Source organism: Panthera leo, chromosome D3 (assembly GCF_018350215.1).
Source record: "Panthera leo isolate Ple1 chromosome D3, P.leo_Ple1_pat1.1, whole genome shotgun sequence".
Taxonomy (NCBI): Eukaryota; Metazoa; Chordata; class Mammalia; order Carnivora; family Felidae; genus Panthera; species Panthera leo.
In genome coordinates, this window is record NC_056690.1 from 18,748,891 (window position 1) to 18,988,881 (window position 239,991).

At 51.6% G+C, this 239,991-nt stretch overlaps 8 protein-coding genes and 1 long non-coding RNA gene across 22 annotated transcripts; 8 read left to right on the forward strand and 1 right to left on the reverse strand.

Moving 5' to 3' along the window:
* The first annotated feature begins 9,529 nt into the window (after nucleotides 1-9,529).
* On the forward strand, nucleotides 9,530-12,044 carry LOC122204018 (glutathione S-transferase theta-2B-like). The gene is given in 5 exon segments (XM_042911198.1): nucleotides 9,530-9,540; nucleotides 9,773-9,967; nucleotides 11,117-11,267; nucleotides 11,357-11,530; nucleotides 11,835-12,044. Coding segments are annotated over 5 exon segments (741 nt in total).
* Nucleotides 12,045-23,118: 11,074 nt separating this feature from the next.
* LOC122203722 (glutathione S-transferase theta-1-like) lies at nucleotides 23,119-26,498 on the forward strand. 2 transcript variants are annotated; one of them, XM_042910753.1, is made up of 5 exons: nucleotides 23,126-23,659; nucleotides 23,745-23,832; nucleotides 24,808-24,958; nucleotides 25,242-25,418; nucleotides 25,503-26,492. In XM_042910753.1, the coding sequence occupies exons 1-5, from the start codon at nucleotides 23,548-23,550 to the stop codon at nucleotides 25,701-25,703; spliced, it is 729 nt and encodes a 242-aa protein (XP_042766687.1). In that variant the 5' UTR covers nucleotides 23,126-23,547; the 3' UTR covers nucleotides 25,704-26,492. The 2 variants fall into 2 exon arrangements, with proteins under 2 accessions (XP_042766686.1, XP_042766687.1); XM_042910752.1 differs by having other exon boundaries at nucleotides 23,119-23,659; nucleotides 25,242-26,498.
* Nucleotide 26,499: 1 nt separating this feature from the next.
* LOC122203724 (glutathione S-transferase theta-4-like) lies at nucleotides 26,500-33,619 on the forward strand. The gene is made up of 5 exons (XM_042910754.1): nucleotides 26,500-26,697; nucleotides 28,067-28,154; nucleotides 31,254-31,404; nucleotides 31,965-32,141; nucleotides 33,310-33,619. The coding sequence occupies exons 1-5, from the start codon at nucleotides 26,586-26,588 to the stop codon at nucleotides 33,505-33,507; spliced, it is 726 nt and encodes a 241-aa protein (XP_042766688.1). The 5' UTR covers nucleotides 26,500-26,585; the 3' UTR covers nucleotides 33,508-33,619.
* Nucleotides 33,620-40,032: 6,413 nt separating this feature from the next.
* LOC122203750 (glutathione S-transferase theta-1) lies at nucleotides 40,033-51,866 on the forward strand. 2 transcript variants are annotated; one of them, XM_042910824.1, is made up of 5 exons: nucleotides 40,033-40,223; nucleotides 42,050-42,137; nucleotides 42,715-42,865; nucleotides 51,034-51,210; nucleotides 51,396-51,866. In XM_042910824.1, exons 1-5 carry the CDS (start codon nucleotides 40,112-40,114, stop codon nucleotides 51,588-51,590), a joined length of 723 nt encoding a protein of 240 aa, XP_042766758.1. In that variant the 5' UTR covers nucleotides 40,033-40,111; the 3' UTR covers nucleotides 51,591-51,866. The 2 variants fall into 2 exon arrangements, with proteins under 2 accessions (XP_042766758.1, XP_042766759.1); XM_042910825.1 differs by lacking the exon at nucleotides 42,050-42,137 and having other exon boundaries at nucleotides 40,145-40,223.
* Nucleotides 45,199-54,261, reverse strand: LOC122203751. Its single transcript, XR_006195321.1, has 3 exons — nucleotides 54,172-54,261; nucleotides 53,432-53,523; nucleotides 45,199-45,456 (listed from the first exon to the last, which is right to left on the reverse strand). It is a non-coding gene; the product is annotated as an uncharacterized LOC122203751 (long non-coding RNA).
* LOC122203749 (glutathione S-transferase theta-3-like) lies at nucleotides 54,183-61,034 on the forward strand. Of its 3 annotated transcripts, none has more exons than XM_042910820.1 (5): nucleotides 54,183-54,388; nucleotides 55,745-55,832; nucleotides 57,891-58,041; nucleotides 60,097-60,273; nucleotides 60,606-61,034. In XM_042910820.1, the coding sequence occupies exons 1-5, from the start codon at nucleotides 54,277-54,279 to the stop codon at nucleotides 60,798-60,800; spliced, it is 723 nt and encodes a 240-aa protein (XP_042766754.1). In that variant the 5' UTR covers nucleotides 54,183-54,276; the 3' UTR covers nucleotides 60,801-61,034. The 3 variants fall into 3 exon arrangements, with proteins under 3 accessions (XP_042766754.1, XP_042766757.1, XP_042766756.1); XM_042910822.1 differs by lacking the exon at nucleotides 54,183-54,388 and adding an exon at nucleotides 54,522-54,583; XM_042910823.1 differs by lacking the exons at nucleotides 57,891-58,041; nucleotides 60,097-60,273 and adding an exon at nucleotides 56,496-56,503 and having other exon boundaries at nucleotides 54,277-54,388; nucleotides 60,614-61,034.
* A 2,689-nt stretch (nucleotides 61,035-63,723) lies between these two features.
* Nucleotides 63,724-66,261, forward strand: LOC122204137 (D-dopachrome decarboxylase). Its single transcript, XM_042911379.1, has 3 exons — nucleotides 63,724-63,907; nucleotides 64,236-64,411; nucleotides 65,993-66,261. Exons 1-3 carry the CDS (start codon nucleotides 63,800-63,802, stop codon nucleotides 66,063-66,065), a joined length of 357 nt encoding a protein of 118 aa, XP_042767313.1. The 5' UTR covers nucleotides 63,724-63,799; the 3' UTR covers nucleotides 66,066-66,261.
* Nucleotides 66,262-67,468: 1,207 nt separating this feature from the next.
* Nucleotides 67,469-219,907, forward strand: CABIN1 (calcineurin binding protein 1). 9 transcript variants are annotated; one of them, XM_042911372.1, is made up of 37 exons: nucleotides 67,469-67,746; nucleotides 82,410-82,486; nucleotides 82,996-83,088; nucleotides 84,407-84,520; nucleotides 87,299-87,433; nucleotides 88,570-88,750; nucleotides 90,900-91,029; nucleotides 92,458-92,607; nucleotides 95,516-95,802; nucleotides 96,884-97,070; nucleotides 100,001-100,137; nucleotides 100,674-100,891; nucleotides 102,414-102,492; nucleotides 103,075-103,262; nucleotides 104,092-104,244; nucleotides 105,738-105,932; nucleotides 109,766-110,008; nucleotides 111,316-111,472; nucleotides 115,855-115,970; nucleotides 121,398-121,559; nucleotides 122,326-122,532; nucleotides 122,753-122,898; nucleotides 126,201-126,462; nucleotides 132,749-133,009; nucleotides 136,364-136,515; nucleotides 138,225-138,403; nucleotides 152,620-152,802; nucleotides 158,007-158,338; nucleotides 173,624-173,737; nucleotides 205,414-205,577; nucleotides 206,440-206,536; nucleotides 207,433-208,107; nucleotides 209,802-209,876; nucleotides 212,520-212,802; nucleotides 217,799-217,963; nucleotides 219,027-219,253; nucleotides 219,362-219,907. In XM_042911372.1, the coding sequence occupies exons 2-37, from the start codon at nucleotides 82,484-82,486 to the stop codon at nucleotides 219,503-219,505; spliced, it is 6,594 nt and encodes a 2,197-aa protein (XP_042767306.1). In that variant the 5' UTR covers nucleotides 67,469-67,746; nucleotides 82,410-82,483; the 3' UTR covers nucleotides 219,506-219,907. The 9 variants fall into 9 exon arrangements, with proteins under 9 accessions (XP_042767306.1, XP_042767307.1, XP_042767304.1 ...); XM_042911373.1 differs by lacking the exon at nucleotides 67,469-67,746 and adding an exon at nucleotides 67,805-67,845; XM_042911370.1 differs by lacking the exon at nucleotides 67,469-67,746 and adding an exon at nucleotides 68,573-68,710.
* Nucleotides 219,908-222,266: 2,359 nt separating this feature from the next.
* SUSD2 (sushi domain containing 2) lies at nucleotides 222,267-232,792 on the forward strand. Of its 2 annotated transcripts, XR_006195370.1 has the most exons (16): nucleotides 222,267-222,416; nucleotides 223,937-224,144; nucleotides 224,293-224,444; nucleotides 224,871-225,038; nucleotides 225,560-225,734; nucleotides 225,867-226,068; nucleotides 226,289-226,374; nucleotides 226,468-226,736; nucleotides 226,811-226,954; nucleotides 227,049-227,207; nucleotides 228,070-228,318; nucleotides 228,434-228,706; nucleotides 228,858-229,034; nucleotides 229,124-229,226; nucleotides 229,338-230,208; nucleotides 232,635-232,792. XR_006195370.1 is itself a non-coding variant. In XM_042911042.1 (15 exons), the coding sequence occupies exons 1-15, from the start codon at nucleotides 222,335-222,337 to the stop codon at nucleotides 229,360-229,362; spliced, it is 2,472 nt and encodes an 823-aa protein (XP_042766976.1). In that variant the 5' UTR covers nucleotides 222,267-222,334; the 3' UTR covers nucleotides 229,363-232,792. The 2 variants fall into 2 exon arrangements, 1 of the variants encoding a protein (XP_042766976.1); XM_042911042.1 differs by having other exon boundaries at nucleotides 229,338-232,792.
* Nucleotides 232,793-239,991: the final 7,199 nt, after the last annotated feature.

Here is a 239,991-nt window from a genome sequence, read left to right on the forward strand (position 1 = left end):
TGCTGGAGGGCCCCCCTGGAAGCCTGGGTCTGCCCTGGCAGACCCCCTCTTGGTGCTCTCCTGCCCCAGAGAGGGGGGTGGGGGCCTCTGGAATCACATGACTGTCTTCTGCCTTACAGCTACCAAGGTCACACAATTTTAAAAAAAGAATTATTCCATCAGGAATCTGGTTCCAGAAATCCTCCTGTCCTGGACTCAAGAGAATGAATCAAGAAAGAAGGGGCATGGCGTGGAACAGGAGGAGGAAATGGAGTGGAGAGAGGCAGGAGGAAGGGCAGAAGGCAAGCAAGTGCCCTTCAGGGAACCTCAACCTCCAGGAGCACGCTGGGGTGGCTGTAAATGCGCATGACCTCTCGGGAGGGCATGAAGGTCATGGCCACTGCCACAAGTGAATGTACTGACAACACTTCCCAGGGAGTGGACACCCTACATTTGCTGGACCGAGGCCTCCACTGGCTGCTGAATTTGGGAGACAGGGCTGGAGGCACCTGCTGGGCCACCATGTGCCAGACTGCAGGAGGAGCAGGTCACATTGTGTTCTTTGTGAAAAGTGTCCCTGGAGGGTTCAAGAACCCAGTTCTGCAGGACCATATCCCGCCCAACCCTCTCAAGGTAAACAGGGAGCACTTCAGCCAATCAATATGGTGCGGAGGTGGGCTTGACTTCTCCTAGTTCAGGCTCCAGGGGGAAGGGGTGGAGGACAGAGGCCCAGAGCCTCCCTGTCAATCAAGTAGGGCAACTCCCCTGGCCCAGCTCCGCATCCTCAAGGGCACATAGCAGCCTGCCATCAAGTAGGGGCCATAGCAGCCTCCAATCCAGGCTGGGAGGTGCCCAAGATCAGGAGTCCCCTCAACCCCTGCAGAGTCCTGTAGACGACCTGGGTCACCTCATGGCACCATTTCTCAGGCTGGGATTCTATAGATTTTTCATACATACATATAAAAACCAAACAGAGCAGAAAAATTTGAAGGAAATTCAATGCAGTGCTAACTCGGAATATGTTAAGGAGTTAGGATTACAAGTTACTGACATTCCTCTTTCCAATTTTGTAAATAAATAAAACAAACGTAACTTGTATTGTATTTTAAAAAGCAGTGTCTTCTGTGACCTTACCCTGCTGGAATATGCTAACGACATATAATTCATGATATTAATATGAAGTGTACTGGCTGTGTTTTAATTGAAAGCCGTAGGCAAAGTTTGACAGTGTGTTGTTAGTAAGAAAGATTATGAGCAAGGGGCGCCTGGGTGGCTCAGTTGGTTAAGGGGCTGACTTCAGCTCAGGTCATGATCTCGCGGTCCGTGAGTTCGAGCCCCACGTCGGGCTCTGTGCTGACAGCTCAGAGCCTGGACCCTGTTTTGGATTCTGTGTCTCCCTCTCTCTGACCCTCCCCCATTCATGTTCTGTCTCTCTCTGTCTGAAAAATAAATAAATATTAAAAAAAAAGTTTTTAAAAAATAAAAAAAGAAAGATTATGAGCGAGGAAAAGGGGGGAGAGTTTGACAGTCCACTGTGACTGTGCAGGTGTCATGATGGGCTGTAGTGCACTCCATGTGGGGTTGGGGGACAGGGTCACCACTCTCACCCTGTGCCATTAGACCTCTTGCTCCTCACGGGACCCAGAGGGGGGAACTTGTCCTTTTTCTCTTGTAATTCCTTACATTGTGTTCCCCAACTGGAGCTTTGCATAGAAAGGAGCTTGCCTGCCTCCCCCTGGGATAGGGGTGAAGTGTTCCTTGCCCACAGGAAAGGGTCTGGTCTATAAGGGTCACCTATATTTGACTGGACCTTGTGTTTCAACATCTCACTTAGCCGAGGCCAATTCCTATGTCATGTCCCGGAGGTGAGTCACAGGACCTGGGACAGGACAGATGCCTCACCTTGGTCCTTCAGCATCCTTCTGTGAAGCTTAGAGAAGTTCTCAAAGGGCACTCCAGGTCCTCGATCTTGGACACCAGCTTCCCCAGCTGGCCATCTGTCTTGATCTTATCCTTCCGAGTGACTGCAGACAGAATGGGCCACAATGATCCTTCTTCACAGGGCTCCTTCTGCCATGAATAGATGCACTGGAGGCAGCAGACACAACATAGGTTTTTCAAGGTAACTGAGGCAGATGAGACATCTACATCCTTCTTTAAAATATTCAGCCATACCCACTCTCTGTGGAAAAATGAGCATGATATTAGAGTTTCCTAATGACTTAAATGAATAGGAGTGCGTGGGGTTTTATCCTCTTTGCTTGCATAGACATGTCATGTACCTACTATGTGTCATCCCTATACTAGGAAATGACATACACTACAAATAAGTGACTCTTAGTGCCGATCTTTTGATATTTGAGATGCTAATTAGAATAAAAGACTCGATTGGCCATTCAGCTTTGACCTGAGCTGGTAAAATGGACCAGACATGAGGTGTCCAATAGTACAGCCACCAACCACACGTGGCAATCAAGCCCCTGGAATTCAGCTCCTCTGAATTGAGCCATGTTCTGAGTGTAAAATGCACACTGATTTGGAAGACAGAATAAGGAAAAAAAGAAACTCTCCTGTTGAGATTTTTAAAACAGGGTATTTTTTTTAACGTTTATTTATTTTTGAGACAGGGAGAGACAAGAGCATGAACGGAGGAGGGTCAGAGAGAGAGGGAGACACAGAATCTGAAACAGGCTCCAGGATCTGAGCGGTCAGCACAGAGCCCGACGCGGGGCTCGAACTCACGGACCGCGAGATCATGACCTGAGCCGAAGTCGGATGCTTAACCGACTGAGCCACCCAGGCGCCCCTAAAACAATGTATTTTTGAAATCAATACATGTTGATGGACTTCAAGCTGTATTACAAAGCTGTAATCATCAAGACAGTATGGTGCTGGCACAAAAACAGACACCCTGATCAATGGAACAGAATAGAGAACCCAGAAATGGACCCACAAACATATGGCCAACTAATCTTTGACAAAGCAGGAAAGAATATCCAATGGAATAAAGACAGTCTCTTCAGCAAGTGGCGCTGGGAAAATGGGACAGCAACATGCGGAAGAATGAACCTGGACCACTTTCTTACACCGTACACAAAAATAAACTCAAAATGGATGAAAGATCTAAATGTAAGACACGAAGCTATCAAAATCCTTGAGGAGAAAGCAGGCAAAAACCTCTTTGGCCCTGGCCACAGCAACTTCTTAGCCAACAGATCTCCAGAGGCAAGGGAAAAAAAGCAAAAATGAACTATTGGGACCTCATCAAAATAAAAAGCTTCTGCACAGCAAAGGAAACAATCAGCAAAACTAAAAGGCAACCGACAGAATGGGAGAAGATATTTGCAAATGACATATCAGATAAAGGGTCAGTATCCAAAATCTATCCAGAACTTATCAAACTCAACACCCAAAAAAACAAATAATCCAGTGGAAAAATGGGCAAAAGACATGAATAGACACTTCCAAAGAAGACATCCAGATGGCCCAACTGACACATGAAAAAATGCTCAACATCACTCATCATCAGGGAAATACAAATCAAAACCACAATGAGATACCACCTCACACCTCTCAGAATGGCTAACATTAACAACTCAGGCAACAACAGATGTTGGCGAGGATGTGGAGAAAGAGGATCTCTTTTGCACTGCGAACTGGTGGGAATGCAAACTGGTGCAGCCACTCCGGAAAACAGTATGGAGTTTCCTCAAAAAACTAAAAATAGAACTACCCTACAACCCAGCAATTGCACTACTAGGTATTTATCCAAGGGATACAGGGGTGCTGTTTCAAAGGGGCACATGCACCCCCGTGTTTATAGCAGCACTATCAACAATAGCCAAAGTATGCAAAGAGCCCAAATGTCCATCGATGGATGAATGGATAAAGAAGATGTGAGATATATATATATATATATATATATATATATATATATATATATACACACACACACACAATGGAGTATTACTCGGCAATCAAAAAGAATGAAATCTTGCCATTTGCAACTACATGGATGGAACGGGAGGGTATTATGCTAAGTGAAATTAGTCAGTCAGAGAAAGACAAAAATCATATGACTTCACTCATATGAGGACTTTAAGAGACAAAACAGGGGAACATAAGGGAAGGGAAACAAAAATAATATAAAAATAGGGAGGGGGACAAAACAGAAGAGACTCATAAATACGGACAATAAACTGAGATTACTGGAGGGGTTGTGGGAGGGGGGGCGGGCTAAATGGGTAAGGGCACTAAGGAATCTACTCCTGAAATCATTGTTGCACTATATTCTAACCCACTTGGACGTAAAATAAAAAAATAAAAAAACTTTGCTTAATCATTTTTATTTTGAGCAATCTCTACGTCCAATGTGGGGCTCAAACTCATGAGCCTTGAGATCAATAGTCACATGTTCCGCTCGCTGAGCCAGCTAGGCACCCCTTCACTTCCAATCTCTTATTTTATTTATTTTCCCAATCTTTTAAATAAACCATGTCTCTGGGGCTTACATGGGTGGACTTTCAGTTATAGTTAAATCAGGTTTGGGGAGCATGTGATCAGCATATTTGTTAAGTAACTTATGAATTAAACCAGCCTCGAGTGAATAATTTAATAAAGTATTATAATCATCTAACATCAGGTCCACTGTAAGATGTAGTTTGCCGTATAACAACTCAAAAGGGCTGAGTCCTATAGATTGTTGTGGAGTAGTCCTCATTCTGACAAGTTCTATTGATAGGAGATTAACCTAATTTTGTCTCTGGACTAAGTTTAGTAAGGTGTCATTTTAAAGTATGATTAATATGGGGCTCCTGGGTGGCCTAGTTGGTTGAGCATCCGACTCTTGGTTTCAGCTCAGGCCATTAACCCGGGGTCATGGGATAGAGCCCTGTGTTGGGCTCTGCACTGAGCATGGAGTCTGCCTAAGATTCTCTCTCTCCCTCTGCCCCTCTCCTCCACTGGCTCTTTTTTCTCTTAAGAAAAAAAAAAAAAAAAGTATGATCAGCTTTCTCTACCTTCCCAGAGGATTATGTAGATGCCAGGCTGAGTGTAGAAAATATTTAACTTTTTTTTTTTTAGCGTTTATTCATTTTGAGAGAGAGAGAGAGAGAGAGAGAGAGAACCAACGTGTGAGCAGGGGAGGGGCAGAAAGAGAGGGAGAGAGAAGAATCCCAAGCAGAGCCCAACGCAGGGCTTGATCTCGCTAACCATGAGATCACGACCTGGAGCTGAGATCAAGAGTTGTACTCTCAAACAGCTGAGCCACCCAGGTGCGCCAAGAAGAGGTCTTTTAAATCAAAGAACCGTAAACCAGTTAGCATCACCAGGGACATGGGTGAGAACAGTATATAGATTTGGCACTATGGGGTGGATGGGTACAATTGCCTCGTTTATAAAGGCTCTTAAGTCTTGCACAGTTTGATAGTCCCCATTTGGCTTTTTTACTGGTAAAATTGGAATATTATAAGGAGATTGACAAGGCCTTAAAATACCACGTTTGAGAAACTTATCAATAAACGGTTGTAAGCCAGCTTTATTTTACCCAGGCGCCCCCTTTAAGGTCACTTTAACTGGTTGGGCTTTAAGAGCCTGTCCTGGGACACTGCAAACCCAGACCTGTGGCTTTACTTCCTTCCACATATTAGAAGGGATATCAGGGTAAGGTTTTAATTCTCCAGATGTTAATAAGCCATCTTCCTAAGAACAAACCTGCTCCCTAGCGTATACATTAAGTCTCATCCAAGTAATGGAGTGGGGCAAGACAGAAGGAGGAGAAAAACATGACTAACAACTGACTTTTGTATTTACAGGTTAAAGGCATTGTCTGACAGCATGTTTTTGTTTCCCTTTCTATGCCAACAATTTTATGGTTAGAAAGACAAGTAAGGCCGAGTGCTGAATAACAACAGAGTAAGCGGCTCGTGTATCAATAAGGAAATTGATAAACTCACCTTCCACACCCTGGGCAACCCAGGGCTCAGTCATCTGAGCAGCCTTGGGGCCCTGTCAGGCCAGATCCTCTGGTTCCTGCCCTCTGATGGGAAGTGAGTTGCTGCCTCTCTCTGGAAATGAGAACAGTCTCTCTTCCCATGTCCTTCTTTCTCACAGACAGGACATGGCCCCAGTGGAGAATGTTTGTTTGGACATTCCTTGCTGCAATGTCCCATCTGGCCACACCTATAGCACGACGTCTTACCTGGTCCTTTCTCTGATACTGGCTTTTTCTTTGGCCCCTGGTTAGTCTGGCACTGGGGTGAATCCACAGCAGTGGTAGCCACTATTTAGGCCTGTATTTTACCCTGCAGTTTAGTTTTCTGGCCCTTTTCCTGTCTTAAAACCTTATCTCTTAACGGGTGCCTGAGTGGCTCAGTCGGCTAGGTGTCTGACTTGATTTCAGCTCAGATCGTGATCTCATAGTCATGAGATCAAGCCCTGTGTTGGGTTCATGCTGAGAGGGGTGCTTCCTTCAGATTCTCTATTTCCCTCTCTTCCTCTCTCTCAAAATAAAGAAATAAACATTAAAAAACACATGACCTTATCTCTATTTTGAAAAATTCAATGGGGTGACGCGGCGCCTAGGTGGCTTAGTTAGTTAAGCGTCAGACTTCAGCTCAGGTAATGATCTCACTGTTTGTGAGTTTGAGCCCCACATCGGGCTCTGCACTAACAGTTTGGAGTCTGCTTGGGATTCTACCCCCCCCCCCCCAAAATAAATAAACTTAAAAAAAGAATTCCAGGGGTGCGTGACTTGCTCAGTTGGTGACTCTTAATCTTAGGGTCGTGAGTTCGAAGCCCCACACAAGAAACGGAGCCTAGTTAAAATTTAAAAAAAAAAAAAAAAAGTAAAAATAAATGAATAGAAACTCCAGTAGCTACCTCTGGTAGGCGCTGGTTGGGGGGTGAAGGGTCTAAACCATTTTAGTCTATTTTCGGTGGATGTCAGGTGATGACTGATATATATAAAATACATGTTTAATATAGTTTTTCCCTCAAGCTATGTTGGGTCTAGATTTGTATATTTTACTAATGGCTGCTGCCAAACGACCCTGAAATAGACCTGGATTTTCATCAGCTCCTTGAGGAACTTTCTGAATTTTAACAAAGCTTCCAGGTTTGGAATCTTTTTTCATTCCTTCTATTAAACAAGCGATCTTTTTGGTTTCCTCCTTCCCTTTGCCTGCCTGCATAATTCCAATGTGGTTCAGTATTTGGGACAGCAGCGCCCCCTACCGTGTAACAATCTCTATCTCTGGCTGCTAGTTCATCAGCAAATTCTTGAGTCCCTGCCCAGATAGGGTTCTTTTCCTCATGGGTACAAGAACGAGTTAATATAACATGGATATCTTGACGGGTCAAATCAAACATAATTGATAACTGTTGAAAACCCTCAATAAATTGACAAGGGTTTTCAGAATATCATCCTAATTGTTTTATCTGAGCCAGGTCTGCAATGGAGAATGGACAGGGACTCTAATTGTGCCCACTTCTTCATTAGCAACCTCCCGAGGGGGATATAGTCCAGATTTTGGAGGAACTCCTGGAAGATGGGGGTTCCGCTCCTGGCATGCCCAGCTGGGTTGGGAGCAGAAGAATCTTGGGGCTTATAGGAGGGATAGTAACAGAGTCAATGTCCCCTTTGTCTGAACTGGATGATGATTCCTCGGGTAGCCCAGGTTTGTTAGAAGGAGGGGACCTATTTAGACAATCATCATCCAATATGTCCAGAGGGGGTTTATTAAGCTGCTTGGTGGCTAAACACATTCTGTAAGAAGCTTTTATGTCACGATCTTGATTTAAGGTCATGAAGGCCCGGACATAGGGCACTTTGGTCCATTTGCCTTGTTTCCTGCAGAAGATATCTAGTTGGCGTATAGTATTTAAGTTTATTGTTGCATTAACGGACCATTTTTCCTCGTGTCTTAGGGAGTGATGAGCCCATGCATTATTACAGAAGATGAGTCTTTTCTTCTTTAAATCTTGCAATCTAAATTGGTTCCAATGGGTTAAGAGATGCCCCAACGGGGAGTCCTTAGGGACTGAAGAGGAAGATCCCATGGTCCTATAAAAGTGGAAAAGTCCATTACCATACCCCCCTGACTCCTGGGTGGCATCCCATTCAGGATCATATCAAGGGTTTCTAGTGTTCAAAGCGACAAGAGACATCCCTCAAAGAGCCATGTTGAGTACTGACTTTTTTCCTGAAGGGATGTCAACATCCCTTTGCTTCCTTATTGTTTTTCCCAGACACAATAGGTGCCGGTAGATGGAGCAAGAGACCCTGCTGTTTTAACCTGTGGAAATGCTAAGAATTTGCAGGAGGGGAAATACCTAATGTTACAAATTTAACTAGTCAGTAGAGGACATTGATGAACAATAGTAAAGATGGAAATCCATCGTGGTCTAAGGGACATTTCAACACATGTAGTCTTTATAGCCAATTTCCCTAGGAAACGGTCCCAGTTGGGTTTTAATTCAATCAGGTTTTGGTTTTAGCTGGCTCTGAGTGGAGGTCTCTCAGGTAGAAGAGCTAGACCAGAGATGTGGAGGGGATCACAATTGGACCAATGAAGAGGAAACCTCACATGGGAGTCTTACAATTGGCAGCCGTCCCAGTGACTTAGGTGGCTGTCCCGTGCCCAAGAAAGGCAACTCTGTAAGAATAAGAATACAGAGAGAGCACCAAGTTTCTGCGTCTTATTACCATTCTGATCAAGGTACTAACTTCCAGCCAAAAGGCAGGCTTTTGTTCCTCTCTGTAACATAGCCACGGGCTAGAAAAGTGTAGCCTGAGAAATTGACATGAAAGTGTTCCAGTAAGACCACATTCTTGAAAAGCCCCTGAAATAAAAGAAGAGGGAATAACTCACCAAGTTTGCACCAAGGCTCAGCGTCCAGACAAGAGGAATAGCCCCACGTTAGGCGCCAAAAATAATTTTAGGCCAGTGAGGGAACAGTCAAGAAAGAATTCTTGAGACATTTTGGGTGCAAAAAAATCCTTTTATTATAGCATGAAGACAGGAGACAAGACTGGAGGGAGAAAGAGTTGCCCTGGGATCATGAGGTGCAACTGATTAGGTATTTAGGAATTGGGTGGGGGAGAGGCAGGTAGAGACAAAGGAAGTCTTGAAAGGGATTTCTGTGTGTTGCAGAAGAATTACAGGATCCTGGAGGTCTGGTTATTGTCAAACTAATGTTGCTTTTTGCCTCTGGCAAAACATTAACATTAAGGCAGTTGTGAATTCTTTGAGGAAAGTCACACTGTCTCCGTCTCTGGTATTTCTCAAAGGGCTGCAAGTTGTAAGTAAATTTCATTTTATCTACATTTCTTTTGCCTTTGTTCTCATCTGTGTCTCCCACCAGAGACTGCCCTCTGCTGTGTGGCCTTGGACAGGTCACAGACCCTCTGAACCTTGGCTTTCCCCTCTGAAAAGGAGGATAATGTTATTTCCACATTGTGTGACGGGAAGAAACTACTGAACTGGATTTTCAGAGTTCCTGCCTTGAAAGCCTGTGTTTAAAGTCATAAAACCCTAAAGACCCTGGGGACATGGCCACAATGTGAGAATTTAGAGGTAAGAGTTGCTGCTGAGCCTCCCCTCTTTGCCTCCCTTCCCCCTCCCCACCCCAGTTCTGGCCAAATAACTCCTCTTCATCCATCTGGAGCACCTGACTGCACCCGCTGAAACCCCTCAGCCACCCTGGGAGGTGACAGGGCAAGGAGGCCATCCTCATTCCCGGTCCCAAGGCCCAGCCATGGCCCTGCCATGGCCCCACACAGCCCTCCCCACAGACCCAGCTGTTTCTTAGCCCAGCCTGGCCCCTGGGGTTCTGGCTGGGGAAGGGAGAGGGAGGGCACAGCAGGTGTGTTTCTTGCTCCGAAGGGCTTTTCCTCTACTGGGCACCTCGTGAGCGGGGAGTTCTCCCAGTTTAACATCCTGCAGAAGGTATCCACCCTCAAGGATGGTGACTTCGTCTTGACTGAAAGGTGCTCATCTTCCCTCCTTCCTCCTAAGCCCCCAGCCCACCTGGCCTCTGGCTCTCCCACTGTGTGCCCTCTCAGACCACAGGGGGCAGGTGGGGGTGAAGGTGAAGGGTGTGGTGAGAGCTGACATCTGGGGAGTAAGGTGACCAGGATGACGGGGCGGGGGGGGGGGGGTGCTTGATACAACATGCCTCTGTACCTCTTTTGCCTTCCTCCTCCCTTCTGGACCGCAGAGCCTCTCCTCCCCCAAACTGAGGGTTACTAGAAGAGAACATGTGGGGGCACCCAGGTGGCTCAGTTGGTTAAGTGTCTGACTTTGGCTCAGGTCATGATCTCATGGTTCGTGAGTTCAAGCCACGCGTCTGGCTCCGGTGTTGTCAGCACGCAGCCCGCTCCAGATCCTGTCTCCCTCTCTTTCTGCCCCTCCCCTGCTCATGCTCACTCTCTCTCTCTCCCTCTCTCAAAAATGAATACACATTAACAAAATTTAAAGGAGAACATGGGAACTTTTACCCAGTGTTGCACAGAGAGCAGGTTCGACAAATGGAAGCCAAAAGGGCCTCTTCTGACTCCTCAGGCTACCCTCCAGGGTCTGCCAGGACTTGAGGGCACGACCCATGGTGAGGGCCAGCCACCAGGCAGATAGAGGACAAGAAGTCAGGTGGCTGCAGGAGTGACGGCCAGAGGACCCTGTCAGAAGGGACCCATGGCAGATCTGAGGACATGTTTCCCCTCTTGGCCTCTGTCCCATGCACTTAGACTTGACACAAGATTCCAGAGGCCCAGAGAGCCTTTTCTGAGCTGTGAGGCCTTGCACAAGTCACTATTCTGAACCTTTGTTTCCTCATGCACAAATGGGACGACAAGTCTCTAGCTCAGAGAGCCGCTGCTGTGATATCACAGAGAGAAGGCTCTCGATGCTCAAAGCAGCAGGTCTGGCCAAGATTCCTTGCTTGAGATAGCAAAGGAACGAGGGAGCTCTGGAGGGTAGAGTCAGGGGAGAGAGAGGAGGCAATGCCCAGGGAGCTGCAGGTAGGAGTGGAGGCCAGCAAGTACAGAGAAGCCCCAGAACCCCACTGAGGGATGGGAGCAGCTGGAGTAAAGGCCACGAACCGGGGTCATCACAGTCGCTGCTCTTGCCCTTATCTCCAGCACCGCCATCTTGATTTACTTGAGCTTTAAGTACCAGACGGCAGACCACTGGTACCCATCTGAACTTTGGGCCCGTTTTCATGCCCACAAGTACCTGGGATGGCATGCTGACTGCATCCATGATACCTTTGGCGTGCCTTTGTGGACCCAGGTGAGGAGAGCCATCTGGGGATTGTTGACTGTCAGGGACCCGGGAGGAGGCAGGGACCACAGCCTGAGCCCACCCTTTGCCCCCATTAGGTGTTGGCACCACTCATTGGAGTCCATGTGACTGAGGAGAAGGTGGAGCGCAACAGGGCCACCACGGACCGGGCACTGCAGTGGCTGGAGGACAAGTTCCTGGGGGGCTGGGCCTTCCTCAACAGCCAGCAGGTGACGCTGGCTGACCTCATGGTGCTGGAGGAGCTGGTGCAGGTGCCAGCTTGGCCAGAGGAGGATCATCTGTGGGCAGCATTCCTCCTATCACCATGCCCATTACACAGACAGAAACACTGAGGCCTACAGAAAGCTAGGAATTTGCCCAGAATCACAGAACAAGTTTCTCTTTGAACTAGTGATGGAGCCCTGACTTCCTGCTCCCCTCCTGTGTGTATTTCATGCTGGTGCTCTTGGGCCCTAATGTTGGCCACACTGCCCTGGGCCTTACGTGGGGTTTGGGGAAGGGGCCTGACATTGAGGCCTCAGTATCACTTTAACTTTCCCATCCTTGTCCCCACAGTCTGTGGCTCTTGGCTGTGACCTATTTGAGGGACAGCTGAAACTGGCAGCATGGCGTGACTGAGTAGAGGCTTTCCTGGGTACTGATCTGTGCCAGGAGACCCATGGCCCCATCTTGAACATCCTAGAGCAGACGGCTAACAAAACAGTCCTGCAGCCCCCACCAGAACTCTCCCTCTATATGCTATTTTATATTTCTAGGATCCCCTGAGGAATCTGGAATAGGGACTGATGGTTGGAGGCCAGGAGATTAGCAATAAAGATTCATTCTTAGTTTCGTACTTGTCCTTTTTCATCTTTTCCATCTTGCCTCAGTGTCTTGTTTCTGATCCCAGGAGGAGCTCTGCACAGGCAGGATACCTTATGTCCCTGGTAGTGCTTCTTCTCAGTGCAGCAGATACAATAATCAATAGAAGACTAAAATCTACCATATGTGAAAAGCTCTGAAAATTCAATAACATGAAGAAAAACAAATCAACTAAAAATCAGCAAATGTCATTGGTCTTTTAAAAATAATGAATAAAAAAAATAAAAAAATAAAAAAATAAAAATAAAAATAAAAAAAAAAGGGGCGCCTGGGTGGCGCAGTCGGTTAAGCGTCCGACTTCAGCCAGGTCACGATCTCGCGGTCCGTGAGTTCGAGCCCCGCGTCAGGCTCTGGGCTGATGGCTCGGAGCCTGGAGCCTGTTTCCGATTCTGTGTCTCCTTCTCTCTCTGCCCCTCCCCCGTTCATGCTCTGTCTCTCTCTGTCCCAAAAATAAATAAAAAACGTTGAAAAAAAAAAAATTTAAAAATAATGAAGACTCCTTGGGGCACCTGGGTGGCTCAGTCGGTTAAGCGTCCGACTTCGGCTCAGGTCATGATCTCATGGTTCGTGGGTTTGGGCCCTGTGTCAGGCTCTTTGCTGACAGCTCAAAGCCTGGAGCCTGCTTCGGATTCTGTGTTGCCATCTCTCTCTGCTCCTCCCCTACTCACACTCTGTCTCTCTCTCAAAAATAAAGATTAAAAAAAAAAAATTTTTTTTAAATAATGAAGACTCCAACTTGAATAAAGAACCAAGAACTATTGTTTTTTTTTTTTTTTTAATTTATTTTTTAAGTAGGCTCTATGCCCAGTGTGGAGCCCAACTTGGGATTTGAACTCATGACCTTGAGATCAAGATCTGAGCTGAGACCAAGAGTTGGATGCTTAACCAACTGAGCCACCCAGGCCCCAGACTTATTGGTTTTATTACACTGTTGTATTATATGTATGGAATAAAAGTATGTTCCAATAACCCTCATCACAGTTAACCAAAGTAACCTCACAGATAACAAGTCAATATAGCATTGGTACCAGGACAACAAAATATTAAGAAATCAATGAGAATTGAAAACTACTAAGGGATATAGATGGTGTTTCATGGGATATGGTAATGATTTTTGAAGTCTGGGAAACTTAAAAGACAACTAGCACTCCTGTCTTCCGGCAGTTTCAGCATAACAGCAAACTATGGGGTTATAGATTGTCGCATAAGTTACCGTGTATATCAGCTGGGTTTATTTGTATGACCAAGCCCACATCAGTAATTTTAGCAGAGAGAATGTAATAGAAAGAATTGGTCACCAGGCATGATAGAACTCCACTGGCAAAGAAAACCCAGATTATCCCAGAGACAGCCAATAACCCTAGGGCTGGGGGACCAAGGGAGGAAATTGGAAGTATTAAAATCCAGGTGCTGAAGGAGAAGTAGAACTTAGGTCTCTGAGGAGGGTGTTGCTGCCTCCAGAACCCCAAAAATGCTCCCATAGAACTTAGATCAGACCTTGGAAAAGGGACTGATGGAAGAGGGTTCTGGTATCTCTCAGGGTGAATGAAAACAATTGTCCTAAGAGTGTTGTGTTAGAAAACTGCAAACTGAGTTCAACTGCAGTTATGGGAGAATCACTGCCCCCAGAGCAAAGACCTGTTGGTGTGGGGATGTTGACAGTGTCCAGAACTTTTGACCTCCTCTAGCCTCCTACTCAGTTCATGGTATCAGTGTTTTAAGGGCAGGGCTTAATCCTGTGTCTAATACCCCATGGTGTAGGGCATGATCTAAAAACCTCTGTTCTTGGAGAAGCTGGTGGTCAATTGCATCCCTGTGGCCATTTCTGCCTGGGCATCAAAATGTCTTCATTTATTTGAACAGGAGTGCTAGAAGAGAAAAACGATTCTGAGGAAAATGGGTTTCCCCACATAAGATTTTATACCCAACCAAAATAGCACTCTTGTGGGAAGATAGAAAATGTCAGCTGTGCACCTCTCCTGAGCTACCTAACAAAAGCAAGGTGTGCTTTTTGGGAAGGAGTTCAACCAAACAGAAGATAAGAAGACATTGACCCAGGACCATACTAACATCTAGAATACTGGGTAAGAAGCAATGGGCTCAACCCCAGGTGTTACCACCCCCAACTAACTGTGATGAGATCCCTGACAGTGATGGAAGGGTGGCTTGAAACAAAGCCCTGAGCCAGGTGGGAGACTTCTGTCTTCAAATCCACCATGTGTCCAACCATCAGTCCCTCTTCCAGACTCCTCAGGGGATCCTGGAAATACAAAATAGCATATATGAGTAGAGTTCTGGTGGGGGTTGTGGGACTGTTTTGTTGGCTGCCTGCTCCAGGATGTTCAAAATTTGGCCATGAGTCTCCTGGCACAGATCAGTACCCAAGAAAGCTGATGGTTTGGCACTTCTTTTTTATTCTCTGGAACTGTCTCCTAATCCTGGGGCTTGTGGCTATTTTTCAGTTTTGATTTGTCGGTTTCCTACACCCTGATTTTGGTGTGTTCTGCCAGGTGGTGAAAGAGTCAGCCTCCAGCTGCCTTCCTGGTGAATCCCCAGTGGGAATGAGGTGGCCTCTCATTGGCCCCAGTCATGCTTGCTCTCAGACCTCCATGTTAGTCACAGTGTTCTGCCCCACCATGAACCTGGCACGCTACCTGCACCTGGTGTCCCAGGCCAGCTGCCCCATCACATCTTCACCAAGTGGAATGGCATCTCCTCCAAGTCGGACTCAGCGGTACTTCTCCAAGGCCCTGACCCTCCCAAGGTCCCCCTCCTCCTCCTAAAGTCCCCCTCCTCACCCCCACCTTCTTGGAGTCCAGAACTTTTGGGATCTTTTCCATCTGTGCCTGGCAGCCTTCCTTACCCAGAGGGAAGTCGGTCATGTCAGAACATAACCACCACTTCATGCCTCCTCCCTGTGAACCTTGGGCAGTGTGACTTAAGTGACAAACATTTATTTCTCAACACTTCTGGAGTTTGGGAAGCACAATATCAAGATGCCCGTAGATACAGTATTTGATGAGAGCCTGCTTCCTGGTTCATAAATGGCTGTCTTCTCTCCATGTCCTCATGTGGTAGAAGGGGCTAAAGAGTTCCCTGGAATCTCTTTTATAAGGTCAGTAATCTCATTCACAAGGGACTCATACCATCACCTTGGGGGGTAGGATTGCATCATATAAATTTGGAGAAGGGAATTCAAATATCTAGTCCATAGTAGGGAGATCCCAAGCCTTGCCAGTATGGTATTTTAAATAGATAGATGATAGATAGATAGATAGATAGATAGAATATTTAATGTTTATTTATTCATTTTTATTTTTTATTTATTTATTTTTTTTAACATTTTTTATTTATTTTTGGGACAGAGAGAGACAGAGCATGAACGGGGGAGGGGCAGAGAGAGAGGGAGACACAGAATCGGAAACAGGCTCCAGGCTCCGAGCCGTCAGCCCAGAGCCTGACGCGGGGCTCAAACTCACGGACCGCGAGATCGTGACCTGGCTGAAGTCGGACGCTTAACCGACTGCGCCACCCAGGCGCCCCTATTTATTCATTTTTAAAAGAGAGGGAGCGGGGGGAGGGACAGAGAGAGAGGAAGAGAGAATCCCAAGCAGGCTCCGCACAGTCAGCACAGAGCCCGATGTAGGTCTCAAACCCACCCACTATGAGATCATGACCTGAGCCAAAATCAAGATTCGGACACTTAACAGACTGAGCCATCCAGGCATCCCTATTCATTTATTTTTACATTAGTACAGACAGAGCTACTTTCTAGAAAATGATCTATCGTATAGACTTGCTCAAAGAAAAACGTACCCCATTATATGGTTTCAGTGAGGTTGCATGAGAAAAAATTCACATCTGTACTGATTCTTAAAACGTACTTTTCACCACCCTGTATCTTTGGGTTCAAAGTATAGATTATTGGGGTGCCTGGCTGGCTCAGTCAGTAGAGCATGCAATTCTTGATCTCAGGGTTGTACGTCTGAGTTCCACATTGAGTGTAGAGATTACTTAGAAATAAAATCTTTTTTGAGGTGCTTGGGAGGCTCAGTCTGTTTAGAAAAAGTGAAGACCCACATGATCATAACCTGCAGTAAGTTGTCCAGCACCATAAGGTCTCAGGCCACGTTGTTTTGGTATCTGGGGCTTGCTTCCAGTTACAGATACAAGACAAGGCACAGGGAGAGGTCAGTCAAATACACATCTGGAATCCAAACACTCCAGCTGCGTAAAATCACACAGTTGTCTAGCATCAGCATTAAGTCCCAAAATGAGATACCAATGAGGTTGTTAGCATGGAGAATTTTTTTCCTGATGAGCTGCGAGCTCTGCCTGGGCTTGCTTCAATGCGTCTAACACCAAATAGGTTTCAGACCAACTGTGACTGAATTTTGACAGTTTCATTGTATATTCCATTCGATGAATCCTGCCCTAAGGGCTTCAAACAGTGAAATCACGGTCATACAGGTTTCTAAACAAGTCTGCAGACCTGACCGTGGGTCAAAGGCATCTGCTGCCATTATTTTGTGGCATCCTGCATCTTTGGAGAGATTTGTAGTTGTATTTGAATAAGAAAATAGCAGTGAAGTGGTAACCGGTGAAAAGGTTGGTGTGATGGACCAGGAGACACTGGTGTCAGGGAGACACTAGTTATTGAGAAGTATTTTGATACATGGTCATTTCATTAGAGAACTTTTTTTTTTTTTTTTAGAACTGGGGCAGCTGAGTTATATAGTATGCTTCTTTTTTCTTAAGTTTTTTTTAATACTTATTTTTGAGAGAGGGAGATAGAGATCAAATGCAAGTGTGGAAGGGGCAGGGAAAGAGAGGGACAGAGAATCCAAAGTGGGCTCTGCGCTGACAGCGGAGAGCCTGATGCGGGGCTTGAACTCATCATGAACCATGAGATCATGACCTGAGCCAAAGTCGGACGCTTAACCAACTGAACCACCCTGGTGCCCCTGTATAATATGCTTCTGATGAGCCACGCCCAGCTCTGAGCACATTGCATGTATGAGCTCACTGAGTCACTGAGTAAAGTGCGCTTTACTACGGTGCACGGTGGCCACTACACCTGTGGACGGGAATAGGGCCACCCAGTTCCTGCTAATGGACCAGTAATCTGTGACTATTACTGCCACTGCCCTCGTGGGTCACTGCTGAATACAACTGTGGGACACTCCCACAAATGGCATTGCTGGGTAAGGGTATCGTGTGTCTTTTTTTTTTTTTTTTCCGGAAATGGAATGATTTTTAAAAATCATTTATTAAAAAATACTTTTTAGTGGACACACAGTTACGCCATTTTCAGGTATACACTTTCAGGTATATAGTGATTTGACAACTCTGTACTTTATGCTGTGCTCACAAATGTAGCTGCCATCCTTCACTATACGATGCTCTTACAATATCATTGACTGTATGTGCTGTACCTTTCATCCTCTTGACTTATTCATTCCATAACTGGAAGCCTGTACCTCCACTTCTCTTCAGCTATTTTCCCAATGCCCTCACCCCGTCTTCCCTCTGGCACCCAATAGTTCGTCCTCTGTAGTTATAGATTCGATTCTGCTATCACAGGCCATTTTCAAACAAAAAAAGTTTTTCACAGTTTATTTATTTATTTTGAGAGGGTTGCAGAGAGAGAGAGAGGGAGAGAGAATCTCAAGCAGGCTCTGCACTGTCAGCACAGATCCCAATACTGGGCTCAATCTCACAAACCATGAGATCATGACCAGAGCCCAAATCAAGAGTCAGATGCTTAACCGACTGAGGAACCCAGATGCCCCAGGGATTTTTTTAAAAAGGTGTATTTATTTATTTATTGAGAGAGAGAGAGAGAGAGAGAGAGAGAAATGTGAGTGGGGGAGGGGCAGAGAGGGAGAGAGAGTATCTCAAGCAGGCTCCATGCTGTCAGCGCAGAGCAGAACCCAACTTTGGGCTCGATCTCAGGAGTGGTGAGATCTCAGGAAAAGTGAGATCATGACCTGAGCCAAAACCAAGAGTGGGATGCTTAACTGACTGAGCCACCCAAGTGATCCTGAGTCAGGGATTTTTTTTTTTTTTTTTAACGTTTATTTATTTTTGAGACAGAGAGAGACAGAGCATGAACAGGGGAGGGGCAGAGAGAGAGAGGGAGACACAGAATCAGAAGCAGGCTCCAGGCTCTGAGCCATCAGCCCAGAGCCCAACGCGGGGCTCGAACTCGTGACCCGAGCTGAAGTCGGACGCTTAACCGACTGAGCCACCCAGGCGCCCCGTCAGGGATTTTTTTTTTTTTTTTTTCAACGTTTTTAATTTATTTTTGGGACAGAGAGAGACAGAGCATGAACGGGGGAGGGGCAGAGAGAGAGGGAGTCACAGAATCGGAAACAGGCTCCAGGCTCCGAGCCATCAGCCCAGAGCCTGACGCGGGGCTCGAACTCCAGGCTCCGAGCCATCAGCCCAGAGCCTGCCGCGGGGCTCGAACTCACGGACCGCGAGATCGTGACCTGGCTGAAGTCGGACGCTTAACCGACTGCGCCACCCAGGCGCCCCATCCCCCGTCAGGGATTTTTAAAGGCCATCAGAAGAAGGTCTGGGGAAAGGGGAGAGGAGTCACATGACTCCTCAGCCAAAGAAAGTTGGTAAATATGGGAGGGTCAATCTCATTTTGTTGTGCTCAAAGAGAGAGTCAGTGGTTTTGGGTTCTGGCTGGCTTTTTTTTTTTTTTTTTTTTAATGTTTATTTATTTTTGAGAGAGTGCAAGTGGGGGAGGGGCAGAGAGAGAAGGAGACAATCCGAAGCAGGCTCCAGGCTCTGAGCTGTCAGCACAGAGCCTGATGAGGGGCTGGAACTCATGAACCACAATATCATGACCTGAGCCAAAGTCGGACACTTAACCCACTGAGCCACCCACCCTGGCTGGTTTCTTTAGGAAAACTTGATCTCCTGCAAAACAACAGAATTCACAGTTGGCTATCATGGCATTGAGCATGAATATTATCTTACCGAAACAAGGTGGCAGAGAAGCAGATTTGGGGGAAAGATTTGAGCTGCACTACCCGCCTTGTTAACTCTTGGTTAACCCTTGGTGAATGGTTTCACTAGCATCTTAGCGGTGTCTCAAGAAGGAAAGAACACAGCGTCTTTAATCACTGAAAGCAGGGGTGCCTGGGTGGTTCAGTCGGTTAAGCGTCCGACTTCGGCTCAGGTCATGATCTCACGGTTTGTGGGTTCGAGCCCCGGGTCAGGCTCATGCTGACAGCCCAGAGCCTGGAGCCTGCTTCAGATTCTGTGTTTCCCTCTCTCTCTGACCCTCCCCCATTCATGCTCTGTCTCTCTCTGTCTCAAAAATAAATAAACATTAAACAAAAAAAATTAAAAAAAAATCACTGAAAGCCAACACCCTGTTTTGTAGTCAAGGGCTTCTCATCACCAACCACGTGCCTGAACACAAAACTTCTGGGAAATTGCACTTATGTCACAGAAACAGACCTTGTCAAAGTACACAACACTTTCAAGTTTCTTACAGTTCCATTTGCCAATATTTGTTTTCCAGTGAGTGAGTAGTTTTCTTATGAGAGAGCCAGGATCCAGTCTCCCAGGCACCCCCTTTCCCCCTGCTACGGCAGGAGGCCACGTGGCTCATGCGGCTGCAGTTCTTAGATGTGACAGTAGATGTCACTGCCAACCAACAAATGGGGTCCTTAACCTAGGGCTCTGAGCCCCTTTCCCTGGGCCTTGGTGCCCCTCCTTGGTCCACCCTGTGTCATTTCCAGCCTGGGTCCAGGCTCCCATGTTACATCTGTCCTGCCCTGGGGGCCCCGGGGGTTGTCCTCCCCCTCAGATCCTGTTCTGATGGCCTCCCTTTCAGAGATCCTTCATACTTGTTTGCTTTCCTGGGCCTTTTCCATCTTTCCCCAGGGGGTTGGGGGTGGAGGCAGCCTGTGCCTTCTAGATCCAAACCAGCTACTTTGTTGTTCAAACAATTGGATGGTTTCTCTTTCAACAGACACTGCAATAAAGTATAAGAAGTAAACGAACAATAAAGTTAATGAAGTTAAACAGTCACTGTGAGTTCAGTGTAGGTGACAGCTATGTCCGGGAGGGAGGCCACAACTGAACTAGCCATGCTGGGCACCATCGTAGGACAGAGGGGCAGCAGGATCCCCAGGTTGCCTGCCAGGAGGAGAGACAGAAGACACTCCTGGAAGTGACCTTAAATCCCAAATTGGTCTCGGCAGAGGGAAGGGCCTGAGCTAATGCTGGAAGCAGGAAGGTTGAGTGTGTTTGACTTTCCAGCAGCCGGGTGTGGCCAAGGGCATATGCTGGGAGACCAAGGTCAACGTGGCAAGATGAGCACAGGCTCTTGAGCCACGCTGAGGACTGGGCGTTAGTTCCCAGGAACTGTAATTGCCCGGGTACATAACCAGCTGGGGGAGGGTGGGGGCATGGCCTGACCGCTGGATGGTGGAGTGGGGTAGAGAGAGCTGGTGGAGGACAGGATGAAGGGGGAATCTATCAATGGCAGAGACTTCTTCTGCCAGAGGCCTGCAAGTTTTTGAGGGAGGTGGGAATGGCTAGGTACCAGGGTCCTCAAGGCCACTGCCCCCACCCTGCCTGCAAATACCAGACAGCAGCCCCCTGATGCCATCTCACTTGTAGGCCCATGCCCGCATGAATGAGTGCCCGAGCTGGCATGGCGACTGTGTCCAGGACACCCCCTGGGCATGCCTGTGTGGACCCAGGTGAGAGGGGTGATGAGGGAGTGTGACAGGCGTGGGCAAGGCCAAGGTGCTGGAGGGTGGGGCTGCAGACTGAGCCCACCCTCCACTCACCTGACTCATGCTGGTTCTGCTCATTTGTAGGCAAGTGCCCAGGGAGAAGCTGGGTAGGAACAGGGACAGACAAATTCCCGAGAGGCAGGGCTTTCATCTCAAGTTCCCAGGTGACGCTGGTTGACTTTATGGTGCTGAAGGAGCTGCTGGTGGGCATGAGCTCAGACCAGCCAGGCAGCCTCCCTCCGCTGACCCTGCCTAGAGGGCCAGGGGGGCCAAAATCTCTATTCGACAGATGTTGGGATCCTTCCCTGGCTTTCCTCAGGTCCTGTGGCTGCCCTTGGGGTCAGTGGCATGGCTATCCCTGTCTCCTGTATTGGAGTCTAGAATCAAAGCCTCAGCACTGACCTGTCCGTGAGCCCTATGACCCATGTGGGGCTTGGCTGTGTTGGAAGAGTGGTCATGGCTGGTGGCATAGCGGGAGTTAATGGAGGCTTTCCTGGGTACAGGGTTGTGCCAGGGCCACAGCCCCATCCTGAAGATCCGGGGGGCAGGTGGTCAATCCCTCCCGGGGTCCCCACCAGAGTTACATCATAGGTCCGCTTAGAAGGCTGGGAGATATAAGAAAGACTCCTCTCTGGTCACCTATCCTTGGCCTTTTGGTTTGTCTGAGCCTCTCTGTTGGATGAGCGAATGAATGAGCAAATGAGTAATGAATGAGTGAATGAGAGTCCCTTGCTGCCCTCCTCCCTATCTGTCTCCCCACCTTGCTTCCAGGTTACTGTCTATTCCTCCCTTCTCTTGCTCCTCCCCTTCACCGTAGGGCTGTGACCCCTATCCAATATGGTAAACCCAGTTGGGGTTTTCTGTGCAGGGTTGGGTTACAGGTCCCAGGGTGTTGGACCCAGGGCTCCCTGACGGCTCTGGACATGCCAAGTCTGAGCCCAGCCTCCCATCTACAGACTTGCTGGATGGCTGCTGGCTTTGCTGGGCCTGCCTGGCTTCAATCCCTTCTGCCTGGGCTCCAGGATGGCTGGCTCTGGACAGCCTGGCTCCTGGAGGCTGCCCAGCCCTTGTCCTCCTCCACCGGGGAAGAATCTGAGCCAGCTGTGTTCCTTCTGCAGACAGTCGTTTCCCGGCCTCTCCTTAGGAATGGCAATGCACTTCAGCAGGGGTCAGCCTTGGGCCTGTTCCCAGTCCTTCCTTCCCAGGAACTCCTGTCACAGCCCTAGGACCCTGCCTGATCCAATCAGAGTGGTCAAGGGATACAGGGTCTTCACTGGCTGGGCTGGGCCATGAACTATCCTTGAAACTAAGGGTGAGGTCAGCTCTGCCCGAGCCACATGTCCTGTGAGTATGTGTGTTTGTAAGGGATGCAATGTGTCCCTAAAAGTCCTGCCTGGCAGACTTCAGTTCCTATGAAAACAGTGGGGAAGGCATTAGAGTTCCCTTGCATGGTCAGTGGCTCTGACCTCCTCAGGTCCCAGAATGGGGCTGGGGGCAGCTTCCTGGGAGACCATGGCTCAGTTCCCAGGGGGCTACTCTGGCTTGCTACCTGCTCCGCGAGTCACCCCACCGGCCAGGGCCAGTGTGGATGCCAGGCCCCAGCTCCTAACCCACCCATGGCTGTTGTCTGGGTTCATGGAGGCCCTGCCCCACAACCTCACCCTCAGTGTCTCAAGACTTGGGTTCTGACAGAAGAGAAGTGCACGGGACAGTCCAAGAGGAAGGCTGAGAGGCAAATGGACAAGGTTGGGGAGTGTGAGGAGAGGGAGCACTGCAGGGCTGAGGGCGCTTGGGAGCATGGGATCAGATTTGGACTTGAGAAATCCCCTCTGGTGCTGTGTGGACCAGGACAGAGGGCCCTGGGATGGAAGTAAAAGGGCTGGTTGAGGAAGCTGGTGAGGCCGGAGGGAACAGGTGTGGGTAAGGAGAAGGAAGACTCCAGGGGGCTGGTCTGAGCCCCAGGGGGTGGGAGGCACTGGAGGAGGACAGTCAAGAGAGAGATGCCTTTACAACGTCAGGATTTCAGGACAGTTACTCAGACTGGAGAGAGGAGAGGCTTGGGCTGGGGACATGTGAGTATGAGCATGAGTGTGTGTGTGTGTGTGTGTGAGAGAGAGAGAGAGAGAGAGGAGAGAGAGAGAGACTCTGTGTGTGGGACTCTGTGTGTGAGTTTGTGTGAGTCTGTGTGTGAGGCACAGGTGCAGTGGGAGGAAAAACATAAAAGGCCTTAAAGACCAATAGTGCGCCTCTGCCAGGGAGACTCCTACTTCGACAGAAAGGTTGTGAAAGCCTCCCCGGCTGCCAGGAAGCAGAGATCAGGGAGTGGCCCAGCCAGAGGGAAGAGGCAGGACCTGGGGGTGTCCAGGGGCTTGTAACACCCAGTGAAGCAGGAGGAGGGCCAGGCTGGGGACCCTGCTTTGAAAAACCAGCGACAAATATTCAACAGCCCACCCTGCCTCCACTCAACCGACAGCCCAGGAGGTGGGGAGGCTTGCCAGGGCGCCCAGCTAGTAGTTCAGAGGAAGTAGGCTTGGGGGAGGGGAACAGACGTCTTTGGGTCCTATTTTGAAGGGGCCAAGCAAACCTCCCCGGAAACAGGCTAGAGTGTTGAGCAGGGGAGGACACTGGGCGGGGCAGGCATGCCGCTGGAGCTGTTTCTGGACCTGTACTCGCCCCCCTGCCGTGCCATTTACATTTTCGCCAAGAAGAATGGCATTCCCTTTGAGTTTCGGCCTGTGGAGCTGGGACGAGGTGAGTCTTGGCTAGGCTGGGCCACATGGGGGGTGGCATCCAGGAGCCAGATCTTGCTGAGCCACCCATCCTCTGCATCCCCCAGGGGAGCACCTGAAGCCTGAATTCTTGAAGGTGAACCCCCTGGGGAAGGTGCCTGCCCTGAGGGATGGAGACTTCCTGTTGGCGGAGAGGTAATGGGGTCCTGGCGCCTGTGGAGGCTTCGAGGTTGGGGGAGGCGGAGAGAGGACGGCAGAAAGCTGATGGTGCCACACTTGGAGATCTTTCCAGACTGCTGTGGTCCCCTCTTCCTCCTTTTAGCTCACCCAGCTTGGGGGCAAGGGGCTGGACTAGGAGCTGCTCTGGGGCTAAAATGGTTGGTAGCTTCGGCGTGGAGGGCTGGGCAAAGGTCACTCTGTTAGGCCTGGACAACCTGGACTCTGCTGGGGAAGATCCAAGCTTGAGGTTAGCCCTCCCCAGACGTCCCGAACCTGGCCTTCAAGTCACAGGAGCCAGGAGCTAGGCAGCCCCAGATTTGCATTGGGCTCTGAATCCCAGTTCCCCATATCCTCCATCTCGGCCACAGAGGGGTCACAGAACTTCGTGTCCCATGTTTCTCCCCTGTAAAATGGAGTAGTAATGTAACCCCTCCCAGGACCTGCCTGAGAATGGAAACTGGGCACCACCTTTTTCTATAAAATGTTTTCTAGTTGCCATTACATTTTTATTATTTGACTTAGAAATTGTGTGCCAGGAGCCCAGGGAGGATCAAGAAAGGGGTTCTCCTCGATCCCCTCCCCTGGACCCTGGCTGCTAGGGAGCACTGGCCTGGGAGGGAACTTGGAGATCCCTTGGGCAGGATGTCCATGGCAGGTCTGCCTCCCTCCTGCTCAGTAGGACCCGGATGCCAGAGAGGTGGGTCTGGAGGCAGAGGGCTGGCTGGGTTAGTAGTCGGGGGAAGGGAGGTGGAAATATGGGTCCACGGGGAGCGCGTGAGGAATGGAGCAGTTTGGTGGAGAAAAGATGGCCCGTGGTGGGGATGTGGGAGTGGGGTTGGCCTCCCCCGGAGGTGGCGTTGGACAGAAATCCAGTCAAATCACCCTGTTTGTGAGAGATGAAGCTGCCTAGCCCTGAGGGGTGGGGGACTCTCTGACACCCCCTGTTTGCAGTGTGGCCATCCTTTTATACTTGAGCCGCAAGTACCAGACGGCGCCATACTGGTATCCACCTGACCTGCAGGCCCGCGCCCGAGTCGACGAGTACCTGGCGTGGCAGCACACGGCCATCCAGCTGCCTGCCACCAATGTCTACCTGTGTAAGGTGAGCCTCCTTGCCCTATTATGCAGGCTTGGGCAGCAGTCAGAACCCCCAGTGCTGGAAAGGACCCACGGGCACATATACAGCCCTCTATCTACTGTCCCGGGTAGAATCTGTAATTGATCACGGCATTCTTTCCCCTGAGTCTAAATGAATCCTCAGAATCCTTCTGAATACAGTGCCCCAGGGGGTATCGCTAATGGATGGTGGCCAGGGAGGGGTGGAGAGGTGGTTGAGGATGTTTGGAGGAACCCAGGATAAGCTGCTTCCATTCCCCCTGGCCCAGTCCCTCCTGCCCCACTTCTCGGGGCAGCCTGTGGACACCGTGCGCCTAGACCGGCTGTTGGGGAAGCTGAAACCAGCCCTGCAGCACCTGGATCAGGAGGTCCTTGCGGCCAAACCCTTCCTGGCCACCGAGCAGGTCTCCCTAGCAGATCTGATGGCATTCACGGAGCTGATGCAGGTAAGCTTCTCCTGCCTGTTTGCCCTCTGGGGGCACTCTGGGCACAGGGCTGAGTCCTCTGCTCTGGCTACCCTGTCTCCCCAGCCCACTGCTGTTGGCTGTGACCTCTTCCGAGACTGGCCCCGGCTGGCAGCCTGGCGAGCCCGAGTAGAGGCTGCCCTGGGCCCTGAGCTTGTCCAAGATGCGCACAAGCTTGTGCTACAGCCGCGGGACCCCAGAGACGCCCAGCAGGACCCCCGGCTGGCACAGGAGCTGGTGCATCGGCTGCAGGAACGGCTCAGTTGAGAGGGATGTGGCCCAGCCCATTCCCCTGCACTCTCCCACCCACAATAAACATGCTGTGTGACGTCTACTTGTCTCCAGCTTCCTCTGCCTTACCAAGTGGGGTCTCCCCACTTCTGAGCAGAATCTGGAGGGACAAGCGATCTCCCGAGATGATGCAGCCTAGAGGCAGCAGCACTCAGGCCTCTCGTGGGCTTCTAGTTACCTTCCTGAGTTGCCAGCTGCTGAACTCCACTGGCCACTGCCAGTCCCAAGCCAGACCAGAAGTTTCTGGGGTTCTCTCCATGGCACAGCTTCGCTGGCTGACCCTAGATACTCCTGTGGCATTGTCCCTGGTGCCCTGACTGCTCTCTAGGATCCTGTTTGTCTTTCTCTCAACACTTTTCTAACCATACTTCAGGCTAGACTGACCTAAGCATACCCCCAATCCTTGCTTCTGAAACCCTCCATGGTTATTTCCTATTGCCCCATCCTCGTTCTGGACCCAGCAGAGGCCCTTGGGTTACATTCTACAATAAAGTTCTGGCCCTCACAATTCCCGCGTGTAAGTCCTTCTCCGAGATGGGCCACGGGCACACACGTGTGCCAAGAGGGAGGGGGAAGGGCAGGGTTGCAGGCAGCCCCCACCTCCTGCCCCTGAGCCAGGGTCCTCTCCCTTGTCTACTCCTGAGTCTCCGGAGAATTCTTGCTGCTGTGAGAATTCCGGGCTTCCTGGCCTCATGACAACACCAAGTGAAACAAGAAGTTCCAGAACGCGGGGTCCTAGGCCTGGGTTGGAGAGGGCCGACGGGCACAGAGCCAGGCCCAGGGGCTCAGGCCGCATATAGGCTCAGGTTCAGAGCCTGCTGGCTGTGGCTGGTGGGGGTGCCCGACACGTGTCTCAGCATGGGCCTGGAGCTCTATCTGGACCTGCTGTCAGCATCCTGCCGCGCTGTCTACATCTTCGCTAGGAAGAACAACATCCCCTTTGACTTCCAGTTTGTGGATCTGCTAAAAGGTAGGCATCCCACGCTGCCCGGCATAGGTCTGGCCTTGGCAGGGAGGCAGGACGCAAGGTCAGAGCGCCTCTGAGAAGCGGAGACACAGAGGCGACTCCCCACCTTAAAGTCCAGACTTTCCAAGGGAATCGTAGGCTGTCCGGCCCTGTGACTAATTCTGCCCTGCTATGATGAACAGGCTCTTTTTTTTTTTTTTTAAGTTTATTTATTTATTTTGAGAGAGACAGAGACAGTGTGAGTGGGGGAGGGGAAGAGAGAGAGTGAGAGAGAGAATCCCAAGCAGGCTCTACACTGCCAGCGTGGAGCCCAATGTGGGGCTTGGACCCACAAAACTGTGAGATCATGACCTGAGCGGAAACCCAAGAGCTGGATGCTTAACTGACTGAGCCACCCAGGAGCCCTATGAACAGGCTCTTATAAGATAAAGTGGAAGGAAGAAGTGCCAGGCATCCCCTGGTCTCCCATCTAGAGCCCTCGGCTTTTCCTTGCAGTATCTTTTTAGCTGCAGCACCTCAGATGAGCTGGCAAAGGTCGCAGAGGTGTGTGGTCATCCAAATCTGAGTCAAGACTACCTCTTCAGGCCACACTCATTCTCCCTCCACGTTCACACCTGCTCAGGGTGACACAGGCCCGGGGTGAGGTGCAGAGCACTGGTCTCCAACATTACCCCAAGCATGGAGGAGGTTCTTAAAAGCTCACGTTGCAGAGGCAGAAGCCTCTAGAACACAGAGGAGGAGGCCAGGTCTTCCGAAATGAGGTGTGAATCCAGCCCCAGAAATGTTTTCTGACCGAGGCAGCTGGTTGAGGAAGAGTTAAAACTCCCAATAGATCAGGGTGCCTGGCTGGCTCAGTTGCTAGAATTTGTGGACTCTTGATCTCTGGGGCTGGTCATGAGTTCAAGCCCTCGTGCAGTGGAGAGCTTACTTAACAACAAAACAAAACAAAACCCACCACAACATAACAAGTCTTCTGATAGATTGGTTGTATATGAGAGGCTCCCTTTTGGATTCCAGCTGTGTGCTGGGGCTGGGGCTGAAGGAGTGGGGGTGGGATCCAGGCTTCTAGGGCTGCTGCTGATTCACAGGCTATGGCTTCAGGCCGAGTTGGGAGTGGGGGCTGGAGGTCTCCAACTTCTGTAAGCCAACGGGTTGTCCTGGTCACTGAGCCTGGGATGGGGGCAGGAGTCTTGATCCTAATCCCGATTCTGCCACTGACTTGCCCTTTGACCTGAAGTGAGCCATGGATGGTGTTCCTCTGGGCTTGTTTCTCCTTCTAGAGAAAAGGGGGAGAAAGGCATCTGCCTCTGGGAGACCCGGGCCTCTCTTTCCTAGAGTCCCAGCATCCTCAGACCTTTCCTACCCCTCTCAGGTCACCACCACAGCAAGGAATACATAAAGATCAACCCCCTGAAGAAGGTACCCAGCCTCAAAGATGGAAAATTTGTCTTATCTGAAAGGTAAGTCTTCCTTGCCCACCCCTGCTCCCATCTGTCTCTGCTCCTCCTGGGACATTCAGGTTGAGCCGACCTGCTAGTACTTACTTTTTATTTACCGTGAAAAATTTTATACGTACACCAAAGTAGAATGAATACTAACTAATGAGGGATATGAAGACCTCCACAGGATACCCATCACACAATTCCAACAGTGGTCCACGTGGGGAGCCCATTTTGCATCACCTGTAACCAACCCACTCTATTCCCCTCTATTCCCCTACCTGCCAGATAAAAGATGAGGGCTCATAAGAAAAAAAAAAAAAAAAAAAAGCATCACCACAATACTTTGGTGACACCTTATAAAAAATTAACAATAATCCCTGGGGACGCCTGGGTGGCTCAGTCATTGAGCATCTGACTCTTGATTTCTGCTCAGATCCCTGGGTTGTGGGATCGAGCCCTGTGTCCGGCTCTGTGCTGAGTCTGGATCCTGCTTGGGATTCTCTCTCTCTCTCTCTCTCTCTCTCTCTGCCCCTCCCCTGCTCACACTCTCTTTCTCTTTCAAAAAAAATAATTAATTAATTTAAAAAAACAGCAACAGTAATCCCTGGATTTCAACCAATACCCTGTTCTATTCAAAAGTCACTGATTATCCCCAAAATATTTTCTTTGTGGCTTGTGCATTTGAATCCAGCTCCAAATAAACTACAAGTGTGGCAGCTTGTGGTCTGCCTATAGTTCCCTCCATGCCCCACCTTTTGCCTTTGCATTTTTAATATACTTTAAAAAAAATGTTTATTTATTTTTGAGAGAGAGAGAGAGCACAAGTAGGGGAGGGGTAGAGAGAGAGCGCAACAGAGGACCCCAAGCAGGCTCCATGCTGACAGCTGATAACCGAGAGCCCAGTGTGGGGCTCAAACCCACAAACCGTGAGAGCATGACCCGAGCCAAAGGCAGATGCTTAACCGACGGAGCCACACAGGTGCCCCTGCCTTTACATTTTCGTTATGGTTGAAGAAACAGAATCCTTTGTCCTGAGGAGTTTCCCACAGTCTAAGTTTTGCTGATCGTGTTCTCATGGTGTCATGTTAACATGGTTTTTCTGTCCCTTCATTTCCTGTAAATTGGTCATTGAAAGTAGAGGTTTGGTGAGACTCAGGGGTTTATTGTTTCTCAGACAGCTTCAGAGGCGGTCTCATAATTGTCAAATGTATCTTCCTGGTGGACCATAGAACTTGGGTGACCCCAGTGCTGGATGATTTTCCTAGGGCTGTTGTAAAAAATTGCCACTGACTAAATGACTTAGAACAACAGAAATGTATTGCATTCCTAGAGGCTAGACGTCAAAACCCCTGTGAAGGAGCTGGAAAAGCTTCTTTCCCGGGTTCTGGTAGCCTCAGGCTATGTGTCTTTGGCCGGTTCGTTGTTATCTTTGAGCCTCAGTTTCCTCAAATGTAAGCATACTGGGACCCACCTTATAGGGTTATTGTGAGATCAACTGAGATGATTCAGGATTTAGGATTTCCCTTCTTGATGTTTCCCGCCTTCTTAGACAGTTGTACCTCTGGGGCCTCCCTCTCAGGCTGCTCCTTCCCTTCTCCCCCCTCCCACCTCTGTTCCCTTCTTACCTGCTGACTCTGTGGTGGGCTGCGGGGGCACGGCAGGGCAGGCTCCTTCTTCTTGGACTTTGGTGTCATATCAGACTCTGACTCAGGACTCTCTGGGACCCCAGATGTTCTAGACACCTCAAACATATGTGTCCATTCTGAGTTCCTCCCTTCCTGCCCTCCACCAGCCAAGAGCAAGACAATTCCCTCCAAATTGTGCCTCCAGTCTGTACCCTCCCTGTACTCCTGTGGCCCCTGTCCTCCTCAGAACCCCTCCACCCAAGTACCAGATCTTGTTTCTTTTTTTTTTAAGTTTGTTTTGAGAGAGAGAGAGAGAGAGAGAGAGAGAACACAGGAGGGGCAGAGAGAGAGGGAGAGGGAATCCCAAGCAGGATCTGCACTGTCAGCACAGAGCCCGACCCAAGGCTTGAACCCACAAACTGTGAGATCATGACCTGAGCCGAAATCAAGAGTCAGACGCTCAACTGACTGAGCCACCCAGGCACCCCTCTTTTTTTTTTAAATTGAGATACAATTGCCATACAACATTATATTAGTTTCAGGTGTACAACATAATGATTCAGTTTATGTATATATTGTGAACTGATGATCACCATGGTAAGTTCTAGTTGACGTCTGTCATCACATATAGTTGTAGATTTTTTTCCCTTATGATAAGAACTTTTAACACCTACTCTCTTAGCAACTATATTTTTTTTATTTTTTATTTTCTTTTAATTTTTTAAAATTTTATTGATTTTTGAGAGAGAGAGAGAGAGAGAGAGCGGAGGAGGTGCAGAGAGAGAGGGAGACACAGAATCTGAAACAGGCTCCAGGCTCTGAGCTGTCAGCACAGAGCCTGACATGGGGCTCGAACTCAAGAACCGTGAGATTATGACCTGAGCTGAAGTCTGACACTTAACTGACTGAGCCACCCAGACGCCCCCCCCCTTTTTAAAAAATATATATTTTAATGTTTGTTTATTTTTGAGAGATAGCACAAGCAAGAGAGGGACAGGGAGGGGGGTGTATAGAGGTTCTGAAGTGGACTTTGCACTGTCAGCTGGGATCCTGGGGGCTTGAACTCACGAACTGTGCGATCATGACCTGGGCTGAAGTCAGATACTCAACAAACTGAGGCACCCATGCACCCCTCTTTTATTTATTTATATTTAAATGTTTATTTATTTTTTGAGAGACAAAGAGAGACAGAGTGTAGCTACCTCTTACCCCCGAATTCCCATACATGTTGTTTTCCGTCCAGACTGCCCTTCCTCATGCCATCCATCAGATCCCATTCACCCTGCTGGTCTTCCTTCGGGCACTCGCTGACTGGCGGACTGACTGCCTTTCCTGGCACCCTTTGGGCTCATCCTCCCCCCAGAAGAATGTCAGTGCCTAGCACCTGCCTGTGGCTGGAAGCCCCACACTGAGCCCTGGCCACGCTGGGGTGGTGGGTGTAACAATGTTGAGGAAGGCAAGAGCAGTGCCCCCCGACTTTTCCTTTCTGCAGCGTGGCCATCCTTTTCTACCTGTGCCGCAAGTACAGCACACCCTCACACTGGTACCCACCAGACCTGCACACACGTGCCCGCGTGGATGAGTTCATGGCCTGGCAGCACACTGCCATTCAGATGCCCATGAGCAGGATCCTCTGGATCAAGGTGAGTGGAGTCAAGGCTGGGCTGACCACCAGTGAGTTCAAGCAAGTCTCCCTCCCTTCCTGAGCATCATTTCCTCAGCTCCCTCTCCTGCCTGCCTTACAGAGCTGATGGGAGTGTGGAATGAACGATTGGGTATGAAAAAGCCTTATAAAGACAAGGGGAAGGGTACCCAGGAGGGGCTGATATTACTCAAGACTGGATAAGATTCAAGAAATTTCATTCTGAACTAGAAAACATCACAGTCAAAGGGCCCAGAGAGACCACCAAATTTGAAGATGACGACTAGCCAATGTATGTATATGTACCCTTACTTCTTATCTCATGCCTGTGACAGACATCACTAATCAATCACAGGATTCCATCCTGCTAGGATCTCAAAATCCTTCTGGACAATGGCCCCAGGTAACTTCTACCAACCAGAACTGCTAAAAGAGGTGAACTTGCTTTACATCCTTGGTTCTGTCCAACACCTCTCTAGCAGACAAGGATGCTGAAGATTGGAGGGTCAGATGGGACTAGGGTGCAACCTCCTCTTCCCTCCTCTCCCCCACCCTGGCCAGATGCTGATCCCAATGATCACTGGTGAGGAGGTTCCAGATGAGAAGGTGGAGCAGATGCTGGCAGAGGTGAAGAACAGCATGCAGCTCTTTGAGGAGAAGTTTCTGCAGGACAAGATGTTCATTGCCGGGGACCACATCTCACTGGCTGACGTGGTGGCCCTAGTGGAGATGATGCAGGTGTGCAGTGGGGTAGGGACACAGCCTGGGCAGAGGTAGGACTCCTCTGTGACCACTGGGGCCACAGTGTGAGGATAGGCTGCTGGAGGGAGAGGGATTCTGGGAGCCAGGTGCCTAGACCTGACCAAGGGGTAACCGGAAGCACAGGAGATTTTGAACCAAGGAGGGTCACGATGCTTCACAATGCTTTTTCAGCGTGGGCAGGAGCTGGAAGGCAGGCCTGGGACAGGGAGAAGAACACAACATTTCTCAGTTAGTCAGCCAGGATCCTGGATGCCTCCGCCTCCTGCCGGACCCTCCAGGAAGTGTCCAGAGGCCTCCAAAGAGTCCTTCTGGATGAATGGACTTTTTTCTAGAGCACCAGACATCTAGCTATACAAGGAAGCTCCCTGGTTCTGGGTCGGAGGGGCATCCACAGTGCTTTTGGGGGTCCACCTGGGTGTGGGACAGTTATGTGGTTTCTACATGCAGGGGAGGGTGGCTAGTTCTGCCCTAGCTGGTATGCAGGGTGGCCAACTGAGACCCCGGCCAATGTCTTGAGAGGCCAACGCAATTTCTGGCCAGTATGCAAAATGTCCGCTTTAGTCCATGGTCAGTGTGCAGGGCAGATCAGCACCAGAGAAAACCATTTCAGTTTTTCTGTCTCAGGTGGTGTAGTCCCCTACATTTCAAACCCTACCCCTTACATTTCACCCACCCCACCCCATTTTGGAGCCCCCAGGCTTTTTGCGTGCATGTTTCTTAGACTACCTGCTGGGTCTCCCATTCCAGGCCCTGCACCTGATCACAGAGGAAGGTTCAATGTGGAAATTCAATGTGTGAATTCTTCCCACTCTCATCTGAGAATAAGGGATTTCCCTGGTAGAAGGCAGGGCCCATGGGAGGTTTCACACTAAAAAGTAGGAGTCATCTGGGCCAGGAGTCACCTCAGAAAGGGGTTCAGGAACCTTGGAGCAAGACCAGTGGAGAACCTGGAGATTCTGACCTTCCAGCCCCCACCCCACATCTATCACATAGCCTATGACCCCTTGCTCAGGCCTGGGAGTGGGATGGGTCACAGACTCACTCTTTGCAGCGGCAGATAGGGAGACACCCTGAGGCTGTAGGAGGGGACGTAGGTAGGGCTGGTCCCCTGGCTGACCATCTCTTCCTCTTTGTGTATCTACAGCCCATGGGAGGCAACTATAATGTCTTCCTCAGTAGCTCCAAGATTGCTGAGTGGCGCATGAGGGTGGAGCTGGCCATTGGCCCTAGCCTCTTCGGGGAGGCCCATGACCGGCTGATGAGGTTGGCCGAGTGGGACAGTTCAACATTGGATCCAATGGTCAAGGAGAGGATCTGTGAGTTGCTGCAGAAGTTCAAGTAGAAGCAGCCCATCCTGCAGGGCCTGGCTGGCCCAGGCCTTTGAGCTTCTTTCCTTAGGGGAGATGTTGAAAACAATTCCACTTCTTCACCTAATAAAGTACTGTCACAACCACCATGGTTGCTGGGCCTGGGACAGTTGGTGTGAGCATAAGTTCTCGTGTGGGAGAAGGTGGCGGTGATGGGTCCTCCCAGGTTCCAAAAAGAGTTTAAAAGCTAGAGGTTAAATATGATTAAGGGTGCCCTGCTGGCTCAGTTGGTAGAGCATGTGACTCTTGATCTTGTAAGGGTTAAATTGTAGTGTAGGGCTAACCTGTAGCCTTAAGAAATAACAGCTTTGTTTTAACACCGTAGATTAAGAGATAACAGCCTTGGCCTATCAATCAAGGGAACAAAAGTTCAAGGAAGATCAACTGGATTAGTGTTTGATTGGAGTGGGGCAGGGCATGTCTGAACTGTTTCCACCCCCATCTGGGAACTATTTCTTTGTTCTGTTCCCAGATGATGATAAGACCATGTGGTCGGCTATAAAAACTCTGTACCCCGGCTGTTTGAGACCGCACTTGGGTCAAGAGTGTCGGTCTTGATCGGTTGGCCTTGCCTCTTATTGCAATAAACTTTGTTGTGACTGTCATTGGTGCCCATAGTATTCTGTTTCAGGAGTTGTGTGGATGCAACAATCTTAGGGTTGTGAATTCGAGCCCCAAATTGGGCATAGAGCTTACCTAAAAACAAACAAACAAACAAACAAACAAAAAACTGGATTTAATATAACTTAAAAAATAAACATGATTCAATTGTCAATAATAGTTGATGACTTCAATACCCCACTTTCAATAATGGATAAAACAGTAGGACAGAAAATCATCGAGGAAATAGAGGACTTGAACGATGCTATAAACCAGTGGACCTACCAGATATATATACAGAACACTCCACCAACGACCACAGAATACACACTCTTTTTGTTTTTTTTAAGTTTATTTTTTTTAGTAATCTCCACGCCCATTGTGGGGCTGGAACTCATGACCTCGAGATCAAGAGTTGCATGCTCTTCCACCTGAGCCAGCCAGGTGCCCCAGAAGACACATTCTTCTCAAGCACACATGGAATATTCTCCAGGATAGACCATATGTCGGGTCACAAAATAAATCTCCATGAATTTAAACAGATTGAAGTCATATCATGTATATTCTTGGGAACACAATGGAGTGAAATTAGAAAATAATAGGAGAGGCACCTGGATGGCTCAGTCAGTTAAGCATTCAATTCTTGATTTCGGCTCAGGTCATGATCTCATGGTTCGTGAGGTTGAGCCCCACATCGGTTCCTCACCAAGGAGCCTGCTTGGGGTTCTCTCTCTCCCTCTCTCTCTCTCTGCTCCTCCCTCCCTCTCTCTCTTTCCCTCAAAAATAAAGAAAAAATGAACTAAAAATGAACTAAAAAAAAAGAAAATAACAGAAGGAAAACTAGAAAGTTCACAAATATCTGGAAATTAAACAATACATTCTCTCTTTTGTTTTTTATTTTTTATTTATTTATTTTTTTAACATTTATTTATTTTTGAGACAGAGAGAGACAGAGCATGAGTGGGGGAGGGTCAGAGAGAGAGGGAGACACAGAATCCGAAACAGGCTCCAGGCTCTGAGCAGTCAGCACAGAGCCCGATGCGGGGCTCGAACTCACATACCGCGAGATCATGACCTGAGCCGAAGTCGGACGCTTAACCGACTGAGCCACCCAGGCACCCCATCTCTTTTGTTTTTTAAAGTAGGCTCCATACCCAGCACAGAGGCCAATGTGGGGCTTGAACTCATGACTCTGAGATCAAGGCCTGAGCTGAGATCAAGAGTTGGACACTTAACTGACTGAGCCACCCAGGTGCCCCAGAGTGTCAGACTCTTGATTTCAGCTCAGGCCATGCTCCCAGGGTTGTGGGATCAAGCCCCAAGTTGGGCTCTTTGCTGAGGCTGGGGATTCTCTCTCTCTCCCTCTGTTTCTCTCCCCTGCCGGTGCTATCTCTCACTCTCAAATAAAAAAATAAAAATAAAATAAAGTAAATAAAACCCTTTAAAAAGAGAAAAACAAGACAGGAAATCAATGAAACAAAAAAATTGATTTTTAAAAAAATGTTTATTTTGAGAGAGAGAGAGAGAATGCATGCGCAATTGTGCATGTGTACCCATGTGGGAGAGGGACAGAGAGAGAATCCCAAGCAGGCTCCACACTGTCAGCACAGAGCCCGCCTGGGGCTGGGAACTACCAACCTGAGCCCAAATCAAGATGCTTAACTGACTGAGCCATCCAGGTGCCCCCCAAAATTGGATTAAAAAATTTTTTTAATTTAATTTTGAAAGAGAGAGAGAGACAGACAGACAGACAGAGCACGAGCAGGGGAGGGGCAGAGGGAGATGGAAACACAGAATCTGAAGCAGACTCCAAGCTCTGAGCTGTCAGCACAGAGCCCAATGTGGGGCTCGAACTCACGAACCGTGAGATCATGACCTAAGTCGAAGTCGGCTGCTTAACCAACTGAGCCACCCAGGCACCCCCAAAATTGGATTTTTGAAAAGATCAACAAACTTGACAAATCTTTAGCAGCTATGATGAACAAGAAAAATATAAGACTTGAACTACTCAGATAAGGAATAAAAGTGGGTACATCACAACTCATCTTACAGAAGTATAAAGGATTGTAAAGAACATGCTAGGAACGATTGTATGAGAATAAGTTAGACAACCTGTTTGAGATGGAAAATTCCTAGAACACATTATCCACCAAAATGGACTCAAGAATAGAAAGTCTGAATAAACTTATGGCAAGTAAAGAGATTGAAATAGTAAAAATAATAATAAAAAAAACCTTCCTACAAAGAAAAGCCTAGGATCAGAAAGTTTCACGGGTGAATTCTATCAAATGCTTAAGGAATTAACACCAAATGGGGCATTTGGCTGGCTCAGTCAGTGGAGCATGCAACTCTTGACCTTGAAGTTGTGAGATCTGGCCCCATGTTGGGTGTAGAGACTGTTTAAAAATAAAATCTTAGGGGCGCCTGGGTGGCTCAGTTGGTTAAGCTTCGAACTTGAGATTTCAGCTCAGGTCATGATCTCACGGTTTGTGAGTTCAAGACCCCCACTGGGCTCTGCACTGGCAGTGTGGAGCCTATGTGGGATTTAATCTCTCTCCATCTCTCTGCCCCTCTCCAGTTTGTTCTCTCTCTCTCTCTCTCTGTAAATAAAGAAACTTAAAAAAAAAAATAAAATAAAATCTTAACAGCATAAAAAGAATTAACAGTAAGCCTTTACAAACTCTTTCAGAAAATAGAAGAGGAGGAAACATTTCCCACTTGATTCCATTGTTATCAGAGAACAAGTTCCAAATTCATATTTTGTTGCTTGAGGCTTGAAAATCAATACTTGAGAGACAAATGATGGAGGGGGGGGGAGGAAAGTTTGCTTTATTCAGGAAGCTGGAAACCTGGGAAGATGGTGGATAAATGTCGCTAAGATCATCTTCCTCGTCCAGGTGAAGCCAGAGGGTTTTAATTGGGAAGGCACAGGAAAAGGGAGTGGGGTTACATGGGGGAGATGTAGGTGCCCAGGCGGCTAGTGCTATGTGGACATGACCCTGAACGGACTTGCTGGCATCACTGGCAGCTATTTTGGGATGTAGTCAATCCTTATCTTTTGGGTAAGTTTGGTCCTTCACTCCTCAAGGCCAGTGGCGTTCAAATCTCAAGGAAATAAGTTCTGCTACAGATCAAGGGATTTAAGTCAGCAAACAAGGAGTGCATAAGCTTGAAGCAAGTGAACCCTTAAGACTGGGTGGAGTGCTACTACACTATGAAGCCAGGATGACCCTGAGATGCAAACAGGAAAAAGAACATGAGAAAATAAACAACTTTGTTGCAATATTCCTTATAAATGCAGGCGTTAAAATTCTCAACAAAATACCAGCAAATCATATCCACAGCATATTAAAAGGATTATATATCATGAGCAGGAATGCAAAGATGATTCAATATATGAAAATCAATCAGGGCACCTGGGTGACTTGGTTAAGCATCTGACTCTTGATCTCAGCTCAGGTCTTAATCTCAGGGTCTCGAGTTCAAGCCCTGCATTGGGCTTCGTGCTGGGCATGAAGCCTACTTAAAACAAAAAAACGTGAAAATCAATCATTATGACACATCATACTAACAAAATAAAGAAAAAAATCACATGATTATCACATGATTATCTTGATAGATGCAGAAAAAAGCATTTGATGAAATCCAACACCCTTTCAGGATAAAATAACCCAACAAATAACGGAAGGGAATTCCCTCAGCCTGATAAAGGGCGTCTATGAAAAACTCACAGCTAACATCATACTTAATGGTGGAGTTCATGAGTTCGAGCCCCGCATCGGTCTCTGTGCTGACAGCTGGGAGCCCAGAGCCTGCTTCAGATTCTGTGTCTCCCTCTGCCCCTCCCCGGCTCGTTCTCTCTCTCTCAAAAATAAATAAAACACAAATAAATAAATAGCCTTTGTCTCTTTTTCTATAGAATAATAAATCCATCAGTCTCTTGTGAGATAGGTTACGTGAGTCAGACCCAAAGAAAAGGATTAATCCTGAATATGGACCAATGTAGGTTTTGAACCTTCAAGATTGAGGCTGAGCCCGAGACAGGATCCTGCCCAGCTCCTCTGGGGGTGCTGACTGGGGTCAGTGGAAAGTGGGCATTGGGTAACTAACTGTTGCCTCATCTGAGGTTCTAGCTACTTTTTCAAACTTCACCACTGAAATCTGAAGTCCTCATCCTTCCTTAAATTTTTTTTTTTTTTTTTCCAGTGAGGGGCGCCTGGGTGGCTCAGTCAGTTGAGCGTCTAACTCTTGATTTTGGCTCAGGTCATGATCCCAGGGTCATGGATTGAGCCCCATGTCGCTCCGCGCGGAGTGTGGAGCCTGCTTAAGATTCTCTCTCTCTCTCTCTCTCTCTCTCTCTCTCTCTCCCTCTGATGCTCTCCCCCCACTTGAATGTGCTCTCTCTAAAAAAAATAAAATGAAATAAAATAAAAAAATTAAAACAACTTTTTTCTCTGTTAAAGATCATTATTACCAACATTTCCTCTCTTTGCAGAAATCTTCCTTACTATGTAGAAAACCTCATGTTCCTGCAGGTGCATTTTTCAGTTGGACTTGTTTTAGAAGATGACACAGACACTATCTGACCAGCCAGGTGGCAGGCTCTAGGGGATTCCCGGGTAGCAAGGAATAGGCCTATGATCAAGGCTCAGAGGTGCGTCTAGGGGTGGCAACTTGCAAGGGCCCTGGAGGGCTCTAGCCTCCCCACCATTTTATCTACCTACCTACCTACCTATCTCTTACTGAGATATAACTGACTTATAGCACTGTGGAAGTTTAAGGTGTGCAACATGGTGATTTGATACATTTATATATTGCAATATGAACTAACACCTCTATTATGTCACCTAATTATTTCTTTTTTGTGGGGAGAACAATTAAGATCTAGTTTCTCAGCAACTTTGAAATTGTAATACAGTTGTTGACTATATTGTTGACAACTAATGTTGTTGACTAATAGTAATTATGTTGTGATGGATCTCCACAACTTATTTCTCTCCTAGTTGCAAGTATGTACCCTTACGTATCTTTCCAGTTTTCCCACCTGCAGGCCCTGGTAACCACTATTCTACTTAGTTTCTGTGAGTTTGGCTTCTTTTAGATTTTGCATAGAAGTGTGGTGAAACCATATTTGTTTTTCTTTCTCTGTCTGACTTACCTCAGCACAATGCCCTCAAGGTTCATTCAGATTGTCACAAATGGCAGGATTTCCTTCTTCCTCGCGGCTGAATAGTATTTCATTGTGTCTGTACGCATGTTCTGTATCCATTCATCCCTCGAATAGTTGTTTCCACATCTTGGCTGTTGTGAATAATGCTGCCATCAACGCGGGCGCGCAAATATTTCTTTCATATCCTGTTTCCATTTCATTTGAATATATGCCCAGAAGTGGGATTGCTGGATCTCTCCCCAGGATTTGAATGAGGGAAGAAACAAATTCAGGGAATGTGAGGCACTGTGCCGGCAGGAGCAGGAAGACCCAAGTACAGAGAGTACCATCTGAGCAGAGTGAGTTACCACAAAATGCTAGACATAAGCCCTGAGGCTGTGCCATTGGCTAGTATCACGATCTCTGGGGTGTGGGGCTAAGATCTCTGGAGCCGGACCTTCTGGGTCCTTAATCACTGTCTGCCTCCATTTCGACATCTCTAAAATGGGAACGATGGGAAATTCTGACACAAATAGCAAGGAAGAACCTTGAAGACACCATGGTAAGTGAAATAAGATAGTCACAAAGGACCCTCCGAGGGATGACCATCGCGCCACCACCTGGCCTGCTGGGCGGTGCGCTGCTCTAACCAACCTGTCAGACAGGCCCATGGCCGCGCAGCCATTGGACCAAAGCGCCGGGGTGCCCGGAGCTGCCCAATGGGGAGTGGTGGCCGGTGGGGCGTGGCCGCGAGGACTGCGTGTGAGTTCCCTGGCAGCTTGGGGTTTGCAGAGTCCCTCGGGTCACGAGTCGGGTCTTTCCGCCCCGCCATGGGCCTGGAGCTGTACTTGGACCTGCTGTCCCAGCCCTGCCGCGCCATCTACATCTTTGCCAAGAAGAACCGCATTCCTTTCGAGATGCGCACAGTGGAGCTGCTCAAAGGTGGGCCGAGGCTCGGGTTTGGGAATCGAGAGATCGGGGAGGAACGGGGAGGCCAAATATTGCTTAAAAGGACCTCCGGCGCCAACTCCTTCTCGGGGCCATCGCCGGAAAAGGTGAGCCGCCAGGGAGATCAGAGATTCATCCCCCAAACAGTGCTCCGTCCCACCGAGTAGGCGATGAGGCTCGGCGGAGGCCGAGTAGAGGGGTGGAGAACTTGAAAAAGAGAGACGTCGTGAGCAAAAAGGAAGGCTACACCTGGACATAGGGATAGAGGACCTCCAGAACAGAGATGGGGGCAGGGGGAGGGCTGAGCACAGAGACCGGGGCGGAGCCGAGTCCCTCCTTGGTGGCCCCCAACTGCTGAAATTCGGCAACAACGGTCACTGTCCCAGGGTCTCACTTTCCAGCCCTGCTCTATGCATTGGTCCAGTCTGCACCGGGGGTCCCCCTCTGTCCCTTCCTCCTTCTTCTGCTTTGCCTTCTCCTGCTTTACCTTGTCCTCTGCCTCTCTTGTTCCTGCTGGGTGGGGGTCCCCCTGGGGGTGTGCTGGGAGCCTGAGGGGAGACTGCAGGGAAGGCTGCTGCGGCTTGGTGATCCCTGCACTCTCAACAGGAGGATTTGTTTCTCTGGCAGGCTCCCGAGGCTCCAAGGACACGGTTGGAACTTGGGGGGTAAGAGGGAGGCAGGACCCAGGTATTCCTGGGTGGGCAAGTAGGGTAACTCTCCTTGGCTGAGCCTTTCCCCTCATCGCTTCCCCACCAGTGTGGGGCCCTTGCCTGCTTTTGTGCCTTGGCACTGGCCTGTCCCTCTGCCTGAATCGTCATCTTCTCCCCCCTCCAGGGCATTTCCCACTTGTCCTGCCCAGGGACAGAGTATAGGGGAGAAGGCATAGGGACAAGAGAACATCCCAGCCAGGCTGTTAAATAAAGGGTGCAGAGAGCAGTGTGTTTCACTAGGAGAGGAGGGCAGGTGTGTCTGGTGAAGAAGGAGCAGTCTCAGGGAGGGAAGTGGGAGGACGGTGGGTGTGTTTGAGGCTAGAGGGTGAAGGCAATCATATACGGCTTTGAGGAACTTCCACCTGATCCTGGGGTAATAGGGAGCCGCTGAAGACTGTTGAGCAGGATGGCAATGAGCTTAAGTGCTGTTCAGAAGCTTCTCTCTGGCTGCATCTGAAGGAGTAGGAACCACCCAGATGCGCTCAAGCAGAGGCCTGTGTCCCCGGGGACACTAGGCTGTACCTTTTGGGGACAAAAATGTGACTGTCCCAGTTCCAGCAGAGCCTAAAGGCAGGGCCAGCCCCCGCATCCCTAATGGCCAGGACAGGGTGAATAAGGGGACACAGAAGAGCTGGTAGAAGTTCTTTGCAGGTAAACAGATACCAGGAAGAGGCCACTTCTCTGTATTTGGTGACCTTACCTTAGAGTCCACAGGGAAAGGGGCACTGTATGAAGTCAGAGCTCCATTAGGGTGAACAGCCACCCTGCTCTGAAAGCTTGGGGCACCCTGTATATGAACTTATGAGGCTGGGGATGGTGCAAAGGTGATGGGTGGGGTGCATACGAAGGCCCAACTGAAGCATCATATCCTACACCTTGGGCTGTGCACAAAGGGACTTGGCATGGGCTGACTCGGTTCATTTTGCAACATTTGGCAGAGTAGTCTCTTGTTCCTTCCAAAGTGGCCCTCACCAGCCTAGGCCATGCAGGAGAACAGCTGGGGGCTGGAGAAAAGTCATGAATTTGGGGCCTGGGCATAGGAGGGAGTGGGCACAGGCCATGCAGGCCTCAGTGGTAACTCCCTCCCCCAACATGATGGGCTCTCCGCAGGCCAACACCTCAGCGATGCCTTTGCCCAGGTGAACCCCCTGAAGAAGGTGCCTGCTTTGAAAGATGGGGACTTCACCTTGGCTGAGAGGTAACTGCTACCAGACCTCACTGGAACCATCTTGGCCTACCCCTTTATTTTAGAGACAATTCATGCATACTCAAGGGCCCTCTAGGTCCACCCCTGTCACAACACCTTCATAACCCAGGGCAGGAGGAAGCTCCAGGGGCCTTGTCTGCTCTGTTCCATGATCCTGCGGCACCCCCAGCGTTTCCTATAGGATGCTTTAGGGAGAACAGAGACGACAAGAAAGCCTTTTTGAGCAATCAGGCCGTCTGAGGCTAGGCTGGATGCCAGATGATGAGAATGGATGCAGGCTAAGAAGAACTAAGCTTCTTTAAGGCTTAGCTTTGATGGTAGCTCTCTGGTCAGAAACTGTCTCCGAACACTTGGCAGGATATTCTGCTGTGGGCTTTTGCCCGGTGGTAGGATGAGCCTCAGATAGACTCTCAGCTCTTCTGAAACTGTGCCTGGGCAAGTCCCTTCACTATTCTAAGCATGGCTTCCTTGTCTGAAGAATAAGGCAAATACCTTGGCACATTGTCAGGAAGATTAAAGAAGGGACTCTGTATAAAGCCCCTAGCACCGTGTCCTTCCTCCCCTGCAGTGTGGCCATCCTGCTCTACCTGACCCGCAAGTATAAAGTCGCTGACCATTGGTACCCCCAGGATCTACAGGCCTGCGCCCGTGTGGATGAGTACCTGGCATGGCAGCATATGACCCTGCGGAGAAGCTGTCTCCGGGCCCTGTGGCATAAGGTGAGGGTGGGGAGGTCAGTCAGGGTATCACCCCAAAGGGGCTAAAGCACCATTGCATTCTTCTTTTCCATTTGGAGAGTCTCTACTGCTCTGACTTTGACTCCACTAATTCTTTCTTCTGTTGCCCCCACGATGCTATGAAACCCATGTAATACAGTCTTTATTTGAGATACTTTTTTTTCAGTTCTAGAAATTCCACTAGGTTCTTTTTTAAGTTTCCATTTCTGTGCTGAAATTCACCATCTGTATACCTGCTTAGTCCATATTTTCTTCTAAATTCTTTAGCATATTTATAATCATTACTTAAAAGTCTTGGTCAGCTAATTTTATTTTTATTTTTTTTAAAGATTTTTTCTTTTGAATGTTTATTTGTTTTTGAGAGAGAGAGGAGATAGAACATGAGCAGAGGAGGGACAGAGAGAGAGGGAGACACAGAATCTGAAGCAGGCTCCAGGCTCCGAGCTGTCAGCACAGAGCCCGGCGCGGGGCTCAAACCCATGAACAGTGAGATCATGACTTGAGCCGAAGTCGGATGCTCAACCGACTGAGCCACCCAGGTGCCCCAATTTGTCAGTTAATTTTAATACTTTGGTCCCCTGTGGACCTATTTCTATTGGCCGTTTTTTATCCTCCTGATTATGGGTCACATTTTCTTCTTTTTTTGCATGTCTCATAATTTAATATTGTGTGCTACATATTATGTTTGAAAGAAGGTAGAGGGACGCCTGGGTGGCTCAATTGGTTGAGCATCTGACTCTTGATTTCAGCTCACGTCACGATCCCAGGGTTGTGGGATTGAGCCCCACATTTGGCTCCATGCTGAGCATGAAGCCTGCTTAAGATTCTCTCTCTCTGCCTCTCTCCTCTGTGCTCTCTCTCTCTCTCAAAAATAAATAAATAAATAAATAAATAAATAAATAAATACAAACTTTACAAAAATAAATAAAAGAAGTCAGAGATAGAAGTACATACTAAATGCCTCTAGAAAGAGTTTGTATTTTCCTCCGTCAGGCAGCCATGGTATGAGGTTAATTTCTTCCAGCTAATCAGGAGGTGGGCTAGGTTGTAGCTTTAGTTAGTTTCAGTTCATCTCTGGTTTCAGATATCTTTTTTTTTTTTCTAAGTTTATTTATTTATTTTGAGGTGAGGAGAGGCAGAGAAAGGGAAAGATAGAATATCCCAAGTAGGCTCTGCACTGTCAGCACGGAGTGCAATGTGGGGCTCGAACTCATGAATTGTGCAATCATGAGCTGAGCTGAAATCAAGTATTGGACACTTAACCGACTGAGCTACACAGGTGCCCCTGTTGTTGTTCACAACACCATTATTCACAGTAGCTAGATGGTGGGAGAAACGCCAGTGTCCATGGATGGATGAATGGATAAACAAAGTGGTATGTACATGCCAAGGAATATTATTCGGCCATAAAAAGGAAGGAAATAATGCAATATGTTATCATATGGATAAACCTTAAAAACATTATGCTAAGTGAAATAAGCCAGACAGAAAAAGACAAATACTCTATGATTCCACTTTTCTATATTTATTTTTTAAGGTTAAAAACTTTTTGTTAAGTTTATGTATTTATTTTGAGAGAGACAGAGATAGCATGAGTTGGGGGGGAGAGGGGGCGGGGACAGAGAAAGAGAGGGAGAAAGAGAGAGAGAATGAGAGAGAGAATGAGAGAGAGAGAGAGAGAGAGAGAGAGAGAGAGAGAATCCTAAGCAGGCTCTACGCTGTCAGCACAGAACCGGAAGTGGGGCTCGAACCCATGGAATCATGAGATCATGACCTGAGCTGAAACAGTCAGACGCTTAACCGACTGAGCCACCCAGGCGCCCCTATTTTTTAAGATTTTAAATTTATTTTTAAGTAATGTCTATACTCACTATGGGGCTTGAACTCACAACCCTGAGATCAAGAGTTTCATGCCCCATGGACTAAGCCATCCAGGTGCCCCTTGTTTTATCTTTTTAAAGATTTTTTATCACTTTTTTTTGAAGTTTATTTTTCTTAGTAATCTCTATATCCAACGTGAGGCTGGAACTTATGACCCCAAGATTAAGAGTCGCACATTCCTCTGACTGAGCCAGCCAGGCGCCCCTGTATGATTCCACTTATGTGGGATCTCTAGACTATTTCAGTTCATAAAGATGAGAAAGTAGACAGATGGCTACCAGGGGACGGGGTTTGAGGCGGGGGGAGGAGGGAAAGGGAAGTTGTTTAATGGGCACAGAGTTTCAGTTTGGGATGATGAATGAGTTTGGAGATGGATGCTACTGGACCCCTGAGTCCAGTTCTTGAATCTCAATGTCACAAAAATAAACACTGAGAAAGAAAACAGGCAGAGTTTATTAGAGATAGCTTGTACACAGGGGAGCCAACAAGAAAGAGGAATGTTGCCACCCGTCCCCCCCCCAACATGTGCAGCTTATAAAGGCACTTTTCCAAAGGGTGAGGGGCTGGGAGCAGGGAAACATCTTTCAGTCCCACGGTCATTATCTTGTGATGGTCACTTTTTAGTGGACAGTCACAGGATGCCTCTCTTCATGGTCAACATTCTTTAGAGCTCTTGGTAAATAGAAATACTCCTGCAAGCAACATTTAAATTGTTACTTCTAATTTTCCCCGGGTAACCATTACTCCCTGATAGTTGTTATCTCTCATTCGTTCCCTTTCCCAGAAGGAGATATTTGTCTCGAAGCATATGGAAACTTTTTTTTAAGGTTTATTTATTTATTTATTGAGAGAGAGAGATGGACAGTGTGTGCAAGGAGGGGGAGGGGCAGAGAGAGGGAGACAGAGAATCCCAGGCAGGCTCTGTGCTGTCAGCGCAGAGCCCAACTTGCTTGAACCTTTTGAGATTGAGAGAGGGCGGGGGGGTGGGGGGAGAGAATCTTAAGCAGGCTCCATGCTCAGTGAGGAGCCCGACATGGAGCTCAATCCCATGACCCTGGGATCGTGACCTGAGTCAAAATCAAGAGTCAGATGCTCAAGCTGACTGAGTCGTCCAGGCACCCTTGGCTTTTTTTCTTTTATTTTTTGTTCTTTCTTTTATTTTCCATTTTAAATAGTTCTATAATTCTTTGATGGCTTTAAAGAAAAATAAGATTATTTTCTTTCCACCATTATTATGATGGGAGTTATGGTTTTTGTGACTTTGGTATCCAATAAGAAATGGGATTCCTCATTTTTAAAGTGTATGGGTCATCGGGGCGCCAGGATGGCTCAGTTGGTTGAGCATCCAACTTCGGCTGAGGTCACGATCTCACGGTTCATGAGTTCCAGCCCTGCATCAGGCTCTCTGCTGTCAGCATGGATCCTACTTTGGATCCTCTGTCCCCCTCTGTGCTCCTCCTCTGCGCGCACACACACACACACACACACACACACACACACACACACACTCTGTCTGTCTGTCTCTCTCTCTCAAATAAATAAACATTAAAAAAAAAAAACATTTAAAGTGTATGGGTCATTGGCTTTATTGTTCTATCTCCTGTCATTTCATATATAACACAGAAACAGAAAACAAAAGCCAAAAAACTTCTTGGTGGCCCTCATGCCTTCCTGAGAGGCCACCCTGCTCTGGGATCTGGTGGGAGTCCTTCCAGTTCACGATTTTATACATTATTACATTTATGTGTACTCATAAACAAAATAAAGTTTTGCTTTGAGTGTTTAAAGTTTTATGTAAGTGCTCCCCATATCATTCTGCAACGTGCATTTTTCTATATTGCCATGGGTGGATCTAATTTATCCATTTTTAACCTACTCTGTAGTAATTCATTATATAAATACATCAGAATGTATTTATTACCCGATTATGGTCTTTTATATTTAATGAGGAACAGGGGCACCTGACTGGCTCAGTGAGTAGAGCATGTGACTCTTGATCTCGCCCCGTGTTGGGTGAAGAGATTACTTAAAAAAAAATAATAAAATCTTTTTAAAAATTAATTATTTATTTATTTTAATTTTATTTTTTATTTTTTAAAATTTACATCCAAATTAGTTAGCATATAGTGCAACAATGATTTCAGGAGTGGATTCTTTAGTGCCCCTTACCCATTTAGCCCGTCCCCCCTCCCACAACCCCTCCAGTAACCTCAGTTTATTCTCCATATTTATGTCTCTTCTGTTTTGTCCCCCTCCCTGTTTTTATATTATTTTTGTTTCCCTTCCCTTATGTTCATCTGTTTTGTCTTTTAAAGTCCTCCTATGAGCGGGGCGCCTGGGTGGCGCAGTCGGTTAAGCGTCCGACTTCAGCCAGGTCACGATCTCACAGTCCGTGGGTTCGAGCCCCGCGTCAGGCTCTGGGCTGATGGCTCGGAGCCTGGAGCCTGTTTCCGATTCTGTGTCTCCCTCTCTCTCTGCCCCTCCCCCGTTCATGCTCTGTCTCTCTCTGTCCCAAAAATAAATAAAAATAAATAAAAATAAATAAAAAAAAAAAAGTCCTCCTATGAGTGAAATCATATGATTTTTGTCTTTCTCTGACTGACTAATTTCACTTAGCATAATACCCTCCAGTTCCATCCACGTAGTTGCAAATGGCAAGATTTCATTCTTTTTGATTGCCCAGTAATACTCCATTGCATATATATACATTCTTTATCCATTCATCCATTGTTGAACATTTGGGCGCTTTCCATACTTTGGCTATTGTTGATAGTGCTGCTATAAACACGGGGGTGCATGTGTCCCTTCGAAACAGCACACCTGTATCCCTTCGATCAATGCCTAGTAGTGCAATTGCTGGGTCATAGGGTAGTTCTATTTTTAGTTTTTTGAGGAACCTCCATACTGTTTTCCAGAGTGGCTGCACCAACTTGCATTCCCACCAACAATGCAAAAGAGATCCTCTTTCTCCGCATCCTCGCCAACATCTGTTGTTGCCTGAGTTGTTAATGTTAGCCATTCTGACAGGTGTGAGATGGTATATCTCATTGTGGTTTTGATTTGTATTTCCTTGATGGTGAATGATGTTGAGCATTTTTTCATGTGTCGGTTGGCCATCTGGATGTCTTCTTTGGAGAAGTGTCTATTCATGTCTTTTGCCCATTTCTTCACTGGATTATTTGTTTTTTTGGGTGTTGAGTTTGATAAGTTCTTTATAGATTTTGGATACTAACCCTTTATCTGATATGTCGTTTGCAAATATCTTCTCCCATTCTGTCGGTTGCCTTTTAGTTTTGCTGATTGTTTCCTTTGCTGTGCAGAAGCTTTTTATTTTGATGAGGTCCCAATAGTTCATTTTTGCTTTTTTTTCCCTTGCCTCTGAAGATCTGTTGGCTAAGAAGTTGCTGTGGCCAGGGCCAAAGAGGTTTTTGCCTGCTTTCTCCTCAAGGATTTTGATGGCTTCATGTCTTACATTGAGGTCTTTGATCCATTTTGAGTTTACTTTTGTGTATGGTGTAAGAAAGTGGTCCAGGTTCATTCTTCTGCATGTCGCCGTCCCGTTTTCCCAGCGCCACTTGCTGAAGAGACTGTCTTTATTCCATTGGATATTCTTTCCTGCTTTGTCGAAGATTAGTTGGCCATACATTTGTGGATCCATTTCTGGGTTCTCTATTCTATTCCATTGATCAGAGTGTCTGTTCTTGTGCTGGTATCATACTGTCTTGATGATTATAGCTTTGTAGTATAGCTTGAAGTCTGGGATTGTGATGCCTCCTGCTTTGGTTTTCTTTTTCAAGATTGCATTGGCTATTCAGAGTCTTTTCTGGTTCCATACAAATTTTAGGATTATTTGTTCTAGCTCTATGAAGAATGTTGGTGTTATTTTGATAGGGATTGCATTGAATATGTAGATTGCTTTGGGTAGTATTGACATTTTAGCAATATTTGTTCTTCCTATCCAGGAGCATGGGATCTTTTTCCATTTTTTGTGTGTCTTCTTCAATTTCTTTCATAAGCTTTCTATAGTTCTCAGTGTATAGATTTTTCACCTCTTTGGTTAGATTTATTCCTAGGTATTTTATGGTTTTTGTGCAACTGTAAATGGGATTGATTCCTTGATTTCTCTTTCTGTCGCTTCATTGTTGGTGTATAGGAATGCAACCGATTTCTGTGCATTGATTTTATATCCTGCAACTTTGCTGAATTCATGAATCAATTCTAGCAGTTTTTGGGTGGAATCTTTCGGGTTTTCCATATAAAGTATCATGTTATCTGTGAAGAGTGAAAGCTTGACCTCCTCCTGGCCGATTTGGATGCCTTTTATTTCTTTTGTTGTCTGATTGCAGAGGCTAAGACTTCCAATACTATGTTGAATAACAGTGGTGAGAGTGGACATCTCTGTCTTGTTCCTGACCTTAGGGGGAAAGCTCTCAGTTTTTCCCCATTGAGGATGATATTAGCGTTGGGTTGTTCATGTATGGCTTTTATGATCTCGAGGTATGATCCTTCTATCCCTACTTTCTTGAGGGTTTTTATCAAGAAAGGATGCTGTATTTTGTCCAATGCTTTCTCTGCATCTATTGAGAGGATCATATGGTTCTTGTCCTTTCTTTTATTGATGTGATGAATCACATTAATTGTTTTGCGGATATTGAACTAGCCCTGCATCCCAGGTATAAATCCCACTTGGTCGTGGTGAATAATTTTTTTAATGTTTTATTGTTGGAGCTGGTTGGCTAATATCTTGTTGAGTATTCTTGCATCCATGTTCATCAGGGAAATTGGTCTATAGTTCTCCAAAAAATAATAAAATCTTAAAAAAAATAATAAAGGGGAACAAAACCACTTTTTAAAACCCTAAGAATTTTGAATCTACCAAATTGGAACAGAAGGGAAATGTAGAGAGTCCACAACCTCTTGCAGGGGTGAGGCGGATAATAAATAGAGGGAAGAGGCCTAGGTGGGGTTCTGCAGACTGAGAGCCCATGAACATCAGCCTTAGATACTGAGCAGGGATACCGTATGGCCAGCACCCTTTACATTCAAAAGAAGCTGGAGGGGCACCTCGGTGGCTCAGTCAGTTAAGTTTAAGCGTCTGACTTCGGCTCAGGTCATGATCTCATAGCTCGTGGGTTCGAGCCCCACATCGGGCTCTGTGCTCACAGAGCCTGGAGCCTGCTGCAGATTTTGTGTCCCTCTTTTGCTCTGCCCCTCCCCTGCTCATTCTCTGTCTCACTCTCTCAAGAATGAATAAACATTAAAAGATATTTAATTAAAAAGAAACTGGAAGTCTGGACTCTCATATGAAATGTCCCGTGTTAAATGTCAGCAACTGATCCATATTTTTAAAAACTCTGTAGCCAGACCAATGTTATTAGCTCAGAACTGGCCTCCAGGGCACCAGTGGGCGATCGTTGATTCTGTCTACCTTGTATGGGAGAGGAAACTGAAGCCCAAAGCCAGGGCTCGTGTACGATCCTAGTCCTGTGTATCTGTTTACCTGTATCTCAGGCTCTCCCAAATGACCTTACCAAACAAAGCATGAAGCCTCCCTCTCATGATCCCCATCTATGTATCTCCCAGACAGCTCTGCCAACCTTGAGGCTGTTGATGGCTTCCCCCTAAAACACCTTCCTCCTGGAATCCTGGACACCACTCTTTCTTGGCCCTCCCCCTTAGTCCCTCAGAAAATGTTGGTTCTACTCTTGACTTAGTCTTTTCTTGGCTGTGCCTTTCAGGCAAGTGACGGTGCCTCTCTGGGCCCCACTTTTCCATTTACAAGAGGAGTCATGGCACTATTATTATTCCTATATTATAGACGGGGAAACTGAAGTTCAGAGTGTTTGAGGATTTTGTTTTGGGTCCACACACTCTATAAGTGGCAGAGTGGAAATCTTATTAGCTTATCTTCCTAATTACTTATACAGTAAGAGGTACTGGCTTTATATTCAGGGGGAAAGATGTTATAAAATAGATTGTTCCCAAGCCTAATACCTACTTCCAAAATATAAAACTCATTGTTCAGGTCCCCTTTGAGTCCTTCTGTTGGATGCTCCTGAGGTTCAGCCATCAGAGATCACAGAAGAAGGAATATTTCTGGGAAAGATGGTCCTCTGGGAGTTTCCCTGCAGGCCTACCCAGGCTATAGAAGAGAGGTGCATGCAGCCAGAAAGCAGCTCAAACTGGGGTGGGGAGGCACACATGCCTTCCTGCCCCTGAGGCTGGCTGGGCTGGCCCTTAACCCTTTGCTTTGCTTCCCCACCTACCAGGTGATGTTCCCTGTTTTCCTGGGTGAGCCAGTATCTCCTGAGATGCTGGCGACCACCCTTGCTGAGTTGGATGTGACCCTGCAGTTGCTTGAGGACAAGTTCCTCCAGAACAAGGCCTTTCTCATTGGGCCCCATGTCTCCCTGGCTGACCTGGTAGCCATCACAGAGCTGATGCATGTGAGTGGTATGGATAGGGTGGGCCTGCTCGGCGGGGAGGGCCCTGGGGAGTTGCTGAAGTCTTGCCACTGGCTGTGCTTATCTATGGAAACCTCTTCTGGAGCTATGTGGCCCCCACACCGGGCAGATGCTGCCATTCTTGACCTTGCCAACCCACCCCCATCCTGTTCTCTTTCTCCCTACAGCCTGTGGGTGCTGGCTGCCAAGTCTTTGAAGGTAGACCCAAGCTGGCTGCATGGTGCCGGCGTGTGGAGGCAGCAGTGGGAGAGGATCTCTTCCGGGAGGCCCATGAGGTCATCCTGAAGGCCAAGGACTCTCCACCTGCAGACCCCACCATAAAGCAGAAGCTGATGCCTGCGGTGCTGGCCATGATCCGGTGAGCCAGGAAGCCTTGTACCTGCTCTGTCCAGGATAGTTCGCAAAGCATCTTCATTTCCAATCTCCCATGGGAGGTTGGCTCAGAGGGCAGGAGTGACTTGCCTGAGTCCCACTGCCCCTCTGCTCCCCAGGTTAGATCCCTACACCCACACCATCTTCCACAGCGGCCTGAAAGCCACAATGAGAATGGAACACCCAGATCTTATCTCCTTTAATCACTGCATTTCGTTTTCAGTTTAGGAAATAAACCTGGGCTCAGCCTGAGCCTGTGCTTCTAATAGTGTGTGATTTATTTGACCTTCTGTCCTGGCCCTCGTCTTCTTCTCTATCCCAAAGACAACCCCCTTTCCTAAGCCCTATGGGTCAGCTTCTCCGTGATGGTTTCCAGGAGTGAAATGAACAAACGCTCTCTAATCTTCTAGTTCTTGGAGAAAGTGATTTGTCAGCACAGAGGGCAGCAGGCATCCCATATGTGGTGGCTGTAGGCATGGTGATCAATCGGTTGGCTGGGCCAACCTCCCAGGATATGGCCCTTTGGCACCAAGTGCTGTAGCTCATGTGTCCTGCCTGTGTTCTGCAGGATTGGTCAGGAGGGGAAAATCCAAATAGCAGCTCTCCTGGTCAGGAAATCAATTATGCAGGCCTTAAAGGCCATGCCTATGATCTGTAAACCATAAACAGGCATAGTGTGCTGAGAATGCATTTTATTTATTTATTTATTTATTTATTCATTTACTTAGTTACTTATATTTTATTTTAAGTAGGCTCCACACCCAATGTGGGGCCTCAACTCACAACCCTGAGATTAAGGGTCACATGCTTTACCGACTGAGCCAGGCAGTCACCCCACTAGATTGCATTTTTTTTTTTAACGTTTATTTATTTTTGAGACAGAGAAAGACAGAGCATGAACGGGGGAGGGTGAGAAAGAGGGAGACACAGAATCTGAAACAGGCTCCAGGCTCTGAGCTGTCAGCACACAGCCCGACGCAGGGCTCGAACTCACGGACTGCGAGATCATGACCTGAGCCGACGTCAGCCACTCAACCAACTGAGCCACCCAGGCGCCCCATAGATTGCATTTTAAAATAATATTCTGGCTGGATGCGGGGGGTTGGACTGGAGGATGGCCAGAGAGGAAGCAGGGAGATTGGATATTATAGTAATCCTGCCAAAGGCGATTTGTGCAAGAGGGCAGGGCAATGAAGGGACTGGAGAACATGGCCCCTTCCAGTTTGGAGAGGGCTCCAGCACTAGGCTGTGAAGGCACTCTCCTGGGGAAATAGGTTTTACATAAACGGGGAATTTAGGGGATCAGGGAGGCCAAACTATTCTTAAATTTTCCAATAACATCCTCTTGTCAAGGGGCTTTTTCTGAATCTTGGCTTTGGGGGCAGGATTTTCTTACTCCAAGAGCCTCTCTTAGGGAATGGGGGTCCATAGCCACAGACCTCAGGAGCCCCCACGGTGTCAGTTGGAGGGACTTGGCCCTGCAAAGGAGCTGGGGAAGTTTCAGTCCCCCTGCAAGTCACTAGGTGGGCCCCATGGGTTCCTGCCATTTGCTAGAGGGATTAGCTGGAGTGTAAGGAATATGACCCCAGGGATTAGGGAGGGGTGGCTCATTCTTTCCAGTAGTGTGGGCCTGGCCTCCGCAGTGAGTTGGGGTCCAGAAACCTCCCCAGCCTCCATCCTGAGCACTGGCCATAGGGGAGGCTACTGCACCTCCTTTCTCTGCCTCCCTTTGTGTTCCCCGGGAATCAGAAGCCCCTCCTCTCTCAGTCTGAGGAGGTGGCTTGGGCCAATGGAAGGCAGCCAAGCCCTTTCCGCTGCTAAATTCACTGACCTTCCGTGCTGGAAGCGTCCTTGACGTCCTGTTCCCATTATCATCCTTCACTGTCCCAGTGTGGGTTCGGCTTTTGGCTTCGTCCAGCAAAGCTGAGGACGGCAGAAAGGATTACTCCAGACTCCGTGCAAGTCAGGAGAGGTGAGGGGGAGGCTAAGGGAAGTCTCCCAGAGTTGCTCTCAAGCTCCCGTTATTGAGCATACATTTAGGGAAACATTGTGCAATACGTCCGTGGGCTATGTGCCAGGAAGAACGTATAGAAAACGCGCAGAAAAACAAGTTAAGGCAGGATAAAATATTCCATGGGATAACATGACCCAAGGAATTTATGGGTACCGGCAGGACCTAACCCCTAGATACACATTAACTAGATAAGCGAAGTGAGTGCCCGCCAGATACACATTAACTAGATAAGCGAAGCGCAGTCTGCTGTTTTCAGCAACACCAGAAAGCAGTGTTCTCCTTTGCAATGCGTTCCCTGTAACCCCTAAACCAGGACATAGTTATTTGATTTCCCCAACCCCAGGTAGATATTGAGGTCAGGAGAAGAGGTGTGACCTGGCAGCAAAGGCTCGGGTCAGAGACCAAGTCTCCCAGTGCTACCGAGAGAACCGCTACAGGGATTCCCGGTGAGGGAACGAGGGAGAGCTGGGGTGTCTCTGATTGGTCCAAAGTTCTCCGGAGCCATCCAATGGGCGGGGAGGGTGTGGCAGGGCTCAGAGGAGGGCTCAACTCCTCACCCGGACTGCGGATTGCGCTGGGCTCTTGGACGTTAGCGCCAGCCGTTGCTGTTCCCGGTCTTGTACCCTAGGCGCGACCCCGGGGTCGGGTCCTCCGCTCTCGCCATGGGCCTAGAGCTCTACCTGGACTTAATATCCCAGCCCTGCCGCGCCGTCTACATCTTCGCCAAGAAGAACGGCATCCCCTTCGAGTTGCGCACGGTGGAGCTGCTCAAAGGTGGGCCTGGCCGGCAGACAGGCCTTGAGGGCAGGGCCGCCCGTGCGCTGAAGGACCCCCGCCGGGCCGCGCGCCGCAGAGCGACTGGAAGGGTCACTTTCCAGTACGGAAGCCGTGACATCACTTATCGGTGGTGTATTTTTCAACAGCCCCGATCTTTGCTTAGTGACTACGAAACATTTTTTCAAAATACAGGTTAAGAGGGAGCAGAGCAGACAGAGAGCAGTGGGGGGCGCGGGGGACGGGAAGGGGGGTGCGTGGGGAACCAGAGTGAGTGCGCCAACACCCCCACACCGGGGCTTGTAGGAGACCATGAAACTGCCTTCTCATTTCTTTATTGGAGTAGCCCGCATCTCTGGAATTTCTGCATCTGTCAGCAAGAGAAGGCTGTTCCACTTGGAGCCCGTCCCCTCTTTACTTCTACCTACGCCTGCCTACTTCCCCTCCACATTTACAGGATCCAGTGGAGGAGGCAGGGCTGTAATCGGACAGTAGGCCTATCCTTGGGCAGGCCAGGAGGGAGACCCCCTTCTTGGCTCAGCCTGCCCACCTTGTCTTTGGTGTCCCCAACCTGGGACACCAACTGCTATGCTGCCACCTTACTCCACCTTTTTAGCCCTCTTTGGGATGGAGGCTGGGCACGGAGGCATTTTCTGGAGGGAGAATGGGTGGCGGTGATTGTCTTCACCCAGTAGAAGGGCAAAGAGGGCCCTATGGCCAGGCGGGAGCCTGTTTCGTGGAATCGCTCTGACTCCACACACAGGGATTGTCGTACCTCCCAGCACTGGCCCAGCTTCAGGAATGCAGAAGTGAGTCAGACCTGGGAACACCCACTGGGGAAGGAGCCGTGAGGGTTTGGCACCAGAAAGAAAGAGGAGCTAAGCTGGTGGAGTCTGGGTGACTGAATGGGACAGAGGCTCCTGGAGAGAACGAGGCTGCACTGAGGGCTGGGAGCAGGTGTGTGTGGAGCTTTGTGGTGTGGACAGGTCACCCACCCGGCATAGGAAGATGGCTGAAGGGGGCAAGCCTAGAGCCCAGGGAGGAGGCTGGAGTGTCCGACAAATGGATGGACTTGGTTGGGGGTGGGGCTGGATTACAGCTGCTGGCAATCGCCCTCTCTCCTTGCCCAAGCTGATTTGGCCCAGATTTCCAAGGGGGTGGACACAGGAAGGGTGGGCCTCTGCTGGGGAGGTCAGGGCCTGTGATCTGGTGACCAGCAGAGTGTTCTCCTTCCCGCTGCCCCGCCCAGATAGGGGCCTTGGAAAGAGCTGGTGCCCGGATGTTGAGGTGGGGGTTGGGCAGAGACCTCAGAGGGCTTAGGGTTCTCCTCACCCGCCTCACTGGTCTCTCCCACAGGTCAGCACCACAGCGATGCTTTTGCCCAGGTGAACCCCCTGAAGAAGGTGCCAGCCTTGAAGGATGGGGACTTCACCTTGGCTGAGAGGTATCAGGTCCCCAGGCTGCTACAGGCCTTGTGAGGCCGGTCAGCCATTTGGGTGTCTACCGTTGATGGCTTGGACCACAGCTTGTGTGCCCTGAGCGCCTGTGCCAGCCCCAGCAGGCAGAGGAGCCTGGGGCTGGGAGGGGCTGCTGAAGTCATGGCATCTCCACTCTCCCCGGCATGGTACAAATGAGGAAACTGAGGCCGGGTGAGGGGAGGCACTTGCACAAAATATTGAGAAGTAGCTGCAGAGCTACTCTTCTACAAATCTTGGGAGCAAGTCCTATTGCCCTGGATGTCAAGAGAACACCCAGAGAGCTTCAGTGGCTATTTGCTGGGCACCCAGCAGGGCCAGGAAGTATCCAGGCCCTAGGGCCAAAGCAGTGAACAAATTCTAAGCCCTTACCCTCATGGAGCTCATATTCTACAAGGGGGGAGTGATAATCTCTGTAAAGGTGTAACGCATCCCGTGGTGATGGGTGCCATGGAGGAAATAACTAGGGTAAGAGTGAGGGTGGGTGCGATTTTGAGTAGGATGTTGAGTGAAGGGCCCCTTGAAGAGGAGGCATCTGGGCAGAGACCTGCAGGAACAGAGATGCAAGGTATGTAGGGAAGAGTGTTCTGGCTGGAGGGAACAGCAAAGCCAAATGCTATGGGGTGAGACAGTGCTTGGGGTACAGGTAGAAGAGGCAAGGCATTCAGTGTGGCTAGGGTAAGCAAGGGGAGAAAGCAAGGGCTGAGGTCTCAGGGTAGCATGTGGGGCCAGGAAGATTGGCTTTTACTGTAGGTAAGATGGGACCATTGGAGGAATTTAAGCAGAGGAAAGCTGAGGTCTGACTTAGGTTTCTTGTTTTTGTTGTTGTTGTTGTTGTTGTTGTTGTTGTTTTTTTAAAGCGGGGGTTGGCAAGTGAGTGAGGGTGGAGAGAGAGGGAGAGAGAGAATCCCATGAGGAGCAGAGACAGAGAGAGAGAGAGAGAGAGGAGGGAGAGAGAGAAGCGGGGTTGGAGCTCACCCAGGGGGAGGCTTGTGCTCACTCGAAGCAGGGCTCGAGTTCACCTGAAGTGGGACAGAAGCTCACCCCAAGTGGGACTCAAACTCACAAACTGAGATCATGACCCGAGCCAAAGTCACATGCTTAACTGACTGAACCACCTAGGTGCCCCCGACTTAGGTTTTAAAGGATCCCTCTGGCTGGGTTGAGAAGGTACTGTGCTAATCCAGGAGAGAGGTCCTGGGACCCCAGACCAAGGTGGTGAGGTAGGGGGAAGTAGTGGTCAGTTCTGGATGCCCTTGAAGGTCAAACCTAAGTTTGCTGAAGAGCTGGAGGTGGGTGGAAGAGATGAGAGCCCAGGTCAGCCTCAAGGTTGGCAGCTGAATGGTATCCTTTACCGAAGCCACATAGTACCTCCATGGTAGAGCCAGATTCACATTCCACTTGGCTCCAGAACATCTGGCCGCTGGATAATCCAACATCCATGGAGGCATCGTGCTCTGGCCAGATATGATGCACAGGCCAGACATGGTGGAGGGAGAGGAGGGAGGGGGGAGGTCAGGGAGGGCTTCCTGGGGGAGGGTGCTGGAGGCTTTGGGCAGGTAGAGAGGAGATGGGATATGGTGGGAAGCAGTGACCCGTTCACCTGGGAGGCCTTGTCTGAACCCCAGGGAGTGTCAGAGGACTTGGCCTTGCTCCTGGCGTGGCCGTGCATTGGATATGGTGGGGAGTGGTATCTGAGTTGCTCTTGTCCTTCAAGAACCATGTTGGGTTGCCCCTTCCTCATGGAAGCTTTCTCTGAGTTCCCCACCCCCCTCCTTCTGAAATCCTAAGACATGTTGTTTTTCACTTGGTGCCCTTAGTTCAGATGGTAGGATGGCCTAATGTAGAACTGTGTGATTCAAGGCAGTCACCTAACCTCTCTGAGCCTCACATTCCTCCTCTGTACCATGGAGATAGTGAAATGCTCCATCTGTAGGAGTTGGGGAGATGTGAGCAGTGTGGGCTGGCCCCTATGGAGTGGCTGAAGAGTGACTAGTACATGTTCCCGCCCCCTCCGTGTCCCCCAGTGTGGCCATCCTGTTGTATCTGTGTCGCAAGTATGAGGTCCCTGACCACTGGTACCCTCAGGACCTGCAGGCCCGTGCCCGTGTGGACGAGTACCTAGCATGGCAGCACACGGCCCTACGGAATAGTTGCACACGAGCCATGTGGCAGAAGGTGAGCTATGGCAGGACGGGGACTCTTCTAGGATGCTCAAGGGACAGTGCTTTCTGTTTAAAACATTTTGTTCAGAACCGAGGCCTTAGAACACCAAATTCTAGAATCCCAGAGACTCCCTAGTCCAACCAACTTGTTTCCCAGAGGGGAAACCGAGGCAGAACTAGGGAGTTGACTTTGCCCAATGTGCTCTGATTCTTGAGCTGGTGAGAATCAATTTTATGCCCTTTGGCATCCTCCAGACTGCCTGGAGACATTGCCTTTTGGGAGACAAAAAAAGCCAAACCCTCTAACCACACACATACTTTTCAAGTAGGGAAGTGTTAAATGAAAAATCTTAAACTAAGCAGAGATGAGGAGACATCTCAATAAAGTTGATCCGATTTCTGGGTATTCAAGGATTTCTAAGCCTAAGAACACTGAAAAACTCAAAGAAGAGCCTAACAGATTGTACACATACAATGATTTTGTGTAAGAGGAAAGAATTAGACTTAAAATAAGCAAAAAACTGGCAAGGATTTGCTATAAAGAAGTAACATTCTTTTTTTTTTTTTTTTTTTTTCAAAAAAAATGTTTTAAGTTTATTTCTTTTGAGAGAGCAAAGAGAAGGACCAGGGGAGGGACAGAGAGAGAGGGAGAGAGAGGATCCTAAGCAGGCTCCATGTTGTCAGTGCAGAGCCTGATGCAGGGCTTAATCTCACCAACCATGAGATCATGACCTGAGCTGAAATCAAGAGTTGGATGCTTAACCGACTGAGCCACCCAGGTACCCTGAAAGAAGTAACATTCTTTAAAAAAAATTTTTTTAACGTGTATTTATTTTTGAGAGACAGAAAGAGACAGAGCATGAGCAGGGGAGGGGCAGAGAGAGAGGCAGACAGAATCGGGAGCAGGCTCCAGGCTCCGAGCTGTCAGCACAGAGCCTGACCTGGGGCTCAAACCCACAAACCGTGAGATCATGACCTGAGCTGAAGTTGGATGCTGAACAGAAGAAACACCCCAGAAGTAACATTCTTATTATTTAAGATGCTCTCAGAATGCCATCAAACAAAGGCACAGGAGAAAAATGGGCACAAGAAACCAGCAGGGATTTAATTGAAGGACAGAGAGAGATGGTCATTAAATGGATGAAAATACATTTAACCTAAGAATCAAGTAAATGCACATCTAAGCAGGACACAGATACCATTTTTACCCATCAGATGTACAGATGTTTTTGAAATGTGTGCCCTGAGTTATTATTTTTAGGGTACTTACAAAGGGCCCAGCACACAGTGGGTGCCCTGTGCATGTGAGGGAGCATGCGATGGGCATGCTCATACTCTGCTGTAGGTAGAGAATCATTGTTCTGAAGGGTCGTTGGGCAAAACGCAGGTTTCTGTAACCTTAGAAATGCCTTCCTTGAAGCCTCTTGGGGCTGAGAGAGGAGCCCCCTCAAGCTGGTAGGGGCAGGAGCCTGGTGCGTTTGAAGGCAGAATGGAGAGTAGTCAAGTAGAGTGAATATAGACCTTCACTACTCAAAGTGTGGACCAGGGACCAGGAGCATCAGCACCACCTGGGAGCTTGGAAATGCACAGTCTCAAGCACCACACAGGCATACAGATTAGGAACGTGCACTTTAATCAGATCCCAGAAGGATTTGCATGCGTTGTCCCATTTGAGAAGCCTGGGGTGGAGGAGGAGGTGGGGAGTGGGGAGAGGGTGACTGTGGTGCTGAGAAGGCACCTGGTGTAGGCTTTCATGGTGAGGGTAGTGGGGAGCCATGGAAGGCTTTATGCAGGGGGTGATATGGGCAAACTGGGATTGCAGAAGATCCCCGTTCTGCACCCCCCCCACCCCCCCACCCCCGGCTGCCCTGCAGGAGGACCTAGGGAGTGGTGGAGGCTGTCCATGATGGAGTAGGAGATGAGGCCTGGGCTGGTGGTGGCCGTGGGTGGATGGAGTGGGTGAGTGTGAGGAGAAATTTGAAGGCCTGGTGATAGATTGGATGAGAGCAGGAACCGGCCTGCGCTTTGGGCAGACCCTGAGCCCTTTCTCTGCCTGCCCACCCACCAGATGATGTTCCCAGTGTTCCTGGGCGAACAGGTGCCCCCTGAGACATTGGCATCTACTCTGGCTGAGCTGGAAAGGTGCCTGCAGCTGCTCGAGGACAAATTCCTAAAGGACCAAGACTTCCTTGCTGGACCCCACATCTCAGTGGCTGACTTGGTGGCCATCACGGAGCTGATGCATGTGAGTGCCATGGGGGAGGGTGGTCCACTGGGCAGTGGGGTGTCCTGGGAGGGTGCCAACATACCAGCTCACATTGCCCTTTCTGACTGTGCGGCCCTGGGCAAGTCACTTCCCTCTCTGAGCCTCAGTGTTCTCATCTGTAAAATGGGGCTTCAAGACCCTATCCTGCAGTGATATTGAGAAGCTTCCTAGTGTCTCCTGGGAGAGAACCTCCAGCCTATTCCATATGTGGCAGAGGAGGGAAAACCCACCCAGGGGAATCCCTCGACCAGGTCATGCTGCCTCGTGCTTGTCCATGTGTAGCCACTCCACCTGGCTCCCTCTCCCCATAGCCTGTCAGTGCTGGCTGCCAAGTCTTCAAAAGCCGACCCAAGCTGGCTGCATGGCGCCAACGCGTGGAGGCCGCCGTGGGAAAGGACCTCTTTCAGGAGGCACATGCAGTTGTCATGAAGGCCAAGGACTTGCCTCCAGCAGACAGTGCCATAAAGGAGAAGCTGAAGCCCTCGGTGCAGGTTTTGTTGCAGTGAGTGGAGGACCAGGCCTGCAGAGACGATGGAGACTCTGTTGTTGGAAGAAGAGATGGAATCGCCCCTCCTAGGCTATGAGCAAGGCCTGCTGTCCAGCCTCTGGCCCTTAGTTCCCTCCATGCATGAGATCTTCATTCCTCCTTTTGTCTGTCTCCTCACTCCACTCCTGCCCCTTCCACCCTGGCTTCATGTGACCCCTGGACAGAGCTTTAGTAAACACATATTTGTCCCCCTTGTGTTTGAAACTTCTGGTGGTGCCTTACTGCTCTGAGGCTAAAGTATGAATCATTGAACTTTGCATTGCCCACCCCTCCAGGGCACCCCCTTCTGGTTGCACACAGTAGCCCATCATTTTAGACCCCTTCTCCCAGCTGCCACCCCCACCTCCACTTCCTGGCCTTAGCTCAGGCTGTTTCCGTTGCTTATAGGACCCCTCCTCACCTTGCCTGGTGCCCCTCCTAGTCTTTAGGCATTTGTCACCATGTTGTTTCTCCAGTGAGACTTCCCTGACTTCCCTAGCCCCAGGCCAAGTCCGGTGACCCCCGGGGCTCCTCAGCCCCAGACCTTCCCTCTTTCAGTCCTAGAACAGAGTTGGTTCCACACCCCCTGGGCTGAGCACCTGTCTCAGCTGGGGGTTGACCTGGGGAAGGGATGTCTGAATCGGACATGGACTTCATCTCTTAGGTCTCTGTCATCCCTCTGGGGTGATGCTGTCTCCCAGAGGTGGGGTGGAAGGTTGGTTTATGAAGTGCCTTGCAAGGAGGGAAGTCCCAGATTAGTTCCTGGCCCTCTGGGTGCTGCTGAGAGGCCTCACTCTCCCAAGCCTACTCATAACCCCAACCAATGTCTTATCTATGCCCCACCCTGGGTCCCAGACTTGCCACCTGTCCCTCTCCTTTCTCCTCAAGATTATCACAATCCACCTGTCTTGTGTTCTAGATTCTCTGATAGCCTAGTCATCCAACAAACTGCTAATGGGACTGGGTCCTGAACAGAGCCTCTCAGCCTGCCTGCCTTCTCATGGAGGCTCGCCCCACCTTTTATTTTTTAATGTTTATTTTTGAGAGAGAGAGAGAGAGCAGGCAAGGGTCAGAGAGAGAGGGAGACACAAAATCTGAAGCAGGCTCCAGGCTCTGAGCTGTCAGCACAGAGCCTGATGTGGGGCTTGAACTCACAGCCTAAGCTGAAGTCAGACGCTCAACCGACTGGGCTACCCAGGCGCCCCATCTTTTTTTTTTTTTTAAGATTTTTTTTTAAAGTAATCTCTATGCACAACATGGGGTTCGAACCTACAACCCTGAGATCAAGAGTCGCATGCTTCACTGACTGAGCCAGCCAGGCGCCCCAAGGCTCCTTTAATATGCACACCCACATAGAATTTTAGAAGTGTAATTGAGATTATTTATACACACCCACACAATTTCTTTTTTTTTATTTTATTTTTTTTAACGTTTATTTACTTTTGAGACAGAGAGAGACAGAGCATGAACGGGGGAGGGGCAGAGAGAGAGGGAGACACAGAATCGGAAACAGGCTCCAGGCTCTGAGCCATCAGCCCAGAGCCTGACGCGGGGCTCGAACTCACGGACCGCGAGATCGTGACCTGAGCCGAAGTCGGACGCTTAACCGACTGAGCCACCCAGGCGCCCCCACACCCACACAATTTCAACTGTATTTTCATTTACAATTCAGACAACTTTGCAACACTGATGAGAGTACCATGTTTAGCCATATCAACAGGTTTCCATGTGCTAAGTCACACATTTTGTTTTGACTATAAAAATATAGGGTACTGTAAACATGGCTGGCAGTTTGGCTAGGACCTGGCTTTCACCCCCTTGGTGGATAGTACTTCAGCATGAAACAAGGTTACCACAGGTGCAAGAGGGCACAAAGGCAGATAGATGTCTGTGGTGAGCCAGAGTTCTCTACCCAGCCTCACCTGAATTCACAAGTGTCACTTGGCTCCTGGTCAAGAGAAGTGCAGATTTTCACATATAATGTGAAGTTGCCTAAGTTGGAAATGGTGGTAACGTGGCAAAAAAAAAAAAAAAAAAAAATTGGGATGGAGACTGGGAAAGGTCTCACACAGGTGTGTGTGTGTTCTGCGTGTGTGTTCAGACCCACATTCTGTGAAACTCAATAAAGGAACCTTCATTTAAAATAAAGTTGGGAGGCCAGAAGGGGGAGTTCTCACACCTATTCCTCCTCGCAACCCTTTACCACTCCAAAAGGAAGAGACCTTGCATTCCCAAGGTGAGAAGACTACATACTACCCGCAGGGGAAACAAAGATCCCCGCCCGGAAACAGTCCAGCCAATGAGACTGTCACAGCTCTGCTATTGAAAAGCCATTGCACTTTTAACTCCCAGTTTATTACCACGTACTTTTTTAACAGTCCTTCCCAATTCTTCCCTTTTCTCTGTTAAAAACAAAAAACAAAAACCAAAACAAAACAAAAAAACGTTTCTCTTCTTTGTTGGCTGGATTTTCCTATGGTTTTGCCTCAGGCTGCGTGTCCCAAATTGCAGTTTTCTGCTATCCTCGAACAAATAAAAAATTTCCCCCCGAATAAACCCATTTTTACCGGTAAAATAACGGGCTATTTTATTTTCAAGGTTAACAAACTAAAAATGGATTAAGAAGCAGAGGACTGCAGCACCTAAAAGCCCAGTGAGCCAGAAAACCCCTGGCCAATGTGGCTGGAGCCCGCAGAGCCTGGGGCACGGTGGGCGGGGCCATGGCTCAGCCAGTGTCTTTGGGGGAGGGTCACGAGCTCCACTCATCCCCGCCTGCCTAGGACTTCCGGAAATCTGCGCCAGCAGAGGCGGGGTGTGGACTATGCAGCCAATCCCGGGGCCCTGCGTGTCTGCCCAGCCAATAAGGAGCCTGGTTTCCGTGGCGCCCCGCCACTGCTGTCTATTCCGCGACCCTCGGGAACAACGACCTGTGTGTTCTTTCTCTGCTCGTGTGGCCTGTCCAGTTTTTTCCCGCCAGACATGCCGTTTGTTGAGTTGGACACCAACTTGCCCGCCGGCCGTGTGCCCGCCGGACTGGAGAAGCGGCTCTGCGCGGCCACGGCAGCCATCCTGAGCAAACCTGAGGACGTGAGCGTGGACCGGGGAGCACGGGGCGGGATGAGGCTGGTGGACCAGGGGTCGGGCTCTGTCCACGTCCCGGCTTCCCTCACCACAACCCGGGCTCCTCGTCACAGGGATCTCCGGCCTCCCTCTCTCTGTGACCCCGCGGCCCCACCCCTCATGTCTGCTCCTTGCTGCCTTCCCTGGCCCTGAAACCAACATGACCTCCAAGGACCCCGCCCCGAGCCTCTAGCCCTGACCCCAGGGGTCCACGCTTGTAGGCTCTTGCCCTCCCAGGTCCTCAGAGCAACTCGGCCTGTACAAGCTTCAGGCGAAACTTTCCTGTTCTCCGCAGCGCGTGAACGTGACCTTGCGACCAGGTCTGGCCATGGCGGTGAACGGCTCTACCGATCCCTGCGCGCAGCTGATCATCTCCTCCATCGGTGTGGTGGGCACGGCCGAGGAGAACCGTGGACACAGCGCCCGATTCTTCGAGTTCCTCACCAAGGAGATGGGTCTGGGCCAGGATCGGTGCGTGGGGGCAGGGAGAAGATGGGGGCAGGGAGAAGATGGGGGCAGTGATCCCATTCCAAGGCCCCTTGCAAGGCTGGGGGTAAAAAATGCACTCTTCTCCCTGCCCAAGAAGGGCCTAGGGCCCTAGGTCTTTGGATGGTATGTCTACCCTCAGAATGGTAGTGGAATTGAATGAATTCCTGGCTCTGCCATGGTTCCCTTGACATGTGGGCAAGGCGTGGCTTCTCCAACCCCAGTGTTTCCATCTGTGAAGTGGGAAGGCTCTCCTTTACTTCCTGGGGGAGTTGCCAGAGTCATGTGAGATGGCAGTGCCCTGTATCTCCCTTGGCACCGTGCAGGGCAGAATGTTATTAACCTGACAAAGCTATAACCATTTATCGTCTGCCTTTAGTCTTCTCCACAACTTAGAAAACCAAGAGTAATTTAATAGGAGAGCTTCTCCAGGCTGGTCAGGAGGGATTCTGGGTATGTCCTGAGGCTGTGTGACCTTTGGCCGGGTAGCCCAGCTAGGTCCCAAGTGAGGCTCCCAGGAGGGTCAGGGAGTAGTGGAAAGAACATTGGCTTGGATGTCTGGAGACCTGGGTTCTAGGTCCAGTGCAGCTGGGGGATGCCTGACAAACCTGAAAGTGAACCATCTCTGGTTTGTAGCCTTTTTTCTGTGAATAGAGGGGCATATATTAAATGATCATCCAAGAAGACCATACAGCCCCCGAACATGGGATTCTGTGGCAGGGCTAAAGTTTCTTCCTGGGTGAAAAATATTCCTGCGCCAAGCCCATGCCTATGAGAAACTAAAAGCATGAGAAGCTTGAAAGAACCTTCCAGAATGGATCCTTTGTTAGCCCAGGAAGGCTGGTGAGGAATAGTCACTCCTGGGAGTGCTCAGACCTGGTCCTCAAGCTGGGGTGAGATAATAATTGTAACAACAATACATAACATATGAATGCCTACCATGTGCCAGCTTATCTATAGCTACCTTATATGCATTATCCCGTTGGATCCACGCAAGCCCTACCCCTCTGTTCACATCGCCTTGTGCGGACATGCCATCCCCATGAGGTTTGCAGATGGGAAAACTAAAGCTGTCACACACAATCCTTCCCCTACTACCCCTTAGACTATCCCAAGTATCCTGCTCTTCATCAGGAACTTCCCATCACTTCTGTGAGAGGGGCATGTTTATTCACTCCATAGACATCGTGGGGGGAGGGTCACCCTATGACTGGTTTTGAGCTAGGCTTTGAGAAAACAAAGGTGTCTGGGGCACTGCACATGCCCCCAGGGGGCCTGGAGTTTGAAAGCAGGCTGCCCCTCTGAGCTCACAGAACATGCAGTGACCATCAAGGCTGCTGCGTCGAGTGTCTGTCCAGGGACAGCCACCATCCTGCTTCTGACAGGCCTGCAGGGGGAGATCATTAATGAGATGAAGCAGTCTTCCAAAATGCCCGCTAGGCTAAGGCAGGCTGGTCAGGGAACCCATGGTGGGAGTGCCTGGCTAGGGGTCTTGGAATATGAACCATTAGCCAAGGAGCTAATGACATCTTTTTTTTTTTTTTTTTTTTTTTCTGTCTCTTGAAGGATAATTATCCGATTTTTCCCTCTGGAGCCCTGGCAGATTGGCAAGAAAGGGACAGTCATGACTTTTCTATGATTGACACAGAGGGCATCTAGGACATCTGTGAGCTTTCTGCCTCTTCCAGAGAGGCCTCCTGGCAGAGGAAGGGCCTAGTGGATACCAGCTTCTGTCACCCCTTCATGCAGATATGCCTGTGGCCTCACAAGTCTTCTTCCTCCCCATCCTTGTGTCAAATAAATGAAGAGATCTTCTTTCTTCTTCTTTTTTTAAATGTTTATTAATTTATTTTGAGAGAGAGAGAATGTGAGTGAGGGAGGGGCAGAGAGAGAGAGAGAGAGAGAGAGAGAATCCCAAGCAGGCTCTCCACTCAACAGGAAGCCTGACTTGGGCCTTGAACTTGAGACCATGACCTGAGCCAATATGAAGAGTCGGATGCTTAACCGACTGAGTCACCCAGGTGCCCTGCGACCTTCTTTCAAACATGACTTCTTTATCTCCCTTCACCCCTCCCTGGCATTCTCTGTCACCCTGGGCAGTGGTGTTGGTTTATGAGGTGGGAACTTTAGGGAACCTGAGAGATGGGATCTTTTCTGTCTTCGGGGCCACTGTCTCATGTATTGTATGTAGGCTGTTCAAATCCAAGTGTGGAAGGTGAAGCCTAGGGCCCTGCTCTCCATGCCCTGTGCAGGTTGGTTGGGCGGGCACTGGTCCAGCTTGGGTCTTCCTATAGATTTTGCTAACCAGATGTTCTTGCCCTCAGCTTGGGTTGGCCCATGCAGTTTACTGCCCATGGAATGCTGTGCTCAGCAGGAGAGCAGGATGGCTGGGCTTCTGGGACCTTTCCTGGGCATCTCCAAACTCCCATCTTCTCCTATGAGTCTTGCTAAAAATCCTCAGTGGCTGTGTACCTTGTAAAACCCATGTCCTGGAATGGTAAACTTGGAAATACAATGTCTGCCATTAGAAACGGAATGAATGCAATCCCCGCCCCAACTCTAAATACTATATCATACTTTCCATTTCCAGGGATATATGGGCAGGGTGCAAAGGGTGTCCTTTTTGGTTTCTTCCCAGATGTTTGATGCAGAGTTTACATATCATGACCCTTAGACACTGTGATGGGCACTGTTATTTCCCTACAGAGTTGAAGGCCTGATCATTCTTGTCTTTAGTGTACCAGTGAAATACCAAATTGAGATTTTAAGTCTGTGCTGTTAATATAGTTAGTAAAGTTAGTTTCCAGTGGAGTGTTCTTGTGCCTGTGGTGTTTGTCCCTGACCACTGCTGTGGAATGCCATTAACAGCTAGAGCTTGGAGTTCCTTCCTTTGGCCCCCTGTCCTAACTGTTCCTGCACTCACTCCTTCTGCCAGCATGGGTGTCCTGCTTCCCAAAGGGGCTCAGGGAATGTTTGTATCATTGAATGAATGGTTGAAGTGCCCAAAAAGGGATTCAGGCCTAACCCTAGCCAGGACTATAAGGCAGCAGCCTTCTACCTGGTCCCACCTTAAATGTCTTATCCCCACTGTAGTGAGTGTGATGTCATCTATTTGCTGTGGGGACGACTGTCCCTCCCCCCTCTCCACATTAGCCCCATTGTGGCCTTGAGCTTTGCCCCCTGGTAATACTGTGCTTCCTGAGGATCCAGCATGGCTTGCAATGTCTCTTACCTCCAAAAGCTTGCCACATAGCTCTCTATGGGACCACTCTCCCATCTTTTTTCAACTGTTTCAAGAGCTATTTCAAGATACAACTCAGGTATGAGAGCTGCATCCAAGGATGGGTGTTATCCATGAAACTTTGAAACCGTCTGTTTATGCCTCTGTCCACTGCCCCTCCCTCCAAGGCAAAGTCAAGGTTTGTGACTCAATTCTTTTTGAAACTCCCGGGTATCACTAAGGCTTTATTGTTCTGAACTGGCGCTTTGAATTCTTCACCATGATGTTACCATCTTCATGTAAGGTCAAAGAGAAAGCCATAACCTTCATTCTTGTTTAAATCATGGTTGCTGGAATCAAGAAAGGCTGGAAAGGCTGTGAGGTCTTTCTCAAAAAAGCTTCGCTCCCAAGAATTTAACCTCTCTCAGCCCAAGGCCGTTTTCAGGAAACTTTCAATGCGAATCCTCCTTTAGACTTTGGAATTCTGTCACTCCCTCGATAGATCGTTTACCCGGCCTTGATTTTTTGTGATTTTTGTTTTTGTTTTTCCTTTGTTTCATAGTTGATTGTATCTGTGCCTTTTGGGCTTCAAATTCTTTTCTGAAAAAGATGAGGCACGGGGTAGTAGAAAGGAGAACCCTCCTCCCCTGGTTCCAAGTGTTCCCCAAGTTTACATTGCCTTTAGAGTACCTGTCCCAGGTTGTTAACAAACGATAACACGGCCCGTCGTCATTTAGCTACTGCTCAGGGCCGGGCACCGAACTCGGCGCTTCCCAAATATTACAAGCGATGGAGCGTGGAGTCCGACTGCAAGCTGGCGCTCCGAGTCCACAATAGTTCGAGTACCAAAAAGCAAGGACCTGGAAGGTTTACACTCCCGCGCTAGGCTGTTTGCAGCCGGCAGGGTCGACGAGAGCCTGCGCGGCGGGCGAGCAGCGCGTGCGCCCTCACTGATTGGCTAACGGAGCCGGCAACGGAGCCAATGGGAACGCGCCTTATTGTCAGGCGGGCGGCCAGCCGGCTCGGGGGTCGCGGCAGGCAGGCCGTTGCCGTGGAGACGCCTGGTGAGTTTCAGGACTGCAGGTTTGGGGGCATCCCTCTGGTGGGGGTGCGGCTCTGCCGAACCAGCGGCAGCAGCGGGGGCCCGAGCTTGAGGGGCGGCGGGCGGACGGGCCGAGGCTGGTGTCGACGCAGGGGGCGCCTCTGGTAGTCTGAGTGGCACAGTCGGGGAAACCGAGGCCAGAGAGCGGGAGCGGTGAGGCCCGGCCTCCAGGCTGTCTCGTGGGCCTCTTCAGGGCCATGGTCGCCATCCTCGGGTGCCTAGGACGGGGCTCCAGCCTCGGAAGTGGCTTTCAGTGACAGCAGCAGGAGCCACCATTGATTTTGCGTCCGCCGGGTGCTGAGCCCGGTGCTAACCCTCTACTGACGTCCTTTCTCTTCACCTTCACAGCCGCCCTGCGAGGTGAGTGCTGTTATTAGCGCCATTTACACGGGTGGAAACTGAGACCGAGGCGAGGGGAAAGGACTTGTTCAGAGTCAGCTAGCTAACTAGTGGGTCAGCCGAAGTCTAGACAAAAAAAAAAAATTTTTTTTTTAAGATTTTATTTTTTAGTAATCTTGACACCCAATATGGGGCTGGAACTTTCAACCCCGAGATCAAGGGCTGCATGCTCTACCGACTGAGCCAGCCAGACTGAATATCTTGACTGCACTGCCTCCCAGGAGGAGGAGGAGGACCTTGGCTAGATAGAGTCTACTGACACTCTCAGGTGTCTTGCACAAGTGACTTTGGAGCCACTTAACTCTTTGGGGCCTGTGTTACTATGGATCTATGGGTCAAAGACTTCCTTCAGAGGTTGGCAAACTTCAGTTGTAAGTGTAATAATATTTATAATATTAACATCTAATTATATCATGGTATGTTGTGAATGTAATAAACATAATTATAATAGTATTTTAGGCTTAGCATAGGAGGCCTGCTCTGTCTATTCAGTTCTGGCATTGTTTTTGTTTTTTAATTTTTTTTTTTTTTTAATGTTTATTTACTTTTGAGGGAGAGCGAGAGGGCAGGCGCGCCAGCCGGGGGCCTGGGGGTGGCGTGCAGAGGGAGAGGGAGACACAGAATCTGAAACAGGCTCCAGGCTCTGAGCTGTCAGCACAGAGCCCAATGTGGGGCTCGAACTCACGAACTGTGAGATCATGACCAGACATGACCTGAGCTGAAGTCGATGCTTAATGCTCAACGGACTGAGCCACCCAGGCACCCCAACTCAGTTCTGACATTGTGTAGTGGATACATGCAGAGACAATAGGTACACCAGTGGCAGTATTCCAATAAAACCTTATTTATGGACACTGAAATTTGAATTTTATTGTAATTTTTATATAATTTTCATGTGTCACAAATTTTTTCATCCATTTAAAAATGTCAAAACCATTCTTCACTCCTGGGCTGTATGAACACAGTAGGCGAAAGCCTCCTAGGGTAGAGGAAAGTGGGACCCAGTGAGGGGCCTCTTATGCCACAGCCAGGTAGTGCCACAATGTGGCCCAAGACCTAGGCTTCCTGACTCCCGGACCAGAGCATGTCAGGAAACACCACTGCTTATCACTGACTGGGTCAGGGTGCCGAGGTACTCAAAGTGTGCCGTTCTTTATGTGTTCTTAAGGTTGTGGAAACCATAGCCTAAAGAGTTTGGAAATTGGTGAGGTTAAACTCCTGAATGCGCTATTCTGGGATAATATGATTGCTGGGCTGGGAGGCTGAGAAATGAATAGATATTTTCTTTCTTTATTCAATAGCTGCTTTTTTTTTTTTTTCCTCCTGCTAGTGGGTTTCTGGGGTTTGTGGTGAACAATACAGACATGGTCCCCATCCTCACAGTCCTTACAGATGATGAATACATAATCTCAAATGGCTATTTCTTTTTATATTGTTTATTTTAAACTGATTTTAGGTTTAGAGAAGAGTTGCAACAATAATACAGAGTTTCCTTCTGTCCATCACCCTCCTTTCCCTAATATTCACATCTTACATAATCATGATGGAACTATCAAGAACAGGAAACTAATATTGGTACCGTTTTATAAACTCAGCCATTAACCTAGTTTGAATATCACCAGTTTTGCACAATGTTCTATTTTTCATTCTGTGATCCTATCTAACTTCTCATTGCATTTAGTGATTGCTCCTTCATCCTTAATTACTTAGTCTTGTCTTTCTTGGCCTTGACATTTTTCGAGAGTACTGATCGGTTATTTTGTCTAATATCCTTCAACTTGGATTTGTCTCATATTTTCTCGTGATTGGAGTGAGGCCATACATTTTTGGCCAGAATGATACAAACATTGTGTTGTCCTCAGTGTGTCATATCAAGGAGTTCAAGATGCTGATAGGTCTTATTACTGGTGATGTTTGTCTTGATTGCTTGGTTTAGTTGGTATCTGCTAGGTTTCTATACTATAAAGTTACTATCTTTCTCTTTCTAGTTAGTAAGCATCTTGGGGGAAATGCTTTGAAAGGATGGGAATTCTGGTTCTCTCAAATTTACGCCCCCTGACTATAGTTAGCATCCATCCATCTGTGGGTCTCTGTGGTATTTGCCTAACGGTAATTACCTATTTCTCTCTTTCCTTCTACTCTTATTAATTCAAATTCTATTAAAGGAAGAACTGTCCCTTCCCTCATTTATTTATATTAGTATGGACCACGGATATTCATCTTATTTCATGGGTTAAAACCTAATGTTACCATTATTTTGTTGTTCACTGTTATGGCTTTGCCTGTTCAGGATGTCCTTCAGGTTAGCTGCTGTGTCAGTGGATCCTCACCATTTTTTTGGAGGATTTACTTATTTTCTGGCACCACAAGATGTTCCAGGCTTATCTTTTTTTTTTTTTTAATTTCTTTTTCATGTTTGTTTTTTATTTTGAGGCAGAGAGAGAGACAGAGCATGAGCACAGGGGAGGGGTAGAGAGAGGGAGAGGGAGAATCCCAAGCAGGCTCTGCACTCTCAGCGCAGAGCCTTATGCGGGGCTTGGATCACAAACTGCGAGATCATGACCTGAGTCTAAATCAAGAGTTGGTTGCTTAACCTACTTAACCAGCTGAGCCACCCAAGCGTCCCTGTTCCAGGCTTGTCTTGTGTACTCTCTGCCCCTACTCTGGAATCGTAATTCTTTGTTATGCCCTTCAGTGTGGTTATGTAATTTGTAATGCAGTAGGTTCATTGTTAATGTTTATATTACATTTTGGGTTCCCCCTGGAACTTAGTTGGTTTTAATTATTTTTCGAGTGGGAAACATGACTGTGCTTCTAAGAGTAAGAAAGAACTGTAACAAAGGTATACTCTGGAAAGTGTCGCTCACTCTCCCGCCCCTGCCACCTTGTCCCTGTTCTCCTCTACCTTTCACCCCTTTCCCACTTATCCCCTGCAGCTAACTGATCTCTTTGGTGTCTGGATTATCCTTTCTTTTGCACAAATGAATAGATGGTCATGTAATTTCTTAGCTCCTCTTCTTTTATATATGAAAGGTGGCATGCTAAAGATAATTGTGTTTCCTTTTGTCACTTAACAAATGTCTTGAAAATCCTCCTGTATGTGTTCATAGAGATCTTATTCATTTTTAAAAAGTTTTATTGAGATAAAATTTGCCTATTTATTGAGATAAACTTTACATACAATTCAGTGGTTTTTAATATTCATAGAGTTGTGTGAGCATCACCACAATCAATTTTAGAGCATTTTGTCACCCCAAAAAGAAACCCTGTACCTGTTAGAAGACTTCTCATTGTCTCCCCCCTATGTCGAGGTGGTCACAAATACTTTCTGTCTATATAGATTTGCCTTTCCTGGATATTTCTTATTAATGGGATCATGCAAGATGTGGTCTGTGACTGGCTTCTTTCACTTAGCATAATGTTTTCATGGTTCATCCTGTTGTCAGTGTTCATTACTTTTTATTTATCCATTTATCAGTTGATGGACATTTGGGTTATTTCTATTTTTGATTATGAATAATGCTCTATAAACATTTCCTCATCAATTTTTACAGCTACATATTAGTTCATTGTGTGGATGTACCATAGTTTATTCATCCACTACACTATCTGTAGTCATTTAGGTTGTTTCCAGTCTCTTGAAATTACAAACAATGTTGGAATGAATAACCCTGTGTGTATGTATTTCATATGATTGGAGGTACATCTTCAAGATTGATTCCTAGAAGTGGAATTGCTGGATTGAAACGTCAGGGCATTTGTAGTTTTGTTAGCTCTTGTCAAATTCTGCTCGAGAGTGGTTGTGCTAGTTGGCATTCCCATCAACAGTGTATGAAAATAATGCCTGTTTCCTGACAACCTCTCCAACAATTAAAATTTGTTAACTTTAATTTAATGAATTTAAATTTTAGTTAGTTAACATACAGTGCAATATTGGTTTCAGGAGTAGAATTAAATGATTCATCACTTACATACGACATCCAGTGCTTATCACAACAGGTGCCCTTTTTTGTTTTAAAAATTTTTTTAATGTTTATTTACTTTAGAGAGAGAGAGAAAGAGCACAAACTGGGAAGGGACAAAGAGAGAAGGAGGCACAATCTGAAGCAGGCTTCAGGCACTAAGGTGTCAGCACAGAGCCCGACGCGGGCCTCAAACTCACCAACCCTGAGATCATGACCTGAGTTGAAGTCGGACGCTTAACTGACTGAGCCATGCAGGCACTCCAAGTGCCCTTTTTAATACCACCACCGCCCCCCGCCCCCCGCTATCAACCCTCAGTTTGTTCTCTATCATTAAGAGTCTCTTGTGGTTTGTTTCCCTTTCTGCTTTTTTTCCCCATTAATTTTAATTTTTGCCAGTGATAGTGACAGTATGATAGACATAGTGTCTCAGTGTTGTTTTAATTTGCATTTCTCTAATTATAACCGGGTGTGAGCATTTTTTCATATGTTTGATAGCCAGTTGAATGTCTGTTTTTGTGAATTGTTTGTTTATATATTTTCCCTATTTTTCTAGGTTTTTTTTCTTTGCTTATTGTATAACATACTTAATGTGAAATTTAATTTTTGAAGTATTTTTAAGTGTACAGTTTGATGACATTAAGACATCAACACTGTTATGCAACCATTACCACCATCCATCTCCAGAACTTTTTTCCATCTTCTGAAATTAAAACCCTGTACCTATTAAACACTCCTTGTTCCTCCCCTCCCCCAGCCCCTGGCAACCACCACATTACTTTCTGTCTCTATGAATTTGACTGCTTTAGGTACCTCACGTAAGTGGAATCATACACTGTCATTTTGTGCTCGCTTATTTCACTAAGCATAATGTCTTCACGGTTCATCCGTGTGGTAGCATGTGTCAGAATGTCCTTCCTTTTTAAGGCTGAATAATACTGCATTGTATTCATATACCACATTTTGTTTCTCCGTTCACCTATGAGTGGGCACTTACTTGGTTGCTTCTACCTTTTGACTGTTGTGAATAATGCTGTGTCTATTAAGTTTTTAAGAGCTCTTTACGTATTTGTCTACAGTATATGTTGCAAATATTTTCTCCCAGTTTATCAGTTGACTTATGACTTCTTTTTTCTGATTAAAAATTTTTTTTCTAATTAAAAAATTATTTAATTTTATTGAGGTATAATTGACATATAGCACTATTCAGGTTTAAGGTATATAGCATAATGACTTGACCTATATGTATTGTGAAATGATTACCACAATAAGTCTTAACATCCATCATCTCATCTCATATAGATACAAAAAAAAAAAAAAGAAAAAATGTTTTTCCTTTGTGATAAGAACTCTTAGAATTTACTCTCTTAACTTTCACAATATACCATACAGCAGTGTTAACTATAGTTATCCCTAGTACTTACTTATAACTGGAAGTTTGTACCTTTTGGCCGCATTCATCCAATTCTCTCCACTTCCCTCCCCTACCTCTGATAACCACAAATCTTTTTTTTTTTTTAAATGTTTATTTATTTTTGAGAGATAGAGAGAGAGAGACCGAGTGCGAGTGGGGGAGGGGCAGAGAGAGGGGGACAGAGGATCTGAAGTGGGCTTTGTGCTGACAGCAGAGAGCCCTATGTGGGGCTAGAACTCATGAACCAGGAGATCATGACTTGAACCGAAGTCTGACGCTTAATTGACTGACCACCCAGACACCCCAAAATTTAAAACCATTTTTATGTAGTTAAATATATTAATCTTTTTTTCACTGCCTTTGGATTTTAAATCATGGTGAGAAAGCCTTTCCATATACAAAGTTAAAGAGGGACTCATCCATATTTTCTTCTAGTATTTGTATGGTTCCTTTGGTTTTCATTTAGATCCCTAATCCATTTGGAGTTTATTTATGTATATGGGGTGAGGTAAGGATCTAATTTTATCCTTTTCCAAATGGTTACCAATTTTTCCGAGCAAGTCTTAACTACAGAGTTCATTTTGACCCCAGTGACTTGAGATACTACCTTTGCTATATTTTATTTTATTATTAAAATTTTTTTAATGCGTATTTTTATTTTTGAGAGAGAGACAGAGACAGAGTGTGAGTGGCAGAGGGGCAGAGAGAGGGAAACACAGAATCTGAAGCAGGCTCCAGGCTCTGAGCTGTCAGCACAGAGTTGGATGTGGGAGGGTCTCAAACTCACAACTGGTGAGATCATGACCTGAGCTGAAGTCGGACACTTAACCGGCTGAGCCACCCAGGCACCCCTTTATCATTATTTTTAAATGTTTACTGTGAGAGAGAGAGCAGGTGGAGGGGAGAGAGAGAGAGAGAAGGGAGAGAGAAACCCAAACAGGCTCTGCACTGGCAGTGCAGAGCCTGACCCTGGAGCCCAGTCTCACCAACTGTGAGATCATGACCTGAGCCAAAATCAAAAGAGTCAGATGCTTGACTGATTTAGCCAAGTAGGTGCCCCTCCCATATTTTATTTTTATTTTATTTTTTTAATGTTTATTTATTTATTTTGTGAGAGAGAGAGAGAGTGTGTGTGTGTGTGTGTGCACGCGGGCCCGCATGTGGGGGGGAGGGGCAGAGAGAGAAGAAGAGAGAGAATCTCAAGCAGGCTCTGCGCTGTTAGTGCAGAGTCTGATCTGATGCTGGGCTCGATCTCAAGAACCCTGAGACCATGACCTCAGCCAAAATCAAGAGTTGGGCACTCAGCCAACTGAGCTGCCCAGGTGCCCCCACCTTTGCCATATTTAAAATTTTCATATGTACTTGAGTTTGGGCATGATTTCTGTATCATGCATGTATCAGTACTACTCTTTTAAGTACTAAGGCTTTATACAGTATTCTTTAATGGTAGGGCTTATCCCCCTCTTGTAGCTCTTCTTCTTCACTGTTTTCCTAGCTGTCTTACATGCTTGTTTTTCTGTATGAACTTTAGTATCAACTTGTCTAGTATCTCGTTGATATTTTTATTTGTATTGCATTGATTTTATAAACTAACTTAGAACTGACATCTTTATAATATTGAGTTCTGTCTAAGAACGTTTTAGGTTGTCATTCCATTTGTTCAACTTTAGTGTCTTTTGGTAGTGTTTTAAGATTTTCCTTGCATAGGTTGCACATTTCTTGTTAACTTAATTTCTAAATATTTAATCATCTTCTTACTATAAACAGGATTTTTCTCTATCATAATGTCTTCTGTTTATTTTTTATGTGAACATTATTGATTTTTCTATGTTAGTTTTCTATCATGCTACTTCATTGAGTTCTTTTATTATTAAGTTTTATCGTTGATGTTGGAGTTTTCCAGGTATTTTATTATATTGTCTGAAATTAAAGATTGTTTTACTTCTTCTTTACCCATTCTTATACCTCTAAATGGTTTCCCTTTTCTTATGGCAATGCTAATAAACTATGTACAGTGGTGGATAGTAGCAGACATAATGGGCATCCTTACTTTGTTCCTGATATTAATGGAAATGCCTTTAGTGTTTCTCCATTAAGTAAGATTTTGGTTTTAGGACTAATGTATATAACAAAGTATCCTTCAATTTTTATTTTCTTGAGTGCTTTTTATCATGAGGGGTGTTGAATTTTGTTAAAGGCTTTCTCTTCTTTGGAGATAATAATATGATTCCCCCCTGTCCTTAGATGATTTTATTGTGTTTTCACATATATGAATATTTGTGTTTTTATTGTTAGTATTTCATTAAAATTTCTCCAATTTTAATTGCATTTCCTTTCATCCAAAAGTTGTGGAGGTTCTTAAATTTTTAGATAGAAGGAGCTGTCTTTGGTTGTTGTTCATGGTGGTGGTTGTAGTATTATTAAATTCCAGTTTTAATTTATTGTGATCAGAGATATTTTAAGATTTAATTGTACTTTATAAAGTTTTCTCTGTGACTTAAGAGAAGTCTGTAAACATGCTGTGAGCACTGGAGAATGTGTAGTCTATGTTAGCTGGGTATAGAGTGATATACATCTGTAAGTTCTGTAATTGTTTTGTCGTTTAGATCTTCTGTCTCCTTAACTTATTTTTTTTTCTCCATTTGGCCTGTCTTATACTGAGAGTGGTGAGTCAAATTTATTATTATTAGTGCATTTTTATTTATGTGTCCTAGTATCTTCTGTGGTTTTTGTTGCAGAGAGTTGGTTGCTATGTTATTTGGTGTATATTTTTTTAATTCCATAGCATATTTTATTTTATTTTAGAGAGAATGTGCATGTGTGTGCATGTGAGTGAGCAGGGGAGGGGGAGAAAGAGAGGGAGATCCATGAGATCATGACCTGAGCTAAAATCCAGAGTCAGATGCTTAACCTACTGAGCCAGCCAGGCGCCCCATATGTATTTTTTTAGATTTGTACCTATTTATTTTTTTGCAACTGTTGTGACATATTTTTTTTTCTATTTTGATCTCCATTTGTTTGTTGCTAATGTATAGAAATACAGTCACTTTGTGGGTGTTGACCTTTACCCTGTGGCTTTGCTAAACCCACTTGGTACTTATTAAACTTAGGGTTTTTGGGGCGCCTGGGTGGCTCAGTCAGTTAAGCGTCTGACTTCAACTCAGGTCACGATCTCGCGGTCCGTGAGTTTGAGCCCCGCATTGGACTCTGGGCTGATGGCTCAGAGCCTGGAGCCTGCTTCGGATTCTGTGTCTCCCTCTCTCTCTGACCCTCCCCCATTCATGCTCTGTCTCTCTCTGTCTCAAAAATAAATAAACGTTAAAAAAAAAAAAAAAAAAAACTTAGTGTTTTATTTTATAGATATTTTTGGATATTTGTAGACAATTGGATTTGTATTTGGATAATTGTAGACAATTACATCATTTGTGAATATGGACAGTTTCATTTCTTCCTTTTTAATTATCTCTTTTTGTTTTTATTTCTTTTTCTTGCCTTATTATAGTGGCTAGCATTTCTAGTATACTGTTGAATAGGAGTGATAAGAGTGGATGTCCTTGCCTTGTTCCTTATCTTAGGGGGCAAAGCATTCAGTATTATGGTTAAGTATAATGTTAGCTGTAGCTTTTTTGGTAAATGCTTTTTGTCAGATTGAGGAAGTTTCCTTTCATTCCTCGTTTTCTAAAAGTTTTTTTTTTTTTTAATCATAAATGGAGAACACAGTGTGTGATGATCATGTGCAGTAGGGGCCACATCAGAGGGGAAGCTCCTTGATGAAGTCCCATTTGGGTTGAGATGGGAATGCTTCTCTTTACTCAGGAATGTTACAGTTCACAGTGTTACCAAAGCCATCAGTGAGCTGTTCCTCTATGTGGCTTCTGCAACTTGGCTTGCCTTACAAGGGGGCATCCTGTGAGTGACAGATGCTGGTCTTTGAGAAAGATTTGACTGAGAAATTAAATGTCTTCTACTAAAACAGACAAGCTGCCTAGATACCACTCATTTGCTTGCTCATTCCTTAATGGAGTATTCTGTTGGTACAAAAGATAAAGACAGGACTGTTCAGGAGCTTATAGGCTGGTAGGTGGGAGAGACCTAGAGACTGGGTAATTCCAGTGCAGAGGTGAGAGTGTGTAGAGGAAATTTAGAACGTACTCTTGCTGTATTAAATCAGTATAAGATTTTCAGTTTTGAAAAGCTTTATTTTTATGTCTTAGGTAAAAAATTCTTATATGTACTGATATTTAAAAATCCAAGGCCAGTTTTAAGATAATAATTACTATGTACTATTTTGGCAGAAGTAAAGTAAAACAGTCTGTGTTACAGAGTCTCCACAGTTCTCTCAATGTGTATTAGAGTACAGTATTCTGACTCATTCTTTATTTTGCTACGGGGAATTGAGGGGGCTGAGGAAGAGTGGTAATGATCGGATGGAATTGAGGGGCTATGGCAGAGGGGATGCTGGTCTCCTAGGACTAATGTGCATGAGTCTTTGTGAGGATCACTTTTTTAGGTTCCTCTTGAAATGTATGAACACTTACAAGTATGCCTCAATTCCAGTATGTATCTGTGTCCAGCCCTCCCGACTGCCAGCCTTATGAGATATGCATTATCATACCCATTTTGCAGAATAGGAAACTGAGGCATAAGGGACTGGCTGACCTGCGTGAAGTCACAGTGCTAGAAGAAAAATAGGACCCTAAGCCCAGTAATCTTTCCAGAGGCTGTTTTAAGCTTAAGTGAGATAATGCAAATGTGCCTTATAAGTGTCTGGGATAGACTATAGAGGTAGAGGAGCGGAAGGTACTGTATTTTTAGATTATGTTAAAGTTAGCCCAGGAGCCCTTTCCAGCGGGGACAATTGGCTTGAGTTTTAGCATGGATTTTAGCAATTTCAAAACAATTAGGAAGCTTGAAGGTTCTATTTTCTCTTTGGCACCATGGGCTCCTCGAGGGTTTCCTGGCCCTGACTGTAGTACCCAGGGAGCACTAGGGGAGTCTAGGGGCTTTCCTTATGGAGGCAGGTGGGCAGAGGGGTGGGCAGGGACTTATGCAGCAGGTGGGACCAGAAACCTCTCTCTTGACTTGGAGCACATGGTTTTCCCTCCAGCTTGGCTGGTTATCTTTCATTCATTCTGTCCTGAGGAGGTGTCTCCTGTCAGCTCTGAAATGGAACCTGCGTTCATCCTGGTCCTGGGGGACACAGAAGCCCCAGGGGAAGGTACCCGCCCATCTGGCACAGTCCCGGTAGTTGTTAGGTACCTTCCTGCTAGGTGCTGCTGAGCAAGAACAGGCAAGCTCTCCTCCTTCAGGAGTAGGTCGGCCCTGGGCCGATGTTCTCCCACCTATGGACGTGGGTCCCGCTGCTGCTACACAGAGACCTGATCCCTCAGCCATCTCTGGGTCCTTCTCTCGTTTTTCTCTGCATGGGGATTCAGGTGGCGTCTGGGAAGACTTGCTGTGACCTGGAGCTAGCACCTGCCCTGTGGGGAACTGGTTGGGGGCCTATGGTTAGGTGTCAGCACCACCCTCCCTGCACTCTTTACCCCAATTTGTAATTGTTTACCCTTGCTTTCAGTTCTTTTGGGTATAGACCCAGACGTGGAAATGCTGAGGCATAAGGTCACCTTAGGTTTAAATTTTTGAGGAACTGCCATACTGTTGTCCACAGCAGTGCACGAGGGTTCTAATTTCTCTACGTTCTTGCCAAAGCGTGTTGTTTTCTATGTGTGTATGTTTTGTTGTTGTTGATTTCATTTATTTTGAGAGAGAGAGAGAGAGAGAGAGAGAGAGAGAGCGCGCACAAGCAGTGGAGGAGCAGAGAGAGGGAGAGAGAATCTTATAGGGTTCCATTTCACGAACTGTGAGATCATGACTTGAGTTGAAATCAAGAGTCAGTCACTTAACTGACTAAGCCACCAGGTGTCTCTTAAATAATAGTTTAGATGCAGAGTTTTAATCATAGAATTTCTACTTTACTGTCTCTCTCTCTTTTTTTTTTTTCCGTATTGTGTGGTGGTCACAGTGTCTAACATGGCATAGCTTATGGTGAAGCAGCAATTTCCAGACTTAGTAGAAACATTCTTTTTTCCTAAATATAGAACCCAGGAGATAAAATAGCTGTTAGCCTAGGGGATGTTTGAATCTTCCTTGTAGGTGAAAAGACTGTACTTCGTTTCTTGTAAGAATCCTTGGAGAACTCAGAACCCAGTGTGGAAGCCCTACTATAAATCATTGCTGTAGTGCCATTGGCAACAGTAGCAGTCCTTTTAAGTTATACGGGTGGAACCTGCATTCAGTCTGTATGCCTCAGCTCGCTCCCACTGCTGGATCCTTCCAGGGCCTTCTTTCTGCCAGCATCTCAGATGGGACTTTTTCTGATTCCTCTTTTGGCCCTATCTGGCTTGTTTGGGGATGCCCTCTGTCCCAGCCCCTCAGGCCAGAACCCTTGGTGTTATCCAGAAACCTTCTGTTCCCTCCAGGCTCCCTGGTGCTGAGTCCTGTGAGCCTGCCTCCTGGAGTGCGTCCCTTCTGTCCACTACCACTGCCCCATCCAAGTTCCTGTCATCTCTTTGTTTAATGACAGCATGTAATTCACATACCATGTAGTTCACCTATGTGAGGTATGTAAGTCAGTAGTTTTCAGTGGTTCACAGAGTTGTGTAACTGTCACCATAACCAATTTTAGAACATTTTCATCCCCCTAGAAAGAAATCCTGTACCTATTAGTAGTTACTCCCCATTTGCCCCTCTCCTGCTGCCCATTATCCACTTTCTGTTTCTGTAGATTTGCCTGTCCTAGACATTGCATGTAAATGGAATCAGACAACATGTGGCCTTTTGTGACTGGCTTCTTTCATTTAGCATCAAGGTTGATTCATGTAGCAGCTATCAGTACTTTAGTCTATTTTATGACTGAAGAATAATCAACACATTTTATATATCCATCCATTTTATTTATCCACTCATCAGTTGACAGACATTTGGGCGGTTGCCACCTTGAAGCTGTTATGAATAATGCTGCTATGAACATTTGTGAGCAAGTTTTGGTGTGGACATGTGTTTCATTTCTCTCGGGTAGATACTTAGGAATGAAATTTCTGGGTCATATGGTAACTCCATGTTTAACATTTTGAGTAACTACCAGACGGTTTCCACAGTGGCTGCCCACTTTACCTTCCTATCAGTAATGTATGAGCTTCTAATTTCTCACATCCTCACTAATCCTGTCATTTTTTGCAGACTTCAAACTGGTCTACTAAAACTGGTCTTCAAACTGGCTCTGATATTTTTTCGTTTATATTTTTAAAATTTAGTTTTCCCAGAAACTCTCAGTGGCTCCCGTTGCAGACAGGATAAAGCTCCTAGTTCCCCCCGCATGGTATCCTTTCATCATCCTCACCATCTCTGCTCTAAGACTCCACTCTGGGCTGTACTGGCACCCGCACGTGTCCCCATTCCACACCCCACCCCCGCCCCCACCTCTTTGTTTCGCCACCCTTCACTGCAGTGCTGTTCATTCCTGATCACTATCCTTGATCACTTCAAGTGAATTGACGTTGCCTGGGTTTCTCTTCCTTTCGTTCAACTGTTGAAAAAAATAACTGTTTATAGGTCTGTTGTCTCTGCTGAGCAGTGAGCCCTGGGGGCAGGAGTTGGTCTCACTCTTCTGTGTCCCCTGTGCCTGGTGTCTTATCTGGCTAGGGAGAAGCTCTGGCCTGGGGACCTGGGTGACATCACAGCTGTCCCAAGGCAGTCGCTCACCAGCCTGTGTGCTTAGAGCTGGTCAGGCCCCTGGACTTGGGAACTGCTTCGTGGTGGGCCCCCGGAACTATGATGTTGCTGGTGCTTCCTGGGCCCTCTCTCAGTCTCTCTTGTTTCCTGTCTAGGAGATCGTGGACTGGCACAACCCCTGCCAGTGATGGGAAGTGGTGCTCGGTGGCAGCAGTGAAGCTCTCTGAGTATGGTAAGGATTGGTGCTTGCCTATTTTCCTGGCATCAGTGTTATTTTGTCACTTTGCTCCTGGGAATGTGGGACATTTTCCTAGGTGGGGCAGCCTTCCTCCTGGGAGAGCTTTTGGCTCATTTGAGGGTAAGGATATTTGACCTTCTGTTGGAGTGGCTTGCAGGGCCTCATCACAGTTGCAAGAAAGGTACAAAGTTAGCATGCTTTGTTGGAGTCTTCCATTGTGTCTGGCCATTGCTAAGGTGTCCCCAGTCTGTTCCTTACGCAGTGAACAGTACCCAGGACATGCTCCCCAGATAGATTGTTATGGTCCCCCAGGCATGTTCTGGTCCTTATTTTTTTTTCTCAATGATCATTTGTTGTTCATTACTCAGATTCTGAGATGGCCATAGCTGTTCGAGGTAGAAAAGATTATGTGCCAGAGCAGAGTTGTATTCATTGTAGGTTGTTAAAGAGACAAGTGACATCTCAAAAGCAACTTTTTTCCTCCCTCAAATCCCTGTTTTTAGATTCGAATTGCAGCCTTAAATGCCAGCTCTACAGTTGAGGATGATCATGAAGGAAGCTTTAAAAGCCACAAAACGCAGACCAAGGAGGCCCAGGTATGTAATCTGTGGTCTTCCTCTGCAGGTAGACCTTGCTTTCCATTTCTGTAGGTGGTACCTCATTTTAAATGCATTCAAGTGACTTAATGGGATTTCACAGGAAAATCCCATTTTGAAAGATAGCTAGTTAGTTCCCATCTCATGTTAAACCTGCTTCACTTAGAGATGGTCACACTGAAGAGAAATTCTGTATTCTATGAGCAGTGTTTGGACCAGTCCAGCTTCTGGGCCCACTTCCCCAGCTGGGGCTAGCTTTCCATGCAACCCATTCTTTGTGCACGCTTCAGGGATTGTACCCAAGGGATGGTAGCATATTAATGGTAGATGGTGCTTTGAGGTTTCCTGGTATACTGTCCTCACTTTCCAATGTGAGGAGGCCCTTGATGGGAGCTGTCTTGATGGGGTTGGTCGGGGGCCATGTTCAACTTCAGCTCTCTGGATTCTTGGTCTTTCCTCTCTACTATGAGGCCTGGCATTCCTTCCATTTCAGCCTGCCTCTTTCCTTCCTTCCTTCCTTCCTCCCTCCCTTCCTCCCTCCCTCCCACCCTCCCTCCCATCCTCCCTCCCATCCTCCCATCCTCCCATCCTCCCATCCTCCCATCCATCCATCCATCCATCCATCCATCCATTCATCTGTCCATCCATCCATCCATTCATCTGTCCATCCATCCATCTCTCCACCGGTGTCCTGCCTTAGTATAGCAGTGGTTCGCTTCTTCTTCCTGCCTTGGGTTTCCCTGGAATAAACATGTGCCGCCTCTTTCACAGGAGAAACCAAGGCAGTCTGGAGCCCTTTCAAAAGTCTGCTAGTCCTCTATCCCTGGTCCTCAAGGGATGTCAGTGGGCCCAGCCTGCCCAGTGCCCCCTCTGTCCTGGAGGAGGTTGTCGCCCTCCCTGGACAATGATGAGGCTAGGGCAGAGTGGCAGGGGGAAAACAATGGAAACCATCCATATTCTCTAGGAATCACTGGGTTATTATGGCTGGTGAGACCACTCTCCCAGCTTCACCCAGAAAGGTCCAGCTGAGTTTATAACCTTGCTGTTGCTGTGACCCTGTGTCCCTGGGCCAGTGTTTTTTGCTATTGCTTAGACTCAGTTGAGCCTGTGTTGCTCCTGTCTCCTTGGGGGACTCCTGAGGGGTTCTTCTCATAGTAATGAGCTCCTGGGAGGTTGGAGTATTAGAATTGTTTCCACTACAGAGGTTATAGCTGTCAGTTAACATGGCCTTGACTGCAGTCTCCCTTACACACACTTTTGGCTTAAAAAATGACAAACCTTTATACTGTGTGAGAATATCTCTTATCTTGGTTCCCAGGAAGCAGAGGCTTTTGCCTTGTATCACAAGGCCCTGGACCTCCAGAAACATGACCGGTTTGAGGAGTCAGCCAAGGCCTACCATGAGCTCCTGGAGGCGCGCCTGCTGCGAGAGGTGAGGCACCATAGACCAGGTGGCGGGCTTGCCCTCTGCCCTCCCAGTTCTTGGCTGGGCAACCTTGGACATGTTACCTCCCCTCTCTGCCCCTCAGCTTTCCCACCTGTAGAGTGTCAGCCTCGTTGGATTGCTGTGAATTCCCTGAAGGTTGAGTGAATTCAGTGAAGCATATAGAGTGGTTTTTGGTGCATAGTAAGAACTCTTTGTCGGCTATTTTATTACATTTTCTTTACAACTTCTCTGCCAAGTTGGTGGGGGCTATTGTCCTTGTTTTACAGTTGTGGAAATGGAGGCTTAGTGAAGTGTTGATAGCTCAAAGCCATCCAATTAGTGAAGCATTAGAGCCAGGATTGGAACCTATGGTTTCCTGAGACTTAATGATCCTGTTGGCAACACATTTTGGCAAATGCCGTTTGGGTGATAGCCCATGAGCTCAGAAAGCCTGTGTAGATGCTCTGTGGGCATTTGAAAAACAGTTGGAGAAAGGGCTGGAAAAACAACACAGAGGCATGCTGAGGACACAGGGTATGGGCAGAGAGGGACAGGCAGGGCAGGACCTGGATCCAGCCTTGGGGCCATGCTAGTGATGAGTGAGTTCAACCTGAGTTGACTGGGTCATGGAGATGTTGCCTAGAGGTTTGAAAATGAGTCTCAACTTAAAATTGATTTAAGAAGAATTATATTTCATTAGGAGGAAAGGTTTTGTTTTCAAGTAGCCAAACACCAAACACAGAGACATGCAATAAGGAAGCAGACAGACGCTATCCATGGACATTTTCTAGAACACAGTCCTTCAGTTGAGCAGTCTCCTATACCTCTAGGAAGACAAACACTTGTGTCTCAAGTCCCTACCCCTGGATAGTTTCTACCACTAATGAGGCAAAATGCTAACTGAGTTCTAATTGTCAGTATGAGGAGTCTATCCCTTCTCTTACTCAAGGTGTCTGTTCATGTTCCTAATTGGATAGCTTGTCAGGATTCTTTAGTGCTGGTTATAGCGTCTTAGAATTAGGGCCATGGGAATTGCGATCCACACCTCCCCCTTTAGTAGAAAGTGAGTGAGGGCCCAGAGATGAAAATGACTTTATTCTACTTTACCGAACTTCTGCCATGGGCCAGGGACTGGATATGTTTCAGGAGTGGATCTTCCTTCAGACCACAGAAGAGTGGGCCTCAGAGGTGTGAGCAGGTGAGCACAGCACCGAGTCGGAAGGGTGCTGGCCGGATGTCGGCCTTGTAGCCATAGCTGTGTCCACCTCTCTGTATATCAATTTCAGTCTTAAATGACTGCTGTAGCACTCTCCTCCCTGACTTATAAAAGTAAAAGGTGGTCACCATAAACAATCAAAAAGTACAGAAAATATACAGAAAAGTTTGTTTTCACATTCATCAGGCATTGGTGTACCTAAAAACTAAATTATGTAGTTATAGTAGCACAAACACTTGGCATAAACAGGTCATGGAACACAGCTGAATCCTAAGAAGTGGACAGCTTAGTTGGTATACATGCTGGTGGAGGCTTGTTGGGGCGAGCTCTTTGTCTCCTGTGGCATCAGCCTGCATGTCACGGAGGATGGAGAATGGTGCTGAGTCCAGCTGGTTAAGTAGAGGTTAGTGACAAGAGCTTCTGTTGTGTCTGGATGTACCACTTACTATCTAGTCTCCAGGGTGGACTCACACAGCTTCTGTAAAAGGGCTTTTGAACAGTTCTGTACCTGGAGGGCGAAGGTACCTGGTGTCCAGCCTTGGTCACCCTGTCGTTGGGAATCTTTCTGCAGCATAAGCCAGACGACAGGAGAAGATCGTGAATGAAGCCTGATTTGAGCCTTTCAGTCTTCTTGTTGCAATTCCTTAAGACACTAGGGTAGATTTCTTGGGATTAGTCAAGGGGTGTGTCCTAAAGTGTGCGTGTCCTCGGATCTTATCTGTCCTGACAATGAGGAATGATGTGTGGGGGTGACCTGTCCCAGGACAAGGCTGGGATTTGGACCTGCCCCTGGAAAGAATTTCTTTGCGCCACCGAGCTTTTCTGTTAGAAAATGTTTTACTCCTTGTCCCATGGTTAGAGCAGTAGGTTGCCTCATCAGGGATGTCTTAGAAGTTGTAGCATTTTCAAAGAGTTTTCATAAAAGCTGTAGTGAAGTAACTTTCTATATAAAGCACGTTTACAATCTTTACGTTCTCCTGTCTCGTTTGCACTTTTGATACTTAGGGTAGGATTTACTGTTATAAATCAGAGGCCCTTGGGGCACTAACTTTTTAGTTAAGGTAACTTATCCACAGTCATGTGATGATTACAGAGGTGGGAGCTTAGCTTCCTGACTCCTAATCCAATAGTCTTCCTGCTGCGGAATGTGTAGAGATGTGTAAGTTGGCTGCCTAGGCACCTCCAGATCCTGCTGCTGCCCCTAGGTGGCTTCCTCATGCCCTGTTCCCCCTCTGCAGGCTTGGTGATGTGGGGGAGCTGTGGGCTCCAGGCTTGACCTTTCAGGCATGGCTGTAGCGATAGGGAGGGTTCCCCCTGTCTCTTTTCGTTCCCAGACTATCTGGAAACTGCCTTGTGGTGGTCTGACTTTTCTTCTCTGTCTGCTTGGAGCTGGAGGGGTCCCCCAAGAACATCTAGTGTAGTGCTTTCATTTTCCAATGGACGGTGCCACCGGCCTGGGCCAAGGGCCTGCGGCAGAGACCAGCCCGGAAGTCAGGTATCCTGCTGACTGCCTGCCGAGGCTTCAAGGCCTAGGTGTCCCTTCTAGGTGTCTCTGTTTTTGTTTATAGGCAGTTTCGTCTGGTGATGAGAAAGAAGGGTTGAAGCACCCTGGGCTGATGCTGAAATATTCCACATATAAGAACCTGGCCCAGCTGGCAGCCCAGCGAGAAGACCTGGAGACAGCCATGGAATTCTACTTGGAGGTGTGGTTTTGGCAGCGCTCAGCTCCCTCAGGGTTTTTGAAAGCTCTCTGTGGAGGGGGTGAGGTTGTGGTCTTATTGGCTAAAGAGAAGAACTTGTAGTGGCGCATTGCTGAGCTGTGGTGCCTGAGACCTTCATCAGCGGGTGGTAACAGGGAGTTCAGAGAGAGCAGGGGCCCGCATGTGCATTTGTCCTCTGCCACTCAGGTGTGTGTGCGTACCCTCTCTGGGCCTCCAGGTCCATACCAGGATGGTGGGCATAGTAAGAAGGAGGGTGGTTATGAAAATTAAATGAATTGGTACATATACAAGTTATGAGAGCACAGCCTGCCCCCTGGTACCCTGCTCCTGCTCATTGCCGTATCGCCATGATTTCTGTGTTACCGTCACCATCTCGGTGGGTACCCCTGATGTGCTCTACACCATGCGAACTGCTCTCCATGCATGTGCTAACCCTGCACCATCTTGCAGGAAGGTGTCTTCATCTTCATTTTAGTGATGAGGGGACTGAGGCTTGGGATCACTCTGCTAGTCAGTGTAGAAACAGGGATGTGAACTGAGGTCTGTCTCTAGCCTATAATCGTTCTAGGATCCCACAATTTAAAATTAAATTAAAAATTTTATGGGGCGCCTGGGTGGCTCAGTTGGTTAAGCGTCCGACTTCAGCTCAGGTCACGATCTCGCGGTCCGTGAGTTCGAGCCCCGTGTCGGGCTCTGGGCTGATGGCTCAGAGCCTGGAGCCTGCTTCCGATTCTGTGTCTCCCTCTCTCTCTACCCCTCCCCCATTCATGCTCTGTCTCTCTCTGTCTCAAAAATAAATAAACGTTAAAAAAAATTGTTTTTTAAATTACATTAAAAATTTTCAATCTAATAGAAATACCCCACAGATCACCTATTTTAATGGTACTTTCACTTCTTTTATCTATCAGTTATGTAAGGAATACAGATGTTCAGAGAGACAAAGTATGTCAAGAAAATGTTCTGAATTTGAACATTTGATTCATGTACCTTGTATTTGCCATTTTTTCTGGGTAGTTTGAGTGGCTGGGCCAGTGCTATGTTCCTCCCATCACCACTGGGTGCCTGTTCAGCAAGAGAGCTGACTGAATGTGAATACCCTCTGTTTGTGCTCCTTCTAGGCAGTCATGCTGGACTCCACGGATGTCAACCTCTGGTATAAAATTGGACACGTGGCCCTGAGGCTCATCCGGGTCCCCCTGGCTCGCCACGCTTTTGAGGAAGGGCTTCGGTGCAATCCTGACCACTGGCCCTGCTTGGACAACCTCATCACTGTCCTGTACACCCTCAGTGATTACACAAGTGAGTCAGGCTTTGATGGCTTTCTCCCACGTGCTTGTGGTTTTGGGACAGAGGAGGGAGGACAGCTTGGGTAAGTTGGAGGCCAGGTTAACACTGAAGGGCTTTCTGCCTGACTATCAGGAAAGGGAGATGACTTTGCATTCCTGGTTTATTGCGTGTGTCTTTCTTACTCAAATGAGATTTATCAAGAGCATTGTAGTAATAGGTGGCATGTTCTCTGAGTGGTTTTTCCTTTGGTTATCTCATTTCATCCTTGCATTGTCCCATCCTGTGCCAGAACCTCTTTCTATAACTTGCTGACAGAGAGCCTAGCAGCTGCCGCTTGACTCCTTCTGGTGCTGGGACCTCACTGTCCCTGGAGGCAGTCTCTTCCTTTGCAGAGCAGCAGGGCTACTGGGAAGGTCTCTGCCAGATGGAGCCCCAGTCTGCCCTCTAATTGCTTAAGCTCCTTTGCTCCAGCCTTGACATCTGCTCTGCAGAGAACACCTCTGTCCCTTGCATGGGCTGGTCCTGAGGCAGGCACTGATTAGGTGTTCTGGGAGTTAGCATCTTCTGGGTGTCCTCTGAGGCCAGAGCGGAAAGAGGCTCTCCAGGAGTGCTCAGAGCAGGGCTGAGTGGGGTTGATGCCTGCTGACCACCTCTTGTTCCCTTGGGACTTCCTAGGCCTTCCCTCTGTGGGAGCAGTGGTGTAGTGCAGCTAGAGCGGTGAGCTTTACTGCAGCAGAATCCCTGCTGAGAGCCAGCATCGTCAAATGCTCAGGGCCTCCTTGGCTTTCTCTCTGGGTGTCTGTGGCATCTGTGGTCCCAGAGAGACCATGTTCTTGTTAGTGTGGGGCAGGAGCCTGCAGGCTATCTAGCAGCTCTTCAGTCAGCTGCTTGCTGTGCTGTGTTGGGACTACCCGGGCCCTCCCTGCTCACAGATTGCACAGCCTTCGTGTGCCTTGCAGGGGGGCAGTGTGGTACCTGTGGAACTTTGTGACCAGGCTCTGTTTTCTCCTCCTGTGGAACTCTAGGAGGACACCACTTTCTTCTGTCTCTCAAAGCTCCCATGCCCACATCTCTACTTCTGCTCTTTCTTTCCTCCTTAGTCCTGGCTCCTTCTTTGTCTGGTTATTCTCGATAGGAGTGTCTTGCAATCCATCCATACTCAGATCCCAAAGCTGAGCAGAGCACGGTAGTGGTCCAAGTGCCCAGCAAAAGCAGAGCTGGCACTTGGCTGCACTGTACCATTTCCCTGTGTGTTCACAGGTGAGGCCTGCAGGCACCGAGTCTGCTGGGGACTCATGGCAGTCCTGTCTGTTGGGCTAATGCCACTTACAAATGCTAAAGGCTTTCCTGGTTCACATTGTAGCTCTGCTTTGTGATTTCTCGCCCTCCCATTTTTTCTCTATGTTGCTTTGCCTGTTATTGTCTCTAGTCCTGGAGGAGCTGGAGAAGGCACAGACTTTCCAGATCATTGATTTGAGGAGGCTCATTGACATGAATGGTGTACATGTATTTAATTACAAGCAGTAGCTGTTTTTGGTAAGAAGAGTTTAAAGAAAAGAAAAAGAGAAGGAGGAAAATTGGAAAATACAGATAAGCAGAAGGAACAGAAGCTGGTATTATGTATACAAATGGAGTCACACCGTGTGGCCTGTTTGGTTTCCTGCCTTCTCCCCATGCTGTCCTGTGGCCTTCCCTCTGGTCAGTGAGCACACCCTTGACCATCTGTGTGGCGGCCGCTCAGCAACCCAGTGTGTGGATTGGGAAGCCTTCCTTAACTAGGCTCCCCTGGTGAGGCAGGGTGGTTTCTTGGTTTTTTTGAAGGCTGTTTTCCGGTTAGCCAATAGCCAATCACTGTGGGCCTTTAGGTGTTTGCAGTAGTTCCCAGAGGTGGATTGTTGGGCCGAGGGTTTGTGTATAACGCCTCCGGTTCTCCAGAAAGATCATAGTCTGTCCTCACATAGCAGCATTTGGGTTTGCCTCATCTACTGTGGGTGATAGTATTTTCAGTATCTTTCCTGATTGAAATAGGTAAAGTGGTATCTCCTTATTGTTTACCATCATTACTTCCATTCCAGAGTAGGGACATTTTCTTGGTGTTAACTGGGAAGGCCAGAGGTTTGGGGTGCAAGCTCAGAGGTCGTATTGTTTCTTTCCCTGCCAGCATGTCTCTACTTCATCTGCAAAGCTTTGGAGAAGGACTGCCGGTACAGCAAAGGACTGGTTCTCAAGGAAAAGATCTTTGAAGAACAGCCTTGTCTCCGGAAGGACTCCCTCCGAATGTTCCTTAAATGGTGGGTCCTGCCTCTTCCTATGCTGGTTCTGCACCCCTCCTCCCCCAGCAATGTGTGGTTGGTGGATATCAGGGGGCGTGTGCACCGTCTTCTCTCAGGTCCTGACCTTCTGGCAGATGAGCCCCTGCACTTCATTCCCCGCACTACCCCCTCGCCTGGCTTTGATCCTGCCCTTGCTTATTACTTGCCTGTATGCTTAATCATGGTGGTGCCTCCTTGGCTCTCTGCTGCCCTCCTTCCCTACTGCCCTGCTGGCTCTTGGCATTCACCAGCTGTCCTCTGGATGTTTGCAGTAACCTGCTGTCCACCTTGCCTTCTTGCCATTTCCCTTTGTAGGGCTTTGCTCCCAGTGATTCCCATGTTCATTGTCCCAGAAATGACCTTGACCCTGTGCCACCCCTGCCTTGCCTCCAGGACAAAGCACATGCTCAGTACATCACCTAGGAGGTCCTTTACAGTCTGACCCCCTTGGTTCTTCTCCTTGCTTCCCCCTTCTCTCTCCCGGGGGAGAAGAGTGCCTTGGGGTCCCCAACAGATTCCAGGCCTGGCCCCGTTGTGCACTGGCCTGTCCCTGTGCCCTGGCTCCCTCATGCCCTCACCTGGAAGGCCATCTTTCCTCCTCTCCACCTGTTGTGCCATTGCTCCATCTTTGTGTTCCAGCTCGCAGGTCACCTTTGGTTAGCTTTCCAAACTCTGGCTGTCTTCTTCCCCCAACCCTCCAGATGAACCAACTCCTCTGTCCTCTGGTCCTTGGCCCTTGGAACTCAGCTGTGATGGATATTTATTTCGGTCTGTCCCTTGTGAGATTATACTTCTTGTTCATATCTATCCTGATGGTATTAACCGTCTTTGGAGAGAGATAAAATGGAAAAATAAATCCATAAGCAAGTGACTTTGTGGTAGAGCCCTGCTGAGAGGCATCAGGACACCCTGGGCAGGAGGGCAGGTATTGCTGGGCCACCTCAGGTGGAGGTGTGTCTGTGTGAGGGCACCTGAGGCCTCAAAGCCCCCACCCACCCTTTCTGTAGTTTGGATATACCAGGGACTTTGGTGAGTTTAGGGGATCTGATGACTTTTTTGGATAGGACAGGATAGGAAAGTTCTTTTAAAATTCTCTGTAAATAATTGAGAGCAAGGTTATATTTTTCTGTGGCTTTTCTGACATTACTGTCGTATTGTTAATACATATGAAAACCCTTTGCTCAATTTTGAATTGTAGAAGGAACAAAGGGTATTAGTCACTTCTAGTGTATGTGGGTATTAAGAATGCTAATTACTGCCCTTAGAGGCCAGACTCAAGGGGTTATTTTATTTGTAAGAAGAATGAATACAGATTAAAGGATATTAACTTAACTGCATCCCTGTCTGTAAAATTTCAGCCTTGGCTCTAGTTTGTGACATTATAATTTCTGTCTTACATGGTTTTAGTGACATGTCAATCCATGATGTGTCAGTGAGCGCAGCTGAGACGAAGGCCATTGTAGAGGAGGCCCTGGGGCTGCGGAAGAAGAGGCAAGCGTTGACCGTGCGGGAGAAGGAGCCAGACTTGAAGCTGGTGCAGCCCATCCCCTTCTTCACGTAGGTCGTCATCTGGGTCTCTGGGGTTGCTGGGTTGGTGGGTGGACCCTGCACGGGAGGGAGAGGCCCCGAGGCCTGAGCCCGGGCTGATGGTGTGAGTGGGAGCTGGGTCCACGTTGGACAGATGCCTAGAGGCGTGCGCTTAACTTGCTGGCTGCCAAGAAGCAGGCCAATCTCTCACAAGTGTGCCTTGTCTAAGTTTCTCTTTGCTCTTGCCGTTCTTGATGCCAGCCACCTGCCACCTCCCCGTAAACCCCTTCTCAGTCTGCCCTTCCCGGAGGGGAAAATGAAACTAATATTTGCCAAGCACTGGACAGGAGGAAACTGGGTTCAGAGCAGTGAAATGGTGAATGGGGAGTCTGGAGTTGATCCCAGGTGTGGGTTCTGTGGCTCTTGAACCCATGGTCTCCCTCAAGGGCTATGTAGGATGCACTGAAGGATGGGCTTCAGGGTAGCCTTTGTGAATCCCTCAGTGTGTGAGCGGTCCCAGGGAAGAGAAAACTGGTATTGGCAGCCTCCCAGCGTTGGGGTCATTCTGCCCCCTCGTGAGATCTGGCGTGCAGTTTTTGTTTTTAAAATTCTGACATTGAATCCTGAATCTTTAAATTTAGTATGCTTTGACAACAGTGTTCTTCTACTCAGGTGTTGTCACATAGTGGTCTGCAGCTTCTGCCCTGGATCAGGCAGACCCGGGGCTGGTGTTGGCACCCATAAGTGGGTGACCCTGGGATACTACATGCCACTCCCTAAAAACAGGGAAAGCAACCTTCTCTTGTAGGGTTGTCATGATATTGAAATAGAGCAGCTTTGGCCAGCACAGAGCCAGCACCTGGCACACGCTCAGGAGGAGCTAGCTTTCGATCCATGGTATGACTGCTGGTATGTTTCCACATGTTGAGTCTCCCAGGAATGTCTTCCCGCCCGGACGCTGAGACGGTTGGAAAGTTGGGGCTGCTCTGCCATCTAGTCAGATGGCCTTCCCGTTATTTTGTCGGCTGGGTCAGGAGCCCCATTCTGTTTGAGAGTGTGGGCTCCCTAGCTAAGAGGTTTGGGACTTTGGGAAGGACCCTGGATGTCTCCCTGTTACAGTGAAGGAGAGGAAGGCCTGAGAACGCTGGAGAGCGTCCTGGTGATGTGACTAGAGAAGAGAAGCTGTGAAACCGGTGTCCAGCCTGCCCTCATGCAGGCGGAAGGCCAAATGGAAGCATGAGGGGGGTGGGCTTGGCTGGAGGAAGCACTAGTTGGTAGTGAAGTCCAGGATTGGGTTATTAGAGGAAGACGGCGGAGATTCTCTCTCTCTGGGAGGGTGGGTGAGGCTTTTAAAATAACCACTGTCTATTATAGGCCTCAGCACACTCCTCCCACAGAGGACTGGATGGTAGATGCTTTAGGCTTTGTGGGCCAGGTCCCATCTCTGTTGTATAGTCTTCTCGGGTATGTGTGTGTAACAACCCTTTATAAATATGAATATTGTTCTTAGCTTGTGGGCTGTACAAAACAGGCTGTGGGCCACAGTTTGCCACCCCTTGGTCTATTCATTGCCTAGGTATATGAAATTGTGTATTTAAAGCATTAGATATAACACAGATGGTGAGCAAATTCTTCCCCATCTGCATGTAACCCTTACCGAAGACTGGAAAAGAACAGGTAAGAAATCCCTTCTAGTCCTAGGAGCCTCCATTTGGTTAGGTTCTGGATTTTAAAGCATCTTCCATTTGTATTCTTGCCATAGCATTTCCTGGGTGCCAGCTTCATGCCAGGCACTGTGCTCTGTGCTGGGGACTCAGTATGGTGGGACCTGGTCCCTCTCTGGGGGCATTTGAGGGGTAGTCGGTCACCTGGAAGAAAAAGCACATGCCCCATGCTGAGGAGCCTTCGAGGAGAGTAGCACAGCACCTTGTGCAGAGCTCATAATGGAGCGTGCACTGCTTTGGGGTTCAGGGAAAGGCTTAGGTGCTAGAGCTGGAGTCTGACAGGAGTGGCAGAGGGGCTGGGATGTGAGTGAGAGCCTCATTGGGGGTAGAAAGAAGCCTGTGCAAAGTTCCTGTGGTATGTAGGGGTATGGTTTTGTTTGTAGAATTGAAAGAAAGCTAGCATGGTGGGAGGGTGGGGGTGGAGTGTGAGGTGAAGCTGGGTCAGTTGGTTGGACGAGGCCATGTGGCGCCCTGAGGCTGAGGGTGTGATTTTTAGCCTGAGAGCATGGGAAGCCAATCAGAGATGGGTGGGTGGATGTATCGTGCCACACCATATCGTACCACAACGCAATATATAACAACATAAAGCATGAAGCGAGAGACAGTGTACAGTATATCATACCACACCACAGTAAGACAGACACCTGTCATAGCACATAGCACACAGCATACGACATAGCACACACCACAGCACACAGTGGTCTTGGTTTGCCATGCTGCAGGCCTCGGCCCAGGTGGGGACCCACTGAGATGCTGCTCCCAAGGGGCCCTGCCCGAGGGCCCATTCAGCCGCTTTCGACCACATCCCTGTTAGCGGCCCCTCTTCACCTTCCTCTCCCCCAACCAAAAATAGGATTAGTGGCATCAGAGAAATGCCACAGATGAATTAAAAATTCGACCTTGTAGGGAAGGAGCTTTTGAAGTGAGTCAGTGGTTTTCATGCCTGCTTGGTGGAGTCTGAAGGTGCCTGAGCTGCTTCACGGCTTGTGCCAGGGTGAGGGCAGGAGGCTGCTGGGTCCTGCTCCTCCTGCTCGGTCTGCTCCACCTCAGTGGTGTTGGGCTCGGGATTTTGTCCGTAACGACGACGACAAAACCGTGAGCACTCTGCCTGCCCTCATGGAGATGGCAGTCGTGGGGCCAGTTCTGCCGCCTCTCCACAGGCTTGGAGCACCTGATTATGGTGCTGACCAGGTGTGGTGACCCTCTTCTTGCAGCTGGAAGTGTCTCGGGGAGAGTTTACTGGCCATGTACAACCACCTCACCACCTGTGAGCCCTTGCGGCCCAGCCTCGGCAAGAGGATCGACCTGTCTGACTATCAGGACCCCAGCCAGCCTCTGGTGTCTTCTGTGGTGGTGGCACCTGTCAGCGTGATCCAACCAAGCCCCGTCCCTGCCAATCCAGCTGTGACTGTGGCAGAACCCGTGCTCTCCTATGCCCCTGTGGCTGCAGCCAGCTTCCCACTGCATAGTCCCAGCCTGCTGGAGACTGGTGTCCCTGCAGGTGAGGAAACCTCCTGGGGTCACTTCCGGGGAGGCCCCATTTGCTGGGCAAGAATGAGTGTTGTGATGCCCTGGCCTCTCCAGAGAGATGGGTCTTGCTCATGCCCCTGGCTCAAGGTTTAGGTGAGAGCCCCTAGCTCTGCAGGGGAGACTTGGCCACAGGGCTGCTGCTGGTCAGGGGTCACTTCAGCACTGAAGCCCCCGAGGGGAGGGGGTCAGAGCTCAGGGATGCAGCTGCTTAGGACTGCTAAACGCCTGGCTAGTAGGTCCTGGCATAAAGGTCGCTCTTCCCACTTGTCATATGTGAGCTGGCAGGTCCCTTTGCTGGTTCTGCCCTGTTGCTGGCCATGTGCCATAGCACTGGGCACTGCTGTGCGCTGACATTGAGGGTGACACTGACCTTAAAAAACAGTCTGCAAAGTTACCACTATATGGTAATATATTTTTTAATGGTTTTATTGATATTTTTATAATCAATGTCAATGAAGTTATAAAAAAAATTTCAGACAAAAGTTCCAAGCCTTTTCTTGATTTCTGTGTCCCTGATAAAAAGAATATCTAGCAGTTAAAGAAGTTTCTGAATGAACATGTATGTTGATTCTAACTTTTTTGCTTAATCATACATGACAATCACACATAACACTCCTCTGCTCTCTGTGTAATGCACACGATTCTCTTGCTTGTGTCCTATCATTGGGTGCTTAGAAGGTCCTGGGCAGTGGGCAGAATCAATGTTGCTGCTGTTTGCTCTGTGATGTCCCAGGTACATCCACTGAGGCGCCAGAGGCACTTGCAGCCAGTGGGGGTGGGGTGGGGGTGGACAGGGAGTCTTTGAGACCCTGGTGTTCTGTAGCTGTGGGAATAATCTTGAGATTTGGCTTTTGGGTTCTGTGAATTCAAGCAAAGTATGAGTTAAGTATTTTGAGTTTGAAATTAACTTTATTCAGGACTCTTGTTAAAAGACGAACAGTTACTTGAATGTAAGAAATAAAGATGAAATACACTGGTGGAATTAGAAAATTAGGGGCACTAATGTGCCTCTTTGGTGCGTTTTCTTACCTCTGCCCCTTATAAGATTTCAGTTTGCACTCTTTGTGAAGGTGATGTTTCTGGGGGAGATAAATCCAAGAAAGGAGTAAAACGGAAGAAGATTGCAGAAGAGAGTGGAGAGACAGCGAAGCGGCGTTCTGCCCGTGTACGAAACACTAAGTGCAAGAAAGAAGAGAAAGTAGACTTCCAGGAGCTTCTGATGAAATTCTTGCCATCTAGGTACTATGCAGATGTTTTCTCATTTGCAAAAATAAGCAAACATATAAGCCTCCAGCCTGTGCCACCAATAAAGTTTTTCCTTCCATTGCCACCCCCTCCCCTGGCATCTCCTTTGTGTCCCCATGACATCTGTGCCGATAGCCAAAGCACAGATGTCACTGGTTTGGGGTCTTGGGTTCTTCTCACTTCTCTTCCCTCTGAACTTCCTGAGTCAGGAGCCATGACTTGCACATCTTTTGGAGGACCGCATGCTCCTTGGGCCCTCAGGAGATGGATGGATCACCGAGCTACAGGCTACTCGCCCATGTCCTCATGCACGCACAGACACCCACTTGCTGGGAGGCCTAGGGCTACTGCTGCTGGGGTGCAGACTCTGGGAAACCCCACAGAAGGGAGCACCCATTCCGCTTTGGGGAAGAGTATGTGTGCTTGGTTTCTCCAGGCTCAGTAGGATTCCCTCAAATTCTGAGGAGGAAGAGGATAGGTTTGTAAATCCTCTTGCTTTCGCCAGTTCCTAGTGTTTTCAGAGAAGCCTCAAGGGAGGAGCAGCGCCCAGGCTGCCCCAAGTTGGGAGGGGCCTGGGCTCCATGTTCCTTAAGCCTGTTTTCACCAGGCCTCTTGCTTTTTGTCCTTGTCTCCCTACCTCCTCCAAAGGTTCCCGGGCTCTTGATTCCTGAGTCATCCTTGGCACCTTTGTTTATGGTGCCAGTAGGTGGGCTTCCTGATGTCTCCTCCCCTGCTCTTAGCTGAGTGGAGAGAGCAGTTCTGGTTGTGCTGTTCCATCATCTTGCTGCCATCTGACATTTGGTGGGCATGTTTCTTGTCTGCTGGGGCTTCCTCTCCTATCCCCTGTGTCTTTGTGAGTTCATACCTTTTTATCCCTTCACAGTTACTGGAATAGTTTGGGAGGTAACTGTGTATATTCAGCAGGCTGGCTGGCTGGCTGGCTGGCTGGCTGGCTGGTTTGCTTATTTATTTATTTATTTATTTATTTATTTATTTATTTATAAAGCGAGAGCTTGAGCAGGGGAGAGGGGCAGAAGGAGGGAGGGAGGGAGGGAGGGAGAGAGAGAGAGAGAGAGAGAGAGAGAGAGAGAGAGAGAGAGAATCTTAAGCAGGCTCCATGCTCAGCATGGAGCCTGATGTGAGGCTTTATCCCATGACCCTGGGATCATGACCTGAGCTGAAATCGAGACTCAGACGCTCAACTGACTGAGCCACCCAGGCACCCCCCCCCCCCCCCCCCATATGCATCTTTAACCAGGAGTCCTCAGCTCGTGATTTGGCCTATGCCAGTTTATTTTCACAGGTGACAATAGCCAAGTGCAGAAGGAGGAGCCAAAAGCTTTAGATGGATTGTGAATCCATTTTATAGCAAGATTCCCATTTTCCTCATTTGTTGTCTTTCTTTTGGAGGTGGAAGTAAAGTGCTTGGAAATCAGGGTTGTTCTCTCTAAGTAGAGGATGTGATCAGTACTCTCTGATAAATTCCTCTTCAGGGTTAGGGCCAGGAGCCGGTCTCCCTTCAGAACAGCTGCAGGTTGGGGCTGTGGCTGATGATACCAAGAGGTCTGAGTGACCCATTTCCCCCTCTTCCCCTCAGCCCTGCTGAAAGGGTCTTGCCTTTTTTTTTTTTTTTTCTTTTTTTACATTAAGAAAATTTTTTTATGGGTATCTGAGTGGCTCAGTTATTTAAGCATCCGACTTCGGCTCAGGTTGTGATCTCACGGTTCATGGGGTTGAGCCTTGTGTCGGGCTCTAGGCTGACGGAGCCTGGAGCCTGCTTTGGATTCTGTCTCCTCTCTATCTCTGTCTCTGCCCATCTCCCGCTTGTGCTTGCCCTCTGTCTCAAAAATAAATAAACAGTAAAGTTTTTTTTAAAGTAATCTCTACACCCAACGTGGGGCTCAAACTTACAACCCTGAGATCAAGTATCGCATGCTCTACCCACTGAGCCAGCCATGCGCCATTCTTGCCCTCCATTCTTGCGCCATTCCTACGTGGAATGGTTTGTGGCTTCTTTATCTTTATTTTGATTGTAGGTTTCCATGTCTGCTTCTTCAAATGGTCAGGCAAGAACAACGTGACAGTTTGCCTGCAGTAGCCACTATGGGGGTGTGTGTGCAATGAATGAACGAAGTGATTGAAGACTGCCCTATTTTATGTGTTTATGCTTCAGGGTTGTTTGGTTGAGGGGAAGCTACAAGGAAGGCCAAAACATGGTCATTGGGAGGTGCTGAAAGAATGGTCCTCCCCAGGCCCACGGCTTTGTGAGGAGCCATCGAGGGACCAAGCTCAGAAGGGTCTTCTGTGCCCTCATACACCACTCACCCACTTTATCCTTGCTAGCCGGGCTCCCCTCAGGTCTTAGAATGTACACCTGGTGTACATTCTGGCCTGTGCCTCTGTATCTGTCCTGCTGCTTTGCACAGCCAGTCCCTTCTCTTCCATTGTCCACATAGACATTACCCCCTCCGAGAGATCATCCTGACTCAGCTCTCTAAAGGAGGTCCCCTGTGACTCTGTCTTAAGCACTCTCTGGTGGTTGGTCCTCAGGTGGGCTCTTTGTCTTTGTGTTTCTGTATATTGTCTGTCTCTCCCATCAGAAGGCAAGTTTACTGTGGGCAGGGTTTGCCACACTAACAGCTGAATTTCAGTGTCTGGCACATGCCTGGTCACCAGTTGATCAGGAATCAATAAATCCTATTGGTGGGATGAATGAATGAGTGAGGGTATAGACTAGATACCAGCTCACAAAGGCCTAGAAAGAGGCAAAGCCTCCCGGAGGCCTGGATTTTGGATCCCGCAACTCGCTCATTAGCATCTTCCCTCTTGCTCAGTTTTAGTTTCTCTCTTTGGAAGAATTCGCGTGCTTGTTTCAGAATGTGTGGTATGGTATCACTTTTGTGATTTTGGTGTGTTCCATGCAGGCTAAGAAAGCTGGACCCGGAGGAAGAAGATGATCCCTTTAATACCTATGAAGTCCAGTCAGAAGCCAAACTGCAAAGCTTCCCGAACATTGGACCTCATAGACTGTCGTTCGACTCAGCTACGTTCATGGAGTCTGGTAAGAATTGAGTAACTTGTGGGAATTCTTCCTCCCATTATTCTGTATAGCCTGCTTAGGTTTTGTACTGGGAAAATGGTTCTGGGATAAAGTATGGTCAAGGGTTTGCCTGGATTTGTCTTGCGCCTGAGCTCCGTGGTCAGCTGGGAGGTCTGCTGAAATGTCTGGGCTCATACTTGACTGTGTTCCCTGAAGGACACGTGCTTCAGGCTGAAGCCAGGGGTATGGCTTTGCAAGTCAAATGCACATGACACAACTGTTGAGTGCATGTTGTAAGGTAGCGCATGGAGGTTGGCCCTTCAATACCTACCTGAGACCTGGAGGTTCAGAGAAGCTTGCTCATACCTGGTGAGGGCCGGAGCCAGGATTGGGGCCCAGCAGCCTGGCCTCGGCACCACTGTGTAGGAGGACATAGGTGCTCTCCTGCCTCTGCCCCTACCCTGCCCCGCCCCTGCCTGTCAGCTCCCAAAGAAAATGGGAGACCCTGGCATAGAAGGTCCTTCATTCAAGTCAGTTGTTTCTCCCTCCCTGGGCAGAGAAGCAGGATGTGCATGCATTCCTACTGGAAAACCTGACCAATGGGGGCATTCTGGAGCTGATGATGCGCTACCTGAAGGGCATGGGCCATAAGTTCCTGCTTAGGTGGCCGCCGGGCCTGGCGGAGGTTGTGCTCAGCATCTATCACAGCTGGAGGAGGCACAGCACCAGCCTGCCCAACCCGCTGCTGAGGGACTGCAGCAACAAGCACATCAAGGTCAGGTGGGCCGGGGGCCTCTTGAGGGCTATTGTCAGACTGGGACCAGGGGATGGGCACAGGGACCTTCCGTGGGTATGGAGTTACTGTCATGTTGAGCTACCTCCATTTGTGGGCCTGGGACTGGGACCTGGGCCCCTGGAGAGTCATGGGACCTGGTTTATGTCTAGAGAGATCCCTGGAGGCTGAGTGGAGGCTGTACTTGGGGCTGAGAGTGGGCACAGGGCCATTAGAAGGCTGTTGCCAGGTGAGTGACTGTGGTGGCACTGGGGTGGAGGGTTCTGTAGGTAGAGCTGACGGGATGAGCTGCAGGTGGAGGTGAGGGAATGAGATGGTCAGGGAGAGGATGCTTCTAGGTCTGGCTCAGGTACCAGGGCTGGTGGTGGAGTGGTGGAGATGGAGGGGAGCCAGTGGAGAGAGTGGGCAGAAGTGGAACGTTTGGCTGTGTTCCAGGTGCCAGGGACTATTAGCGTTTTGTTTAGCAGGTGAGAAAATAGAAATGCAGAGGCTAAATAGGTTGCTTAGGGAAGTGGTGGGGGCCACTGGTGGTAGGGGCCTAACCTGTGCCCAGCCTACCAGCTGACTGCACTCTGCAGTCCAGGCTCCTCCACTCGGTGCTTCCTGAGGCTCAAGGGAATACTGGATGCTCTGGTGCCCTTCTCCTGTTATAGGAGGAAGGCTGGGTGCCGGGAGGGGTGTACTGGCAGCTTTAGGGCCCATCTGGGTGGTCTTTCTGGCTGGGGGCACAGAAAGTGGAGGAGCTCGGGGTTGACAGGTCCTTAGGGCAGTGTGGAGGTACTGGGACAGCTCAGGGACTGTGTCCTGGCAGCTGCTGCTCATTAAGTCTGTCTCCCAGGGGCAGTTTGGAGTGGCTGGAGGAGGTGAGGCTTTGGTTTCCCGACAAACCAGGTTGATTATTTCTCTGCTGTGCCTGCTTGGCAGGTGCCTCCTTATCCCTGGACCTCAGCTTCCTTATGTACTCTGGCCTGACCCAGTCACTTTAAAAAAAAATTTTTTTTTAATATTTATTTTTTATTTTTGAGAGAGAAAGAGAGTACGACTAGGGGAGGGATCAGAGAGAGAGGGAGACACAAAATCTGAAGGAGGCTCCAGGCTCTGAGCTGTCAGCACAGAGCCCAACGTAGGGCTCAAACCCACGAACCACGAGGTCATGACCTGAGCCTAAGTCAGATGCTTAACTGACTGAGCCATCTACGTGCCCCTTGACCCAGCCACTTTTAAGGCTTAAGTGCTGTAGTATGGATGCAACATCTGGCCTGGTAGGTGCAGAGATACCTCTTCCATTGGGCAGTCCCTTAGGACTGAAGACAGGTCTCTAGCTCCTTCCAAGGAGGATCCATGTGCCTCTTTTTATGTCCTGGCAAGTAGCCACTGATTATAGAAGGAAAGTAGGTTTACTTTATCAATTTATCAAAGTAAATTTTAGTTTCATTTCATCCCATCCATCACTGTTTAATAACTCTGTAACTCCATTCCTGACCTTCCGGTACCTGTCCTGCAGGATATGATGCTGATGTCTCTGTCCTGCATGGAGCTCCAGCTGGACCAGTGGCTGCTGACCAAGGGCAGAAGCTCTGCAGGTAGGAGGCATTCTGTGTTCTGTGGTAGGAGTAATTTTCTGAACCTTCAGCAACCAGGAGGTAATGGGAGTGGGGAAGCTGAGTCATGGAATTCAGACTTAGTTTTCAGTGGGCACATTTCCTGGGTTGGCTTGTTGGGCAGGGAAAATCCAGAGTCCCAGAGAAACCCCTTGGACACTCAAGAAATAGTTAGCAGTAGCTGAGCTCCCAGAGGAAGCCACCTGCCTGCTTTTTTTCTATTCAGGATTAAAGAAAATAGGATCAGATTTCTCAGGTTATCACTTGATAATTTATGTGTCCCAATAATTTTCCTGGATGATGTGGGTCATTCTGACTTTTAAACCACTACCCAGTGAACAAAGTTCAGTATGTAAAATGAGGGCCCTTGGAGTCTCTGCATCTCTCTGATTCTCTGACTTCTCTGATCCTTGCCACTTGAGAGGCTGTAAGGCTCCAAGGGGCTCAGGGCACTCCAAGACACTAAAGCAAGTATGGCGAGAGCTGAGGGCAACCTCTAAGGAGGAGAAGGGTGTTTGGACTGTACACATGAAGCTGACTTGTTCTGGCCTGAATGGTTTTCAGTGTCTCCTCGGAGCTGCCCCGCTGGTGTGGTGAATGGCAGGTTTGGGCCTGATTTCCCAGGAACCCACTTCCTGGGTGACCTCCTGCAGCTATCATTTGCCTCATCCCAGCGGGACCTATTTGAGGATGGCTGGCTGGAGTTTGTGGTCCGCGTTTATTGGTTGAAGGCTCGGTTCCTGGCATTGCAGGTTGGTTCTGCAGTTGGCATTCCCTGGCACCCAACAGGGAGGGAGGAGAGCTAGACATGGTGTTGAGGATTCGTGTGTATGTGCACATGCGGCACCTGCCTGACACTGGGCTCAGAGTGAGGAAGTGGGATGTGGGGAATTTTCAGATCGCAGATACCCCAGCATGGCCCCCAGTCTGTACAGCATATGAGCACAACCACAGAGCTCTGGAAGGAATCTCCTGTGCCCCCTGTAGACCCCCCTCACTCAGGATTGCCTTGCGGTCTTGAACCCTTTGCCTGTGTTTTTCTGGGAGAGGCTGAATGAATGCACAAATGGATGCAGAGCTTTCTAGAAGGGGAAACCACCTGTCTTGTGTGAATTCTCGGAAGGCTTCTCCTCAGAGCCTGGTCTGGATGGCCAGGATATACCTGGTGGTACCCAGTACACTGTGGTAGAATGAATAAGATTGTCATAGTTGGTTCTGGAATTAGATAAGCTTAGGTTCTAATCCTGGCTCTGCCATTTATCCGTTCATGATCTTGAACAAGACACTCAGCCTTCTTCAAGTGTCCTCAGTGTTCTCATCTGCACCATGGGAGTTAATGATACCTTTCCTTAGAATTGTGGTATGAATTAATTATTCAGTCATTTGGTCATTCATCCAACAAATATTTGTTGAGCCCCGGCTGTGTGCCAGGCCCCTTTTAAGACGGTATAGCAGTAATTGGACAAAGCTGCCCTCGTGGTGCCTACAGTCTAGTGGGATCAGGAAGGTAAGGTACCTGGCATGGCACAGTGAGTTTCCCTCTTTCTGCCCCTGTCCCTTGACTGCATTTCCTTTGACCAGGGAGACATGGAGCAGGCCCTGGAGAACTATGACATCTGCACAGAAATGCTCCAGAGCTCCACTGCCATCCAGGCTGAGGCAGGGGCTGAGCAAAGAGACCTCGTCATCCGCCTGCCCAACCTCTACAATGACTCTGTCGTTTCCCTGGAGGAGGTGAGTGGGAGTTACTTAATGGTGTTTTCTTGGCCAAAGATTTATTCTTGTCGGTGATTTATTTATTCCATGTCCCTGTGGAGCAGGAGAGCAGCCCACGTGCTGAACAGGGCTCCTTCCTCCCAGGAGAGGGTGAAGGGGCCTGGGAGAGGCACTCTAGTGCACTGGGAAAGGGAGAGAAAGGTTTTACAGGTGGCAAGGGGCAAGGAGGCATTCACCGGCAAGACCTGGAGTGATCATTGCTCAGCTCCCTGGGCCGTGTGTTGCAGCAACCCCAGAGGAATTAGAGGGAAACTGCAGACCGGTGCTGGTCTGGCTGTGGGGCTGGGTCAGCAGAGCCATGTATGCTAGGCTGTGCTGGGTTCTGATCCTGTTATCACTGTGCCGCCTCAATCCTCAGCACAGTTCCATGGCTGTGACATGTCCACATCAGCTCAAAGTGGCCTTCAGAGTCTTGCAGAGTTTTTTTTAAGTGTATTTATTTGAGTAATCTCTATACCCAACATGGGGCTTGAACTCATGACCCTGAGATCAAGAGTCACATGCTCCTCTGACTGCACCAGCCAGGCACCCCATGTTTTGCAATTTTTTTTAAGTTTACTTATTTATTTTTGAGAGAGAGAGAGCAAGCAAGGGAGGAGCAGAGAGAGAGGGAGAGAGAGAATCTGAAGCAGGGTCCACACTGTCAGTGCAAAGCTTGACGCGGGGCTTGTACTCATGAACTGTGAAATCATGACCTGATTGAGCCCAAACCAAGAGTCAGATGCTTAACCAACTGAGCCACCCAGGTGCCTCTGCTATGTTTCTTTTTTATTTATTTATTTTTCTTAAAAAAAAATTTTTTAATGTTTATTTTTTGAGAGAGAGAGACAGAGTGTGAGTGGGGAAGGGGGAGAGAGAGAGAGAGAGAGAGAGAGACAGACAGACAGACAGAATCCAAAGCAGGCTCCAGGCTCCGAGCTGTCAGCACAGAGCCCAATGCGAGGCTTGAACTCACAAGCTGTGAGATCATGACCTGAGCCGAAGTCAGACGCTCAACTGACTGAGCCACCCAGGCGCCCCCCTAGGTTTCTTTTTTAAAGAGTTGAATGCTTTGACCTTAATAGAAGTACTTTAAAAAATTTTTTTGTTTTAATGTTTATTTTTGAGAGCAACAGAGAGAGCGCAAGTAGGGGAGGATCAGAGAGAGAGGGAGACACAGAATCCAAAGCAGGCTCTAGGTGCCAAGCTGTCAGCACAGCGTGTGACGCGGGGCTTGAACTCACGAACCGTGAGATCACGACCCAAGCTGAAGTCGGACACTTAACCGACTGAGCCACCCAGGCGCCCCTGTAGAAGTACTTTTTGTAAAGCATTTGTTTTATATAAATGCTGATGTATTGACGGGAAGTCTACTTTTGTACTCCTCATCTGGGTCTGGTAAATGCAGACACTGGCCAGATTCAGAGAGTGTGAGAGGTTTGTCATCGGGCAGCATTCTGGGCCTTTTCCAGATTGATAAGAACCTGAAGTCGCTGGAGCGGTGCCAGTCCCTGGAGGAGATTCAGCGGCTGTACGAGGCTGGTGACTACAAAGCCGTTGTGCATCTGCTCCGCCCAACCTTGTGTACCAGTGGATTTGACCGAGCCAAACACCTGGAGTTTATGACTTCCATTCCAGAGAGACCAGCCCAGCTGCTGCTGCTGCAGGTGTGTGTGGCCACAGTTCCCCTCACTCTGACCTCATACCTTCTTTGCTTGGTTGTGAGTTTATTCTCTGAAGGCTTTGAGGTGGCTTTCAAGAACACGAATCTAGAAGAAAATAGTAGGAGTAAAGACTGCTAACTGGCATCCAGGAAGATGCTAGTTGGAAGATACGGTCAAGACTGGCGGAAAGCTGGAACCTAGGAGTGCAGGTTCCAGGGTTCTGTGTGGCTCAAAATGAGCCCACACTTGAATCAGAACGTCTGCCTGGCAGAGGAGGAAGGCAGAAAAGTCAGGATGTCACCCACCCATCCATTCACCCATTTGTTCATCTGCCTGTCTTTCTATATTACCTTTGAAATTGAGCTTTGAGTAGTTGTTAAAATGGACAAACCCTACGATGTAATCAAGATCAAATAAATACCCATGTACGATCGTGTGCTTGAGGAAAAAGAACACCACAGTGGTGTTTTGAAGCCATGCACCCTCTCGGCTCCCTCCATGCCTCCCTTCTTTAGGAGGTAAACTCTTACTGAGAGCTCGCTGGGCATCAGGATCTGCTGGGCACTGGGAAGTTTCTCAGTCTCTCTGTGCCTTGGTTCTTCATCTCTAGAATGGAGATGATCATCGTTCATCCCTCAGAGACCTGCTGTAGGGTTTATACCAGTTAGTGTGTGTTGGCACCATGCCTGGCATGTAGCAAGCACCGTACGGGTGCCGACTCTCATCAGTGCTGCCATCTTTGGGAAGCATGGGGTTGGATGATAAACATGGAAGGTGATAAACATGATGTGCTTAATGGTGTTGGGTGGCCTGGCATCCCATCTCTATGGGTCACACACTAATCATGTTATATTTATCATCTTATTGGGTCCTTCCGCTCCAATTTGGAAAGAGAGCCCAATCTTCTCCCAGGCTTTTTGTTCATATTGTTTGAGACATTTCAATTAACTTTCTTGAACTGGGAAATAGTTAAGAGCTATGACTATAGGAGCAAACGGAGGCATCTCCATCGTGGTGAAAGGAGAGGAAACAGTTGATTCTGAGAAGGAAAGAAGGAAGGGAGGGAGGAGGGAGAGAGGGAGGGACATTGGGAGGGAGGAAAGGGAGGTTCTAGCTCCTGGCAGAGTAGGCTCAGGCTGGTTCATGCTGAGATCAGGGAATGAGATTTGTCTGACTTCAGGTACCATGGCAGGCTTGGGGGGTGGAGTGGAGGAGTGTCCAGCATGACTGCATGTGGGAGGGATGTCTGGGTGTGCCAGGGATGCCATTAGGTGGGGAGAAAGAGGGGGGAGAGGCTAGCCCTCGGTGTGCCTGATAAGAAGGCCCCAGTGATTCAGATGTCAGCTTGCTCCTGTCGTCCAGAACTCTTGGGTGTGGCAGGGTGCTCCATTGTTGGGTTGGATGGGCACTGAGCAGTACTGAGAGGGCTGTGGTAAGGCCTGGGCCAAGTGCTGTCGAAGTTCCTGGTTTTTGAGAATTAAGTGACTCTTGTTTTTTCCTCAATTTCTTACAGAGGGGGTGTGTTTTCTTATTGATTTGAAGTGCTTTTTATATTTTAAAGATACTAATCTTTTTTTCATCAAATGTTGGAAATATTTTTTTTCCCAGTCTCCTTTTATTTATTTATTATTTATTTTTTTATTTTAAAGTGAGAGAGTGAGCACAAGAGGGGAGAGGGGCAGAGCGGGGGGGGGGAGTGGGGGGGCGGGGGAGAGAATCTTAAGCAGGCTCCATACTCAGCATGGAGTGCGATGTGGGTCTTGATCCCACAACCCTGGGATCATGACCTGAGCCTAAATCATGAGTTGGACGCTCAACCGAGCCACCCAGGCGCCCCATGCCAGTTTGCTTTTATATTGTGGCCTTTTTAAAAGTTGTGAATTTTGTGTTGTCAAATCTTTTGATATTTGCAAACATTTATGATTTTGTTTATTATGCTTAGATAGCCTTTTCAAGACTGGAAGAATATTTATCCACTCATTCTACACACATGGATTGAGTTCCTACAGCGTGTCTGGCACTGGACAGGGGAGAAGGCCCGCTTGACAGAACCTATATTTTAGAAGGGAGACAGACAAGAAACATGTCAACAAATAGATTAAAAGTCTGTTTGCCTTTGTTTTCTTCTAGTGGTGTTAATGTTTCATGTTTATTGTGCTTCATCTAGCTTTCATACAGTGTATGTAGGGGAGGGAGGGCCTGAATCCTCCCCTCTAGCTGTATGATGGGTCTCCCTCCCTATTTGGGCAAGCTGCCTTTTATGGTCTTTGATATAATCATGTAGTTTCTTCAGGTTGAATTGATTCTAAGTTCTTGATATTTTTGGTTGTGATTTTGAGCAGGGTCTTTTTTTTGGTCATTATGTTTTCCAACTGTGCATTTCTGGTTTATAGGAACCCAACTGATTTTTTGCATGCTTATTTTAAATCTAGCCACTGTGCTTCATTCCCATTATTTCTGATAGTTTCTGTTTTTTTCGGGTAGATGATCATATTGCCCACAGTCAATGGTAATTTGGTCTCCTCACTTGTTGGCAGTTATTCTTGTGCTTTTTAGCTCTTTCTAAGTTTGAGCCCTGGGCATTATGTCACATTAGAGCACTGCTGACGGGTCCTTGTCTTGTCCCTGACTTTCATGGCAATGCTGGCTGCACTTTCAGGTCCACAGTCTTTATCCTGCTACAAAATAAGCCCCTGTCCCTCAGGTGTTTGGTGTTTGATCAGGAAGGGTCAGCCTTTGGGTTCCATGTCTGCACCCCATAGGCTCCTTCATACCTCTGGCCTCCTGCTAAAGAGTGCTGGCTTTCTCTAAAGAAACACAGGCCCCATTTTCCTGGCAATTAGGGCTTTTAAATTGGGGGTGGTTTTGATTTATGTTCAGATACTGCAGCACATCCCAAAGGCGGTTTTGGGCATTTCTGCCCCACCCCTGTCTGCGTTACCTCAAAGAGCTGTGTCGCGTGGAGCTGTTGCCAGCCGTCAGCTGCAGCGAGGTCAGAGCCTGAGGGGGCACCGGTTGGCAGGTGCTTCCTGCTGGTCTAACAGGCCGCCTGCCAGATCTGCAAATTCACAGCCAGGCCGAGTTTCCTCACACAGCAGCATGATGATGAAAGTGGCTCAGACTGAGGTGCTTAAATGGGTTATGTTCTAGAGCAAAAGGAAAGGGAGCTTCACAAAAGATGATGGCTCCCAAAGAGGGGATTTTAAAATAGTGTGGTGTTCTGAGAGTTCCATGTGCCAGGACACGGTGCTGAGTGTGCTAGGTACAACAGCTCATTTCATGCTCCCACTCACCTTCTTCCACGAGGGTACCTGTTGGGGGGGGAGATGGGGACTCTTAGAATGATGACCTCAGTGCTGCCTGGCTAGTTGCCTCTGCTGTGACCTTGGCTCAGGTCCTCTTCCGCAGAGAGAGTCCCTCCCCGACAGTCTGCTGAGACCCCTCCCCTGCTGAGACCCCTGAGCGCCGTGGCACTGGATGAGCGCATGACTGGGTGGCCTGGGGCACAGTGGCTTGGGGTGAGAGCTGACAGAGGTGGTGGAGTCACTCAGTCTCACCTAGGCAGTTTGCCCACTCTGGCCTCCGTGTCCCAGCTTCATAAATGAGGCAACTGAGGTGCAGAGGTCAAGCACCTTTCTGAAAGCCCGCTGGCTGGCACACGCCATGCCGTGATTGCACGTAGATCGCCATGTGACCTCACAGATGCCTCAAGGCCCGTGGAAGGCCTCCGCTTCCCCTTTTTTTGTACTGCCCCTCAGTCCTGAGGACCAGGCGTGGAGAGCGCCATCACAGTCCTCTCACGGCACGCCCTCCTCCTCGCCCCTCCCTGTGCTCAGGACTCCTTGCTCCGGTTGAAGGACCACCGGCAGTGTTTTGAGTGCTCCGATGTGGCTCTGCACGAGGCCGTCCAGCAGATGGTGAATGCGAGTGAGTCCTCAGCCAAGGAGGAGTGGGTAGCCACGGTGACCCAGCTACTGCTGGGCATCGAGCAGGCACTCTCAGCTGACAGCAGTGGCAGCATCCTGAAGGAATCATCGTCCTCCACTGGCCTCACCCGGCTCACCAACAACCTCATCCAGGTAATCTCCCACTCCTTCGTGCGCTGCCCTGCACCAGCAGGTGTGGTTCTCGGAATTCCCCCTTCGTAGCTCACTGGCTTTCACTGCAAGCTAGGGACCCCAGAGGGGCGCCTTGGCTACTCTGGCTGCAGGAAGCGGGCACCTCAGGTAGTGGGTGGCTGTGCACTGGCCGCACACCTTCCTGGGACTGCTCGGGTCTGGGGGTTGCAGCTTGCTGAGCACTTGGCATCACAGGGTTCTTCCAGACCACCCATCCCTGAGTGACAGAAGCGGGCTCAGAGCAGGAGGCCCTGACCTGTGTGTGGTCAGCAGGAGGTAGAGCTGGGGCTGGAACCCAGGCCCTCTGTCTCCCTGCCGGGGCTCTCCACCACCCCACGTTGTCCTGGCTCTCCTAGCCAAGGGGTGGTCCCAGTACTCCGCATCGTCCAGGTGGGCTTCGTAGCAGGAAACTTTCCTGAAGCCACCCTTGGCTCTTTCCGGACAACAGCTCTTCAGGCCATCAGCGCAGGTCTTGCCAAATCCATGTCCGTAACGTCCCCATCCTTTGTTTCTCCTCTGCATCTGTAGCGCTCTGCCTTAACCCAGGCAGAGTCTCTTATTTGAACTATGGGAGCGTGCTCCCCGCCCCTCTACACTCCTGGTGCAGCCACCACCCTGCCACAGAGGCACCTTTCTGACATGGAAATACCAGTGTGCTCCTCCCTCCCTCCAACCCTTCATGTTCCCCCTGGTTGCCCATCACCCAAGGTGTCTGAACCTGCCTGGCTTCCTCTCCACTCATCTACTTCCTTGTCTGTCTCTGGGCCTCTGCCTGCATGCCTGTCCTGTACCCCTAGTTCCTGCCCTCTTCAGTATTGGTTCCACCACAACCACTCACCTGGAAACATCAAGGTTCTCCTCTGTCTGTCCCTACCCTTCCTCTGCGACCCCACTGTGGCCCTCATTTGCTTTAATTACAGCGACTATACTGATTCTTAACTCTGGAGTGGCTTGTCTGTGGTTCTCTTCCCCCCAGGCTGTCACCTCCCCCGTGCCCTGCTCACCTCTGTAACCCTCACATCTGGCATGGGTCCTGGCACACAATAGGTGCAGAGGGCCTCAGGAACTGCATGTGGCATAGGGAGGACTGCCGGAGCGGGCTCCTCTGATGCCTGGGCTTACCACTGTTGTTGGGCACCCTGGGACTCTGATGACTGGAGTGCTGGAGTGCTTTCTAGTCATGTCCCCGCCTCTGCCCTGAGGGGTCACCCCAGAGGGTTGGAGGGAGAGCTGGCCCTACTGTGACACCCCTGTTCTCCCTCTCCCAGGTCATTGACTGCAGCATGGCCGTCCAAGAGGAGCCCAAGGAGCCCCATGTCTCCTCAGTGCTGCCCTGGATCATCCTGCATCGAATCATCTGGCAGGAAGAGGACACCTTCCACTCCCTGTGTCACCAGCAACAGCTTCAGAACCCAACGGATGAAGGTGGCAGGAAATGGTTCTGGGTGGAGGTGGGCCCTGACAGTCCTATCCAGATGCTGTGAGTGGGCTTGGGGCTCAGTCAGTAGGATTTTGTGTGGGGCCTGGACAGAAGCAGAGGCTTCTTCGGGGAGCTCATTGCACAGTGGGGTCGAGAGGCAGTGGGTGTGTGGTGGTATTTCATGTCTGGTGCAGGTGGTAATAGAGTGACAGCGTGGGGAGTGCTTACAAGGAGCACGGACACTGCTCCAGGCAGTCTCAAACTTGCTAATTCCTTTAATCCCCAAAATAGCCCTATGAGATGGGTAGCCATGCACTAGCCTTTGCACTTAACCACCACGCCCCCTGGCCCCTGCTGGCGTGAGCCAGTCAGGGCAGCAATGTGCACAGCTGGAGGGTAGTATGGAGTGAGCACAGGTCCAAATCCCAACTATCACATCTTGGCTGCGTGACCTTGGTCAAGTCATACAACCTCTCAGCCTCTATTCCCCACATATATGCTGGGAATAATGGTACCTATCTCAGAGGGTTGTTCTGAGGACAAAATGAAATAATAAAGCTACCATTTGCCAAATCAGTGTCTGGCACATGAGGGTGACAAATGAGTAATTGTGAATGAGAAGCTGGAGAGAGAGCCCAGGACTCTTTATGGAGATGGCACTTGAGCCAGGTCAATGCAGTGGTAGGAAATGTGGTGAATCGAAGAAATAACCATAACAGCTAAATGACCTTTTAAACAAAGATACCCCATCATTCTTTTAAAAAAATTTTTTTTAATGTTTATTATTTATTTTTGAGAGAGAGACAGAGACAGAGACAGAGACAGTGACAGTGCAAGCAGGGGCAGGGCAGAGAGAGAGGGAGACATAGAATCAGAATCTGAAGTAGGCTCCAGGTTCTGAGCTGTCAGCACAGAGCCTGACACGGGGCTTGAACTCATGGACTGTGAGATCATGACCTGAGCTGAAGACGGACACTCAACCGACTGAGCCACCCGGGAGCCCTGTTCTCCCATTTTGCTCAATCACTGTACATGGACTCCTGCAGGAAGCCTGTGACCTTGGGTGGGGTGCATCTCTGCAGCTGTAGCAGACCCTGAAGGAGCTGGCGGTTGGGGGTTGTCTGCTGACTGCACTCCTCTTGCTGGGCAGCCAGGCGTACCTTAAAGGGGATCTCCGAGAGAGAACCAAGTCCAGGCTCTCTGGCAAGGATTGTGTGCAGCACTAGCCCTATGATCTCCCTTCTTCTGTCTCTGTAGACATAGGTTACGGACAAGTGAATTGAGAGCAACACCTGCTTTAAAATTATGGTTTTAAGGAAAGGGCAAATTGAGCTTATATTTGGGAGAGTGCCCCAGAAAATTCATTGGTGATATATTAGAGCTACTTATGTAGTGTGGAGGAAGTGCCCTAACCATGAGCAGGGTAGAAAGAAATGACATGGCCACTGTGCTGACATAGCGTAGCCTGTCCCCCACCCTGTGTGGGGGACAAAAAAAGAAACACACGAACTCAGTCAGGAAGAAAACTTACATTGAGGAACAAAGGCAGGGACCCTGTAACAATTTGCACAAGAAATAATTTATTAAAAAATCTGAGCTCGTAAGCAGAATGAAACAAAAAGGAAAATTGCAAAACTAAGGGAAAACATTATAAACCAAGTCTCACTGTTACAACTAACAAACCAGACAGCAAGGAGCAGAATGAGCATGGCTAGAACGGAAACCAATGGATGCAGGTCAGAGCTAACAGCATTAACGAGAAGAGGATGGATATGGGAAACAGGTTGTCCAGTGTGAGGATAGGTAGTGCTCCTAAAGGAAAGACCCCAGCAGTGAAATAGGATAAGCGGTCAACCCACTGTCAAATATGGGAACATTTCTCTGTAAAAAAAAATTGAGCTTGCAGATTCATTGTTCAGCATGTACCGTGAAAAATTGGTAACGCCACAAGATACATCCTACTTGAAGAATAAAGATTTTTTAGGGGTACCTAGGTGGCTCCGTCGGTTGAGTGTCCAACTCTTGATTTCTGCTGAGGTCATGATCCCAGGGTCATGGGATTGAGTCCCACACTGGGCTCCATGCTGGGCACGGAGCCTGCTTAAGATTCTCTTTCTCCCTCTGCTCCACCCCTGCTCCTGTGCAAGCACATGCTCGCTCACTTGCTCTTTCTCTCAAAAATAAATAAATAAATAAATAAATAAATAAATAAATATAAATAAATAAGTATTTTTTAGATTTCTAAATTGAAAAAATGATTTATCTTCACAGGTAAAACATGAGACTCATTTCAGATTTCTCCCTAGCTGCCTTCAGAGCAGTTGAGGTGATGTCTAAAAGTCTACATGGTTGTCAAGGAACGATGGTATGATCTAGGACATCTAGCCAGGTTGTTTGTAATTAATAGTAGGAACAGACATTTATAAATCAGGATTCCAGCTCCTGTGGGTGCTTTTAAAGATGTCACTGGAGGATGAAGTCAGTAAACCAACATGAGTCAGAATGAAATTCGTCAGGAGTGGAAAAGCCACAGGCAAGGATTTGAGATGAGCACCAAATCCATTTAAACTTGGAATTGAGAGAAAGCAGTTATGCTAATTATGGTTGCAGAACAGAGTGTCAATGTTGCAAACCTGAAGTGCTACAAATAATATGCACAACAAAATTGGGAGATGAGGAGAAAGGAGGAAGTGTTACAAGGCTATCTCCCATCTTGTATAATAGAATCACTTGATGCTGTTGAAAATGGAAGCTAAAAGATCCATAAAAAATTAGCATAGTTTAGTTTCCTCATGATTTTCTGAGTTATGTTTTTTATTAAAAAAAATTTTTTTAAGTCTATTTATTTATTTTAAGAGAGAAAGAGAAAGTGGGGGAGGGGCAGAGAATGGGAGATAGAATCCCAAGCAGCCTCCGCATGGAGCCTGATATGGGACTTGAACTCACCAACCAGCATGAGATCATGACTTGAGCAGAAACCAAGAGTTGAATGTTTAACTGACTGAGCCACCCAGGCGCCTCTATTTTTAAAAATTATTTATTTATATATTTATTTTAAAGAGCACACAAGCTGGGGAGAGGAGCAGGGGGCAAAGGGGTGGTGCGGAGAGCAGGGTGGGGCAGGGTGGGGGAGAATATCTTAAGCAGGCTCCACGCTGAGCCTGACACAGGGCTCCATCTCATGACCATGGGATCATGACCCCAGCTGAAATCAAGAGTTGGACACTCAACTGACTGAGCCACTCAGGTGCCCCTTTTTATTTTTAAATCCATGCCTTTCATACCTTTTTGACAGGGACTGGCCAATAGTAAAAAGTATGACATAAATTTCATGAAAGAATTCTTATTCTACTGGGCGTGAGATGCACTGGTATTTTCTGTTTTGTGTTCTATCCTTAATCCTCTTTAAAAATGCTAGTTACAAGCCCACTAGTGGGTTATAGTCCAGAGTTTCAGAAGCACTGAAGGATCTTTAAGGAGCTAGTAATCATTCTAGTGGTGAACCTACACTTAACTGAAAGGTAGTCATTCTTTTTTGCATCTGTAATATTCCAAAAGACCTTAGAATAAGAATCTTGAAGTTAAGAAATGGTATATATAGTATGCGTTTCATTATTTTTATTTTTTTTAAATTTTTTTTACTGTTTACTTTTTATTTTTGAGACAGAGACAGAACATGAACAGGGAGGGGCAGAGAGAGAGAGGAGACACAGAATCTGAAACGGGCTCCAGGCTCTGAGCTGTCAGAACAGAGCCCGATGTAAGGCACGAACCCACGAACTGTGAGATCATGACCTGAGCCAAAGTTGGACGCTTAACCGACTGAGCCACCCAGGCGCCCCGGGTTTCATTATTAAAAGTTACTTCTCTCTCTCTTTCAAAATGTTTCCTATATGCCCAGAAAGCTGCTTCCAGGGATGTTCACTGAACATCAGCATGTTTATTTGGAGGTGGATAAGGCATTCCTTATGTCTTCTTGTATGATTTGGATTTCTTTTTAAGTGTATTTATTTATTCTGAGAGAGAGAGAGTATGTGAGCAGGTCAGGGGCAGAGAGAGAGAGGGAGATAGAGAATCCCAAGGTGGAGCCCCACACGAGGCTCTATCTCATGAACCGAGATCATGATCTCAGCTGAAGTCAAGAGTGGGATGCTTGACTGACTGAGCCACTCAGGTGCTCCTGAATTGATTTTTGAAAAGTATGTATTGCTTTTGTAAAGCCAATCAAGTCATTAACTTACTTAAGAGGACAAAAAGATAAAAAATGAAAGAAAGAAAAATCTGTGGCCACTTTGGTAAAGACAGAAAAGCCCACAAAGGAGAGACTGAGCTTTGCAAGTCCCACAAGTGTCCCCACGCTAATTCTGTCGGTCTGGTCTTTCCCTAGTGATGGCTGAGACGCCCATGCTCCCATCCTCCCTCATGCTGCTCAACACTGCCCACGAGTATTTGGGGAGAAGGTCCTGGTGCTGCAATTCCGATGGGGCTCTGCTGCGATTCTATGTAAGCGTTGCCCTCTTGGCCAGGGCTGGTGGGGCGGGAGGGATGGTTTGGTGTCCTGAGGCTTGCTTGGCCTCCCCCTGTACTGGGGCCCACTGCTCTTCTTTGATTCATATGTGACTACTCAGAGTTGCCAGAAAGTCTGAACTTGGTTCCCTTATGCACCTGAGGTTCACGGCTTCTGGACCTGGCCTTGACCTACAAGTGGATTTAGAACCACTAATCGTGACTGCGTCTGTTTTGTGTGTGTCAGGCATAGGGCCAGGCCCTTCATAGTAATTTAGAGGCAATAACTGCATTCACCACCACCTTCCAATGAATCCTGTTTGCCCAGCACCACTCACGAAAGGTAGTAGTTGCTGAATCAATAGCTATTTAGTAAATAAGTATTTAGTGAGTACAGATAGCTGTCTCTTACTAGCAGCTGTGATTGACTGGGCTTACTGGGGATAAGCAGCATGATTCCTGTCCCCAAACCTCACTGCTGAGTGTGAGGCCAAGCAGCGCAGACAGGTTACAGAGCATGAGAGGGGCACCTAACCCAGCCTGCAGTGTCTGTTTAAAAAAAAATTTTTTTCTTTAGTGTCTTTATTTTTGAGAGAGAGAGAGCACAAGCTGGGGAGGGGCAGAGAGAGAGAGTGAGGCACGGAATCTGAAGCAGGCTCCAGGCTCTGAGCTGTCAGTGCAGAGTCCGACACGAGGCTCTAACTCACGAACCGCGAGATCATGACCTGAGCCGAAGTCGGACGCTTAACCAACTGAGTCAGCCAGGCTCCCAGCAGTGTCTATTAATAAATGTTTTAGTGGAACATAGCCACAACCATTCATTTACATGTTAACTATGGCTGCTTTGGCAATACAGGGGCAGGGATGAGGAGCTCTGATAGAGTCCGTGTGGTATGTGAAACCTAAAATATTTACTACATAGCCCTTCAGGAGAAGGTTTGCTGACCTCTGCCGTATACCTTTTCAGTGAGCATATCCTCTCTACAAGTGCAGCTCCTGCCTCCCCAGTCCTGGTGTTCCTCCTCTGTCCTGTGCTTTCCCCATGGCTCATACCATCTTCTAGCATGCCATATAATTTATTTATCTGTTATGTTTATTGTGCGTCTCTTCTCCATTAAAATGTAACTTCCCTGAAGGTAGGGATTTTTGTTACTTTTGTTCACTGCTGGATCCCAGTACCTTAGCACACAGCATATGTAGCCCATAGTAGGTTTTTAATAAGTAATGGATTGAATGAATGAACGAGACTGAGAATACGTATAGAGCTAATGTGTGTGTAGGGCTTGACAGTTTGCAGACCACTTGTACTGAGGAGGTGGAGACTTGGCAGGAGCCCCAGCTGTAGATGCCTGAGTGTCTGCTCTACCCTGTGAGTTCTGAGGGCCTCCCGGGTGCTCACCCTGGTCAGCGCCACGCTTCAGGACCATTTTTGGAAGAATTGTGCCAAGCTTAGACTGTATTGCTGCTCAGGAATTGGCAACTTCCTTTTTCTGCCTTCCCTCTCCCAATGAGAGAGTGTGGGGTCACTGTTCCACTTCCACAGGGTCACCTCTACAAAGCAGTTTCCCTTACGCTGCTTGGGGGAGAGTCAAGAATGAGTCAGCCCCTTTGCAAGCTGGTACCCGGCAGAAGTGGTGCTGAGGTGCCTCCTGGGTAGGCAGCAGGGGCGATGATGGGATGACCATACTCTGGGTTTTCCTTAGTCTACATCTTTTTTGGCAGAGTATGAATTCTAGCTGCCAGGATCTGCTAAGTGAATCTGAGGGAGTGGACGTGATAGGAGTACCGCCATGTTTCATTTCATAGCTCCTGATTTTCCTACCCGAGGCCTAGCCTTTACTTTCTTCCAGCTCCTGCAGCAACTTCACTTTTGTGGACTCGGCCTCTGCTTATTGAGTGCTCTCTCTCTCTGCTCAGGTCCTGACCATCTCATGCCCTCTGTTTGTCATACTCTGCCCCGGGGTCTACATGTCTGGCTTGCCCTTTCCTTCCTGCCATGTTGGTCTCAGCTCAGAGGACACCTTCTAAAAGAAGTCTTCCCTGGTCCTGCCACTCTGTCCTCATGACTGCTGAGCAGCCCTGCTATTTGTTTCTGTGTCACGTGCCTCTCTGCTAGCTGGTGTGTTCCTGAGATCAGAGACCTTTTTAGTCTTGCTGCCTGAAGCATCTCTAGGGCCCTGAGCAGTGGCTGACATAGATTACTGTCCAGTTGATGTTTCTTGAATAAATAAATGAACAAACATAAAGTTATTCATTCACTGATCTACAAATGGTTGCTGAGCATTCACCATTCTGGGTGCTGTGGCGGTTACGAAGGTGAATACTTTATTGCTGGCTCTTCCCATTGCCCCAGGTTAGTGGTCTTCAGATAAAGGATTGTGTCTTGGGAGTGCTTTGTGACTGACATGGGGAGATCTTTTGTGTGGATTTTTTCTTCTTGGATAGAGTGGAAGTATTCTCTGAGGGAGAAATCCTCTTGGATCTCATCTTTTCTTGAGTTAGTATTTCTTTTCATATGTTATATTCAGGTTGCTGAATTCTTAACCATTCATCCACACTCAACTCAAATGGCCCCTTTTCTATAGAGCCTTTACTAACTTCCAGACTGTCCCTGTTACACTGTGTCCTGGTACTACCACCCAGATTGTGTACACATTAACCATCTGCTGTATTTGCTTCAATCCTGTCTTCTAATAGAAATAAAAAGTTACAGGAAGGATAGTATACTCTTCCTTACCGTCCTTCCCTCACCCCCATAAACCATAAAGGAAAGGACTAATAAATCTGACATTAAAATTTTAAAATTCTGTAAAACAAACACTATACACAAAGTTCCACATAAAATAGCATAGTGATAGAACTACACACACACACACAGACACACACGTGCGTGTGAAACTGGTGAAACATACATATCAGACAAAAGACTGGAATTCAGGGTATTTAAAAAACTCCACGAATCCATAGAAAAAGAAAAAAGTCCAAGAGAAAAATGAGGAAATTATATGAACAGATCACTAGAGAGGAAACCTTAAAGGCCAGTAAACATGAAAAGACACTCAACCTCACTAACAACCATAAATTCTTTATTAAAAAGGAATTAAAAGCAATGGAATACCATTTTGTCCTTTCAGACAGTCATCAACATTTGTCTGTGATACCTAGGGCTGATGGGGCTGTGTAGGAATTTCCATCCTGCCATCAGAAGTATAAAATTAGTGGGGCGCTTGGGTGGTTCAGTTGGTTCAGTGTCAGACTTCGGCTCAGGTCATGGTCTTGCAGTTTATGAGTTCGGGCCCAGCATCAGGCTCTGTGCTGACGTCTCAGAGCCTGGAGCCTGCTTCAGATTCTGTGTCTCCCTCTCTCTCTGCCCCTCTCCTGCTCACACTTTGTCTCTCTCTGTCAAAAAAATAAACATAAAAAAAAAATTTTTTTTAAGTATAGAATTAATTAGTTCAACTATTTTGGCAAACAATTTGAAAATACAGTTTTTAAAGTTGCAAATGTGCAAACCCTGTGACCTGGTAATTCCTTTTATAGGAATCCACACTAAAGAAAAAGAAACTTTCACATGCATATAAAGAATAGCATGTTGGTGGATGTTAACCATAATGCTGTTTATAACACATATACAAAAAAGGATAAACACCCTTAATGCTATCATTAGAAAAGGTAAAAAAAAAAATATATGGTAACAAATATTTACAGACAAAGTGATGTAATGTCTAAGATTTGTTTCCAAATGATGTGGGGTGGGTTGGGGACAGTTGGGTGAGGGACTGGCTGTGCACAGACTTAGTAATCAGTGCTTATTAGTAATCAGTGCTTAGTAATCAGACTTATTAATCAGTGCTCCATATGTGGGCTCACTATACTATCATTTCTAGTTTAATATATGTTTGGAATTTTCCATACTAAAAAGCTTGAAATTTTGATATCCCCGTACGATAAGATTCATTTCAGTTCACTGAGCTATATTCACATTGATACAAATAAGTCCGGTCCATTCATTCATTTTAATTAGTTTAACTGCTTAGAGCAGTGCAAATGAATGAACCAGATTTATTTGTATCAATGTGAATATAGCTCAGTGAGATGAATAAGAGCAACGTGCAAAGGGTTATGTATTAGATGATATTTTATATGTAAAGTTTAAAAACCCATGCAACTATATAGTGTATAGCACAATATAAAAATACGGAAATAAACATACATACATCTGTATCATTTCTTTGGATTTACTTTGTGCTTTTTCTCACTTATTGCGGTGAAAGCTTATTTCAGTGTTCACTCTTTTTTTTTTTCACATCTTGCTGTCATTAAGGTATTAATGTTTCTAAATTAAGTGCAGAAGCATTGGGAAAAGCCATGGGGTTAACATCAGGTATAAGGTCATTCAGTGACATCTTCCTAGCATTAAGATGTGTTTACAAACTTACATATAAAAGCTTATGTGAAAAGACATTTGGTGAATTGTTTGAATGACCCGGTGGATAAAGTGCCCTTCAAGTAACTTCTTCCTTTTATATAAGATATAAGATATAAGTTTATGTGTGAAGCCTATGGGAAAAGCCATGTGCTTATCAACCTGAAACTACGCTGTGTTTAGATGGCCACTCAGTGGCAGTGTTCACTCTTTTTTGTACAAGTGCTGAAGGTTATAAGTTTTCCCCAAGTACATTTTTAGCTGCATGCCATATTTTGACCTGTGGTATTTGCTACCTTTATGTACTGATTTCTCATTTTACTGACTTATGTTCTGAGGATGTGGTGTGTATTATATTTTGTCTTTAGTATTTGTTGAGATGTGCTTTTTGTCTAGTTTTGGAAAACTCATGGATGCTTGAAAAGAATGTGTATCCGGTAACAGTTGGGCATAACAATAGCCATTGAATCTAATCTTCATAGATGCATCACTTGTTGACTGTGTTGTTTACATCCTCTGGAATCCTTATTGATGTTTTGTCTGAGAGAGACTCCCTCAGTCCTAATGGGATTTACCATTTGCATTATAACCACCTGTTTAATTTACTGCCCCTCCATCTGAGCTTCTTAAAAGCGGAGACTGTGTCACATCGTGCCTAACATAACGAGGTGCTTGGTAAATATTTGGGGAGCAAATGAATGGCCAAATAAGTGGGTAGAGAACTTACCAGAGGGCATATAATATCTCCTAGCAGCTGGTAGATACTGACTGGATGTGCTAGAAGGAAGGCAGTTTGGCAAGCACGCCCTTCTGGTCACTTGTCAGATCTGGGCCCAGAATGGCTCCTGTGGGGGTAACAGGCCCTTTTAGGAAACAGGCCCAAGAGACACGGCCTCCTCAGGTTAACAGACTTGATAGAATGGTGGTCTCCCTGGGGTCCCACTGTGCCAGGGAAGCTATGGGCCTTCTCCTCAGGCGTCTCTTCCTGCCTACCACAGGTACGCGTTCTCCAGAAGGAACTTGCTGCATCCGCCTCTGAAGACACGCACCCCTACAAGGAGGAGCTGGAGACCGCCTTGGAACAGTGCTTCTACTGCCTGTACAGCTTCCCTAGCAAGAAGAGCAAGGCCAGGTACCTGGAGGAGCACTCAGCCCAGCAGGTGAGGGTGTCCCCGCCCCTGCCCAGGGGAGTGGGGCTCAGAGAAGCAGGGGCGTGAGCACTCCTGGAGGACATCAGACACATACCTCTTGTGGTTAGTTGCACCAGGAGAATGAGAGCATGGTCAGATGTAGTCTGATCATAGGAAAAGGGTTTTCCTTGCAAAAACTAGCTTCGTAAATGTTGACCAATCATTCAAAAGTGCAGCATGGCAATTTTCAAAGGATTTCCTTTTCCAGTCGGATAATATGAATAATTCCTTAGAGGTTTTCATTTGTTTTTTTGTTGTTTGGGTTTCAAGCACTCATGGCTTGTCAGTACTGTCATTTATTCTTACCAATTCCATTCCCTGAATGTAAGCTCCTTGGGCAGGGCCCCCACTGTGGTCCCATGTAGAATGCAGACCCACCCTGGTCCAGAGCAAGCAGTGGGGCAGCTGAGGCTCAAGGAGAGGGTCAGTGGCCTGGCCACAGTGCCCACTCGTGATTGAACCTACCCTCTGGCTCAGCCATGTGGACTCAACAGAGTGTGGCCCTCAGTTTCCAACATTTGTCTTTGTAAAGGCTGGGCTTATGCCAGTTCATTTTTCTGCTCTTCAGACATTTGGGTTTGGGAATTAGAGTGAGTATGCAGATTTTTAAAAGTATATGGGACTTTTTCTACACTCTAACATATTGTAACCTTGTCTGTATTATTTCCATGGAAGAACCTTTCCCTTTCTGCTTTACCCTGACTGTACTATGATCTGCTTTCTGTCTTTTCTCAAGGTGGACCTTATATGGGAGGACGCTCTGTTTATGTTTGAGTATTTTAAGCCCAAGACCCTTCCTGAATTTGACAGCTACAAGACCAGCACTGTGTCTGCTGACTTGGCCAACCTTCTGAAGAGGATCGCCACCATTGTGCCCCGCACAGAAAGGCCGGCCCTGAACCTGGACAAAGTCTCTGCCTACATTGAGGGCACCTCGGCCGAGGTAGGAACTGAGCATGGTGGAGCTGTGTCCCATCATTTTTCCCTCCGGCACTGCTGCTTCTGCACCTTGTCTGCTTTCCTTGCTCTATACCAGAAGTCAGGTCCATGAGAAGCCTAGTGTCTGTCCTGTGCTAATGTGAATGGTCCTGGGTTTGCAGCGTTACTGGTCACATCTGAGACCCTGACTCCATCTCCCCTTATCCTGCTCCCTCACCTGTCAGGTGCCCTGCCTTCCAGAAGGGGCCGACCCCTCCCCTCCGGTGGTGAATGAGCTCTACTACCTCCTGGCTGATTACCATTTCAAAAACAAGGAGCAGTCTAAGGCTATCAAGTTCTACATGCATGACATCTGCATCTGCCCCAACAGGTCAGTGACCTGGGCATAAGGCCAAGCAGGGAGGGTTGGGGTGACCCCAGCTCAGCAAACCCTTTCCTGGGCCAGGTTGGGGTTTCTCTGCCATAGCAAAGAGATCAGGGGAAAAGGAATGAGAAAGTATGGTTAGCACTCTGCAGTTATTAGGAAAGGCAAGAGACAGGTTCTTCATAAAAAGAGGAGCAGTGGAGAAGTCTTCCTTCCAGAAGATACCTGGGATGAGCACTGGCCTCAGAGAAGGTATGAAGTTTCCATCTGGATCCAGGCCAGCAGGGCAATGGGGTGCCATCTGGTTCCATCCTCCTGGTTCAGTGCTGCCTCCTTTCCTGGCTTCTGGCCCTGGGAAATGGGCTGATGTGTACTGTGTGTCTTTAGCTAATGGTTGTTTCCTTATTTGGGGGAAAGGGGAAGGTAATAGAAATACTTAAGCTAGGAGTTCTCTTTCCTTGCTCTGATGCAAGTGTTGTCAGTAGCAATTGTCATGACAGTAAAAGTAGGAGAGCCTATTGTATGTGAGGCTCATGCTTTCTTCCCGCTGAGCCCGGGTGGCTTTTTCTTAAATTGTAATGGTTGGCCTGTTCATCCTGAAAGGGCTCTGCTAAGCTCATAAAGTCTGATTCATTTGATTGAGAGGGAACATTTTCTCATGGCCTCCACACCTAGGAGGTAAGCCTTGGGTCGAGGTAAGCTTTGTATCTGAAGGTCCAGAGTAGTATCTGTAGGTAAAGTATTCAGGGGCCAGGCCGCAGAGGCTGCCCATCCTCAGGGGAAAACGCAGAGCTCCATCTTGTCAGGACCCACCTGGCCTGGGGGAGAGGGGCTGGGATCTAAGTAGAGAAACCAGTTTACACAACTTCTGTAGCTTGTGGGAGAGGTTCTCCCAGCCCCCTTGTTGCTCAGCGTATGTTTTCCTTCAGGCAGGGAGCCATGTATTGGTGGCCCTGGATGTCCTCTCTGGGGTCACTGTGGACCAGTTTGGTAGGGGAGATGAGATCCACGCTCAGGCTGGCTGAGTGCTCCTGTTCTAGGCAGTGAGGAGTCACCTCCTTTGCCCTGCTGCCTCCATGTCTGAAAAGTGAGGGTGATAAGACCAGCCTGCCCGTGGAGAGGTGAGAGCCTGGCGTGACACCTCGCACCCAGCAGCCCTTTGGGTTACAAGACAAGGTTCGTGACAGCTCATTTGGGCCTCCTTCCAACTTGTACGTGCACCGGTTCAGAGGGAGTCAATCTGTCAGGCTTGGCCTGCTGGCAGCCGTGCCGTAGAGGTGGGGTGCCCTGTGAGGACTGGCCCCAGGGCCAGGAGGAACTTGGTGGCCTAGTCCTGACCCTCCTTCATTCTGGCCCTCATGAGCAGGTGTCAGGGAAGACTTGGGCTCAGTCTCATCTTCTGTGCTGGCTAAGATGGAAGTTTGGATGCTGGCCTTTTCTTTACACTTTCAGAGCCTGCTAGACACAGGTGAAGCCCATGGCAGACAGCTGGGTGTGTGGTGGTGTGTCCCGGCCACAGTGTTTGTTGGTGGTCCCTGCAGGAAGAGCAAGTCTGCGAGAATGCTGGCGACAGCTTTTCTTGACCCGTCCACCGCTCCATCTGCTCTTGCTCAGCTGGGATTGGGCCACCTTGGCCAGGGGTTTCATAGAGTGGCATTCTCTGGGGCAAGATGGGAATAGGTCCCAATACAGCTCATCCCTCTGCCAAACAACTCTGAGCCCAGTGCTGGGAGCAGGCCTGCCCTACGTGAGTACCAGCCCAGCGCACAGGCTCTGGATGCTTCTTCCTCCTGAGTTCGTGGCATCGCTGGCCCTTGGGCTCCCTACTGTCCTTGTGGGTCAGCACTCCGCGAGTGTGGGTTGTGCGCTGCTCTGCTAGAATCAAGAACCCGTGTCAGGACTTGGTTTTTGGTGACACACAGAGAAGCATTTTGAGTTTTTGTGATGAGGTGTCTGTGTTCTTGGTCACTTCTATTTGTGGTTAGTGGTTTCCATTTTGGTACTTATGCAGGTATATGGGCACACACCGTGATTTGGTCCCTTCCCTCAAGGCAAGGGCAAAGGGGGTTGCCGAAGGCATTCTGGGAGGAATTAAGAGGGGAAACCCTCAGTGTGGAAGGAGCTGGCCCTGGTGGTACGTCCCTGACAGGGTTCCCCACCGTCTGGAGGGGAGCTTGACACCTACCCCTATGCTTCCGCCCCCAGGGTGACCTGAGCAGAGCCCCAGATCCCAGGCCCTGAGGAGGAAAGGGTACACTCAGGGCCTCCACACAGGGGCTGAAGCCTTCATTTTTGCTATCCCCCATCATCACTTAAGCCTTCAGGCCTCTTTACTGCTCCTTTGCTCATACTTTTTCATCTTTGGGTGCCTGGAGTACGGCAGAAGCACGTGTGAGCTTCACAAGTCTGCTCTGCCCTTACCACACCTGTCAAAAATAGTCCAGAAAGCTAGTTGGCCAGTTTTAAAGTTAGTACAGCAGTAGGTCAAGAATTGTCAGCATGTGGAAGGTAGCATCTGTTATGTGATTGCTGTCTATTCTGTTGTCTGTACTTGCACTCAGGAAATTCCACTCTCCCAAGTGCCCAGAAATTGTCTTGGCCTTCGTCATCATCACAGCCTTTTACATTTTCCCCACCACTTTCTTTCAGGTGATCTCAGAACTGTAGGCTCTCAGCCATCGTGGTCCCCTTGCTCTCCATATTGCTTCTGGGAACTGAGGTGGACAGGGCAGGATGTGGTCAAGGTCCCAGAGGGAGAACCATGTAGAAGCTACATGGCAGTGTTTTCAGGGTCTTGGCTGCCCCGTGCTTTTGGTCAGTGAGTGTGTTGATGGCAGGTGCTACCAGTGCGGGGTTAGGTGAGGTGGCAGCTGGATGAGAGCCTCCCTGTCACCTTGGATGGGCCATGCCTTGTAAAGCACCCCTTTTCCTTTCCATCAGAGACATTCTTTGGGTAACCCCTCCAAGCAGGGAAGCAAAGGGGAGCAGAGTCCAAGAGCTCACCATGTTAGCATAATTTGGGCTCGAGTCCATGGGGATTCTCTTAGAGCACTTACTGAGTACCTGCGAGATGCTGAATGACCTAAAATACATGTCTTGTGGTGTCCCAGCAGCTCAGCTTTCTTGATATGGGTTTTCTTAGCCACATTTCATAGCTCAGAAACATGGAGTCCATGAGTGGTGGAGCTGGGCTCTGGGTCATGGCCTGGGACCACTCCCCTGGGGCCTGGGTGCCTTGCCCAGGCTACCATGTCTGCAGTGCTGTAAGGGCAGCTGTGTGTTCACTGGTGCTTTTGTCATGACTGCAGGTTTGATTCCTGGGCAGGCATGGCCCTGGCCCGGGCCAGTCGCATTCAGGACAAACTGAACTCCAATGAGCTGAAGAGTGATGGTCCCATCTGGAAGCACGCCACACCTGTCCTGAACTGTTTCCGGCGGGCCCTGGAGATCGACAGCTCCAACCTGTCCCTGTGGATCGAGTATGGCACCATGTCCTATGCCTTGCACTCCTTTGCCTCGCGCCAGCTGAAGCAGTGGAGAGCTGAGCTGCCCCCTGAGCTCGTACAGCAGGTGAGGAGGGGCTCTGCAGAAGGGCTGCCATCCCACCCAAGTGCCCTCAGGTGGCCAAGTTCTGTCCTATCTGTTTTTTGCACTTGTCCTCACAACCAGGCTGGGAGCTCATGGATGATTCTTCTCGTGAAACTGAAGCCATACTGTGGTCAGTGACAGCTTAGTCCCTGGTCTTTAGACACCCAGTCTGGCATTGGTGAATTCAAGGCCAGGTTCTTATCATCTGGCTGGTCAGCCATCAGTTTTCCAGCAGTTGAGAGGCAGGGAAGGGGTGTTGGCCACCAGAAGTAGCTGTCTATTTCTGGTCCCCTTCATGTTTTATTTTACTTTATTTTATTTATCTTTTTAAGTAGGCTTCATGCCCAGTGTGGAGCCCCGTGTGGGGCCCTGAGATCAAGACCTGAGCTGAGTTCGAGTCAGACCTTAACTGACTGAGCTACCAACGCGCCCCTTCCTTGTTCCCTTCAAAGGAACTTCTTGGGAATTTTGAAGTCCATCTTGGTAGGGGACTCCCCTAGTGCAGGTTGCTGGGTGTCTGGCCTGTGGGCCTTGGCTCCTTGAGTTGGAAATGAAGGAACCACATGACATTTTTGAGGCTGGTGTGGCAGTAAGATGACAATCCAGAAGGGTTTCCTAGGAGAGCAGAGTGCAGAAGGGGCCTGTTTCTTCTAGTGATCAAATGTGGTCAAAACCCAAATGAGATGATGACCTTCTTCATGTTGCCATTGGGTTGTTGAGGGAACCCAGTGAGAGAAGGTTTTCAGCTGAGGCTTTCAGCTACAGCTGTGCCACTGCTGTCCTCTGAAAGCCCCTGTGTCCTCGAGAGTGGACCTCTGTTGTCATACCCAGCCCCCCATTCCGACACCTGCCACTCTTCAGCGGCAGGCTCCCAGAATGCTTGGCCTCACAGTGACCCTGGCCTCCTAGCATTGTGCTAAGTAGGGGAAGTCCTAGCCTTGTACTGCAAAGAGGTAGCAGCTCTTTGTTGCTTTTACTGATTTTATTTGAAAGTGAGGTGTCCTTGGTGTTAAAAATTCAGTTGGTATGGAAAAGCATAAATGAAGGGCGCCTGGGTGGCTCAATTGGTTGAGCATCCGACTTCAGCTAAGGTCATGATCTCACAGTTTGTGAGTTCAAGCCCTGCATTGGGCTGTCTGCTGTCAGCTCAGAGCCTGCTTCGGATCCTCTGTCCCCCTCTCTGTCCCTCCCCTGGTTATTCTCTCTCTCCCTCTCTCTCTCAAAATAAATAAGTAAACTTAAAAAGCATAAATGAGAATGTAATAATGACATAAATGTCACCCCTTTTGTATGTGGGTGACATCCCTACCCAACAGCACAGAGAAGAAGGGGAGGGGCTGCTGTCAGCACTAGCAAAGGGTCACAATGTGAATCCACTTACGGTGGGGCTCAGTTACCCTGGTAAAGGTGTGATTGGGACTTTATCTTAGTAATTAAATAATAATGAAAATAACTCCTAAGTCTTATGTTACTAGGGCTTTGGTGATCACAAGGATGTATTAATTCTTCAAACGAACCAAGAATGATTGAGTTTGGTTGGTTTGAGGGGAGCTTAATTTTCTAATAGTTTATGATAGCACGCTATGACGCTCCTTCACCTTGGCAGCCTAAATTTCGACAGCTACTTTTGCAGAAATATTCGAGAGCTATTTGCCTCTTCCAGGATTCTCTGACATCTTTGTGCCTTAGAAGCGTGTGTTGCGGTCTCTTCCTTGACCAGCAGTCCTCCCTTTGGGCAGTTGTCACCCATGTTAATTGTGCCTGGTGCTCATGTGCAAAGGCTTTGCCCACATTGCTTCCATCAGCTTCATGAAATCCCGCATCTTTTGCAAAGTCCCACCTCTTTTGCAAAATTTGCAGTTTAACTTTGCAATAGGTATGCATTATACCATCAGCAAGAGACAGACTACAAAACTAATGAAGTGAGCTGGCAGGGATGGACCTTAGTGAAAATGCTGGGTGGATGTGCTATAAGAGCACAGGCTCATCTGAATGTTCCCCTGCTGTGATGACTGTTGTCACCCTGTGTCGACAGCCATGGGGGCCTCGGATTTCTCACACAAAGTCTTGCTGGACATCGGTGTGCTGTGCGATACACTTTGGGAAAGCCTTAAAAAGGCTACCCTTCTGTTTCCACACATTTCCCAGTCTCTGCACAGCACCCACACTTGACGAGGGTAAGCTGGAAGCACCATCTGGGGCTACTGTTTAGGAATGCCAGTGACCTCACCTTCTTCCCATGAGCTCTGGGTGTCACTGCCCCCTGAGCCCAGGACAGTTGTCTCAGGGTTCCAGACTCTGGGCACCTTGGCCCTAAGGTTTTTCCCTCTCTTTCTCTGCTCAAGTAGGTCAGCAAGGACAGTAGCTTCCACACCTGACTGGGCATCAGAACCTCTTTCAGGGGGGTTGGAGGGGGTGGGGAGCTGTTAAAAGGCTGCATCAGGGACTCATAGTCAAAAGCTGCACTTTAACAGGGTCCCTGGGTGGTTTACATGCAGCATCCAGGGGGTAGGCCTGGCACCAGTGGCAGAGGACACAGGTGGAGGGAAGGGCAGCGTGGCCATGAGGGACCCTGCTAACCAGCTGACCAGAGACAGGTGTCGGGTTCTGTGACTGGGCCAAACCCTGGAAGAAAACGGGGGAGAGAAGAGCAGCATGACCCTTGTTTAACACTTATAGAAACCCCTCGTCAATTATACGAAGAAACACCTTCTTTAAAACAATTGGCAACAGTAAAGACAAAGCTAAAACCTTTCTGTCCCACCCCCTCATTTCACTCCTGCTTCAGAGCAACCTACAGTTTATCTTTCCAGACTTAAAAAAAAAAAACAAAAAACGGTTATTTATGTATACATGTACTCCTAGAAAGAATGCCATGATTTATCTGTTCTTTTCCTCTAGCCTAAATGCTGTCATGCTGTGTATGGCATCGAGCTTCCTTTTCACTCAGCACCATGTTGAGCTCTTCCCATGCCATGCAGCCCTATTTCTTGGTGACTGCCCTGCGCAAGGGCCCCTCCCTCCCTTCTGTTATTACTGCAGTGGCCACAGGGCTGAGCAGGCTGGGAATGGATCCTGGCAGTACGAGGAGCACCGACTATTATCCTCTACTGGGACTCACTGGGGTGGGTGGAGCACGGACCTTGGGATTCTGTCTCTAATCCTCCATCAGTGATGCCAGTGGGATTTAGCAGAATAGAGGTTTTCCAGGAAGTAAATATGAGGAGAAGTCAGAATTCCTTTTCTGCCATTGGCACTTGAGGGTTTCATTTGTAGAACTCCCCTAGAGGAGGGAACTTGTGGCTCCCCTAGGAAGGGGCAGGAAGGGCAGAGTGGGCGACAGACAGGAGACACAGGTTGACTCCCTGCACACCTCTTCCCTTTGCTTGTTCTTTCTCCTGCATAGCTCACAGCCTCTGTGGTTGAACTCCATTCGGATCCAGTCGAAGCCATTGGCCCAGGTATCACAGGGCCTGAAACTGGGCTGCCAGGCCATCTTCCCAGAATGTAAGGTGGTGGCAGGAGAGATGGAAATCCACTAGGCATGCAGGTGTCTCAGCAGGCAGGGAAGGAAGGGGGTTTTGCATTGTTGTCCGGGGTGAACACTGCCTCGCAGCGCTGTCCTATGCCTCCTGTTTTTTTTTCCATCGCTGGCAAGGCAGTTTCCTACTATGAAATATGTCATGGGGACACAGCCCCTTCCTTGGTTGCTAGAGCTATCTTTGGGTTTCTTGTGTCTGATCAGATGAGCTGTAGGGCACGTGTTAATAGCTATATAAGCTGCTGTGTACTTCAGCTTCTGCCTGCAAACTTGCCAAAGGTGTCTGTTTTAGGAAAACCAATGCTTTCCTTTATTGTCCATTCTCAGGCAAGGGCAGAGGCTTTGGAGCCAGAACCTTCTGTGTGTCCTGAGGGAGGAACTTGATGTTTCTGCTGTGGTTTTGGTTGTAATTGGGCTGACCATTCCTCGTGTATGGCAGTATTGTATGAACTGATATCTCCTTAGTCCCTCTTATGGGCTGGCCCTGGGCCAGGGACCCTGGCCATGGGGTGAATGAGGTGCCACAGCAGAGGGTGCACCTCTCGCTCTTGGATGGAGAGGAGGTGTGAGGGTGTCTGGCAGAGCTCTGGAACATGCTGGATCCTCAGTGGCCATCCCTCCTGTTCTGTCTGAAGTGTTCTGACTGGCACAGCTACAAAAGACAGGAACTCTGGTAGCATGTGCTTTATGTGGGGCAGGGAGGGTGTTGGCCTCTTGGTGGGGATCTATGTGGTGCTAGGTGTCAGTTTAGATGGGGCTCTTCACAGTTGCCCTTCCTGTCTCAGTAGGTGGCTGTATGACCTTCAGTGGCAGAGCTGGGTGGGCAGAAGGCTAGTGACTTGGTTAAAGCCACGTAGTTACAGAGCAGTCATAACAAGACTCCACTGAAGTGTTTGCCTTATGCTTAGATCTGCTACGGAATCTAATTTTGGAGGGGTATGATGGAGCCACTTGGCTTGTGCTGTGTTCTGGTCCTACACTGTGGTTCTTTCTATCATATCTCATTCATTGATGGTCTCTTTTCTTTTTCATTTTATTTACTTATTTTTAGAGAGAAAGAGTGCTAGCATGGGAGAGGGGCAGAGGGAGAGAGAGAGAGAGAGAGAGAGAGAGAGAGAGAGAGAGAGAGAATCTTAAGCAGACTCCATGCTCAGTGTGGAGCCCTATGCGGGGCTTGATCTCATGACCTGGGATCATGGCCTGAGCCGAAATCAAGAGTCAGATGCTCAACTGACTGAGCCACCCAGGTGCCCCCCCGTTGATGGTCTCATGATTCTTAGGTGGTAATTTTCTTTCTTTTTTTTTTTTTTTTTTTTTAAGCTTATTTATTTATTTTGAGAGAGACAGAGCAAGCTGGGAAAGGGCAGAGAGAGAGAGAGAGAGAGGAGGAGAAAAGAGTCCCAAGCAGGCTCCACGCTGTCAACACAAAGCCTTATATGGGGCTCAAACTCATGAACTGTGAGATCGTGACCTGAGCCAAAACCAAGAGTTGAACACTTAACCAACTGAGGCACCCAGGCATCCCTAGGTGGTAACTTTCTTTCCCAGGAAGTGTTTTGCAGAGCACTGGGGTAGCACCAGGCTGCTTTGTGTTGGCCCCAGGGCTATTGCTGCAGTGGGGCATGGATACTGCTCTCACAGGCTGCAGGCAGCACCCTTGCCAGAGCTTGGTGCCTGCAGCCTCTCCCTTCCTCTGGTCCCCGAGATGAGACTAGAAGAGGTCGCAGCCTCCCTGCCTCTGAGCGAGAGCCATGTTGATGAGGGCCCAGAGAGCTGCGGTGCTGGGAACAGCTGCCCCTGTGGCCCCACACAGTCAGGGTTTCTTCCAGCTCCTAGCCCAGGAGTTCTGGGATGAAGGGATGCACGTACTTGATGGCTGACATCTCACGTCAGTGACACCTAGGTGCTGGCCCATAGCCCTCATACAGGGACTAGAAAAAATTGGAAAGCATCTTAGAGGTTGATCTTCTGTCCTAGCTGTTTCCACCTTTTGGTGTGTGAGAGGGTGGCTGGAGGCACAGCTCCAAGGCAGTGGGTCTTGGGTGGGGCTTAGGAATCTACCCTTTTGTAAGGTCCTTCTGGAAGGGTGCAGAGGACAGGGTGGGAAGTCCCATGGTACCCCAGGGGTGCACATCCTCTTCGGTGCTGTGTTGCTAGGTGTTGGGGGTGTTCACCGTGTCTAGCTCTGCTTGCCCACCCTAGTGAGCAGGTGAGAAAAGTGCTCACTGCGTGTAGGTGAGGGGGCTCATCTCAGAACATTGGCACTGGCTCTCGGTGTTCTCGGCTGCTGTTTGCCTGGCTTTCCTGGCAGCCCCAGCCCGATGCTGTCTCCCAGGCCCTCACTGCAACCACAGTGAGGGTTGTAGTTGGGACCTTTAGAAGGGGGTCAGTAGGTACTTCATAATCTCCTAAACTGTGTCCTTCAGGGTGGGCTGGGGGGAAATAAAAGAAAGGACACTGGAGTTGACATGAAGTGACCTGGTTTCAGTCCAGCTCTGTGCCTTACTTGATGTGTACTTCGGTGTGGTGGGGGGGGGGGGTGTCCCTAGGCCTCTCCACACTGTCCTCAGCTATGAAATGGTGATAACACTTCTGTGTCTCAGGGTCGTTGACAGGATGATAAATTTCGCAAGGAAGGCAGCAGGGCTTCCCTATGGGATAAGGCATGATCTTGTGCAGGTTCAGACCATGGGCTAAGCCCAGCCTCGTCTCGTGGTCTCATTCCAGATGGAGGGCCGGCGCGACAGCATGCTGGAGACAGCCAGGCACTGTTTCACGTCGGCGGCCCGCTGTGAGGGCGACGGTGATGAGGAAGAGTGGCTCATCCACTACATGCTGGGCAAGGTCGCCGAGAAGCAGCAGCAGCCTCCCGCTGTTTACCTGCTGCACTACAGACAGGCTGGCCACTACTTGCACGAAGAGGCTGCCCGCTACCCCAAGAAGATCCACTACCACAACCCACCTGAGTTGGCCATGGAGGCCCTGGAGGTGACACTGTGCTGGCCGAGGGCAGGGAAGCAGGGCAGGGGTGGGCCAGTCTCTCTGTCTCCCTGGGGATGGGGCATGAGGTCCCAGTGACTCCCATGCAACCCGCTGGAAACTTCTCTGTGTTCAGCAGCTTTGTGTGCGATTAAATTAAAGCGGCCTTTCCTCTCTCTTTTAAGGAGTGCTTACTATCCTTTCTGGGAGAGGAGTGTCTTATTTGTATCTCCCAGAAGAAAGTCATCTTTCTTCCTTAGCACATGTAGGTTCCAAGAACCTGACTCAGTGATGACATCATTGCAGCACAGCATCTCCCAGTGCCCAGGGCATCCACACTGCCGGGTGGCAGGAGAAGGCTAGGTGCCCTTGTCCCTGGCGAGGCCATAGGGTATGCCCAGAGCACCCAGCTTGGCAGGACAGGGCCAAGGGAGTAGCCTGTTTTCTTGACCCCAGACTTGGGTCTTGTGCTGCTCCTCAAGAGAAGAGCAGTTGTTTACAGCTCAGATTTGCTTTTACGATATCTGGAACACACAACTCCACACTCTCCCCGATGCTCAGTGCAGTCCTGTGAGGCAGGCTGGGAGGCTGCAGCCAGCACATTTTGTAGGGAGGAAACTAAGCACACGGGTGAGGATCCAGATATACTTGGCCCGGCCCAGGACTTGCTGCTTCCTGAGCACTTTAGCTTTGCCCTTTCTGAGGCTGCGTGCCCAGTGCCTGCCAGTCCCGTGTGCCCAGCAAGCTTCTTGGAGTTTGGGGTAGAATCTGCTTGTTTATTATGCCTTGTCTGCCTTTATATACTTTTTTTCTGATTGTAAAATTAACACACATTCATGGTTAAAATATATATAAGAATCAAACGTTCAGAAGTGTTTAAAAAAATTTTTTTTTAACATTTATTTTTTTAGAGAGAGAGAGAGAGAGAGCTGGGGAGGGGCAGAGAGAGAGAGAGAGACAGAAAATCCAAAGCAGGTTCCACGCCATCAACACAAAGCCCAACATAGGGCTCAAGCTCATGAACCATGATCATGAGATTATGACCTTAGCCGAAGTTGGACACTCAACCAACTGAGCCACCCAGGTGCCTGTCAAACATTCAAGAGTGTTTAAAATAAAAAGCTAAAGTCCCCAGTGATCCTATCCTCTTAACCCAATAATCCCTATTAACAGTCTGGGCATGTATTTATCTTTCTAGATTTTTCCCCTATTGACGTATAGATACGTAGTAACATTTTCATACCATTTTGCAACTGGCATTTTTTTTTAAGTTTATTTATTTATTTTGAGAGAGAGAGAGAGCAGGAGAGTGAGAGTGCATAGGGGAGGGGCAGAGAGAGAGAGGGGGAGAGAGAGAATCCCGAGCAGGCCCTGCACTGTCAGTGTGGAGCCCAGTGCAGGGTGCACTTCTCTTCCACTTCTTCCTCAGCAGGGTACAGGCAGGGCCTGCTCTTGCATGCATATCAGGGAGCACTTACGGGGGATTTTCAAGGGTCATTTAGTGTTGCATCCACAGTGTCCTGTGGCCCTGAAAGGTTATACTGATCAATTAGCATGTCTGTTTTCCCTCAACCATGTTAGTATTCTCTTTCCAATATTTGCTTGTGTGAACAAGCAGAAAAGTCTCATTTTTAAAAATTTGCCTTTGAAAAATGATGCCTGCTGAGTGGTTGACAGCAGCTTTTCAGGGACCATCTTCATAGGGTTCATGATAAAGTGTAGTTCACTTTCGTACTGAGCACGTCTTCAGCAGCTTCCTGGTTGCCGTCATTCCCAGCCCCAAGCCTCACGTCCTTCCCACTACAGCTCTTTCATACTTTCCACTCGGGCTGAGAAGGCTGAGACCTAGAGGACTAGTGTGACTTGCCCTAAGTTATTCAGCAGCAGAAGAGAAGGGCGGTTGGGGCCAGATCCCCTGCACCCAGGGCCCTCGTGCAGCACCCAACCCGTGTGAGGGAGGTAGCTCAGCCCTCAGGAAAACGACAACTGTGTTTTTCTTCCACGGTGTTTCTTTGACTTTTGGCTTCTGCTGCTGCCTGATAGAACCAATGAGCAGGCAGGATGGTGTGCCCGTGGGGTCCAGGGACTTAACAGGTAAGGAACTGAGGCCCAGAACATCATGCCGGCTCTCAGGAGAACAGGCATTCAGCAGCAACCTGTGGATATCTTACTTTAAAAGTGACATTTCTCTTAAGACTTTAACCCTGCCCTGGTGAAAACTCACCTCTGCTCTTGAACCCAGATTCAAAATACTGAACCTGCCACTTGGTTAAACTTTGCCAATTGAATAATTTGTGCTCTTCCGGCAGGGCCACCTGGGCACGTGTGTGTGCCCAGAGGTTTTCTGTGCCTAAAAATGGAGTTGCTCGGGTTAATTACTTGGGGCCACAGGCGGGCTAGCGGTGGAGGGGCTCTGGGTGTGGGCCCCTCTGTCCAGGATGCCCTCTTGAGAATGCTGGCTGGGCCATACCCCCTGGCAATCTCACCTGCATGGTCCTTGGCAGCCTCTCTTGAGAACCACCTCTGCGTGAGAGAGGCTGGTTAATCAGGGCCTGCAGCCACAGGGTTTCCCAGCCTTCGTAACACTCCTTGTGCCACCTGTGGGAGTCCGTGCCACAGGCGGGAGCTCACACTGCACCCACAGGTGGATGCGAAAGTCAGGCCAAGTGACCTGTAGAGGTGTCTGTGTCTGATGTGGCATTTACTTGGGAGCAGTAGAGGGCAGGGCGGACCAGAGTTTAACGTGGCCCTGGCCTTTCCTGGCTGTGGGGATTTGGGCATCTTACCTCAGACATTTGTAAGTGGAGGATTGTGGTGAGAACTTAAGGAAGTGAAGAAAAGCACAGGGCCCTGAATGATGCGGCGTGCCTCCTTCCCCTCACCCTGTACCTCCTGGGCAAGCTTCTCTAGGCCTACAGCACCCAGCTTGCCCAGGTGCAGGCACACAGACAGAAATCAACTGTTCTGCGCTTCAGGGAGTCTGGAGTGTGGTGGGAGACAGGTGTGGAGGCTCACTTTGTATGGGCGCCAGGAGAGGGGCACACAGTGGGTGGCAGGGGCTGTGGTGGGAGGAGGTGCCCACTGAGCAGAGGTGAGGGTTGTTATTCTCATTATCTTACCACCACTTGCCTGCATCACTGGCTAAACATTTAAGCTAGAATACTGAGAGTTTGTGTCCATTTTAACTGTCAGAGCTTGCTTTGAATGAGTTATGGGTTGGCTGGTTTAAAAGCGAATGAAAAAAGGCAGTGTGTGGTGGCCTGTCTCCTTGGTCAGTGGCCCTTTTCCAGTGTGGCTGATTGGCCTGTGGAACGGACCTAAGCAACTGGGAAGGCTGCTCACACCCAAGTATGATTCTCCTAGGTGTACTTCCGGCTCCACGCTTCCATCTTGAAGCTCCTGGGGAAGCCCGACTCTGGGGTCAGTGCAGAGGTCCTGGTCAACTTCATGAAGGAGGCTGCAGAAGGACCCTTTGCCAGGGGCGAGGAGAAGAACACGCCCAAAGCTTCAGAGAAGTGAGTAGCACCTCTTCACCTAGCAGCTTATCCCATGTGTACCCTGATGGCTCATTTACAGCAAGGTGGCATTCGGGGGGTTACTGCTGAGTAAATCGGAGCTCACTGAGTCTCTGGAACTCATCTGGAGACTCCTGGTTGCTGGACTAAGGTATTTCTGTTGAATCTGAGAAGGAGAGGCTGAGTGTGCAATCCCATGTCACCTCACGCTGGGGCCATGCCCGGGGCCACCCCATCCTCAGGGGCAGGCCCTAAGGAGAAGCCAGCTCCTCCCCATCGCCACTGGGACACAGCTCTGTCCCATGCAGAACACTGTAGGAAAGCAGTTTTCATGTTGCAGACTCTTACTCCTGGGTCCTTTTCCAGGGCCTATACCAAGAGTGGGGGCCTTGTGAGGACCTGTCTGCTGCCTGTTCTCCCAAGAAACAGGAAAGGGCATCAGAGGCATGGACTCTTCCTGTAGTTCCAGAGAGCATGAGGATGCTAGGGCCCTGGTATGGTCCCCTCACTGGGTGGAGAGGACCCTTGGGCCTTCCCTTGATTGTGGCCTAGACTTCTTTTACCCTGGTGTCCACATCTCGGAGCTTCAGCTCAGCTTGCCTCATCTCTGTGCCCCTCCCTGCCTGGCTGGGCACTGTGCAGGGCTCAGCCAAGTGCCAGAGAGACCTGTGCCCAGGCTCTGACCTTGAGGTCCATTGTCTTATAGGAGAGATGGGCATGCATGTGACAGGTCACCCAGGTGGATACAGTGTGCCCTAGAAATTATAGATGTGCATTTTTTAGTCGCAAAGGGCCCTCAAGGTACAATGATGTTCTCTTTTATTGATCATAACTCTTTTAAAAAAATTTTAAATTATACAAATAATACATGGATATATTCTAGTTATGGAAAATTTTGGCAATATATGAACATATAGGCTAAAATTTGACAAATCCCCTTTCCTCCCCAGAATTAACCATTATTCATTTATTTTCTCAAACAATTAGCTGTGCATTTATATACACTTCCATTTACATGTACAATTGTAGGGTTTCTTTTATTTTATAAAAACAAACTACTGAAGGTGTTATTCTCGAGTTTACATTCCCCTGAGAAAGGGGCTGGGACCAAAACCATAGAGATGGTACCCCATTCACTCCATTCTTTCTAGTGGCTACCCATAGTCTCTGGCTACATGTTATTCCATAGCATGGGTGTATCATGTTTTCTATAGCTATTTCGATGGAACACTTCAGGTGTTTCTGACTTTTTTGTTCAACAGTAGATATCCTCGTACACATGAGAGCTTGCAGTAAATCCAGATGTTTTCTCTGTCTGCATCTTACCGAGAATTAAATCTACCAGGCCTCAGGCATCACATGGAAGGGTGCTGACTTGGTGTGGAAGGGTGTGGGGTGGGTGCTTCCGAGGAAGGGCTTGTCAGCTCCCCTGTAGTCTCCCTGGGGCCTGAGATGGCTGGGCGGTGGCCTTTCGGGGCTGGAGCCCAAGGGGATGCCATGGGGGCAGTTCCTTCAGCAGCTGAAGAGACACCAGCCAGAGGAGCAGGTCACCTGAGGTGTGTGGGAGCAGTGGGCCCTAGGAAGGGCAGAGGAGGCCCGTGAAGATGGTGTGGGGTTCAGCAGTCAGGAAGGATTGTCTCAGACCAGCACACGTCCCATTCCAGTGGGATGTGGAGATTCTGACCTGCACCCCAACCATCTTCCCACAGAGAGAAGGCCTGCCTGGTGGACGAGGACTCCCACTCTTCAGCTGGGACACTGCCGGGCCCCGGAGCCTCCCTCCCCTCCTCCTCTGGCCCAGGTCTGACATCCCCACCTTACACAGCTACTCCGATTGACCACGATTACGTCAAATGTAAAAAACCCCACCAGCAGGCGACGCCGGACGGTACAGTCCCTGTTCTCCCTACTGCCAGCCCAGGGCGGCACGCCAATCAAGGGGGAGGGTGCTTCGGGTGATGATTCGCTTTGTTTTGGTGAGGGGGGGTGCTGGGTCTGGGGTGACACGGGCAATGTTGCGGCTGTTCATTAACCTCATGGCCTCACGGTGATTCTGTGCTTCCAAAACATGCTCAGGGTCGCCACCTGCCAGCTGGCCCACCTGGGGGCTGGGAAGGGGCAGAGAAGGCTAAGGTATCTCACAGCTATGAGCTTGCATCTTCCCACCTCCGGAATGGGGATGTGGCAGGAAAGACCGTGGACTAGCTGTTGGGGTCTGTAGGCTGCTCGGAGTGGCCTCCGTGCAATCAGTCCAGTGGCACCGGCATTGTGCCTGCCTTATTATAGCACATCCTCTGATAGCCGTGGGAGGACTGTGACTGGTGCTGAGTCTGTCACCCCTGGGAGTGCAGACGGGGTGGTGGAGTCCTCTGGGACCGCGTACGAGGCCATCCCACACGGGATACGGCAGGTGGCGACCCTTGAACCACATTTCTTACTAACATTAGGAGGCTCGCATGCTGACCTCGTAGCTTGATTTTTTCATGTTCTCCTCACCTTTACAGTGATAAGCTGTGATAAAGTATTTGCTGGAATGAACCAAATTGGTGGATTGAGAGGGCGTTAAGGTGGAGCCCTGGGGAAGCAATGACAATGCCAACAGACAAGCAGGCCCTCGCTCACACGCCGCTGATCGCATCAGGCTGTGGGGAAGCGGGCCTCGCCCTACCTTCCCCCGGGCATGGGACACCCCTTGCCCATCGCATGGGTTCCTGGAGTGTAAGATGTTGTGGGTGAGAGGAGCGTGAGAGCAGGTTTAGGGAAGTGCTGAAGGAAGATGGGCAGCGCCCTACCGCCCCCTCTGGGCCAGGATTTGGAGATAGGAGAGGAGAGGAGACTGGCAGTGCCCCCTCCTGGATTCTGCTTGGCCTGTGAGAAGGGTACGGGGAGGGTGTGGAGAGAGAGGTTGCTGATCTGAGCGCATCTGAATGCCTGCTGCTGCGTGGCTCCATCACCTCCCTGTGCCCCGGAGGGCGGATTCAGTCCTGCACATGTCCTGAAGCCAGGTCCCTCCCCATCTTACTTAACTCGGGTTCAACAGGAAAACTACCCTGTTCCCAACCTTTTACTCTTGAAAATATTGAGAAAACACACTGGATATCAATCCTTGCTCTGCAAATTAGTTTCTGCCAGGTACTCCTGTGAAGATTTAGCATCATGCCAGTTTTTGTGAGAGAGGCACGCCTCTCATTGCTGTCCACAGGCCTGTGGCCGGCACCTCTCCCAGCATTGCAGGTTCGAGCTGAGCTTGGCTAGCAGGAACCGGGTAGCAGGAACTGTGCTTGGCCCTATGAGTGCACAGAGCTGCAGGTAGCTCCCCTGGTGTGGGCGCACCCCAGAAGCAAAGAGGAAAGGAGGCAGAAAGGGACCATGATGCTGCCTGGCACCGCTGCCCAGCTGTCCATGTTGGTGCGCACATGTGCACGTGGAGCTGCAGGGAAGCAGAGTGCTGGGGACGGGCACTGGGGTGACATGGCTTGAGTGCCAACATAATGGTTATTTGCTCTGGGAGTTTGCAGAGGGAGCCATTCAGATAGGCTCAAATATAGTTTCAGTGGTTGTGCATTTTTTAATGATTGAAAAAAAAATACTTTTTTAAAAGTGATTTCTGTCAACAATGTGGAACCATGGCCCACTTTTGCCCAGTCCCAGCCCAATGTGCTAGGAAGCCCTGCACTGGCCATGCTGTGCTCTGCACGGGCCCGGCTGCATGGTGCTTTCAGAACTCTTGCCCTCCTCACCTTAGAAAGACAGCAGTGTCTGCAACAGGAAAATATTTGGGCCCTATCTTAGAATGTTAAAGTGGCCCATTCAGCTGTTACACTAGCTCGTAGGGAGAGGCCCTGGCTCTGGCGGAAGCAGCAGATTGCTGGTGTCAGGCTGGTGGCCTCAAGGCCTGCACTGCCCACCTCTGCTGCCTCCTGTGACCCAGCCAGGCTGGCCTGCTAGCCCTGGGAGGAGAACGTGTGGCCCCACACTTTCCACGCAACTCTTCAGCCTGAGACCAGCCATGGCTCTCCTGTTGTGGGAGGACAGGGCATTAGTGCTCACTCCAGGCCATAACTGAGCCCTTCTACAGGAAGGCTGATGGGTGCTTCTAGCCCTGGTACAGACCAAGAGAAGCAGTTCAGGGACCCGCTCGAGGTAAGACAGGGAGGTTGGAGTCAGGGAGATCTGCATTTCAGTCCCAGCCCTGCTGCTACCTTGCTTGGCCACCTTGGGTAAGGGACTTGACTCTGAGCCGGTTTCTTCACCTGGTGAGCAGGAGTAACGTTTTTCTCATGGGTATTAAAGGAAGGTGCTTGCACAGTGTAACCACATCCTAGACGCAGGCATCCCCAGGTCATCAGAGCTGGCACAAGGGCCATGTAGCACTGCATAGCAGGAGGAGCCCGCGTCTGGGACCTGTCATCCTCAGTTTGCACCCTGTCTCTCTCAGGCCAGTTGTGTGGCTTTGGAAGAGGGACAGGCAGTGTCCTTGGAAGCAGCAGCCTCTGAGTAGGGCTGGGCCTTTGGGTTTCTGGGCCCAAGTCTCCTGTATCCTGGAGCCTGTCACAGGCTAACTTGTTATCAGCTAGACAGGGAGCCAGGCATCAGGACTTCCCTTAGGTATGGTTAGGATACCCTGCCTTTGAGCTGCCCTTCTACTTTTGTATACCTGAGCTTCAAAATCAGAAATCAGCTAGAGTCAATTCTTATTTGCTGTAAATTTTTAGAAGAGATTTAGAAAAATAGCTCCAGATTTTATGTAGGTAACTCAACATTTGATAATGGCTTCTTAGAAGAAACCATCTTTGCTCTCTTGACTGGTCCCATCTGCGCCCTTGTGCCATCCTGCACTAGGGTTAGAAGCTTCCAGCAGCCTATCCACAGCTCTGGCTAAAAGGTACTCTGGGATTGGCCCTTGAGTTGCTCTGAGACACCATCATTGTCAGATATGAAAGCTAGCCCTTCTTGGGGTGGCTGAGAGTGTGCCCATAGCTGACCTGAAGAGGGGCCCTCTGGCCAAGCTGAGAGAGAATGAAGCAGCCCTGCCTGACCACTCCTCCCAGCCTTCCTTATTTCTCCCATCCATTTTGGGATTTGTCTCAAGTGCTGAAATCCTTAGTGTTGATGCTTCCTGACAAGGTAAAGGAGTCGTAGGGAATACATTGTGACCCTCAAGGGGCTCACAATGATTGCTGTTTACTCATGTTCAAACATAGCATAATGAGATTCCTGAACAAATTTTATACCCTTCCCCAGCATGGAGTGTGTGAACACGTGTGTGAGTAACTGGGCCCTGTGTCATATCAGTGTGTGCTTGCTCTGGGCTGGGCCCTGGGAGAGGTGCCTGTGGTCCCGCCCTTATAGCTGCCTTGCTTGGCGATTGGTCCTGTTTCCCTGGGAGGAAGCCAAGCTGAGGGCAATTGGACACTCTTCTAGGGCTGCCTGGTAGCTGGGGTGAAGCTGAGGGAGAATTGGGGGGTCTAAGATTCCTTCCACCCCAGGCCAGAGGAGGCTAACACTGGGAATGTCCTGTGCTCGCTGACCTGATGGAGACTGGATCTGTGTGCATTTCCCTGCTTTGTTTGTTGGAAGTTTGTCGGTAGCAGGGCCTATGGAGCAGGGCTGTGACAGGACACCTTGGTCCATAACATGGCCCAGCTCAGCCAGCCTTTGGGATGTGTACATAGTGGCTCTCTTGGACTGCCAAGACCCTTGCTGTCTGCCTGCCCTGCTCCATGTTACCCAAGAATCTCGGAGCCGAGAATCTCGGAGCCAGAAAGGGCCTCAGAGAGTAGAGGTCTTGCCCTGTGGTCAGTCTGAGGCTGAGCCTTCTGTGGGGTTCTTCAGCCAGCCCATGGCCATGCCTATCTAGTGCCCATTAGCATTGTGCTGGGTGCATGGGACAATTCTGGTGCCTGTTGCAGGTTCTGGGGAAGGCAGATGTGAAGCTGTGAACCAACTGAGTGTCACGGTGCAACTGAAACCACCCCAAAGAGACATGGCCTGGCTTTGGTGGATAGGAGGCCTTCCTGAGGAGGCAAAGCTTAGCCAAGGCCCAAGGGGTGTGTCAGTGTTTACTATGAAGGGTGGAAACAGCACAAGCTGGGGGTCAGAAGAGCGGGAGCTGTGGAGGCTGGTGTTCATGGTTGCGGGATGCCCATCTGGCCCCACTTACAGCACGAACAGAGCCTGCCCTGAGCCCCAGGTTGTAGGGTATGGGCCACGTGGGAGCCCAGGGTGCCCTGTGCAAGTTCCCATGTGACCATCTGTCCTCACCCACCATACTGTCACTGTTTGTGTCGTGTGCCATCTGTGCTCATCCTCGCCTGCTCACCCACACTGCCTCCACCAATATTGCCCGTGCTGCCCCTAACCCTGCCCACACTCTGTTCTCCAGGCTTTGTCTTTCTGCTTGCACTGTCACGGCTCGCTTCAAGGGACAGCGCAGACCGCATGCTTAGTCCTCAGTCCGGCTCCCTGCTTCCCCTGTGACCAGGAGCTCCTCCACATCGCTGGTCCTGTGATTTGGATAGTGTGTGTTTGATGTGCTTGGCTTCTGCCCACAGCCCATGTTCTCAGTTCTGGCCAGATGCAGCGGTGGCCTCCTCCCACTGCCCGTTGGCCTGGCAGGTGGCTCAGTCCTGTATTTCCATTGTTTCGTTCTTTCTGGCTTTAAAAAAGTAACAAAGGCAACAGACTCTAAGATACCAAGTTATCTTTAGAAGGACAAGTGTGTAAAAATGTACATTGTGTACAGTAGCCAAGATGCTCTGAGGTGGGCCCTGTGTATGCAGTCCACGGTGTCCAGGCTTGGGGCAGGGGGCTGCATGTGGCATCAGTCCTCACCAGCCTCCCTTCCCAGGGTCAAGGAGAGGTCAGCTCACGGTAGGCAAGCTATATGCTGTGAACAGATGTTTTCACTGTGGGAGAGGCTCCTAGTGGCACTTAGGTTGTCCTGTGTGTGCCCTAAAAGGTGGGGACTGATGTTGGGGCAGGGAGGGAGGCTGTCAGAGGGCAGAGCCAGTCACCTTTGTTCTCCTCTCCATTCTTAACTTTTTTTTTTTTTAATTTTTTTTTTTTTTTTAACCTTTGTTTATTTTTGAGACAGAGAGAGACAGAGCATGAATGGGGGAGGGTCAGAGAGAGGGAGATACAGAATCTGAAACAGGCTCCAGGCTCTGAGCTGTCAGCACAGAGCCCGATGCGGGGCTCGAACTCACGGACCGCGAGATCACGACCTGAGCCGAAGTCGGACGCTTAACCGACTGAGCCACCCAGGCGCCCCTCCATTCTTAACTTTTAAGAAACCTCTCCAGGCTGTAGCTGGTCATGGTATATGTTGAGTGCCTGCTATGTGCTGGGCAGGAAGAAGGCCCACGAGGAAAGCCAACACGGGCACCCTGATTCCCGCTGCCTGGTTGGATCTGTGTGTCCCTAGGTGGTGTCTTGGGGCAGCAGTTGGTGCCATGAGAAGGTGCCATGAGCTAACTGTGGGGCCTGGTGGGTTGGGAGGACTTCCTGGAGGAGGTAGTCCTCCAGAGAGGCCTGCAGGGCCGTTTCAGGTGAGGGACATTGGGAGCAAAGACATGGAGGTTGGAGGGCCCTACGGCGTTTGGACTGAGGTCACTGGGGTGGACAGAAGAGAGACCTTACAGGGAGAGAGCTTGGGAAACCAGCTGGGTCCGAGATAGGGGCACAGGGGCTCTTTGTGACAGAGTGATGCATGGTGAGGGTTACACAGTGAGAGCTGCACATGAAGACAAGTCTTCTCCCAGCTCTGAGCATGAGCCTCAGAGGCCCAGAGTGGTGACGCCGCTGTCTGAGCACGGCCATGGTGATACTCTTGTGCCTGCCTGTTGCCTCAGTATGTCTGCCTCCTTTTCAAGGGCCCTCGTGTTTCTGGTGTCTCTTCTCTTGGGCGTCTGTCCAGGCTCCTTGGCCTGCCAGAGGGTGTCCCTCCCTTACAGCTAGCCTGGCTTCCGGTGGATGTGTTCTTTCCTGGTGGTCATCAGGGACCCACTGGGGCAGGGTTTGTCCGGCTGAGAGATTGCTCAAAATATTGGTTCCCCCCAAGTTTACTGTTCTTAGAAACCTGTTGTTTCTAGTTGGCAGAACATTTGTGATCTTTTCAGGGTTCGCTAGTCAGAGTTGCTGCAGATTTTGATGATACAACCACATCTTTCCCCTCAAACTTTCATTGAACTGAACTGGTGGAATAAGTGGTTGTGAGCTATTTCTAGTTCTAACTGCTGGAGCAGGTAGAGAAAATGTACCAGGAAGCTTGTGTCTTGTAAGCAAAGAGCTCTTTTGGGTTGGCCTGGAAATCCTACGAATGTTCAAGGGATTTGAGCTGAGTCAAACCTGAACAAAAAAAATCCAAATTCTTGCAATACAGTCTGCTCTCACACTCCTCGGAACGGACAGCCTTTCTGTCACCAAGCCAGGTCCCTTTCCTTCTGCATCCGCAGCTGTCGTTCCTTTGCAGTTGGCTCTGCGGGTCACACCTCAGAAGTGGAGGGTGTCATCAGCAGTGGCTGGCAGATGACATCCCTCTAAAGACTCGGGGGGAGGGGCTGGGGTGGCCCAGAGGCATAGATGTGAAACATTCCAGTGATTAACAGTAGGAGAGTGAAATATTTATAATTTTGCCACAAATATTAGTTAGTGTGAACAGGTTTTGTGTGGGCAGACTTTCAAAAGAACATTCTGAAGCAGAGCAGAGGTATCCTGTAGAGCCTGTCCACTATTGCATCTTCTTTCCTATTGATGTCTAGGCAGCTCCTGAAGGAAATCAGGAACCTGGCCTGTGGGCAGTCCCTGGAGTCCCATTTAGGTACATGCTTCCCTGGAAGGCCATCCTGCCCAGCCCTGTGGGAAGTCTGGCTCTTCACCTGAGTCTGGGTCTCTTGTGCAGAAGAGCTTCCCTTCTCTCTCCTGTCCCGCCTCAGGACCAGGAGCCCAGGAAAACCCCCAGCCCAGGCCAGTCTGCAGAACTTACAGGAGATGGCCAAAGCAGGGAGCCAGCTAGTTCTGCCTGGCCCTGTCCTCTCCCTCTGGCTCTGCTCCAGCAGGCAGGTGAGAGAAGGGAGGGCCGTCGTTGCCTTCAGGCTTGGCAGCCTTTGCCTGCAGAGCACCGGCAGACCCACCTGGTTCTCTGAGCATCAGGACAGGCCAGCACCATGGGGGTGTCCTACAGTGCCCAGCCTATACGTGGGCCTCTAGGATGTGGAGGAAGCACCTCTGGCCATCAGTGCACAGTTACACAAAGCCGTATGTCAGCTCATTTGGACCCGTGGCCCACAGTGTCCCAGATAAGGAACGTGCTATCCATAGACAGCTTCGTGGAGAAGGTGGGACTATGGCCAGGCCTGGAAGGAAGCTCTGTTCACTGCCAATGGAAGCCGAGTGCTCTCCAAGCCAGAACTGCCCCACCTCTTCCACACATACGGGCTCCCCACATCCCTTTATCAGGGCACACTGCTAGTCTCTGGGCTGTGCACAGCGGTGCTTGAGCCTGTGCTGAATTCGGCTGGCCAGGAGGCAGTCAGGATGTGCTTAGGTGGACTGGGCTTTGCCCAGAGGCATTGTCTGCCCAGGAGATAGAGTCATTCTTTAAGAGATTTTCATTGTTTTCTTTCACCCTGTTGGTGTAAAAGAAATGAATTTAGTTTTCTTTTAATCTGACTTGCTTCTTGGTGCAAAGTTCTCGGTTGCTTCCTAGTATTCAAACTCAGGATGATTTTATTTTATTTATTTTAATTTTTTTTTAATTTTAATTTTTTTTTTAATGTTTGTTTATTTTTGAGACAGAGCACGAATGGGGGAGGGTCAGAGAGAGAGGGAGACACAGAATCCGAAGCAGGCTCCAGGCTCTGAGCTATCAGCACAGAGCCCGACGCGGGGCTCGAACTCACGGACCGTGAGATCATGACCTGAGCCGAAGTCGGACGCTTAACCAACTGAGCCACCCAGGCGCCCCTCAGGATGATTTTAAATAGCTTTGTGCCTACCCTCTTTGAAAGGATTAGAGAGAAACTTGGCCCTGGACTCTCATTTACAGTGATGTGCCCATCCTTTGTTTCCTAGACTTGCATCTCTCTCAGGGTTGGGCAGGAACATTACCCACGCCCTTGCTTCACAGGCCTGGTGAGTAGGGGGGTCACAGCTCCAGCCAGGGCACCTCAGTGTGCAGAGCCCCTGCCTCTCCAGCTCTGAGCTGCAGGGGGGCACTGCAGAACTGTGGTGGCTCATGGGGGTTTCTAGACTTATTTCACTACCCCCCGACCATCAGCCTTCCTCGGGGCTCCTTAGGTGCTCATTCATGATCACCCCTGTGGTAAGGGCTTGTCCAGAATCGCCACGGTGTCGCCGCCCCCCCCCAACCCCCCAGCGCTGATATTGGCTTTTTTTCTCCACCCTTTCAGAGGACAGGCTGTTCTGGGTTCTTGTGTATATCTGAGAGGCTTGGGGCGGGAGGCCTGGTCACAGTCCCTGTGCTTACATGCGTCCTGCTCCTTGGCTGTGGCTGTTGTTGCTGTGGATGTTATTTTGTTTTTCTTTTCTTTTTTTTATTTAAAAAGAATTTCTTTTTAACATTTATTTATTTTTGAGAGACAGAGCATCAGTGAGGGAGGGGCAGAGAAGAAGAAGGGAGACACAGAATCCGAAGCAGGCTGCAGACTGAGCAAGCTGTCAGCACAGAGCCTGACGCAGGGCTCGAACCCACAAACTGTGAGATCATGACCTGAGCCAAAGTGAGATGCTCAACTGACTGAGCCACCCAGGCACCCCATGTTTTATTTATTTATTTATTTTTAAGTTTTTTTAAATGTTTATTTATTTTTGAGAGAGACAGAGTGAGTGGGGGAGGGCAGAGAGAGAGAGAGAGAGAGAGAGAGGGAGAGAGAGAGAGAGAGACAGAATCCAAAGCAGGCTCCAGGCTCTGAGCTGTCAGCACAGAGCCCGACGCGAGGCCCGAACTTGTGAGATCATGCCCTGAGCCAAAGTCAGACGCTCAACCAACTGAGCCACCCAGGCGCCCCTATTTAATTTATTTTTTAATGTTTATTTACTTATTTTGGGAGAGAGAGTGGGGAGTGGGGGAGGGGCAGAAGGAGCGAGAATCCCAAGCAGGCTCTACATTGTCAGCCCAGAGCCCGACATGGGACTCAGTCAATCCCATGAACCTTGAGATCATGACTTGAGCCGAGATCAAGAGTTGGATGCTTAACTGACTGAGCCACCCAGGCAACCCTGCTGTGGGTGTTATTTTAAAGAGTCTCAGTAGAGGCTCTACCTGCTAATATTTGCTCCCAGAGGAGCAAACACCCCTGAAGCCCAGTGCGGTCCTTTTTTGCCCACACCATTCTTAGGGCAGTCTGCTGCCTTCCCTGCTCACTCTGGTGCATGAGAGGTTCCCTCACTAGGCAGCATCAGGAGGGTATTAGCACGTTGGGAGTAAATATCCGTTTGCTTAAGCCAATCCTCGGTTTTTGTAATAATCACAACTGAGATTCCAGCAAATTAGCGATTCTTTAGGCCCAAAGCCCAACAGCTTATGAGTGCATGAGCTCATCAGGCAGCAAGCCAGTTCTCGTGAGATCTTCCTGGCTAGGCCCGCTTCCCGGACGCTTGCCACATGGTGCGCTGCTCAGCCATGCAGTGACTACAGCTGCTCTGGATGCTGGTGGAAAGCACCTCTCCTGGCCTATCAGAAGGACTTCATCACTGCAGGAGCATGGCCCACCATCTTGTCCGAGCCATTGGTGTTCTCTTTGTCAGGGCCAGAGTAAATGCTGCACTGCAGGATGGGTCACTGGGCTGTCACACCTGTGTGCCAGGCACTGGGATGTGGAGGCCTCCATGGGGATCCTATTTGTTTGTTGGGAACAGAGCAGAGAGAACGTGCCAAACATATTGCGAGGCCTGGAGCAGCCCAAATATGCAGATCTGGGGTTGGAATGTGAGTCTGAGACTCCCGATTTCTGAGCTCCTGCAGTGACCCTGTATGACCTCTGGAGCCAAGGGTCCGCTTTCCACATAGACAGCAAATGGGCTGCCCCTGCCATTTCTCTGAGAGAAGTGATCTCCTCACACTGGGGAATTGGGTTTGGGACCTCTCATGAGGGCAGCAGACCTGCCGGTAATCCCCATTCAGTGCTCACAGAGCCTTGGGGTCTGGCCTTGCAAGTCAGGAAAGCCCCTCACTGAGTGTGAGGCAGAGGCGTCCAGTCAGGTCCCTGCTCCCCCAGCAGTGAGACGCAGAGCTTCTGTGTTGGTCGCTGAAGGGTCTCACATACACTTCATGCCCCAGTTTCTACTGCTCCGCCAGCCCAGCTGTGACTGATACCTACCGTTACTGGGCAGCGGACATTGCAAAGGCAGCTAAGGAGGAAGGGCTGCGGCAGGCTCTGTGCGGCTGCCTGAGAGGTCCCTGTCTCCAAACCCTGCCCTATGATCAGACGTGGGTGAGGAGGCTGGAACAGCACAGCTGCCTTTGGAAGCACAGGCCTAATTCCATGTTCCTCTGTGCAGGCAGGACTGCTGTGGACGACCCTGTCATGTCAGTGTATAAGAAGCGATTACCACCCCATCGACATGGTGCTACTCAGGTGTGATCTTCAGCCTGGCATAAGCAGAACCCTTTGCCATGCAGAGCAAAATCTCTGTAATGTCGAGTTTGAGACGTTACTAAAACAATCGGTCCAGGTTCTCTGAGATAATACTATGGGTCATTGAGCTGATATTTTGGAACACTTATTGGGTGTCAGGCCCTATTTCAAGCACTTTACATGTACTAATGTATTTAATCCTCATAATTCTGTGAAGTGGGCATTTGTAATATCACAGTTTTACACAGGAGGAAATTGAAATGTAAAGAAATTGTGGCAATTGCATAGTCTCTCCAGCCTAGTAAGTGACTGAGTAGGATTTAAACTTAGGCAGCCTGGATCTCCCAGAGTCCAGGCCTTTGATTTTGTTGAAACAACTTCAAGTATTGTTACAAGTTTGTTTGCCCACCAGGCTGCTCATGTCTGCCCTCCCAATGGGCTGCCGGTATTTGAGGTAGTTGAGCAAAGAGTTAGAGGGTTTTGGAGGCCATGTCTGCCTCTCTCCCTGTGTCCCCAGAAGCTCCTATGCCATGGACCTCTCTGAAAGGATGTGTGGTTGCAGTTCATAGGTGGGCAAGGGACTTAACCTGTTCAAGGTCACATAACTAGTGAGTGGCACTAAGAGGAACTTGAACTTGTCTCTCTTGATTCCTATTTCATTGAGCTTCATCCTTCAGATACACAAAGTTAAAGACAAAGTTTTGTTTTTTAAGGTTGCATTTTGTCTCTATTAATGGCTTATTATTTATACCTTCTTAAAAAAAATGTAGTGACTGCCTTAGGCTTAACAAAATACATGTTTAAGTCATCACAGCCCACCTTCAAATGATACTATACTACTTCATGGGCAGTGAAAGAACCAAGAACCTCCCATTTTTTATACCCTTGTTTTCATTCATTTTACTTTTACATACACTGTAAACTCACAATAGGCTGCTACCCGTTTTTGCTTTAGACAGTACTACTTTAGAGGAATTAAACATGAAGAAAAAGAATGTCTTTTTTGTTACTGCTTTAGCCATTTCTGAGGAACTTCATTTCTTTATGTGGGTCCAAGTTTCTGTCTGGTTTCAATTCATCCTACCGGAAGAACTTTCTTTAATGTTTCTTATAACTCAGATTTCATAGTAAGGAATCCTCTTAGCTTTTGTTTTTCTGACGAAGTCTTTTTCTCCTGCATTTTTGAGAGATATTTTCACTGGATATAGAATTTGGGATGGACTTTTTTTTTCTTTCAGCATTAAAGATGTCTGACTTTCATGGTTTCTGATGAGAAGTGTGCTGTAATTCCTAACTTTGTTCTCCCATATATGATGTGTCTTTCTCTGCTTTTGAGATTTCCCCTCTATCTTTGGTTTGTAGCAGTTTGAGTATGAGATATCTAGGTATGGTTTTTTGTTGTTGTTTTTGTTTTGGTTGTTTTTTTAAATGTGTGGAGGAGTCTTTGCCCTGCTTGGTGTTCTCAGAAACTCTTGATGATTTGATGTCTTTCATTATTTTTGGAAAATTCTCTGTCATTATCTCTTTAAATACTTCTTCTGACATGTGTCTGTGTCATTTCCTTCTGGGATTCTAATTAGTACATTAGATCGTTTGGGTGCTTTTGTGTGCTCTGTTCTGATTTCCCCTCCACTCTCTTTCTCTCACTTTGGATGATTTCTACTGACCTATCTTCAAGTTTTGGTTATTTTTCCCTCAGCTGTGTCAGGTGTGCTGAGAAGCTTGACAAAGGCATTCTTTGTGTCTCTAATTGTGTCTTTTATTTCCAGCATCTCTATTTGAGTCTTGCTCATAGTTTCCATCTTACTCCCCAAATTCCCCGTCTGTTCACGAATGTGTCCCCCTTTTCTAATAGAGCCTTTAGCATACTAATTACATTTATAGATCATATTATTCTTAGTTATTTTTTAAATGTATTTTATTTATTTGTTTGTTTGTTTGTTTGTTTACTAACTAATCTCTATACCCACCCAGTGTGGGGCTCGAACTCATGACCCTGAGATCAAGAGTCATATGATCCAGTGACTGAGCCAGCCAGGTGCCCCTAATCTTAGTTATTTTAAATTTCCCATCAGGTAGTTCCAACATCTGGCTTATCTCTAAGCCTTGTTCTGTTGATTATTTTCTCTCTTGACAATGTTTCTTTTCTTTTGTGTGTGTGCCTCATTTTATAGTGAATATCAGATATTATGTGTAGGATGGAAGAAACTGAAATAAGTAATATTTATGCTGGGAATGGCCTTCTCTCTCCTTTTCTAGTCTGTTAGGAGGGGGAGTTAGGCTAGTCAGAAGTTGAGCTGGGGTTGGTTTTTGTTGTTGCTGTGGTTACCATTAGTGTACCACTGACTTCAAATTCCTATGACCCTACCTTATGCTTACAGGGGGGCTGATTTGCCAGAAGGTTTCTCAGTGTTCCATTCCCACCTTCAGCCTTAGGCCTTTTGTACACACCTCAAAGACAGTCTCTCTCCATGTTCTTGCCCCTCTTCCTATGTAGACTGTTTTGTGTTACTTGTGCTTGTTAGCCTGGGGTAGGGATAGGGCTGGTTCTCTCTTGTCTCTATCCAGCCGCAGACTGAGGCAGACTGTGTCCCTGCATCTCAGGAGTGGGGCTTTGCTTTTCTAGTTGTGGGCGACTTCAAATGTTTGGGCCCTGAATGGCTTCCTGCCCCTCCCTTGGGAGGTTTTTCTTTTCCCTTCCCACAGCTGCAGTGGGTCTTCACCTGTACCCTGGAGGCAGCAAGATTTGCTGTACCTCCCCAGCTGGCTTAAAGCTTTTGTTCCTTAGGGAAAAAAGTTTCCACCAGGGCTTCATGCCTTTCCTATAGCGGCGAACACACTTCCTTTCCAGGCCTGCACCACAGGAAGGTTTCCTTGAATACCTCTTCCTGCGCTGCCTCTGATCTTTCTCATGAGCACATGGGGAGCTCCAAGGAGAGGAGCTAACATGTAGGTAGCAATCTCCCTTGTGTCTGCGACCCCCGGGAATCTCCATTCTCACTCTAGACCACTCTTGGCCTATTGCAGCCAGATAAAAATTTCTGCAGGACTCTTACTTGCCTTAGTTGTTCATGCCTATTGTCTCTGTGTGGTAGAAACACAATAGAATGGTGTACTACCGTGCATCTCTTTCCAACTCCACGTTCAGCAACATAAGGTTGGCTGGTAGCCTGAATTGGCCATGGTGGGAGTATTTATGCCACAGAAATCAGTAAATGCTACAAATGTGGGCTTCCCCCCTATCCCAAGAGCCAATTGTTAACCATTTACCAGAATACCACCATTTGGGGAAACCCCACAAGGTTGACCGTGGAGATTGGTGCCTTTGGTGAGTGGCTCAGCAGCCTTCTGGGAAGGGTAGGACTCAGCAAGGTCACAGTGGCTGTGCTCATGTCGTCTCCTCTGCAGGGCAGTCACCAGGACACTCACCCTGGGGAGGCCCCGCCATGTTGGTGCTGGTGTGGATTCATGCTGCTGCCCTCTCTCCCTCCTTTGTTCCCCTCAGAGCGCAGCCAGGATAGCACGGCAGTGGCGCTCTCGGACTCCAGCTCGACACAGGACTTCTTTAATGAGCCTGCCAGCTCACTGGAGGGCTCTCGGAAACTCTATGTGGAGAAGAAGCTGCCTGTTCCCAGTTCCCAAGTGGGCCCGACTGGTAAAGACCTTCAGGGGCCCACAGAGGAAAGAGGTATGAAGACCTAGCTCGGTGTGTTTAGAACTGCTTCGGTGAAATGGCCTGTGACAGTCTGGGCAGTCTGAAGAAGGTGGGCTCCCGAGTGGCCCAGGTCCTGTCTGGCTCCTGTCCTCACACCTCCACCTGCTGCTCTGGGACCTCAGTTGGGCAAGTCGCTCGCCTCCCTGGGCCTCTGCACTCCCTGTAGGGTGGGAGGGAGCCCAAGGCCTGCGCCCGGAGTTGTGAGGATTAAGGGAGGTGGCTCAGGAAGGCATTCACACGGTGTCTGGCACACAGTGTGTTCTCAGTGACACCTGTCGTTGTTGTTATGACCCCACCGTGGCCATATGGGAAAACCACATCCATGACGTGAGCGCCCTGGATTTTTTTCTTAAATACCTAGTTATTAAAAAAAATCTTTAGATCCTAAATGTCACCAATGTGTTTTCTTTTTAGTGTGAATCATACCAGGCCTCTAGGAAAAAGTGCCTCCTTTTCAGTCAGGAGGCCCTGATCTAACTCCATGCCTGGCTCTCGTGGGGTCCCCGGGCTCCCTTTGTGGAAACCAGTGGGCAGAGCCCCACACCCAGCTCGCAGGAGAGTGCTGGCAGGCTGGATGTCTGCGGCACCCCTCTGGGGCTGCGGCTGGGCAGCTGGCCCTGGGTTTTGAGAGCTCTCCCACCCGGACCAGGACTTGCTAAACAATAACAACCACAACAACCAGACCCATGCTCAGCGGCCCTGTGCCAGGTGCTATTTTTTGTCCTCCCAACCACCCTAGGAAACAGCCCCGCGGCTCTTCCCATGTTACAGGTGAGACCTGAGATTCAGAGAGGGTTGGGAATTTATCCAGGGTTAGTTCGCACCCTTAACCTCTGCCCCATGCTCCCTCTCTGGGTGGGCTGGGAGGGGCAGGTAGGATTGGCGATGACCTCCCCTAGGACGTGTTTTTACAGGCCCTGGATGGGAGAGTCTAGGCTCAGGAGTTCACGTGTAGACGTGGCCCCTTCGTGCTGGGGATGGCCTGTCCTAGCTCTGTGTTCCTCACCAGCCTCCCCTAGCTGGCCTTAGCAGGTGGTGAGGCTGCATGCCCTGCAGGTTGGCAAAAGTGCCCCCATTAGGGTCAGGTAAGAGGACAGAGAAAGTGAGACCAGTGCCCCACTCTCTCACTAGGCACTTATGCTATCTCCAACCGATGTTGACATTCTGCAACTAACATAAACATACCACAGGGAGCTTGAAAGGGGAAGGAACAAGTAACCTACAGTCCCAGCGCTCTAATACAGCAACTCTTGTTCATGTCCAGTCTTAAAAATAAGATTACTTTAACCATTGGACAGGTGAGTCCTGTTGTCTGTGCTCCGTCTGGCCCATTAAGCAGCGAACTGCTGTGGGTGCTGTTGTGTCACCCCGGCCTCTCTCCACCATGTTTGGGGAAGTGGGGGATGCAGGTTGGGGTGCTGAGCTCAGAGAGGGTCAGCCGTGGTCTGACCTAGGCTGTGCAGGGCTTTCCAGACACACGAGGGGCATCCCACCCCTTCCCTCCTTCCATTCAGAGCCAGTGGTTTAAGCAGACAGTGTAGGGGCTCACCACTGGTAAAGAAAGTTTGAGGGGCTCCTGGGTGGCTCAGTCAATTAAGTGTTGACTCTTGATTTCAGTTCAGATCATGATCTCACAGTTTGTGCGATCGAGCCCTGCGTCAGGCTCTGTGCTGTCAGCACAGAACCTGCTTGAGATACTCTCTTTCCCCCTCTCTCTCTCAAAATAAATAAATGCTTTCTCTCTCAAAATAAATAAATAAAACATTTTACCAAAAAGTAAAAAGGAAGTTCAAGTAGAACCATAGTCATGGCAGTAGCTCGTAGGCTTGAAGGGAAGCATCTTCTGTGGATACATCTCTCCACTCTAAGCCCAGCTTTTCCTGGTAACCGCAGTGAAGTTGGTGAACTTCCTGTTGGAAATTGGTGAACTTCCTGTTGGAGAGTTGGTACAGCAGAGAATGTGTTCTGAGCCCGTGCGAGGCAGACAGCATAGGGAGCAGAGTGCGCTTCTCCAGGCCTGGCCCTGGTTAGTGGTGGTCTCTGACACACTCTCCTCTGGGCTCCCAGTGGGCAGGAGCTCTGGCCACCAGGGCTCCCATGGTTTTTGGCGCCCTGCAGAGAGCCAGGATATGGTTCTGGGCCAGGGCTGGGTGTGTGCCCCTGGTGTGCTCCATACCCCAGCTCTTCAGGTGCACCCTCACGGACGGCCCTGCCCCCAGCCTGCTGCTTCTCTCACGGTCAGTGTCCCAGAGCTCACACAAATTTCGTGGGAATTGTTTGACAGCAGGGCACAATGGAGCCCAAGTCTGTGCCAGGCCCTGGGTGCTGAGCCGAAACAAGAATGGTTCTGACATTCATACCCCTCCTGATGCCCAGGTGCCCTCCCTTCTGTGGCATCCAGCAGATGCCTCTTGACTTCTCCATTCTGCTTTGTGCCAGGGTGCCTCCAGGAAGGAGCTTTCCCCACAAATGACTCTCCAGCTAGTTGAAGCTCACCTTCTTAGGAGTCAGAGCTTCAAAAAATGTCTAAAGTGAATGGAGCAACAGTAAAGGTTTATTTTGTTTTGTTTTGTTTTTATTTTATGTTATGTTATTTTATGTTATTTTATTTTTTATTTTAGAGAGAGAGCACGTGAGTCAGGGAGAGGGGCAGAGGGAGAGAGAGCCTGACCTGGGGCTTGATCCCATGACCCTGGGATCATGGCCTAAGCTGAAATCAAGAGTCAGACGCTCAACCGACTAAGCCACCCAGACCCAGACGAAGTCTGAAGGTTTATTTTTTTAATAGAGGGAAAAGCTGCCCAAATTTTATTCTCTGAACAGAAGCGAACTCTGTTAATTACTCTGAGGGCAGCATAGTTTGTCAACAGCGTATGTGGTCCTGACAGGGGACACGGGTGCCCAGCCCGGGCCCTCCCTGCCACCTGGACCCGGGGCAGGATATGGGCCAAGGGTGCTGATACAGCTACCAGCCACTTTGTTCAGGGACCACCATCCCATGGCTGCACCTGCCTCTTCTAGGTCAAGTAGAGGCCTGGTGATGATGCCTGAGTGCCTTGCACAAGGCGGGGGTGGCAGTGGCAGAGTGGGAGGTGGCCTGGTGTGTGCACTCTGGGCATGCTAAGCCAGTCCTCATTGCCAGCAGCAGCACCAGAGTGGCCAGAGCATTGCCTTGCTTTTTATCTTTAGGACGAAGTCTCCTCACTTTTATGCTGCCAGGGTTAGGACTAGGCATCCTAGCTGGGAAGCACTGTGTGGGCTTATTGACGTTTCCGACTTCCCCCCTTTCTTCCACTAATGTGACCTGTGAGGCTCTTTCAGCCGTGGAGTGGACACTGTGTGTGAGGCACATCACCCATGTCTCCTGCACCTCTTCAGGCCACCCAGATCCCTGAGTAGCTAGGTTTTTCATTCACTCTGGCATCACTACTTTTTTTCCCTCTTTTAATGTGTTTTCAGACATGCCTTCTGACCTCTCTTTGGATAAATTCTTGACCCTGTGCTCACTTTCCATAGCAGATGTGTTCCTGTGTGTCTTTGTGTGTGAGCATACACTTAGCACCTTATCTGAGCCCTTGGGAGGTCTTTATCTTCATCCTATTTCCCCATCTCCCTTATGCCTAGCACAGGGCTGGGCCCAGAGTCGTTGAGAACGTGTTTGTTGAGCCACATTTGAAATGTGTCCCTTGAATTGAACACTAGAAATCAGGCACATTTGTAAGGCATTGGTGTCCCCGTAAGATGCCAGCCCTGAGCAGACTCCTAGTTGCTGTCATTGTGCTCTGAGTGGGGTGCCTGTGGGACCTAAGTGGTTTCCTGAGCTCCCCTGAGAAGAGAGCACAGTGTTAAGATCAGATGTGACCTGCTTTTCAGTCATTCATTCGGCTTCAAACTAGACCCTGTGCTAGGCTCTGGGCAGTGGGGGAGGGGGAGACACCCGTGCATAAATGCAGTGGGGTCGGTGACATCAGAGAGGTGGGCACACAAGGCACTCTGCAAACCCCACCTTGGGACCCAGGAGGCCTGCAGGAGAAGGTGACAGTGAGTGGAGTCCTGAAGGATGAGAGCGAGTGGGTGAGGCAGGGGAGGGTGTGCAGACGGTGAGTCCAAAAGGAACAACCGTGGAGAGGTAGGAACAAGGAGCGAGATGTTCCCAATGGTTGGTTTCAAGGTGTGAGGCCCAGAGGGTAGGTAGGAGGGATGACAGGACTGACAGGAGGTAGCCTTGCGTGCTGTGATGAGCAGCTTGGCTCTGTCTTGCTCAGATTCTTTCCTTAGCAAAAAGAACTCGATGTGCACCTGATGTCTTTTTGCTTAAACCTGATGATGGTTTTGCTTAGGGGAACTTGGGACCTTAGTCCTTGACCACTCTTCCCTACCGCAGCAGGCCCCAGCCTCCTTTTGGCTGCCACTACAGTTGGAAAAGGTTGTCAGGCTGAGGACAGGAAGGAGCTCAGCCCACAGTGGCTGACAGGCTTCAGCATTAGTGCTGGGCTACTTCTCCGGCCTCCTCCAGGCAGGCCTTGCCAAACTCCTGGGTGCCTGACAGGCCACCTTCCCCTCACTGTTGCCCCCATCCTCTTCCTTCAATCCTTCCCTCCTGGGCCAGTCTCCTTCTCCTGCAGCCCCTGCCACCCAGCTTGGGCTCTGCTGTGTGTGAGCTCTTGGTTCACGCACAGTAGCGGCAGCAGCTCTGGAGAAGGATGTCGGGTAGGCTGTGGGCAGAGGTGCTAAGCGGCAGAGCAGGTGCAGTTCTTTGTGCGCCTTTCCTGGCTGTTTTACTCCATGGTTGTGGCAGCCACACCTTCCTTCTGTGGACTGCTTCCCCATGCACCTGCATAGGCCTAGGAGGCGGGACAGCCTTGTGCTGCCATTCAGAGGGGGGACCCAGAGCCCCGTTTGCCACCCCCACCGTCTGCAGCCTCGGGGCCCCTCTGCTGCATGCCAGCTGGGACATCCTGTTTCACAGGGGAGGAGAGTGGGAGGCTATGGAGGCCTCAGCCAGCAGGGGCAGAGCCAGCACCAGGCCCCATGCCTCCTACTGGGTCTGTTGGGTCCAGCAGCTGTGTAGCAAGGGCACAGACTTAGCTGTGCCTTTTACCTCAGTAAGGTTACTCCTTACTCCTGGGGGGCAGGGATTAAAACTGAGGTGACTTTCTTTTTCTTCTCACCCACAGGGAAAACTGAGGAGTCCTTGGAGAGCACGGAAGGCTTCCGGGCCACAGAGCAAGGCAGCCAGAAGCCTGCTGCAGACCCCCCAGCCTCTGCCTGCATTGCTGCCAAACCCCCAGCATCTGCACCTGCCCTGTGGGACGGGAGGAAGAGAGCGGACACCCTGGGGGAGCCCGCAGCCTTTCCCCAGGGGCTGCCGGCTGGGGCAGAAGAGCAGCGCCAGTTCCTCACCGAGCAGTGCATCGCCTCCTTCCGCCTGTGCCTCAGCCGCTTCCCCCAGCACTATAAGAGCCTCTACCGACTGGCCTTCCTCTACACCTACAGCAAGACCCACCGGGTGAGCGAGCTGCCAGCCCATGGGGGGCGGGAGAGGGGTTTGATCTTCCCAGGGCCCAGGAGCATCTCTTGAGTGTCGGTGGGCAGAACAAACCCAGGTGGGAGCTGCCAAAGGTCTTGGGTAGCGGTGCATGGGAGGGGTGGGACAGGAGAGATGCGGGAGGTGAGTCCACACAAGAGTGGTCCAGCTTTCCAGGTGAGAGCTGGTGAGGACCACGGGTCACAGGAGGGATCAAGGGAGGAGCGGGTATAGGGGCTGCTCCCAAAGCAAGATCACAGGCTCAGGTACTGCTGCGGGCTGAAGGGTGAGGGCCTACAGGCTCATCAGCTCTTGCCTGTGAGGGCCAGTGTGGCGACTCTTGCTCCACTGTCTGGCTTCCTCTCCACTGCTGTTCACCTGTCCTCCTCAGCATGGCCCCACAGGCATATCCCCAGATGCCCTATAGAGTTCCCCCTCCCCTCTGGCCCAGGGCTTTGCTGCAGGCTCTGTCCCCTCTGGCCGCATCTTGCGGAGAGGCCTCCTCACCATCATCATGCCCCTGGGCTCGCCTCTCCAGTACAGCTGCCAGAACCATCTTCACAGCCTCTGCTGCATGGGGGTTGGGTGCCGACAGCCTCCTCCAGCTCTTTTTGGAAAGCAGATGATGTAGCGATTCTTAACAGCTGTGCCCCAGGCTTAAGCTCTCTCAGGGACTTCCCAGCCAGACGGCTTCTGCTGGCAGGTAGCATCTGTGCAGGGAGTGTGGCATGTGTGTTCTTTCACTCTTCACTTACCCGGGAGGCACTGGAGACAGTGTCCTGGTCGTGGTGCCTGCCCCCATGGAGGTACATTCTAAGGGACAGGCAGATTGTAAAACACGGAAACAAGCAAATAAAGCTAGTCCCATTGTGACACATGCTAAAGAGAAGATAATGGGATACACACAGGAGTGGGGGTGCTGCTCTGGCACCATGAAGGCACCCATTAATCTGAAACCCGTAGGGTGGCCATGGCAGAGTGAGGGACAGTGGCAGTTTGGAGGACAGGGAGAGAGCCCAGATCAGGCAGATTGCCTGAGCATGTGGCAGTGTTGGGTGAGCCAAACTGGTGTGGGCAAGGGCCAGAGAGGGCCAGGGTGGTGGGGTTAAGCAGGGGCAGCCTTTGGAGTCTGTCTGTGGTCTCTATTTTCATCTGGCTCCCTTACTCAGTAAGGTCCTGGCTCAGAAACATCTTCCTCCCAGAGGCCCTCTGCCGGCCCCTTCTCACCAGCCTCTGTGGGACCTTTGAAGAACCAGGAAGGACAATTGGCCAGAGAGATGGATCTTGGCTTGGCAATGGTTACATGACAGGAAGTTGTTACTTGATAGAATTCTGTTTGGGGGCTAGGCACAGGTAGGTGCCCTGTCACAGTTGTATCTGCCCAAAATGCTCACAGGGTTTGGTTGGTTTTTGTCAGAGCAGAACAGGGGGAGCTGGTGTTGGCAGGCTTGGTGAAGGAAGGGGTCTCACTCTGAGCATTGTCTCTCCTTCAGAGCATCTGACTTTTCTGGCTGCAACTACCATGCCTCAGCCTGGGTCCCTCCCTGCACAGCCTGTATTTTGCAGTGGACCTTACCTCTAGTGCCCTAGGCCTTCTGAACCCAGGCAGGCAGACCTGGGTTTTAATAAAACCTCCTCTGCAGCAATCTTCAGGGGTGGCTGACACTGCCCCTGCCCCCTACCATGTTCCGGTGCTGCTTTGGGAACTTTCCTTCTTTCCCTGTTTTGGGAGCAGCAGAGCCCAGTGCAGGAACTCTCATGAGTCTCAGTTGGAAGGGACACTGGCACCCATCATCTGGATCTCCCCCACCTTGGGCATCCCCCTCTTCAGATGCTCCTCCAAGCAGTCGTGCAGCCCCTGCCAGCTGGGGTCAGCTCTTAGCAGGACTTGGAGTTTCCCAGGGTGAGCCAAATCTTCCCCACACTGTAGCAGGTGGCCTTCTCCAGAAGCCGATGCCATGACAGAATTTGGAGTGCAAGATGCCTATTAGGGACCAGCCACTGTGGAAAGGAGGGGAGGATGTGGGGTTGGATGGAGAGAGATTTGAGGGAGAGCCCCGTTAAATGGCTTTAGTCTGAGCGCAAAGGACCAGTGCACGTAAAGGGCCCCACCCGGTACCAAGCATAGTGCTATTTTCACAACCTATCCCCTTGCTGGGTGAGTTTTTTAAAAGTAGAAAGCAGCATCTATGTCAAAAACATTAGAGAGGGGATAGCCACAGCTCTGCTAGCCTAAAACAAAAGCCATTTTGTGTGTTATTTCCCAGCTCTCGGGCACACACACCATTGACTGTCACTTCTGAGGCTCTAAGTACTTCAGATCGAGGAGGTGGGGATCTTGTTCTGTCCACTTTCCATCTAGATACCTGGCTCAGGGTCGCACAGGGGTGGGTGATAGCCTGGGACTGGCTTGGGTAGTCTCGCCCCAGCCTAGCTGCTCCACTACTTACCCCACCATTAGAGCATCCATGCTCAGTTTGCCATTTTGCTATTTCATCGAATGTCCCCCAGGTCATTTTGGTCATCCTGATGGTCTACAGGGAGGGTGGATCCCGGTCAATCCAGCCGTCCCTGTTGGTGGGAATGGAGGCTGCCTTGGCTTCCTTCCCAGAACACCCTGCACAGCCATCAAGCTCTGTTTCTGTCACGGCTCTTCTGTTAGCTGCATTTCCAGGTTGGGTTCCTTGGCTTTCTGAAATGGAATGCTGGTCTTGATTCCGGGAGAGATCCCCTTCCTTACATAGCAATTGTGTGTGGGTGCCAGGTATGCCTCGGGAGCTCTCCAGGCTGCCACACCCTAGGCCCCGGTGCACCCGGGCAGCGCCACTGGCTTCTTTGCTTATTTCACTCAGAGACCTTTGCTGAGCAGCAGGTGTCACCCCAGCTTGAATGGTAGGTTGTTAACACCTCACTGCACTGAGAGCCTGAGTTGGGGCTGACCCTGTCTGGGACATGCCATTGTCCTGGGGGCTAGGTATCAGCTTGTCCACAGATCTGGGGGACACAACTGGTGCTCTCACTGACTAATGCAGAACCATTAGCTGACAAGCAGCGACTGCTTTCCAAACACAGCTGTTTGGTAACAAATGCTTCCTGCTGTATATATTTAAGAGCAACACATTTCTTCATAAAATCCGCCTGTGGGCTTGGTAGTGGCATTTTCCTATTGCCATCTTCTGGCTCAGTGGCCAACCGGCAGGAACATCCATCATCCCTGTCTTCAGAGAGACCCCAGGGGCTGTGCATATTGACTCTGGATCCCTCAGGTCTTTCAAGTGCCCCCAGCTAAAGCTCTGTTCAGTTCAGAGCCACCCCCACCCCCCCCCCCACCCCCCCGCCTTCCCATTCCAGGCCTTTATGGAGAGACTGCCCTCAGGACACAGGGAGCCACTTGCTTAGCTGCTGGCAACAGAATTTCTGGGGGAGGGGGAGCGAATGTGGGCTCGCCTGGGTTCAGATCCTGGCTCTGCAGGGGTGGGGGGCTCCTCTCTTGTGATACTTGCACAGAATTATTGTGACAGTGAGGTGGGGGTTTGGGGCCCCATACACTGGCCCTCAGCCAAGATTCCTCCTCTCCCCTGCCATTGGGCCTCTCCCCAGGACTCCAGAGCCCATTTCCTCAATGTCAGCATCTCCCATGGCTCCTGGTCTCTCCACTAGACCTTCTGAGGGCTGAATCCGCCCCTCAGAGACCCTTGATGCCTGTTTAAGGCCACCCTCCTGCCCAAGGCTGGCTTTGTTGGGCACAGGCTAACCCCTGCACTTCCCAAGGTGGGCCTCCCACTATCCTCCACCGAGGGCCAGGGGCACCTGAGGAAGCAAGACTCCCTAGAGCTCTCCACACCTTAGGGAAGATCACACATGCTGATGGTCATAAGGGCCCTAAGTCTAGCTATTGCATCACTTACAATCACCAAGATTACACTCTTCTCCAGGATTTTGAGTCCTGTGCTGTCAGTCCATGCTTAGAAAAACCTGTGTCCTTGAGTCCACCTGAGCAGCCCAGGAGGGAAACCACATGGCATTGGGACCTTTCATCCTGAGAGTTCTGAAAGTCACTAATGGGATCCAGAAAGAAGACTGAGGCATGGGTGCCCCTGTCCCAATTCCCCCTACCTGCTGTCTGTGGCTCAGCTGGGGAACTGAGCCCTTCAGCACCTCCTGCCACAAGTGGTCTAGGAGAGTGGATTATAAGATGGTCCCTAGAGCCATAGTCTTGAAAAAGAACAAACTTGGAGGACTCACACTTCCTGGTTTCAAAACTTACTGCAAATCTATAGTAATCAAAAATTGTGGAATATTATTCAGCCTTAAAAGAAGGAAATTCTGATACATGCTACAATGTGGGTTAACCTTGAGGACACTATGCTCAGTGAAATAAGCCCAGCACAAAAAATCAAACACTATATGATTCCATATAGTGAGGGATCTAAAGTAGTCAAAATCAGAGAGACAGAAAGTACAGTGGTAGTTGCCAGGGGTTAGGGGAGAGAATGGGAATTGTTTAATCAGTATAGAGTTTCAGTTTGATAAAATGAAAAAGTTCTAGAGACTTGTTGCACAGCAATGTGAATATATTTAACACTACTTAACTGTACACTTTAAAATGGGTAAGATGAGGGACACCTGGGTGGCTCAGTCGGTTGAGCCTCCGACTTCGGCTCAGGTCGTGATCTTGCGGTTCGTGGGTTTGAGCCCCGCGTCGGGCTCTGTGCTGATAGCTCAGAGCCTAGAGCCTGCTTTGGATTCTGTGTCTCCCTCTCTTTCTCTGCCCCTCCCCTGCTCATGCTCTGTCTGTCTGTCTCTCTCTCTCAGAAATGAATAAACTTAATAATAAATGAATAAATAAATAAAATGGGTAAGGGGATAAATTTTAGGTGTTTTGTACCACAAGTGAAAATAAACAGTGTGGGGGTGCCTGAGTGGCACAGTCGGTTTAGCATCTGACTCTTGGTTTCCGCTGAGGTCATGATCTTGTGGTTTCGTGGGTTTGAGCCCTGCATCGCGCTCTGTGCTGGCAGTGCAGAACCTGCTTGGAATTCTCTCTCTCCCTCTCTCTCTAGCCCTCCCCCACTTGTGCTGTCTCTGTCTCTCTCAAAATAAATAGAAAAATTTAAAAAAATAAACAGCGTGGTACTAGTTTAAGCATAGATGTATAGATCAACGGAATACAACTGGGAGCCCAGAAACAAAGGCATACATCTATGGTCAATTGATTTTTGACAGGGGTGCCAAGATACTTCAGTGGAGGAAAGGACAGTCTTCTTAACAAATGGTGCTGGGATAATTGGATATCCACATGCAAAAGAATGAAGTTGGACTCCTGCTTCGCACCATGTTCAAAAATGAACTCAAAATGTATCAGAGAGCTAAACTTCAGAGCTAAAAGCTATAAGACTCTTAGAAGAAAACATAGATGTCAATCTTCATGACCTTGGACTAGGCACAGGTGACAAATAACAAATAAATAATACAGTAGTAACAATAATAAACAGGACACCATCAAAATTAAAAGCTTGTGCTTCAAAAGACATTACTGAAACGAAGATGGTCCACAGAAAGGGAGAAATATTTATAGGACACATGCAGGCACACCTCGTTTTACTGTGCTTCACTTGACTGCACTTTGTAGATACTGTTTTTTACACATTGAAGGTTTGTGACAACCTTGTGTTGGGCAAGTCTTTTGGCACTGTTCTTCTGGCAGCATTTGGTCACTTTGTGTCTCTGTGTCACATTTTGGTAATTCTCGCAAAAATTCATACTTTTTTCATTATTATTATAGTGATCTGTGATCAGTTATTATGACTTGCTGAAAGCTCAGATGGTGGTTAGCAATTTTTAGCAATAAAGTATTTTTAAATTAAGATATATACGTTGGGGTTTTTTTAGACATAATGCTGTTGCACATGTAATAGACTATAGTATAGCATAAACATAAGTCTTATATGCACTGGGAAACCAAAAAGTTCATTTGACTCACTTTATTTTGATATTCACTTTATTGTGGTGGTCTCGAACTGAATCCACAATATCTCTGAGTATGCTTATATGTGGTAAGGGACTTGTATCTAGAATATATTAAAAAAAAAAAAAACCCAAACCTTACAACTAAATAATTAAAAGCCAACCCAATGTAAAAGTAGGCAAAGGATCTGAATAGACATTTCTGCAAAGAAGATATACAAATAAATGGCAAATAAGCACAGGAAAGATGCTCAGTACCATTAGCCATTAGGGAAATGTCAATCCAAACTATGTTGAGATACCACTTCACACCTGCTAGGCTGGCAACCTCTCCTGCTGGAGGTCTGGGGGTGCAGGAGCAGCCACTGCAGTTCTGGGGGGGACAAGGGAGTTGGGCACCAGGACTGTGTCTCCTGTATAGAGACCAGAGTTTGTGAACACTGGTGGTGCTTTCCAGGGCTGGTTTCCTCTGTGGAGGGGCCTCTTGTTTGGGTTACTGCCTCGCCTAAACTTCTTCGTTTTGTGCTTGTTGTTCGGTCTTAACTTGGGGAATGTTCTTCCTGTTCTTTGCTCCTGCAGTCCTCCCAGGTCACTTGATGTCTTAAGAGAAAGGCTGAGAAGCACATACCAGCATGGAGTTGAGACAGGCCGGCCCGGGCAGCTCCTCGGTATTGTTTCTCACAGCACCCTGCCCAGCAGGGCGAGCAGGAAACTGAGGCTCAGAGGAGATAGCAGCTTGTCTCAGACCCCTTGGTGAGGATGTTGCAGGGCCTGTACTCTGCCCCGAGGAGTTGGCCAGCTGATGAGGGCCTCTAGGACTCAGATCTTTATTCTGCTTCTACTTTCCTTTTGGGGGAGACTGAGGCCTAGCCTAGGTCCTTCACCTGGCCAGGTGCGTGGATGCCCAGCTTCTTGCTAAAGCCACATGGCAGCTGCCTGGCAGCATCAGGCTAAACCAGGAAATGTTTACTAAGAGCCCTTGTGTGACAGGCTGGTGGTTTAGCAGAAGCAAGGCTGTCCTACCAGCCCACTGTGAGAGTGGTGGCCACACAGTAATTGGGCTGCTGCTGGTCAGTGTGGCAGGAGTCAGGTAGTGAGCTGGAGCTGGAAGTGAGGAAGGAGAGGAGAAGGGCCTGTTCTATGGGAGAGGCCACCTTCCTGGGGCTCGGCAGACAGTCAGTTTCTGGGCCCCGGGCTGGGACTCTGCTCATCTGGCCCCAGCACTGCCCGAGTCAAGGCTTGGCCTTCATTCGACCTGTGCGTGACCAAAAGGTTTCCTCCCACTCTCCTGGACGGGCGTGAGCCTTGCTGGCTCTGCTGTGGGATGAAACCCACCTTTTGCTGTGTGGCTTCACACACAGCAGCCGGAGCAGCTCTCAGATACAGTTAGCACCCTGTTGTCACCAAGAGGTGACACCCAGGTGAGGATTGCTCAGGAGCCTGAGGTGTGAGATGGGGAAGGGGCTACTCAGCCTGCTTTGATCATAGGCATGACTCCCAGACCATATGATTAGAGTGCCTCCCCGTCCCACCACTTGTCCCCTTGCCAGCATGCATCCTGGAACCTGAGCCACCCCTCCCGAGGGCCAGCTCCCAGAACCTGACATGTACTCAGCCAGCTAGCCAACTGGCTTCCAGTTTCAGTCCTGTGGACAGGTTTCTTAAGCTGTCAAGTGGAGATGACAGCACCTTGGTTATAGGTTTTCTTGTGAGGAAAAGTGAGTTAATGCTTTTTTGCCAGCTGGGAAACATATATACCAATGACAAGAGCAGCCTGTCTTGCAAGCCCCACATGCACTCTGCTTTGATGGGAGCAGAGGCCACTCACTCTGAGCAGTGCTGTGTCCCTGTCCCAGTGTACTCCCACAGGCAGCTACACAGCATTGTGGCCAAGCCCTGTTACAGTGCATCCTCCTGATGGCATATGGCGGGATAGTGGCCTGGCCGCTCTGGCCCAGTCATACCTACTTCTCTGGCCCAGAGCCTTTGTGGGGTGAGCCCAGGCCCCAGTGTCTGTTTAGGACTTGTTTGGTTTGAAGCTACCTCCTACCAGAAGAGTCCCAGCAGTACTGCTTCTGCCTGTAATCTCCAGAAAAGTCACTGACATTTGACTTGGGAGTCAGTTTATGCTCTGGTGTGAGCTAGGGCAAGAGTCTGGCCAGCTGGGCTGTGAACCTCTGCCCTCAGCCATCTGTCGTGGGTAGTTTCCCACCCGCCTGTGCCACTGGCACGTGTGGAACCTGCAGAGCCGGCTTAAACAAGAGGGTCTGTGAGGAAGGCTGTGTACTATCTGACTGGGTGGGTGTGAAGGGAGTCCTCCAGGCTGTGACACAGCCGCCCCCGGCACAGCCTGCGAGATCCTGCTGCATACATGCAACTCAGTGTCCCAGGAACAGGTGGCATTCCCGGCCAGACAGCAGGACCAGGCATGAGGAGGGCATGCCGACCATCCCTTCGGTCCCTGTTCCCTTTCTGTATACGCAAAACAATGCTGTGCCCCAGGGTTCCCACACAGAAGCCCTGGGCTGCCACAGATCCTGGCCAGCCAGGCTCTTGTTAAGCTTTTTGTGATTTACAAAATGAAACTGAAGATTTTTCTCAACTTTGGGATCTCAATTATGCATTCCAAAGTCTCTGCAACGTGGTTTGAAGATTTTGCTGTACCTTTGGGTGTCAGAAGAGAGAGCACCGATGGTCTGCATTAGGCCCACTGCTTTCCTTGTCCTCTCTCAGGAAAGAGGAGGGATCTGGATCCCAATAGTTTGAATGGGTTGAGTGCTCCACTAGCAGCATCCGGTACAGGTAATACTCAGTTTGGAAAGAAAACAAACTACCACCACCTCATCATCCCGCAGACCACTACGTGGCAGAACTCCTTGTATTTTAGTGTCGTCCCCTCATTGCCCCCTCGGCGTGCTTCCTATGCATCTCTGCGGGTCCATTCATTCAGCAGCTGTCCCCTGTGTTGTCACGTGCCAGGCCCTGTGTGGGGTGCTGGGATACAGTGGTGTACACAGCAAAACCCCTCCCCTCAAGTGCACACAGAGGGAATGGAGAGTAGAAACATGCCTGATGGCGGTTAATGATGTGTCTGGAAGAAAGAGAAAGCTGCTAAGGGGGTGCAGTGGGGGAGTGCGGCTATTTAGGCAGGGAGGTCTGGGAAGGCCTCTCTAAGCACAGACCTGAAGCTGGTGAGGGAACTAGCCAAAGGAGAGGCTTCTGGGTGGACAGCACAGCCAACACATGTGCCTTGAGACAGGAGTGGCCCTGGTGGGCCAGAAGCCCGTGTGACCAGCTGGGCAGCGAGGAGAGGGGAAGAAGATGCAGTCAGAGCTCCTGAGGGCCTGATCAGGCAGGGGGGAGTTGTGGGGCAGCATTTGAAGTGAGGTGAGAGCTACCACAAGGTTGTGTGTGAAAGACTGGCTGCTGTGTAGAGAGTAAAGGGATTTGCCAGTCACAGGCCTTCTATGGCTCCATCCTGCCGCTAATCCGAAGAGCCTTAATGAAGGAGGCATTTACAGTGGCCTGGGTGGAGACCAGGAACCCACAGGGCAGGGCTAGTGCAGGGCCCTGGGCCAGCCCCGGGGCGCCTCAGCTGCAGGCTGCCTGTCAGAGCTTTTGGTCCTTGGTGGCCGACCCTCAGCACGGGCGGAGGGAGGGAGCTCAGGATAAATGCTCTGCTCTCATCCCTGCCCTACTCTCTGCTCTCCCACTGGTGCCGCTGGCTGGTCAGACCCACCCAGCAGCAGGGGGTGCACCTCTGTCCTGGCTCTTCAGGTCCGTGTGGGGAGGGCAGAGGATGAGCACTGGCACACTTTGCCAAGTTCAAGGGCAAGTCCAGGTCCTTGGAGAAGATGTGGGAAGGCCCGGCTTGGCAGGGGGAGGGGGCTGCATGGGCAGGGGTGCTCTCCCCAGGACACAGGTGGGGAACTTAGTGCGTTTGTAGACAGCTGCTTTCCTCTGCTATCGTTGGTGTTCTCCAACTGACCCTGAGTGGCCTCATGGTCACCGCCACCCGCATCCTTCAAGTGGGCAACCAGGGCTCCAGGAGGCTATAGGACTCTCCCAAGACTGCCAGGTACTCATTCATTTATTCCTTCAACAAACTTCATTGTGTACCACTCACTGCATGCCCTTGTGGAGAACTGCCAGGCAAACCTAGGGCTTTTGAATTACTGTTTTGAAGGAAGAACAGAGAAGGGTGTCTTGAAAGACAGACTTCATGCTCCAGTCTGCCCAGCACATGAGTTCCCAAGCAGTCCCTTTTCCTACAGATTCCTTGAATAAAGGAGCCCAGGGTGATGGTTCTGCCCCAGCACTCCTGCCTCCAGTCCTGGGCGCACCAGTCCTGGGCGCACCCCCCATCCCCCCACATACTGCCGTACCTTCCTTTCTCAGCACTTCAGACCTTCTCGCTCCTTTCACTCTTTTTCCAATATCTGTCGTATTCCTTCTGTGGACCCCTGCTGACCTAGCCCCTGAGGAGCCATCAGTCAAGAAGTCACATGGTGCTCCTGCCCTCACAGGGGTGACAGATGAGAGGGGGCAGACAGCAAAAGCATCAGAGAGTCAGCAGAAGAGGCTGTTTAAGGTGACCGTGGGACTGTGGGGACGGTATTAGGGGGCTGGTGGGGGTGGGGTGAGATGGTGCCTGGCTGAGAGACCTGCAGGGCCCAAAGTAGGGGCAGAGGTAAGTGTGGCTGGAGAGCCACACATGATAGGGGAGGGGAAGGAGAGAGATGAGCCTGAGTGTGTGCAGGTAAACTGAGGTATGGAGCTGGCTCTCACTCTGAGGGAGCTGAGGCCTTCAAACAGAGGAGTCAGGAGGGTCCCTCTGTCTTATGCCAGGCAACAGGCGGTGGAGGACACTGAGGTACCATATGCTTCTGGGGATTCTTCTCCCTGCCTCTCAGCAGGGCTCTGCCCTCCATCTGCCCCTTGTTAGGGCATAGTGCATTCTGCCATCTGTCAGAGGAGGGTGTGTGCACTAAGCCTCAGGGGGCCAATGAATCCCAGGAAGATTGGTGCTGTTATCTGGCAAGTGGCCCCATGGTGTTTCTCCCATTCCCAGAGGTGACAGTAAGCCGAGGCTCCAGGCCAGTGGCGTGTTGACAGCTTGCTCAGGGCCTGAGACCAGGCTGCCTTGGAGCTGTCCCTGGTGGCCAGCTAGGCTTCAAGCACATAGCATGACCCCAGGCAGATTTGTAAAGTGACTTGCCCACCCTGGGGTGAGGGTGCAAGATAAAAAGTCCAGGCCTTGGAGTCCTCTGTTCCTGGACCGGAGTGCAAGCCTGGCTCTGCCACTGACTTCCTGGCTTGGGGGCCTCGGACCAACTCTTGGACCTCTCTGAGCCTAAGTTTCCTCTTTGGTAAACTGGCACTTACATAGGATGAGGAGTTCTGTGCTGTTCTTAGCCAGGTGGCCTGGTGCCTCTCGCCTCCCCATAGCATGAAGCTGCAGGGCAAACTGCAGTACAGGTGTGTCATGGTGGGTCAGCTCTCCCTGCCCCTCCACTCCCCTCCCAGCCTGGCACTTGTCAGTTACTGGGTAGGTTTCTTTATCGCTATCAGCTCCCACCCGGGGCCTCAGACATGCATTAGGTAAGGTCTCTCCTGAGCCGTCTGGACACTGTGTGCCTTCGCCATCGATCAGCTCTCTCTGGCAGGCCAGGGAGATGGCTGGGGAGCCTTGCTCTCTGCCGGTCTGTGGGGGCCAAGTCTGCAGGAGGCTAATTGACAATCCTGATCGGGTTTGGCAGGCCCATGCTTTCTGCACTCTTCTCAAGTGGCTGATTTTCAGGTCTCTAAGAGTGCTGGGACCTCTCCCGCAGCCACCTCCCTTCCTGGTCCTCCACCTTCCGCCTGACTGTTCCAGTGGGAAGGGCCATCTTGGTGCAGATGTCATGGGAGAAGCTGCAGAGTGGTAGCAGAAACAGAAGCCATAGAGGGATGTGTGTCCCTGTCCCATAGCCTTAGTGCCTGGAATGACACCTGGCTCAGGGAAGCAGGGTCCCCTCACTCTCTCCACCCTGGCCCTGGTGCTGTTCTCTTGCACGTGTCCCCAGCCACATGGAAGTCTCTGTTGGGTTTTATTTTCTTGATGTTCTTTTTTTTTTTTTTTTTTTTAATGTTTATTTATTTTTTAAAGAGAGAGAGAGAGACAGAGAGTGAGTGGGGGAGGTGCAGAGAGAGAGGGAGACACAGAATCTGAAGCAGGCTCCAGGCTCTGAGCTGTCAGCACAGAGCCTGACACGGGGCTCGAACCCACAAATCGTGAGATCATGACCTGAGCCGAGGTCTGACGCTTAACTGACTGAGCCACCCAGGCGCCCCTATTTTCTTGATGTTCTTAAGAGAACAGCCACCATGGAGATGCTTCTTCGAGCCTTACTTCCCCACCCCCCTCAGACTGCTGCTACTTTTTAAAGGGGTCAACTGGGTACTTCCCATAAGTCCCAAAGGAGTCCCAGAAGAGGCTTTTATGGCATGGCTCTGGGCGTACTGCAGCTCCATCTGGTGTCGTCTCCTGTAGAGGCTTTGCTGACCTACTTAGGCTGGACCAGAGGTGGGTCTCCTTTGTGCCCTATCTGCATGGTCACGGTCAGGTGGGCTCACCTGTCATGTTCAAAGTGCAGGTATTGGTCTTCTGTCTCATGTCCCTTTCTGTGAGGGTCTCCTTCGTGGCTGATTAGACTGGCAGCCTCTCACATCTCACCCGGGAGAGACTTTGAACCAAGTGGCACTGAGACCAAGGGATCATGGCTGAGTACTGATACAGGTTGTGAGCCTCTCTCCTGGGCTTCCTGAGTTGTTGCTCTTCCTGCTGGAGGTCTGAAGCTTTATCTTCTCTTTGAATCCTGTGTCCTGGAGCCCAGAGGAGCCCTGATCAGCTTGAACTAATCTGAGTTGGATTTTATTCTTGTAACGAAGCACGCCCGACCCATGCTGTTTCCCTGCTTCGTGCTCAGTTCGTCCATGGCTAACCCTCCCTCCCCTGGCAGAAGCATCAGGCCAAGCTTGTAACCAACCTCAGGAGGCTTCTGAATGGACTGGTCTGGGAGGCGGGGTCTCTGAGCCAGACTTCTGGGCACGGCTCTGGACATTGGAATGTGAACTGCAGGTTCATGCCCCCTGGGGCATTGAAGCTCAAAAGTTGAAGGCTGGGACTGAGTGACTGAGTATTCACTCTTCCTGTGTGGGGCAGAGTGGCCCCTGTGCTCCTGGTCAAGGGTCAGGGACTGTTGCTTCCCAGGTAGCCCCTCCTTAGCCTGTTTCTGCCTCCCCCACAAGGGGGCAGAGAGGAGGTACCTCAGCCTTCAGGAAGCCTAATCATTCACCATGAATGGCTGTAGCATCAGTCTTCAAGGCCCTAGAAAGACCTGAGAGTGCTGGAGAAGTGATGTCTCAGGAGACCATCGCTATGGCTGCTGCTCCCTGACAGCTGCTGAGCCTCAGCGAGAGCAGCCCCCGCACGGCCCTTGGTGTGATTCCTACTCTGGGCTTGCCTTGGTGTTTTGATTGGAGTCTGTAAGAGAGGCAGAGTCTCAGCCTGCTCCTGATCTCAACATGTCAGATGTGTCTGAGCAGGTGTTTGGGCTCAAGGAGGGCTCTGAGCAAAACAGCAAGCCTCCTGAGTTCAGGCTAGAGGGGTTGGCTGTGCAGAGGGCTGTGGACAGTGTGTGCCCTCTCGTCCACCTGGGATTGGCCCTGCTCTCGTATGTGTCGGGCTGCCCGTGACCCTCTAGCCCCCAGCCCCACATTGAACCTGCTTAGACCTGCTGGGCAAAGGCAGTCTCGACTTTACGGGTCCTCAGCCTTCAGCCACTCCCAGAGCCAGGCCACGTCCCTGTAGAAAATGGCCTGAGAGTCACTGCCAGGCTTAATCATCCAGGTTTCCCCCAGGAGATGATGCTCTCCCTCGGGCTTCCACAGAAGAGCTAGCTGTGAGGGTGTCATCCAGGAGATGTGTGCTTGAAACTTTACTTGTCTCCCTCTCAGAGGGACCCTCGTTTCTATATGTCCCACGTTTCTATATGACTCCCATGGAGTCCTGTCTGGTGCCGGGTGTGGAGGAGCCCTCACCTCCGACGGGTCTCCTGTGGTCTCCGACAGCAACCTCTGTGGCATATCCCTCTGTGCAGGGGTAGGAGCAGAGGCTCAAGGGCAGGCCAGCGGGGGCTCCAAGCCAGCAAGCCAGGGAGCTGGTGTTTGCACTTTTGCCAGAAGTTGTGATGAGGGGGGGCTTTCTTAAGTTTAGCCTGACCAGTAGTGAGCAGAGTGGGAGCAGGTAGGACAGACTTGCAGGCCAAGAAGTAGAAGGCATTAAGCAGTTGGGATGTGAGGTGATAAAGGCCTGGCACGAGGGGTGAGAGAGGCAAGGAAGGGACCTGGATGGGGGTAGGGCAGGAGTACTGATTAGCTGGGGAGGGTGGGCACTGCTCGAAAGAGGAAGGTCTGGTGTGGGGAAGTCCAGGTTCTGGTCCCAGCTCTGCCCCCTGCTGGCTTCTCCCTTGTAAGACCACACTGTCTGGGTGCTGGGGTGAGATGGTGCGTGCAGGGTGCTTAGCTGTGGTCCTGGCCATGGGAGTCTCCACAGGAAAGATCGGAAAGAGGAAGGTGGCAGGCCAGGTCGGCAGTGGGGAAGGGCTGCTCTCTAAGTCAGTGACAAGGCCCCAGAGAAGGCCAAGGCAGCCAGGCGTACACCCAGCCTCTCACACTTGGGCTGGTAGGCTCCTGTTCCCACCCTACCAGGCCCCCTGGGCCTGGGTTCCAAGAGGCGCCATTGCCCAGAGAGCACTGGCCTGAGCACTGTGGATGGAGCCCCCCTCCCCTCCCAGGTACTCAGGCCCCTGGTGTCCTACAGAGATCAGCTCTTCTAAGCCCAAGGTGGCTGTGTCACCAGGTACAATAAGTACTGCTGACACCCTGACAAGTCAGGGCTGACCCTTTGGGACAGCGGGGGTTCCCCTGACAGAAGGTGGGGCACTGGGTCCATGTAGCAGTTTTTCAAGGCTGATCCGGGTGCAGGGTCCCTATCTGTGCCCTTCTTGGGCAATCCGAGGCCACACTCTCCTAAGTCAGCGGTGCTAGGCAGGAAATCAGTTCCGGAAATGTACCCCACAGCCAGATGATCAAAGCCCACAGCCAGAGCTGCCTGGAGCTGCGGGATCGGTGTCTGCAGGAGCCGCTGCTCATCGCCGCTCTGCCAACGCAGCCAGGAAGGAGGGGACTGCCTCCCTTCCCCGTGGGCGCCGCGAGCTGCCCACACACTCACTTCCAACCTACTTCTTGTTTCCCCAGAACCTCCAGTGGGCCCGCGACGTGTTGCTAGGCAGCGGTATCCCGTGGCAACAACTGCAGCACATGCCGGCACAGGGGCTCTTCTGCGAGAGGAACAAGACCAATTTCTTCAACGTGAGTACTTTGCCTTGTTGATTTCCGAGGCTGCTTGCTGCACTGCTTTGCGCTGGAGGTGTGCGAATGGCCTCCCTGGGCGGGTGTTCCCAGGACCACGGCTTTGCGGCATCCTCAGAGGGTGGGCAGGGTGGCGCAGTCGAGAGTGCGCCAGACTCGGGAGTGGGGCCGTGCTTGCCGAGTGACTTCTGGCAAGTCGCTGCACTCTCTGGGCACTGGTTTGCCCGTCTGTGGGGTAGAGGCATGGATAAGCTCTGTGCATTCTCTAGAGCTCCAGGCATTCTGGGGCAACAGCAGGCAGTGGTGAAGGGGCTCCAGGCTCATGGTCTGCTCCTCTGGAGCAGCTCCGTCGGCCCCCATGTGGTCTTGGGCACCTAGGAGATTCTGACTGAAGCCGTGTCTACTGCCTGAAAAACAAGTTTGGACAGTGCTGGGCTTTCGGTGCCCTTCCAGCATTGACGTTCTATGTGGCATAGAGAACCACCCCTTGGCCAGGACATGGCCTGTCACCAAGGCTTGTCTGCTTTCCATCCCTGAGGTCCCCTTAAGCCCACATCTACCCTGCCTGGCCACCCCACCTGTGCCCAGCCTTCCCTCATTTGCTGTGTCCTGCACAGAGATAGCTGACCCCTCACTCTTCCACCTGGAAGTCTCCATCCACCCCTCCCAGGACAGCCAGCTCCCAGCTGGGTGGCTTTGGCAAGTTACCCAGACCCTCTGAGCTATGGTTGCTTCTCTGTTTTCCCGGATTCCCTGTTATGTGTATAAAAACTGAAGGGTGGGGTTGGCCTGGACAGGAGCTGAGGAGAGTAGGTCTTGGGGCTGGAGGGGTGTGTCAAAGGCTGGTTCTTGAGGCACGTGGCAGTAGGGGCCTCCCCACTGAGAGCCAGCCAGGTGGTAACATGTTTGGGTCCGTGGCTCTTCCCCTCTCCAGGCTATGACCTTCTAGTGGCCAGGCAGGGGCCATGGAGCCTGCGAGCCCTGCCTTTACCATCTCTCTCTGTGGGTATTTTATAGACAAGCAGTAGATGCTGTCAGTCTACACAGGACCAAGGATTGGCAGAGAAAGAGAAACTCTTTCCTGCCTAGATGCCCAGGCCACAGCCATCACCCACAGCAGCCTCTGTTCCTCATCCTGCGTGTGTCCTTGCAGAGGGTGTCTGCCTATGTATAAGCCGGAGCAGAAATGTGCCCAAAGGACTAAGTATTTGTGCTTCTGACCTTTGTTTTTTGGGTTTTTTTTGTTTTTTGTTTTTTGAGTTAAGAACGTATCTTGGAGAGTGTTTTAGAACTTGTTCGTTCATTTTAGTAGCTGCATAGTATTCCCGACATGTGGATGTGCCACAACTTACCTGCCCATCCCCCATTGATGGGCATTTAGGTGGTTTCCAGTCTTTTGTTGTTACCGTGTTTCATATATACATCTTTGCCAATGTGGGGATCCATTCAGAGGGTAAATTCCTAGAAACAATTTCCTGGTCAAAGAGTTTGTGGTGCCTTTAAAGTTCTAGAAGAAAGATAGTACCATCCAAAGATCCAGCCCACGTTCCTAAACTTAGATTCATTTTTTTCAGACCTCTTCCACACTGTTACTTTTTTTCATATTTATTTGCTCTTTGGTAGGTGAAAAGTGTTATCATGTTTCATTTATTATTAGTGGGATTGCCCATGATATCACATTAGCAGTTTTAGTTTTTTTCGGTGCCATTTCTACTCCTGTTAATTTTCTTATTAGGTTGTTAGTCCTTTCCTTATTGATTTGTAAGAACTCTTTGTCAGTGTTCTGCAAACCTTTTTTCTGTGGCTGCCAAATTGAAGTTAGAGCCAGGCAGCTAGCTAGTTTCCCTGAGTTCCTCTATTTAAAAAAAAAAAAAAAAATTTTTTTTAACGTTTATTTATTTTTGAGAGAGAGAGGGCGAGCAGTGGAGGAGCAGAGAGAGAGGAAGACACAGAATCTGAAGCAGGCTCCAGGCTCTGAGCTGTCAGCACAGAGCCCAGTATGGGGCTTGAGCTCACGGACTATGAAATCGTGACCTGAGCTGAAGTCTGATGCTTAACCGACTGAGCCACCCAGACTCCCCTTCCCTGGGTTCCTTTATAAAATGAGCTACCATTACTACCTGCCTTGAAGAGTATTATAGGGATCAAGTTATATAATGGGGTATAGCGACCCTACTTCAGGATCTAGCATATGGTAAGTGCTCAAGAAAACAGCTTCCTGGGGCACCTAGTTGGCTCAGTTGGTTAAGTGTCCAACTCCTGATTTTGGCTCAGGTCATGATCTCATGGTCATGGGATTGAGCCCACGTTGGGCTCTGTGCTCCCTCCCCTGTTTCTGCGTGTACTCTCTCTCTCTCCCTCTCTCAAGAAAGAAAAGAACTTCCCTTCTTCTCCCCTCTTACATTGCTGGTATTTGCCCTCAAAGACTACGCAGTAATGTTGTAAAGAGAGACCCAACCTCCCTTTCTTCCTCATGGGTGGACTGCTTACCCTTCCAAACGATAGAGTCTAAGAGGCCGGCACCTCAGAGCTGGAGCGCATCTGAACTGGCAGCTGGGTGCTCCAGGCCCCTTCCCCATTGGGCTCACTCCCCGTAGCAGCTCCTGTGGTTTCTGGGGCCATCTAGAAAATGAGTTCTGTAGAAGGGCAGTCAGGCTGCCTGTGGGAGAGGAGGCTGGCGGAGCCCTGGGTGAGCCTGGCACATAGGCAGTGCCTCCCTGTAGCCGGAAGCCCCTGCAGATACAGGCTACACCCAGCACAGACTGGATGTTTTGGGTGTTTTTACCTCCTCTGTGTCAGCTGTTTGTTTCTCCATGCTTCCCCAACGACCCGCTGCTTTTACCACCCTCGGGTGCTCTCCAGCCCAAGTCCTGGCCACCTCTGCTCTCTCAGCTCTTCTCTTTGGAGGTGGGTTGGGGCTCCTCGTGTTTCTCCAGCCCGAGGCCAAACAGACACTTATACCCCCGTTGCATCCCTGTACTCAAGGGACAGGTGCTCCCAGCTTCTTGGTGACAGGATGGCCTTTGCTGAGCCCACCCTGCCCTGTCTTTGCCACTGTTGTGGGAGGACCCTCAGGGTGGATGCACCCTGCCTCATACCCAGAGAGTGCTGACCCTGTGCGCTCTCAGCACGCAAATATGTCTAGCAGATGTGACCAAGTGTGAGGGAATGGTTGCCTGCCACATTTAGAGAGGAGCATTTAGGGCCCCCTCAGCTGACTCTGCTGGGATGGGGCCATGTCACTGACAGCTGGGGCTGTAGGTCGGGAGGAGCAGGCTGGCTCTTCTCCCTGCCAGTGTGCATTGGGGTTTGATGCCTTAGCCTGGGTGCTAAAGGCACCAGGCTACTAGCACTTGTGAGGAGGTATAGGGAGGGTGAAGGCAGGGGCATCTGGCACCCTGGCCTGCCGTCCCGCAAAGACCCCACTGTCTTGGGCCACCAATCCTTGGTGTCACTCACCCAAGGGGCTTTCTGGGCAGCCCCCCTCATCATCCTCAAGGGCCTGGACTAGGGGACCCTCCCATTATTATTTTTTTTAATCTTTATTTATTTGTAAATGTATGTTTGTTTATTTTTGAGAGGGAGAGAGAGCGCAGGCGGGGGAGGGGCAGAGAGAGAGAGAGAGGGAGACACAGAATCTGAAGCAGGCTCTAGGCTCTGAGCTGTGAGCACAGAGCCTGACGTGGGGCTTGAACGAACCTTGAGATCATGAACTGAGCCGAAGTCGGACGCTCAACTAAGCCACCCAGGTGCCCCAATCTTTATTTATTTTTGAGAAAGAGAGAGAGAGAGAGAGAGTGAGTGCACAAGCCAGGGAGGGTCAGAGAGGGACAGAGGATCTGAAGCAGGCCCTAAGCTCACAGCAGAGAGCCTGATGCGGGGCTTGAACTCACAGACCCGAAGATCATGACCCCAGCCAAAGATGGATGCTCAACCAACTGAGCCACTCAGATGTCCCATTTTGTTGTTTTTTTTTTAAACCTCCCGTTATTTTTTAATGACAATTTCTGAAAATTGTGTGAGTCACATGGGACCACATTGTCACTGCAAACAGTCCAGACACACAATGGAACAGGTGGCCTTCTCAGAAGTGCTTCTGCTGCATGGTTGGGTTGTTCTCTTTTTTCAGGGGTGTGTGTGCAAAATCAGACAAGTTTGTCATGCAGCTTGAGAAAATTGTGTGTGTGTGTGTGTGTACGTGCACACATGCTTTTCAGCAACTTGGGGTTTTTTGCTGACGCTAAGTCTTACAGAAATTTCCCTGTGAGGAGCATAGGCCATCTCACATTTGGAGCTGCCACCCAGTATTGTGTCATGTGAGGGCCACAGTCTCCTTGAGTGGGCACATACGTGGGGCCGGTCTCTGGGCTCCCAGGCAGGCTGTGGTAGGCTTTCCTGTCCATGTCTTTGTGCCGTGTTCCTCTTTGAGTCCCTAGCTGTCTTTGCCTGGCCCAGAGGAGGTGCTTGCTGTTTGTAGACTGATTTCCATTCGTGCCTTTTCGCGTAACAGATGGTCCTTAGGCATGTCCTCCTGGTCCAGCCAATGCTGGCTGCCGTGATGCCCCTGCCACAGGATACTTGCAGGCTTACAGTAGAACCCCACATGCCTGTCCCTCCGTACAGGGCCTCTGTAGGACACCGTCAGGCACATGGGAGAGTCAGGGAACCCTTGAGGAACTTGGATGTGCTGGAGGCAGAGTAGATGCTGTTCTGCCAGAAACAAGACAGGGAGGCCTCCCGGGGTTCGGGGTTAGAGGCACCTCTGGGGGGATCTCCTCAAGGCTGGGCCATGCCTGAGGCAACACTGTGTGTGAAGGGCTAGACAACGCGATGGGTGCTGAAGGGTGGATGAGTGTGACTTTCCTCGTGGGGTCTCCTTGCACATGGGGCTTATCGGGCCCTCTGCACTGCTGGCGGGGGCCCTGTAGCAGTGTAGACGTGGCGTGTAGCAGGGCGCAGCAGTGTGGTTGGATGAGCATGTGAGAGAGAGGAATGAGCTTGGCGCATCTCCAGCCCCACTGCTCCACAACTTGACTGAGAGGGAACGGTTCCCAGCCCACCCCCTTCCTCTGCCGTGGAAAAGCCCTGCTTGCGGGCTGTCTGCCGAGCAGGTTGGAGCTCCTGGGCCATGGCTCCAGCTCTGGAGCGGGCTGGAGCCCCAGCTGAGGGCCTCATTACCTCAGCCCTCTCCCACCAGGCGGAACCGTCTGGTCTTTGCCAAAACAGAGCCAGAGTTGTTGAACGTTGTTGGTTGAGGTCTTGCAGCCCTCCCTGCACCCGCGGGGCCTGGCCTGGGCCCTGGCGCCTGTTCTTTGACAGCCTCAGGCGGGACCAGCAGGAGGCATGTGGCTGTGTGATTGAGAGGTGGCCCCTCAGGCCAGCTGTGCAGAACAGGGGCTGGGAAGACAGGAAAGCCCGGGACAGGAGGCATCGAGGTGGGGGTTGCGCCTGGGGGACATATGAGCCCTCCTGAGCCAGTGCTAGCCTTGAGAGGGCTGCAGGGCGGGGAGGGGGGTGTGGCAGGGGACTGTACCTCTCTGGGCAGAGGGGGCCAGGAAAGCAGGCTCAAAGCACACTGTGGAAGCTGAGGGCTTATCTCTGAGTGCCCAGAAGCTTCTACAGCTTCCTATGCAGGTGTGTGCACCTCTGGACAGGTGGGCTTACATAGGCTAGAGCTGGGCTTTTCTGTCCAGAGTGAACTTCTCTCCCTCTTGTAGTTGATTCAGAAACGTTCCCATAGTAACCAAGCCAGAGATGGCTCTCTCTCCTTTCCCAAAATGTTTGCTTATTTTAGTAGGCAGGGTTTTTTCTTGTTTCAACCCAGTTTCCAACCACTGTGAAAGAAGCAAAGGAAACCAAAGGCCCAACTAGCATTGCTTCCTGCGTCTGAGACTGTGTAGGGTGGGCAGCGGCTGTGGCCGGAGTTTGAGGGAGTAGAGGTGAGATGCTGGCTTGCTGGGGCTTGGCTGCCCTGCCACAGTGCCCCCACAGCCACTCTCGCCCTATATGGGGGTCTGCCTGCAGCTCAGGCAAGCAGTCCGTGGCCAGCAGCACCCAGGGCAGGTCCCCAGGCCCTGGGGCCACTGAGAAGAGCACAGACTTTAGACTCTTGGGTGGGCTCGGCCCCTGGCCACTCCACAAGGCTGCCTGTTGGCAGGGGGGTCACAATAAGTGGATGGAAGCCCCCACCAAGCACACCCTTGGCACATCACACAACTCACCCTTAGGATCAGGAATCAGCCTGCATGGGGCTTTAGGGCTTATCGTGGATCCCAGTGGTGCTAGTGGAGGGCAGTGCCGGCACCAGAAGGGTGTGTGGCGACAGTATGTGGTGGGAGCCCCATCTGTCACCTGGCCAGGGCCCTCTGGAGGCTCCAGGCCCTGCTCTGGCTCGGGTGGGGCAGCCTGAAATGCAGACATGGCCGTCCCTGCCCACCACATGGGCCCCTTTCTGTGCGGCCTGGCTTGGCCTTTGGTGCCTGTGGACGCAGGTCTTGCTCACTCTCCCTTGGTCAGTGCTTTGTAGTACTCCCCTGTCTGTCCTCCGGCTTACCTACCTACCCTCTTCCCAGTGGAGTGGTAGCTTCCAGTTCTCCACTGGTACAAAAACATGGCCTTCCCTGGTCTCCTTCCTCACCTGTGCAAGTCTCCAGGGCAAGTGCCCGAGAGTGGAGGCCCAGTCACAGGCCCTCGGCAACCAGTGCCTCTACACGTCAGGAGCCAGATGGTTCAGCAACTGCCCAGGTTCCCTCCTACCAGCCCCCTCCCTGCCGCCTCCTTGCACTCAAAACCATTGGTTTCATTTTGGCCTATCTATGGGGTGACTGGGAAAGCCGAGCCCCTTCCTGTACCCATGGTTAGTCCCTCTGTTGGCCCTGGCTCTGGCGTGCACTCCTACCCAGCAGCCACCACATGGGCCTTGTGGTTCTGTTTGTCCTGACACCATGTTGCTTCAAGTGTTGGGAGATATAGTCATCACGAGCTGTCTTTGTTCTTTAAGCACTTGTGCTGTGTGGTTGCCAGCCCTGGAGCCTGAGTACTCACTGAGGGCCCCGATGTGAGAGGAAAGGCCCCCATAAGCTAGGCAGCCCACTGGTGGGAGAGCTGCCCACCAGACCTGGGGGGAAGGAGAGAAGGTCTCTAAAACCTCCAGCACTCCATCTATCCAGGCAAGAATCAGTCACACCCATTCTACTCTAACCCCACCAGTTGGCTGTATGAACTTGGGGAGTCCCCCTCTACCTACCCAGTGAGCGGATACCTAGTATTAGGGAGGGGCAGGCACAGCAGGCCCACCTCCCAGGCAGGCAGCCCAGCCTCTGAGCCTAATGCACTGCCGGGCCTGAGACAGTGCCTATTGTACAGGCCAGACTTCCACCAGTGCCCTGGCCCTCGGGAGAGAGCCAGGGGTCAAGATAGAGGCCAGTGGTGCTGAGGAGGGCACAGCCTCTGGAATCCAGCACATTGGGCACTCCCAGGCGGGGACTTCATCTAGAAAAGCATCCCAGCACATCCCTCTGGCACAGTGCCCAACAGGCGAGGCGTGCTTAGAGACTATGAATTCTTCCCACCCTCGAAGGTTCCCTGGGACAGGATTAACTGGGAACTGAGCAGCCCCAGAGTGGGGGAGATAGGCACCATCCTGACTTGGGTGAGCTCTGGCCATGCCCTGGGGTCTGTGCCCAAGATGTCTGCTTCCTGTTGCAGGGCCACAGTTGGCCCTTCTTTCCCACCACGCTCCTAATTCCCAAGAGGCACCATGCCTGGTGGGCTCGTGGGCAGCTCTTGCCTCACTTGCACCTACCCCTGGAGCTGAGTCACTGACACCCACCCCCAGATGCCAGTCCCAAGTTCAGGGCCTTTTGCAACAGGCAGTCATCAGGGAAGACCAAGGCACGACCCAGGGACGAGGTGTTGGTCTCCACCCAGTTAATTATACCCTACACCACCCCTGACAGCGGCACATTTGTCCTGCCTCCCAGCAGTAAACAAGCCCCAGGAGCGCCAGCGTAGGGTGTTCCAGCCTGTGGGGCGCTCCAGTGCAGAGTCCTGCCCACCCTCTCGGGTCAGGGCCAGGGAACATCGGGATAGGAAGCCCCTGGTTGGCAACAGACCCACACCTTTCCTGAAGTCAGTCCGCGCATGTCACTTTCTCTGCTCTCAGCACTGGTTGTGACAAGTTCTGGTTCCACCTCTGCTTGTCCCGGTGCCCACACCTCTAGGAATGTGTTGCCCCTTTGTTAAACCTGCTGTGTGCCAGGCCCTGGGCCAGTTACATTGTCAGTGAGGTCCAGTGTCTGCAGGCCCATTTCATGGAGGTGCCAGGAGGTAAGGTATCTTGGCTGAGGTCCCATGACCAGTTAGTGTTGGAGGAGGAATGTTGGCCTCACTGTATGTAGTGCCGAAGCCCATGGGTGGTAGCTGGTGGTCACACATAAGGGAAGAAGAACGGAAAGCCAGGGAAGGTTGGCCCCTACACTGGGATTGGCCTAAGCAGCAGTGTTGCCCAAATTGTTCATTGGCTAGGTAGAGAGGATGGTGTAGCAATGGGCACAGGAACATGGGCATCTAGCCCTGCCCCAGCAGGTGGGTCTGGGACTACAGGTGGATGAGGGCTGGAGTCAGTAGCTGGGCCATGGTATAGACCAGGGCCACCCAGAGGGCTGGGACTGCACTGTTGCCTGGTGTGGATACTAGTGTGGGCATGTGTGGGCACGATTGGGTTGGGCCACCTGTCTGTGGTAGACAGTCCCTGCCTAGCTCCACCCAGGGGCTGCAGCTCCTGAGAGGAGAGCACAGTAATAGTGGAGGCTTTCACTGTTGCCACAGTGCCAGAGCATCTGTGCCCGGCCAGGCCCTGGCAATGGCAGGACTGGCCCCGTTTATGGGCACTCGCTGGGGGCTTTATTTGGGGTGCCGCCTTTGATTCTCCACAGCATGTCTGTGTGGTTAAGATACTATTATTATCCCCATTGTACAGAAGGGGAAGTTGACACCAACAGGTGTTATGAGCTGTCAAAATCAAAAGGCCTTTCCTACTCTGTGTCCACCATTCTGACCTGGCTTCCCCTGTTGGACAGCAGAGCTTGTGACCCTGTTTTCAGGCCCTATTCATAGGCCACTCCCTGGCTGATGTGCTTGCTCTGGGGACTGGGAGAGGATGCCACCAAAAAGAGTGGGATGCCTCTGCAGCAGCACTTGCCAGCAGTCATGCTATGGTGGCCGAGGCTTGGCTCCCCAGCAAGTCTGCACTTGAGCTGGGACCCAGGCATTTTGAACCTAGCTGGGGCAGTGGGCATGGCAGCCAGTGGATGGGCCCTAGAGATAGGCAGAGGAGGGACGCAGGGCCCCCACAGACCAGTGGGATGCGGGACAGGAAGGATGGGGGCGCACGCAGGCAGGGGTGGGCCTGGCCTGGAGCTCAGCTCTGCTCTGCTGCACCAGGTCCACTGTCCCACACATTCCTGCCCAGTGCGTGGGCCCCAGGTCTACATGTGTGACCGTGGGACGCCAGGATGCTGCTGAAGGGCCACTGCTCATCATCTCACTACTGTCTATGCACCCATATCATCTGATTCTCAGAGGAAATTATCTGAAGTTTGTTGTGGCTTTCCTCTCCCCCCATGGTACCAAGTCCCCAGTGGCTGCGGGTATCCCACCTGGCCAGCAAGGAACGGGCTCAGGCTGTGCTCCTGGCCCTGCCCTCGGTGGAGGGGACTGTGGTAGGTGTCCTGGCCTCCCCCTCATCCTCACAAAGATCCCCAGAGCCGAGCAGCAGCGCCGTCCACGGGGTGGAAGGAAACCTAGTCACCTCATGGTGAGAGTTAGAGAACAGAAAAGAAGGGAAAAGTTTAAATTGAGGAAATCTGAGCTCTTTGGCTGTAGTAGAAATGGCTGCAGTGGTGCTATTTTTAGCATTGTTGAGATGATCTATGGGCCAGTTGCAAAAGTAAACAAAAGATTCACTTCAAGTTCTCCAGGGAAAAAAGGTCCGGTTTTTAAGAGTCTTAAAAAGGTTAGCAAACTTGTGTGGCTTCTTAGCTTATCCCCGCGTTCTCCTTCCTTCCCATGTCCTGCAAAGCTCTGCAAGCCTTGTTGAACTTCACAGCTTCCGGCCTGCTGGGCTCAGGTTCAGCCTGGAGCAGGTGCTGGAGGCCTTCCCGTCCACATCCCTGCCTCCCTGTCTGTGGGGACAGCCTGAGCCCAAGAAGTGGCAGGTGGGGAGGGGCTAGTTCCCACCTGAGAAGCTGCAAGTATCCCGGCCCAAGGGGCTGGCATGCAGTGGGGCAGTAGGGACAAGGCCACAGGACAACCAAACCTCTACCCTGACAGGACCACAGCACAATCATCAATCCCTGCCCCAGCCCAGCTGCCCTCATTCACAGCTAGAATTTTTTAAAAACCACCAAGAATCCGGTGTAAGCAGCCTTTAGATGATCATCCCCCAGAGTATAGTCTTTTCTGACCATTGGAGACAATTTCCATCTCGATATGGATCCCTGGCTGTGGCAGTGCCGGGACGCTTGGGCAGAAGGAGATGATGTGTTTAAGCCCTTGGCATTCACAATCTCACACACCATGATAGTCCCGCAACTGCCCACCGTGCCGGTCCCATGAAGGGGTGCAGAGACCCCTGCGGGTGGCACAGCTGTGACTTGCCGTGGGCCACACAGCCAGCAAATGGCAGATCCCAGACTGGAGTCCAGGCCCGGGACCCACATCCTGCGGTCCAGCTTCCACTCCAGAGTTTCCGGCCAGCCCAGGGGGCCGGCAGTGATTGTGTACATGTCCAGAACTGACCTCAGCCCACAGCCCCCTCCACCCAGCCACTGGGGGTGCTCACTCAGGAGCTTGCTGTTTAACATTCCTGAAGAGAAGAACATTTTCCAGTGTGGACTTCTTTTCCCACTGCAAGTTATTTTTTAGAGGCTTGCTCTTGAATAAGTGTCCCTGCCGCATCTTTCTGAGGCACTGCATGTAACTGTCTCAGTTTGGGCAGCGAGCTTTTAGCTTTATCCCTTTAGGACACTGCCCCAGGCCCAGGAGTGCCATCTGGAGGGGCAGCACCCTTGTGCTGAGGGCAGCAGGAAGAGGTGCACTTCTAGGAGGAGGCCTTGGCAAGGCTTTGGAGAGCAGAACAGGGCAGGTGGCCCACTCAGACCAAGGACCTGAGGCTGGCTGGGAGCGAGGGGAGAGCCTGAGGGAGGGCTATGACTGTTGAGGCTGTAGGCACCCCATCTCAGGGCCAGGAAGATGAGGAGGCTCCCTGGCAGGCCCTCCCTAGGCCCCATCCTCAGGATGTGGGGGCGAGTTGGTGGGTATGACCTGGCTCCTAAGCTGAGATGGGAAAAAATGTCAGTGAGTGGGCCCCCGCCAGGGAGGGGAGGGAGGCCACAGGGCTTGCTTCCATGGGTGCAGAGAATCTCGGGGGTGGAAGGCACCTCCTTCATTACTCTTCACTGCAACCCCATGATCCCCATCTCATGATGAGCAAGCTGAGGCTGAGAACAGTGACAGCCCAGGCCCAGCATCCCTCAGCCTGGGATTCCCGTCCCATGGAGCCCGGCTTCAGAGAGCTCAGACCTCTCCCTGCCCCTACCCACACCCACCCACACCCAGCCTGCACCTGGCCTGGCAAGGTTTGAGGTCAGAGCCCAAACAGAGCCTGTGCTGTTGGTCGTGGGGCCCAGGGCAGACAGGAGGGGGCCTGCAGACATGACTGCCCACCTCCGCCCTGGATTTCATCCTGCTCGCTAGGCTCCAAGCAGCTGGCCCCATCCAGACCTTGCAGGAAGGAGGGGTGCCGCGTTACCCTGTTTGCAGATGAGGAATCAGAGGTGGCAAGCCCCGGGCCACTGAGCCGGGGAGTGGTGGCGTAGGGAATGAGTCCAGGGCTTAGCTCCTTGCCAGGGTGCCGTCCGTCCCCCTGGACCCAGCCTACCCGCTGACAGAGCCAGGGTGTGGAAGTACCAGGGTGGGACATGACTGCTCAGACTCCATTTCCTCATCTGGGAGATGGGAGGTGGGCGTGTCCAGCACCTAACACTCAAGAGTGTTGTGGTGCCACCCCTGTGCTGAGGTGGTCACAGGCCACATATCTGAGCCCCAAGGAGTAGCCCTGTGCAGCCTGGATGTGGCCTTTTCTGGGCCTAACCTCTACCAGAGCGTGTGGCTGCTCTGCCTGGCCCTCGCCACAACTGGTGACTGCTGGGCTGTTGTCACCATTGAACATTCCTGTTCTGTTTCCAAAAAAGATCCACCTACATGATAAAAACAGGAAGTAGTAGCATCATCCAACCAGGGAGGATTCCAGATGTGGGAGGTGGCAGGGGCAGAGAGCAGTTGAGGGTCTCAAAGGGGTCTTGCAACAGGGGTGGGGACAGAAGAAAGGGCAGGATGTATGTGCTTGCCTTTGCCTGCCCTCCCCAGAGCTGTGCCCATTTAGCAGCCCTTTAGCATCTACTCCCTGCCCGTTTGCCTCCCCTTCCTCGCCAGAGCTTCCTGGGTGTCCCTTCAGGCAGGTCATCGGTTCCCTTGAGGGAACTTGGGGGCCCGGGGGTGAGCTGCCCACAGCCTTTGGCCATCTGAGGCAGCCCAAGCTTGAGTGGAAGCCAGGGGGATGGATTTCCTGAGGCAATGGGCATTGGCCATAGGCCATAGGAACCCCTGTGAGGGGCTCAAACAGTACCTCCCATGGCCCAGAGATGTTTCCACACAAGAGCATATGTGATGATAAGGCTGCCAGGTTTTGCTCATGATGGATTCTTGTGAGCATGGGGCTGCTTGAAGCTCTCTGGGGGCCTGGGCTGCTCTTGAGCCCCAGAGTTGAAGGTCACATTCCTAGCCATCTTCTGTGCATGATGGCGAGGTTGCCTTGTATGGGGGTGTCTCAAGCCAGGAGCCGCTACAGGTGTGGCTGGGGCTTGTAGATGGCAGGGGGCGCTCAAGCATGGCTGGGATGGGGGGTACCACATGCCTGGTCCAAGTTGGGCCTGATCCACACATCTGCCCTGTGTACCCCATTCTGGACCAGATGGATGGTGCCCTGACCTCAGAGTATAGTTTTGCTGTTGACTTCCTGGTCCTGGCCCCTGCTGACCTCAGTTTCACCATCTCCAAAGGTGGGCCAGTGGATGAGGTCAGTGGTTTTCCAGCCTGTTTTCCAAAAGAACCCTCTCACACATGCCCCGCTGGGAAACATGAAAGGACAGCCTCTCTAGCGGACAGGAAGGGCTGGGTGCCACCTGCTTTGGCCGCCCCCCCCCCCGCCCCGCCCTATTCAGGCTCCCAAGAAGGAGGGGCAGGAGCCCAGGAGAGGCTGCGGGGTCTCTGCCCTGCCACCATTCTGCCAACCCAGACAAGGTGTCCCGAACTCAGTGGCCAGGCCTACTTTCTGGGGTGGCTTCAGTTTGGAAATTTGCCGCCGCCTCCTCCTCCTCCTTCACCTCCTCCTCCTCCTCCCCCTCCTCCTCCTCCCCCTCCTCCTCCTCCCCCCCCCCCTCCTCCTCCTCCCCCCCCTCCTCCTCCCCCCCACCTTCTTTTCCACTGTTCCTCTTTGGAAAGTTTGACCAAGTTGCTTCTGAGAGAGCGGAATTGGGTTTAAAATCCAAACCAGAGTTCCAGCTCCAGGAGTCCCTGCCTGGTTTCCATGGTGACAGGCTGTGGCCACCAGTACCCCTGGGGGCGGAGCAAGGACTCCCTCACAAGGGCAGGCCCTGGCCCTGCTCCCAACCTGGCTCCACCCATACAGCTGGGTGGCCCTGGGCAAGCCAGTCAGGTTTGGTAAGGCTCAGTTTCTTCATCTGCACAGTGGGGCTGACCAGACCTGCCTCATGAGGTTATAATGGTACTGCCTGCCATGTACCCTGGGGCAGTTGTACCCAGAGAGGGTCCAGAAGGGTCCCTGCAGGAGAAGGAGGGAGCTGGGGGAAGGGACCCTGATGACATAAGGCACATGGGTGACGGGGTTCACTAGGGTCAGTGGAGGAGAAGGTGAGATGGATCAGAACCAATTGCGAAGGCCTCTTGAAGGAACTATAGGAATTTGGTCGATTAAAGACAGATTTTAAAATGCTGGTCTCTGAGTATGTACGAGAAGTCTAAAATTAGGGTATGTCAGAGCAGGTGGAACTTCCCCATGAACTCCAGCCCATCGCCGTGTGCCCAGCGACAGCACAGACTCACAGATTCTGTCCAGCCACAGCCCGCTCCTCCAGCTCCCCACATAGGACAAGTACAAGTAAGGGCCAGTTCTGGGCTGCAGGGGAGGCCCACTTAGCACTGGCCACGGGAACCCCAGGCAGCAGAAGCATCTGTCGGACCTGGCCGCCTCTGTCCCATCAGGCCAGCGCCGGGCTTTATTCCCTACCCACCTGGATCTACTTAGAGGAAGGGGGCTAGCCTTGGGCTCCACGCCTTGCTTTGGCTGAGGCTCAGGCCCAGGCTCCTCACAGTGGGGAATAAACCTGGCCCTGCTGCAGGGGTGTGGGAAACCCAATGAGGTAGTGCTGTGGAGGCCTTTGAAATGGAAGGCTGGCCCCAAGGGCGGGAGGTGAGGCCCCCTCTCCTGAGAGACAGGAGATAGCCGAGCGGAGCACAGGAGCCCACTGCCTTCAGCTTCATCCCCAGCGCTTAGCCCAGGCACCCAGAGTATACTATTTTGTGAGTCTCAGCCGTGGGTGCAGGAGAGGGGTATCTACCAGCCTCTCAGTGAGTGGAAGGGGGGCACGGAATCAGGAATGCTCCTGGAGGCCTGGACTGACCTGGAGGTTGCTCAGATTGTTAGACCAGGGAGAAGGCATTTCAGGAGAGAGAACTGAGGGAGGCCGTGTGAGGTGTGAGGGTCCTGACGGGGCTCAGGGAAGACAGGGGTAGAGAGGGTGACTGGGCCTGTCCTCAAGGCCATGTGTATCTATGGTCAGCAGGCTGGCTCTGTCCTGTGGTAGTGGGGTGCCCACCACGGGTGTACTGGTAGCAGTGCTGTGGTCAAGCGGGCAGCTCTCAGAGCAGTGGGCTATGCAGTGTAGAGGAAAGGCCTGGAGAAGGGTCTGGGGGCTAGAGAGGTTAGGGAGAATGTAGGAGTAGGGCTAGGAAGAGCCCTGTGGAGTGTCAGAGGGGAGTCTGGAGGAGGGTAGGTCCTGGCTACAGAGGAATTAGACACATGTTCCCTGAAGCCTGGTGTGGCTCGGCTCATAGAAGAGTGCTGTGTTTGAGCTTAGACCCTCTGCCATGGGCCAGCAGGAGCATCCTGCGATAACAGTTTGCACATCGCTCTAGAGAGGGGACGGGAGGGGTGCTGCGCTTGGGTCCCATCTTCTGGTCACATCTCAAATGTGTTCTGCTTTGGGAGTACCTCTGTAGGCTGAAGACTGAGCTCTGCTCTGCAGGGTGAGTCTAGACGAGTTGGTTCCCCTTCTGAGTTATTATACACAAGATGTGAAGGGCTTCTGCTTGTGGCCAACGTTGACCAGGAGAAAGTGGTGGGCTTGCTTGGGAACACAAATGTGCACAGAGGTGTGCCACCTGTGCCTAGGACCTCACCTCTGTCTTGTGGTTGGTGCCCATTCAGCTGGGCCTCTCCCTGCACGAGGATCCTGTGTCGGGCTACCCAGGGAAGATACCTGACAGGCGCCAGGCCACTACAGCCACTCATGGCTTGAACCTCACTCTACTGAGGTTCCTAATACTGCCCCCTCACTTAGCAGACCAGCCAGAAGAGCCAGAGCTGCCTCCCTTCCCCACTGCCAAGCCCACAAAGGCCATTTATTAGGAACCTGGGGTCAGACGACAGATAAGACTGTCCTAGTTTTCTCAGTGTGCATGTCAGACATGGCTTTTCTAGGATGCAGGCTTCCCTCCTGAGATGAAGCGGAAGCAGCTCAGCAGTCCTCCAAAGAGTGGGCGATTCTAGAAACCTGGACACAGCTCTCATTCCCAGCCCTGACGTGGGGGTGGACTCAGAGGAGCCCAGTGTAAGCGCCATCTCGCTCCAAGGAGGCTCTCATGGTCCCCATCAATCACACCCAAGACCCAGCTTACCCCGAGAGGCCTCATGGCCTGCTGGTCTCCTTCTCTGCCCTGCCTCTCTCCCCCTTCTCTCTCCATAGAGGCCCCTCCACGTGGTCCCATTGGCTGTCCCTGATGTCCCAGCTTCCCCCCCCCCCCCCCCCCCCCCCCCCCCCCCGCCCAACCTGTGTCTCCATCTCTCCTATGTTCCCATCCGGGGAGATCCCTAACAGCACCTGGCCCAGATGCTGGCGTGTCTTCCCCAGGAAGCTGCCCTGTCCCTTGGCCTCATCCTCGGTTCTCTCCCTCTGTGGCCAGCTCTGCTCCTGATCCCCAGGCTGGAAGTGCCAGGTAAGCTGAGCTGATGTGGACTGCGGCTGCAGCAGTGCCTGCCCGTGAGAGCCCTGGCGTCCATGGCGGCCTCGCGATGACTGGGATGTGGACATGGCCCTCCCAAGGCGGCCGTTTCCCTCTTAGTAAGGCACTGGCGGGAATGTATACATGCCAGAGGCCCACGTGCTGGTGCTCGTGGCACGGGCACGGCTGTCTGTCGAGGCAGACAGCCCGAGGGACAGGGATGCTTGCATCGAGTGCTGCCCAGAGCAGCCGGGCTGTGTTTCCCTGGGCGTGTCCCTTCCCTGTTCCCCACCACTGTGTCCTCACTCGTGGTCAAACAGGCAAAACAGCTGGATTCAATGATGTCAAAGATACCTTGTAGCCATAAAGCACAGTCTAAAGAATTTCTGGGTACCAGAAGCTCTAGCATATGAGAGAGAATGAAGTGGGGTTGTAGCTGGAGGTCTGTATACCTGGGGAGGAGAAGCATGTTTCGCTGTCTTAGCTGTCTAGGAGGGGAGAAGAAGCTGGCCAGCATGAGACCGGAAGGCCCAGTGTCTTAGGCTGGCATGCTCTTGGCAGAGAGGCCTCCCAGGCACACGTCACACAGAGCCAGTGTCCCACAGCAGGGAGGCAGGTGAGCAGTAGTAAAACTTGTACCTCCAAACCAGTTAGCAGCTCAAAACTCCAAGGCTGAGGACTGGGACTGTTAACTCTGAGAATTCTTGCCACCTAAAGGCAGCATTAGACTCAGCCAAGGAGGAAGATGGGGTTAGGTCAAGTGGGGACTGAGGTAACAGCCAGCAGAAAGGAACCAGGAGTGACCTACGGATCCATGTTGGCTCCGGTCTTGAGAAGGGATGGTGCAGGGGCCACTAGGGCCACCTGGTCCCTCTGGGCAGCTCAGCCGGCAGCACTTTGGGCAGCAGCCCAGCTCTGGGATCTAGGCCGTGGCTTCACTGGGCCCGGAACCCACCTCTGCTGGTAGTGGGATGTGCGGGAGTGCTCACACTCACCGGCCTTGTGACCCAAAGGCCAAGCACCTATTTCCAAGGAAGGCTGTGGCTACTGCTTAAGGGGGTGGCACTGCTGCGGTGACCAGAAAGTGTCCAGGAGAGGGTGAACAGTGTCCTGTCTGCCTTTGCTGCTGGTCTGCCCCAGGGCGAGGACATGCTGACACAGAGGCTTATGGACATACACACATTCACCCATTGGCCTGGGTTCCACGCCCAGGTGTCTGGCACGTCTTCCTTCCTACTTGGTAACGCAGGATGACAATGTCTGCCCTGTGGGCCAGTGTTCATCCTCTGTTGTTCCTCACACGATGCTGACACCTTGAGACAGTTCGGACTTTGCCCTCTGACCCTCCTCACCCTCCTCCTCCTCACTTCACATGCTCCTGACAGGGGCTACGCACACAGACAAGGCCACAGTTATTCAGTTTCACTTTCTCTAGTTCCTTCTGGCTTTGGTCACCATCCCTGGGCTTCGGGGGAGTCCAGGCCTTTAACCTAAGGGCAGCAGGCAGTTTGCATTTTAGAAATGGCTGTGGTGTAGAGAATAAATGTGGCCAGCCAGCAAAGGGTGGGGAGGTAGGGCCGGATTGGGGTTGCAAAGAGAATCACTGGCCCCCACCCCCCACCTCCCCCCGCCCAACTTCTCAACATGAAAAAGGGTGGAGCCCTGGCCCACCTGCTTCACCATTAGCTGCCAGGAGCTGCTGGGTGGGCAGCAGCCAAGGACATGAAGGGTCCACACTTCCCACACTTGGCCCTTAAAACCGGGGGCCTTGGGCTGGTGGTGGGGAGGTAGCTCTCAGGGCCACCTACCTGTGGCCCTCGCCACCATCATCCTCTGCACGGTGGCCCACCGATCCTGGAGCTGGAGTAGGGAAAGCCAGGGCCTGCCTGGGAAAGCCCCTGTGGTGACCAGGCAACATCCCCAGGACTTTTAGTTTCTTATGATCAATTGTCAAAATTTGCTCTGGAGATTTAAGGTCAGACATCCCTTGGAAAGGCAGCAAAGCACCCTGATGGTATGGGGCTCCTCCTGCCCCGAGGCTGAGGACGCTTGGGCCCGTGTGCAGCCCAGGGCCAGTGTGTCCACTTCTAACATCAGTCCTTCTCCAGGGACAGGCTGGGGCATGCCCTTCAATACCCAGGCAGGTGACAGGGGCACTCCAATCCCCAGGATTGACCAGAGCAGCCAGCCCACAGGTTAGACCAGCCTTTCCCTGCTCCCTGGGGCTCCTGCCATACTGTGGGTGAGCATGGCCTCCTGGGCCCCCAAGGCTGACAGAGTGCTCACCACTTGGTTCTCGGGTGAGCTTTCAGGGGTGGCCCTGAGGTGGATGAGCTGCCATCTCGCCTGGACAGCAGTCAGAGGCCTGTGTGCTGCACGTCCAGGTGCCTTGTGAGCAATTAGGACTCATGGCGCTCTCCTGCATAGGGTACTGATAAGTCCCAGAAGGGGCACAAGGCTCTTTTGGGTGCAAAGAATTCTTGAGGATCTGGTGTAGGCTCGCTAGGGTCCCTTTAACAGTATTCTCACATGGAACCCCACAGAGCTTCTGATGTACCCAGGAGTGCTTCCTCCTGGGGAGTCAGGGAGGGCGACCCCCACTTTCCTGTTCTAGGCCTCAGTGCCATGGCCTGTCAGCTACAGATGGCAATGCCCATCTCATGGGGCTCTGGAGAGGGCTTGCACAATCCAGGGCTTGGGATGCTGGGTACTGTGGGGTGCCCAGGGCAGGGCCGAGGAAGCTGGAGATCACGGGGAGCACACATTGCCCCAAGGCTCTCCCCTCTGAGCCCATTCCTCATCTGTAGAATGAGCACAGTCCCCCTTCCAGGCTGCCCTAGTCTCTCCAGAGACTTGGCAGGGGCCTGGTATACAACCCCTCACCCACCCCGGGCCTCAGTGTGCTCCTGAGAGCACCACAAGGGCCAGTTTCCAAAGAACTACGTACTCAACACAGTTTCTTCCTGGCCTAGGTGTGATGAACCCGTGTTCTCAGCCTCCTTTGGTCTGACTCGATCTTACAGGAAGTGGATAAAGTATGAAGTGAGGTCATGAGCTGTGCAAGGCACAAGTGTCACTTGTCTGCTCCAGGCTTCTGTACAGCCAGGAGGAGTCAACAAGCTCCAGAGCCAGCCAGGCCAAGGGAGCAGGTCCTGGCCATACTGACCTTACTGCTTTGTGACTCTGAACCAGTGCCCAACCTCTCTGAACCTGTCCCCACATGTGAGTGTCAAATGATGATATGCGTGTAGATGGTGAAGGGCTATTGTGAGTCCAGTGGCATGTGGGTTTCGAACTCCTTGTCTGAGTCTCGACCTGTGGTGAGCACTCTGTCAGGAGACCACCGTCCTCACATAGCCTTGGGGTGGCTTGTGCTGCTTGTCTCCTTGCAGGTGAGTGACCCCGAGAACAGAAACCTGGTTCTCCCAGGGCCTGGCAGGGAGTAGTAGTCCCCCAGGGGGTGCCAGACACTGCCTCTGTGTCCCCCATCCCCAGGAGGGAGGGATGGAGGGCAGAGTGCAACATCCCCTTGGCTGAAGGGGTAAGGTTGGCTCCGAGCCTGTAAGGACTACAGACACCTGGCAGGGTCACGTAGCAGGACAGAGAACACTAGTGCGCAGGAGCTAGCCTGAATGTAGGATGGGTGGAAACAAGCCGGCTCAGGGAGATGGCACCGGGACAAGTGTCACCAGGATGGGGGCCAGGTGGATCTGAAGCTTCTGGGTGTGGGGGGAGGGAGGAGGAAGTGAGGAGCTCGTTGGGCTGAGGTGGTGAGAGGAGCTGGCGGGGGGCGGGGGGGGGGTGGTTGGTGCTGGTGGCAGGCCAGGGCTTGACGCAGCATCCCCTCCTTTGCTTGACCTCTCCTCACCTGGGACCGGAGGAGCAGCTGGTAGCTGGTGGACAGCCCTGGAGCAGCATGCCCCACAGTGCTGTGCGCACACTGGAGCTGTGGGTCCTGGGGGCATGTGGTATGTTCTTGGGTGAGGCTCTTCCCTCTGCTCCCATTCCTCATCTGTAGGATGAGCATAGTCCCCCTTCCAGGTTGCCCTGTGCTGAGAGGGAGGCGTGCTACTGTCCTTCTTGGAATTCAGAGTCTGAGAGGGGATCCTGAACCTACCCTGCTTCTGTCTAGCCTCGACACTCCCACCGCCTTGACCCAGGGCCTTCTCCTGGCTCAGCCTTACAACCTAAGTGGAAGATGAGGCCCCTGCCAGCTGTAAAGGCCGCTGGGGGACTGCCATGGCATCTCCGTTCTGCCCTTCCCCCTGAGGATGTTACTGGGAAAGTCTTTACTCCACCTCCCACTGCCCCATTGGATGGGCAAGGACAGCTCAGGGTAGCTGCGTGTCCCCACACACCCACTCCTCTGCCCTCCACAGGGCCTTCGCCTGGCACAACTCCAGGGGGCGCCATTCACATAGCTACCGCGTGCGGGGTGAGGGCTGCCACGGCCCTCCGCACTCCCTGCCGCCTCTACACCGCTTGGTCCGGGGCCTTTGAGACCCACAGCCCCCCCCTCCCCCCGCGGTGAGGGCTGCACCCCACGCCGGGTGGGCAGTCCACCACCGCCGGCGCGCACCGGGCCAGGGAACCTGCGAGGATTGGCCGGCAAAAGTCAGTTGTGCTGCTGGGCCCGCTTCCAGGCCAAGCGAGGGAGCGAGTGCCCGCGCCCCGTCCGGCTCTGCCCGCCCCGCCCCGGCCCGCCACGAGCGAACGAGCCTCCGCGGCCATGGCCCGGCGCCCGCCCTAGCGCCGCTGCACAGATGCCACGGCGGAGCCGGCGGGTAGGAACTTGACCGGGGCCGGGGGGCGGGGGCCTGGGCCGCGACCGCCTCTCCTCTGCCCGCCGGCTCCCCGCTTTCCGAAGCTTTTGCTCGGCCCTTCCCAGGTCGGCTCGGGCGGCCACCCCCCGCCCCGGCCCCCAGCCCGCTAGGCGCAGCAGGAAGCCCGCGGGCCGTGGTTTCCCGGGCGCCGCTGCGGAGGAAGTCGGCCGGCGGCGGGGCCGCGGCGCTCCCATGCCCCCGGGCCGGCGCCTTGCACAGCGTCAGGTGGGCGGCCGGGCGGGCCGGGACGGCGGCGCACGGAGGCGGGCGGCGGGCACCGGCGGAGCCCGCACCCGTACCCGCGCCGCCGGGGGAGAAGCCCGCGCAGCGAGCCCCGGGCGAGCCCAGCCCGACCCAGCCCGGGGCCTCCAGCTGGCGCGCCGGGGTGTGCGCTGCTCTGCGCTGCACCGCGCGAAAGCGAAAGCCAAAGCCGCTCTCCCGCCGCCGGCCCGAGCAACTTCGCGGCGGGCGGCGCCCAGGAGGAGCAGCGCACGGCCGCTCCCGGGGATGGTGAGCGGGCCGGCCGGGTGGGCAGCGGCGCCCGGGCGCGGTGCTTCCCCAGCTATAAATAGCTGTTGTGCGGGGGCGGGAGGATGGTGCCGGCGGTTTGAGAGCGCCTAGCCTGCTCGGAGCCCTGAGCCGGGCCAGGACCTTGCCCCGCGGCAGAATGAGAGGGAGGGTGTAGAGGGGCGCGGGGCGGGGGTGCGGCACACGCAGGCGGGGCCGCGGTGGAGTTGTCAGGCTGGGCTCCCCCACGCACTTAGTTGTTTGTTGTTTCTGCTTTTCTCCGGGAGGGGGAGGGGAGGGACAGCCTGGCAGTTCTGGGGACCCAGTGTGCGACGTCTCATTTGGTAGAAGAGGCTGGAAGCAGGCGGGCACCAGCTGCAAGCAAATTGCAGGCTTCCCCAGCCCCTGCCTGTGCTGGGGACTCATTACCTGTGGATGGCGCGGGGAATCCCTTGCCCTCGGGAGCCCAGCCAGGACCGCTGGTTGGGTGGAGGGCAACGGCGCCCCTGGCGGTTTTGTACAACCCTGCGGCCAGAGAGCCGGCCTTGATGGGTCTGAGGAGGGGGGGGCGGGGGGGGGCGGGTGCTGTTCAACCTCACCTACCTCTGGCTGCGCTGCCAACCTTAGGCCTGGAGCAGGACAGTGGTTACAAGTGCTGTGGGAGGGACAGGGCCCTTAGGTCTAAAAGGCATCAAGAAGATGGGGAGTCCTGGCCCCAAAGGCCTCAGAACTCCTGAGGAGGGTGGCTCCTGAAGGAGATGGAGCTATCTGGACTAGCTGTGGGAGAGGTGCTGCCCTGCCAGCCTGGCTCTGTCTGTGATGCTCGCCTTACTTGGGGACACGGGGTGGAGCGAGAAGAGTAGAGTTGTCTGAGTTTTGCTGTAGTTTCAGCTCCCTGTTGGCTGTGTGCCCTGGGACGAGTCTCTCCCTGTGAGCTCTAAGTGAAACCCCATGTTGTAGAAGGTGGACAGGCACCCTCTGGGTGCCATTGGCCCCCCAGGGCTCCCAGGCACCCAGCGCAGCTCTACATGCTCTCTCCAAGTAGTCTTGCTGTTTGGGAGGCTCGTATGGGTATGCTGGTGACAGAGGTCTCCCTAAGACTTTGGAGAATGCTGGTATTCTTCCCAAGGCTGCTCCTGACCTGAGGGCCTACAGTCCAGATTCCATCCTGGCTTAGATTGGGGGTCAGGCTGCCTCGCTGAGGCTGGACGCTGGAATATTTTTCTGTTTCTCTGGGGGGAGAGGCTCTAATCTACCCCAGCACCCCTCCCTACTGAGGGGTTCCAATCACCGGCATGGAAGCTGGTCCTCGGCTGGAAGCAGGCTGCTCCCACAGCCCCAAGCCCGCTGCTCCTGGGAATAGGATGCCAGCAGGCTGCCCGCCCTCGCCTGTTTGGAGCGATGAGTCACCACTGCACCCATGCTGTGGGGGGGCGGGGGTGCTGCTGCAGGAATCCCTCTGCCCAGGGAACGGGTTCTCCCTTGGGTGCTGGGTGCTCACAGCACTATGTTTTCTGTGAATAGAAATGTTGGGGCTGAGCAGCCCTGGGAGGCCTGTTCACCTGTCATACTGTGGCACATGGGGCTAGCTTGGGACTGGGAAGGCCCAGGATGATGGACTGCTCCCCCTGCACCCACCTCCTGTCATAGGTCAGACACCCAGGCCCTGCTGCTGCCCCTCTTTTGTTCTCCTGCACGGAACACTCCAGGTGGTAAGGTCGACCCTCAAGGGCTGCCCATTTCAACTCCACTTGGCAGAGGCTCCTTCTCCTCTGGCTCCTGCACCTTCTTGGCTCTTCTCTGGCTTTCCCTGAACACCCCATCCCTGAAGTCCTTACTTTCTCAGCCCATTACTCCTTGTACCAGCCTTTCTTCTCTCCCTTCACCCTAGATGCACACGTGTCTATTTGTCCCATTAGCAGGGGACCCCTCTGGTGGGTGTGCCTGACCCATCCATGTAATTCCTGGTTCCTGGGGTGTACTTGGCTTACTGCGCAGTTGCCGGGCTCATCTGCACTGGCAGACCCAGGGACCACTCTGGAGCAACTTCTGAGGTGGGCCTCCCCAGCACCCAAAGGGGATTCATCTGGGGCATAGACTCTCCAGAGTCTGTTCAGGCCTTGGCTCATGCTGGGGACTCACTCAGAGCCACCCTAGGGCTACACTGCGGTTGAGGACACTTGGAGGCCAGGGTTTATGGCTTTGACCTGGAACGTTCCTTTTCTGGAGGCTCCTCGGGCAGGCCCCATGGGCCCACGTCCCTGTCTGCCTAGTTTGACTCTCCTGTGGAAGGGCTTTCCTTCCACCCAGGAGGCCAGGCTCTGTTCAAGGGGCCTGACGTGCCAGTGAGCCAGAGCCACCCGTGGGCAGCTCGGCATCTGGGAGGCCATGACGGGGCAGGCTAGGATTCAGGTCCTTGGGACTGGCTATTGACTTCAAGAGCTAGGTCAGCCCTTCTAACCACTCTGTTAGCAACTCCTGGTCAGGTAGGGGAGGCCTGAGAAGGCCCCAGGCAGACGTGGGCCCCTCTGGGTGAAGCAGCGTTGGGTGAGCTGGAGAGGGCCCACTGTGTGTGGCAGACACCGCCTGCCCAGCTGCCCGCCTGCTCAGCGGACTGAGCACCCCTAGGTCTCTCACAGTGCTCTTGGCATCTGACCGCTTTTCCCCTTTTAGTTCCTCCCCAATGCACCCAAGCCCGGCTCCTTTGTGGCCTTTCTGGGTGCTCCCAGGGGTGGCTACTTTCTCCTCTGTCCTCCTGCTTGAGCCTCCCTGGGTGCCCTGGCTGGGCATGACCCCAGTAATAGCAGAGCGGGGAAGGGACATCTGAGTCCTATGGGTAGGGCAGCAGGGGACAACGAGAGGAGCCCGGCCAAGTTGTGGAAGACCGAGGCTGGAGGCCATGCCCCAAACAGGGGCTCAAGGGACTAGATTATGAAGTCTCTGAGACATTCAGAACTGGTGCAAGACACTCACTCCCCATCCCTCTGCCAGTGGGCACTCCAGTCCCAATCTACCCTCTCGGGGTGGGGGGGGGGGTGGGGGGGGCGGCGTTCTCAGGTCTTCAAAGGCCCTGGCTCAAAACTGAAGTGATTTGGTGTCACTGCTTAGTTCTGTGTTTCTGTTTCTAGTCTGTAAATCACAGATCACGTTGATGATCTTTTGTACCTTTGTAAGCATTCAGAGAGGACCTGAAGGAGAGTCTGGTTCCTGAGTCTGGTCCCATACCAGGTCACTGGGTAGCCTTGGGCAGGCTGTCCAAACTCAGTTCTTCCCTCTAGAAAATGAGGGGTGCGTCGATTACATACTCGAACAGTCCCTGCCAGTGTGGGTTTGGGATGAATCAGAGTCTCCATCCGGTCCTTATGGCCTGAGCTTCATCCACGCAGTGACAAGCCTTTGCCCTGGGTCTGAGTGCGGCTCAGATGGAGCAGTGCCTAGTCAAGCACATCTCCCACCTGCCTCCTTCTCTGCCTTGGCATCTCCAGGCCACTTGTTTTCCCGGGGGGCCTTTGCCTGTGCCCTTAGTGTGCAGGAAGCCCCAGGGAGAGCCATTACTGAAAGGTGGGGTCCGTGAAGGTGGCAGGTGCATCTGGGATCCCCAGAACGACCTCGGGGCATACCATTGAGAACAGCCTGAACGGTGGCCTCGCACAGGGCAGTTGGGGCTACTGTGAGAATCAAAACCTGCCGTTTGGGGCCGCCAAGCTCAGCATTGGCCCAGAGCCAGGTGAAGAGGCTGTGCTGGTAGCCCTGCAGGTGTGCAGGGAGCCAGGGGTCCAGGAGCCTGGATGGGCAAGACCTTCTGGCCCACACTGAGGCAGTTAGGGAGGTGTGGGCTGGCCAGCTGATGGGGAATCTGGGGAGAGAGGAGTCTCTGCCCCTCTAGGAAGAAGCTTCCCCCAGACTCCAGTGTGCTGGAGACATCATGAGCCTTAGGACTGAGCACGACCTTAGCCTGGCAGCCAGGAGTGTGCTCCATGCCAGCAGGGGCATCTGCTATCCATCCCTGAGGTGCCACCTGCCAAGATTTTGGTGACCAGAAGCCAAGGCCTCGTGGCCTTCCTGCTCAGACACCAGCCTCGCCCTGCTTTCCAACCCCCTTTGTGAGTGGACAGTGAGTTCATGGGCAAGGGCACCGGTTGGCCCGGCAGCACCCCACCCCTTCCACCGACCCAGCTCTCAGCTCCCGTGGGAAAGCTCCCCTGGTCTCCAAGGGCCTCCAACCATGCCAGCCAGCCCCACCCTCCATGAACCTCCAGGTTTGCTCCAGTGTGGGGCTCAGTTTCCGAAGCTCTCTTTCCTTAAGAGCAGCAGGAAGATGCCCAAGTCTCAAGGCTACAGGGAGGGTTTGGTAACTTGTCTCAAGCACTCAGCACAGAGTCTGGGGCTCCATGAATTATTCAGGTAGTTATAGTCTGTCTCAGTGACCTCATCTGCCAGCCAGGAGCCTGGAACCACTTGGATGGGTTGGGGGTCGGCTGAGATGCTCCCGAGGAGATGCACATAGGTGGAGCTTTGAGCACAGTCCCAATGTTTCTGAGTGCTTCTGAGGCTGCTGCTGTATGCCCCCAACTGCCCACAGCTCTCCAAGCACGCACCATCCCAGCCAGGAATTGGGTGTGCCTGCACTCTGGCGGAGGGGAGTCTTGGGGTGCAGCCAGAACTGCAGGACAGGAGGGCAGCTGGGGAGGGCACAGGGGAGAAGCAGGAGGGGCCCTGAGTCATGCCCCGCCAGGCTCCGCCTGGCACCAGTGTTGCCTTCCTGCCTCACAGGTGAGCCCCGTTCCAGATCCTCCTCATGGGGCCCCTGCTGCCCCTGGCTCCCACTCCTGCCACTCGTTCCTCTGCGATCCTGTTTTGGCCTGTCCTTCAGCCCCCAAGTGCCGGCCTCCCCTCTTCTCGGGCACTGCTGCCCACTCCCTTCTTATCAGATCCCCTCTTCTTCCCTCTCAGATGCCTCCTGGCACATCCCCTCTACCCTTCCTGAAGCCTGTGCTTGTGGCCTCTGCTGCTGCAGGTGGAGCCTGACTGCCCCTTCCGCCAGTGTGCAGACATCCCTTTCCCAGTGCATTCCCCTCCCTGGGAGCTCCCCGGTTCTCTTAGGGGCTTCATAGCCCTCCCTAGGCACAGCCTGACAAGGCTGTCGTTCCCTGAGGGGCAGTACGTGGGGGTGTGCTTTGTCTTCTTCCCCTCTGTAGCGGGGCGGGAAGTGTTCCACTTGTCTTGGGGCTGCTGGTATCGTGGGGGCTCTGGCTGCAAACACAGAAGCCCAGCGCTGCCTGCTCAGGCAGAAGGCAGAGCCTTGGCTTACTTGCCACCCTGCCAGCTTAAGACTCTGCCTGGTGGCTCCACGCCCTCGGGCCAGCTGTCCCTGGAGGCTAGCTGCATGTCTGCAGGAACCTCCCCAGGGCTTATGGTGCCTGTAGTTCCCTCCTGATTTTCCGTGGACTCTGCCTGATGTGTTTGGTCTTCCTTTCCGAAATAGCTGGCGGTATGTTACGGCTGCGCGCGCATATCTGGAAAGGAATGGGTTAACAGAGAACCCTCATGTAAAAGGGTCCAAACCACGCTCTGAAACGTGTGGTACAAAGTAGACCTATCCTCAGGGGGTGCGTCCAGAGCCCTGTCCCTCTGTCCGTCCTCAGGGATTGGCCGAAAGCTGTTTGGGAGTCCGGCTCCTGAGCATAGGAACCCTCGTCTCCTCCCAGAGTGATCCCCACAGATGTGCCTAGCCGGTGCAGAGTGGCTCCGGTGGAAAGTGGCCCACTGGCCCCAGACGTGAGGAGGGAATCCACATGCACTCCGGGCTTGGCTACCATCCAGCAGCGTGGCTGGGGGCTCGCTGCCCCTCAGTGGGCCTCCGGTTCCCACCTCCACAATAAGCAGTTTCAGCCAGCTGAGTGTGCTTGAAAATGTCCATGATTGTGTAACTCAGATGCCACTGGATTCGTCAGTGCCGGCTGGAAGCAGCATCCCGGGAATCAGGAACCGGGTGCAGGAGGAACGGCAGGGGTGGGGAGGGCGGTCCCAGAGGGTGAGACAGGCAGGCCAGTGGCGCCATGGCGTGACAGGGAGCGGGTGGTAGGCAGACCCCCCCATCGGTGTGCATCCAGAAAGCGTCTCATCTGAGGCATTGCCTTGCGTCAGCCCCCGCCTTCATCTGCTTGCTGGTGGCTACCACTGGTGCCAGGCTACCTACCCCTCACAGCCCCAGGCTGGCCCACTTCAGGGGGTGGCTTGGTGGGCCCTCCAGAGTGGTTTCCTCAGCATCCTCACTGGCCCGTTTTGGCACATCCCATCCCTTCTCCAAAAGAGACACCAAACAGGTAAATGCCCTGCGTCTTTGATTCCGGAACTTGGGAGCAAGAGCGGGAATTTGGGATCCCCTCTCTGCAGGGGCCCTTTCCACACCCCCCACCTTCTGCCAAGTCTGCTGTGGCCACCTGGTCCACCCTGCAGAGGGCCAAATGTGTTTTACCTCTGGCATCGCCTTCTCAGCCCCTTCTTTTTCAGGGGAGAGAGGAGAGCTAGCTCTTGCCCCACCAGGAGCTTGGCCGGATATGCCCCTGAGCAGCCCAAAGTCCTGCCAGCCCTCAGGGAGCGTGTTGCTGACTCGCCATCATTGCCTTTTGGCAAGGAGGCGTGCCGCCACCCCCCACCCCCACCCCCACCCCCACCCCCCCAGTGCAGGGCTCATGTGCACACCCAGAGCTCTGAAGAGCATTCATTTCCCTGGGAGCAGAATTGTTTCCCACTTAGCCTGGAAAATCTCCAGGGTGAGGGACTGGTGGGGAGGTGGATGAGCTGGGCTTCTCTGCAAGCAGGAAGCCCTTCTCAAGCTGGGCCCCTTGCCTCTGCCAGCTTTGTGTCGGGCCCCTGGGGACCTGGAGCTGAAGCACACCTGCCCCCACTTAGGACACATTCCTAGCCACCGGCCTACCACCCCCTGACCATCTGAGGGGCTGCCCCCAAGTGGTCCTGGCAGAGGCTTAGGAGGGCAGCAAGCCAGGAGGGCTTCAGAGAGGAGATGACCTCACAGCCAGGCTTGGGAGGACACAGGAAAACTGGCTGGGCAGAGGAAGTGAGAGGGCGCCTGAAAAAGTGAGAAGGGTAAAATTCACGGCTCTATGAGGGGGCATGGTGAGTGTCCCGAGTCCAGGGACGGGGCAAAGGCCAGTGAGGCTCAGGTTTCCGCTGAGGTAGGTAAAGGAGCTGCCTTGTCAAGGATATAAGCAGTGAGGGATGCGGCCACACCATCCTTTTCCTAACTTGTCCTGGCCCAGGCCGGGTGGACGAATGGGGAGCAAGAGTCGAAGGAAGAGGCAAGATGAGGCTCGAGCCGGAGCAGGAATGTTAGGGGCATAAGGTGCAGGCTTGGGTGCCAGGGAGGGGCAGGGGTGTGGGGACAGCCTGGGGATCCAGCACAGTGTGAAGAAACCTTTTCTAACAATCTACCAAGGATGAAACGGGCCACCTCCAGAGGTGGTAAGCTCCTGAGATGTACAGGCTGAAGCTGGTGCCCACCAGGTGTGTTGTGGGGGCCAGGCATTGGGGCCCAAGCACCCCAAGTGCCTGCAGCCTCTTGAGGCTTTGGCGCCATATCTGAGGCCCCCATGACACTTGCTTCTGCCCACCTCACAGCCAGGCTCACCCCGAGTCCCTGGCAGAGGTGACATGAGAGGAACAGGGCCACTTTCCCAGGGGAGGGGCCAGAAAAGTCAGCACCTCTGTCCTCACACAGCCACCCCCAAACACGATTTGAAGAAAGAAGTGTGAGTCTTCCATTCATCCTCCCCAGTGGCTCCCCCAAGGAGAGCAGGGGACCCTCCACCCTTAGCTGCTCATCAGGCAGCTGGGAGGGACCTTCTGAGCCCGGATCAAGGTACACTGGGAGGAGTGACCTCCGATTGTTCTTTGAGTCTTCAGAGGTTTTGCCAGGGAAGAGGGAGGCATTCAGTGAAATCCAGGGTCATCCTGGACCCTTGTGGGTTGAGGGTGCAGAGCAGAGCATGCCCCTCTGTGCCCTAAGGAAGAGTGAGATCCGGGAGCAGTGGGGTCACACCCAGATCTCTGGCTTGACCCTGGGCCGGCTCTGGTGCACACCTGCAATGTCGTGGCATGTGGTGGGACTGTGCTTCCGACTCTCCCCCTCTCCTGTTAGGTGCAGGAAGGAGCTGGGGGCCAGTGGTGGAGGGCCAGAGCAGGTGATGGAGACTTCCTTCTGGGCTGGTTGGCTGGTCCAGCCTGTGCTCAGAGCTGTGGTGGTGGTGAGGGGCCAACTGTGGGACTGCCTCTCATGCTGTGTGACCCTGAGGGAGTTGCTCCTCATCTCTGTGACATAGAGATGTCACAATGTCATGATGACATAGCTGTGTCAGCCTGTGATGCAGAGCATGGTGACGTCTGCAGTGCCTTGGGAGAAAGAACCAAGCTCTTCTTCAGCCTGGCGGGTCTGGTGGACAACAGAGAGGGCACCTCCCAGCCCCTGCCACACATCTGGGGTACAGTGTCAGGGCCACACTGGCCAGACAGCTGTCCAAAGCTGCCCCTCGTCCTCTCAAGTGGCAGCTCTTCCTGAGCTGCTGCAGAAGCCACCTGTGCCCAGTGGGAAGATACAGCGTTGGTATCCGTGCCCTAGATGTGGGTGGCCTCAGCCTCCTGGTTTTGTCTAGGCCGGGAGGCAGCTGGTGCCTTATTTGGTACTGTCTGGGATAAAGAGTAGTTGCCAGCCTTCACACAGTGCCCCGGCCTGCTCAGGGGGTGGGGGGAGCAGTTCTCTGCGCCCGGTGTGACCCCAGTGACCCAGTGTGGAGGCTCTGGGGGCTTGGAGTTGCAGGTTTTAGGCTCCTCTCTTACTTAAGTGGCTCAGGGCTGGAGGTGCCCTGGTTTTCCTCCCGGGACTGCTGGAGCCGGGAGTTAGTCACTGAGCACCCACGGGAATAGAGCCCTGGGAAGGGCACCCCCTGGGTACCCTTCTGTGGGCCCTGGGTGCAGGAGGCAGCATTGCCCACAGCCCTGGTCTGGGCAGGAATTTCTCTAGGGTGTTGGCTTTAGGAAGCCACATGTGAGCCTGCCTGCTCCTTCCAGGTCCCCAAAGTCCTGCCCCAGAGACATAAATCCTAATGTCCAGGTCCTGCAGCCTCAGGCCTGCTCAGAAGGTATGAGCTTCTGTTCACTTATAATTCACTCCCTTGGTCATCCTTTCCTTCACTACGCCTGGACTGGACCCGAGTGTGTCTCAGATACCATGCTGGGTGTGGGGATGCCACAGGGAACCAGACATGGAGCTGCCGATGAGCAGGGTGCCAGGTGCAGGGGTGGGCTAAGCACGGGCTGAGGGAGACCGTGGCGGGTATCCTTAGAGCTGGCCCTGCTCCAGCGCAGCCTTCAGACAGTGAGGTTGGATGGCCGAGAAGTGGAGGAGGGGGTCCTGGCCAGAGCATACACTGGACAAAGGCGGGTTCAAGGAAACCTGGGCATCCAGCAAGCTGCAGGTCATTTTCAGCCCAGCCCTCCATTCTCTGGGTGCCACTGGAGGGAATACACACGGGTGGGGCCCAGGCTTGAGCATGTCTGGCCAGCAGCAGCCGCCAGAAGTTCACGTTGGCCACCTTTTGACCCATCAGTTCAGCTCTAGGAATCGGTCTCATGGCTGAGTCAGCACCTGTGCAGAGGCGCAGAGGCACTAGACTTCTCCCGCTGGTTGCATTTAACTGAGGGGACGCAGCCTGTGTGCTTCCTGTAGGGAAGAGAAAAGTAAACACATACCTTGCAGCCATTCAGAAGAGGAGAGTGCAGAATAGTGCGTGTATTCTTTGCCACCATCCGTGGAGGGAAGTAGATGGGGGTGGCCACGCTCCCACTTCCCTTGGGATAGCAAGAGGGGTCCGAGGCACCCTGGATTGGGCAGAGTCCCCTGTGGTATCATGGCAGGCTCCGGTTGCGGCAGCCCACCTCACACGCCCGCCTCTGTCCATTTCACAGGGCATCTGGCGGATCCCCGTGGACGAGATCGACCGGCCGGGCAGCTTTGCCTGGCACATGAACCGCTCCATTGTGCTGCTGCTCAAGGTGCTGGCCCAGCTCCGGGACCACAGCACCCTGCTGAAGGTGTCCTCCATGCTGCAGCGGACCCCGGACCAGGGCAAGTGAGTGCAGCCACCCGGCCCGGTGTGTGGTCAGCCCCGTGGGGGCAGCTGGTGCTGCCGTGGGTCAGAGCATGGGTGCACACACAGGCTGGAGCCCCTCATCCGCCCAGGGCATTTCTCCACTGGTTGTGGAGCCTAGACCCACCCTTTTTTTCAGGAGCCTCTCTGTCCTGGTATCTAGACAGCACCCTGCCCTGTGGACCCTGGGGTGAACACAGGCTGTGGACTAGCTACCCTTTCCTTCCTCCTGCTTCCCTTCAGCTTGGGGCTTTCAGGGTGCTGTCAGGTTGTGGGGAAGACAGGTGTCCAAATGATAGCCAGGGTCCCCCAGGTGAAGGCCAGTAATAACAGGCCAGGCAACAGGGGGACCTGGGCTGCAGAGGTAACCAGGGATCCCTTTGCCAGAAAGGGTGGGACAGATAGGACTGAGGGACATCTGCTTCAGCTGCAGTTGCAGGGGTTGTGGGGGATCCCTGAAGATGTGGTCTGGCCCAACTGGGCCAGCAGCTGCCCATGCCTGCACCACCTCACCTTTTCTCATCTCATTCACCCCAGAAGCTGGGGTGGGGCCCTCAGCTGGGGCCTGGAGCACACTGGACACAGTCTTTGCGGAGAGAAACCAGAGGCCCCCAGCCCTAACTTGGCCTGGCCCTGCCCCCACCCCCATGAGGGCCCAGGACAGTCTGCGTCTGTTGTACAGGGAGGAGGCTCAGGTCAGGCTTCCGGGGAGTGGACCTAGGCAGGAGGGAGGCTGAGGGGCCAGCAGGTGTTCTTGGGGGCACGAAAGGGCATGGGCCGCCATCTAGTGCCATGTGGCTCTGAGGCTCTGCCATCTTCTCTGGCCACCCCCACGTGCCTGCAGGAAGTATCTGCGAGATGCCGACCGCCAGGTCCTGGCGCAGCGGGCCTTCATCCTCACTGTGAAGGTGCTGGAGGACACCCTGAGCGAGCTTGCAGAGGTATGCCCATGGCCCCTGTCCCTCCACTTACCCGCCATTAGGAAGGTCCCCGTGTCCCCACCTGTGAAGTAGAGACCTTGCCTCTCTGGATGGGAAAGGTCAGCACAGTGAGGGATTGGCAGACATTTAGCGAGGCGCTGACCCGCTTGGCAAATGTGGACTTGTGGTTATGGAAGACAATAGCGACATTCCCTGAGGCTGCAACCTGAGCAGTGTACCCCACCCGGCAGATTGAACTCGGGGTCACAGCAGCTGTGATATTGAAGCAGGTGGTGGGCTCGTGGTGGGCTGGGCACACCTGGTCCCTTTTCACCCTCCAAGGCAAGCACAGCTCTCACCCCCTCTCTAGCTGAGCACCCTGAGGCCTAGGAGGTTAGGTCACCAGCCTAGCAGCCTAGGGCCACTGGGACCTGAGCCAGGGCAGTGCTGCTGCAGTGTCCCCTGCCCAGCAGGACTGGCTGGGCCATCGTGCGGTAGCTCGGGGCGGCATCCACCCCTGAGACTCCACCCTGACTACTGTGCATTAGGGGCGAGTGGGAGCCCAGATCAGGAGTATTTAGCTCTGCAGCAAGCACATTTGGTGGCCCCTGGTGGATCACCTCCCCATAAGACACCCAGGACTTCCCTGAGGCCCACGTTCAAGGAAGGCCAGCCCAGCCCAGGCCAGGCCTATTCTTCTGGAGTGGTACCACTGACAGTGCCCCATTAGTCCCTCTCAAGGCTGGAGGAGCAGAGCGGGGAAGGACTTCCTCTGGCAGGTGTTTAGGCCCAGCCTGGGCCAGCTAACAGATGGGGAGAGCCAGGGTGGCCTGGGGTGGGCACACCTGACACCCAGGGGTGTCTTGTTCTGGTAGAAGCCCCAAAGACACAGTCTTTCACCTTTGGTTTTCTTGTAGGGGTCAGAACGCCCAGGGCCCAAGGCCTGTGGCCTCCCTGGAGGCAGGATGACCACCGACGTTCCCCACAAGGCCAGTCCCGAGGACAGTCAAGAGGCCCTCCCCCACTCCAAGAAGCCCCCTCTGGCTGATGGCTCAGGGCCAGCAGGCGAGCCAGGGGGCAAAGTGGGCCCCCTCAACCACCGGCCCGTGGCCATGGAGGCAGGAGACAGTGCAGACCAGTCTGGGGAGCGAAAAGACAGGGAGAGCCCCCGGGCAGGGCCTACCGAGCCCATGGACACGGGTGAGGCCACCACTCGCTGCTCAGACTCCGAACGGGCGCCGCCCCCGCAGCCAGGCCGACCCCCCAGGGACCGGGGCCCCGAGAGCCGGCCCACTGAGCTGTCTCTGGAGGAGCTGAGCATCAGTGCCCGCCAGCAGCCCAGCCCGCTCACACCAGCCCAGCCAGCCCCAGCCACCGCCCCTGCTGCCACCACCGGGGCCAGAGTGGGCAGTCACCCCGAGGAGCCACCCACACGGCCCAGCAGAAAGAGGAAGCTCCTAGAGGACACAGAGTCGGGCAAGACGCTCCTGCTGGACGCCTACCGAGTGTGGCAGCAGGGCCAGAAGGGCATGGCCTACGACCTGGGCCGCATCGAGAGGATCATGTCTGAGACCTACATGCTCATCAAGCAGGTGGGTGGCCACGGGCCAGGCCTGGTGGTTCTCACGGAAGGTCCTTCCCGGCTGGTCCAGGAGTGTGAGGGCCCTTCGGGGTGTTTGTTAGGTGTCATTCCCACCCCACCTGTGCTGTTCATTTCCCTACATTTGAGGTTTTCTACCATGAGCAGGCCATAGATTTAGAGTCCGAAAAACAAGAAGCAGGTCCGGCCATCATGTTGCACGCTTTAAGTACGGGGTGATTTTATCAACTGTATTTCAAAAAAGCTGGGGAAAATATACAAAAAGAAAAGAAAAGGAAAAACGGTGAGCTTGGAAAAACTCTATTTTCAACTGTAAAGGAAACAAAACCTTATCAAATCCGACACAGGGAGAAGAGACCCCTGACAGCCCCCCCCCCGCCCCCACACACACACAGTGCCAGTCTCTGGGGCACTTCCTCAGAGACCTTCGTGGCTGTCCTCTGAAGGTGACGTGGTACCCTGAGTATGTGAGGAGGCTCGGCCACCCTTCTTACTTTGCTTTCCTTTTTTTTTTTTTTTTTTTTTTTTTAATGCATTAGACATATAGCTATTTATTTAAAATGACTTCCAAAGGGCGCCTGAGTGGCTCAGTCAGTTGAGCGTCCGACTTCAGCTCAGGTCATAATCTCACGGTTCATGAGTTCGAGCCCTGCATCAGGCTCTGGGCTGACAGCTCAGAGCCTGGAGCCCGCTTCAGATTCTGTGTCTCCCTCTGTCTGCCCCTCCACTGCTTGCACTCTGTCTCTCACACTGTATCAAAAATAAATAAACGTTAAAAATAATTTTTTTTTAAATGCCTTCCAGGGGCACCTCAGTGGCTCAGTGGGTTAAACGTCTGACTTCAGCTCAGGTCATGATCTCAAGGTTTGTGAGTTCGAGCCCTGCATCAGGCTTTCTGCTGTCAGCACAGAGCCCGCTTTGGATCCTCTGTCTCCCTCTCTCTCTCTGCCCCTTCCCTGCTCACTCGCTGTCTCTCTCAAAAAATGGATTTCCACAGGAAGAGACCCGGAACTGCAATGGCTGCTTCAGTCTGGTTGCCTGTCCTGACAAGCGATTTCTTCCCAGATTGTGTCTGTTTACAGTGACGCTTTTGAGAGCGCCTGTTTTATCACCCCCTCACTGGCGTCCAGGATTAACCTTTCTTTGTTTCTGTTGCTGAAACATTAGGAAGAACCCAGCTCAGCACTCCCTGCTTGTCAGGGCGGGCCATTCCCCACCCTACCTGCCCCGGCCTGGGTGCTCCTGACACTGCAGCCCTTCTCCCTCCTTCCCTGCCCATTGGTCCACCACGACGGCCCCCTGTGCCTCCCTAGCCTCCTTCTCATCCCCCTGCACCTTGGGCTGTTGGTCTCTGGGTCATTTAGACCTTGCCCTCCCCCCGGACCTCAGACTCTGAAAGGCCCTGCATCGTGCTCGCCTGTGGACAGGCTCTGGCTCAGATTCTGCCAGCCTCAGCCCCTGAGGACTCAATAACCTGGTTCCAGACATGAACTTGACAGGACCAGCCCGGCCCACAGCAGTGGCCCTGGAGGATGGACCCGGGAGATAGATGTGTGCTCCTGCCATGCTCCAGCAGGACTGGAGTGTCAGGGGATCTTCAGAGGAGCTGGTCCTCATACTCCAGGGGCTGGGAGAAGGCCAGCCACCATGGCCTGGCCCTTTGACTTGGAGCATCTCCTTGCTTAGGTGGACGAGGAGGCTGCACTGGAGCAGGCTGTGAAGTTCTGTCAGGTCCACCTTGGGGCTGCCGCCCAGAGACAGGTAAGCAGACCCAGCCTGTGCCGGCCTCCCTACACGAGGCAGGCCCCATGCCAAGGCCCCCGGCTGTGGGCCGAGAAGCAGTACACCTCAGGAGGGACTGTTTCTGGGCTGAACATGGGCCGAGGGGAGATGGACAGGAGGCCTGTGAGCCTCCGGCTCACAGGAAGCCCCTGACCACCAGCCCAGGTGGGGCAGCATTGTGTGGCAGGTAGGGCCTTGGCAGGCCCAGACCCCAGCTCCGAGTGCGTGACCTCAGCGGTCCCCTCACCTCAGCTGCCTTTTCTGTAAATGGGGAAGATGGTCCTTACCTAGCTGACCCCTGGAAAGGTGACTTCATTTGGGATGAGGGTGGAGGAAGTGATGTGGGGCTGGGATAGGAATGGGTTAGGAGCAGAGCAGACGGGGGTCCTGGGGTTTATTCAGCAAGGGAGGGGGGCAGGTTGGTGCCAGGTGTGGGAAAGACGCCCTGCTGTTGAGTGGGGAGGCTGGGTTGGTGCAGAGGCCCGGTGAGCAACAGGTGGGTCCAAGATGGCAGAAGATGGGCCAGCGTGACCTGGTGACAGGAAGGAGGGGTGAGGGAGTATATTTTCCCCTCGGAGCGGGGTCCAAGCAGGAGCCCTGGGTGTAGGTGCCCCCAAAGCCTTTGGTCTGGGGCTCAGAGGCCACAGATTTTGAGGAGGAGGGGGTGAGGGAGAAGGGTCTCCTTGGGAGAGACCTAGCTCAAGAGAAAGCCCACAGGGGGAGTCTGGCTGGCAGAGAAAGAGGGGGGCTAAGGCTGGGGGGCACTGCAGTGCTCCTGCTCAACAGTACCAGAGGGGCATCTTCCTGCACCACATGTGGGCATTTCTGCAGGAGTGACCCCTGGGCCTGGGTCGTTGGGTCAAAGGGCAGGTACTTGCCATTTGAATAGGTGTGGCCTCTTGTCCCCCCAGGGGTGGCCCAACTGCCCCTTCCCCAGCAGCACAAGTGAGCAGACCTTGCCCTCCCATCCTTGCCCACACGCAGCCCTCTCTTGGCATTTCCCCCAGGGAAGTACATCACAGGGAGTCCCAAGGCAGGAGTTCAGGGCAGTGGGCATCCATCTATAGGTCACCTAGCGGCAGGCTTGTAGATGCTGTCAGTGTCCAGAGCTTCCTCTCAGTGAAATGGGGCAGCATGCTACCCTTCCTGCCTGGACTCTTGGTCTGAGGAAGTCCAGAAACTCAGTCTTGACCAGGCAGTCTGTGGGCCACACACGTGGGCCTGTTCCCCCAGCTGAGGGCCAGAATCCCGGGGGAGACACGCCCCAGGTTCTACCACCCCATTATTGCCAAAGCAGCCAGGATTCACATCATAGCCGCTGTGGTTTCTGTGGCTTGCGTGGCCCTAACCGCAGCCTCTGCTGCATGGAACAGGAGTAACTGCCCAGGGCCCCAGTGCAGGGCCTGAGACCAGGGGTCCCCTCCTGCCTCCTCTGCTGACCCAGATGAGGTCAGGTAGGCAGTGACCACTCCAGACAGAGTGGCTGTTTCTGATGCAGTCTTTAAGGCCCTTAAAATGATAGAACCCCCCCAGAAAACCTCCAAACGCCTGCCTTCCCTGTCTTGTGGCAAAAGGAGATCCTGAGCTAGCAGGAGCCAAGGGCAGGGAAGGGTCCTTTAGATGAGGAGATTGAGGACCAGCACCCAACTGGGGCCTGGGCGCCTCTGGCCAGTGCTGGGGAGGGGGCAGCCCGAGCCCTGAGCCTGCTGCCTCCGCCCCTTGCCCCAGGATCCATTTGGCTAGAGGCCAGTCCCAGTTGCCATGGCAGCCTAGCGCACACCTGGAGAGTGCTCTGGACATAATTAGAGGCTCAGTGCTGTCACCGTGGCTGGGGCTGGCTCCTGCAAGGACAGACACAGCACATCTTCCTGTCCTCTCCCCACCTTCCACCCGCCCCCCGACTGGAGGTTCAGGTTCAACCCAACACATATCACACAGCAGAATCACAGGGGCTGTCCTGTGCTCCTTGAAACTAGGGACAGGACGTTTCAAGCAGAACAAATGTCAAAAGAAGCAGAGTTATGGCGGGGAGCCAGCTGACCCCCAGCACCATGGTGCCCCCAGCAGGTGTGAGACCACATTTGCAGCCCTGGTGTGGCCTGAGGCTAGGGGTCTAGGGCCGGGAGGATGGCTCACACCCGCAGCACACCCTCAGTGAGCTTCAGCCTTCACACTGTTCTGGGAGCGGAGGCTTTGGGTGCAAAGTAGAAGGGCCCTGGTGGCAGAGAGAACTGTGTGGAAGAAGATGGAGAGGCCCCAGCGGGCCCTGCTCCCCTGAGAACGGAAGGCCTAGGTGAGAGCTTCTGGGGTGGCCAAAGCTGGACTATCCGGCACTGCCTCTTTGGGGCTGTGGTCTTGAACTCAGGGAGCTGACTCTTGGTGTCACCCCAGCTCTCTAGGGATGGCCCCACATGAGGCTCAATGACCCCTGCCTGGGGTCATGTCTTCCCAGGGTGGCACCCAGGAATTGGAGGGTGAGGTCTGGTGGAGGCCCTGGCCAGCCCCAGGGTCTCCGTTGAGTCCCTACCAGCAGGGCCGGACGTCTTCCCAGGGAGGTGCTGTGGGTCCCCAGGGTTAGGAGGTGGGGTGCCCACCATCCTCACCTCCTCTTTGTCGTCACAGGCCGCAGGGGACACACCCACCACCCCAAAGCACCCCAAGGACAGCCGAGAAAACTTCTTCCCTGGGGCTGGGGCTCCCACGGCTCCTGACCCTGTGCCCGCTGACACTCTCCAGCGTCCCGGTGACACTCACAACAAGCCTCGCCCGGTGCCAGCTGCCACCACGGCTATCATCCCCTGCCCTCCCTCAGCATCGACCTCCAGTCCAGACCCGTCCAAGGACCCTGGGCACCCCCGGCCACACAGGGCAGAGGCCATCCCCAGCATGACTTCCCTGGGCCCAGGTAAGTCCCAGCCCATCTCCTAGGCAGCAAGGCCAGAGCTGGGCCCAGGCCCCTGCTACCAGCCAGCAACAAGTCCTGCTCCTTGCATGGAGAGTGTGGGTGGGGGAGGGGAGGCGGCCAGGGTGACCTCCAGCCTGGTGATCCTTGGGAAGCACATCTTGGGGGCCCTGGAGGGCAGGGGGCATGACCTGATGGAGTGCCCACCACTTTCTTGACCTTCCTCCCATCCAAAAAGGGATGTGATGATGGCAGTCCCCCATAGGGGTGTGTGGCTAGGAGAGAGGGAGCCAGCACTAATAGTGATATGTTTACATGTAAACTTGATGAATAGATAGATAGGGATTCAGGAGAGGGGAGGGGTCTTGATCTTGGCTTATCAGAGATCTCACAGGCCTATGAGCTGTCCCTGAGCACATCTGTGGTGGGGAGCATTCCTGCATAGGCCCCCTAGGGTAAGACAGATGGAAGCAGCCAGCAAGGAGCGGGGATAAAGCTTATGGGTGGGCTTGTGAATTACAAAAGACAGAGGGCTCTGTCAGCCAGAGTCCTGGTTCCTTCTAAAACCCAGGATGCCCTTAGGAATGACAGCCTACTGGCAGGGGCAGCTGACAGACCAGCTTTCCAGGGAGGGGGCACTGAGGTGGCATCTCAAAGGTCAGCAGGCAAGGTGTCAGGCCTTCCCCTCACCCCGGCTCCTGGGACCAGCCTGCACCCTTGCTGAGGCCCTGCAGGGGCCTTTACTCTTGCAGCCTTATCAGTCTTCCCGGTCACAGTTCCATGCAGCCCTTCGGCCATTCAGCCTTGGCTGTGTCACTTCCTAGCCATTTTAATATCAGACCTGAGGGCTCCTGCCGTGGCTGGTCTGCCTGGGTGGGGACTGAGGGTGGCAGCCCTCCCTCCTTTCACTCTTTCCTACAGTTCTGGCATTAGGCGCTGATGTTTTCACCTGATGCTCATCCCCAGTTTGCTTTGAGAATCATGGAAGTGTAGGGACCATTTGCCCAGTCGGTTACAATTACCCTGGTTGTGGCCTCGTGAGACGAGGAATCACTTCCCTTAAGTCAGCTCCTGCAACCATTTGTTGTGAGGGGAGCCTCCGAAGGCTGCAGGACCAGAGCAGTTGAAGGATTGTGAGTGGTGGTTCTACCACCAGGTGACCTTGGCTGTCCCTGCTCCCCTCTGTGTACCTTGTTGTGTCTCAGTTTCCAGCACACGGTGTGTCAGATGGAGGTGATACAGGTTTAGCACAGTGCTTGGCAGACAGCAAGCACAGCCCCGGGGTGGATTGTGGTGATTTCAAAGGGCAGCGACAGTGAGAGTCCATAGCCCAAGGAAATCCATAGCCCAAGGAAATCACTCCCTCCCGTGAAGTCGTGGCTCCCCCGACCTTAGGCTGTCTTACCCTCCACCTGACTCTTGCCTCCATGGTGTTGTAGCTTCTGAGGATCAGAGCTGTCAGCTGGTCGTCTGAATTCTCTCACGTTGCTGGCACATCTCAGGTTCTCACCAGCTGTTGGCTGGAGGCCTCAGTTCCTCCACCGTGGGCCTCTCCGTAGGCTGCTGAGTGTCCCCACGTCATGGCTGCTGGCGTCCCCCAGAGTCTAGGTCTAAAAGAGCGAGACCACTCAAAGGAAGCCTCAGTGTGCTGCGTAACCTAATCTGGAAGTGAGTGACCATCACTGGTGTTGGCCATACACAACTGGGTGTTAGGTGGGAAGGTTCCTTAGGGTCTAACAGGAGGCAGGGTCATCAGGGCCCTGGGAGCCTGGCTGCCTTCCTTCCGTCTCCTGCTCACCGCACCCCAGTCCCAAGCAGGCTCCAAACTATGGTTTGCACCTTTTTCCCCTGTGTCGGATCGACGGAAGAGTGTATGTTTCCCGATGTGTTTTCTTCATCCCGGAGTATTGATCCTCTTTTATTTTCCTCCCCAAAACTAAATAGCCTTTTGCTAGAATGGAACTCTTACATGACATCGGGGGTGGGGACGGCCCTGGGCTGAGAATATGTGCTGCGTGGACCTGGCAGTGGAGTAGCCTCCTGACGGGCCAGGTGCTCAGCACATTCCCAAACCAGCCCTCTGCACTTGCACACCTGCCATGTGGAGTGACCTGCCAGCCTCTTGGGGCTGCCTCAGGATGTGCGAGCAGGTGGTGTTTGGCCAGTTGTGTTTGGGGGGGTGGTGTCCCTGATGATCCCCAGAATCCCCTGGAGTGGTGTCAGGGCCGTGCTGGGGTGGGCACATCGCCCCAGAGCCCATCTCCCACAACCCCCAGAACAGGGAAAGCACCAGGAAAGAGCCATCCAGCAGGGTGACTGAGTGACCTGGCAGTGTGACCAGCATCTGCCTCTCCTGGTGACCAGCAGGCAGCCTGGAACCAGGCATAGGTTTGGATGGACAGGAAGGGTAGGCCTGCCCTGCAAAGGCACCCAGGAACTAGAGGGTGTACAGGGTGGTACCGAAGCCAGAGACGGCTACACGGGAGGTTGCAAGCCACCTAGGAGAGCAGGCTTGAGGACGGATCCTCTCAGGACATGTCCCCAAGGTGCGAGAGCACGGGGAAGGCAGCCTCCCCAAGGTGGACAGCCCCGCCCTGTACCCCCGACTCCCATGGTGCCCCTCACACAGGCCTCTGGCTCCAGCCAGGGGAAGGCGGCCGGCAGTGGCTGGGAGTGTCCAGTCCTGACTTGTTCCACCTGCTGCGGCCTGCGGATGGGCAGGAGTGGTCTCAAGCTTCTCTGGTCACTAGCTGAGCCTCACCCAACTACCCAGGCCATGCTGACCAGGGCCACCGGCCTCATGTGGTGGATCCATTCCCTTGCGGAGCTCAGGGTTGTTCGTGGACATCCAAGAAGCTTAGTCGTGTGTCTCCCACAGAGGGGGCCTGGCCCTGCCTCTTGCTGCCCGCCCCCCACCTCCTTGCTGAGCACGTGCTATCTCTTTGTTCGTTGGATATTTGCCCACTACAGGCCAGGACCTGGTTTGGTGCTAGAATAGTGCCTGGTCTACAGGTAAGTGAGGGTCCTTCTTGCTGAGGGGCCAGGCCTTCAGGAGCAGGGAAGTACATCAGGGAGGAAGAGTGGAGAGGGCACTGCAGGCCATGGGACCAGCCTGGTACAGAAAGCACCTGCCTGAGCAGGGCGCCCCAGCCAATGGGCTTAGCTGTAATGCCAGCCTCATGCCATCCCGAGAAGCCAGGAAAAGTCTGAGCCAGGGCTGGTGCTTCCAGGACACTGGTCCTTAGGGACCCAGTGCCCAGACCATGAGTCTGCCCCAGAGAGCGGGGAGAGTAGCCCGATAGCAAAGGACTCCAGCCTGGCCATATGTTTCCCACAGGCAGGGATCCTGAGACCAAGGAGGCCAGGGGGACCCAGATGGTCCTTCTCTTAAGGCTGGGCCCCCAGGCCAATCCCCTCCCCCTCAGGCTCACCTGCAGCCCTCCTCACAGGGCCTCCAGGGTGGTGGTGGGGAGGGGAGGGGGCTGCCTGGCCTACAGAGCACTACCCTACATGCTTAACACTCTCTGCTAGATGCCCCTGCCCGAGTGTCCCTTCACCTCAATGTGGCCCACCCAGAGGAAAGGCCTGGAACGGGTGGACAGTCCCCTGGGATAGGAGAGAGCCAGCCTGACACCTGACCCCTCTGAGGGCAGCCCCAGGCCCTCCCTGCACCCTGCTTCCCCTGTCCTGCTCCTGTCCTGTAGATACCGATCAGCAAGGAAGCCAGCAGCCCTCCCAGCCGACCTAAGCAGCTGCTTTAGGCTCCTCGCCCAGGCCCTCAGGGAACAGCCCCATGAGAAGAGGTCGGACACAGGCAGGCAGGCAGAGCACTAGACCAGACACCCACCAAGTCTGCTTCATGAGTGCGTGCCCAGCCACAGCGAACCAAGTCCTGCACCAGCGGTGTGCGATTCCGGCTGCTGTCCCTGCTCCCCAGGTCCAGGGGGAAGTAGGAGGAGCCTTCCGAGGTGCTCACCCCTGCCTGCCATGGTGAAGGGGCTAGACACTGGGACAAAGAAGCTGTGACCATGCCGGCCAGGCTGTGAGACCTGAGGAAGGGCGAGAGTGGCTCATGGCTTAGGTAGCCAGGGAATGCTCTGTCCTCTGGGAGCTGGAAGCCAACAGTGGGGAGGCCACGGCTGCTCAGTGGCCCAATCTTTGTCCCTGTCCCAGGAGCTGTCACTCCTGCCTTGTCAAGGCTGGGGTGGGGGCGGGGGTGGGGCTTTACCTGTTGGCGAAGGGGAAGGAAGGGCTCAGTGGGAAAGTGGGAGAGTAGAAGGGTTGCGGGGTGATGGCCATCTAGGCCCAAATAAAAAGGAAGAGGGGAGTGAGGGGAGGAAGGGAGCATGAGGAGGCAGGATGCAGGGGGAGGAGCTGCAGGGCACTGGAGGCAGGGCCTGGGGGGCTGGGAGCTGGTGGCCCGATGCTGACTAACGGCCTGGCTGGCGGCCATAGGCTCAGCCTATACCCCTCAGGCCCATCAGGCCTTGGCTCAAGGGAGGCCAGTTCCCAGCCCCTGCCTCATGCCAGGGAAGGTGTGGCCTGGCGGAAGGGCATGGTGCCAGCACACCGCTCTGTCCGCTTTGGTCTTAGCTGGTTGGTTTGGTTTTGGGTCCTGACCATGTTTCTGAGCACCACTCCAATAAGCTAGTGGGAAGAGCCCATGAGCCCACCCTTTAAAGTCCTGTGATAGTGTTTGATTGAGGGGGCTGGGGCCTCACGGTCCCCCGTGTTGCCCCTACCGTGTCAGGCACACAGTGGTCCTGGGTGGTGGGCCAGCCACACCAGCGTCCACGGGGGGCTGAGCAGTTTCCTGCCAGTACCAGCCCGGCCCTACCCATGCAGTTGTTCTAGAGAAGCCCCTGCCGGTCCCCCAGTGGGGGTGGCGAGCTGCCTCGGCACGGGTCCCCTGCCAGCTGTCCCAGGGTGCAGGAGGGAGGGGCCCTGTCTTGCAGGCTGGGTGAGGGTTGTAACCTGCAGCCCTCCTGTGTCCCCACAGAGGGAGAAGAGCTGGCCGGAGGGGCAGAGGGCACGGGCTTCACGCCCCAGGAGCCACTGCACGGTGAGCAGATGAAGGCTGTTCCTGACAGCCCCTCAGCAGAGCCGCACTGCTGGCCCCCAGAGGCTGCGCCCCGGACAGGCGCCGAGCCCACCTGCAGCCAGGGTAAGACGAGCTGGGAGCAGCCAGGGTGGGCCTCACCTGGAAGGGTGGAGGGCGTCACAGGGTGACCAGCTGGCAGAGCAGGGCCCGGGGAGGACCCAGTCATGCTAAAGCACAGCGGAGAGGCAGCTGGGCAGGGAGGCCCAGAGTGGAGACCCCCTCGTTCTACCTCTGGCTCCACAGAGACTAGCGAGGGCGGGTGGCCAGCCCAAGCTGAGGCCGCTGAGTCCCAGAGAGGAGGCCCCCAGACAGGGCCAAGAGAGGGGTTGGCATGTGGGGGAGGAGTCTGGGGCAGACAGAGGGGTGGCCAGCCTGGCCAGACAGTTGTCCATGTCCTAGTCATCCCTGTGGATAGAGCCCTTTCCCAACCAGCCAGCCCCCTGGGGACTCCTCAGGGTCGGGGATCTCACTGACCCTGCTCAGGACTGTAGGGCCTGGTATCAGCCAGAGGGAGCCAAGCATGGGCTTTTAAAGCCATGGGACCTTGGAGGAATGTGGAGACCAGCCAGGCCGACCCGGCGGCCCCTAGCTCTTGCAGCTTCACGGAGACTGCCAGCCCCGGAAGTGCTGCCTCCAGCCTCCTGGGAGATGCAGCCCCGGAGCGGGAGTGGAAGTGAAGAAGTGAATGCCCTGGCGCTAGCTGAGTGACTGGCGACGGGCCCCAGTATCCTCCCTGTGGTGTGGACACCAGTAGGACAAGCATCCTAGGATTGTTGCAGGGATGCGGCCGTTAATGTGTGCACGGCGTCTGGAGGGCCTGCTCCAGGGGCTTGCCTGTATCCCAGGCCCTGGACTCCCAGAGTGCACTGTGCTCCTTGGGCGGGGGCGGGGGGAGTCCCAGTCCCCAGACCTGGGCAGCCGCGGAGGCAGACACAGGAGGCCTGGAGCCTGCCAGCCAGCACAGACCAGAAGGCCAAGAGAAAGCACCCTTGGCCTGACGCAGCAGGAGGAGGCGTTCTGGGTGCCTCTGTTTTCCAGAAGGGAAACTGAGGCCCAAGCCAAGGAGGGGCAGGCAGTCTCCCAGGAGACTGTGAACAAGGCTCAGCTCCCACTGTCCACCCCACAGTCACCAGCTCCAAGGTGCCCAGTGGTGCAAGTGCCCAGTCACCCGAGGGCCCCCCCAACAAGGCAGAGCCCGGCCGGGCCAAGTCGCGCCTCCTCCCCAGCATGCCAAAGCTGGTCATCCCCTCGGCTGCCACCAAGTTCCCCCCTGAGATCACCGTCACGCCGCCCACCCCGACCCTGCTCTCGCCCAAAGGCAGCATCTCGGAGGAGACCAAGCAGAAGCTGAAGGTGACCACGGGTGCCGAGTGGGGGGCATGGGCGGGACGTGGGCTATAGGGGGACCTGGGGCCAGGCCTGGGCCACCCCTGACCAGTGCCCTGCCCGCTCTGTGTGCAGTCGGCCATCCTGTCTGCCCAGTCGGCCGCCAACGTGAGGAAGGAGAGCCTGTGCCAGCCGGCCCTGGAGGTCCTGGAGACGTCAAGCCAGGAGTCCTCGCTGGAGAGTGAGACGGACGAGGATGATGACTACATGGACATCTAAAGCGTGGGGCCGTCCCCCCGCCCCCTGGCCCAAGCCCCTCAGCCATACGGGGCCCAGGCAGAGCACCATTCCCCACACAGACCCCAGTCCACCCAGCCTCCCTCCCTTGCGGTATCCTCCCCTCCCGCCTGGGCTGTGGTCTGTCCCCACCACATGGGCTCCCGGAAGAGGCCGAGCTTGGCCACGTGAAGACAGCCGCAGTTCGCACAGCGGGGCTAGCAACCTTTTCTATGAGACGTTGACTTTGTATAACCGTGTCCACACCCAGCCTAGGTGGCCGTGTCCACACCTTGATGCCCGGATGAGCCGGGCTTTGCCTGTGTCATAGTGGAGGGGTCATTTAGGGTTGGGCTCGCCCCACTCCCTTTTTCTGGTTTCTTTTCTAATAAAGATGGAACAGTTGTCTTTGCCTCTTTGTTCAACCCGGGAGGGCTTGCTGTCCAGGGTTTCTGGGCCCTTCTCCCCATAGATCAGGGCCCAGCCTTTGGGCATCCCAGGAGCAGGCAGGGCCTGGGCAGGCAGTGAGTCAGTGTGGAGAAGTGAGCACAGGCCAAGTAGGGAAGACTATGTGGGACTGGAGTCGGGCGTGGAAGGGGCCTCAAGAGCATCCCCGAAGGGCTCAGAGTCGGGGGGTGCCCCTCTGGAATATGGGCAGGGGTGGGTGGAGGAGGCTGCAGGGAGCAGGTGGTGCCAGGCCTCGCCGAGAAACTGTCTTGTGATGGGCGCCCAATGCAGAGGCCCCTGAGAGGCAAGGTCAGTGTCAGGAAGCGGGAGGTGGGGCTGGCAGGGAAGGTACTTACACCCCAGCACACTTGCCTTCCAATGAACTGGCCATGCAGTTGTGGGGCTCAGTGCAACATGTAACTGGGGCTCTTGTTCAAAAATTAATTTTCTAAAGGTGACAGCAGAGCATTATGCAAGCCCGCGATGCTGGCTCTGCTCTTTCAAGGCTCTGAGTACGTCTGTTTTGGGGAGGCACAAGTTGCAGGGGCCGCAACCTGCCCTTTACACTGTCAAATCCCTCAGTGCCTTGGAGACCCAGCTGTCACCCCCCCACAGCTGTGGGCTGGCCCTGCCCCCAGGGGTCTCCCTGAAAAGCTGTCCAGGATGGAGATGGGGACGCTCCTTGCTGCCCTGTGCCCCTCATGGGCTGGGCACTGCCAGGGTCCCCAGCCCAAGGCTGGCAGAGCCATCATGGGGACACAGCAGCACAGCAGCCTTGGGGAGGTCCTCACCAAAATGTCCCTAAATCCAGGTTCTTTGCCAGGCGAGGGCAGGGCAGGGGTAGCGGTTACTCAGTTGATGCCCCTCTCCCCAAATTCCTACCTTCTCTTCTTCTCAGACCGGAGTGCCCAGAAAGAGTTCTGGGAATAACGCAGCAGTCTCCCAGGGCTTCCTGGCTCTCAGACCCCCAAGGACACCTGGGACCCATCCTGGAATCATTCCTATCCTCTTCCTTTCCCTGACGTGCCACAAGGAGCACCCTCGCCCCAGGGCCTGGGATGAGCCCCAGCACTAGCCATCAGCACCCACCTAGAGAGGTGCCGTGAGCTCCCAGCAACCAAGTTGGGAGATGTAGCTCCTGACCACCCCAACTGGCTTCCCTGATGCCTATAGGAGCCCCCTTTCCAGAGAAACTGCAGGCCAGATGAGAAGGGGGGGGTGCCCAGGGAAGGGAGGCTGGCCAGACCGCAGGAGCTGAGGAGGGTCGCTGGATGGCCCTAAGCTCATAGCCCCCACCAGCTTCAGTTCCCTTCTAATGGGGATGTATCCCCTTTGGATGGACACCTTTAGAAGCTGCCTCTGGGGAGACAACCATCTGTCGGTCTGGACACCCAGCCCAGGTGGCAGGGTCCAAGTGAGTCCCAGGCTTGGGACGGGAGGGGGATCTCCAGGAAGCTGCCTGGGGCCTAGCCCAGCACTGCAGCCTCTCCCAGTGATCCCACCTATCCACACCAGGACCTCAGTTTCCTTCCTTGCACAGTGAGAAGGGAGAACAATGAAAAGATAATGCAAATTCTCTGAGTGACTGCCAGGGGTGGGCGGGGTTGGGTGGCTCTTCTCCCAGTCTCCCTGCCCTGTTTGGAGCCCTGTTTCGTAGGCCAGCCCCACTCCAGGGATTCCAGACCAGGGGGTTCTGGTCTCAGCCTCTAACCCCACTGTTAACCTGGCCAGGCTCCCTCCCACAGCCTTCGCCCCCTCCCTCAGAAAGGGATCCCCTCCTCCCCTCCCTCCTTCAGTACCCACACAAGCCAGTGATCAGCAGGAAGTTACTTGATCCCTCTTCCTGCCAGGCTTGGGGGAGGAATTGGGACTACCTGCTCCAGGCGGGGAAGCTGAGGCCGGGAGCTGGGAGATCTGGGGCTGAGGGCCCCCAGGGCACTGGAATCCAGAGATTCTAAGGACCACCTGGCCTAACCCACCGGGCCAAGTCCCATCCCCAGCGGAGCCCCACCCTGGCCGCCCGCCCGGGGCTTGACCTGGGGTGGGATCCGGTGGTCTAGGTTGGGTTGTGGCCTCTGGACATCCAGATCCCCGAGTGCCAGAGAGGTCCAATAGCTGGAGGCTCGGACCCCCTCCCCCGCGTCCTGGGCTGGCGGGCCAGGAATGTGCTAACAGCGCAGGTTGGGCCCTACCGGCCCACGAGGGCACCTGTGGACTTTGAGAGGGGAACCGGGTGGGGTGGGGTGGGGCGGGGCAGGACGGGACGGGACGGGGCGGGGCGGCTGCGCTGTGTGCGGGGCGGGCGGGGCCAGGCCAGTGGGGAGTGAGCCGGCCTGCAGGCTCCCAGCCACTGCTGCGCTGCAGGCTGCAGACTCAGGCCGCACCATGAAGCTGCCCCTCCTGCTCTGGGCCCTGCTGCTGCTGCTGCTGGCGACGGTCCCAGGCCCAGGCCCCGGGCCTGCAGCAGGTACGCCCTGACCCTGCCCTTCTTGCCTCTGTCCGTCTGTCTGTCTGCCTGCTGCAGCCAGGCCCAGGGCGGACACCCCTCTGCTCAGCCTCCTCCATCTGTCAGGCCATCTGGGACTGTACTGGGGGTTGTGAGAAGAAATTCTGGGGATCCTAGGGTCCAGGGGCTGCTGGCAGGATGGAGAGTCAGCTGTGCCCACCCTAATCCCCTAGGAGCTGGGAGGTGCTGGCTGCCTGGGAGGGAAGTGGTCTAGAGGAGAGTGGTGGGCTCAGGAGAGCCCTTGGCCTGCACGAGGATGTGCTCACACGTGGAGGACCCCCAGTCCCACTAAGCCCCCTGTCAGGCAAGAGGAAGGATTGTGGGTCCTTATTAGGGTGGGGCTGAACCTGAGAAATCTGGGGGAAAGCTCCTACTCCAGAGCCTCAGGCTGGACTGGGCTGGAAGTGACAGGCTCCCCAGCCCCCCACCCCCCCTATCTCCCATCTTGGGTAAAAGCCACCACCCTTCTGCCACTTATCTCACTTACTGGCATCACTCAGCCTCCTCCCCCACTCCCTTGAGCCATCACATCCTCCCTCCTTCAATAAATGTTTATTGACGCTCTTGAGTGCCAAGCCCTTCACTGGGTGAAATGGGGTCACTGGGGTGGCTCAGGTCCAGTCCCAGCACTTGACTGGCCCCCTTTGATAGGGTCACAGGGAAAGGCCAGGTGGGACGGGTGATCCTGCCTTGGCTTCTGCACCCCAGCTCAGTCTCCACCCTCCAATCTGCCCAGCCACGTCCCGCCGCAGAGGGATGGATTCCCTGAAAATATGGCCCTGTCATAGGTCCCCATGGTGGTAAGAGCCTAGGCCTGATGTCCACAGCCCCACACCAAACCAGCCTCTCCTTCACACTGGCCCTGCTGGGCCCTCTGCTGGAGATGTCCTTCCACTCCCCTCAGAGGAAGGGAGCACCCCTTGCCCTCTCCCCTAAGGGTGGGGCTCCTTCGGGGGCCACGGTCGGTGAGCTGGTGCTGCCTGGCGAAGTGAGATGGAGCACGCCAAGCCCGGACATCAGCCCTTGCCAGGCCTCCAATGGGCCTCTTAGTAGCTACCTTCCCAGACCCCAGACTGTCCTCCAGGCTGTGTCTGTTGACCCTTCAGTGAATAGAGAAGGGTCCCCCGCCCACGTCAAGGGCTCAGCCACTGCTGGCCATCTGAGGCTGTGGTCTTCCAGGACTTGGTGGCAGAAGGTCATTCCTGCCCAGGGGGCTCCTCTTGATACTGCAAAAGTTTGTCTAGAGACATTTCCCCTTATCTCTTCTTGTTCTAGCTAATCATTCAAGCAACTGCTAGATCATTTGTACCAAGAATCCCTCCCCCACAGGCCCTGTGGGTTTCCACTGTGTTCCCTTGGTGGGTAGAGCGATACTGGCCGGCATTCTCCTGGGGATGCTTCTCTCTAATGGACTCCAGGAAAATAAATTCGAGGCCTGCCCGTGGGGCAGCCAGGCACTCAGGGCCCTCCCTCTCCTCCAGGTGCCAAGGGGACCTGCTCCCACCGCTGTGGAGACCGGGATGGGCTCTGCTCCTGCCACCCGACCTGCTCCGGCCTGAACACCTGCTGCTCGGACTTTCGGGACTTCTGCCTGGAAATCTCGCCCTACTCAGGCTCTATGATGGGTGGCAAGGACTTTGTAGTGCAGCACCTCAACTGGTTTAACCCCACTGATGGTGTGATCTGCAGGTGGGAGGCCCGAGGGGCTCCCTGCATGCTGGGGACCCAGGGACAGCTGGCTGGTTGGGTCCCCCAGGGAGGAGGTCAGGAGCCCAGGCCTCGGAGAGGGTCAGCCCACCATGGCCCAGGCTTTCCTGCCACCTCCGGCCCCCCACAGGTTTAAAGAGAGCATCCAGACCCTCGGGCACGTGGACTCCTCTGGACGTGTGCACTGTGTGTCACCCTTGCTGTATGAGACGGGCCGTATCCCCTTCACACTCTCGATGGACAATGGTCGCTCCTTCCCGCGTTCGGGCACCTGGCTGGCCGGTGAGCCCCAGCTTCCTGGGCCTCGGTTCCCCAACAGGGACTTTCCCTAGCGCTAATCTATGCACACCTTGCCTGCCAACCATGCCCTGCTTCTCTGGCTTAACCAGTCCCTTTGGAGGCGCGCCCGACCACAGGGGCGTGGGTTCTCCAGCTCCTCTCCCCACCCCCTGACGTCCACACAGGGGACCCAGCCCAGAGGGAGTGGGGGCTTCAGGAGTCCCCAGCCAGGCCAGGGGACGGGGGAAGCCAGGTGGAGATCTGGGCAACAGAGGGCAGCCTCTCCCATGGCCTCTGTCCTTTCCTCACTTGAGGGTCTGGGGGAGTCATTGCTCTAATGGGACTGCCACGCTTTATCCTTGGGAGGCACCCCCAGCTCTCAGAGCCCCTGGGCCTCGGGCCTCCGCTCACCCCTCCCCTCCCACCCAGTGCACCCCAGCAAAGTGTCGGAGACAGAGAAGAGCCAGCTGGTGAATGAGACGCAATGGCAATACTATGGCACTGCCGACACCACAGGAAACCTCACCCTGACCTGGCAAGCCTCGGCTCTGCCCACGGAGACTGTCACCATCGAGCTGTGGGGTTATGAGGAGACAGGTGAGGCCGGCCAAAGGCTAGACTGACGGAGGAGCTCTGTAGACCAGTAGGGTTGGGAGTTTGGGGCTTGCAGAGGTGGGAGAAAGAGAATTCCAGGTAGGGCCAAATCCCAGCTGGGGATCTCGAGCAAGAAAAGTACAGGCAAGAAAGGGGACTGGGTGGGAGTGGGGTGGGGGAGGGGAGGCTGGGGATCCCTAGCTGTTTGGGGTCCAGCTCCGGGAAGCAGGTATGGACATCCCCAGCTCTTGGAAACAGAAAAGCTTGCTCCGCCCATCCTCTCCAAGCCCCTGGACTGCTAGCCTGGCCTCGAGCATGGGCTGTGACCCTAGCGTGGGGGAGGAGGAGATGGTTGTCACTCGAGCCAGGGTCCTTGCTGGAGCAGCAGGGCAGGCCTTCCTATGGGAATCATCTGTTTATCTGTCCATCTGTCAGGCTGCTCTGTGCATGCGAGGGAACTGGTCCCTCTGCCTCGGGGCTCTTTGGAGGAGCCCCAGCGCTGAAAAAGGCCTTTTCTCCCTCAGGGAAGCCATATTCAGGGGAGTGGACAGCAAAGTGGTCATACCTGTACCCTTTGGTCACAAACATCCCCAACTCCGGCTTCTTCAACTTCACTCCAAAACCCGCACCTCAAAAATACCAGAGATGGGAAGTGGGTGCACTTCGGATCATCAACAGCAAATACTACGCGGGGGAGAAGTAAGGGCCAGCGGCCATGAAGAGGATGGGCTGGCGGGTTTGTCCGCGGCTCCTCCCCATGCTGCACAGGGAAGCCAGAGCTGGGGGTGGGGAGGGTGGGTGCAGCCCTCAGTGAGTGCGTGGCCCCCGCAGGGATGTGCACGCACTCTGGAGCAACGAGCACGCACTGGCCTGGCACCTGGGTGACGACTTCCAGGAGGACCCTGTGGCCTGGGCCCGCGCCCAGTGCCTGGCCTGGGAAGAGCTGGAGGACCAACTGCCCAACTTCCTGGAGGAGCTGCCTGACTGCCCCTGCACGCTGGCTCAGGCCCAGGCTGACTCTGGCCGCTTCCATGTAAGCCCCTACCCGGGTCAGGGCACGGGAGATGTTGGGGGCAGGTGGGGCCAGCCGTCCCCACTACACGCACGGTGGCACCCGCCCAGGAGGTGGGGTGGGGAAGTAGAGGCCCTTGGGAGGTGAGGCTGGGGTCCGAGGGTCCTCAGGGGTTGACTCCCAGCAAGGGGCTGACGGAGCCTGAGGCCAGCCCCGGTGACAGCAACATCCTGCTCTGTAGACAGACTACGGCTGTGACATTGAGCGTGGCAGCGTGTGTACCTACCATCCGGGTGCCGTGCACTGCGTGCGCTCCGTGCAAGCCAGGTGAGCCCCACAGGGGGAGGCTGGGGCAGGGGGCAGGGCTGCGGGGCACGGTCCCCACAGCAGCCCTGACCCGACCGCCCCCCCCCCCCCCAGCCCCCGGTACGCCTCTGGCCAGCAGTGCTGCTACACGGCGGCAGGCACACAGCTCCTGACGGCTGACTCAACTGGTGGCAGCACTCCGGACCGTGGCCACGACTGGGGCGCGCCCCCATTCCGCACACCACCCCGTGTGCCTGGTCTCTCCCATTGGCTCTACGATGTCATCAGCTTCTACCACTGCTGTCTCTGGGCACCCGACTGCTCCCGATACATGCGGCGACGGCCCTCCAGTGACTGTCGAAGCTACCGGCCACCGCGCCTAGGTGGGTGCCAGCCGCAGCTGGGCCCCGAGCAGGGCCAGGCCAGGCAGGCCCACCTGACCCTCTGCTCTCCCCAGCCTCTGCTTTCGGGGACCCACACTTCATCACTTTCGATGGTGCCAACTTCACGTTCAATGGGCGTGGCGAGTACGTGCTGCTGGAGGCGACGCTGACCAACCTAAGGGTGCAGGGGCGGGCCGAGCCCGGGACAACGCCTGAGGGTGAGGCCCGGGCCCGTGGGCCCTGGGTGGCTCAGGGTCATCCCGGGAGGGAGGCTGGAGCTGAGCAGACAGTGTTCTGCACCTGCCACCCCAGGCACGCGGGACCGAGGCACAGGGCTGACGGCCGTGGCTGTCCAGGAGGGCAACTCGGACGTGGTAGAGGTCCGGCTGGCTGGCGGGGCAGGGGTCCTACAAGTGCTGCTGAACCAGGAGGTGCTCAGCTTCACCGAGCAGAGCTGGATGGACCTGAATGGTGAGTGAGACGGCCCGGGAGCTTCAGCGGGCCACTTGCACGCCGTTTCCCTCCCGCCGGAGCCGCCATCCCTCTCGCTGGCCCTGGGGTTCAGAGCACGGGTGTAGAGATGGAGGCCTCTCGCTATGATCCACATGCTGTCCCCACTGTGCCCAGCCTCGTGGTGCACCAGTCAGCCCCACCCCTGCACCCCACGCTGAGGGGCCCGGCACAGTGGACACATGCCCCAGCCCACGGCTGTCTGTGGGCAGATGAGACTCTAGGCCTCTGATAGCGAGGTGTAGCCAGGGGACCTGGTCTGATCTCATGCTTTCATATGGAGCCCCAGACACATGTGATCAGAACCCTGAGACGCCAGGACAGTAGGACTTGGAGCTGGAAGCTACAGTGATAGGAATCACCTGCGTCAAGGACACTGGCTGGCCCTGAGAGCTAAGGAGCAGCCTCCTGCCCGACCGCCTTCCCTGGTGGTGCTCCCTCAAGGAACTGAGCTAATGAAATGATTTGCGGCTGGGGTCGGGGGGGTACCTGGGATGGGCCCTGCTGCTGCTGAGGGTGCGGGGACCCTCAGGAAGGGTGGGGGCGGGCATGGCTGCTGCCTCCTCAAGGAGCGAGGACTGACAGGTGACCCCACATGCAGGGCCTCGGCATGAGGGGTCCCTTCAGAGCCTGGGCCCTTCATATTGGTGTGGGGGTCCCAGTACAGGTGTCGGCACGGGGTGAGAGGGTATCCCAGCAGGCCCTGGGGACGCCCTCCCCTTCCCTGAAAGCCCATGGATGCTGACCCACTCATTCTGGGGCTGTGGAGTCCCAGCACGGTACCCTCAGTGGGCAACGCTGACCCCAGCTCCACTGTGCCCAGGTATGTTCCTGTCGGCAGCTGCTGGGGACAGCGTATCCATCATGCTGTCATCGGGGGCTGGCCTGGAGGTCAGTGTCCAGGGTCCATTCCTGAGTGTGGCTGTCCTCCTGCCCGAGAAGTTCCTCACCCACACACGAGGCCTCCTCGGCACACTCAATGATGACCCCACGGATGACTTCACCCTGCGCAACGGGAAGGTCTTGCCCCTCAGCTCCAGTTCCCGAGAGCTGTTCCGCTTTGGGGCTGACTGTGAGTGACCACGAGGCACGCACTGGGGGTGGGGGGGGGGGGACAGTCAGTGGAAGTGAAGGGGGGAGACTCCGGACTCTTGACCACCAGCAAGACCTGCTGCGTGTCTCCCTAGGGGCCGTGGAGAACGCCTCCTCCCTGCTCACCTATGACTCCTGGTTCCTGGTTAACAACTTCCTGTACCAGCCCAAGCATGACCACACCTTTCAGCCCCTGTTCCCCGAGGAGACCACCCCCAACCCCAGCCAGGCAACTGAGGCTGCTGAATTGTGTGGGGACAACCATTTCTGCAGATTTGATGTAATGGCCACTGGGAGCCTGAGTGTGGGCAATGCCACACGGATGGCCCATCAGTGGCACCAGCATCGTGTGCAAAGCCTGAAGCCTGGTGAGGGCGTCTGGGGGCACAGGCAAGGGGTGGGCACCTTATGCTGGGACAAGGCCTCCTAGGCTGGCAGCTGCCAGGGGGCAGACAGCTGCCAGGGGGCAGGGTAGCCAGTGGCTTAAACCTGTGGTCTATTTCTGGTCTCCTACCCCAGTGAGATCCTGTGGCTGGCTAGCTCCGCCCCCCAACGGGCTCAAGGAAGGTATCAGCTACCTGATGGGCTCCACTGTCCACTTCCACTGCAATAGTGGCTATAGCCTGGTTGGGGCAGAGGCCAGCACCTGCCAAGCTGATGGCACCTGGTCCAGGCCCACCCCAGTGTGCCAGCCAGGTGAGGATGCCCTGCCCACCTGGCCCCCCCTACCCCCGCCCCCTGCCCCCCGCCCTCGGGCAGCCCTCACTGCTCTGCCCTGTCGCCAGGACGGAGCTACGCGGTGCTGCTGAGCATCATCTTTGGAGGCCTGGCAGTGGTGGCTCTGGTTGCACTCGTCTACGTGCTGCTGCGCCGCAGGAAGAGCAACATGTAAGACCCCACCCACCCAGACCTGGGTTTCCACCAGCAGGACCCTGGTCCATGCCCCTCCTTGGCTCTCCTAAGACTCTATGCCTGCTCTAGACAATGTCTCTGTTGCAGGGCCAGCTGGGGTTCACAGCCCTGAGGGGAACGCATCTGGCCGGCAGCAGGAGCCACATGGGGCCACCCTGGAGCCAAGACCAACCTCCCAGGAGAAAGCCCCAAACCTCTGAGAACATGCACCTCACTACTTTGCTCCTCAAATCCCTAGCACCATTCACCTGGGACCCCGGACAACCGATGCCTGAGCCTTTAATGCCCATGGACTTGAGGACTGGTGACCTGCTCTGTCACCTCAGACCTGGACACCCGGCTCTAACTGTGCAGTTCCCGAGACCAGCACCTGGTGCTCTAGCCCCTAGACTCCATACCCTTGAATTCTAATACCTGTCGCTAGAGACCCAGTACTCCGGCACCTGAAACTCAAATGCCAGTACCTCAGATCCCGTGTCTGATGACCCTGACCCCTGATATACTGAGACCTGGTGCCTCAACATGGGAGCCCTAATGCCCAGCTGCCTTGATTGCTGAACTTGCCCCAGCCTGAGTGGGAGAGGCTCAGTGTGTGGAGAGGCCTCAGCACACCCTAGTGGAGAGTCACTCTGAACTCCAGGCTTGTAATTCCAACCATTCTGGAATGTCACTTGAAATACCACACCTACCTGTACCAGGAGAAAACAAACCTGTGGTGCCCCCTCCCTTGTGTCCTGGTGCTCATGCTGTGCTTCAGTTCCAGTTCCAGAGAGTTCCATGGTTGCCTTGTGGGGTCAAAAGCACCCAGAGCAACCCGGATCTGAGTCCTTCATCCACTGGCAGGCCACCTGGGGCATGTCCCTCCCCAGCCCGTCTCCATTTGAAAAGCAGGATTGTGAACAGTGTCTGTTTTGTGGGTTGAGGACAAAGGACAGTGTCATCATGGATGCCATGCCAGGTACCCAGGAGTTGGGATGGGCCAGCACAATCACCTGCCCCAGCACCTCCCTGAAGGCAGTGACTGGTAGTTCCCGGACCAGAGCCCATGTTCTGGGTCCCTGGGCACTTTACCCAGGAGTGCCCAGGAACTGGGGGTATGGAGCACAGGCCTCCTGCTACTGCTGCCCTCTTTGTGGTGAGGGTGCTGAGTGGGGGCCATGGGAGGGCCTAGGCCAGATAGGGTCAAGCTTGTATCATGGGTCTCAGAGAAAGCACAGTGGAGGGTGGGGTTGGAGATTGGTGCTCCCTGGTCCAGTCTCGTGGCTCCGACTGAGAGGTGGGGGTTGGGGGAATTTGCCCAAGGAATGTAGAACCCTGGGCGAGAGGTGATTGGAAGTGGAGGCCCCCTTCACTGCGACATGCAGTGCTGAGAGTGGCCACACGGGGGCAGCAGAGGGTAGGAACAGAGGTGGGAGGTGGAGGCTACCCAAGGTCCTAGGGGAAGGCGGTCTGTGTCTGCTCTTCAGCTGAGCCAGCTGTTGAAACCTTGGCTAAGGCTCATGCAAGCCCACCTCTGCATCTCTCTCTGCTGGGAGGGCCTCTCAAGTCACCCCCCAGTCTCAGGAGCACAGGTTTTCCAGTTGACACTGACCACCGGGGCCAGAACCCAGGCCTCCCCAATCTCTTAGACCTGCTCCTGGCCGACAGTCCTGGGCAAAGGTGGGAAACCTGAGTGGTAGGGGCAGGTGTCCTCTGGGGGAGGCAAGTGTGCACAATGGGGTACATTCAAAGGAACAGAGATGAGAGTGAGGGGTTGGGGATATCCTTGGGGAAGTGCCCAGGAGACTAAAGGAGGGGGATGGGGTGGACGCTTACTGCTCTCAGGCCCTACTCCCTACTACCCCACGTCTCCCGGCTTCCAGCTCAGGGCAGGGTGGGGCTGAGGGCTGGCCCCTTGGCCACCAGGCAGGTACTTTCCTCTGCAGATGAGGCAAAGCAAGGCTAGCCTCCCACCGACCTGGGTCCTCAGGGTGTCCCTGTGCCAAGCCAGGCTGGCCCGGCCAGGCACAAGTCAGCGGGTGACAGGTCAGTTTCCTGGTGAAAGCAGCCTGGACCTGTGAGAGCAGGCACACAAGGGTGGGCAGGTGCAGCTTCACAGCTCCCAGACCATGCCTGAAAGCATAGGTCAATTGTCAGAGATGTGGTTGGTGAAAGAGGGCGTTCCAGGCAGAGGAACAGCCTGGGCAGAGGCTCAGAGGAAGAGAAGTGGAGTCTGGTCTGAAGAATAGTGACGCTTCTCCCACCAGGCAATGGTGGTTGGGCTTTATCCTAAGAGTAAAACATGGCCTCCCTTGGTCTTCCCGACATTTCTACATTCCTACATTCCTGTACCCTTCATTCATCCCTCCAGGTTGGGCCCTAAAGCCGCTTCCACCCTTCCCCAGCAGAAGGGGTGCCCTGTCTGTGGCCCTGGCCCCAGACATCAGGAATTCCCAGTGCCAGGGACAGGCCAGGCTGGGAAGCCCCAACACCTGATGGGTTTTCCCGGGGGCCTGTAGGGAGTCGGGTACTATTGGGCCTGTGTGAGGGGAAAGATTCCATAGCCCCCACAGACTTCCTTTAGAGACATTAAAGTCAGGGAACCATTGCCTCAGAGAAGTGGTCTCCCCAAACCACAGTCCCAGGGCATCAGAACCCAATGGCCAGTCCCCTACCTTTTGTACTGGTCGGGCTCTGGAGCAGAGGGGGACAGGGGTAGTAATCCAGGGACTTAGAAACACAAGTGATGGGAGAGTCAGGAAGTCAAGTAGCTGGTGAGGCAGTAACACCCCTGGGCTGAGGGACAGAGCAAAGGGTGCCAGAGCCAGGCCTAGGTGTTCACAAGAGTGGGAACCACATGAGCCCACGGGCCCTAGCAGGGGCCACAGGACTAAGATGGGGGAAGTGTCTGCTTCTCCTCCTGCCCTTCCATTAACTGAACTCAGGGCCAAGGAACAGATACAGCACAGTGGGGAGCAGGACCCCTTCCTTAGCCAGGCTGGTTCCTCCCACAAGCCCTGGGGTGACTGAGTGCCTACTCTGCACCACTTCTGTCCTCAGAGCTCACAGTCCAGTGGCTGCTCAGAGGGGAAGGGGTGCTCAGTGCAGCACATCTCCGGAGTGGGAGATCAAGAGGTGCTTCCTGGAGGAGTCCCATTTCAGCCTAACTTAAAAGGACAAAAGCCATTCGGGGAGTGAAGTTGAGTAGGTGCCTGCCTACTAGCAGCAGAGGAGTCCACAACCCCCCAGGTGCCTCGTCAGGGCCGCATGCTGCACTACATTTCCCAGCCTCCTTTGCAATTGGGGGTGGTCACGTGACTGAGTTCTAGCTTGTGCAAAGCCAGCAGAAAAGGGCAGGACACTTCCAGGCCTGAACCATAACACTCCCCACTGGTACCCTTCCAGGATCTCTCTGCTGCTCCCTCTGATGCAAAGGTGGCCCTGGCCCTGGGACAAAGTGGGTCCCCAGCATGTGGCAGGGAACCCTCTCCCTCTGTCACCGACCTGCTCACCGGAACTGCTACCATCCAGTACTGCTACCGGAACAAGGAATAAACTTGTGATTAAACCTTAATACATTTTTGGGGTCCATTTGTTCCAGCCGTTGGGTTCTCTATACACCAGAGGCAGAGGTGCGAAAAGATGGCCTTACACTTTTCATTACTGTTGAAAATAAATACTATAGACACGAAGGGGCACCTGGGTGGCTCAGTCAGTTAGGCATTCGACTGTTGGTTTTGGCTCCGGTCACGATCTCACAGATCATGAATTCGAGCCCCACATCAGGCTCTGCACTGACGATGTGGAGCCTGCTTGGGCTTCTCTCTCTCTCCATCTCTGCCCCTCCCCTGCTTGTGCACTCTCTCTCTCTCTCTCAAAATAAATAAACTTAACAAAAACTAAAAAGAAATTAAGAAAAAAACCCACCTCAAACAGATACACCAATGTTCATAGCAGCGTTATTCACGATAGCCAAAAAGTGGAAGCAACCACGTGTCCATTGATGGGTGAATGGGTAGAGAAAATATGGTCCATCCATATAGTGGCATGTTATTCACATGCTGTAACATGGATGAGCTTTAAGAGCTAATACTTGGTGAAATAAGCCAGGCACAAAGGGACAATACTGTACAATTCCACTCATATGAAGTTCCTAGAGTCATCAAATTCACAGAGACAGACAGTAGAACAGAAGTTACTAGGGACTAGGGACTGGGAAGGGGGAGCGGGGAGTTAGTGTTTAACGGGGACAGAGTTTCAGTTTGGGAAGACGACAAAGTTCTAGAGATGGGAGAGGGGGATGGCTGTATAGCAGTGTGAACGTGCTTAATGCCACTGGACCGGCCACTTGTAAACGGTCAAGGTGATTAACGTTATGTATTTCTGTATTTTACAATTAAAAATAAAAAATTCAAACAGAACAGTTCACTTAACGAGTCCCCAGTTTGTGGGCATTAAGCTGTGCTCAGTCTTTTGCTTCCACAAACACTGTTGTGCCTTGTAAATAAGTTCAGGTTGACTCAGAGGAGAAATTCACACCAGAGGATTGACTGGTTCAGCAGTGCGTGCATTTTCCTCCTTGAGTTGGGCCTCGAGTTGTGCTCGTTGACACCACCAACCTACTGACGGAGCCTAGTCCTCTACACCCTCATCAGCATAAGGAGCCTTTGCATTTTTCGCTCTTTGCCAGATAGACGAAACGTGTTGCGAGGCCCACTGAGCTTTCCCTGAACGACATTCCCAGAATTCCCTTCCATGTGTGTTTCCAGGCAGGGTAGACCACAAGAGAGATTTCCATGAAAGATTTACAGTGGGGAAATGAATCAGCAAGGTTGTTCACAGCTCAGACTCATCAGGGCTTATCTGCTGACTCAGCTTGTCGGCTCCAGCAGAGGTCATGGGTGCAGCTGTTCCACTTGTCCTCAGGCCACCTTGAGCTTCCCCGACTCCTGGGCCAGATGTCTGACAAAGGGGTCCAGCTTCTGCAGGAAATCTTCATCGCCCTTGGCAACAAGAAGGGTCTTGGGTTTCAGCCAGTCCGTGTGGGTTCCAGTCAACTCCTGGGTTACCAGCTAGTTCTGGATCCTCTCCTCCACTTAACGCCAACTTTTCTTCCAGACGCTCGGCCACATGGACCTCCAGCTCCAACATCAGGTGGAAAACAACAGCCTTACAGAGACTCCTTGGCCAGCTCCCATAGTTGCAGGGTCTCTGATGGAACCCTGATAAATAAAATTTAAGTTGTAGGCAAGAAAGCTCAGGGTACAGCCCAATGAATTAATCCAAAGTGAACATGCCCAGTTAACTACCACTCAGGTCAAGAAATTGCACAGTACCAACCCCTGACCCGCCACCATTTTCTGTCAGTCACTGCCCTCCCCCTCCTTCCCAGGTTAGCCACGGATTTCTCACACCATAAGATAGTTTTGAGCGTTTTGTAATTTACATAGATGGAATCATAGAGCAGATCCTCTCTTATGTCTGGCTTTTTTGCATGTTTAAAAGATTCAATCATGTTGAGGTATGAGGCTGCACTTGACTTTTTTTTCCTGAGTATTATTCCCTCAAATGAATTTGTTTATCCATTTTCCTGCTGAGGCACACTGGGTGGGTTTCCAATTTGGAGCTATAAGGGCTAGTGCTGTGAACATTCTTGTATGTGTCTTTTGATGCGTACACATATAAATTTATGTTGGGTATGTTCCCAGGAGCAGCATTGCTGGGCATGAGCTACGTGTGTGGTAGCTTCAGCAGATAATACTCACTTTCCAAAGTGATTTTACCAATTGACATTCTCACTGGCAGCGTATGATAGTTCCATCTTGCCATATCTGTGCCAACACTCGGTATTTTCAGTCTTTTTCATTTTGGTGACTCTGAGAGGTATGTTCTGGCAGCACACTGTGAACTTCTTTTGCGTTTTTCTGACACTAGTGAAGCAATACATACCTTTCATATGTTCATTGGCCATCTGGAGCACCTCTTCTGTGAGGTGCCTATTCGAGTCCTTTGCCCATTTTCTGTTGGGTTACCTGAGTTTCTCAAATTGATTATAGAAATTCTTTTTTCTGGATAAGAGTTTGCTGTCAGATGTAAACACTGTAAATATTCTCCCACTATGTGAGTTGCTGTTTTAATGCCTTTATCTGTTTTGAGGATGTCTGTTGTTGAACAGAAATTCTTCACTTTAATATAGTCCAGTTTACCAAGGTTTTTCCTTTATAGTCAGTTCTATGTCCTGTTTAAGAACACTTGACTACTCCAAAGTCACAAAGCTGTCCTATGTTTTCCTATGAAAGCATTATTGCTTCATACTTCATAATTAGATCTGCAAGCCATCTGGAATAGATTGTGCACGGTGTGAGGTAGGAGGGGTCAGGATACACATTCTTCACGTGGATATCCAGTTGACTCAGTACCATGTGTTGAAAGAGCATCCTTTCCCCCTGCACTGCTGTGGACCTTCTATCAGAGATACGGTAACTCTCTGTTCTGTCCTATTGCCCAGTTTGTCTTCTCACCAATACCAAATTGCCTTACTTACCAGTTATATAATTACTTAATTGCGTAGCTCATTCTTGATATCTGGTAATGTGAGTTCTCCATGTAGGTTATTCTTCAAAATTGCCTGGGCTCGTCTTGGTTCTTGCTGTTTCCGTACGAATTTTAGAATCAGCTTACCAATTTCCACAAAAAAGTCTTCTAGGATTTTTGTTAGGGTTGCGCCAACTCTATAGGTGAATATGGGGACAATGGGCGTCTTCACAACATTAAGCCTTCTAGTCCATGAACATAGTATAATTCTCCATTTATTTAGGTCTTTTTAAATGCTTTATTTATTTTTTGAGAGAGAGAGTGAGATGGGGGGGCGGGAGGTGCCAAGGATCTGAAGCAGGCTCTGTGCTGACAGGCTAACGCAGTGCAATGTGGGCTCAAACTCATGATCTGAGCCGAAGTCGAACTCTCAACAAACTGAGTCACCCAGGTGCCCCTATTTAGGTTTTTTTTTTTTTTTTTTTTTTTTTTTTTTTTTTTTAAATTTTTTTAAATGTTTTTATTTATTTTTGAGACAGAGAGAGACAGAGCATGAGCAGGGGAGAGGCAGAGAGAGGGAGAGACACTGAATCTGAAGCGGGCTCCAGGCTCTGAGCCATCAACACAGAGCCCGATGCGGGGCTCGAACTCACAGAGTGTGAGATCATGACCTGAGCTGAAGTCGGACACTCAACCGACTGAGCCACCCAGGCGCCCCTTAGGTTTTTTTATATTCTCTCGATTCTATTTTATAATGTTCATTGTAGAGGCCTTTCATACTGATGTTAGTTTCATTTTTAGGCTTTGATTTTGTTTATGCTTTTATGATTTCTGTTCCAAAAGATGTTTTGGGGGCACCTGGGTGGCTCAGTCAGTCAAGTGGTTAAACGTCTGACTTTGGCTCAGGTCGTGATCTCATGGTTCATGAGTTGGAGCCCCGTGATGGGCTCTGTGCTCACAGCTCAGAGCCTGGAGCCTGCTTCGGTTTCTATGTCGCACTCTCTGTGCCTCTCTGCCGCTTGCACTCTGTCTTTCTCTCTCTCAAAAATAAGTAAACATTTTAAAAAATTATTAAAAAAAATAATTTGTGGCTGGTATGTAGAAATACCATCGGTTTTTTGTGTATTTTCCTTGATTCCAGCAATTGTGTTAAATTCGCCTATTTCTAATGGTTTATCTGTAGAGGAGCTATAGCGTTATGCTCTCCTTTCCAATCCTTATGCCTTATTTTTTTTCCCTCACCTTATTACACTGGTGAAAACTTACCTTACACAGATGAAAGGAAATGATGAAAGCTGGCCATGCTTATCTTGGTCTCAAAGGGATTGAGCCTTCCATCTCAAAAAAAAAGGCTTTTTGTGTTTTACCATGAAGTATGATGTTTACTGTAAGGTTCTGCAGCTGTGACTTATCAGGTTAAGGAGGTTTTTTTTTTTTCAATTTACAGTTACTAAGGGTTCTTATTGTGAGTGCAAGTTGGGAAATCTTATCAAACTCTCTTCTGCATGTATTGAGATAGTCAATCCTTTTTTTTTTTTTCTTTATTCTGTTAGGCTATTAGCGCAATGAATTGCATTGCTTGATTTTCTCATATTCGACCAATCTTGCACTCCCAGAATAAACCCAAATTGGGAGTGATTTGGTTTGCTTGTCTTTCATTTAGGAACTTTTGCATTTCTGTTCATGAATGAAATCACCCTCTACTTTTCACTGCTCGAAATGTCTTTGTCAGATTTTGTTCTCAAGATGACGCTGGCCTCATTTAAAGCCTTGGGCAATGTTTCCTCTTTTCTGTTCTCTGGAAGTTTGTGTAAGACTGATGTGTTTCCCTCCATCAGTGGTGGGAAGAATTCACAGAGGAAGCCTTCTGAGCTGAGTTATTTACTTTGTCCCTGTGGGGTCTCACTGTTTTTATTGGCCACGCTTACTCATGAGTGAGGTTAAGCAACTTTTTCTATGTTGAAGCGGCCATTTGTAGCTCTCTTTCTGTGGTCTAATGTGCATCTCTCTACTGGATACTCGCTCTTTGATATTAAGTACTTAAGTATTTAAGTATTAAAGAAACCAGCCCCTTATATTTTTTGCACTGAAACGATTTTTCCCAAGTTTTTCCCTGGTCTTTTCTAATTTATTTTTATTTTTTATTTTTAAGATTTTTCTTTAATTCCAGGGTATTTAACATACAGTGTTATATTAGTTTCAGGTGTACAATATAGTGATGCAACAATTCTATACATCACCCTGTGCTCATCACGATAAGCACGTTCCTTCCTGCCATCACCTAGTTCCTCCACCCCTCCACCTACCTCCCCTCTGCTAACCACTCTTTTGTTCTCTAGAGTTAAGAGTCTGTTTTTTGGTTTGTCTCTTTTTTTCCCCTTTGTTCATTTGTTTTGCTTCTTAAATTCCTCACATGGAAGAAATCATATGGCATTTGTCTTTCTCTGACTTATTTTGTTTGGCACTATACTCTTTAGATCCATTCGTGTGTTGCAACTGTCCGTTGGTCTTTTAAGATGTTTTCCACATCAAAATTTTTACTTTTTCTGTGTTCAAATGTATCTTTTTTTTTGTTTTTTTGTTTTTTTCTTTCACAACTTCTTGATTTTATGCCAGGCCTGAAAAGGCTTTCCCCACTCTAAGAGTATAAATAAATTTCCCTGTATTCTTTGTGTTAAAAAAAATTTTTTTTTAATGTTTATTTATTCTTGAGAGATAGAGAGAGACAGAGAATACCAGGGGAGGGGCAGAGAGAGAGAGAGAGGGAAACACAGAATCTGAAGCAGGCTCCAGGCTCTGAGCTGTCAGCACAGAGCCCAACGTGGGCCTCGAACCCACGAACTGCGAGATCATGACCCGGGCCAAAGTCAGACACCTAGCCGACTGAGTCACTCAGGCGCCCCTGTGGTTTTGTTTTTGTTTTTGTATTTTGTTTTATATTTATATGGTTTTACTCTTAAATCTTGATCTGACTGGAATTTATTTTGATGTAAATAAAAAGGCAGGGATCCCCCTTCATTATTTGCCTAGATGGCTACCCATTTGGTCAGATAGATATGGCTAATAATCTTTTTCTTACTGCTTTGAAATGCTCCTTGTCTGCTAGAGACAAGATTTCCGTATTTATTTACATCTCTCTGTGGAGTTTGTATTGTGGTTGATTTCTTAGCTTTATTCACATGCTGCTTTAACAGCATATGCTTAACAGCTGCATGTTTAATAGCTGTATGCTTATAATTTGTTTTAAAATTTGGTGGATTTGTTTACTTAATTTTTAAAATTGATTTCTAATGTTTATTTATTTTTGAGAGAGAGAGAGAGAGAGACAGAGCACAAGCAGGGGAGGGGCCGAGAGGGAGACTCAGAAACCAAAGCAGGCTCTGAGCTGTCAGCATAGAGCCCAATATGGGGTTTGAACTCACAAACCACAAGATCATGACCTGACTGAAGTTGGACACTTAACCACTGAGCCACCCAGGAGCGCTTTGTCTTTGTTTAATCAAGAATGGGTGTTGAATTTTGTCCAATGCTCCTTCAGTCTCTATGGAGTAAATAAGCCTGTGACTTTTCTCCCTGGGTGAAAGATAAGAGGTAAGAGTAACACTCATACCAAGAGAAGACCTTCCTGGCTGTGCTGGTGTCGACACCACTGAGATAGGCAAGATACGTTATTGCTTTAATGTGTTGTTAGATTCTCTTTGCTAATACTTTCTTTAGGAACTTGGGATTGAGTTTCATAAACACAATTGGCCTGTGGCTTGCTTTGGCAGGTTTGAGGTCAGTGCTTTGCTGGCATCATAAAGTGAATGTGGACATTTTCCTTCTTGCTCCTCATTGTGGAAGCTTAACTGGCAGGACAGGTCTCTGGCCTTAGTGGCAGGACACACTTCACCTGAGGTACTTTCTAGAAGGGTGTTTGAGGTAGGCTAGTGTTCCTGCAATGTTCTTAATTTTTTCAATGATCATTGACACATCTAGATCTTTGCCCCTTCTTGGATGTTTGTCATTGAAATTTAAGGTTGCCAGATTTAGCAGATAAAAGTATAGGAGGTTCAATTAAATGTGAATTTCAGATAAGCAACAATATTTTCAGTATGAGTATGTCCCACATATGGCACCCCTACTTACGTTGTCCTAGAAAGTAATTTATTTTATCAAAGTTGCCAGCTTTATTTGGACGAAGGTGAGTGATCTTTTATACTTTTTTAAAAAAAATATTTATTTTTTA

Excerpts from the sequence above, each read along its gene's own strand:
- LOC122203750 (XM_042910824.1), top strand. The coding sequence starts at position 40,112 with ATGGGCCTGGAGCTGTACTTGGACCTGCTGTCCCAGCCCTGCCGCGCC. Across the intron at positions 42,138-42,714 it reads GACTTCACCTTGGCTGAGAG|TGTGGCCATCCTGCTCTACC; the intron begins GTAACTGCTACC and ends CCTCCCCTGCAG. Across the intron at positions 42,866-51,033 it reads TCCGGGCCCTGTGGCATAAG|GTGATGTTCCCTGTTTTCCT; the intron begins GTGAGGGTGGGG and ends CCCACCTACCAG.
- SUSD2 (XM_042911042.1), top strand. The coding sequence starts at position 222,335 with ATGAAGCTGCCCCTCCTGCTCTGGGCCCTGCTGCTGCTGCTGCTGGCG. Across the intron at positions 224,145-224,292 it reads ACTGATGGTGTGATCTGCAG|GTTTAAAGAGAGCATCCAGA; the intron begins GTGGGAGGCCCG and ends GGCCCCCCACAG. Across the intron at positions 226,375-226,467 it reads GTGCGCTCCGTGCAAGCCAG|CCCCCGGTACGCCTCTGGCC; the intron begins GTGAGCCCCACA and ends CCCCCCCCCCAG.
- CABIN1 (XM_042911372.1), top strand. Across the intron at positions 91,030-92,457 it reads CTCCGAATGTTCCTTAAATG|TGACATGTCAATCCATGATG; the intron begins GTGGGTCCTGCC and ends ACATGGTTTTAG. Across the intron at positions 158,339-173,623 it reads CCTACAGCAAGACCCACCGG|AACCTCCAGTGGGCCCGCGA; the intron begins GTGAGCGAGCTG and ends TTGTTTCCCCAG.
- LOC122203722 (XM_042910752.1), top strand. The coding sequence starts at position 23,548 with ATGCCGCTGGAGCTGTTTCTGGACCTGTACTCGCCCCCCTGCCGTGCC. Across the intron at positions 23,660-23,744 it reads GCCTGTGGAGCTGGGACGAG|GGGAGCACCTGAAGCCTGAA; the intron begins GTGAGTCTTGGC and ends TGCATCCCCCAG. Across the intron at positions 24,959-25,241 it reads CCAATGTCTACCTGTGTAAG|TCCCTCCTGCCCCACTTCTC; the intron begins GTGAGCCTCCTT and ends CCCCTGGCCCAG.
- LOC122203724 (XM_042910754.1), top strand. The coding sequence starts at position 26,586 with ATGGGCCTGGAGCTCTATCTGGACCTGCTGTCAGCATCCTGCCGCGCT. Across the intron at positions 26,698-28,066 it reads GTTTGTGGATCTGCTAAAAG|GTCACCACCACAGCAAGGAA; the intron begins GTAGGCATCCCA and ends TACCCCTCTCAG. Across the intron at positions 28,155-31,253 it reads AAATTTGTCTTATCTGAAAG|CGTGGCCATCCTTTTCTACC; the intron begins GTAAGTCTTCCT and ends TCCTTTCTGCAG.
- LOC122203749 (XM_042910820.1), top strand. The coding sequence starts at position 54,277 with ATGGGCCTAGAGCTCTACCTGGACTTAATATCCCAGCCCTGCCGCGCC. Across the intron at positions 55,833-57,890 it reads GACTTCACCTTGGCTGAGAG|TGTGGCCATCCTGTTGTATC; the intron begins GTATCAGGTCCC and ends CGTGTCCCCCAG. Across the intron at positions 58,042-60,096 it reads CACGAGCCATGTGGCAGAAG|ATGATGTTCCCAGTGTTCCT; the intron begins GTGAGCTATGGC and ends CCCACCCACCAG.
- LOC122204137 (XM_042911379.1), top strand. The coding sequence starts at position 63,800 with ATGCCGTTTGTTGAGTTGGACACCAACTTGCCCGCCGGCCGTGTGCCC. Across the intron at positions 63,908-64,235 it reads TCCTGAGCAAACCTGAGGAC|CGCGTGAACGTGACCTTGCG; the intron begins GTGAGCGTGGAC and ends TGTTCTCCGCAG. Across the intron at positions 64,412-65,992 it reads ATGGGTCTGGGCCAGGATCG|GATAATTATCCGATTTTTCC; the intron begins GTGCGTGGGGGC and ends TGTCTCTTGAAG.